Source organism: Mytilus trossulus, chromosome 2, assembly GCF_036588685.1.
Source record: "Mytilus trossulus isolate FHL-02 chromosome 2, PNRI_Mtr1.1.1.hap1, whole genome shotgun sequence".
Classification (NCBI taxonomy): Eukaryota; Metazoa; Mollusca; class Bivalvia; order Mytilida; family Mytilidae; genus Mytilus; species Mytilus trossulus.
Genome location: NC_086374.1, coordinates 18,188,761 through 18,468,428, shown reverse-complemented (window position 1 = coordinate 18,468,428; position 279,668 = coordinate 18,188,761). Strand labels below are relative to the sequence as shown.

Below are 279,668 nucleotides of genomic sequence, written 5' to 3'. Positions count from 1 at the left end.
TTTACATTATACATAATTTTGTTGTTCATAGTACGAGAAATAAGTGAAAATTTATAGTCATGTTAAGGTAGCACAATACAAAGATTTTATAACTCCAACTCACAAGTTTTAAAATGCTGTAACTTTCTTAATAATGCTAGAAAAATTTTAAAATTGGTAGTTTTTGATAGCTAACAGATTACTCTTTCAAATTAATGCAATGTTAGTATTATGCAACAATTATGTAACCAATTATAATGTTAAATGTGTCTAAAATATTTTGTACAAAATTTCCACTTTCAAATGAAATTATCTTCTGCATAGGTATCTCTAGAGGGTCTATTTTATTATATGTTGTTCCTATGGCCATTATCTACAAAAGGGTGTCTCAGATTTCAGAAAGAATGTATAGAACAAATTTTACACCTAATTAAACATTATCTTCTTTTATGTGGTTAGGATGTTTACACTAATTAGAGATTTATGAGAGAATGGAACACCATAGAAACAATCTGAGACACCCTTTTGAAGCCCATAATGTGTTGATTAAGATTTCGTTGAAATTTTCTGTATAGTTAAAGAGATGATAGAGCTAAATTCATTCCAGTGAACTTACCCATATTTTGCTGCTAATTACATAATAATTGATAACATAATATAAATATTGCATTCATTTGAAAGATTCATCTATTATCTATCTATATATACCTCTTTTATTATTTTCTATGCATTCATAAGAAAGTTACAATATTTCAAAGGTTAGTGATTGGAAGTAAAAAAATCTTTGTATTGTGCTACCTTAAGCGCTAATCAAAGCTGGTTTATATTAGAAATAGAGAGACGAGATAAAAGAAAAAAGTGAACATTAAATAACAAAATATAATTACAAATTGATAGGTCAAATTGACACGAAAGTATGATTTACGATTACTCGCAGTTACTGGAAGTTAGTTAAAAGCCAAAAAATATAAATAATTGGAAAAAATCATGCATCAGAGATTAAAATCAAATAAAACTCACCCAAAAGATTTAGTTTTTAATTCCTTGGACAGTCAAGAAAATATGAAACGTACAAAGCCAAATGTTAAAGTGTCGACAGTTTGAAAAATAATTGGGAACTAACATCAAAGATCTAATTACAACTATGTTTCCCTTCGTTGTGGAATTTCGATCATATTTTGTATAAACCCAAGTTTTTCTGGATTTCTTAAGCCTGGATATACAACAATTAATGATTTGCCTTATTTCTCCCCTGACCCCGACGATATGATTTCCTTTTCAGTCTGTCATTCTTTTAGTTTGACAATAAATTGTTTAACCTAAAAAGTATTCCCTTTCGAATAATAGATGACAGTTTAAATGTTAAATTAAACTGGTGTGTTCAAATTATTTCCTAACAAATACCTCACTAGCATTTTAAAATATTCATCTGTCATAAATGCAAAAGTATTGAGAATGTAAGTCACGTTGAAAACTTGTGGTAATTCATATTTAATACCAGTGTATTAAGCACATTGTTCAAAATTATCAACATTTTGGATAAGGTCAATATCATCAACAACTTTATATACATTTTTCAAAAATAAATGTACATTGCCAATTTCTGACTTTCAAGTTTTAATGTTTTGTTGATCTCCTTAGCACACTTTCCATATGGATCCCCAAATCTTATTGGTATTGCTATAGAGAGGTTGGGCGAATCAACAGCTCCTGGTATTTGAGTTACTTATCTTTACTGTTCCGGAAAATACTCCTTAAGTGGTCAATACCAGCAAATACTGGTCAAATGAAATTTCATGGTTGTTTTTTTTATTTATAGATGTAAAAACTTAATAAAAAGTACAAGATACATGTGATCTTATAGACATGTGCTGTTTTGCTAAAGAGACTACATTATGGAACGCCATAGGTGCGGAATACGAACATTTGTTTATATAGATATAGGGCGATGTGGTGTGAATGCACATTATTTTCAATATGTGCACATGTTTTTTTTCTATATATTCACATATTTTTTAAATATATGAACATAGTTTACTAAATATGCACTTACTTTTTCTATATATATGCACACATTTTTCCTACATATGCATATCGTTTATCTTATATGCACATACTTTTCTATATATGCACATATATGCGTATTTTTTTATATATATTTGCACATAGTTAACTTCATATGCACCTAATTATTATACATATGAATGTACAAATTCATATTATACTTTTCTGTTTGATTTTTAAAAACTGAACTAAGGGTTCCTATATCATTAGAATAATGTTCATTAAGAATTTCTTAATGATGTATGCTGTTCAATTATGCAACGTTTGGTATCATTTTTATATTAATGCAATATTATGTTGGCATGCATGATGGTATGGCGCTGATGTCTTTATCTATAGTCACTTGGTTTTCATGTCAAAACGTTGAAGGAGTTGATTTGTTTGTATTAAATTTCAGTGATTATTTACCACTAATTGCAAGTTAATTTCAGTAGTGGTTGTCCCAACAATTCAGTAATAACGGGTCAAAAGTTGAAAAAATACATTCTTATAAAACTTAATTTTTAATTGCCATTTTCTTTACTAATTTTAATGGGTTTTCAAAGTATTCAGTATAGATCAAAAATGTGAATTGTTTTCTATTATTATGATGTTATAGACAGGGCCAAAGACGTGGAAATTATTTATTTGTTTGTGCCCTGTCAATAGGCGTATAGGGCATTATACATGTATTACCCTTGATCGTCCGTTTTATCGTCTGTGCTTCCATCTGTCCATTTTATTTTTGCTGCACTCTAATTTAACTTTGCCCCTTCTTTATTTGACAATGCTCATACACAAAGCGGAAAAAAACTATAAGTCACCTGTCGTTCTACAGTTTTGCTTCATTATAACTAGAAAAATGTCTTTTCTTGTTTTGTAGAAGCAAAACAAAAATTGCACAGTAAATCAGACAAATCATATATCAGAACTCCAGCACGTCATATCCTATATATTCACACCTTTTTAAAGCTTTTCAATACGTATACATTTTATTTTTACGGCGTCTTCGTTGGCTTTGCAATGTATTAGTTAGTGACAAGGTAGAGTTTATGTCGAACCGCAATTGGTGGTTCAATTATATTTTGTATGCAGTTGTATATGTATTGGAACATCTATTTCCATAGATACTATTTGGCCCTGTCCCATCAATAATTGTCTATTGACTTTGAAAATTTATTGGCATTTGCTATTCATATTTCTATGGAGATTATATATAGAAAAGTATATGCATATAAAATAAACGATGTGCATCTGTAGGAAAAGTATGTGCATATATATATATATATATATATAAAAAGTAAGTGCAGTAAGTGCATATATGGTAAACTATTTTCATATACATGTATATGAAACGTATGTGTATATATATAGAAAAAAACATGTGCACATATTGAAAAGTATGTGCATTCATGTATATAAACATATGTTCGTATTCGGCAGCTACGGCGTTCCATAAGGTAGTCTCTTTAGCAAAACAGCTCATGTCTATAAGATCACGTATAACTTGTGCGCACAAGTTGTAATTTATTTTTGCATGGCACTCTACATTTATCACCTGACATTGCTATATGTGTGTACATTTAATTACTTAAACAACAGCCCCCAATATCTGATAAAACAACATGTGTCAAAAGTAATAAAATGATATTTGAAGACATCCCTAACCAAAAATATATATCCTATTGCCCACATTGAATATGGTTCATTTTATCTGTGCACTACTGTTTGAACCAAATGATGAAAACACCCATGAGGTTGAGTTATAATAAGCAAAAAATACTGTCATCTTAAAATAGTTTTGATACTAGAATAAGTTTGAGCATATGGCATGAAAGAATGACTTCCTTACTCATAATGGCTTATTGCCTTGCCAAAAATAATGTTAATAGCCCTGTGATTGTCTTTTGAAAAAACAAGCCGTCAAAACGTTTTTTTTTATTTGGATCCTAAATGCTCTTCAACTTTACACTTGTTTGTCTTTATAACTATTTTAATCTGAGCGTCACCGATGAGTCTTATGAAGACGAAGCGTGCGTCTTGCGTATTAAACTATAATCCTGGTACCTTTGATAACTATAAACTAAACAAAAACGCTACAGTGAGGGGCATTGTCTTATCAAAAACCGCATATTTTATGTTTGGTATTCCAACTTTTGGTTAAAACATTAAATAGCAGAATGTGGAGTGAAAGGATGCTGCAGACTTTTTTTTTTAAATGCTTCTTGAGAAATAGAGCGCAGTCGGTTCCAATAGGAATACTAAAGTTTTGTTAAAAAAAACACGTCTACCAAATAAAAAATCTTTGTATCAAAGTAAATCATATCATTTTTATAAAAAATAAAGATTTTTTACGGATTCCGCCAATCTTTGTTTAAATTCAAAATGAAGAATACTTATATAAAAGGGAAGAAATATACCAAGGGAAAAACATACAATAAACCAAAAATTAAAAAAGACAACACTTTAACCACAACAAAAAGAAAACATAGGACTTGGCAAAAAGAATCTGAGAAAAACCGAGAGCTCTAAAAGTAGCTCTTGTAGTGATACTTGTATTTTTTTTTTTCGTTTCAATTTTCCTATAATGCTGCTTGAAACAAGCATTCTTTAAGTTAGCTATTCGAGATAATCTTTCATTAGAGATAAACATGAATAAAACTAATGTTTGCAACTAAATATACTGATATGGATCAACAGCATGAGTTTAATGTCATTATTACTATATATTCCTTCACACTTCCATGAGCTTGAAATAAACACTGTGGGTGATTTGCTAAATTTAAACAACAGCATTATATTTTTGAACCGCAGCTCTTTAAAAATAAATGATAAACATGTTATGAACTATTAACTAACTACATTAAAATAGATGACTAAACACGTCTACGTTTTATGATTACATTTAAAAACTAGAAAATCATTTTTTTTTGTCTGAACATTTCCATGAAAACAACAACGACGAAAATAGTTTTTAAAACAACTCTTGCTTAACTGTTTAATTTCTGTTCAACTTGTCATAACATGTATTCGATCAAGAATGAGCTCTCAACTCGAAAGGGATTTACGACTGTCGATATTATGTAAATTTGATAGATAAATGAACCGTTTGATAAAATCTGGAAACTTGTGTAGTCCATAAGTATTTTTCGGTAGACCGATGGTTTTCCTGTTTTAACTTGCTGTTATGTGTGAGCCAAGATTCCGTGTTAATGGCCGTACTTTGACCTATAATGGTTTACTCTTTCTACATTGTAACTTGGATGGAGATTTTTCTCAATGACAATCATACCCATCTTCTTGTTTTTAACTATCGAATAAGACCTTACTCAAAAAGATAGTTGCGTAAATACAAAATGTAGTCATGGTATCTTTGATGAATTGATTTACAATTCCTGGGTCGATGCCACTGTTGGATGAGTTTAAATTCCCCAAAGGTATCACTAGCACAGTAGTCAGCACTTCTGTGCTGACATTATTATTGATATGGCCATGTTTATAAATTCAAAACTTTTGAATTTGTGAAATACTAAGGCTTTTCTACTTCAGGAATAGATTGCCTAAGCTGTATTTGGCAACACTTTTAGGAATTTTTGGTCCTCGATTATCTTCAACTTCGTATTTGGCTTTTTTTATTTTAATTCGAGCGTCACTGATAAGTTTTTTTGTAGACGAAATATGCGTCTGGCGTAGATAAAAAATGGAATCCTTGTAACTATTAGGAGTTTATTTTCATCTATTTAAATCATTTATAAAATATTTTTTGGGTAAACCTTTGACTCTTACTTTTATATCATTGATATCAGAACTATTACCCTTATGCCCGAAAGGCTAATGTCTAATAAACATCTAAACCGTTCATTTAAACCATTTACTATACTTTTTGATTTTTCGAATTTAGGACAGAATAAGTGACCTTATACTAATTTCTTCGTTGTCAAGGTTTATATAATTTGGTTTTGTTTCCGAAAGATCAGCTTCTTTTCCATTTATAACTGACCGGTGAACTTTATTTATACGTATATAAATGTATTTAATTATGCCAGAGACAAATTAATTAAATTTATTTTCCATGATAAAACAGCAAATGATAAAACACAACATAACACGCCTCTGTTTAAGATATTGATACATAATTTCTTTTTGTTTTGTTACACTTACATAAGTAATTCTTAGTCGCGATGATGACCTTTAAGTTTTCATTTTATTTAGGTGTTGCTAAGCAATGTTTCGTATATTGACGTACATAGCACGCAAATGCAGGAAATACTTCCAGTTTGAGCATACAGCTCTAATATACTACCATCTGGTCTAAGGTTTAGAAAAACATAAACCTGAATGCAATTATATAAATGTAAGTTGATTTTTTTATGTAGCTGTTTTGCTTTTATGATTTTCCAATTTATACTTTTGAGTTGATAAAGTGTTCAGTGTACTTCAAAGTAGAACTGCTTTCAAAATTAACACAATGTATACTTAGCATTTGCCAATAGCAAAAGACAGTAGAATATTTTTTTATAGATATAAATTAAGATAGCTCTAATTTGATATAAAAGGCGTGAAGTTTAATTACTGTGTAGAAATGAGGTTGATTTAAAAGATACAGACTTGTTTAAATCACTTATATAATGTTTTGCAATCTTCAGATGTTTTCTGGAATATGGCAGTTGTTATCAAAAAGTATCTTTTCTATGTATGTTGGCTTTGTTTTTGTTGCACTTGTTTTTCTCTTATAGTTGATGTGTTTCCCTCCGTTTTAATTTGTGACCTGGATTTGTTTTCTCTCAATCGATTTACAATCCCCTTCCCTTTCATGAATTTGACCTACCGAATTAGACTATTTACCGGGTTTGTAATCACATAAGCAACACGTACGACGGGTGCCGCATGTGGAGCAGGATCTGCTTACCCTTCCGGAGCACCTGAGATCATCCCTAGTTTTTGGTGGGGTTCGTGTTGTTTATTCTTTAGTTTTCTATGTTGTGTCATGTGTACTATTGTTTTTCTGTTTGTCTTTTTCATTTTTAGCCATGGCGTTGTCAGTTTGTTTTAGATTTACGAGTTTGACTGTCCCTTTGGTATCTTTCGTCCCTCTTTTATGACCTTTTGAACACCGGTATACTACTGTTACGTTTATTTATTCTGTACTTGGAAACTACTTTATTTCAAGTGAAATTTTTTTTTAAACTTGATTATATAAGTTACTACTTTCTGAAAAGGGATCGATATTTCTGCAGTGACATTAAGGTAAATGCATGGTATACCGCCATATTGGATTGTGCTATTCAAAAGCAGTACACAGTCCGTCTAGTTATTTGCCCAAATCTGCAAGTTTGAAGACAGATGTGCAATTTTATTTACTAGACTAATTATATTTAGCTTTGATCCATATGAAGAAAACATGTTGCTTTATTGCATTATCCAAAATATGTACACAGATGCCAAAAATGTTCGTTTTGAAATTATTTTTTCAACTAAGCCATTTCAGAAAAGTAAAATCTTTTAGTAAAACATTTATACTGTACTGGTAGAGAAATTTTGAATTTTTACTTGAAGCAAGAAAACAAGTTTGATGACACAATTTTTTTTCTTTTTTTTTTCTTAATACTTATTATAAAACCTATCTTCTCACAATTTATTTCAAAAGTCTATTGCATAGTTTTTTTTATGCACAAACATGTGTTTTTTAGCTCACCTGGCCCGAAGAACCAAGTGAGCTTTTCCCATCACTTTGCGTCTGTCGTCCGTCGTCGTCGTTAACTTTTACAAAAATCTTCTCCTCTGAAACTACTGGGCCAAATTAAACCAAACTTGGCCACAATCATCATTGGGGTATCTAGTTTAAAAAATGTGTGGCGTGACCCGTCAAACCAACCAAGATGGCCGCCATGGCTAAAAATAGAACATAGAGGTAAAATGCAGTTTTTGGCTTATTACTCAAAAACCGAAGCATTTAGAGCAAATCTGACAGGGGTAAAATTATTTAACAGGTCAAGATCTATCTGCCCTGAAATTTTCAGATGAATCGAACAACCCGTTGTTTCGTTGCTGCCCCTGAATTGTTAATTTTAGGGACATTTTGCTTTTTTTGGTTATTATCTTGAATATTATTATAGATAGAGATAAACTGTAAACAGCAATGATGTTTATCAAAGTAAGATTTACAAATAAGTCAACATGACCAAAATGGTCAGTTGACCCCTTTAGGAGTTATTGCCCTTTAAAGTCAATTTTTAACCATTTCTCGTAAATTTTATATATCTTTTACAAAAATCTTCTCCTCTGAAACTGCTGGGCCAAATTAATCCAAACTTGGTAACAAATATCTTTGGGGTATCTTGTTTAACAAATGTGTGGCGTGATCCGCAAAACCAACCAAGATGGCCACCATGGCTAAAAATAGAACATAGGGGTGAAATGCAGTTTTTGGCTTATAACTCAAAAACCAAAGCATTTAGAGCAATCTGATATGGGTTAAAATTGTTTATCAGGTCAAGATCTATCAGCCCTGAAATTTTCAGATGAATCAGAGAACCAGTTGTTTGGTTGCTGCCCCTGAATTGGTAATTTTAAGGAATTTTACTGTTTTTGGTTATTATCTTGAATATTATTATAGATAGAGATAAATTGTAAACAGCAATAATGTTCATCAAAGTAAGATTAACAAACAAGTCAACTTGACCAAAATGGTCAGTTGACCCCTTTAGAAGTTATTGCCCTTTAAAGTCAATTTTTAACCATTTTTCGTTTATTTTATATATCTTTTACAAAAATCTTTTCCTCTTAAACTGCTTGGCCAAATTAATCCAAACTTGGCCACAATCATCTCTGGGGTATCTAGTTAAAAAAAAATGTGTGGCGTGACCCGTCAAACCAACCAAGATGGTCGCCATGGCTAAAAATAGAACATAGGGTGAAATGCAGCTTTTGGCTTATAACTCAAAAACGAAAGCATTTAGAGCAAATTTGACATGGGGAAAATTGTTTATCAGGTCAAAATTTATCTGCCCTGAAATTTTCAGATGAATCAGAGAACCTGTTGTTGGGTTGCTGTCCCTGAATTGGTAATTTTAAGGAAATTTTACTGTTTTTGGTTATTATCTTGAATAATAGAACATAGGGTGAAATGCAGCTTTTGGCTTATAACTCAAAAACGAAAGCATTTAGAGCAAATTTGACATGGGGAAAATTGTTTATCAGGTCAAAATTTATCTGCCCTGAAATTTTCAGATGAATCAGAGAACCTGTTGTTGGGTTACTGTCCCTGAATTGGTAATTTTAAGGAAATTTTACTGTTTTTGGTTATTATCTTTCATATTATTATAGATAGAGATAAACTTTAAACAGCAATAATGTTCAGCAAAGTAAGATTTACAAATAAGTTAACACGACCAAAATGGTCAGTTGATCCCTAAGGAGTTATTGTCCTTTATAGTCAATTTTAAACAATTTTCATAAAATTTGTAAATTTTTACTGCCGGTAACATTTTCTACAGAAATAACTGGGCCAAGTTCATTATAGATAGTGATAATTGTAAGCAGCAAGAATGTTCAGTAAAGTAAGATGTACAACGATATCACCATCATCAAAAAAAAATTTAGTCATGAAACCATCTGCTTCCTTTGTTTAATATTCACATAGACCAAGGTGGGCGACACTGGCTCTTTGGAGCCTCTAGTTATGATTATTCTAAGCAAATTAAGGCAATTTCCAATGGCTCATAGCTTGAAAAATAGCACGGTGACCCCTCCTCTTTGAAAAGAGCATAGTAAAATCATCAATTTGGCAAGTATAAAAAAAATCTATCTCAGGAAACATATACCTATGATATATCTAACAAAATATATTATATGTCTAATTCAGCCACTTCTCCTGCAGTCTCCTCTATAGGGTCTAGCACAGTCGGTAATCTTTTAAATTATCAACATAACATCGCAATATGCTAATGTATAATGGATAATAAATAGATACGTCAAGCCTGATTTATAAAAAATCATCAATTTTCCAGTGTTAAATTAAACAAAATTGCGAAATGTATTTAAAAACACACTCATCTTGATTTTTAGAATCTTCTCCTGAATTTTAGGTGACCATGATAGAAGGCATCGGATATTTTGCTGTTATCATCATCCTCTTGATACCGACCACAGGATGCAACGGGACTCTTCTGTACCTAATTCTCTGCAGGAATAATCTCAACACCATTCCAAACAAGTACATCGCATCTGTATTGAAAAGTCATCTTTTGTCAGGTTTGTTTGTTGGAGTAATTACAGCGGTCATCATATTGTCCGAATATGTATCACGAAATGCATTGTTTTGTTTTATGACTAACTTTACAGACCGAAGCCTCATAGCTGCTTCTACTTTTTCTATGGTTGGACTGTCGATAGATAGATGTAGATTTTATTGTGGTGAACAAAGCACAACAAACCAAGTCATTGTCAAGACTAAACGAGCACTAGCCATAATCTGGATCGCAGCATTTGGATATGGACTTTTGTGTTTGATCCTGGGATTTAGTATCATAGCTTTCGATCGAGTACATGGAATATGTCAAGTAGAACATGACAACAGAATAATAGGCACTGGTATATTTCTGTTGGATTTCCTTGCTCTCGTCATTCTCCCAGCAGTTTTAATGACAATCCATTATTACAGAACAGTAAAGAAGCTTTGGTTTATGCCATATGCCTGTCTGGCACAACAACGTATTAAACGAAAATCTACAATAATGAATATAACAATCTCAGTAACGAACATGTTACTTTCGGCACCATTTTGTGGGTTCAAGATAGTCTTTATTGTTTTTCAGTCTGAAATAGATATTGAAACTGAAAACAAATATGTACAGTTTGCATCACTATTATTGACATGCGTGAGATGTTTAACAGTACCAGTAATATATTTATGCTTGTCTGAACAAACAAAGAATGAACTCAGGGTGAATAGATCGAACATAGTGGCACAGCAGCCAAAGGAACGAAGAATAACATTAGATATTGACAAAGACCATTACGTTACAAGAAGAGGTTCAATCTTTCAAATCGAAGAGAAGAGTTCAGCTGGTTTTCAAGAATAGCAAATAATATGAATATTAACCTCACTACATTGTACCATATCCATGACATATGTGTACATAATAAATTTCCTTTATGTTTCTTAGCTTATTGAATGCAAAATACTGCATATTAATATTTACTTTTGTGTAAAGTGGTGACTAGACTTTATTTTAATTGATAAACTGTTAATAACATTAACGGTTCAAATTTAATGACACAAGATGCGTATTTCGGACGTTTTCTGTCTCTTCAGTGATGCTCGAACCCTCAATTTTGACAATCCAAAACCAAAAACAATATTTGAAAAGCGGATAAAACAAAAATGACAAAAAGAAATAAGCCAATCCCGGACAAGAAATAAGAGCTATGCAATGCAAATAAACATCTTGATTCAACAGATTTCTAATTTAATCACAAAAATTTCAATAAACTTCATCCATAAGTTCTTGCCACTTCTAAGGCACTTTCAAAATGGTTAAATACTCACATTATTCATATTAAGTTCAGCAACAATTAAAAGATAGAGCGGCGATAACAAGGCGAAAAACAAAACAAGAACAAATGAGTGCAATGACAACATCATGACCAAAAAAAGGAAAACGATAAAAAAAAAAAAAAAGCATTTCCGAGAAAGATAAGAGATCGGTCATATCCACAATAAACCTGTGTGGAACTCATGTGTTAGAAGTTCCTGCTCAACAAACTTCAGCGTCGTGCTGCTAATGCAAGTTAAAATCGAAAATGGGATGTGTTCGATTAGGTGTGTTTGAAGGTTTGACCCTTTGTGTTTCTTTGGTACATACGTGGCTCTGTTCTTTTAAACACATCGCAATTATGTCATTCATCAATTATAATTTTGAAAATTCTTTGAACGATAAAATTATTTCAAATCTCTTCCTGTGTGACGTTTACATACTGATGTCAAACACGCGACTCTATACTAGAATTGGTGTGAACCTTGCCATTCAGTCATAGGACTTCAAAATTTTAATCCTTTATAAGTTGATTTAAAATATATATCTAAGTTAACAATGAATGTGGTTGTAAAATTTGATAGATGCTTTGTGCTTCTTCGTTAAATATTTGTTTCTTTTTGTTCTAATTGAGATTGTGACACGGTGATGACTGCTGTACCGCTTTTTACTTTTAATGCGACTGCCATACTAGTGAGAGGTTTCGCTCTGTAAAACAAGGTTCAATCCATCATTTGCACCAAATCAAGAATAAGTAGTTGTTAGTTGGATTAGTTTTATATAAAGGCAACAGTAGTATACCGCTGTTCAAAACTCGTAAATTCATGGACAAAAAACAAAATCGTTGGATTTATTTTATCATTTGATTTGCCAATTGAGTAGGGAATTTCCGTTTTGAATTTCCCTTGGAGCTCGTTATTTTTGTGATTTTACTTTTTATATAACTAAATATCATCAAACCTTACTTTCTTAAGAACCACACTGATCCTAAAAACAGACACACCTCAAAAGATATCATTAAAATGCTGTAATATTTGATCGACAACTTTTTGTGGTAGATTGATATTTCCGCAGACAATACTTATTGTGCATTACTACTGCCCGATTTGTATGTGTACTGAATGAGGTAGAATCCATGCAGAATCTTTTCTTAGTTAACAAGAAAAATTCATCTTGCAAAGTTCTTAAAGTTCCCTATTTCTAAACAGTAACATCTGTAGTTTTACCAACTACTAATATTAGACCAAAAGACTCTATATTAACGGCATTTCTATTAGAAAGTGACAATTATAAACATTCAGGTGATTCAAACTTTTCATTATTTCACATAATCTGAGTACGTTAAAAGTGTTAAAATCGGTTGAAAATAATAAACGACATTATTCATTAAGCCAAACTGCTGAATTCCATATTTTTTCCTGAACTGACGTGAAAGCTTTGAAAATACCTTCGAAACTGGAATCCACGTAATGGACTTTACTATGGTGCCGGATTATGTTGTTATCCATCTGAATACAGTTACTCATTTTGATTGGTTATTATTGGTTATTAGACTAACATATCCCGATCTATAATTTGTTTGCAAAAGATGTGTATTCCAATTTTTATTGATTAAAGACCATGTTCATTCTAATTCACAACAAACGTGTGAAGAAAACTTTAACACAGAAATCAATGATGACAAATGTTAAAAAATCAAAGCGCTGTAAGCGCTGAAGGCAGTTAACCAAAAACCAAGGCAAATGTAATCATGAAAACTGTGACAATGTTGCTTCAACATTAATCATTCATTTATAGTAAATTTAAGTTAATCTAATGAGTTATTATAAAGGCAAATACTTTATATGTCATCAAGGTTTCAAAAGCAATGCACATATCAATGTATATTTTTATGGTGAGTCTGATGTGATACAAGTTCGCAATGATTGCAGTTGTTCTACTTGTTAGTTAACATTGGTTTTAGTTGACTGCTAGTAGTACAAGTTGAGGTCTGACTGACTGGCCCATTGATGATTGTAAATGATTTGTTATTTTGTCCCATACATGAAATTATATGGTTAAGGGGTGGGGATCTCAACGGTTTTCAAGTTCTCAAACAGGAAGGGGTAGGTTGACCCTAGGGACTTCCCCTAAATTCCATTTTATTTGTTATTTTGTGCTATACATTAATGTATATGGTTTATGGGTGGGGATCTCATCAGTTTCCAAGTTCTCAAACAGGAGGGGGTAGACTCCAGCTTTATTTCATTTAATTAGCTATATTGGCCCAGACATTAATATATATTGTTTTATAGTTGGGATCTCAACTGTTTTCAAGTTTTCAAACAGGAAAGGAGGGGTCACCACAGGGACTTCCCCTATATTTCATTTGATTTGTTATATTGTCCCATTCATGAGTATATATGGTTTACGGGTGAGGATTCTTGACCATTTCCAAGTTCTCAAACAGGAGGCCGATGTACCGTGACCCCAGGGACTCCCCCTTTATTTCATCTGGTTTGTTATATTGTCCCATACATGAATATATATGGTTTATGGTTGGAGATCTCGGCCGTTTTTAAATTATAAAACAGGAGGGGTGGGATGACCCACAGCGACTCTCCCTATATTTCATTTGATTTTTAATATTGTCACAAACATGAAAACATATGGTTAACTAAGGGGTGGGGATCTCAACCGTTTCCAAGTTCTCAAACAGGAGGGAGTGGGTGACTCCAGGGACTCCTCCTATATTTTATTTTATTTATTATATTGTCCTAAACTTGAATACCGAAATATGGTTTAGGGGTGGAGATCTCGACCATTTCCCAAGTTATCAAACAAGAGAGGGTAGAGTGGCCTTGAGGACGCCACTTATATATCATATGATTTGCTTGCATTCAGGTATTATATAATATAGTTGCATTATTTGTGAAAATAAAGTAAGAAACTTCAAGCTACTTTAATTGACCCTACAAAATTGAGAAAAAATACCCCTTTAAAATTGCAGTAGTTTTTTACACTTTAAAAGCATCTCACATGCATTATCATCATGTATCACTAATAAAGAAAATTTATACTGTGACCATGAGAATATATATTGATATATATATAGATATACTGTTCCCAGCTGTCACATTGTAATGAATTTTGACATTAAAATTTGTCAAAAAGTATTAGTTTTGGGTGTCTGTATAAAATATTTTCTGCTGAACATTTCTTTCTTTAACATATATCTTTTACTTTTCAATTATAGTGTTTATATTCATTTACTATGCATAAATGTATTTTGTCACCTGTCTGGATTTTTTTGTAGTTGACTGCCAAACCCGGAATTACCCTTATCCGCTTCCGAAATCGGATTCGATATTGTAAAATTTTGTCTTCACGGCAGCCATTTTATTGTGTTTACAATGTCTTTCTTTTCAATCAGATACGATTTTAGACGAATTTAAACACTATTTTTTTTATAAAGCTAGCGGTTGAACAAAATAAACATTGCTGTCTTGAATTATAATGATGAAAATAAGTTTTTAGATCGTTTATTTGAAGACTGTTGTGAAAAGTTTTGCAAAGTTATTTCTTATTTTCTTTAATTGGAAGGTGACTCCGTCGGGCGTAGCTAGAAACCAAGTCAAAAGTGGAAGGTCGCGGACCTCGGACCACCGCTAAATTTGAACCCCTGACTAGAAACTGAAAAGATGTAAAAAATTCGTCTTCTAATTTGAAATTGCCGCCAACAGCATGAACAGTTGAACTTATTATATAATAGACTACTGACGTTGTACTACGTATTGATGACAAACAATATTCCTACGACTTTTTGTAATTTGGGAAATATTAACTACTTGTCTTTAGAGATTTTCGGCGATTAAATATTTCATACATTTGTTCTTTGACATCTTAGCCAAAAGCTCAGGGGACAATAAACTACACAAGGATTCCTAATGTGCTCTACTTCCTATGTGCAACTTCAAAACTTTTGGGAAAATCGACGATCATTTACCTACCTACCTACCTAAGTCTACCTAAGTGTTTCCAAACGCAGGAGATCAGTTTGCTCCTCTATATTTGGCTCTGGTTCATCGTCACTAACTACACTTGTGCTACTTCCGGTGTTATAGGTGTATTCAGTGTCAAAGTTATATATCATTGGGTGTTCTTTCCAATGCTTGCCTAGGCGATTTCCAAAAATCTTTACATTCTTTGCAGTCACTACGATGTCTGGTAGGCTGTTCCATACTTCCACTACTCTGTAAAGTAGTAAAGTAGTACTTTCTAATGTCTAATCTGCTTCTATATTTTACCAATTTCATAGAGTTGCCTCTTGTTGTCGAGCTGGTATTACGAGTAAATAGACCGTCTGTCACTTTTGAGTCATATACACCTGTTGTTATCTTGTATGTTTCTATCATGTCGCCTCTTAGCCTTCTAAATTTTAAAGTTGGAATTTTTCAGAATTTTTAAGCGTTCTTCGTATGACAAATCTTTAAGGTTTAACATCTTTGTTGCTCTACGTTGTACATTTTCAATTGTCTCAATATCTTTCTTTTTTTGGGGGTTCCATACACTACTAGCATATTCAAGATGAGGACGGGCTAACGCCTTAAATAGTAGGCAGAAGCTTTTATAATCTCAATATTAAAAAGTTCTTCTAATAATCCCAACTAGTTGGTTTGCTTTGTTGACTTGTGTCTGTATGTGTTTATCAAACTTTAGCTTTGAATCTATAGTTACTCCTACATCTTTCTCAGATTGAACTGGTTTTTCTGGTCATATCTTTTTTAATCCAGAATGTAAAGTATGAAAAAACAGTTCAATAAGTTATAAATAACATAGTAACCAGCTAGATGATAACAATGGCACATATTTCAGCATTTATTGGGTAGGACACAAATCCAGGGTGCTCGCATAAGGCAGCTTAACTGCCTAAAAATCACTGGCCTCCAAATGTATTATTAAAGTAAAGTACAAACTTTCCCCTATAAAATCTTACATTGAATAGTCTCTCACAACAATCTTCTTGAATTATGAAATTTAAAATAAAAACAAATTTCAAATGGGCTTTCTGATTGCTGGAATCCGTTTTTGTTAAAATTTTCTGAATAAAGACAGAGTCAGCTGAGGCATTCTCATAACTTAGTTTCAAATAATTGACGAACTATTATATAAATTTAATATAGATCACACAATTACACATAATGTTTAGAAAGAAAAATAATTATGAATACTTCATATTGATCAGAACCCCAGAAATTAATATCAAATTAATTTTGTCACACACATATGCATATCTTACATTCGTTCTTTAAATCATATATAGTAATAACTATGACTACGATAATTGTGAAGCTGACCGAATTACAAAACCTTTACGTTCATCAATGAATGATGAAAATAATGTCAACCTCAGCACCTGCTTTTGTGCAAGGTGGTGTTTTCTTCCAATATAAAAACATTCTTTGACATTTAATGTTTGGGAGGGATTTAGGTAAAAAAAAATATAATAATTAATGGCAAATAAATAAAGGCAACAGTAGTATACCGCTGTTCACTCATAAATCCATGGACAAAAAACAAAATCGGGGTAACAAACTAAAACCGAGGGAAACGCATTAAATATAAGAGGAGAACAATGACACAACACCGAAACGCAACACACACACCGTTTTTATAACTACAGCATCATAACCTGTTAGTAGCTGTTACCACTTTTGTTTATGTCGAGAACCCCTAGGATCATCTGTCTGCCTAAAGTCATAAACGAAATTCTTATTGTCATATGTCCTTCAGAACAAATTTTTCAAAAGCGATAATGTCAGAACAATCAGTAACAGAATCTATGACAAACACGTTCATTACAATTTAAAGTTATCAATTTCCAACAACTTCAATAATAACAACATCACCTGCATATGGGATATACATTTCCCAACCCCGCCACATTATTTATGTATGTGCCTGTCCCAAGTCAGGAGCCTGTAATTCAGTGGTTGTCGTTTGTGTATGTGTTTAGTTACATATTTGTTTTTCGTTCATTTCTTTACATAAATAAGGCTCTTAGTTTTCTCGTTTGAATCGTTTTACATTGTCTTATCGGGTCTTTTATAGCTGACTATGCGGTATGGGCTTTGCTCATTGTTGAAGGCCGTACGGTGACCTATAGTTGTTAATGTTTGTGTCATTTTGGTCTTTTGTGGATAGTTGTCCCATTGGCAATCATACCACATCTTCTCTTTTTTTTTAATTATTCAGTATTCAAGAGCTTGCAGCTGCTACTCAGACGTTGTAAAACGTCACCAGTGTCTGAGTAGCAAATTGATAAACCAGGTTTATGTCAAGAATGTCTCGTCCTTTTTCCACAAAAGTTCATCAGAAGATACCAATATTTTGTTGATAAATATTCCGTACCAACTTCCAAAAAATAGTACATGGTGGTCTTGACATATAGATTACAGGTACTTAAGTTGTTACTGATCACCTTAATAACGTGTAATAGTGTCTTTTATTTGTCTTTGTAAAATGTTAACCTTTACTGCCTTTACTGATAAGTCCATTTTTGGTACAATGTAAAATTGAGAATGGAAATGGGGAATGTGTCAAAGAGACAACAACCCGACCAAATAAAAAAACAACAGCAGAAGGTCACCTACAGGTCTTCAATGTAGCGAGAAATTCCCGCACCCGGAGGCGTCCTTCAGCTGGCCCCTAAACAAATATATACTTTTGTCGTGGCTCGGTACTTAAGCATCTCGCTAATGTGTTGTGCTGAGTTCGTTTGTATAACTGTCTTTCAGTTTTGTGTATTTGCTTTATCTATATGCCATGTTGTATTTTTTGTTGTTGACATATTTTTTAGTTTTATAGAGATTAAGATTATAATCAACTGATGACAGCTGTATCCTTATTTTTGACATTTTGAGCAATTATGTCTGAGTTTTTTTTCCACACATTGTCAATATAATGGAATTTTATGAGACAGATATAAAAGTAAGAGCTTTAGGTAGCTATAAATTCAGGTTTAATTCGCTATTTTCTACATACGCAAAAACTTGTACTAAGTCAGAAATATGATTCGTTTGATGTGTTTGAGCTCTTGATTTTGTCATTTGATAAGGGACCATCAGATTTACATTTTTCTTCCGATTTCAGATTGATCGATTGATTGTTGGTTGCTTAACGTCCAGTGGCAAAATTTTATTCATTTTCAGGACGAGAACAAGTTCACAATAAATACAATAGGAAGGTCTTGTCATAACAGAGTCCATATGGGATGATGGTTGGGGAAATTAAGACTGCCACTTCAGATTAATAGTGCCCTCCTGACAAAACTTTCTTTTACAGAGCACTCTTCCATCGTTCCCTCCATCATATAAGATTCAAGTCGGTTTATAGAAATGTAAAATAAAAACACATATAAAGTTGTAGAATATCAAATTCAATCAGCCTGTATACTTTAACTCATCTACAACAAAGTTAAATATCAAAAGAAAAATCAACACTCACAGGTTGATTTTATAAGCTGAAGGGGGACTGCATTTAAGGTTCAAACCATACTGCAATTTGCACACTCAATGCCATCTCTTTTCATCCCGAAAATGAAACAACAAAATAAAGTTACCTAATATAATTAAAACTAGCTGAAAAACTGATCTTATTATTATTAACACTTAGTCAAATATATCATAAACTTGTGTATATGAGGGTAGGTCAATTGAGCCTTGTCAGATAAACATAACCACAAGAAATCACTATATACACCAACTGTAGCTTATACTCTTTCAAGATAAATTGACAAATCATTGAAACTTAATTTTAAGAATTGAACCATTAATTACAGTTAATATATACTATGAAATATATAACAATGAAACTATTCACAAAATACAGACTTAACACTCATAATAAATGAAATAAATCATTTGATGCAAAACACTTCAACAATTTGGTATCAAGTCATTTAACCATGAATATAAGTTCTATAACAATAGATATAAGCCATATCCAACCAAAAGTCTTCTTCAAATATATATCATACACCTCATCAACCTTAGAATTATAAGGCTTATTCAAAAGCATTTGCCATGAGAATGAAGCCTGATATGCGTCCCTATGTCTTGCATTCTACTACATTCCACACACAAGTACTTGAATGACAAAATAAAAGATTCATTAGCTTTTTAATAAAACTGGTTTTATCGAATAAATCAGTAAAAATACATTAGTAAATATCACAAGTTAATAATCGTGTATATAAATGAAAAAAACATTTAAAAATACAACCTACATTTTATATTGATAAGTTAAATATATACATCTAGAATCTAATTGTAACAATATATGACACACTATACTTATATGCTTTGTTTACATTAATGCTGTATTGGTTCTTTAAAATAATTAACAAATGAAAAGCAAATGCTGCTGGATAACAAAGTAAATTTTACATTAAACATTGAACAACATGTGACTCAAATAAGAAAGAAAGTTATGTTTTTCCCTATTTCTTCATATACTCTTTCACAAAGGCTAAACAGGAACATAGATGGCATCAATGCTACTAAATCACATTCAATTAAAATATGTCTTAGCAATCATTTTCTAGAGTTTCAAAAGATGTGGAGTCAAGTGACAGCCATATATATAAAAAAAATAACAAAAAAATCAGGTAAGGTATTTCCTATTTTCTTGTGTAATAACCAATCAAAACAAAATGTGATATTTAAAAAACTTTTTAAACCAACAATTATTTAAGAAAATAATATATGTTGGGGTTGTTTTTGTTGCAATGCTCCTGTTATTCCCAAGGCTTTGGTTTCCATTAATAGTTGATTTCTTTTCCTTGGTTTTAGTTTGTAACCTTGATTTGTTGTTTGTAACCTGGATTTGTTAACACCAAATAGATTATGACTTTTGAACACCTCTATACTGCTGTTGCCTTTATCTAAATATATGAGTTGTGCAAATATCTTACTTGTCCAGTAACTTCTTACAAAAAGATGAAACCTGATTTCATTGCTGCCCACTATGACATTCAATCAAACATACTAGGATCTTTATGAATGGTTAAAAATTCAAAATCAGGAATTGTCTTTAAAAGCAATGATTTTGCCTGTTTGTCTCTATATTTTCTTTAAAAAAAACCACTCAATATTAACTTGATATAGTTTTATATATATATTCTTAAATTCTGTTTATTTTTGTTCTTACCTGAACTTGTAAATCATTAAAAAGAATCCCTTCTCACAAGTACTTGAATGACAAAATAAAAGATTCATTAGCTTTTTAATAAAACTGGTTTTATCGAATAAATCAGTAAAAATACATCAGTAAATATCACAAGTTAGTAATCGTGTATATAAATAAAAACATTTAGAAGTACAACCTAAATTTTATACTGATAAGTTAAACATATACATCTAGAATCAAATTGTAACAATAAACGACACACAATACTAATGCTTTGTTTACATTAATGCTGTATTGGTTCCTTAAAATAATTAACAAATGAAAAGCAAATGCTGCTGGATAACAAAGTAAATTTTACATTAAACATTGAACAACAGGTCTCCAATAAGAGAGTAAGTTTTGTATTTCTATTTGTTCATATACTCTTGCAAAGGCTAAACAGGAACGTAGGTGGCATCAATGCCACTAAATCATATTCAACCTGAACTTGTAAATCATTAAAAAGAATCTATTCTCACAGTTTTAACATTTTCCTGAAAAACGTTATCTGTTTATGTCGTTCACGTACTGACATTTACTGCTTACTTCTTATTTAATAAATGGTTTTGTACAAAACGTAAATGTAACAAAGTATCAAATATTCTAACATATACAACAAAATAATAATACCTCCTTTTTGAGTACCGTTTACAAATTAATCATATGAAACTTTAATGATTGATTTTACAAAATTCAAAAATTAGTCTTGCTATTAAAATTTCCATTTATATCTTCTGTAATAAACTTATATCTAACAATGATATAACAAAATATCAGATAATAACAAAACAGTTGGATTTCTTATAAAAAAATTATAATGATTTAAAAAAAATTGCAGATGCTTCCTGAAATATTTGTGAAACATAACTTTCAAATAATAATTGTACAAAGTTAATGCAAACATGTGCAATGCACAGACATACTTATTTGTCAATTGCAATATCTCAGTATATAAATCATTCCAAAATATGTAATTGCAGTAGTTTAATTGTGTGCAGTCTGTTTTAGCACCTATAAAATCAAATATGTGTTCAGTTGTCAAGTCTTTCAATTGTTCCAGCTTGTCCATCCAAATGAACATGATCTCCTAAAAAAAGACAATCACAGGTATGTTTAGTTTTTAATATACTTATCTTACACAAGGTTGACTTATATTTTAATTTAGGTAAAATTGTAACACAGGAACCACATAAAATTTTGATTTTGAATTTATGAATTCCTGAATATTTGCATATTTTTAAATGTTCCTCTTGCATTTAAGTCAGTTTTGTTGTTTCAAAAAAAGTAAAATCACAACAATACTGAACCAAGAGCAAAATCAATTCCGAAAGTCCATAATCACATGGCAAAATCAAATAACAAAACGCATCGAAAACAAAAAGGTATTTTCAATTGTAGAAAATGGTGGATAAAATTGTTCATATACATGCACTGTTTGATCCTAAGTTGGAGATGGGTAATGCACATCATGCTTAGTTAAACAAATGTCAACATTGAAGAGGAAAACAAGGGAAATACAAGGAAGAATCCTTTCTTGACTGATTAGATCAAACAAAAAATTATTTTAACACATGTAAAACAACGATTCATATATTTAAATCTATGATGTGAAATCAAATATTTGAGGACCAATCACACAGCCATCAGATGTTTTGTCATCTCCAAAGACCTAATATGGGAATGAAATGCAAATGTTTTATAATTTCATGCATTGTGTATTGTTCTTTTGGGAATTTATTGTAATTCTTGTAAATTTTTCTTAGTATGTTCTAAATCGAATTAAAGACTTCGAGTTTATTAAGTGGCAATAAATTTAGAGGCTTATTCCCCTTTTGTTTTGAAAATCAATGTTATCTGACTTGATAATTGTACAGTCACAATCAAACTGAATACAACAAAAAAATATAACTGTATAAAGTACCTGTCTGAAACATATTAGTTGCATTAGGTACATTCACTATGCATGGTAAACCAAATTCCCTGGCGACAACTGCTCCTGGAAGTATACATTGAAATGTACAGTCATTACCTAGAATTACGTATTTTAATAACAAGATTGCACACGCTGAAATGTCTCGCCTTCTTTACTAATCATTGATATTATGTTGATAGTCCTAAGTATAAAGCTTTATTACAACTGTCACATAAACTAAACATTAAGCAAGATAGCTAAACAAAGACCAATGAACCATGAAAATATGGTCAAGGTCAGATGAACCATGTCAGGCAGACATGTACAGCTTACAATGCTTCCATACAACAAATATAGTTCATACAACAAATACAGTTGACCTAATACTTATAATTTAAGAAAAATAGACCAAAACAAATAAACTTAACATTGTGCAATGTACCGTGAAATTGAGGTCATGGTCAAATAAAACCTGCGGGACTGACAAATAGATCATAAAATATATCCATACACCAAATATAGTTGACCTTTGGCATATAATATTAGATAAAAAGACCAAAACTCAAAAACTTAACTTTGACCACTGAACCATGAAAAGAAGGTCAAGGTCAGATGACATCTGCCGCTAGACATGTACACCTTACAACCATTCCATACAACAAATATAGTAGACCTATTGCATAAAGTGTGAGAAAAACAGACCATATCACAATAACTTAACTATAACCACTGAACCATGAAAATGAGGTCAAGGTCAGATGACACCTGCCAGTTAGACATGTACACCTTAAAGTCCTTCCATACACCGAATATACTAGCCCTATTGCTTATTGTATCTGAGATATCAGTGGCGGATCCAGAACTTTTCATAAGGGGGGGGCCCACTGACTGACCTAAGAGGGGGCCGGCTCCAGTCATGCTTCAGTGATTCCTTATGTAATCAACCAAAATTTTCCCACAAAAGAGGGGGCCTTGGCCACCCAGGGCCCCCCCCCCTGGATCCGCCTATGGATATGTACTTGACCACCAAAACTTAACCTTGTTCACTGATCCATGAAATTAGGTTGAGGTCAAGTGAAAACTGTCTGACGGGCATGAGGACCTTGCATGGTACGCACATACCAAATATAGTATTCCTATTACTTACAATAAGAGAGAATTCAACATTACAAAAAATCTGAACTTTTTTTTCAAGTGGTCACTGAACCATGAAAATGAGGTCAAGGACATTGGACTGACAGAAACTTCATAACATGAGGCATCTATATACAAAGAAAGTATGAAGCATCCAGGTCTTCCACCTGCTAAAATATAAAGCTTTTAAGAAGTTAGCTAACACTGCAGCCGCCGGATCACTATCCCTATGTCGAGCTTTCTGCAACAAAAGTTGCAGGCTCGACAAAAACTAGCAATACCTACTGTGAATCCTCAATTGAATTTTCAAGATATAATTGTGCAACTTCAATATCAACAGATTCTTTTACAAGGTTTGGGTATAACTGATTTGCTAGACTAAAACATTTGTATTCTTTTCATTAATAGAAGTAATTTCATTAAACAGCTAACATTAACATTTGTTTTTTTCTGCAGAATACTAACCATGTGACACAAGTCCACCAATTTCTGTTACCAGTCCTGAGATCAATGGAAAATATGGGGACCAGCCAATATCTGTATATAACACTATCAGTATATCTCCTGCCTACAGAGCAAAACGTGTAGATAATCCATAAGTTCAAAGATTTTTCAAGTTGTATAGTTTCAAGGAACAATTTTAGATGATATATAGCTCATTGATTCATTTTAGATAACTTTAAAGGTAATTTAAATTGAATGCTCTTTATAATTAAAAAAAAATCAAAGATGTATGGCATTTGTATTAGACATTAAAGGCTATTTCTCATGGTTAATCTCCAACACTGTCAAAATATAGTAAAGTGTAATATTCAAATCTTTCTTTTATAAAAATAAGGAGATGTGATATTACTGCCAATTGTAATTCTTCCCATAACTATCAGTGTTTCCTATTATGATATTGGAATTAGAATATTCAGTAGTAGCCTGACTATACCTGGATGTCATCAGCTTCAGGAAGACTTTTCACAACTCTACACACACCAGTGATTACACCATGACAAACAGGCATGCCTAAGAAACAAATATTGAAATCATTTAGTGTAATTTAAAAGTGAAAATGTTCATGTTCAATGTAAAAATTGTGTACTTCTACTCAAAAAAAGGTAAAAAATAGATAAATAAATCTATAAAGAATGTTTCTATGAAACACAAATAGAAACTATAGATGTCCCATTACTTTCCTGCACAATGATAGGTACAGCAACATAAGCCATTTAAATGTTGAATATGGAAAAATATCATCATGGTTTATTTGTCAAGGACTTTTTACTAGGTCTTGTGGTCATAAAACTTTCAAGTCAGTTTTTTGTAATCGTACTCGAAAAATCAACCAATCAAATTGCTGGATTTCATGCTTCGAGCATGATTTTTGTGCTCCAAGCTCTGAGCAAAGTTTTATGCCTTCGAGGCCAGGTACTTTGCCAATTTTTTCATTGAAAGGCTATTTCTACATTCATGACAGTCATTTTTTTAGGTTGTGATAACTATAGTGCCATACCTAAACTGAATCATATTACAATTTACAATTGTCTCATTGACATCCTTAACAAATGTTCTTATTTAATGAAGCAAACACTATAAAATATCTATGAAAAAAGATATCAATGGTATTGTTCTAATTTCAAATAATAGAAGCAAGTTACAGATTTTTTTTACAATCATAATATATCACCTTTAAGAGAAAATGTTGCTGTTCTTTGAGCAGATAGATCTTCTTTGGTCATCTGAAAATTCCAAATACTGTCAATAAATTCAAGAAAACTTAACACTAAATTAGTTTCATACAGGAGTAGGCTTCAGGGTACTATTTGGCTCCTACTATTATGTCCATAATTGTGTTTCAATTGATGCAAAAATATGAGTATCAAAAATAGAATGATTTTAAATTAGCTCTTCTTAACATTGACATCTAACGTGACGGTACCAAAATTGCGCCTATTTTGACAGTTTTTTCACCTACGTTTTTTTATGACCAAGAAAAAAATATCCATACTGTGTTTATTTTGTAGCCCTATCGTTCTTGATTGTATAGGTACACCAATTTGTTTTTTAATCCATATTGAGTCATAAAAAAATGGGTTTGATTCAACCTCCAAACTTTCCATGATTCTGTAATGAGGAGTACCCAAATTGCATCCATGCTTAAATTCACATCGTCAAAAGTATAATAACCGAGCTTTTGTTTAATTTCTTCAAATATTTTGAACAATTGGATATTTGTCCATGCTCACTTTTCATATTTTTCGAAATGGATACTCATAACATATTGTATTTGCTAATTTTAAAAAGATGACGTTTTGATGACGTCTCACAGTGACGTTTTTCGTACATTTTGATTTTTCAGTAAACAGTCCATCTGTTGATAAATACTGTGAACGTTTTGTGTAAATTTAAATATGTTTACTTTTGTTGAAAGACGTGCATAGTACCAAATCATAAAAATACAAATTGTTTAGTCTCTAGGAAATCTTGTAAGAATGCCATTGCTATTTTTTCTAAATAGGTGCAATTTGGGTACTAGGTGCAATTCACGTTACACCAAAAAATGAGCTAAAAAAAAGTATTGGTAAAAGCTGACAAATATTTCTTGTTTTGATCTAAATTAAGCTTGTATAGGCATAGGAAACATAGAAAACAAATTCAAAACAGTAAATATTCCAGTCATATATACTTATAACAAGCATAATATTAACATATCTTTGGTCAAATCATGCTCTATATGTTTGAAGTCCAACCTATGGCCTAACCACTAATGGTTTTCATGATCATTGTCATTTAAAGGCAATTATATTCTATAAGGAGACATTCAGTGTTTTCTTTCATATAAGTATTTACAAAGATCTTTAAAAGACATTTGACAGCTTCTTTTCCAAGGAAGGAAAAATTTATTGAATTATATGTTTGGCAAAGGCTTATACCATTACTATTTTATTTATTTTTTTCATTTTTTCCTGAATAATATTAAATTGAGAATGGAAATTGGGAGTATGTCAAAGAGACATCAATCCAAAAACAATAGTTCTCTTTGTCAATTCATAAGTATTTGGTAGTCTAGAATATAAAGTCTTTGTAATACCTGCACTATATGTTGTAAGGGATTTACTAAACTACAGTCATGCCATTTCATGCTAACTAAAGTTAAGGAACTGGACAGAAATATATATAAAGTAAATGTGAATAGAAGCAATGTTGAAGATGGTAAAAAATGAAAATAACCAAAACTGTGATTAGCTTTTATATCTATGATTCTTTCATTTTCTACACCTTCAATAAACACCTGTGTGAAGGAATGGGAAGGTAAATCTACAATTCAACTTTACCTGAGTTGGAACCTACAAATAGTTCATAAATGAGAAAAAATGTCTTAAGTCAAAAGTATTAAGAATTTAAGAATTTCAACTGTGAATTGCATATGCATTGAATCTGAAAGTCTACAAATTCTTAGAGAGACTTGAACAGTATTGTACTTTGGTCTATATAAAACATAAAACATTCATTTTATAATATAATGGAATGTCATTGTATACTGACCTTATACATATGTCATGGCAACAGAACCTGTTTTTTTCTATTTATTTATTTATAGTTTATGGAGGAAAGATTGCTACCATGGATGGTCTAGATCTGAAGGCTAATGCACCTTACAATGTTATAACAAAAGATGTGTATAGCTATAAGAATTTACCTAAAATTCTGTAGGAACAGAAATACGCATGAATCTATTATTTCAATAAAATATTTTGAATTATTCATATTTTATATTTAGTTTTTGTTTAGTACTTACAGGAACAGGTTTGCCTTCATTCATTTTGAGAAATTTGAGCTCCATCTGTGTGGGAAACAACTTTTTTCTCCTTATAGATCTGTAAAAATAACACAGTATCAAATACAGTATATGAACTGAAGCAATATCAGCTTTGCATTCAGATCACTTCAGCAATGTTTGGTGTAATGATATATAAAGTAAATTTCTAATGTTCAGATACTATTTAAACAATAAAGCATGGAATAAGACAGAAATAAATTTGCAACAGTACTTCAGGAAGACTTAAATTGGTTCATTGATTTATAACGCTCCTTGGAAGAAGTTTGAAACTATCAACACTTAATTTTAAATTCAACTAATGGCTTTCATGTTGTAAACATCTATCAAATTCTTTACTCAGTCATCACAGTAGAGAGAAGGTTGTTAGTTTAAGCTGTTGCTGAAGTGCCTCACTTCAATACTTACTTATAAATGAGTTTAGGAGATCTGGTTTCTATTAGTTTCCCTATTTCTGTATGAGTCAAAAAGAACAATAACTCCTTCTCAGGAAGTCTTCCCTATAATGAAAACATAAAATGAAATATTGTATGTAATATCTGTTTCCTATTACAACTTATGGTATGCATTATTTTTTGTTTATTTCATGCATAAATGAAGCCATCTTTAAGCCTCTTTAAATTCTTTTACATTTTGTTATGCTGGGGCCTTTTATTGCTCACTATACACATGGGTTTTTATCATAGTTAAAGACTGTGCTGTGACCTATTATTGTGTATCTCATCACCCATTGATCTCTTACCAATATATAAATAACATATAGCTGAGAGGGTGTAAGAGCAGATTGGTACCCCGAAAAAACATTGTCAACCGCGACGAGGCCAAGGTTGACAATGCCTTTTCGAGCTGCTCTATCACCCTCTCAGCTATCTGTTATTTAATTTATTATACTGAATGTTCTGTTATAACTGTCGATTTTTTTAAATTCAAAGTAATAAACTGTGACATCTTGTACATAACTATCCTTATCTAATAAAGCGCACACTTGATCAAACATCTCCGTGAAGGGTAATAGAGTATTTGCCATAGGATAGTGTCGTATTGAATAAAGCGCACACTTGATCAAACGTCTCTGTGAAGGGTGATAGAGTATTTGTCATAGGATAGTGTCATATTTAATAAAGCGCACACTTGATCAAACGTCTCCATGAAGGGTAATAGAGTATTTGCCATAGGATAGTGTCGTATTGAATAAAGCGCACACTTGATCAAGCGTCTCTGTGAAGGGTAATAGAGTATTTGCCATAGGATAGTGTCATATTTAATAAAGCGCACACTTGATCAAACGTCTCTGTGAAGGGTAATAGAGTATTTGCCATAGGATAGTGTCGTATTGAATAAAGCGCACACTTGATCAAGCGTCTCTGTGAAGGGTGATAGAGTATTTGTCATAGGATAGTGTCATATTTAATAAAGCGCACACTTGATCAAACGTCTCTGTGAAGGGTGATAGAGTATTTGTCATAGGATAGTGTCATATTTAATAAAGCGCACACTTGATCAAACGTCTCTGTGAAGGGTAATAGAGTATTTGCCAAAGGATAGTGTTGTATTGAATAAAGCGCACACTTGATCAAGCGTCTCTGTGAAGGGTAATAGAGTATTTGCCATAGGATAGTGTCGTATTGAATAAAGCGCACACTTGATCAAACGTCTCTGTGAAGGGTAATAGAGTATTTGCCATAGGATAGTGTCGTATTGAATAAAGCGCACACTTGATCAAACGTCTCTGTGAAGGGTAATAGAGTATTTGCCATAGGATAGAGTCATATTTAATAAAGCGCACACTTGATCAAACTTCTCTGTGAAGGGTAATAGAGTATTTGCCATAGGATAGTGTCGTATGGAATAAAGTGCACACTTGATCAAACGTCTCTGTGAAGGGTAATAGAGTATTTGCCATAGGATAGTGTCGTATGGAATAAAGTGCACACTTGATCAAACGTCTCTGTGAAGGGTAATAGAGTATTTGCCATAGGATAGTGTCGTATTGAATAAAGCGCACACTTGATCAAACGTCTCTGTGAAGGGTAATAGAGTATTTGCCATAGGATAGTGTCGTATTGAATAAAGCGCACACTTGATCAAACGTCTCTGTGAAGGGTAATAGAGTATTTGCCATAGGATAGTGTCGTATGGAATAAAGCGCACACTTGATCAAACGTCTCTGTGAAGGGTAATAGAGTATTTGCCATAGGATAGTGTCGTATTTAATAAAGTGCACACTTGATCAAACTTCTCTGTGAAGGGTAATAGAGTATTTGCCATAGGATAGTGTCGTATTGAATAAAGCGCACACTTGATCAAACGTCTCTGTGAAGGGTGATAGAGTATTTGTCATAGGATAGTGTCGTATTTAATAAAGCGCACACTTGATCAAACGTCTCTGTGAAGGGTAATAGAGTATTTGCCATAGGATAGTGTCTTATGGAATAAAGTGCACACTTGATCAAACGTCTCTGTGAAGGGTAATAGAGTATTTGCCATAGGATAGTGTCGTATTGAATAAAGCGCACACTTGATCAAACGTCTCTGTGAAGGGTAATAGAGTATTTGCCATAGGATAGTGTCGTATTGAATAAAGCGCACACTTGATCAAACGTCTCTGTGAAGGGTAATAGAGTATTTGCCATAGGATAGTGTCATATTTAATAAAGCGCACACTTGATCAAACGTCTCTGTGAAGGGTAATAGAGTATTTGCCATAGGATAGAGTCATATTTAATAAAGCGCACACTTGATCAAACGTCTCTGTGAAGGGTAATAGAGTATTTGCCATAGGATAGAGTCATATTTAATAAAGCGCACACTTGATCAAACTTCTCTGTGAAGGGTAATAGAGTATTTGCCATAGGATAGTGTCGTATGGAATAAAGTGCACACTTGATCAAATGTCTCTGTGAAGGGTAATAGAGTATTTGCCATAGGATAGTGTCGTATTGAATAAAGTGCACACTTGATCAAACTTCTCTGTGAAGGGTAATAGAGTATTTGCCATAGGATAGAGTCATATTTAATAAAGCGCACACTTGATCAAACTTCTCTGTGAAGGGTAATAGAGTATTTGCCATAGGATAGAGTCATATTTAATAAAGCGCACACTTGATCAAACGTCTCTGTGAAGGGTAATAGAGTATTTGCCATAGGATAGTGTCGTATTTAATAAAGCGCACACTTGATCAAACGTCTCTGTGAAGGGTAATAGAGTATTTGCCATAGGATAGAGTCATATTTAATAAAGCGCACACTTGATCAAACTTCTCTGTGAAGGGTAATAGAGTATTTGCCATAGGATAGTGTCGTATGGAATAAAGTGCACACTTGATCAAACGTCTCTGTGAAGGGTAATAGAGTATTTGCCATAGGATAGTGTCGTATTGAATAAAGTGCACACTTGATCAAACTTCTCTGTGAAGGGTAATAGAGTATTTGCCATAGGATAGTGTCGTATTGAATAAAGCGCACACTTGATCAAACGTCTCTGTGAAGGGTGATAGAGTATTTGTCATAGGATAGTGTCGTATTGAATAAAGCGCACACTTGATCAAACGTCTCTGTGAAGGGTAATAGAGTATTTGCCATAGGATAGTGTCGTATGGAATAAAGCGCACACTTGATCAAACGTCTCTGTGAAGGGTAATAGAGTATTTGTCATAGGATAGTGTCGTATTGAATAAAGCGCACACTTGATCAAACGTCTCTGTGAAGGGTAATAGAGTATTTGCCATAGGATAGAGTCGTATTGAATAAAGCGCACACTTGATCAAGCGTCTCTGTGAAGGGTAATAGAGTATTTGCCATAGGATAGAGTCATATTTAATAAAGCGCACACTTGATCAAGCGTCTCTGTGAAGGGTAATAGAGTATTTGCCATAGGATAGAGTCATATTTAATAAAGCGCACACTTGATCAAACATCTCTGTGAAGGGTAATAGAGTATTTGCCATAGGATAGTGTCGTATTGAATAAAGCGCACACTTGATCAAGCGTCTCTGTGAAGGGTAATAGAGTATTTGCCATAGGATAGTGTCGTATTGAATAAAGCGCACACTTGATCAAGCGTCTCTGTGAAGGGTGATAGAGTATTTGTCATAGGATAGTGTCGTATTGAATAAAGCGCACACTTGATCAAACGTCTCTGTGAAGGGTAATAGAGTATTTGCCATAGGATAGTGTCGTATTGAATAAAGCGCACACTTGATCAAACGTCTCTGTGAAGGGTGATAGAGTATTTGTCATAGGATAGAGTCATATTTAATAAAGCGCACACTTGATCAAGCGTCTCCATGAAGGGTAATAGAGTAAATTGACACCCTCGTATTAGCCAATCAAAATCTTGCATTTTGACATGAAGTATAATAATAATATTTGTCTCATTGGCAATTCTACCACATTCATGTTTATAACGTCTATGAATAAGTAAATCTACTTCCTGAAACTAAAGTCACATTGATTCAGAAAATTTACTGTTTGAAGGCTAAGGAAATTTCAAACTGTGTTCTCATGACCATAGATGTTTAAATTGCCTCCAGGTAAAGAATGATTCAAATTAGGTATAACAAGATACAGTTAAACATAGTTTGAATGATTCAAATGAAGGGAGACAGCAACCCTATAACACAAAAAGTTAAAAAAAATAGCAAGGTGGGAGGATTCCTTCAAAACTGTAAAAATATAGTATATACCTCCTGCACAAGGATATTTTTTGTTATGTACCTTAATTCAACTACCCCCTATTACAACCTAAAGTTCTCTTCATAATAAAGGTAAACAACTTACTTCTTTGACCATCATCTCAGCTAATGTCCAATACGCTTCTTTAAACTTATCTGCGACTTTGATACTTAAGGACTAAAAAAGAAAAAAAGAAATTATTTAAAATCCTTTTATCTATATCACATAATTCTAGAGCTATCGTTAGAATTATAAAACAAAGTTATGCTCTTTCTTATGGCAACTTAACCAGGCACCTGCACTTTGGAAGTGGGGACTATAATATAATAAAACTGACAAATTTTAGTTGTTGTAGGAACAAGTCTTTATAGTCCGTGGATCTAGCCTTACACATTCTAAATACTGAGTTGAAATGTAATTCAATTAGATGTGTAACTTGCAAGCAACACATACAAGGTGAAGTTCTAGTGATGTTTTACCTTATTTTTGCCTGCCAGATGTGGTGATGTGTTCCATCAAAAAAGTTGATCTTGTGATTTCCTTTTTATATGTGTATCTACTATTTGAGTGTTTTCCTTTTTGACTGCCTCACACAGCAAAATAGTGCTTCAAGTTGGTACATTCTCAATGTTTACCAGAAGAAACATATTTGAATCAATATGTCATTTATGTAGCTGTGAAATTATTTATTGTTAAAACAATAATTTTTCACTGCTTATTTATAATATAATAATGATATAATAAATAGTTAAGCTTCTAAAAAGAACTTGCTTTTAGGTTCATATGTAATTACACTGTTTTCAGCAAGGAACAAAAAGCCAAGATATTACCTTGCCCCATTCTCTTTGACCAACTGCTTTCCTTGCTTTTGGTAAAACAAATGATCTGAGTATTTTTCTACAAAAGACAAATAAGATTTAACACATTTAGTTTAACTTTGGAAACAAAGCAATAATCAGACAGACTGATTTTAATGAACAATGATTGGAGAACCAAAAACGTCTTAGGAAGTTTTGCATCCATAGTTTGAAAAAGACTTATTTTTTGGACAGGCAGGATAATTTATGTTATATTTGAGTAATTTGTCAATAAAATGCTTCAGGCAGCCTGATACTACCACAGAAGTCAAACCCTGAACAGTTGGATTGTAATCAAATATTTGACATAATATAGGTTTCTGACACAAAATAAATTGTGTAAGATCTTGAAAATCTAGTGCTCAATACTGTGCAATTGAAGATTTCTTCTGTTCAAAAATTAAAAAAAAAAAAAATATGAAACCCTTTAACCCCCCCACCCCACCCCACCCCAACTTTTTTACTTTTCTTAACTGTATCATAACCCCCAAATCAATCCCAACCTTCCTTTTATGGTAATGAACCTTATTGTAAAATTTTAAGTTATTGTCTGTAAACCAAATGTGTCTTTGGACGATGATGACCACATCATAGCATTATACGAATTAAAAAAAAATTGCCGTCATTTAAAAAGAAAGAAATGGAAAATAATGGAAATTTTGAATGAAAAGCTTATAACAATGAACAACATTTGACCTGAAATCAATTTCTAAATACTCTGGTGAATAAAATAATGCAGGGGCGGATCCAGACATTTTAAAAAGGGGAGTCCTAACCCAGGACAAAGGGGTGGTTCCAACTACATGTCCCCATTCAAATGTATTGATCATCCAAAAAAAAGAAGGGTCCCAACCCCCCTGGATCTGCCACTGTAATGTATGGCTATATTGCATGTTTCCAAAATAAAAGTGAAATTACACTTATTCTTAAGTTGGGATTAGTGTAACCTGCCTAATCTGACAACTGAGTATTCTCAACATATGTACATGGTCTCAATTGTGTGGGATAACACTGATTACTTTGTAATTTATTTCTTGGTATAAATCCTTACTTAGCCAACCAAGGTAATGGGGTTTTGATTTGTGATATAGCTTCATCACAGCTTAATGTCTTTCTAGGTTTCTGGCTGAAAAGTTTGTTCTTCAATACAACCTAAAATGAAAAATAAACACCATTAATGTTTTATTTGTTTGAAAAATGTAGAAAAAAAAACAGTAGAAATATTGGTTGCCATAGCTATGACCAGAAAAAAAAACTATTTATAAATAAATAAAACAGATACCAAACAAAACTGTCTCTTATTATTATAAATAAAACAATGTAGATAATAATATTCTAAACATGATTTGTTTCAGGTGCAAAATATGAAGAGGTCAAAGCAGTCTATCAGGTACAAAGATCTTTATTGTCATCAGTGTATGGGAGAATGAAATAAATATAAAAACCTATTCATTACTTGTACCATTATATACACACTAACTTGTTTAATAAAGAGTTGCAAATATTTTTTTCATAACATGTATGGGGAAAAATCCTGACTTGGCAAAATAAAATATTTCATCTTCTTATATTCTCAATAACCATTCTGTAATCACCAACAAGGCAAGTTTTCAGCAAATATTTCTATATTTTTGTTTTTCATAATTGTTGTCTCATTGCCAATCATACCACATCTTTGTATTTTTATATCAATTAGAATGTGCAATCACACAAACTTTAGAGGATTGTAATAACTTATAAAGAGGTTGTGACAGGTATTAATTATACTGGTTCTGGTTATTTTCTGTTACATTTATTCTCAACCATAAAAGTACATGTTACCTTTAGTGACTTCACAAGTTTTTCTGGTTGTGATCGCCAGGACCTTTCATAAAACTCTGCCTGTAATAAATCAAAGATAGAATATATTCAGAAACAGAACAGAAAAGTGCTAAGGAATGATTTAGTAATCAAAGCATTTAAACAATGATAACATCTGTTCTTTATTTCTTTGAATCTGGAAGTTTCAACATAAGGTACTGGTATGTTAATTTGATACAAATTAAACAGCACAATATTGAAAGCTTTACAATAAAATATTCAGTTCAAAAAATTTCAAAGTAGTTATCTAAATACACCTTTCATGAATATCAGCATCTAAAATATTCAATGTAAAAACTCATCTGGAAAAACCCTAAAACAGTTATAAAATAACAGCAGGGTATAACTTAGCATTATTGTTTGTTTTGTAACACATATATGGATCAGTAAATGTATGTACTTGCCTCTTTTACATATCGGTGGCCATGATGTTCCATAAACGTATCAAATGATGATTTTACACCCGAGTAAACACCACTTTTTATTAAGTCAACACATTCCTGGAATATCATAGGAAAAAATATAGGTAGTTTTAGTGCAGCATTTAAAAGTAATCAAAGAGTATAGAAACACCTTCAATATTTAATAAACTGCCATATACAAAATCAAGGTTTTTCATTCTCAATGTCTTAAATTAATTCTAAAATTTTACCAATGAAGTAAAGAAGTGGCAAAAAATAGTTTATTCATTAGTTGGAATTAATTTTGAACCGACTTTCATTAGTTGTAGGTATGCTTAGATTGTTTCTTTTTGTCTTTTTTTCATTTTTGTTAGTTTTTCGTAGTTGGTAACAACTTGATAACAACTAAGTTTTTCAGTTTGTATCAAATGAATTAGTTAAATGCCACTCTCCCAAGTATTGAGAAAAATTTGAGAACTCAAAACAGAAATGACTCCCTTTTGTTATGGATCATGACTGAATTTATGTTGAAAAACTTGAAGATAAAGATTTAACTACAAGTATCAAATAAATTTAACAATATCAATGATCCCTGAAAAAGAGGCCAATTTCAGGTGAAATTCTGCCAGATGGGCCTGTTCAACATACCGTATAGCGGGTTATTTTCATGGGTATAAAATTTCGTGATTTTCATTGAATATACGATCCAGATTCAAGGCTTTTATCAATACCATTGCATGTACAATTTTTAATTGGCGGGATTTATTTTTCGCTATTTTGTTCTATTTTGTAAATAAGCAAAAATTACACCGCGCGAAAATAACCCCCTGTACGGTACACCAAACATATAAGACAATCATCTGACACTTCAAATTATATACGAAAAAAAAAATTATTGAATTGTAAAAACTGGAAGTAGAAATAATCAAAGTTTGAATAAGTGAAATAATGTTTTACCTGTGAGTTAATTGACAGGAACTTTTCACTGCATCCAGCTTTATCTATTTCTTTGGCTAAATTCTATAAAAAAGTACAAACAACTGTTACAAGATAAACTGTTTCCCTCTGCATATCAATGCTTTACACTAGCTATGACAGGATAAGTCAATAATTATATATTGATCAAACATGCATAGCAATTTAATTCATTGTGTTCAATTTTGTTGTCTAAGCAATCAAATAATTTAATGAATTTTAAATTGTACTACAGGTCAAATAAATAATGTCTAAAAAAGAGTGTCAAGCAAAAAACTACCCCAAAGAAGTGTAATGAGATGAAATTTCCTCTATAAACTTTCAAGAGATGAATAGCTATGTCTTCAGGACAATACAGTAGAACTGTTTACCATAGAAATATAAATCTAACCTGTATAGCAATAGGAACTTCTGCACTGTATACTTCATCACATTTAGACAATAATAACGCCACATCAGCACACACTTCTGTTGTGTATTCTATAAATAAATATGCAAAACTGCCAACATATATTTGTTCCCCCAAACACAAGTTCCCTTGGAAACTTGGTTATAAACATTGCAGTTTGAAAAACCGAACTGACCAATCAAAATCAAGAATTTCCCATGGTCATCAGATTTTTCCATGTAAGTAAAATTGAGAAAGGAAATGGGCAATGTGTCAAAGCGACAACAACCCGACCATAGAGCAGACAACAACCGAAGGCAACATTTGTAAGATAACCTAAATAGTGAAATTAAAAACAGCTATGATTTTTTTTCATACAAATCTTTATAAATTGCAAAAATTAAATATCCACCAATTATAGTATACATCTGGAGTTGGTTTCACCAAAAAAACTTACGATTAAGCTCGATCGTAAGTCATGAACAATTAAGTATACCAACAATAAATTTTAGTCATAAGTTGTTTTGTGAAACCGACTCCAGAAGGGTAATTAAAAGATTTGGTTAATGTCATATGTTTCAACTGCTGACAGTCATATGGCATGTGTGTGTAATACATATAGTAAAATATGAAATTGAAATTAATTAATATGGCCACACTTTGAAAACTATGAAAAAGTTTCTGTCAATGAACCACCCCTAAGGTAACAGGACCAACTAATCAAATAAGAAACAAGATGTCTCCATGCAAATACAAATGCCCATCAATTAGCAGTTCATTAAACTGACATAATCACAAACTTTTTATGATTATTGACGACTGAAACATCATGACTAAGTTTAACCATTGCCCCTCTAAAATACTTACCTGTTTTGCCTTGTAATAATATTCCTACTACAACAGCAGCCCAGGTCCCTGACTGACCACTTTTAACCATAGACGTCTCCCATATCTACAATCAATTTCATTCTTCATAATCATTTTGAAGATTTTTTATAAGTTATGATTAAGTGAACTCTTTTTACAATATCCTTGAAAACCCTCAAACAGATCATGACGCTAGAACATAAAATATGGTGTAAGCTTGAGAAATTTCCATTTATTATAAAAGAATGTTAATACATCCCACTTTAAAAAATTGAAGGGACATTTATTAGGTTAGTTAGGGAAATTGGGGTCGGCAGGATAAAAAGTATTGTAGTTCCATCAGTCTAACATAAGAAGTAAATTGATTTATATGTACATTTATTAAACAAGCTGGAATCATAATACCATACATCCTACAGGAGGGGGAAATAGTTTTTAGATTTTAAAATTGTAAATAAAAATAAAACTCCGTGTATTATCTGAAAAATGACAGTCAGCTGAGGATTCATTCAAATATTCCTCTTAAATCAAGAAGCTGCAAAATAACAACTGTATTTTATCCATTTCAAACTTTAATAGATGCTGTGTAGAACTAACAGTTCAAGGATCATGTATACCTCATTATAATCTTTGAGCCTACTGTCCAAGTCTGTATAGAATCCAGCACATGTAGTCTGACCTTCACCTATCTTATAAGTCTTAACCTTCTCATACCAGGATTCACATACAGCTGTTCTCTCATTATATTTCTGATCAAATAAAATAATACAAAGAATGCTATTGTATCTGTAATATTGTCTTGACATAAATTTCATCCAATTGGACAAAACATTGATGATGCAAACCTTTTAGATAAAACTCATTTTATTATGAAGACTGGAGAGTGTTTATAATGTTTGATCTTCAATACTATTCATTTGTCAGAGGGACATTACTCCCAAAATAGTACCATTTAAACTCTGATTTTTTTATTTGTCTGAGATATTGATGATGTTAATCTTTGAAATAAATTTCCTTAAAACTCAGATGAAAACTGTGTGCGAGTAAGGGCAACTATAATGTTTATTTTCCATATTTTCTTTTTCAACAGGTTCTCCATGAAAAGAATAAGAGCCAGTGACAACTCTACAACAGATTTGTCCATGGGATCACCAGCAGTGATGGTGATACATGGCTGCATACATTATGTATTATGTATATACAACTCGTTTAAACAACAACCCAACAATGTTAGATCATGTAAATTTTTATACACAGACAAGAAATAATTTTCTTGAAATTTCTATAAACACATTTGCTTTTAAAGAAAAGTGTAATGAAGTTCAGAAGTACAATATCTTTTGCTACATTTGGTGTTTCTATTGATTAACTTTATACTCACTGAGAAAGAAGATATAAATGTTTTCAGTCTCCTCCACAATGAGGGGACACCACCACAATAGTCTACCACCTCCTGATATGACAGGCTATCCAATGACTCACCAATCAGATTTAACTCAGCTGCATCCTTCTTACCAATGAAGTTGTTAATGGCCATTGTTTCTATCATCTGTAAGGAGGGTGGTAAAGGATTACTTTCTTGCAACGTGTTTTGCCATTTTTATTTCACATGCAGTCATGAAAAAGGTTTGTAATTCACTGCGTTTTGTGAAACCGTTTTGTGAAATCAGTAAAAGATCTACGTAAATCTAAAATCTTTCTGAGTGAGACTTGGATTAGATTTCTTGGTTTTTAAGATCTCTCAATGACACAGCAACCCAACATTAAAATAACATGCAGACATCTAAAGGTCAATACACATTCTTCAATTTAAGGCAGATGTCTATATAATATGTCAAGCCTTTCAACACTAATACAGATGACAACAAATTGCACAGAATTTAATCACCAAAGATAATCAATTAACACCAAATCTCTAAATAAAACAAAACAAACAACAATATAACATAGGACAACTATGGAAGTTTTTCTGATCAACAACATGTGCAAGTTCAAACTTTTTTCTTATTCCCATCCTTTGCTGGTTTTAATCTTATCAATTAGACATACAAAAGGTACATAAAAGAATAATCATGAATATCAGTACAGGAAGACATTAACTTATAAACGTAATACAAACAAATAATAATAAATAATAGTGTATAAAAAAATGTTAGCATTAACTGAAAGCCAGGTAAAAGTTCTTAACCAGCTGATATCAAATCATGTGATTCTTCATTATAATATCTGTGGCTGTACTTTACAAATCATTTCTACAGCAATGTCATAAACATTTCTGGCTTTTCCATTTCATAAGATTCTGCCTAATGAACAAAAAACAAAAATTATCAACTTCTCTCAAACAAATGTCATTGAAATCCATCAAGTTGTTTTAATAATGTGTGAAACCAATTCTTTTAGGGTGGCACTCCTTTGACAAACAACTTCCTTATATGGTAGCAAACTATTCTTGATTAAAATCTCATTTCAATCCACCCAACCAATAAGAGTTACATTTAAGAAATGAATTGTCTTATTTCATTGGGGTTAACAATTTTGTAAATAATATTAATGGAATGACTGTAATACTTTTTCTGTTGAAATTAAAATAACATAAAAAATGTGGCACACACTCAATAACCCCTGTAGCGTGTATTTTCAAGTGTGCACCACATTTTTAGTGTTATTTCAATATGACAGAAAAAATATTACAGTCATCTCTTATAATTTAACTCTTAATTCCAATTTTAAACCGAACTAATTCCTGAAAAAATATTGATCACGTCACGGTCACATGTCAAAATTATGTCTATGAGCTGATAAACACTTTCAGCCAATCAGAAGACTTGTTACATCCAAAGTTAAATTATATACTTGTAAACTTACAGTCATATTGATAAACATGGTTCCACAACATGATAGTACAATGTTGTCTGGATGATTAAGATGCGGACCCTCAGCCATGATCTCAGCATACCTCTAAACAGACACAAGAAAAGAAATTCATTGAATAAATCAAAGTTCAGCACAGTTTGCATACAAATTTAACTAGATATCATTGAGATGGGAGCCATCTCTGTGGGCCCCGCTGTCAATAACGTGGGGTAAATAAGTTGTATGGATAATCTGATATGAAGCATTATTTGAAGTTATTACATAGTCTCACGTGTGATTTTAATCAAAGATTTTAAGTTAAAACTGATAAATATTCTCAACTTACTTTCATAGTATAATAGTGATATGACTGCATGATGTGAACTCATTGTTGACTACTCTAAGGTGACTTCTGGATATATGGATTGATGTTTGAACAATATGTTTAAAGGTGCTGCCCAATTGATATTTGTCACATATTTTTAGAATTATGCCTTCAATATATTATGACCCACCAAGTATAAAGTATGAAATATTAACGGTTCTCGAGAGGTAGAGCAGACACAATTTGTTAAGAACAATGAACGGATGGACAGACCGACGGATTGACCTTTGACCTAGGATGCATACATTATGACACATTCTCTGGTGTTGGTTAATATATATGTTAAGTTGAAAATGTATAAAGTATGAAATAATAACAGCTGTATTCTCAAAATATAATGTGGATCAAATTTGTTAGCGATGGACAGACCAACAGACAGACAGACCTTTGACCTAGGATGTGGTACATACATCATGACACACCCTCTGATGTTGGTTTAAATGGATGTCAAGTATAATATTTGAAATCATAACGGTTCTCAAGATATAGAGCGGACACAATCTTCACAACAGGACACGGGGTTGTCAACTGAAACCAAAGTTTTTTTGACGTTGACCTTTGACCTAGGAAGCTGTACATACATCATGACACGCCCTCTGGTGGTGGTTAAAATGGATGTCAAGTATAAACTTTGAAATCATAACTGTTATCTAGATATGGAGCGGACATGATCTTCACCACAGGCGAAGGGTTGTCAACTGAAACCAAAGTTTTTGACCTTGACCTTTGACCTAGGAAGTTGTACATTTGTACATACATCATGACACACCCTCTGGTGTTGGTTAATAATCCTGTTAAGTATTAAGTATAAAATCATAACGGTTATCTAGATATGGAGCGGACATGATCTTCACCACAGGACACGGGGTTGTCAACTGAAACCAAAGTTTTTGACCTTGACCTTTGACCTAGGAAGTTGTACATACATCATGACACACCCTCTGGTGTTGGTTCAAATGGATGTCAAGTATAAACTTTGAAATCATAATGGTTCTCAAGATATAGAGCCGACACGATCTTCACCACAGGATACAGGGTTGTCAACTGAAACCAAAGTTTTTTTACCTAGGAAGTTGTACATACATCATGACACGCCCTCTGGAGGTGGTTAATATACATGTAAAGTATAAAGTATGAAATCATAATGGTTCTCTAGATATGGAGTGGACACGAAAGTGTTACGGACGGACAGACGGACGGACGGTACGACGGACGGACGGACAGACTGATCACTATAGGGCGACCCGCCTAAAGGCAGGCCCTAATTAAATACGGTACATAGAAACATTTATTTGATAAACCAAATCTAAAATTAAAGATTAGCCTCTTAAAATATTTGTTTCTTCCACTGAAGCAGCTCTGAATTTATAATAACAGTGTCTATACTAAATAAACCAAGACACAGACCTTTTTAAAATCAACATTTGGTCAAGGGCATCAGATATCATTTTGATACATGTATAAACAACCATGAGCTGGATCAAGCCAAAGCTTTTTTTTTGTTCACCAAAATAGCGTGAATTTCTCGTTACATTGAAGACCTGTTGGTGACCTTCTGCTGTTGTTTTTTCTATGGTCAGGTTGTTGTCTCTTTGATACATTCCCCATTTCCATTCTCAATTTTATGTAATATGAAAATATTGCAGCATTAAATTTATTTTACTAAAACATAAGACATGTGATGCATGTATAATGAAACACACAGAGATTTACTTCATTTAGTTCTAACACCAATTTAATACATTAAACTTACCCATAATGCAATGTTAATAGCTGGTTTAAATATTGAGTTGGTGAGTGGAGTTACTGCCCCTGGCATCATCTCTCTGCAAAATACAATTGTTTTCTCAAATCTAGATAATATAAAACACAAAAACAAAATATAATCAGTCCACCATGAAATTTCGAGTTGACAATATTTGAATACATAGAAAGACTTAGAGGGGCCCATGGTGGATAATATAGGGAATCAATGAAAAATTACTGGAGTAGAACCCTTCTTAGGCAGTCATTGGGCTCTCAATTATAAAAAATTCTAGATCCGCCAGCGGAATATGTCTGTTTAAAGGCCCTAACAAAGCTTCAAATTAAGACTATCAGATATGATTTGCATTTTCAATTTCTGAACCATTCAACTTAGAGACATGATTTTCACAATAATTTTTAGGAGGTAAAAATCAAAAGTAACAGGCTAATAATAAAATTAATCATTTCTATTTTTAAACATCTAACATAAACCATCAAAATCAAAAATTGTGTATTGAGTAGTATAATAAAGTGTGTACTCTATTATAAAATTCAAAGGTGAAGTATAATCTAGTCAATTAAAACTGCCAGTAAAGAGGTTGGTATTCCAATTAAAACTCAACTTCTGAGTCTAATTGTTACTTTATCATGACAATTGTCCATCATATTATTTGGTTTTATTTTATTACTTCTACTTAAAAAACATGAAACACACAAATATTGCTGATGTGGTGAAAAAAATTGCAAATTTGCTAATTAGGACATTTAAATGCATATGCTGTAGTTACTTTTTGGGGTTGCTGATAAGTTTTGCAATTAACAAGTTAAACATAGCTTCTATAGTTATTAAAGATACATGAATAAACCAAAACATCAACAAAAAAAATCACATTTCAGGGCTCATAACTCCAAAAAGGTTGGTTGTGAAAATTGTCAAAGCAGATATATATTGTCATGCTTTTTTTTGCATGATCATTATTGCAGATTAAACTTTAACCTAGTTCCTATAGTTTTCAAAATAACAACTAAAAAACCAACAAAAGTGCCCATACTTAAAAGTTTGGCACTTTGCATTCTTTACTGATCATTCATTTTATGTTGATATTCTCAATATTAAGCTTTATTACAAATATCACTTAAACTAACCATGATCCAAAAAAAAATAAAGTCAAGGTCAGATAAACTGGAAATTTATATACACCTTACAGTCATTCCATACACCATATATGCTTATTATATAGTTGACCTATTGCAATTTAGTATTCAAGTAATATATTTCCATAAGAAACAATACCCGATATTTCCAGTTGTGAGAAATTCCCTCCCAGTAACCAAAGGATCATCAAGCTCATGTAACATATCTTCATGTGTCTCATGGTCCATAGCAGTAATAGGTCTAGCCTGAAAAATTGGTAAACAAGAATATATGTCATAAGGACCCCATGCATTGCTCACACTACAACTGTCACAAAATATATTAAAATTTAATTTTAGAGTTTTCAATGATTTAATTGCAAACTTCTATTGTTAAAATAAAACTATACATGTAATGATTTGACCAAATACTTAGTTATGTTAGCATTCAGATTCAAAATAAACTATGGTCGTGTTCACATTGACCTTAATTTGGTGTTGTGTTCGTGTAACTCACACATAAACTAAACATAATTATGTTCCCATTGATAAAACTCAATGTTTACATGTAGTGTAATTCATGTTTTGTCTACATGCAATAGATAGTCGATGTAGGACTTGTGTAGGTTAAGTGTACACAAAACTAGACATTCAGAACTCTTATTTTCCCATGTATATTTAAAAAAGAAGCAATTTTTATATAAAATTGATACTAATAACACTTATGAATAAAGTTATTTACAGAAATATTTGTCTATACTTGATATATTTATTTGTTATACAAACACTTTACGTAGCCTTATTAACCCCATATCAAAACAGACAAGACTCATCCACCATTATTGCGGAACACATAATTCATTTAAAAAAGGTCTTCCCGAATCGACTGGACGTACACACTGACAGAAATATTTGCCACTGGCCTTTACTCAAACAATGATTCACTCAAAAATGCATTACTGAAAAAGGGTGAGGTTTAGTATCTCAGATCCGTTAAAATAGTTAGAAATAACAAAAAAAAACAAAAACAAAAAACATCACTCCTTCCTTTTTTGCAAAATACTCCTTGGAGTAAAAATATAATTTGAAACAAACAGAAAAGATAGAAATGAAGTGATCCTTAACATCGCAATTCTTTTTCTTTGTCTATAAGCACGCTGATGCAGCCTATATTTTTAATGCGTAGTCGAGACATCTTTCAACTACTGCAAATCATCCAAAATGACTTTTTAAAGGAGCAACCACTTTACTTAAAAAGTTTGTAAGGGTTCTGCGGAACCCAGTGTCTCGCCTACTTTTGCTGTAAATCGCAGGCTCAACAAAAATGAGGAAAAATATCAATAAATTTTCCTCTTGATACTATCTTTTGATTGTAAGAAGCTTCTGTCCAAGTTTGGTAAAAATCAAGGATAGTAAATGAATCTAATAAATGTTTTGAAAACTTAACTGCAGACTGTATATATGTAATGTTAACTGGAAGAAAATCTAAGTCCATTTAAAAGTAAAATACAGAAAAAATAGAGTTATCTTTTTACAAAATTTACTTCTGGATATTATCTTATGATCATAAATAAGCTTGTCCAAGTTTGGTACAAACCCAGGATAGTTTAAGAAAGTTATTAAAATTTTAAAAACTTTAACCACAGAGTGAATGTAATGTTTCCCTGAAGAAAAACTAAGTCCATTTATAAGCAAAATATGGAAAAATGGAATTTTATTTTTACAAAATTTACTTCTGGATACTATCTTATGATCATAAACAAGCCAAGTTTGGTAGAATTCCAGTATAGTTTAAGAAAGTTTTTAAAATTTCAAAAACTTTAACCACAGAGTGAATATTTGTGTACGCCGCCGCCGCCAACGACGGAAAGTAGGATCGCTTAGTCTTGCTTTTTCGACTAAAGTAGAAGGCTCGACAAAAAAGGGGGGGTCTTAGTCTGAATTTTTTCTCGCGCAAAAGAATATTTTTTATAATCAAATTGTGTTCCATTACTGCTAGAAAAGTTGTTCGAAAATTTGAGTTCTGTTCTACGTAATGACATTTAAATGACATATAGCTTACAAGTGTGAACAAATCTTATGTACAGGTAACTAAACAAGGTGTATAGATGTGGACAAATCTTATGTGAAACTAGTGTAGATTACATTAAACGTAAACGTGTTTAATGTGAACACGGCCTATCCTTTAAGGCAAATTTGTATAGAATTTACTTGAGTATATACAGCAGGGAATGTAAATACTTATAATTTTCATCATTTTTTTTTTTTTAAATTTTTGATTGACTTATATTTTATATGTTTAATGGTATTCATTGTGATATATATTTCCCCTTTCAATGCTCTTGATTTACATCATTATTCTTTTTAATTTCTGTTTTATTCTTATGTTCATATATATATATATATTTCTCTAATTCTATGGAAATTTATCCCTTTCCAAACCCATTGTATACAAAAATTTAATCAACGTGTGGTTGCTGGTGATCTCAAAAGATCATTGGATGATTTTAAGGGTCATGACCTTTTTAGCTAACTTGATGAATCAACATTTGATAACAGGTGTTAATGAAATTGACAACTTCTTGCAATGTGAAAGGCACTCGAAGGGGATTTTCGGTTAAAAAAAAAGAAAATGTCTTTTTAATCATTAGAGAAACAGATTCTTACATAGTTGCTTGTGGATTACCGAGGCTGCTCGGACTTTAAAATTGATAATTTAACTATCTCGATTGGATAAATCCGATAATCCACTGGTATCAATGTAAGAATCTATATATATATAATTGCTATTAGTGTATGTATTGTGATATTTGTTTTCTTTCAATTTTATATGTTAAGCGCTTAGAGTATTATGTTTATTAGATAGGTGCTATATAAAAGCTATGTAAAAATAATATTAAAAATTCTCATACCAAAAACAAATATTTCTATCTTTGTTTTTTTTTATTTACAAAATTGTATAAAATAAGACAAATACTAAAAAAAAGAATGACATTTGTTAATATAGTACAAGCACAAACAGTATATATATAAGCAACAATTCTATAACAGTCCTAACCAGGATGCCATAGGTGTTAAAAACACCTTCCTCATATAAAAGGTGATAACTGATTTAGTCTCAAATGACATTTGTTGCTGGCAAGGACAAGTAACAACAACAATGATGTTTGTCCAATATCTGTGATAGATGTATTATTGTGATAATTAATCATTTTCAATACTAAATTAAATAGCCCATCTCACAGCAAGAAAAAAACTAGAGGCTCTAAAGAGCCTGTGTCGCTCACCTTGGTCTATGTGCATATTAAACAAAGGACACAAATGGATTCATGACAAAATAGTATTTTGGTGATGGTGATGTGTTTGAAGTTCTTACTTTACTGAACGATTTTGCTTCTTACAATTATATCTATAATAGACTTTGCCAATTAGTAACAGAGAACTATATTTGGTAAAAATTTACATAAATTTACCAAATTGATGAAAATTGTAAAAAATTGACTATAAAGGGCAATAACTCCTTAAGGGGTCAATTGACCATTTAGGTCATGTTGACTTATTTGTAGATCTTACTTTGCTGAACATTATTGCTGTTTACAGTTTATCGCTATCTATAATAGTATTCAAGATAACCAAAAACAGCAAAATTTCTTTAAAAATTACCAATTGGAGGGCAGCAACCCAACAACCAGTTGTCCAATTCATCTGAAAAAGGACAGATAGATATTGACTTGATTAACAATTTAACTTCTTGTCAGATTTGCTCTAAATGCTTTGGTTTCATAGTTATAAACCCAAAACTGCATTTTACCCCTATGTTCTATTTTTAGCCGTGGCGGCCATCTTGGTTGAATGGCCAGGTCATCGGACACATTTTTCAACCTAGATACCCCAAAGATGATTGTGGCCTAGTAGTTTCAGTGGAGATTTTTGTAAAAGATTACTTAGATTTACGGAAAATGGTTAAAAATTGACTATAAAGGGCAATAACTCCTAACGGGGTCAACTGACCATTTCGGTCATGTTGATTTATTTGTAAATCTAACTTTGCTGAACATTATTGATGTTTACAGTTTATCTCTATCTATAATAATATTCAAGATAATAACCAAAAACAGCAAAATTTCCTCAAAATTACCAATTCAGGGGCAGCAACCCAACAACCTTTTGACCGATTCATCTGAAAATTTCAGGGCAGATAGATCTTGACCTGATAAACATTTTTATCCCCATGTCAAATTTCCTCAAAATGCTTTGGTTTTTGAGTTATAAGCCAAAAACTGCATTTTACCCCTATGTTCTATTTTTAGCTGTGGCGGCCATCTTGGTTGGTTGACCAGGTCACGCCACACATTTTTTAAACTAGATACCCCAAAGATGATTGTGGCCAAGTTTGGATTAATTTGGCCCAGTAGTTTCAGAGAAGAAGATTTTTGTAAAAGATTAATTTAATTTACGAAAAATGGTTAAAAATTGACTATAAAGGGCAATAACTCCTAAATGGGTCAACTGACCATTTTGGTCATGTTGACTTATTTGTAGATCTTACTTTGCTGAACATTATTGCTGTTTACAGTTTATCTCTATCTATAATAATATTCAAGATAATAACCAAAAACAGCAAAATTTTCTTAAAATTACCAATTCAGGGGCAGCAACCCAACAACCGATTGACAGATTCATCTGAAAATTTCAGGGCAGATATATCTTGACCTGATAAACATTTTAACCCCCATGTCAGATTTGCTCTAAATGCTTTGGTTTTTGAGTTATAAGCCAAAAACTGCATTTTACCCCTATGTTCTATTTTTAGCCGTGGCGGCCATCTTGGTTGGTTGACCGGGTCACGCCACACATTTTTTAAACTAGATACCCCACTGATGATTGTGGCCAAGTTTGGTTTGATTTGGCCCAGTAGTTTCAGAGGAGAAGATTTTTGTAAAAGCTAACGCCGGACGACGACGGACGACGGACGACGGACGACGGACGACGGACGACGGACGCCGGACGCAAAGTGATGAGAAAAGCTCACTTGGCCCTTTGGGCCAGGTGAGCTAACAAGCTAAAAATTGAACAGGAGTTTCTTAAACCCCACATTTATTCAATGAAAGGACAAAAAAAAGGTCTAAGCCTCAAATGGGTAAGTTGCAATATTTTAACTTAAGGTAGATCATAAGTAAATATGTTTTGAGACAGAATTTTCTTATACTTAGCCAAAATGAAGATTTTAGTATGCTTTTTTCAGAAATGTAATAAAAAGTATGGGTCACCATGCAAACTTCAATATATGAATATATGCATATAGTTTTTTTTTAAATAATAAATAAGAATCCTGTGGCTTTTTTAAGAGCTATAAAATAAAAACAAACAATATACTGTCAAAGTACTTTAATTTGTGGGTATCAATTTTCGTGGGTTTTTAAATTCCTGGATTTTAGTTTTCCAAAAAAAAAAAAAAATTTTAAATTAAAGACTAGAAATGAAGGTTACAAATAGTCTGGATTGAGGAAATTGAAAAGTAAACATTGACCTGTAAAGCGTTGTGATAATACTAATTAACCCATGATAAAGTGATCAACAGATTAAAGACCATCAAAGGTGTTAATTAGGCCATAAACATGTCACCTATAGAAAACAGTAACATAAACAAGTGCTATAAACGTATCTTGAATTGTCAAAAAATTCTTACCAAAATCAAGCTTAGCATGAAATTATTATTTCCCATATGTACGAGAACTATGAGGATATAAAATGAACACTTTATCATACTAGCATACCAATGCGGAAAATCTGACTTTCATCGATCAAAAATGTTTTTATGATAATTGAAGGATCAAAAGTTGTACAGTTTAGGTTATTAAATGGGTATAATCCTGCATGCGGTTGTAGTTCTGTGAGTGTGACTGCTATAAAAGTATTCTCAGATTTGGTGTTATTCAATATATTCTCTAAATCATATCAGTAGTCAAACCTACCAATGGGAATCTTTCAATGTCTTGATTTGGACAAAGGTTGTTTTATTTCGTTGGACACTTAAATTCGTGGATAAAGTCACCCACGAAAACCATGAAAATTGGTACCCCACGAACAAAAGTACTTTCACAGTATTCAGAGTAAATATTTATGGTGTATGAAATATGAAAAAAATTGTGCAGATATCTTACCCTGCAGCATAATTCTTAAACAAGAGAATGATTGAATAATTGATTGATGTTCAACATCACTTTCAGTTCTGTAGCACTAATTAAGTACCGGTCTTTGTAAGAATCATGCAGGTTCCTGTTGATGAGCAATTCATGATCCCTCTTCAAATGTCTTTATATTTGTTTATGAAGAAGGTATGGTAGGTAAATAAGTTGCATGTATTATTTTTTTTCTTTTGAACCTTTGAAAATAGTGGTCAGATTTTATTATAGGTGGATGCAAGAGAGCCAAGAATGAATCAACAAACTTCAGTTGGAAAACTATAAATCCTAGTCCATTAAGATTGGAGTCAAACAAACCTGTCACATGCTGGATTCAAAATTACTTCCTTAATGTTGACAGGCTAGTGGTGCAGTACTAAGACTGCCTAGACATATCACCAAGTCCTCAGTCAAAATTGAAATGTATGTTATGAACCATGATGCCACTATGTTCAGTTAAAAAAATCAAAAAATGTCTATCAAAAAGATCATTTACTATCATCCAGATGCAGAAACATTACCAATATTTTTATTAAACATAACTTAATGTGGTTAATATATTATGTACCTGCAGTAAGTAGAACTTTCCACCAAACATTGCCCATTCTATATCTCTAGGACTACCAAAATAATTCTCAATCTGTAAAACAATTAAAAAAAATAATCAATTTTTACATTTATAATTAATCTTAATCAACTGTTGACTCCAGAGTATTTAATGTTTTCAGGACATTACAGTTCTCGATCAAATTAGAGCAGCTAAAAGAAGTAAAATCAAACTTACAAACTCTGCAAATTGAGAGAAAAATTACCTTTTTTCTGATGACTTTTGTCTTAATAGAAAACTCAAAACAGTAAACTTTGTAAAATTTGTCAGATTAATTTTGCTTCTTTTAGTTTTTTTTTTATTTACTTGACTGATTACCAGTATAACTCATCCTAAAAAGATTACCTGACAAAAAATTATATATATAGATAATTGTTGAGAAGTTGGTATACAGAGGTCAGAAAAGTGGTTTTAGCTGACAAAAATTATATATATAGTTAAAATTGTTGAAAAGTCGGTATACAGAGTTCAGAAAAGTGGTTTTTAGGTACAGCAATATTTTTCTGATACAACATAATGTGACTGTACCTGTATAGCTTTATAGCACAGTTGTAGTATTTGTTCATCTGTCATACAACATGTATTCTTTTTATCTATCTTTTCTTCTATCACTCCTCCACCATCTGAAATAATACAGAAAACTTTCTAATAAAACTGTATTTACACATATTCGGACATAAAATAACTGCATATTTGAAAAAAACAGGCATACTGCACAAGACAGTTGTTTTTGTGGTAAACTTTTTGATGCTTCTTGCCAATGAGATAAAAATAAAATAAAAAGGTTTGATATCTAACCCTGCAAATATGTTTTTTTTAAATAAAATTGCCATGCACAAGCAGGGATAAAATTGTCTATAACTTCAATTCTAGGTAATACTCAAGTTTCAAACATATTTTTGCATTTAGTTCAGGAAGTCAATATTGGAAATCACTTACTTTTTTTCAAAATATTAATAACCATTGTAATATTAAAATATAAGATAGAAACAAAAGTTGTAAATAGTATTTTTTTTCAAGTGCCTTGTACCTTAGAAAATCTAGATTGAGATAAACCATTTAGTACAGACTTAAACTGGGGCTAGTGTAATGATTTTTTTTTTATTTGAATATCCAAATAAGTAATATGTAAATTTCATAAGTTTGAAAATACACTTATCATTTTAATTTTAATACCTTTGATTGACATAGCTACTTGCTTTTCACCCAATGTTTTCTCATCAATGCTCAACTGATTGTCCCAGGATCTATTTACAAAAATACTGTCAGGAGTTGTCTTTCCTGATACAACAGACTAGTAAAAAAGATATATAAACAAGAATGTGTACACAGTAAATGGATGCTCCAATTGCACTAACATTTTCTATGTTCAGTAGACAGTGAAATTGGAGTCAAAAATCTAATTTTATTGTATCATAAGGAACATGCATACTAAGTTTCAAGTTGATTGGACTTCAACTTCATCAAAAACTGCCTTGACCAAAAACTTTAACCTGAAAGTTGCATTTTCATTTTCTAAGTTCAATGGACAATGAAATAGGGGTAAGAATTGTAATTTGGCGTGTAAATAAGAAAGATCATATCATACCAAACATGTATAATAAGTTTCAAGTTGATCAGACTTTAACTTCATCAAAAACTACCTTAACCAAAAACTTTAACCTGAAGTGAGACAGACGAATGAACTAACAAACAGACTTAACAGACAGACGGTCAAACCAACGAACAAATGGACACACAGACCACAAAACATAATGCCCCTCTACTATCGTAGGTGGGGCATAAAAACAATATTCAAAACAAGAGAATGTCTGCAGGTAGGAACATGTTGCAATTGCCAGATTGAGACAGGGCTCTTGAAAAAGTGTAAAAATTCATCTTAATTATTTTTTTTACTAATGGATTCAAGTGCAGAATTTAAATGAAATATTCATTTTCAAGTATCAACTGAGAATAGCCAGTATCCTATTCATCTGTCAAAAGACCTTGCAGGAGATTGTTGTTGCCATCATTTGGGAGAAACTGAGTTCAAAAAAAAATTTATTTCCCAGAGTTCACACCATCAATCAAGTATGATTTGTTCAACATGCAAATTTCTTTTGATGCATATTTCATAATATTAAATCTCACCTCTCCTAATCCATATGATGCATTTAAAGTAATCTGATTGGCTGAGCCTGTAACTGGATGGTTGGTGAACAAAACCCCAGACACTTCTGATTTGACCATTTCTTGTATAACTACACCTACACACACTTTGATGTGTTGTCCATTCATTCTGTTAAAGAAAGCAAGTTTTACCCCTGCCAAAATATTTAGGTAAACAGGAAGTGATGAATTTGAAAACCCATTTTAGAATATAGCTGACTTATATAAACCCTGAAACCAAAGGACTAGGGGCTATAAGGGCCATTTTCGGCCCCACCCCCAAATTTCATTTAATTTGTCATGTTGTAAGTCTATACCATAGACCTTCTGAAAATAATTGAATTTTGGGTCTAACTCGTTTTTTCTGTTGCCTAGCAAACAATATAATGGCGGAGTTGAAGTCATAAAATATAATTATTATACAGCTTTAATATATCTATATTTGAAATTAAACCTGTCTAGCATGTAGTGAAAAATTACACTTGTATACTATTTAAATATTACATTATTAAATGCACATTTTTGCCAAATTCACTGTTGTTTCTCCCCAGCAACACATCTGTGCCCATGGCAACCGCAATTAGTTTTCTAGTTTACAAGATTTAATTTTAAATATTTTGCAACAGAAACACAATTTAAGATGGAAATTGTAAAAAGTAACAAACTCCAAAGTAAATGTTAAGGGGAAAAGCAATATTTAAACATCAACAAACAAAACAAGACACCAGGTATTGCTGATACATGTATATACAGATTGTGCATCTAGTGCTAGGTGGGGTATCACTTAACGGCGACAAGAAGAATAATATAAAGTCAAGAACAAATATTTAGCGCTAAAAAATCTTAAAATTAATTATCTAAAATAAATAGATACAGACACATGTATTAAAGGGTGTTCTTAAATGTCAGTTTATACCCATTACAATAGTTATGTTTCAGGTAGGGGTTGGGGTTGGAGGAGGACACTTCTATTATAAGGTGATAGGAAGTGCTTCTGGAAAAGTTCACCTTTTTAAGCTTAAAATAAGTGAAAAGTTGAGAAAACTAACAGATATATATGATAAGGACAATAAAGTTCCTGCAACTTATTTGACTGTCAACTTGTTTGGTGTTCTCGCTGTGTCTTTATCAACCATTTTGTTCTCTTTTGACACTTAAATATTCCTCTTTTACATAAAACCAAATGAAACCATATCAATACGGGAAAGGTAACTTGTTTTTTTTCTTCTTCCCAATATATGAAAAGGTATAACTTTTTGAAATATAAAACAGAGTTAGGTTACTTAGGTAACAAAACAGTGGCACCCCCTATCAATTAAGTATGGAAGTACACCCCAACCCCAACCCCTCTAGACATATATGTAGAGGATCATTAGGGTTGACTTTTAGAAATTCATCATATTCTTATTATCTATTTCAGTTGTCCAGATTTATAACCATATCATTCTATAGCATTACAAAACTGGTACATGTTACTATCTCAAATAAATCTGTATTCTTCAGAGCCGGATTAAAAGAGGGGCCAGGCCCCCCCGTCTTTTTGGAAAAAAATTTGGTTGCTTATATAGGGAATTACTGTAGCGTGACTAGACCGGCCAGAAATCCTTGTATTGTAGTTCTTCAGAAAAATGTGCAAAGATTTTCAACTTGGCTATGATATGTAAATTGATACATATGTTTGGTAAACAGGAAGTTGTTGAGTGATGGATCTGAAAATGCATCCCACAGTATAATTGTCTAATATTAACCCTGAAACCAAATTTCATAAATCCTTGTCAAGTAGTTCTAAGGAAAATAGGACTAAATTTATTCATGGGACAGACAGACCAACTGGCGGACTGACTGAGGAACTGACGGATGGGCGAGCGGAGGGACGGACAGACGGATGGACAGACAGAGGTAAAACAGTATACCATAACTTTTTTAAAGTGGGGGTATAACAAATTATCAAATTCTAAGGTGTGACATGAGATCTCTTTTTAATTCTTTTTCTTTCTATCATTTTTTTCCTCTTGTTTCATATATCAATATTCAGTTTTGTTCATTATGATCATGGATTTAATTTAGTGAAGTTTCAATGTTACAGATAGAATTGTTGCACAAAAAAGGTCTTCTTAGTATAATGTTTTTCTATCATGATTCTGTGCAATGGCTAATAACTGTTTTATATACTGAAGAAATGATAGAAAGAAAATCTTCACTAACACTATTTATGTATTTACTTCTAACTGAAGTTCTTAAATGTTCTTTGTTAATCAAAGTTTGATTAAATGACTTTCTATGACTTAGTTTAATAATAAATTAATTTACTTTGTTTATTATATTTTTCTATATATCAATCTCACTTCATTAGACTCTAACATTGGGTTACTGTGGATTCATTATTATTTGCTGGATGCCAATATTCGTGGTTTAATAGGTAAAGGTGAAACATGAATTCAAATGATTCAACCAATTAGAATATAGGTTTGCATGTAGACTATTACAAAATCACCACCAAATCATGTATTCATGAATTTGCAATTTTTCCTTAATCCTTGATAATTGGAACCCGCAAGATCCCCGGTTTGTCTGTTTTTCCTAAAATACCTTCTATACTGCACTGCTTGATAAGTGAACCCTGAAGCCCAGCATTTCCTCACTGCATCAATAACCTGTAAAAAGGACACTGGATATTACTTTATACTCAACTTAATTTGTATCATGCCAACACAAAACAAGTGTGAATCTTATTATGATGGGATCAATAGTGTGTATTGACTGTGATGATCAGACTCAACTGGTTCTGCTGATTTATTTAGAGGCCAGCTGAGGAGGAAGGATTTTCCTGCTGTGTTGAAGACCCATTGGTGGCCTCCGACTGATGTCTACTCTTTCCGAAGGTTGTTGTCTCTTGACATATTCCCCATTTCTATTCTCAATTTTATTTTTATACACAATATTATTCAATTTTCTTCTGACACCAAGATAGGTTTCAAAATAATAATTCTTTCTATCCCTTACAATATATATGTGTGTGGGTAGATGAAGTCTATTTTCCTATTTCTCTCATTTAACACTATGATGTTTTTAACGGTCTTGTTAAACATTATCCTCACCTCTTTCTCTCCTCTGACCCCTAGATAAGTTTCCATTTGACCTGCAGATGAAGTGTACTCACCTCTTTCTCTCCTCTGACCCCTAGATAAGTTTCCATTTGACCTGCAGATGAGGCCTCTGTCCCATCCTCTCCTACAATCAAATAACAAGCTTTACACTATCATATAACAAGCTTTACACTCTCATACCATGTAATCGGCACATTTTAAAACATTTTTAAATCTTACTAAGGCAAATAAAATATTTTTAAATACTGTATTTTGGTTGAGTTATTGAAGGCAAATAATGCAGGTACTATATAACTACCTTTTATGAGTACATGTACCGGATTGTGAGTTAATTATAATTTGTTGCATACATATTTTCATTAATTTTGTGAGTATAGGGAAACTGTTCTAATGCTCAACATTGCAAATATGCTGACTTTTTGAAAATCAACAAATCAAATATCAACGAATATATGCAAGTTTTCCTCAATGTATGAACAATCAATAGCCACAAAAATAAATGAATCCGCAGTATTTAAATCGGACATTATCTAAACAAATGAGTTTTTAATATATATTTTTATTTTATTACCTGAAGCAGATGATCTGATGGCATAATAGGTTTTATCTGTATCCACAAACACTGTTTTCAACATTTGTATGATTGCTGTAGCAACATCAGAACATATTGCTTTTGTTGCTATCATTTCTACTGTATCTGAACATGCACTCTTTAAGTTGTCATGGCAACCATCCCTAAAGATAAAGTAATTTGTATGCTAATTTTCCATTTGTACAGGGACATAACTCTAAAACAGTTACAGTGACTCCACCAAAATTCAAATTTGATGTGTATTTTTTTATAATAAGTTTTGTGTATAAGTTCCATAACATTTGGCTTTTTTTTTATTTCTAAAGGGACATAACTTTAGAACGATTAAAGTGACGCCACTAAAATTCAAACTTGATCTGTGTTTTGTAGTTATAAGCATTTTGTATAAGTTTCATAACAATTTGGTTGAGGCAAGCTTAAAGTAAGAGAATTGAAACCTACTTTGGGACAAACATACATACGGATAGACAAAGGTTAAACTTAATGCCCCCTTTGCTATGGTGAAATGATTAAAATGAATTCACTGTTCCACTTTGTAATGCCCTCTATCCTTGAGTCATATCAATATCATAATGGTGGTATACTATCAGGTTCTGAAAAAGCCATTGAAACCCTGACTGATACTGATATCATTTGATAGTTGATACAGAATATTGGCCTTGATTGCATTACAACCCTGACTGATACTGATATCATTTGATAGTTGATACAGAATATTGGCCTTAATTGCATTACAACCCTGACTGATACTGATATCATTTGATAGTTGATAAAGTATATTGGCCTTGATTGCATTACAACCCTGACTGATACTGATATCATTTGATAGTTGATACAGAATACTGGCATTGATTGCATTACAACCCTGACTGATACTGATATCATTTGATAGTTGATACAGAATACTGGCATTGATTGCATTACAACCCTGACTGATACTGATATCATTTGATAGTTGATAAAGTATATTGGCCTTGATTGCATTACAACCCTGACTGATACTGATATCATTTGATAGTTGATACAGAATACTGGCCTTAATTGCATTACAACCCTGACTGATACTGATATCATTTGATAGTTGATAAAGTATATTGGCCTTGATTGCATTACAACCATGACTGATACTGATATCATTTGATAGTTGATAAAGTATACTGGCCTTGATTGCATTACAACCCTGACTGATACTGATATCATTTGATAGTTGATACAGAATACTGGCCTTAATTGCATTACAACCCTGACTGATACTGATATCATTTGATAGTTGATACAGAATATTGGCCTTGATTGCATTACAACCCTGACTGATACTGATATCATTTGATAGTTGATACAGAATACTGGCATTGATTGCATTACAACCCTGACTGATACTGATATCATTTGATAGATGATACAGAATACTGGCCTTGATTGCATTACAACCCTGACTGATACTGATATCATTTGATAGTTGATACAGAATACTGGCCTTGATTGCATTACAACCCTGACTGATACTGATATCATTTGATAGTTGATACAGAATATTGGCCTTGATTGCATTACAACCATGACTGATACTGATATCATTTGATAGTTGATACAGAATACTGGCCTTGATTGCATTACAACCCTGACTGATACTGATATCATTTGATAGTTGATACAGAATACTGGCCTTGATTGCATTACAACCCTAACTGATACTGATATCATTTGATAGTTGATACAGAATATTGGCCTTGATTGCATTACAACCATGACTGATACTGATATCATTTGATAGTTGATACAGAATATTGGCCTTGATTGCATTACAACCCTGACTGATACTGATATCATTTGATAGTTGATACAGAATACTGGCCTTGATTGCATTACAACCCTGACTGATACTGATATCATTTGATAGTTGATACAGAATATTGGCCTTGATTGCATTACAACCATGACTGATACTGATATCATTTGAAAGTTGATACATAATACTGGCATTGATTGCATTACAACCATGACTGATACTGATATCATTTGATAGTTGATACAGAATATTGGCCTTAATTGCATTACAACCCTGACTGATACTGATATCATTTGATAGTTGATAAAGTATATTGGCCTTGATTGCATAACAACCCTGACTGATACTGATATCATTTGATAGTTGATACAGAATATTGGCCTTGATTGCATTACAACCCTGACTGATACTGATATCATTTGATAGTTGATACAGAATACTGGCCTTGATTGCATTACAACCCTGACTGATACTGATATCATTTGATAGTTGATACAGAATACTGGCCTTGATTGCATTACAACCCTGACTGATACTGATATCATTTGATAGTTGATACTGAATACTGGCATTGATTGCATTACAACCCTGACTGATACTGATATCATTTGATAGTTGATACAGAATACTGGCATTGATTGCATTACAACCCTGACTGATACTGATATCATTTGATAGTTGATACTGAATACTGGCATTGATTGCATTACAACCCTGACTGATACTGATATCATTTGATAGTTGATACAGAATACTGGCATTGATTGCATTACAACCCTGACTGATACTGATATCATTTGATAGTTGATACTGAATACTGGCATTGATTGCATTACAACCCTGACTGATACTGATATCATTTGATAGTTGATACAGAATACTGGCCTTGATTGCATTACAACCCTGACTGATACTGATATCATTTGATAGTTGATAAAGTATATTGGCCTTGATTGCATTACAACCCTGACTGATACTGATATCATTTGATAGTTGATACAGAATATTGGCCTTAATTGCATTACAACCCTGACTGATACTGATATCATTTGATAGTTGATACAGAATACTGGCATTGATTGCATTACAAATACAAAGTGCTTATATTAACTACTTAGAATAATATATATATGTATAAATACAAGCTGAAGAACCAAACTAATCCAAGGGTAAATGATGATAGATAAATAATTTAAATGTTACTAGACTACTGGTTAATGTAATTGTTCACTGACCTTAAAATTGCAATGATTCTGTCCACTGATTGGCTCATATCTGGGTTAATCTAAAAATAAAAGCATTATTTTAACTGTATCTGCAGCATATGAATTAATTTTCATTCAACAGTGTGCTTCATATATATATATTAGCTTATTGATGAATGAAAACTGGTATGAATCCCTTATGTGTCCTTTTCAAAAAAGAGTCCTATTAAAATAACTTACACATGCTCTAGTTTAAAAATAAGTGTCCCAAAACAAGAACAGTCAAAAACATATTAATAAGGATATCTTACCTGGCTGTTATGTAAAATTCATAAACAATGCAAAATCTTGTTCTCTTAAATTGGGAATATTTGAAACCATACTAGTTTTAGTTTTCATAAAAATGCTGAAGTGTTAACATTTTTCACTCAAGTTATTTTTATTTCAAGAGTAGCTTTGTGATAAAGTTGAATTATTGTCAGAATTCCTTCAATCATCTTTCTCATCATTGTCATTATTGTAAAAGATTAGGATTTCTATTACAGATTTTAATCTGAAGGGGTTGTTTCATAGAAAGTTACTTCTTTCCTCATTTGCATTATTTTTATACTAATATGCTGAAAATTAAATTTGCTTGTATTTAAAATTTAGAATGGAAATGGGGAATGTGTCAATGAGACAACAACCCCACCAAAAAGAAGAAAACAGTCTTCGGTACAGGGAGAAAATCACAAAATGTATTTGTTTGTTTGAAAATGTAAATGTTTCCGATGTTGGTCATACTACATGTATTACCTTATTTATTAATGTTTATTAACAATGTGAATAAGGAAAATTATTCATCAAGCATAGGGATAAACACATTAAGATTATTTTCATTTCAATCTTCTCTCACCTGAAGTTGTTTGTTAAATGCTGCCAGTGTAACACAAAATCCTTTTGGTACTACTACATCCACCTAAAATAAATCATTGATGACTACAAATACTACAATTACATGAATAACAGTAAACTAATAATTTTTAACATGAAATACAATCTAAAAAATAAATTCGAAAAATGTACAAATTATGTCCTCATAAACTATAAAGTTTCATGAAATGCTGTTGTGTGTTTTCAGAGGAGTTGTGATAACAAACTGTTGCAGTAGTATATTAAGGCCAAAATTCTAAGTTCAAAGGGGCATAACTCATAGAAAAAAAATTGAATCGTAATTTCCTATGGATATGCACATTTACATAGTATGTCCTCATTATCTAAAGTTTTTGAAATTCTGTTGTGCAGTTTCAGAGGAGTTGAGATGACAAGAACAGGACTGACTGACTAACAAACAGACTGACGAACCGACTGATTGCGTGGGGTATAAACAGGTATTTATTAGTAAATGATGATAAGACAGCCAAGTAACAATTTCAGAATAAAAATAATGTTCCCTATCATTCATGCATTTTTTTTGTAGCATGGAAACAATTATGTATCTTTATATCTCATTCTGCTTTTAGTTTTCGATTGATTTTACCTTGTTCTGTATAGAAGTAAGAAGACCAAGTTGTGCTCCTTTTCCACCAACTAGTTTACTACTACAACAGCCTTTCTCCTGAAAGGTCAAGATCAAGTCTGTTACATTATTTCTGATTTCTTCTTCAGAAGGCTCATCTAGCATTGGCACAGATTCTATTGGTGAGTATGGAGTTCCATCAGGATTTCTGTAAAGAAAATATTGACTGGAATACACAGTTGTACATACCCGTAGCCAGGGGGTCCGGGGGAACCCCCATTGAAACCAAATAAGTACTGTTAAAGTCAACATTCTGTTCATATTGTGACTGTTAAAGTCGAGTTCATATAACCCCCCCCCCCCCCCCCTTGGGAAATTCTTAGCTATAGACCTGGTTGTATATGGCAATTTTCTTTGATGCTTTTTTTTATGGCAATTTATTCTAAAAAAGAAGGAGACATCACTGAAGGTACAGGCCTGTACGATTGTGCACTTTGTGTGTTTTCATGACTAAGGCTAAAGTTAAAAATTGAGTCTATAGGTTATATATTATCTATTATTGAAAAGACTTTTTAAATATTTGCAAATCTTTAAACATCCTCAATGAACTTTGTGATATTAAAAGTGAGGTCATATATAACATTAACAAAACTGCAAGAATAAAGCATTCTTACCTATAATGAAATTCAGCTAAACCATATCCATTTATGCCATTAATTTTATATCTACAAAACTTCTCATAGACTTGACTTCCTCTGTCCTCATGGTGATACCATATAGGTGTCCATTCTCCAAATACTTCTGTGCTGTATTTCTGTCCATCTGTAAAAATTACACTTGAGTCAAATGTCCTCCAACCCTTGAAATATGATATAAGCAAGGAAAAGGGGGGAAATAATTGTAAGGTGTTCTATGGTGTAGCTGGCTGAAATTTAAAAGAATCTTTTCATTATTTACTAATCACACTTCAAATTAAATTGCTTAATATTCTACACATTTTTATTACAATTTAATCAAAAACAACTTTCTTATAATCAAATACAGAAAATACTTACTTGCATAAAAGTTGAAGGTATAATTATTCTTTGGTCCCTCAGGAGGAGCTACTTCCCATAGCTTAAGGTCAATGTCAGACACGGAATGAAATGCACCATTTGAATGGACTAAATACCCTATCTTTACACTGAAAATATAACCAATTGAAGGTCTTAAATTCATATATCAACAGTATCAAGTAGTTGTAAAATTAATGGAGTAGGGTAACTACTTTAAAGGTTTTTAAAAAAATCAATATAGTAACTATTTAAGTTAAAACTGCCTATCAAATTTACTAAGATTATGTAATTACAACATATTTGTTTTGGCTCTGAAAGTTCATGAATAAAAAAAACATTTAAAAAGATGTTTTTAACGCAATAGAATCTAAATTTGAAATCTTTAAAAGGAAACTTCAATATGTGGAGCACAATTTACTTACCCTTCCAGAGCACATGAGATTACCCACAGTTTTGGGCAGAATTCTTGTCATTCAGTCTCTAGTATTCATCATTGTGTTTTGTTGCACTGTTGCTTGTCTTTTGGTGGGTTTTTTTTGTTTGTTTTTAACTTATGAGTTTGAACATCCCTTTGTTTCATTGGCCTCTCTTTTTTCAGATAGTATTCAGGTAACAAAGAAAACTTATATTATATTCTCTGTACTGAATAAACCTCTTCCAAATTGAAGTTAATTTCTAATGTGTTAATAACATACATACTGTGACAAAGCTGCTGGTTGACTGACAACTCCAACCTGTATCATTGTCCCATTCTGTCGAGAGAAAAAAAAAACTGTTTTATTATTTTTTTGAAATTTATTTGACATTCTTTTTACCTATCCTTTATCTTTTTATCAACAATAAAACTTCATAGGTGAATTCAACATTAACTATATATATTTTTTAATTCTTGATTTGTGCATGTTACAATGCATTTTTTTAGAAGCTTAGTCAATGGAATGAATATTTTTATTATCCAGTGATTTCTATCAAGATGTGCATGTTATTCAATCCAATCAAAATTGAACTAATTTGTTGTATGGTGAGATATAGAAGGCAAAACCTCTAAATGAAGAAGGTGAAATATATTTGCCAAATCCATATTTGTTGAAGGTGTTATAACCTTAAAACTTACCTCAAGATATATGAAATGGATGGAGTATCTGTAAAACGTTCTCCAATCTCTTATGCCTGAAAACAGTATACAATTATTAAGAAATTAGCATATATTTATATTTCTCTTCAGAATTCTTAATAAAGCCAAAATAAATGGAAATTCAAACATTTGTATACAATAAACATAAATAAAATGGTAAAATTTATCTATACAATTGTAAGCAAAAAGTAATCATTTAAACTTAGATGATAAAATTGATGATAGATCAACATTTGCATGTCAAATAATAAATGAACACAGCCTTGTCAAAATACATATCATCTTGGTCTCATAAAGCTGCATAAGAAATGGCTATAGATGTGACAATCACTCTGGATAGGAAGACATCCCTTGACTCTTATTAAAGTATTATCCATTGCACAACATTGTATTTGTTTTAAAATTGTACTTACCAAATGAATGATCCCTGATTGTTTTTAATGTGACAAATTTCTCATCAAATCCATCAACCTTCACTCTACCATGCAGCTCTCCCCACAGTTCATAATGTGTCTGATGTTTACTGAAGTAAAAATGATACAAAGTTGTTTGCTTTATGACTAGTGTCAAATATCTTATGCATATTAAGGAAGAAAATAAGATACTATTACATATGAAAACATCAATTATTCTACAATAACTAATTTTATTTTGGACAATTAAATTTTTTATACGCCTAAGAGATAAAACAAAGATTTTATGTTCCCTTTTCTCTTTGTTCAACTATAAATTGAAGTTAGTCAAGTTTTATATTCAACAGGACATGAGATTTCATTAACACTTATGCAGTTCCCATTTTCAAAAAGAAATTATGAATTTGACACCTTCTTAAAATAGTACAGCATACCTTCTTAATGCATCCCAGAACTGTTTGGTCCATAGTTCCCTAGAGACAGCATCAGCTAAAGCTGACTGGTTCATATCTGTATCAAAACTGAAAGGATCAGTCACTGTTTGCCATCTAAAAATTAAAAGTGTTGTCTTTATTATCAAAATTGCATACTTGCATTTGTTGTATGGATACCTGACATATCTATTTTTATAATGCTTGCAATGATAGATATCTGTGACTACGAATAAAACTCCATTCTTTAATGAAATTATTTGATCTATGATTATGAAGAATTTCTATGAAAAATGTAATTTAATATAATATTTTTAGTAACTTCTTAAATAATTAGCATTTTATGAATTTGAAATAGAGATATAGTGACAAAGTCACATTAATAACTCTTAATTGATTAACAGGAGTTGCAGTCATTACCATACTTATATTATAAATTATTTTAAAATAAATATGTTTAAGGTGGCTTGGGACTATTTGACTGCACATAATTTAACGCATTTATTACAAAAGTATTTGTCATAAATTCGAAACATTTTGAGTTTAAATGGTCCATGATCCATTATTTTTTTTCAACCAATTTGATTCACTTTCTGAAAAGAATAAAATAACAAAAAATACGGCACTTCTGATCAAAACTTTGCCAACTTTATGGGAAATATCTAACTAATTGTCATTGACTGCCCATAATGAAGAAAACAGTTATAAAATCAAAATAACAATACGGATAAAAGATGTTGCACCCTGTTTTTTATGTTAAGATAAATAGTGTGGACCATGAAATATCTTGATTTCTCCTAGTTAGTTGTCAGTATATGTGTTGTCATAAAAGTTATAAATATGTTGTCACTCAAGAAATATCTTACATTAATGACATCTGTACATGAACTAATCTTTCTGTCCCATCAAACCTGAAATATAGGAAATAAATATTATTTTGTCTCTGTCAGATGTATAACTTCTTAAATAGTTTTGATTTCAAATATTAATAATTACCAAGTAAAAATTATAATTCATCTTGGGAAATGTTAAAAAACACAATTTGAATATTATATGTAATATTTAATTAATCTTGAGATTTAAGTGGAAATCACCATAGTCAAGGTGGCAGTCAAATTTATCATATGAAATTGAATGCAGTTTTTTTTTTAAATATACAAAACGAATGTTTATTTCCTGCCAGAAAGACATTGAAACTATCTGATTGTGCATGTTTTTAAACAACATTTCCTGAATATTCGTATCTGATTTGCCGATATATTCTTATATCAAATATTAGATTACACGATTAAATTAACATTAAACATTTAGGGAATGATTTGGTGTTTTGATATAATATTACAATAGCTGATAAATTTGTTTAACTGATATCCAATTAGGTGGAGTCTACCGTATATAATTTTTTATATTAAAGGTAGCCACAAAAAACCTTTAGGTGTCACACCACCAATTACTCCCTCAAATTTAGAACGTATGTGAAAGTAGGCCTACTCGGACAAAAAATAGTGCATTTGATGTCATTGTTTACTTTAACTACCCAACAAATTTGCAGAAATGAAACTTTTGGTGAAAGAGCAATATATTAAGATCATTTTTAGCCCAAATTTACTTGTCTATGAGTTGACATTAAAAATTGAGGATTATACGCTCCATGGTATACTAATTTAAGATTTCTAGAAAACCAGGTTTTTTTTTTAGTGGTAAATCAATATCGAAGGTCTCTTCTTTCTTATATGGCTTTAAAGGTATGTTGAAAATTGGCATGAAGAAAGGTGATACCTGTATGATTCAGGACATACCTGGTTTGTAAGAGGTTAAATTTTAGATAAAAGATTTAGAAAGCTATAAAAATTGCAAAATTTGGTTGAACAGATAGGGACTTTTAATTGGTGGTCTGACACCTTTCTACCAGTACCTAATTATAAGCTAACTTCTTTTAGAATTTTATGAAACCAAAATTGGCCATAATGAATTTTTTTACAAAATATCCCAAATTTGAGCTTTATTACTTCCACATCCCAAATTCCCAAAGCTGACCATTGTAAATTATGTATACCTTAGTTGACCATTACAAATTATGTATACCTTAGTTGACCATTACAAATTATGTATACCTTAGTTGACCATTACAAATTATGTATACCTTAGTTGACCATTACAAATTATGTATACCTTAGTTGACCATTACAAATTATGTCCTTAGTTGACCATTACAAATTGCGTATACCTTAGTTGACCATTACAAATTGTGTATACCTTAGTTGACCATTACAAATTATGTATACCTTAGTTGACCATTACAAATTGTGTATACCTTAGTTGACCATTACAAATTATGTATACCTTAGTTGACCATTACAAATTATGTATACCTTAGTTGACCATTACAAATTATGTATACCTTAGTTGACCATTACAAATTGTGTATACCTTAGTTGACCATTACAAATTGTGTATACCTTAGTTGACCATTAAAAATTGTGTATACCTTAGTTGACCATTACAAATTATGTATACCTTAGTTGACCATTACAAATAGTGTATACCTTAGTTGACCATTACAAATTGTGTATACCTTAGTTGACCATTACAAATTGTGTATACCTTAGTTGACCATTACAAATTATGTATACATTAGTTGACCATTACAAATAGTGTATACCTTAGTTGACCATTACAAATTATGTATACCTTAGTTGACCATTACAAATTGTGTATACCTTAGTTGACCATTACAAATTGTGTATACCTTAGTTGACCATTACAAATTGTATATACCTTATAAAAAAGAAGATGTGGTATGATTGCAAATGAGACAACTATTCACAAAAGACCAAAAAGACACAGACATTAACAACTATAGGTCACCGTACGGCCTTCAACAATGAGCAAAGCCCATACCGCATAGTCAGCTATAAAAGGCCCTGATGAGACAATGCAAAACAATTCAAAGGAGAAAACTAACGGCCTTATTTATGTAAAAAAAATGTATGAAAAACAAATATGTAACACATAAACAAACGACAACCCCTGAATATACAGGTTCCTGACTTGGGACAGGCACATACATAAATAATGTGGCGGGGTTAAACTTGACCATTACAAATTGTGTATACCTTAGTTGACCATTACAATATCTGTATACCTTAGCTGACCATTACATTATCTGTATACCTTAGCTGACCATTAAATTATCTGCATACCTTAGCTGACCATTTACAGAATAACAGTACTGTAGTTAAAGAGTTGCCACCGTCAATTATAGATTTGACAGTAGCAAATGCAGTTTTACTGGCGACGCGTAGCAGAGACAGTAAAACAGAGATTTGCTACCGTCAAATCAAAATTGACGGTGGCAACTCTTCAACTACAGTACTGTTATTCCGATTCTAATGCATTACAAAAAAGAAATAATACTATAAAACTTGAAAAAAGGTCTAAATTTGACAAATTAAAAAAATCAGCGAAATTTATGAATGATTTTGACGCAAAGACGTCATGGCTAAAAGTGACGTCATACAAATGAAAACTTACAAACTTGAGATTATTACGTTACGGGTACAATTCAAATTCGGATAAAATTACATTTAAACGGCGAATTCGAGGTAGGTGTTGTTTTATTTTGGATTATATAGAAGTAATCGAACATTTGTTGATTCAACAATTCAAAATGGCGGGTCCATCCTTAGTTACACCTGGTCAACTGTGGATTTGACAGCAACTTTTAGCCAATGAAAAAAATTGTTACATACAAATTGCATTAGAATACATTATCTGTATACCTTAGTTGACCATTATAAGATATTTTCCATTTCTTCATTGGTTCAATCATTTCTATGTTGATTCCCCCAGCTGTATATTCATTGTTACTGACATTACTGACCAGTGTGTCAGGGTGTAATGGATGCTGTAGACGACCTATCCCAGGAATCTCCATCACTAACCAAACCTCTGACTGACGATTGTGTCTCCTACCCATACGTAATGCTAATCTTGTTCCTTCTTTACTGAAACCACCATAGTAAACAGCATCTATTGCCTATAAAACACTTATTTATTTTCATGTTCTGCAAGTTTTAAAATCAATGCATAATAGGACTACTAAAAATTCAGAAATTATTGTGAGCTTTTTATTATTGCAAAAAATACAACATAGTTGTAATTGCAAAAATTAAAACTCCCATTTTGAAATATTTTGTATAAATCAAACAGAATTTTTCTCATAATCCTGAAAATTAAAATCGCATTTAAGTCTAAAATGACAAAATTGCACTAATAACTGCACGTAATAATTTCTGAATTTACAGTATTAACATAACTTGGATAGTAGTATCAAGGCAATGGTTGATATGTATTTCCTTTCTTGTACTGTAGTATCAATAAATACTGTGGGTTTCTCATTATGTATCAGGTACCAAATTCAAGAAATGTTCTGTCAACAAATGATTTTTAATAGTTTCATTAATAAAGAATTTGATATCCATGCCCACAACTGTTATGGCTTAATGATCCATACCTGCCAATTAAGTTAATCATACCTATTCCAAAACAACAAATAACTTCTGTACCGAAATTAAGTAATGTTGGATTATTTGGCTTAGCACTTTCAATATATAACATTGTAGTATTATCAATACAATAATTATACATTTATGGTATACAATTGAATATACAAAAAGTAAAAAAATATCTGTATATTAAAATTCTAAGCTTTTTGAAAATATCTTACATATGGGTCTTTTTCTAAATCTTGAACTTTTTCTAACACTTGAATATCATTTATTCCCATTCCGTAACCACGACTACTGTAACTCTCCCCATCAACTGCTTTCTTTTTCTTGTTCTTCCGTTGATTTCTTTTCAAAAGCAGCTTAAATATAAACTTTTTCACATGATACCATTTTCCTGAAAATGAAACATGAATATGTAAAATTAATCTATGAAAGGTTCTCAACAGCTGACATGGAGAAAGAATGCATAATGGTTTACTTTTATAAATTGTGACTTGGATTTCAAGAGACTTTTCTCATTGGCACTCATACCACATCTTCTTACATCTATCATATTAGTGGACATATTTTCAATGTTTAATAAGGATCATTCTCTACAACAGGACCAGTATAAAATGAACAAAAGGAAAACATTGAACACAATGATTTTGTGGTTCTTTTTTTTTAATGTAAATGAAGCTACAATAAAGGTCTTGTCATATTTACAGTTTCCACACTTTCATTAGACTGTATGTAAGAGGCAGAGTTTGGCAAGATGAACTTGAAAAATGAAGATATTCTAGGACTGTGTATTATATCAACCTAAAAAGCTTTTCCTGATATTCATGAACAATAAAATATGTTGATATCATTTACAGACAATGCAGACGAAGAACAATGAAGAAACAAAATGATAGAAGAGGAAAGGGCAAATAATATAAAGAAAAGGAAGTTTATCCCATTTGTGAAGTATACAACAACAAGCTCAAGACAAATCATAACAGGAGAAACACAAACCAAACAGTTATCTTGAAATCCTTTTTAAGTTGATAATCAGTCAACTTCAGTACTGTTATATCTTTCCCTAATGTAAATATTACCTGGTTGTCTGTAAACTCCATCTATTGGTTTGGGTTGTGGCTTGATAAACTGCCACAGAAGAAGGATGCCACTACCACCAGCAATTACAGTCCAAAGCATACTTCTTATTCACCTAAAAAAGAAAGCAAAATATTCAACTGCTGTATTTAACAATAAATAGTATTATCACATTTCTATTTTGTTTGAAACAAATATTTGTTCAGGGTTATTATTGGTGGGTCTGATATTTTTATTAAGAGCTGGAAAATATCATGTGAACACCAAGGTACAAGGTATGGTTCTGGTTATATACATATTTTGCTTTACAAGAAATGACAGTGGTCTCGCTAGCCCAAAATAGAAGGGCGCTGCGCCCAGGGTGCCCTCATCCGCGCCCTGAGTGCCTTCATAAACGCTGTTTCCAAAATTCTCTAGTGCCGTTTTGCTAAAATTGCCTTTTGTTTCATCGATTTCTGATCTCCAAGTTAATTACATATATGACACCTGTGTGATTGCTCCCATGTTAATCATGTCATTACAATCAATTACAACGATAAAGACTTCAAAGGTGTTAATAACTAGGTAATTTAATTAGGACAATGTATCTTTTTGTCATACATTTGATGAATGTGTCAGTGAGTGTGTTTAGCTTGGGTGGGCATTTTCGATCTTCAAGTCACAATGAAAGAGTGTATAAATAAAGACTTTCATGACTTTAGAAATGAATTTAACTCATCAAAATAAAACTATGCCTTCACAGAAATGCCTTCCATCTCAAATTGTTAGCAAAAAGCACAGTTTTTAATTAACACGGTATCAGGTTAATTCGCCCCCAATACACTTTCGCATCCTAAACGTTCTCACTTGCACGTTCGCACCCAAGGTCCGTTCGCACTGTACACATTCGCGCCCAATTTTAATTCAAATTCCAGTTGAATAATTGGAAAATCATGATTGTTATTATAAATTGCTTTGGTGTAAGTAAGCATTCAAGATTTTAAATGAAAAACATAAAAGATAATTGTTTTTAACAGCTTAATTATGGTCCCTTTGATCTGAAGCAATAAAATATAGCAATACACTATTATAACCAAAACTTTAAAAAAAAAAAAAAAAAAAAATATTCATCACACAAAAGAAAACGTAGTCAGAATCTCACTTTATTTTGACACAAGTCAATGAAACAAAGTTATAGCAATACACTAACCAAAACATGATTAAGAGTTATTCAACACAAAATAAAACGTTGACAGAATCCCACTTTTAAGATTAAGGATTAAAAAAAAAAAATAACAATACACTATCCAAAACATGATTAAGATTTATTCAACACAAAAAAAAAAATGCTGTCTCACTTTATTTTGAGACAATGACAACAAATATAAGAAAACACTTGCCAAAACTTGATTACAAAGTACACAAAACCAATTAAAATTGGGCGCGAACATGTAGGGTGCAAACGGACTTTGGGTGCGAACATGTAGAGTGCGAAAGTGAAAGGGGGCGAACATGAGTGGGTGCGAACGTGAATGGTCGCGAACGGACCCGGATTCAATTAACACAAACGTTTTGGAAATTGATTTTGAAGTTACTTCCCCTGATTTAGCTTATTACAAATTTGTGCCCTAAAAATACTATCTAGTATCAAAAAAATGAAATAAATAACCAATTGAATATATAATAACATAATAATGTTATCTAAGGGTATAAACTGTCTTTGAACATATCAAAAAATATATTTTGCAATATTTTTTTTATAATTATACTTTTGCCAATCCATGTTCTAAACATTGATAAATTAGTATTACACGTGACAAATGGTTTGAATAATGTATATAAAGCTGTTTTTTTAATATAAATAAAAAAAATATATGGGTATAGTGAACTAAAAAAACATAATATGTTGATGAAGATATGTACTATAAAAATTCATAACTACACAAAAAATGAAATAAAGACTATGATTGAAATGCATCTTTATTTAAAAATAACCACAACATATACCATGTATACAGTAAAAAAAGAGATTCTTAACTCGTGATACACACAGAAACGGAGACAAAAAAATTAGCAGTGCCTTTTCTTATCATAAAAAGTGCCCTGCCCTCCACTGGCACCCTGCCCCTTTTGATTTCTAGCTAGAGCACTGGTTTGTATCATGGACATCTTAAATGTTGTGTTTGTCTTCAGTTAAATTTCAAGAAATCAAGATGTATCTCATAAACATGTTTAACCCCGCTGCATTTTTGCGCCTGTCCCAAGTCAGGAGCCTCTGGCCTTTGTTAGTCTTGTATTATTTTAATTTTAGTTTCTTGTGTACAATTTGGAAATTAGTATGGCGTTCATTATCATTCAACTAGTATATATATTTGTTTAGGGGCCAGCTGAAGGACGCCTCCAGGGGCAGGAATTTCTCGCTACATTGAAGACCTGTTGGTGACCTCTGCTCTATGGTCAGGTTGTTGTCTCTTTGACACATTCCCCATTTCCATTCTCAATTTTAATAATATTATCTGGATGTACGGAATTAAATTCTCATATTTTTTAATATAGTATATGAATGACAGAAACTAACAGGAATTTCAAACACAGGTTTTCCCTTAATATAGGTGACCTCTATAGCATGGTTGACCACATATGATTTGAATTTGATGATAAGATTTTATTAATTTTTTACCCCTCTGCATATAATAAAAACATAATAATAACCATACCTCCTTACATGATTAAATCATATAACTCATGACCATGATGACTGAGCATTTATTTCAATGGTCACCATCAGACATGTTAGATGATAGACATGGATTCAAGAGTCAAGAGTGGCTTTTTAAAATGTCCTAAAATTAATATTTTCCTTTATGACCTCGAGATATGTAGTCAGGCCAGTATTTTTGTGATTTTACTTTCTACACCAAACGATTTCCCTTTCCCTTCTATAAATTTTGGCAGGAAAGACATAAACAATATTGTCTCGCTCTTTTTGGTTCAATTGTTCATATATAAATAATTTTTTCAACATTTCAACATGTTATCCTTAAAAGTTTTTTTAACTGAACATAATTTAGTAACATCTCAAGTTAAAAAATTCTGAAGGAAAATTGAATGAAGGTGTGGTAAATGTCAATGAAACAATATCAGGCATATATTATATCCCTGTAGTCGCAAACAACTTTCCTATCGGCAGCTAAATTTTGACTACTAATGCACTTTGTTTATATTTTGTAAATGTTGTAAAGAACAAAGGTATTGGAAAGTGCTAATGGAAAAAAAAGGGGAGGGGGTCTTTTTTACAGGATGGAGATTAAAGAAAAATATGAGGAATTTAAACATTTAAATTCCTCCAAGACCCAAAAAGAAAGAAAAAAATACCAGTCGCTTATTAGTCTATAAGAAAGATCTAAGGGGAGAATAACTAAAAAAAAAGAAGACAATATTTATGCTGTATAATTTAATACATGTTTTTTGATAAACATTGGAAGGATCAAATGACAACCAAATAGGTCAGCTCTATTCCAGGTAAATAGACCTAATCCCAAGAGACAAGATCACAACCAGCAGATTGTGGTTTCCAAAAACTTGGAACCTTAAGGTTCATCATAACAAATGGACAAATATGGCCGTATTTTCACCTCAAAAACTACTCTGTGTACAGACTTACCTGTGCTGTTTAGAAAGTTTTAATGCCTAGCATCCACTAGATATATAAAAGTTAAAGACATTTTGTGTTTAAGAAAGATAAAATCTTTCTTGGTTTTTGATAGGCATATTTTTTTCCTTTTTACTTAAGGTGCAAAAATAAACAAACACCTGAATTACTTTGATACTGTCCACTCACAGCTGACTCAGATAAACTCTTGAACTCACCTATAGTTGTGAAGATACCTCTTGTCCATGTCAATTAAGGACAGTGAAAACAATACAAACCGGTTTTTTACCTAAGGAAGCATCTCATAGTTGTACCACAACTTAGTCAATTTTCACACCTTTAGCTGATGAAGGAAAAAAAAACGCCCATCAAAATCCAAAAGAGATTTTATCTTTATGAAACAAAAAAAGCATTTAATTTTATTATAGACAATAGACAATATTTTATTCGCACAAACACATTTACATTAAATGGTTATGGCATACAAAATTAAGACAATAAACTTACAATAGTTAAATTGATTACAATTATATTAGAGTGACAGTGGTATTCACAGCAAAGAAGAAAAAAGGCTTTAAATATCAACAGTTAACACATTATTAATGTTCATGAACAATTGAAAAAAGAACACAAACAAAAATTAGGTTGGCAATGCATATTAAAAGAAATACAAGTTATACAGATGTTTTTAATAAAAGACAGTCATTAATATACTTTATGGTGATTTTTATATCTAGTGGATGCCAGGCATTAAAAATTTTCCAACTTCGTATGTAAGTTTGTACTCAGAGTAATTTTTGGCATGTAAATACAGCCATATTTGTCCGTTTGTTATGATTAACCTTATGTGAAGAAATTATGATCATATAAAATCAGAAAATATCAAGATTCAACCAAAAAAATAAAAATGCAATCATGCAACTCTGTCACAACTTCATACTAGATCTATACTATTGTTTGTCTGTTCCATGAAATCTGCATTCAACTTCTTCTGTAAAATGTCACCAGTCTTGAGCCTTGTAACCTCACTCAGCTGTTCGTGGTTTTGTTTACCTTTTTCGATCTTTCACCTATCAGGTCATCCAGCTTTTCTGGTTCCTCATGGAAAATGGACGATAAATAGTATGTATGTATGTATAAGTACCAGTTTCCCGACAAAATAAGGGAGGCGATTTGGCGGTAAATTAAAAAAAAATTAAGACATTCTAAATAATAAAATACTTATAAGTCCCTTATAATGACGTATGACATGAGAAACCAAGTATTTAACGGAGGCCCTTATAATAGATCACCACCAGATTAATGTAAGCGAAATCTCCTTTAAAATTATCAATTAGATACTTTTTATATGTTATCTAGAGACTTGACCTCAGCAGGTCTTATCGATAGTATGAGATTGCACCAGATTCTTCGATTCTTCATAAATTCATCTTATTTCCCCAAAAATCGGGAAACACTTCCCATTTCTTTTAACAAGGAAAGTATAGTATATTTAAAGGCTTCTAAAACACTTGAAATGTCTGAAAATTGGTTTTATTTAACTTGAGGTACATTGTCTCAGGAAACCTTTAACAAGGCCGTAATTACATTTCATGAGGCAAATGCCCCATGTAGGAAATTTCAAAACCAAACGATTGCCTCCATATCAAATTGCGTTCAAGGCGAGTGCCTTGTAACAAGCAAGTTTTGTTTTCCCTCAGACGTAGCCCTGATTTTTCGGGATCAATGTTTCTTATTTATTTGTCTTTTGTTCATTGATTGCCAATCTGTATTTTGTTAATGTTGTATTCCTTTGTGTAATCTAGTAATTTTGTTATGAACTTGATCATGAGTTTAAAAAAAAACAGCAGCCACAGACTTAACTATGTGAATTCCATTTTTGCCTTATCATGCACATTGATCTTTTGATGTTGTCCATAGCAAATTAAGTCAGCTTACACTGAATTTATGCATTTTGCTTTCAGACCAAAGTATTGTCAAAAAATTACTAAAACAAAACTTGCATTTTCAGATTGAAAGGGTCTTTGGAACACCCAGAAAGCATGACTTTTTTTTGGCATCATTTGATTCATTTCTGCAGAGGTAGAGGATTAATTCTGATTAAATGGTACATAATCACTTGACTATACATGTATTATTTATCATAAACAAATCATTTAAAAATTTTATGTTTTCGAATATCATAAATTTAGTTGTGAAAATGAATAATCAGTCCCTTGCTTTAATGAAAATGAAAAATCTTGCTTTAATGGTGCAGAAGATGAATAATATGTCCTCTTAGTTTACAAAAATAAATAACCGATCAAAAACAAATCCTCCTGCCCCCCCCCCCCCCCCCCCCGAATATCAAATGGTCGTCCCCTAATTTTATATTTCTAAACCACAAACTATATTATAAGCACTAATAAACATACTTTGCCTTGCTTTGGATGAATTAATCCACTTTGAAGAGATATGATTAATATCATACTGTCCATATACATGTTTAGGTTGGAATGATCAATGTTCAGCATAAATAACTCAGCCTATATAATATCACTTTTTAAAGACTGAACACAGATAGTCAAGTTTAATTTCATATAGGATATTTTTAAACCTTTTTAGATTAGGAATTTGACTCTCAATAAAGTTGAAATATAACATTAGAGCATAAGAACATATTATTTAAAGATATGTGAAGAGTTGAAATCGGTATGAGCGGTTTAGAGCTACAAATGTGAAGGCTGTGAAGATCGAACGCCTATTGGGAAGATGGAGATTTCAATCTACCCGCATGATATGGGACTGGAAACATAAAAAAAACTATATAAACCTAAAACAAAGAATCAACATCCATCCCATATTCAATTAACGATATGCTCGATGACCATGGGCTAACTCAACGATATAGTTGCCGTAACCTACTAGAGGATCGAACAAGTAGGCTAACTTAGACCTATAATTATTACAAATTACCCAGGTCGTTATATAATACATGACTTGTCTAACCACGACATTGTAAATACTGAATACAAGCTAAATTACAACAGAAGCCAAGAAAAAATCCTATATTTAATTGATATTCATGTCGACACTGAAGTGCTGACTACGGGACTGGTGATACCCTAGGGGACAACGAAACGTCCACCAGCAGTGGCACGACTAAGTGTTGTAAATAGTTATCAAATGTACCAGGCATAATTTAATACACCAGAAGCGCGTTTCGGCTACATAAGACTCGTTAGTGAAGCTCAGATCAAAATAGTTAGAAAGCCAAACAGTCAAGAGTAAAGTTGCTCAAAGTTTGAGCATTTAGGACCAATATTATAAAAAGTCGAGCAAAATACGACTAAGGTAATCTATGTCTGGCTTAAGGAAATCCTTAGTATTTCGAATGATTCATACTTTTGCAGACAGTAATTTATAAAAACTTACCATATAATAACATACACGGTACTAATTTTCCTTCATCAGATGCAAATACGTATCTCTTCAATGATCCTTGTGGCAAAAATATTTGAAATCCAAAGCTAATATTGATATGAATGACTACTGGGCTAGTGATACCCTCGAGGACGAATCATCCACCAGCAGTGGCATAGACCCAGTGGTGCACAGTAACTGTTCTCAAAGGTACCAGGCTTGAATTTGAGAAGAGATGCTGTTCCATATAAATATTTGAAGAACAAAACCCCAGAGAGAAATAGGAAAAGGATATTGGAAGTAAGTAAAAGACATAGTTATACGTCAAGTAGTAAAGAACTATCATAATTGATAACATGATTTTTTTTTACCTTCATCAAGCAAAACAATCAAATGAGAGTAGTAGTCCTCCACTTCAATCAGCAGGATTACTGACGACTAAACTGACAAAGTTAATATCCTACATGCACTGTTTCAACAAGTACAAAATAACTCAATGAGACAGAATTACAGACAATATGCAACATGGCTGGTCAACATAACACTCCACTTGATAAGTCCATTACACTACAAGGAATACAAAAGCATCTAGATAACCAAAATCAAAGTAAGGCAGCGGGTCCAGATTACACCTCCCCATGGATCTTAAAAGGAATGGTAGACGAAAAAGTCCATGTTCTACAAATGCTCTTCAGAAGGTTTTACGACACAGGTGTAGTACCACATCACGGAAAGCAACTAACGTATGACCAACATTCAAAAAAGGGAACACGTTTTGACCAATAAAACTAAGGCTTTTCTCCCTCAGGAATAGATTACCTTCAAGTTAGCTGCATTTGGCAACACTTTTAGGAGTTTTGGTCCTCAATGCTCTTCAACTTCGTACTTTATTTGGCCTTTTTTATTATTTTGGAATCGAGCGTCACTGATGAGTCTTGTAGACGAAACGCGCGTCTGGCATATCTATTAAATTTAGTCCTGGTATCTATGATGAGTTTATTTACAGACCATCACTAACCTGCACAAATGAAAACTTTACTGTTACATCGGAAGAAAATACTCGATAGCAAGATTTAGATGAATTTGTTCTATGGGAAGACAGGTGGAGTACGAAAATCTATCCTTGCACTCTCTGTTACAGAAAATAAAACAATAATAACAACGAAATATTTTCTCAATATCATCAATCTGGAACAAACATCAGTAAATAAATCGTAGTAACAATATCAACATACTTCAAGTGGGGAAGTCACATCATAAATTTAAAATGTTTCTTATTTGATTATGATTTCATTGATAACCCGAGGCATATGTGCAAATAAAACAATTGGATTCTTCAAAATAATAATGACTCACAATCATCGCTATAAAAAATGCCTACGTATATATACACCTCCAATGCAAGACTAACATTTAAGCATGAGAACGTTTTATGAAATCCACATCTCGAAAATCCAGATAAACCAGACATATTACAGGCTATACTTTGTCCAATTCTAAAAGACAAATCTTCAGATCCACGTGTACCTCTCAATTACAGAGGAATTAGTTTACTTTCTTGTATATCAAAACTGTACAGTGCATTTATAAACAGTCGATTGTCATCATATTTAGAGTCCAACGATATTTTAGCAGACGAACAAAATGGTTTTTGCTCCGATCGATCGTGTGAGGATCATGTTTTTACTCTTAATGCTGTATGGAAAAACATAAAGACTTCATTTGCAACCTTTATTGATCTTAAGAAAGCGTTCGATTTTGTTGACCGAGATTTGCTATTATATAAGCTTTTGTTAAATAACATTGATGGAAAAATTTACAACTCGATTAAAAACATTTACCTTAGTACTTCTGCTTGTGTTCGTGTGAACAACAGACTTTCACAGTGGTTTGTATGCAGTTCTGGTGTTAAACAAGGGGATAATTTATCCCCGACGTTATTTTCTATTTTTATCAACGATCTGGTAGAGGAAGTAAACAGTCTCGGACTTGGTGTAAATATTGGCGACTCAACGCTTTCGTTACTTTTATATGCGGACGACATAGTCTTATTGGCATCATCCGAAACTGACATGCAATGTATGCTTGATAAAGTCCATGAGTGGTGCAAGCGATGGCGTGTTTTGATAAATACAGAGAAATCAAAAGTTTTGCATTTTCGTCCGTCTCGATCTAAAAGAAGCGAATTCCAGTTCAAAATCGGTGACAATCTTCTTCAAAAACTGACACATACAAATACCTCGGTGTAACTTTTCACGACCGTAAGGACTTTAAAGACCATGCAAATAGACTATCAGAAGCTGGAGGTAGAGCTTTAGGAGGAGTTATCTCCAAGATTCATCATCTAAAAGACTTTGGAATCAAAACTTTTGAGAAACTTTTTACTTCTTGTGTAGTTCCAGTGCTTGACTACAGCTCTTCGATCTGGGGATACAAAGACTTTGCTTGCTTGAATCAAATCCAGAACAAAGCAATTCGTTATTTTCTTGGCGTTCATAAATTTGCACCGACACTTGCAATAAACGGTGAAGTTGGTTGGATGAACTCAAAGGAACGACGATGGTGCAATATGCTATGGTATTGGAACAAACTTATATCAATGGACGACACTCGTATATGTAAACGCGTCTTCAATTGGGACTACGAAATTTGCACGAACAATTGGTCATCCGAAGTGAAAAACATTATGTCAGTGATAGGACTAGAGAGCAATTTTATTACAAAAAACACTTGCGATACACAGATGTGTAAAACCTTACTCAAAGATAAATGCTCCGCAGATTGGCAGAAAGGTCTAACAAACTATCCAAAACTACGAACATACAGGCTCATAAAATCTGAATACTGCTGTGAACAATACATTGAACTTAATCTTAACCGTACTGAAAGATCCATAATAGCGCAACTCAGGTGTGGCATTCTTCCACTCAGGTTAGAAACTGATCGTTTTGTAGGTGAAGACGAATGTGACCGTTTGTGTAAAATGTGTAGCGATAACTGTGTGGAAAACGAATTTCATTTCCTTATCAATTGTAACTTTTATAACAATCTGCGACTGCAACATTTCTCTCAAATAGACAATTTATTTATATTATCAAATGAGGAACAGTTTAAATATTTACTATGTCAGCATCCAAGAAAAACTGCTAAATATTTATTGCAAGCTTTCAGTAAGAGAAAAAACTTTTTATATGACAATTTTCAATAACATTTTATTTATTTTTGTTCGTCGTACCATTGAAATTTATGTTTAAAGTGACTTATAGACCCAAAGGGTCGGGTGTTCTTATTATTGTTTTTTATATATCACTGTATTATATAATATTTTGTGAAAAACACATGTCACTATAATAAATAATTTACTTACTTACTTACATATAACAAAGAAGTACACAAAGAGATCATATCTAAGCGATGTTTTACAAGAACTAAATAAGACATCATTAGAGGAAAGTGCTGACTACTGGGCTGGTGATACCCTCGGGGATGAAACTTCCATCAGCAATGGCATCGTCCCAGTGGTGTAAACGAACGGCCTAAATTTGTCCAGCACATATTGCGAAATGCTAAATTTAACATCTACAAGTAGTTTCATTCCCTTCCACTATAATATCTACACACACCAGCTTTTCAACTTTTATAGCAGCATACATCAACGATGCACCAATACACAGACCCGAGCCACGAACATCTTGCTCTTCACCACCTAAGCCGACACAGCAAAATAAATCACATAGGTCACCGATGAAAAATAAAGTCATCAATTTTCAAAGCTTCATGAAAAGAAATGCAATGATGATGAACTTAATTAAACAATCAGATCATAATATCACCGTGGGTATGGACACATGTATTTATTCTCCCTGAAAATCAAAACTGCATCTGAGATAGTATTTACTAAACTGAATCTAGGCAAAAATATGTCACTCATTATTGGATCTGTATTAATTAAGACCCATATCAAGCGACAACAACTACATGGATCAGCTTTGCGAAACCATTATACAAACATTAAAAAGAATAACAAGGCAATTAATGCACAATTTTATAGATAATGGGTGATTTAAACCTCCACGACATTAACTGAACACAACATAAATCCACGGAAATAAATTGAATTCTGGTATCAGCAAAACATTTCTAGATAAATATAGGAAGATGTGCTGTGAGTGCCAATGAGAAAACTCCCCATCTAAATAACAATTTATAAAAGTTAACCATTGTAGGTCAATGTACGGCCTTCAACACGAAGCCTTGGCTCACACCGAACAACAAGCTTTAAAGGGCCCTACAATTGCTAGTGTATAACCATTCAAACTAAATAAATACACCATACAGTCGTCTATAGAAGAAATGTGGTAAGACATCATTGCCGCACTGACTAACAACCAAGATTCTACAGAACCATCAAATGACGAAATACCGCTTTAGCAAACCTTTTACCAAAAAAAAAGAGTTAAAGCACTTTACGACAAACGAAAGGGGCTTCAATACGGACAGATTCCAAAATAGATGAAGCGAAAAGAAAAATACATGCAACTTAAATCTGCAACAAGAACAGTATGGAAAAAGGCTGAGGATTTTATCACCAAAATAATTTCACCAGATTGGATCACAAAAACAAAACGCGTCTGGAGCTTTATTTAAAGCAAAAACAAGGAAAACAGTGGAGTGGTGCTCAAGCCTTCCATTACATTGATCTGTGGCGTTAGTAAAAAAACATTAGAACCACATGTGAAGATTAAATGAACTAATAGGATCACAACTAAAGCACAAGCCAACTAACAAAATGACAAAAGACATAGAATGCAGAATGAAAAGAACTGGCATTTTCTGGATGTTGGTTCAATGTCGTATTTCAACTAACACAAGACCACGTATTTTAAACCAATAAATATATCAGTACATCTACGGATTTAGCGAAAGATGGTATTAGTGGTAAAAGAAAAACGTGACATTGTACAATACCAAAATACTGTATTGACAAGGTGCAGGACCATAAGTATTAATAATTTGATAGAATATACAATGTATATATTTACAACGTAGTTATGTATTAAACCATTGAAAATAAAAATAAGTTTGTACTGATAAAGACAGTATTCAAATACATAAAGACGATGTTGAAACGATAACCTGTAAAAATAAGTTACGTCTAAAGACCATTTACTTTACACGGATCGTATCCTAATATACTATACCAGCATTATGCACAAAGCCACCTTAAAGTTAAAATACGATATCCTTTTTGTAATGATATTTCAGGTAATATTTAGGTACTGTCAATCTTCAGAATCAAGTTTTTGTATATTCTATATAAATCTAGAATAGGTTTTGAATAGTTTTTGGTATCAAAATCCCCGACTTCAAACTTCATAATTGATTATGGTTTATTGGTTATTCGAAAATTAAGTTCATTGAAATCCAAAACGTCATTATAAACACGGATATTAGAGTTGGGAAATAAACACACAAACAGATGGGGTAAAAGAAGCATCACTGTAAAAACGAAAAATTAACAAAACAACAGTTTCCTGTGTTGTACATTTAAGAAAAGAGTTTCTTTTGTAAAACAAATATAAAAAAAACAGCTACGGTAAATTAGTGGTTTTCTTTCTCTCTATTATATGCAGATTGAATATGGATGGAATTTATTGAAATGTTAAAAGTCGTTGTATGCCATGGTATAGTTTTCATGTATTCATTTGATATACAGCATAACCAGTACGGCCGGGTACTGTGCGGTTCGCAAGTATGGTACGATAATTATTTACGCAAAGAATTATACGACTCAAATTGCGACGCAAGTTATACATGAATGTTCATAACATGCGATTATTTTCCTCGTCATATTTTTCTTGTCGTGAAAAGAGACACCGCATTTGTCAAAGCTGTTCAGATAATAAAAAACAAAAGTATGATAGGGCATATAGAAGTTCATTAAGATCGGCTTCTCGACACAGCAAAACGTTTAGAAATTTTGGTACTCAATGCTCTTCAACTTCGTTTTCTATTTGGTCTTTTAAACTATTTTTGTTAGAGCGTCACTGATGAGTCTTTTGTAGACGAAAAGCGCGTCTGACACATACACAAAATTTCAATCCTGGTATCTATGCTGAGTTTATTGTAAAGCTTTTAAAGCTTGTTTTTCTAAATAGCTTGTCGTCAGAATGCTTCATTTCGCGCCGTGAAGCTGATATACAATTGAACACTTTTTGCATTGACAATTGGAGAGTAATACTAAGTAATTAAAAAAAAGTAGAAGTTGATTTAAGATAATGCTTGTTAAAAAACAACACATAATGTTTTGTTACCAGAACGTAGTAGATCTTGTATCCATATTCAAAATATAACTATATACCAGTAATAGAACATGAGGGCAAGAATCGTTAAATGCGATAACCCAGTCACCCAAAACTATTTTGACTCCTTCTTCTGTTTTTGTCTCAGTTTGAATTGGTAAAATGTTCGAAATAACATTGATGTTAAGCTGATGAAACAACTGTTGCATTTTCCATAGCCATTTCAATATCATTATGTTGTTCGGAGGGGAGGGGGGATAATTATGTTTACTGGATGGAACAGTTTATCATTTGAGATAAAATTTATCAATACCATCGTTGAACCAAAGTTGTATCATCCGAATTGAATCATTTTGTACTAAAACTGCAGAGGAAATCTCATGTGTTTTCAACATAGTTAAACTCTCGTCACTTTATTAATCATACCAACTGATTTTTGATTTGCACGTCACTGATGAGTCTAATGTAGACGAAACGCGCGTCTGGTGTACTAAATTATAAATCCCGGTCCCTTTGATAATTATTAGTGTGTGCGAAAAAAAGTAAAATATACAGAAACTTAACAAAAAGTCTTCTATTTAAAATGTGAAGAAATAAAACAAAACATCAGCATTTCGATATTTATTGATGCGATGTTGAGCATGGACGCAATATAAGTACTCCTCTCATCACAATCTTGGATCTGGGTCAGTTCAAACCCATTTTTCTATAATTCAGTGTGAATTTAAAAATTAAATTTGTGAAACTATATAGTTGATAAGTATACATCTACAAAATAATCACGGGATGGATAATTTGTCACTTATGAGGGTTGTGTAGACGAAACGCGCGTCTGGCGTAATAAATTATAATCCTGGTACCTTGATAACTATTTACACCAATGGGTTGATGACATTGCTGGTGGTCACTTCATCCCCGAGGGTGTCACCAGCCCAGTAGTCATCATTTTGGTGGTGACATGCATATCCATTATATGGTCATTTTTTTAAAATTACTGTTACAATTATTTTTTTTTAAACTAAGGATTTTCTTATCCCAGGAAAAGTTTACCTTAGCCGTGTTTGTCACAGCTTTTTGGACTGTTGGATCCTCAATGCTTTTCCATTTTGTACTTATAACTATTTTGATCTGAGCGTCACTGATGAGTCTTGTGTAGACGCAACGCGTGTCTAGCGTAATTAACTATACACCTTGTATCTATTTGCCCGTATCTCAATTAAAAAAAAGGTTAAAACATTGTCAAAATCAAAATAAATGACAGTTGTTGTCCATTTGTTAGATGTGTTTTATCCTTTGATTTTGCCATTTGATTAGGGACTTTCCGTTTTGATATTTCCTTCGGAATTCAGTATTTTTAGTGATTTTACTTCTTTTGTTTTGGAGGGGGAGGCCAATTCTATTGCACAATTAAAAAAATGTGTATGTGTTCAATGTAGATATAATGTAGCACGAAGATGAGGTACATATTTTTATATAAAGATTTGCTTTTTATTTATCTATGATAATTTCCAAGTACAAGTTTAATTTGATGTCTTACTGAACTGCAAAACATATTTAATACGATTTGTCATACTTTCCCACCGTTAATCATTCGAACACTACATGTTTATCAGAACTTCTGGTTCTATCCTGTTCTTGTTTTAAAAAAATCATAAACGGTCACCTTACTGTATACATAAACTAAAATAATTTGTTTGACAACTTTTTAAAATTCATTTTCATGCTTGAACTATATATTTAACAAGCATTAAAATCTGTGACCTTCTTTAAAATTAGTCTATGTGCAAACAAAAGGTTTAAAGAAAAGAAATGGAATACACATTTAAATACTAAAGCGAAACCTTCAAATCCATTTAATAATTTTAATCGCTCGTCACTTAACGGCAAAAAATCAAATCATTATTTTATAACCGAAAGCTTAATACATGGTCTTAGTTTTCTCTGACGTTTTCATCTATTTGGAGAAAGTTCTTAGTTACCAGAAGGTGAGTGGATGTTTTTACTATTTTATTTTATTTCATGTGTAAACAGTGATATAAAATAATATGAAATGTTGATATTATTACCAAAACTCTGAATAACAACATAAGTTTTTTTCAAATATATTTCAATCTTATACAAGTATGTATTAAACTGGATATGATAAAAGTACCATTGGCAATGAATTGAAGTCACCAAGAACTTATTGTGTTTGAGAAATTCGAATTAATTCAAGTACAAGGGAATAGCACGGAATACACTGTCAACATAGGAGGCAAAATACATGTGCACTCAATGTAGATTAAACTACTTGAAACGTTATAATATATGATCCCTTCTTCAGTTTCTCAAGTCGATCTATATAGAAAACACATCTTCTGATATTAGCGGCTTATCGACTGTCAGCTCTGTAAAGTTGTTCAACCGAGATAAACGTCCAAAAATGTGGACTGCCGTTGAAAAAAAATTAACATTTCAATTGGTTGACAGACATATTGCCCTTGATTTTTTTCGTAATGAAGACTGAATAAGCTAATTAAATAGTCAGTGTAGAAATTCAAACAGAGCCTACAGGTTTGATTTTTTTCTTTCTAATTTGTTATTGAAAATTAAAATAATATTGATAATCTAGCGTTGATACCCTTACCCTTTTGTTTTCAATACATTGTATTTATTTTCCTTCTGATTTTTTCTGACGTTACTGATTTCAATTCGTATAAAGTTATTTTAGTGTGACAGAGACGCCATGAAACGCAATTTACGAGGAGTGTACTTTTATTTTCGCCAATGAGACATGTCTTGTATCTATGATGAGTTTATTTACAACCACTGGGTGAGTTCCACTGCTGGTGGAGATATCTTACCAGAGGGTAGCATGTGCCTAGTAGTCAGCACTTATGAATTACCATACTAGTAATTACAAATTAAATTCACTGTTTACAAAACTTTTAATATTTCGAAATACTAAGGATTTCCCATGGAATAGACTACCTTAATTTTGAAACCTTTCAGAATTTGAGATGGTCAATGAACTTCAACTTCGTACTTTATTTGGTCTTTAAACCTGATTGGTTCGATCCTCATTGATTGTATTGGTAGAAGGTAAATCTTGGTATCTATATGAGTAAATTTCTTACAACCACTGGATCAAACTACCAGTATCACAATATCAGTATTCAGCACTTCCTGTCTGTGTTGACATGAATTACCACTGGCATTGTCATAATCAGAACTTAACTGTTTAAAAAGATATGATTGATTCGATATATTAAGGACTCTCTACCCAACCAAGGAAAGACTACCTTATCTGTATTTGGAGAACCTTTCATAATTTGGGGTCCCAAATGCTCTTCAGCTTCGTACTTAATTTGGGATTATAAAACTTATTTAATTTTAACCTCACTGAATAATCTTTTAGAGATAAAACGCACGTCTTGCGTATAAAATTTTATTCTGGTATCTATGATGAGTTTACTTAATACCACTAGGTCACGTGATGCAACTGCTAGTTGTAATTTACTTGCGATAATATCACCATCCAATTGTCAGCACTCCTGTAATATGAATAATTATCATTGATATAGTCATAATTATAAGTTAACTGTTATAACGAGACTTTGAATTTTAAGAAAATACTTAGAATGATCTTCCTCAGAACTATACTACCTTATCTTAATTTTGCATAAGCTTTTGGAATTTTGAGTCACACTATTCTTTGACTTTTGACTTTTTTGGTCTTTTAAACTTTTTTGATTAGAGGAACACTGATGAGTCTGTTGTAGACGAATCACATATGTGGCGACCACTATTTAAATCCTTGTATCTATGATGAGTTGATTTAGCAATGAACAAATCACAAAAAAATAGTAATTGGGACTAAATCAAATGACAAATACTACTCCCAGTGACAAACCGAGTCATCAATATTAAAATTGGAACAACCTTAAAAGACTTTTATTTCGACTTGAACTATTGGACTGTTTATAACAGGTGTTATATAAGATGTTAGTTCTTTGACGTAATATTTTGATTTCCTTCTGTTTAGTGAACTATATTTTTTAAAATGAATTTAAAATCAGTAAAATATATATATGAAACGCCCTCGTGGGTTTTGAGATCACAATCTATGTAATAAATTATACTGTTTTGAACATTATCTAACATTTAAATTGCATTTTACGCTAACTAGATTGCGTTGTATATTAATTTTTTAAGTGAATCTTGAACTCTTTTATTGTATTATTTTACTAACTAAATTGGACTTTGTGCTTGACTAATATATATTTATAAAAAAAATCTATTGGCGAGCAAGAGTCAGATTATCACAAGAAAAGTATATGATCAGAACAAAAATTCCGTGTTAATTCTTCTTTTACCTGATTTCTTGAGAATTATTTCTATTGTCCTCTCAATGCTTATACCACGATTTGTTAATATTAATTTATGGGCAGGTCTTTGTACAAATAAAAATAATAAACTGTTAAACCTTATACATCAAGAATGTCCACATCTAATGACAACAAGCTCAAAGTATTTAACCTGCTGATGTCAAATCATACTATCCTTTACTCTTATATCGGTGGCTCTTCTTAAAAGACGAGTTTTTATTCAATCACATCATAAATAGCACAGATAAACACGATCTTGTGCAATGTCCAGAAACATCATGCTGCGTATGCCCAGACTGGTAATCAGAGAACGGATGTTTACCCTAAAACTATTACTAGACGAAGTAATAATCAACAATAATATGCGCAAACTAGTTACAGTACATTGAATGATAATAATTGGAAAATAATGTAGATTTTAGATTTAAAGTTAGCTTATGATTTAAAATCGTCCGAATTCAACCCATTTAAATTGTAAAGTAGTTAACGAGGAAATGTAATTTAATACCTTTCCATCGATTTTAACCTTAAACAAATACGATGACTTCACTATTCAGAGGAACCGATTTAAATACTTATACACGAAATCAAAAAGTGTAAAGTATAGTAACTGTATATTTTATATGTTTTTTATGTAACAATGTCCTTGTAAGTATCGTGGGAAAGAGGATTACTAATTTAAAGTTGAGTTAGAAAAATATTGCTCATTCCGGACGGTATCCCATGTTCCTTTGTATGTATCCTGAACAGTAATGAAGTTGCTTTACAGAATATGAAATGAAGAGATGTGGTATGAATGCCATTGCGAAAACTTTATATCAGAGTTAAAATGAACTTTATACAGTGTACATTCGTCTATAAAAGCCACCGACTTGAAAAATCAGAAAACAAAGTAAAACGAGAAAACCAGCAGTCTATGTCATAACAAAACCATTTACAAAAAGGATTTTCTTACCCCAGGAGTAGATTACTTTAGCCGTATTTGGCACAACTTTTTGGAATTTTGGGTCCTCAATGCTCTTCAACTTTGTATTTATTTGGCTTTTTAACTATTTTGATCTAAGCGTCACTGATGAGTCTTATGTAGACGAAACGCGCGTCTGGCGTATAAAATTATAATCCGGGTACTTTTGATAACTATTTACACCACCATTCACATCTCATAAACTCAAAATCTTGGTAATTGGCATATAACTTTTATTATGAAATAAATTTTAAAAAAGAAGGTTTACAGTACCACACAATTTACTGAGATATGTTTACAAATAGTTTGCCAAAACTGACAGATTAAATCATTTTAAAGTTATAATCACCAAATATTAGTATAGGTGTCAAATTGAAATTTGAAATGATAAGGGTAATAATATTATTATTGACTTTTAATAATTCAACGATCAGAGTGAAGTTTATTACACTCAATACACATTTAATCTATCTGTAACGTTCAATATGTAGTCAAAACACTAAAATTGATTTTGCATGAGTTTTAATAAAGTGTCTTGCATACTGGATACCACCTCGATACAGTCAGGCTCCAGTGGTTTTGAAACTGAATTTGTGTATTGAAATGTGTTTATAAATGCCTGTAATGAACAGAATGTGAATTTAATGCACAATAGTGTTATTGATTTTAATTAACGTAGCTTAGGTGATCATTGTTTAATTATTCTGTATTGGAAATTTATAATTTGCACCCGAAAATGGGGAAAACGAAAAGTACAAAATATTACAGGTAATACATACTTTTTTACATTTTCTATGTGATAAAAAATCTTTTTTTATGAAAAAAAAATTAAAGTTTAAAATTAACCTTTCGTAAATCAAAAGCAAGAATAATAGTGCCGAACTGAGAGTACTGACATTAATAACTGAAAGTTAATTCACTGCCGAATACAACAAATACATAAAACATGTTCTTATAGACCGTTAAGTATCAAATTACAAAAGTAAAAAGATGTGCCAGAGTTCAAATCTGACGAATTATGGTGTAAAGACAAGTCTTTTATCACCTTGCGTTTTATTACACCTATGTTACCATTTTATCATTAATGATATGAGATCAGCCATATTCATTTTGATCAACACGTTTAAAAGGGGTAGTATGGTGGCTCTGATTTGCCATCTTGAAGTCGATTAAGTCTTCATCATCACGTGTGGCATATGTTGCTTTGTCGAGACATTTATCACGACAAGTCGACTGATAATATGTCGGCAACTCGATGAAAGTCAAGATGAATGCCCATATCTGTCGTCGTGTTGTCGACTTGCCGACAAATCGACTTTATTAGCTTGGCAACTCGACTTTAGACAGATAAACGCATCCAAAGGGTAGGGCTAATAGTGTTGCAGTTCTAAGCAGATAATATTTGGCAAGCGTCAATAATTTCACGTAAGCAAGTAAAATTGGGATTGGGATTTTTTTCTCTGATTTTAATCGTATGAAATAATTAACTGCCGCATCCTCAAAAAACGTGAATGGATGTTATTATTGATTTTAAATGTATGTTCCTAATTTACCATGCCGACAGACAATACTTAAGATGGAGATCAATGTAATTGTTATTTATACATAATCAATGCAATTACAATTAAAGAATATAACATTTGCACTTTTCACTTCCATTACATCCAATAGATTTATTTGTAACAAGTTCTTCTGTTTGGTTATCTGTGTTAATGAAATTAATTGTTGCATATGAATAAAGTTAAATGATAAATATTTCAGCAATAGTTCTTAAAAGTACAACAAGCAATCTCTTACACACGGCATGCATCCTATTTTCTGTCATCTTTCATATCCGACGTGGCTGCGTATTTATACATTCCATCCAGCACTGCCAAATATACGCCATACTTTAGCAACGGTTTTAAAACTGAAATTACCTCAATCAAATACTTTGAATTTGTTATATTTTGAGAGTCATAGTATAAGGTAAAATTATCCTCCCCCTAATTTACCGAAGGTCAGTAAACATCGAAACTGTTACCCTTAACGGAACAAATTACAGATGGCAATGCTAGTTTTCATTCTAACGGACACAATATTTACTCAATCCTCTCTCTATATTCACAAAAATAAAATTCTCAAATAAAAATATAATATTTGTATTTCTGAAATCTAAATCGTTGAGCTGCTAGTGCGACCATTTAAGATTGTTTATAAATGTTTAAGACATTTAAATCCTAAAACAAAAAAAGAGGGGTACTATGAAGACATGCAGTCTATGTTCATCTGTATTCAATAAGTTTTTCAAAACAAAGAAATCCGATCCTCGTCATTAAGGAAATTGAACTTTATATAAAGTATGCTATAATTTTGACAAAAATATTAATATGAAAATATTTACTTTAATGGTATCAAGTATAATTTAATTCAACATTATGTAATCTCAACAACACGCTAACTGTAAAACCTAGCATCGACATGCTTGCGTGTTTACATCCTTAAGTTTATTCAATTTTTAAAGAATGAAGACATGGATTCCTTAAAGGGGTCTATTTCTGTATAGTGTAATGTGAAATAATTCCTATTTGATACTATATTATCCGTAGTGTCGTAACCTACTTCATAGCACTCAATAACACTACCTTTATCTCTATATCACAACCGGTATTTGGTTTATCGATAGAATTACTCGTGGCAAGCTGAGCGCCCCATCATATGTAAGGGATACACCAGCAACCCAAAAGTGTATGACAACTGATAATATTGGAACGAACTGTTTTAAAAAAAAAAAAATTAACCCTCTCTTTTTTGTTACGTCCTTTATATATTTTCCAAATGTTTTTATTGCAGTTGTTAAATAATCTACGGACGACAGCATAATATGTCCAAGTCACATCCAATTCAAAAGAACTGTACTTTTGGCGCACATCAGAAAAACACAGGTGGAAAGAGATAAATATAAGTTGCAAAACTTGTTTCCCATTCCACCATCAATAAATATGTTTAAACTATCAGAAACGCTCAAAGCTTTGTGCATAAACATGTAAAACTAGATAGGATCAAAGTATAAAAAATGAAGACCATGTGATATGAACTTTATTACGCCTTACTACCTAAAAACATAGTATCCGTTACCATGACAGCCACTCATATTTCAAACTCAAATTTAATTTTTGAGCAGTATGCAAGTACTGCTTCTACCAGGCAATTTATAGAAAAAATATGAAACCCCCATATATCTGCCTGGTTCTGTACTTAAATGGGAAAACGGGTAAAACTATGATTAGTTATGAAAATATACATGCATTTATTCCTCCTCGGATAGATAAGGAATGCAATTGTAAAGTCTACTCTATTGTAGTTACTTAAGATATATTGAAAATATTTACTTCCATCCCAGTTCATCACGAGCAAATATCTCGATAAACTGTACTACTACTGTATATAAGTCATTTAATTCTTTTCCCTATATCGTTAAAGCTATTATTGAGTAATCTCAAAATCGATTTATTTATTTTTTCTCAATAAAACACCTCTCATCCGTTCTTTACGATACAGGGAGTTTAACTTAAGCAATTTCTATAGACCAATTTTATTAACAAGACATATGATGGATGTTTACTTCAATGGTTTTGACATTGATTTTCTTGAAAGACTTCAACAGTTTCCAACTGTTTATACAACTTAAGATAACATCTTTCGTTCGAACTAAAGCTTGTGAGTTCTTGTTGTGCGGTAATTCTTTATCATTACTAAAACAAAGAATATAATGGAATAATGCTACGACTGATGAACTTTGTTTTATACTTGTTAATTGACATACTATGATATGTGTTTAATGTTAATTTCCTAGATTTGTGCACCATGAACAGTTCTTATTCTATTTTATCCCTCGCTAATAAATATTTTGTTGTACTATTCTTTATTTGACATATCCTCTATTTTTCAACCAAAATGTATACTTCAAAGTTAAAGCATGATAAGACATTTAGCAATATGTTTACGTAAGATTTAAAATTATTTTCTAGTTTTAGATAATTGGAATGTTTAGCTTGCTATAAAAAGATGTTAAGCCCCTCATTTTCATCGCAAAATTTAGATACCAAGTCAGATATATGACCGTTATTTCCAATAAATCTGTCGGTTGATATAGTCTAACGTCTAATTTTGTCATGTTTTATGACTTTTGAACATCGGTATACTACTGTTGCCTTTATTAATGGACTTCACCTTTATTTACCTTGGAGTTTGGTGTTTTTGTTTATACTTTAAGACTTTAAAAAGTTGCACTTTGAACACACGTAACAAAGCTGGTACAAAAAAGGATAAAATACAAATATAATAAGACAGTCGTAAGCATAGAAGCCAGATCTAATTTAAGTATATTCTATATGGTAACTTGTCTTTTACTTTCTAAAAGAATCTTTAGATTTGTCGGTATAACGCTTTTTTAACCTAGTCTTTTCAATTAATGTTTTTACTGTCAGATTTATCTGATGAAAACTTCATCTTTGATTTAAAACTAGAAGCCTGTGACTTTGTCACGCAACAATTTATTTTAGTTTAAACGAATAAAAACTAAATCCGTGTTGTAGAAAAGATAATAAATGCTTTGAATTGTATGCTTTATATCAAAAGTCCATTACTAGCAATAACTATATAACATGAGAGCAGGGGTGTAGTGATTAGTGCATCGGACTACTAACAAAAAGGTTTCTGGTTCGATTCCCGACTGGGATGAAAATTTCAGGGACTGAATTTTCGGCTCTCCCTTGACACGATTTGCGTGTATGGTCTTAAGGAAACGATGCTAGTCCGTCGGAAGGGGGCGATAAATGGTTGACCCGTGTTAAAAGAGGGACGAAAGATACCAAAGGGACAGTCAAACTCATAAATCTAATACAAACTGACAACGCCATGGCTAAAAATGAAAAAAAAACAAACAGAAAAACAATAGTACACATGACACAACATAGAAAACTAAAGAATAAACAACACGAACCCCACCAAAAACTAGGGGTGATCTCAGTTGCTCCGGATGGGTATCTCTTGCACGTTAAAGACACCCTTGTAGATTTCGAAAAAGAGCAGGCTAATGCCGCTACAAGGCAGCACTCACACCCGCAGAGTGGAAAGGGATTAATATAAGTTGCAAAACTTGTTTCCCAATGCACTATAAATAAATATGTTTAAACTAAACTAAACATGATTAATACCAAAGAATGTTAAAAATGTTGTTATTATGTTTGCATAAGTACTTCATGGTACAGTTGTATATATCTATTGGTTTGAAATATTGTTTATTCAAACAAAACAAATACCGAAACTCTGAACTTGTTTATTGACCGTCAATATCTATGCGATGTTTTGTCTATCTCTCTCATGCTTAATTAGATTTAGTAGAGGCGACTTTAATTTCACTATACATCTACAGTTCATATTCTGTTGCATTATATTTCAATAACAGTTGCAGTTCAAACGGTTTCACCAATTTGGAAATGAATTATGACATGATCGTTGTATGATTTATAAATGTAGAGATCACCGCGGTTAGACTAGCGTAGTAGTGTATACACACATAACTATTTAAGTGTTGGTGGGTGGTGTTGTCTTTTAAACAGCTTATCATTCCTGTTATCTTTATTAAGTATTACCTCAGTTTATTGTTTAAGGATATAACCTTTTCTGAATAAAAATGTTGGTTCCTTAACTCAGAGGCAATGTCATAGTCCAGACTGTCGACAAATCATTTGGTGATAGCAAAAAGTATCTAACGTATATCATTTTTTTTCTCCAAATAAAAATAAAATATTAGGCTTTTTGCAGCAACAATATAAATCGTAGTTTTGTGAAAATTTATATTCAAATGTTCTTATACAGTAACCTATAGGTACTGATACTTTCACCATCGTCATTCTTTCTCATTGGAACAACCTATATATTTTCGGTAAGTTCATCTAATTTTTTTTTATATAATTGGTATTTTTTTCTTCAATAGTAAACAGGGTGGGTTTTTTTTGCAAACAATATTCTGTCATAATTATTTAGAAGAAAAGAGCAAAACAAGTACTATCCATTCATTGTTAGAGAAAAGAAAATATTAAATATACTATATAAGTTATTTCTTAATTTTATACCTCTAGATAAGACATTCTGGTATAATAGTTTAAGCAAACAGTATATGCAGAGGGGTCTTTATTTATTGTAAATAATAACTGTCATTTCGCATACTATTAATTTGCAGAACTCACCAAATATTTGTCTTGGTTTAAATTCTATTTACTTTTGTAATACTGATTTTAAAAATCGTTTCATATCATGTTGTGTTAAAAACTTCGTCTCTTGGATTTTATCTATTTACAAAGTATATATACTAAAATTGTATTATGTAAAACAATTATTCTACATGTATTGATCAATGTTATTGACTTTTTGGAATATATGTATGCTACAAGGTTTTCTATCATCATTTCAGAAAACAGACAAGGACAAGACAGGCAAAAGGGTAAGCCTATTATAATGTCACTATAAAGTTCAATTCTCAAGTTAGGACAACAATGAAAAATTTGATTTGAATTAAAACTTAGAGTTTAAGTTTCATTCTTTCCTTTTCAAGGCATGATGTAATGTAGACGTTATAGTGATTTGTTTGGTTTGACTGTTTTACATGAGAAATTTATGTTACTTTGTCGCTAGGTTTTCCCCCGATGTTGGCAGTACTCATGTGCTATATTTTCTGTATGCTTTATGTTACTACCTTTAATATCTTATTGTTACAGACAAATGGACGAGAATGATGTTCTGGTTCACATGTCAGAGGACATAAAGAAATGTTGGATGAATGTTAGCGATATATCAAATATACAGTACGTACATTTCTTTTTTTTCGCTATTCATTTCTTTCCTTCTCTCTCTATCTCTCTCTCATTTGGTACCAATAGACTATTGACACAACATAAGATGCCAATAAGGTATAGAATTTTCAATTAAAAACCTAATAAATTTGTCTAGTTTAAATGAATATTAAACAGATATATCATGTTAAGGAGGGGTATTTGCGAAAAATACCAGTCGAGAGAATGTTAAATTTCACGAGCCGTAAGGCGAGGGAAATTCATTCTCAAGACTGTTTTTTTCCCGCAAATACCCCTCAAGAACATGATATATCTGTTTAATTACACCGAATGATAATGTTCAAAAACGCATTGATGATCGTGACGTTACAAGCGTCCAGTCGGAAAGAGTATTTTTTTTGCAAATACCACGGCAGGGTAAAAAAGGCATATCCTTTTGGCAAATACCCCGGCGGCGTTAAAAAATGAATGTTTGACAACAGTGAATTGGTGAAAAATACACTGGCTATCAACCAATCAAAACCCAGGATTCTTACATAAGGTGTAATTATGATAGTAACTTACTAGGCTCTTTCCGTTTTGAATTGTCCTCGGAGTTCAATTTTTTTGGGGATTTAATTTTGACTTCTCAATTGTATAGTTACCCTCAATCACTTTTATTTCGTTTAGAAATGTACACTTAGTATATCTGAGAAAAGAAGATATTTCTTTTTCAGAGACAAATGGAAGCGAGTCGAAGATTCAACAATAACAACTGCCATTAGAATATGCATGAAGTTAAAAGGGAAACAGTGTTATCTTACGAAGTATGTTTTGAATTAGTTATTGTCAATGTAAATCTAGATTGGGAAAAATGATTTCATAATGAAATCTGTCCATTTGTTTTAGCATTTAATTTTGTCATTTGATTAAGGACTTTCTTTTTTAATTTTTTCTCGGAGTTTTTACCAAATAGGTTATAGCTTGATATTATAGATCTAGGTAAAAGACAGGCGAAAGATACAAGAGGCACATTCAAACTCATAAGTCTAACATAGAATGACACCACAATGGTTAAAAGTAAAGGAAATATATAGTGATTTTTGTTAGTATGAGTAAGTTGTTGTCATGACAATTAAGGATGAACATCATGGTTTTTTTGCTAAAGATTGTACATATGAATTGCCAAAAATTGTGGTCTGTACGTTTCTTCTGAAAACAATATATAACCAACTGTTTTATTATCTCGTTTTTCTTTTATTTTTAAAATAGTTTTATAATTTTCACTTCAGACTTGAACAAGACGATGCATTCAAGTTCGGACTTGTCTATGACGAATTTTCAAGATTGCTGTATACGATCCGACTGGCTTATGGTGAAGTAGAATCCGAAATATTTAGCGACGAGGAACTATCGCAAAGGTATGCTATATAGGTCGCATATAATATGACGTGTAAACGGCTTAGTTTTATTTATTTTCTTATAGATGATCAAAATACAAGTTGCTGTTTGCAGAACCAAATTCTTGTTGAGAATTATTTTTGGTTTTTATTCTGTCTAAGTTAATCAAAAAATACCAACACCTTTTTCACAAGTTGGAAAAAATGAAGAAATTATTGAAGATTTGAATTTAAACTTACGTAAAAATACAATTCGACTCTGTAAAAAAAATCATTAGGTTAAGTCATAAGAATTTTTTGACATTCTTTATTTCAATATTTTTTTAAGGTTTTATGAAAAAGATATACCAGCACTGTTAGAGCTTTGGGGAAGTTGTTCCCTTATTTCTGCAGATTTGATGGTGGCCTTACTGATAGAGTAAGTTTAATTTTATAGTTTATATATATACTCTAGTTCTTTTCTCCAACTTCATTATATAATAAGTAGATCAGGTTATATTTTGTTAAAATAGTAATCATGAGAATAAACGAATATAACATTCATTGGTTGTGCGTTATAAATAATAAACGATTGAAATCTTCTCAGAACCTTTTTATGTGGACCGTTGCCGGGACACAACAAATAAGCTGATTGACAAATCTTTAAATATGTATATTTAATGAGGAATTTGTAATGGGTTTATAAATAATTAATTGACAGTATTGTGAAAACAATTGTCCCAGTGAAGTTAAGAAATATAAGTATGATATTATATACTTCATTACCAACAGGATGTATAGATAAAATCCATAAAGAGTTGAAAAATTACTTTTACCATAATTCATGATAAAGTTTTTAGCATTTTTCTGTTGTAAAAGAGGGACGAAAGATACCAAAGGGGCAGTCAAACTCGTACATCTAAAACAAACTGACAACGCCATGGCTAAAAATGAAAAAGACAAACAGAAAAACAATAGTACACATGACACAACATAGAAAACTAAAGAATAAAGAACACGAACCCCACCAAAAACTAGGGGTGATCTCAGGTGCTCTGGAAGGTTAAGCAGATCCTGCTCCACATGCGGCACCCGTCGTGTTGCTTATGTGATTACAAATCCGGTAAATAGTCTAATTCGGTAGGTCAAATTCATGAAAGGAAAGGGGATTGTAGTTACGACGTAAGGAACATATCCGATATCATTTGTGAAACGGTTATTCCATAACGGTCAACCAACTCGTGATGGCGTCCGTAAAATTTACGAAGGGATGATTTCAACTTCACCATTTGGAACTCTTGGTTTAATAGCTTCCTTGTGAGCAGTAACCCTCTATCAAGAAAATCATGATAGGAAATGCAAGCACGGGAATATCGTATCAATTGGGAGATATATACCCCGTATGCAGGTGCTGCTGGAATGTTGCTACTTAGAAATTGAAAGTTCACAATTGGACAGCTGAAATCATCTCTTTTGTCGTAAAGTTTTGTCTTCAACCGACCTTCATTGTCAATTTCTAGATGTAAGTCAAGATATGAAGACGACTTAACTGTATCTGTAGTATCCTTTATCTCCAATTCAATGGGATAGATGCGATCCACATAGTCACCAAATTTTGAATTGTTTAGTGAAAGAACGTCATCTATATAGCGGAAAGTAGAGTTAAAGGATATTGCTAACTTCTTATCTTTCTTCCTAAAAAGTTCCTGCATGAAATCAGCCTCATAATAATAAAGAAACAAGTCAGCAAGTAGAGGGGCACAGTTTATTCCCATTGGGATGCCGACAGTCTGTTGGAAAAACACGTCCTCCGAACGTAACAAATATGTTGTCAATCAAGAAATCAAGCATCTTGATAATATCGGTTTCAGAGATTTTTTTGTTTGAATCAGAATGATTCTTTACAAAGTAGGATTTATCCCTCCCTAAGACAAGATACTTGTATCTACGTTGGCCATTCTTTTTTATGAAGCAAAGTAATACCAACTCTTTTAATTTGTCTTTTAGTTTGGAATGTGGAATACTTGTGTAAAGAGTAGAAAAGTCAAATGTTTTAATACTGTTACAAGATGAAAGAGAGTTAGATTGTATGTACTCTAAAAGATCTTTGGAATTTTTAAGTATCCACATCTGATTCACGCCAACTCTAGAATAGGCAGTTTCACAATAAATTTGAAACCCGTCTTTGATTGCTAATAAAATAGATGTTAATAATTTAGAAAGGGGTTTCGTGGAGCACTTGGAAGACCCAGCAATATACCGTTGTTTGTAAGGACACTTATGTAGTTTAGGTATCCAATACAGTGATGGAAGATCCAGTTCTTCATCTTTGGTTGTAATACCAAAGGAACAAAGAACAGACCTATGATTATCCAGGATTTCCTCTTTGGTAAGTGTCGTGAGTGTATATGTTGGGTTTTCAAGTGAATTATCTATACCTAATTCGTTTTTTAAGCAATTAATGTATTGACTTTTACAGACAAAAACGATGTTATTTGGGGCTTTGTCTGCGGGGACAACAACATATTTATCATGCAGGTCAGATAGGTGTTTAGCAACATTTGGATCTTTGAAGATTGACGTAGCATGGGCATTGATGGACCCATTCAGTTTCTTAATTCTGATTTTGTATTAACGACCTCACTGCCTTTATCCATTCGGATAGAGTGTCTACGTCTTCCTTCTCGCGCTTAGCCCATTGCCTGGCATAAACCATCGACTGAATCCATCAACATTTTAAAGTTGTATTTCCAATTGATGGATTTAGGCTCACGATATTTCGGACCTTTCGATAACACGTTTCGTAGAGAAGTGTTATTAACAATGTTAAGGTCACCTGTAATAACGTGGCCAGCAGGATTATATGTGAATTGGGAACTAGCACAAGTGCAATCAGGAGGTTTAGACTTGAAGTCGTCAATATCGAGATCCTGCAAAACGCGTTTGTAATTGAACATTTTAGTTGCAATAGGTTTGGTATAGGTATAAGAAATTATTGGTACAGACTGGTCTCTGAAATAAGGAGGTATTTTCGATTGAACTAATTTATGATGAAGGATATTGCCTAGGTTGACGCCATCAAGACCTTTGTTGGCAAAGGAAAGATTTAGAAAAGATCTTTTCTCTTTTTCATCTTTTCCAATTCGAACTGGCTTGAAAAGTCTATGACTAGCAATATCCGAAATTATAGCTTGTAGTTTGTATTGGTTTGAATGAGGGTTTGTAACAGTGGATTCCAAATTGTAATTGATACTTCTATTACACATAATAATAGACATCTTTTCTGTAGCAAAACGATCAACAATTAACATTGCTTGACATGTGCAAAATGATAACAAATTAGGATCTGAAATATACACACAAATAATTTGACGTTTTAATTTTACAAGCTTTATTTCAAGTAATAAAATTGAAAATGGAAATGGGGAATGTGTCAAAGAAACTCAACGCGACCATAGAAGCACTACTTTGAAAAATAAAAATAATTTTAAATGAAATAAAGTGAAATGTTTCTTCTATGGTTTATTTACAGTAATTGGAACTCCACAGACGACCATGATGATCTGGCCAAATCACTGACAGTGTGTTCTACGTCCTGTGTTAAACAAGTTGTCCTCAGTTGTGATCTTGTTCAACATCCTATTCCAGATAAGTACGTTTTTAAAACGAAGTTGGTCAGAAGTCCTTTTTTAGATGCAGTTTTGATTTTTTAATTTTATTGTTTTCACAATGTTTTTAAACATCTCATCTCTCTTTAAACTATAAAAGTGTTTTATCAGCAGTAAATATACATATGCCACAAATAATCTACTGAAGAACAGCATAAATTTGTAGCGTTATAATTGCAAATGAGACAAATTCCTCATTATTGAAATGACGATCACACTGCATGCAGAAACATTTTTTTCTGCAAAATTTGGTGTTTACAATTATTGCTAAGCAATATTCAAGCAATAAGATTTATATACATATATGATCATATATCTCTATTCCAAATAGATTTATTCAAAGAAATGCATATTAAAAAAGTGGGAGACATTTTCCATTTGATCTATTTTTATGAAACCTTATTAAATGTAGTTATAGCAAATTTAAAACTTAATGGCATTCAAATTAATTTTTCATTCCTATAATCTGTAGTTTCACTGGCATTTGGATGAAAATGTAAAAATTATTACATAATATAATTTTAAATGATAAAGTTGACATTTCGGCATTATGCAATAGTGATTAACGTGTAACTTGTTTCGTCTTTATTTAAAGAAGCAACCCAAATTTATTCGATATTGAAAATTGAAAACTAGATTAGTGATTGATTAAATAATGTGACTAGCAGAAGTTGGCGGCACACGAAAATGTTGGGTTCGAGAACTTTAAGACTAACTTACTTACCTAACTTGAATAAAATATTTCATAATTCTCATTGATCCATGTGTGCAATTAAATATTATTTTGTTTTGTATTTAATTAGCATTAAAGACAGTACGAAAAACACAGTATTTACAGTGATTGAACATCTAACGAGTGCCTGTGATTCATTAGTTAAAATTGTGAAGTGTGCGTCCTGTATGGAGTAAGTTGTTAGAAGGCGTTCAGATATTGAACTCATTGTTGCACAAACTAAAGTAAAAGACTGACATACAAGGTTAAAATAACTAGTTTAAACAAGAGAAAATACTGAAAATAAACCTGGAGCAATCCCCCATGCACCAAAAAAAAGGATATAAAAAAGGCAAACATTCTGATAGCAGGCTTCAAGTGGAACTATAAGACTGACATTAAACCAGTTCCGATACCGACCCAGTGTTAAAGATAAACATATGTGGGTTTAAGAATTGAAAAGGGGAACAAATCGACAATGCACTATAGTGTTTCTGTTATATCGTGTTATTTTTGTCAGTTTTTGTGTTTTTTTCGGGTTTAGGTGTTTTCTCTCAATCGATTTATGACTTTTGAACAACGGTATACTACTGTTGGCTTTATTTTGAATACTACTTTAAAACAGCTGTCATTTAACCATTGATGTAAACCTCCGCCTCTTTAATTCTGCATTTAATATAAATGAATAAAGCTGTTTAAACTACACACGAACATTGCTGAAGTTTCTGTTTAAATCAAATATACAAAAATACCGAACTCCAAGCAAATTTCAAATAGGAAAGTCCTTCATCAAATGGCAAAATCAAAATCTCAAGCACATCAAACGAATGGAAAACAACTGTCATATTCCTGAAATTCTACAGTTATTTCCTTATGTAGAAAATGATGAATTAAACCTGGTTTTATAGCTAGCTAATCCTCTCACTTGTTTGATAGTCGCATTTAATTCCATTATAATGAAAGCAATGCGTGAACAAAACAAACAGACAAAATAGGTAAACATGTCAACCGTAGGGATACAAAAGTCAACATTGTGTCAAAATCTTAAATCACTATAAAATAAAAATGTGTAATCAAAGAAATAAAATTATATGTAGACAAATCACATAAGCACAAATGAAGGACAGGAATACAAAAAAATGACTACAGAACAACAAAACAATGTACTGCACAGCATTTATATCTGACTTTGCTGCCGTTACTTTATATGCTATTTGAGTATATTGCTCTTCATAGATTGATATTTTACGGCATCAAATCTGATCGGTTTTTATCTCAAATATGTTACAAGTGAAAAGTCATGAACATTTCAGTATATCTTTTATACTTTAGATCATATATTCTTTTGTTTAAATAGTGGGTTTGGTCAAGCATTGACAAGAAATATGTGTTTGTAATAAGCGTTAAAACTCTAAAGATGCCATGTTTATGATTTGATACGACAGACGTGCGGTTCGCCTACATCAGAGTCACCATTGGTGTTCGATTAAAAGCAGTTAGGAGAGTCAAATCAAAAATAAAGTTTAAGAGCATTACATACTGGTAACCACAGTCACAATGCATTAAATATTTGCGGACTCTTTTACATTTTTATTTGCATCATATATTTTCAGAGAAGATCATTCCGCAGAGGATGCTATTTTAAACATGATCACATGGTCTTTGTATGGACTAAATTACATCTCGGTGAATGTATTGAAACCAATTCTTGTTGGAAAGTAAGTACAAATATGTAGCATATTCATCTTCCCAAGTCAAACTTCAGATTTTTATCAAAATGTTTTCCTCAAATGTAGTTAACACCAAAACAAATTGTTTTTTTTTAATGTGTGGTGATAGAGTTCTCTCTTAAAATGACATTGATATATTAACTGATTCAACTCTCACAAACAACTATTTTCGATAGTCATCTATTTTATGTTTTGTTTTTTTAAATTTATAACTTTTTATCTATACTTTTAGTTCTGAGGACGTGGAAGATGATCTGAAGAAATATTCAAATTCATTGGAATCCCTGTTTCCTTTACTACGACAACTACTGAAACAACATAAACTTGAGTAAATAGAATTAATATACATATTATATTATGATTAGAGTATGGATACTAACCACATTGTATTCTGTACTTGATAGTATATATTTGAACTTTAAAACCAATTTAAACTTACAACAATTCATGACAGTAACAAGAACATATTTATCTTTAATCTGATATGAATGTGCAATTATATCTTACTATTTAGTATCATAAATTTCCGTTATGTTATCTACTATGGTGTTGTTTGACCATTTGTTTTTATTAATTCAAAAATTGACTGCAACCCTTAGGTTTTATCAAAAGCGCGTTTTATTATAAGGCTGTGTTATTATTTATTCTAAAGTTTGCCGATATAAATGGACAAAAATATTGGATACAAAGAGATGAACGTATAAATAGATTGGTTCATGAAAATGAATGAAACGAGGTATCACCAATTTCCCCTGAACCCCTTGACATAATTGTCATCAGGTTCACTTTCAAGAAATGTGTGTTTCATCTTAAAGTATTTTGTGTATTTATATGAAGAAAATAAATTTCAAAATAATCTAAAATGTTTATCGGAAGTAAAGCATTTAGTATATGTCAGACAGTTTCATGTTTGTCCTATTTTTTATACGATTCAAAAACATTTTTTTTTGTATAGAAATGTTAATATAAAATTCAATGTATACAGATTATATGTTTAACATTTAGTACAATGCGTAAATCTCATATGTTTACATAAAATACAATGAGTACAGGTGAATTACATGAAGTACAATGTGTACAGATTAATTAAATGAAGTACAATGTGAACAGATCATGTTTAAATGTAGTGCGGTATGTATCTAATGCTTCTTATCAGTAAAGTAAATTTTATCTTTGTTCATTTAGACCTACAGATGACAATGAAAGGAAACAGGAAGATGATTCCCAGAATAAAGAGGATAACGATAATAAAAACAAACAAACAAGCAAAAGCAAAGACAAGAACAAAGCTAAAGAAGATCAAAGTGTAGAAAAGACTGATGAAGAAAAAGTTGAACCAAGGTAAGCATGCTACAAACAATCTAAGTGGTTTGAGATACATCCATTTTCTCATAGTCTAGTACTTATTTTACGATTTACAAATTTTATTTTTGAATGTTATCAAACGTTTCAATAACTGTCAAAAGTCAATTGCTATTTACCATGAGTGACAACATTTTTTTCTATATATCTGAAATAAACATTTTATTCAAACTTTAGCAACATTTATATAGGTATATACAGATATATTCCAAATAACAGACTGTCTAATTATATGTTTGTGCGATGTAAACACATATTTAATTTAAAGCAGAAGTACAAAGCATTTCCATTTTTGAAATAATCTTTCATATTTATTGTATTTTTTATAGTCAACCATCTATAGAAGATCTTCTGAAAACACTAGAAAAAGAGTACGAGACTTTTACAAAAGAATTTCTTGGAAGTGGAAAGTAAGTATTTTTCTGGAATATAAAATCAAAATATGTATCTGTACACGATTGTTTAGATTAACTTTGTTATATTGGTTTAAAATTCTACATAACTGATTACCTCATGATACGATGTTCTTTTAAATAAATTATATAGCTAGCATATTGGTTGAAAATTGCTAGTTTGAAGTGTAAAAGATATAACTATATATGTGTACACATTTTTTATGCAATCCTTGACATTTTTTTATTATCATTTTCTGTAGTAATTTTCATATCTTTATTCATGTTGTATCCGATTTGTTTTCACACTTAATAATTACACTTGTTTTCTGGCCGCTCAACAATTGAACAATTGAGATGCTATCCTAGCTGTATAGCCATGTTAAATCATCAATTTTATAAAATAAATGCTTGTTTCAAGTCATGCAAATAACGATTGTTTCAACTTTAAGCGTGAAAACATGAACACTCAAAGCAACCACTAACCACGGCTTCATTCTCATTGAACTTTGAAGGGACCATAAAGATAACGGTAGAAAACTGGTGTTCAAATCTCAAAAATCGCTTTAAAACATACAAATCGAGGTAAAAAATACTTAGAGGGTCAAATAAAACCCCAAAAAAGGAGCGAGACCGGATGTGTCGACATAGCATGTGTCTGTTGATATGCATGCATCACACACAACACGAATCCTCACTTAGTGGAAATTAGAAAATCGGTAATAGGATACAAACAGTAAAAATACAGATCAGACAACTTGTTTTGGAATTTTAACATCTAAGTCCGCTCAAAATTTGTTGTAAAGCATTGGCATACTTAAAAAATAAAGTATATGTTTAATAAGTATATTCTTTCGTTCAGGGTGAGCATTTGTCAGGAAGATCCAAATGGAAGTGATGTCTCCCTTTTCTACAGACCAGAACAATATCGGGAAATCGCTGACTGCACAGTAGGATCATGCGATATGAAAGATAGAAATGATTGGATAAAAGATCTCCCTCTAACGGAAGATCAGACACTTGTTTCTGATATTTACATTGTTCGTAATGGACCACTTAAAACAAGCAGCGATGTCGAAATAGATTTCATCGTTCTTCCTGTTGCTAATTCTGCAGAGAGACAAATTCAGGTTAAGATCAACAATGGTGGCAGTTGGGACGATATCGAGAATGTCCAACAGGTACAAATTTTGTCTTATTTGTTAATTTGAAATTAAGAATGCAAAAAATTCTATAAACCAGAAACATATAGTGCCATAGCTATAGCATATAAACACACTTGTATTATATATCTCTAATTAAACATCCATCAACAGAAATCAGCTAAAAACGAGGTCCTTTATTTGGGCCTTAGATGTTAGCATTTTTTTTTATAGATCTCAACGCCAGTCTTCTCTGGATGTTATATTTGTTTTTCTCAGCAAAATTTGCTATTGCTTAGTTCGTTTCTGTGTGTGTTACATTTTAATGTTGCGGCGTTGTCCTCCCTTTATATTTAATGCGTTTCCCTCAGTTTTTAGTTTGTACCCGGATTATTTTTTTTCATGATTTACGAACAGCGGTATACTACTGTTGCCTTTATTTCTCATCAGAATCAGATTAAAACATAACATATACCAGGATATAAAACATTAAAACAGAATAACTGAAAGAAAGAAAGAAAGAAAACGCCTGGCCTTTGTTTTGGAGAAATCGTTAAACTTAAATTAATAACACATTCTTTTTTTTGTTTCGTTTTAGGAAGTTTCAGAGGCTAAGACACATTTATCATTCAAAGTATCTAGTATGGATGCATTTATAGCTTACATCGACAATCCATCACAGTTACATGAAATTCAGCCTCAGGGATCTACATATACTAATGCAGAAAATGAAGAAATTCAAGTCAAATTCCTTCCAGACATCGTCGATTCACCCGTTAAGGCGCATATTAAAGTAAGTTTAAATGATGTGATAATTGTTTCAATAGTATTGTAGACCATTTGTTTCACTTGAGTCTTCTTTATATATTAATGAGTGAACCCCGATAGTCACGCTGAAATACGATGTTTTTTTAACGCTGAAGTGCATTTTCAATCCAACCGAAGTCCAATGTTGGTATTGTTGACAGCTACAGTGGTGACACTCATCTTAAAAAGAACAACCAAAACCAAGGAGTAAACAAAGACTCACTAAACTAAAGGACATTTTCATCAACAGTTATAAATAATAAATAAGAAACAACACGAACTCCACTAAAAACCGGGAGTGAAATCATGTGCTCATGATAATGATGGAAGGTTATTATGACTGAGGAAGAATATCAGATATGATTTCTGACACATTTTTGTCATAATTGCCAATCAACTCATGATGGCGACCGTAAAATTTCTTGAGTGATGACCTTAATTTGATTGTATCATAGCCCTGTCTTAGCAACTTTTGAGAAAGCAGTATTCCTCGTTCAACAATATCAACATATTTTAGCTAGCTCTAGATTAACGTATCAATTGAGAAACATATACTCCATATGCTGGTGCCGCTGGGATGTTGCTACAAAGAAATGGAAAGTTGACTATAGGAAAATTAAAATCGTCGCGTTTGTCATAAATTTTGGTATTCAACCTACCATCAGTAGTCATTTCGAATAAAAAGTCTAAATATGAAGCAGATTTATCCGTGTCGGTAGTATCTTTAATTTGTAGTTAACTTGGATATATGCAATGTAAGTGATCACTGAATCTATAATTAAGAGACAGTACCTCATCAATATACCGAAAGGTGAAATTAAAAAACTTGGCTAATTTTTCGTTTTTCGTGTTGTCCAATATACTGTTCCGTATAAACTTTTGTGGAATATTGTTTGTCTTCTTGTTTTTATTTTTCAATTTAGGATTTCTCATTTAAGGTGGTACCCAACACTTTCACTAAAATTAATTTGGCTCGTTTAATTTTCATAATATTTTGTCAAAGTATTTACTTTGACCCTTTAACAAAACTATTAAAATTTCAAAGATTTTGAACCAACCGTTTTGTCAGAAAAATTACACTGGTTATATAGCAGTTTGACGAACTCCAATTTTGATCATTGAGAAGCTTCATATTCCCTTAACAACACAACGTAATTAAAACGTTTAGCTGACTTTACAGAGTTACTTCCCTGTAGTGTTAGGTACCACCTTAAGTAAATCATCCAATATGCAGAAAAAATAAAGAGAACAATCTCACATGTACTATGGAACTGTAACTCATGCCGTATCTTTCAAATGTGCAGGCACCGTTTCAAGAGATGTACATAGAAGGTATAAATGAAATTATGTTATAAGCTGAGTGCTTAAAGAGGATTGTTAAACACTATACAATTATAACACGGTATACAGCTTTATTGCAGGATGATTATTTTTTTGACGATTCTTTTATTTTAATCAGCAAACCATCGCATTTTAGCGCCCGTCACACCTCCGAGTTCTAAACATCTTAAAGTTACAGTGTAAAGCTTGTAAAAAGTGCCAAGATAAAAAAAAAAAAAAAAGTGGACGCCTCCTTACATATTTTTTTCTCGTCATTATAATAGCCTCTGTAAAAAAACATCTGGATAAATATTGTTAATTATTATGATATATAAACTAGGTGGTTCAACATGACTCAAAGGAAGTGACATCTTATAGGGAGAAATGTTTGGATTCTATAATGGGTATAATCTGTTTATCTGACGCTGTGGAAATCAGAACCGACGAAGAAGTAGAAGTGAAAAAGAACATGGTAGTCACTGTTCGTATGGAAGACAACCCTAACACAGAGAAAGACAGTCAGTTAGTCGTTATTCGATACAACGACACACAAGTACAAGTCCTGGATAAGTCACAATGTCGTATCACAAAAGATGGAACGAACTTTAAAGTAGAATGTAAAGGACTTTGGAGGTGAGAATGAAATAGAATCTTGTAGAAGTATAAGAAATCATAATAAAGAATGGTTAATATCCAGTCTTTTGATAAACAAAACATATACAAAGATGTATATTTTTTTATCTAAGTTTTAATTACAATTGCATATTAAACTGTTTTATCTATGTAATAGCAATAAACTTGCCTACCGGATGGTAATTTTATCGAGTTATGAGCCATGATTGTATTATAGCTCTTATTTATAGTTGTGGACTGGAAGCGTTGATCTTACAGTTATTTTCCATATGATCCCATTATTCAATAATTGATTTGTAATATAATGAATAAATGCACTTCATGTTAATGCAATAGAATTGCCGTTTCTTCTATTATTTCAAATTTTTAAATAAGGAAAGTTCAAAGTCAAAAAGATCCGTTTAAAATCTATTTTTTTTTCTTTAAATTGATGCTGATAAACGACTGAAGACTAGTGCCCAATAGAAAAGCGAATAAGTCCATTGTTAGCATTCTATTCTTCGTGTACAAAAAGTAAATACCATCTGGCCTAGCCTAAAACGTTTATTCCTTTTAATTCAATTAATAAAATATCCTACTACTTGGTCTCCCTGACCCAAAACACAACATATATGCACAATAAAAAGTTATGAGGAAAGAAAATTTAAATGATCGGTTAAAATAATATTCGTTCACCATCATGACTGATTTAGTTTATCGTAGCAGTGTCACATTTTTTTCTGATCGCGTGAAATACTACCACTATCCGTTGTATGGAAACTTGGATATGAATAGTTCTCATTTTTTAATAAAACTTAAATATACCCATATTTTATATTTGTTTTAGAGAGCGATCAACTTGTTGGTAATTGCAATCTGATTAAAATAATGATCATTTGTACACGCTTTGCTTACACATATCTGGCATCAGTCTGTTTTACTTTGTGCGCAAATTAGGAACATGTGATCAGTATTTTATTCACATTGTGTTAATCATTCAAGTTTGGTTTTTTTGTGTTTTTGGTGTGGACAAGGCTAGATATGTTTTGCAGTTTGGTATAATGAAACAACACCACTGCACATGGAATAGGCACATATGCACTACTATATTCTGATTCGTTTTGTTTTTCGTATTTATTTCATTTGACTTGGTATTGGTAATATTAAAAGTTTAGGTAGTAACTATTTTTGATTGAGGGATAAGATTCGTTTAACTCCTGCTTTCTATACCGTTAATTACCATGACCAAAAGTCGAGTTTTAAAGATTATAAGCCACAATTTATTGTACGTTGTTTGAAAAAAAAAGGAAACACCTGCAAATAAAAACAATTGTCATAAATATCCTAAAGTAGAACTCTAAGGTCTTTGTTTATTCGGTTCTGAACAGTCAAGAAACATTGCGTTTACCCCAACCATGAAGTATATTTAACCCCGAAATAACAATGTTCTATATGATTCTAGTATGATTCTACTTATTTTTGTACCTACAAAGTTTTTATTTTTTGCTTTTTTACCACCATTTTCAGTCAAGGAAAAACATAACGTAATATTTATATGCCTTTTGGTTTTCAAGTATTTTTTCTGGTTAATTAATTAAACTTTTCGTATGTTTTTACCATCACTGATGATCATAAAATTAATCTTTAGACAGTTTAGATTATATACAGAATCGTACATTCAACGCATTTCGACTTTTTTCAGCATTGCAGTAGCCAGAGTAAAGAAAATATTCCTAAACATGCGAGATTCTTTAAAAAAAGAATTCTTAGTTATGTCTGGAAAAGTGCAAATGTGTAATCTTATGACATACATCGACGATTCGTCACGTGATATGTCGAAGGGCGGTGCAATGTTTTGGTTGGACTTCGTAGAAAAGAATATGCTTAAAGAAGATATTGAAATGAAATTGACACTGGGATTTATAGAAGTAAAGAACAGTAGATCAAAAGATTTGGCTGTAAAACAAAACCAGACATTTGACCTTGCAATAGAGGGTCAAATTAAGTTGACACTTTCTAATGGGAACGGTCAAAATTTTAAAATGACATATTTAAAAGGTGCTGATAACCACGTAACTATTCCAATTGAAGTCAAACGTGACCAGGAAAAGGAGCCATTTGCTACGTTCAAACTGAGCGAAGACGGATCGGATACACCAATACATGTTGTTGCAATACCAGTAAGAGACCTCTCTGAATTATCTTCTGGTAGGTACATTTAGACATTTTAATGTGCAACTTTTCAACGAAGCTTACAAAGAAATTATGTATTGTTAGTGGTTTCTCGTTTTTAGAAATAGCCATTATACATCTTTTAAAGATTGGTAAAATTATGCTATAATAATCTCATCCCTGTCCGTTCATATTGTTTTTTTTTTATTCTAGATTTTTTACTGGATTAACATACCAGTAGCTCACTTCGTTACAATAGTCTTTGAATGCTGACGTTACGTCAAACTTTCATCCATACATAGTTTAAACATATACTTCACATGCAGAAAAATTAACCCGTGTACTACAAATTACAATCAGGCAACCCAAAACTGGGTATAATGTACTTATAAGAAAGAAGGAATCGGTCATACGAAGGATTTAATTGCCAATTGAGTCCTTAAACAAAATGAATCTGTAAATAGCCCAATTTGCACATGAACAATCCACTGGAAACACTATGAAAAACATCAAAACGCATATACGATGTTCTGAAATAAGTGATCATCCTTTATTTTTGTTCATGTCTTTACTTATTTCCGTATATATTTGAGTTCAAATATCGCCAATTATTTACATCTTGACATACTTTTTTTTCAGATGATATTGCATCAAGACCCATGATAAAACTAAATGAAAACAACAACGCTAGGGATGAATTGAAACTGAAGGAAGAGGGTAAAATGTCTTGTTTAATAATTTTAAAACATTTAGGTTAAGATTGTTATATGTTTATTCTGTAAGACTTTCAATCTTATGTTGCAGTAAGATCTTAGGAAATTGTCTTTACTTATTATTTTCATCACGTAATTCATTATTTTCATTAAGTAATTCACACTGATGGTTCTACATCTGGACGATACTTGAATTTTGGCATTAAGTAAGGCCATGTTTTTTATCCAGATTCGTAACGCGGCTTAATACAAAATCTTTTAAAGTGGTACTATTTTCATAATCTTAGTATAAGTTGCTCTTGTACTTGTTTGGCTTTATAAATATTTTGATATGAGCGTCACTGATGAGTCTTATATAGACGAAACGCACGTCTGGCGTACTAAATTATAATCCTGGTACATTTGATAACTGATAACTTTGAAATTAGTCTCTAAAAATGCTGACAGTAGCTTATAGAACATTAAAATCTATTACTTATGTAGGTTGTCATTTTGTCATTTTTTTTTTTAATTTTTTTTTTTGTTGCTTAGTACCGATGTGAAGAGTAAAGCGCAACGGGTTTTTCGTAAGGTTGAGCACGCGCACACATTTTTAACCTCGCCCTGTTCTTCTTTTTTTGCGTTTGTTCTAGACCATTAACTGGTCTTCAATTGGTTGTCGTTGGTTTTTGTTTAGTGTTTTAAGTTTTATTTAGGCCTGATTTTTTTCTCTTTTGAATTGTTTCACCTTTTGTTATCAAATGGCATTTTATGACTTACTGTACGCTTTCTATTTTTATAATGGAAGACCATACAATAAGCTGTAGTTGAAACAATTATACAACCGTATTCCTTGTTAACATATTTGGAACAATATATATGTGGATTAGTGATGATAAAGTCGATGATGAACTCCATAATAATTTGATACAAGCAGCGATCACATACTTTCGTAACATAAAGATGGTAGCTTAATAGTAGTTAAAAGATTTATGTCATACCTAAGCTAATTTTTCACTTTCTCTTTGATCATTAATGGCTATATAACGCTAAACACTCTTATTGGGAGACTGACAGCTTAGTTACTATTGAGATAGTGAAAAGAACAAAGTTTAAAATAATAAAACAGCAATATTCGAATAAAAATAATACAATTATCTTTAAACAAGATACACACATTTCTAAATATTCATGCAAATGTTTTAAATCTAAAGCTTTATGAATCATTGGATTTCAATTTATGTGTTTCAGCGGCTAAATGTGTTCTTGCACACAACAGTCTGATGGAGCTCTCCAGAGAGCTTTCTGAACGTGACGTCAGAAAATTATCTCATCAGCTAGGCGTCAGTGAGGATTTAATAGACAAATTCAAAGATCAGATGGACGGAGATATCGTAAGAACAAACTTTCAGACACTTTGTGAATGGCGTGGGAAAACCGGACGTGCAACTATGGTAGATTTCCTGATATCATCACTGCGCACGTGCGGAAGAAGTGATTGTGCAAATATTATAGGTCAAGTAAGAAGCAGGCAAAGAGGTCTGACAAGAGAAGATTTCCACCGTTAAGACCATTGGTTCACATTTTGCATTTGATATAGGCATTTTGCTTAAAGTTATGTATTTTGATGTTTATTTCTGCACAAATATAGTTAAAGAAGCAATTGTTATATCGTGAGTTCGTAAGATACATCGCCATCTTTTTTAATAAATGACTTTGTTAAACAAGTTTATTAATTGTCAACTCTATCAAGATTGCTGAAAGGCAACAAAGTATTTCAAGCATTTTTGTTTGAGCTGTGTCTTACAGTTTGAATTTAAAACTTCCGATAAGTGTTCCACTGTTATAATTCAGACAGGAAAATAATTTAAGCAATACTGTCAAAAGAACCCAATCTGTACATTGGACAGTATAAGGCAAACAGACAACAAACGAAAACATAATAGGCAAACCACCGACATACATAACAGTCGTTTACAAATTTCTTAAATCGAGAAAGAGATATCATTCTTATCCTATAGATGCACATGTACAAAAAGTGTAACCAAATACTTAACTCCAAGGCAAATAAAAAAAGTAGGAGACCATACAAACTGACTTGGTACTTGCATTTCCGAAGAAAACAGTGGTTTAAACCTGGTTTTATAATCCTGGTACGTTTGATAAATATTTACACCACTGGGTCGATGCCACTTCTGGTGGACGTTTCGTCCCCGAGGGTATCACCAGCCCAATAGTTAACACTTCGGTGTTGACATGAATATCATTAATGTGGTAATTTTTATAAATTTCCTGTTTACAAAACTTTGAATTTATCGAAAAACTAAGGATTTTCTTATCCTAGGCATAGATTACCATGATAACCGTATTTGGCACAACTTTTTGGAATTTTAGATCATCAATGCTCTTCAACTTTGTACTTGTTTGGCTTTATACACATGTTGATATGAACGTCACTGATGAGTCTTATGTAGACGAAACGCGCGTCTGGCGTAATAAATTATAATCCTGGTACCTTTGATAACTATTTATAACTAGGTAAATCAACCACTTGTATAACATATTATGTTATATATCCGATTTCGACAACATTGGGTGATCAAACTCAAACAGACACAAAAGGTAAATGTGACAATAATTAGAATCCAGCAGCCAAAACTCTGTAATCTACATTTGAAAATGCCTGTACCAAGTCAGGAATATGACAGTTCTTGTCCATTCGTTTTTGATGCGTTTTGTTTTTTGATTTTGCCATGTGATTATGGACTTTCCAAATTGATTTTCCTCTGAGTTCAGTATTTTTGTGATTTTACTTTTTATCATACAACACAACTGAATGAAAATTGAAAAGACCGATACTCGAACCCCTATAGTTACTATCATTGATCAAATAATGTACCAGCTGTTTACATGATAGCCACAAGTTATTATAATAAAAAAAAGTGGGCCCGAGACGTCCTCTTATGACATCTGGCTTGAATTAGGATATTAATTTTCGGCATATTGGTCTCAACCCACTACCTTAATACACTATTCTGAACTTATGAATTGCATCATCAGATATAATTATCTGCATGCAATATAATTTTTATGGGACTTTGCAGAAGAATATCTATTGAATATTATCGTGTAAAAAATAACAAGGGTAAGATGAAAATGAACACTAGAAGTCAAACATATATAATAAGAATCTCTCGCGAAATTCAAATAGTCGTGCCCTCATCATTTAAGAAACATTAAACTCGCTATCACGATTCAAAGGAACCACTAGATAGGTCACTTCTGCTACACAAATATGAACTGTTTTTTGACAATAAAATGCACATATATCGGGTACTATCATCATTACGGCATGCTAAATTACTGAAATCGTCACAATTTTAGCTTTTTAGTTAAATTTTAAACGGTTTCCATCTTAACTGAGAGTGACCGTATTCGTGTTCATTCATAATATTGAAATGTAAGTTGTATTTGATGATAATACATAACATATATAAAGGTTGAGGATGAACACGGCCACTTTCAATTTCGACCAAAAAAAACATCAAGAAAGTGACGAATTTTTGCATATTTGATAGATTTTTCATATTTAAGCTAGGATAGGAGCTAAATCAGTTAAAATCTTTCACGTAAACCAATTGAATCAATTGAAATAGACTAAGACACCTATATTGTTAGATGAACCTGAATTTGAGGCCTTATTCGGCCCTTACCGGACCTACTCGTTTAAAACAACCAGAAGTGGTAATTCCAGACCTAATTGTTCTTACAAGAATATGTCCCATCAAGATTAATTATTAACACGGTCTTGATGGACAACACACTCTTATACAAACAAATAATTCTCTGAAACTGAAATAACAAGATTGTTGATGTCTTCATTGACAACATATTGTTTACATTTTGAGGACGTGTTTTTCAACAAAATATCGGCATTCCGATGTGAACCAACAATAACAATCAAAACCAAGGAGTAAACAAAGAATAAAAAAACCAAAGAACTTTACATCAACAGTTATAAATAATAAACAACACGAACTTCACTAAAAACCGGGATTGAAATCAGGTGCTCCGGGAGGGTAAGCATTTCCTGCATCGTATACGGCACCCGTCGTGGTATTTTTTTGTTCAGTTCGGTAATGATGGAAGGTTATTATGACTGAGGAAGAATATCTGATATGATTTCTGAAACGACACACTTTTGTCATAATGGCCAATCAGCTCATTATGGCGACCGTAAAATTTCTGGAGTCATCGAGTTAATTTGATTGAATCATAGCCCTGTCTTTGCAACCTTTGAGAAAGTAGTACTAGTATACCTCGTTCAACAAAATCAATGTACTTTGAGCTAGCTCTAGAGTAACGTATCAATTGAGACACATATACTCCATATGCTGGTGCCGCTGGGATAATGCTACACAGAAATGAAAAGTTGACTATAGGAAAATCAAAATCATTGCGTTTGTCATAAATTTTGGTATTCAACCTACCATCAGTATTCATTTCGAGAAAAAGGTCTAGATGTGAAGCAAATTTATCTGTGTCGGTAGTATCTTTTATTTGAAGTTCACTTGAACATATTATCAAGTGTGCCCCTCTTCTTTCCAACTTACCATCGAACTAGAGATAAAGGATACAGCAGATACAGTTACGCCTGGCTCATATCTTGACTTACATCTAGATATTTCCAATGGGGGTCGGTTGAAAACAAAACATTCCGACAAAAGAGATGATTCCAGCTTCCCAAGTTTCTATTTCTGTGTATCAACATGAGGAGTATATATCTCCCAATCAATACGATAATCCCGGGCCATTGATAGAGGGTTGCTCCTCACAAGGACGCTATTAAACTAAGAGTTCTAAATGGTGAAGTTGAAATCATCCCTTCGTAAATTTTACGGACACCATCACAAGTTAGTTTACTTTTATGGAAAATACATTTCACAGATAATATCGAATATGTCCCTTATGTCGTAACTACAATTCCGTTCCATTTTCACGAATATGATCTACCGAATTACGATTATTTACCGGGTTTGTGATAACGTGAGTAACACAACGGGTGCCACATGTTGAGCAGAATCTGCTTACTCTTCCGGAGTACCAGAGATCGCCAAAAGTTTTTGGTGGGGAATTTGCTGCTTAGTCTTTAGTTTTCTATATTGTGTCTTGTGTACTTTTATGTGTCTATTCGTCTTTTTCGTTTTTAGCCGTGGCGTTGTGAGTTTATTTTCGATCTAAGTTTGACTGTGCCTCTAATGTCTTTCGCCCCACTTTTATATCTTAACATGCATCTGTAATTTGACAATGAGGATAGGTTGATAATTAAACTTCACCAGAGATGATTTCAGTTTTCCATTTTTATTCAGATACCTTCCTATTGCTTCTAGTATCCAAGAAACCGACCAATCATAAATCCTTAACACGACCAACGAATCATGAAAACTAGGTCAATGTCATTTAATACATGTCAAACACCCATATATACATTACAAACCATTCATGCACCAAATAAAGTTGACCTGTTGCTTTTACTGTGCTTATCCAGTGACCTTTGTGGTATCACATTAGCAATAACTAAAACAGTTTACCAAATTGCAGTCAGATTTCTACTCCAACTAACTGATCAACTGGTAAAATATTTTAGCAGATTGCTCAAGTGATATGTTGTTAGTATGAAGTGAGTGCTGTAAATTAAAAATGTAATACTTACCATCCGGACCCAGTTAGTTTATACCTTTGTCAATCATTTTTAACAAAAATAATAACTTACTATAGTATGAGTAACTGAATAAAAAGGTATAATTTTGACATGGAAACTTCTATCATAAATAAATATTATAAATGAATAGTTCTAAACATTGTTTTGTAGGTGTATATCTTATAGCTTTGTCTTCTAAGAGAAAGTTATTGTGCAATTATGATTCGAATAACATTTTCTATACAAATTACTGATCTGCTGGCATTAAAGGGAAATAATTTGTATTGAGTTCAAATGTACACTAAAATTCAATCAGGGTTTTAACAGCTTTTTTCCATATTTTAAATCATCTTACATAATTAAATAAATTTCATTGTTCTTTTCAGAACAGAGGATAAAAGTTGAATAATCACAGAAATAATGTTACAAACAAATTAAATGGGGAAATTTGATATTTGTCAGACAGAACAAAATTTTGCTGATTATCAATCATGTAAATTATTTCCCTTTAATGCCGGAAGATCAGTAATTTGTATAGAAAATATTATTCGAATCACAATTGCACAATAACTTTCCCTTAGAAGACAAAGCTATAAAATATACACCTACAAAACAATGTTTTGAACTATTCATTGATGATATTTATTTATGATGGAAGTGTCCATGTCAAAATTAGACTTTTTTATTCAGTTACTCATACTATAGTAAGATATTATTTTTTTTTAGAAATGATTGACAAAGGTATCAACTATTAAACAGGATCTTGATGGCAAGTATTACTTTTTATTTTACAGCACTCACTTATACTAACAACATTTCACTTGAGCAATCTGCTAAAATATTTGACCAGTTGATCACTTAGTTGGAGTAGAAATCTAACTGCAATTTGGTAAACTGTTTTAGTCATTGCTAATGTGATACCACAAAGGTCACTGGATAAGCACTGTAATATATAGGAAAGACTGTACTAGGATAACCAACCATTGACCAACCATGAAAAAATCAAATGTCCCCGTCAGACATGTATGAATAATCCAATCATGCCATACACAAATAATGGCAATTATAGTTGAAATATTGCTTACAGTATGACAAGCTTATAAAACTACATAAACCTAACAATCATCAATGAAAACGAGGACAGTGATAGACGATACTTCCCATAAATATATGTACACCTTAAAATCATTCAATACGCAAAATATGTTATTGCTTGATGTATCTGCAAAACCAGTCAAAACTCAAAAAAAAATCAGAGTAAAGTATCATGAAAATAAGAAAGTATCATGAAAATAAGGTCAATGCGAGATTAAACATATCAAACTTAAATGTACAATCCATAATCCATACACCTTATGTGTATTATATCGAAGAAACGGACTTATCATGTAACTTCAACTTAAGACTTCTGATCAAAGAAATAAGGTCAAGGTAGGAAGGACATCTAGGCCTTGCAAGGAACCTATTTACCAAATACAGTTATCTTAATTCTCATATTTAGCAAGATTGCTTGACAAAAAACTAAACCTTTTATTCAAAATGACTTCAAAGACAATAAACATATGACAGACAAAAACTTTGTAACACAGGAATCTATATACAAGATCTAAAGCATCCATGGCTTCTACACTCAAATATAGAGCTTAAAACAAGTAGTTTGGATTGTTATCTACGTTTTTTTCAATCTGTCAATCGTCAATGGCAAGATAAACAATTGCAATTTCTGGGTCAGTAACTCTAAAATGTGTTGAAGGATTTACAGTAAATTTGGAGAAAGACATTGCACAGGTGACTAAAGTCCATGATTTTTTTTTGTTTTTACTGCTCGTCTTTAAACTTCTTAGGGAAATTTAATAAAACTTTATTTTTTTCAGGGGCAATAGGTCCAAAATGGTTTCTGAATTTTCCGCAGGACACATTGCCAAAGAAATTATAAATAAACTAAGTGAAACCGAAAGATAATGCAATAACTCTTTATACTCCGATGCATATGTTGATGTTCCAATCCAAAAGCAGACAGAACACAAAGTTAACAAGAAAACTTTTGTTTGATAGTTGTCTCATTAGAAATCATACCACATTTCCTTATTTTTAGCAGGGCCAAGTGAGTTTTTCTCATCACATGGCGTCCGTCGTCCTTCGTCGTCGTTAACTTTTTACATATTGAACTTCTAGAGAACCACTGAATGCAATGAAACCAAACATAGCATGAATGTTCCTTATGAGGTGCTGACCAAGTGTTGTTACTTTGTAGCCGATCCATCATCCAAGATGGCCGCCAGCGGGACACTTAGTTTAACATAGGACCCTATGGGAAATGCATACAAATGACTTCTTTTAGAGAACCACTGAATGGAATGAAACCAAACATGGCATGAATGTTCCTCATGAGGTGCTGACCAAGTGTTGTTACTTTGTAGCCGATCCATCATCCAAGATGGCCGCCAGCGAGGGACTTTGTTTAACATAGGACCCTATGGGAAATGCATACAAATGACTTCTTTAGTAGTCAGCACTTCGGTGTTGACATGAATATCAATAATGTGGTCATTTTTATAAATTTCCTGTTTACAAAACTTTGAATTTATCGAAAAACTAAGGATTTTCTTATCCTAGGCATAGATTACCATAGCCGTATTTGGCCCAACTTTTTTGGAATTTTGAATCCTCTATGCTCTTCAACTTTGTACTTGTTTGGCTTTATAAATATTTTGATATGAGCGTCACTGATGAGTCTTATGTAGACGAAATGTGCGTCTGGCGTACTAAATTATATAATCCTGGTACCTTTGATAACTATTCTTTTAGAGAACCACTGAATGGAATGAAACCAAACATGGCATGAATGTTCCTTATGAGGTGCTGACCGAGTGTTGTTACTTTGTTGCCATTCCAACGTCCAAGATGGCCGCCAGCGGGGGACTTAGTTTAACATAGGACCCTATAGGAAATATATACAAATGTCTTCTTTTAGAGAACCAATTAATGGAATGAAACCAAATATGGCATGAATGTTCCTAAAGAGGTGCTGACCAAGTGTTGTTACCTTGTAGCAAATTTATTATCCAAGATGGCCACCAGCGAGGGACTTAGTTTAACATAGGACCCTATGGGAAATATATACAAATGTCTTCTTTAAGAGAACCACTGAATGGAATGAAACCAAATATGGCATGAATGTTCCTTATGAGGTGCTGACCAAGTGTTGTTACTTTGTAGCCGATCCATCATCCAAGATGGCCGCCAGCGGGGGACTTAGTTTAACATAGGACCCTATGGTAAATATATACATTGTCTTCTTTAAGAGAACCACTGAATGGAATGAAACCAAACATGGCATGAATGTTCCTTATGAAGTGCTGACCAAGTGTTGTTACTTTGTAGCCATTCCAATGTCCAAGATGGCCAACAGTGGGGGACTTATTTTAACATTGGACCCAACAGGAAATACATACAAGTTTCTTCTTATAGAGAACCACTTAATGGAATGAAACCAATTGTAGCATAAATGTTCCTTATGAGATGCTGACCAAGTGTTGTTACTTTGTAGCTTATCCATCATCCAAGATGGCCGCCCGTGGGGGACTTAGTTTAACATAGGACCCTATGGGAAATACATACAAATGTCTTCTTTTAGTGAACCACTGAATGGAATGAAACCAAACATAGCATAATTGTTCCTAATGAGATGCTGACCAAGTGTTGTTACTTTGTTGTCATTACAATATCCAAGATGGCCACCAGTTGGGGGACTTTGTTTAACATAGGACCCTATGGAAAATGCATACAAAAGTCTTCTTCTAAAGAACCACTGAATTGAAATCAAATATAGCATGAATATTCCTTTCCTTGTGCGGTGCTGGCCAAGTGTTGTTACTTTTAGCAAATTTTTTTTTTTTATATATGATTTCTAAAACCAAAGTAGAATCAGGTGAGGGATACAGGCTCTTGAGAGCCTCTAGTTATAAAAATGTCTAACATCGTCAATTACATAAAAACAAATGAAACTGGAAGTAAAAAAAAAGCCAAAAGTGTTAAAAGTGTTGTTAAAACCAACAATCAATCAATCAATTAAACTCTACTCAATTCTTTTCTTTGCTTACTTGTGGTTTGAAAAGTCAGATTTTGTCAATCTGCATCAAAATCACTATTTTAGACTATGTTTGTGTGGGTTGGAAGGCACATTGTATGAATAATACATGGGTGATTGGTATCAGAGCATCTTTTCACATTATAATGCACTATAATTCTCAATTACAATTGTCTTGGTGACGGGTGCTAACAAAAACTGCCTTCCAAACCCCCCACCCCCATACATTTTTTTCTGGAATAGCCCTGATGTAAATGTTCATGTTTTATAAGAAAATCTTATCAATTTTTTAACATTTCATTTTCTCTTAAGTTCATGCATCCTCCTGGAATAATGGTCCTAAATATGTAGGGCCATATATAGGCCTTGCAATACCTGCTCCTTTGCACTCAATTCTGTTAAGGAATCTATTTTAATAATTTAACAATAAAAGAAGTTAAAATAATATCAAATTTCTGGCACTGTCACATGTAAATCTTCATCTGTCTCTATTCCAACATCCTCCTAAAACAAATATAAAAAAAAATAAGCATTACATGTACCTTAATTTTAGGATTCTACCATATGCTAATATATACATAAAAGTTATAAAATTTTAACTTTAAAGGATTGTCACAATTGTAATATATAATTTTTTTTACTGCAGCATGCAAGATCTATAACATCATTTTCAAAAAGTCATATTTTTCAGTCATGAATTCAGGTTTCAGACTGATAAACAGACACCAAATGTAGATTTGACTCTTTAGAAAACATAATTCTCAAACAAAATCAAGGTTAAGACTTTTTTACTTAACGTTTTCCCTATCACAGACAAACTTTTCCTGTCTTAAAAATTACATGAGGACTAATTACTATAAAACAAGAAAATTTTTGAACAGTTGAAAAAAATACAAGTAAATACAACTTTTCAATTCAAATTTGTAGCAACAAATTGTATATGTATGACCCAGTTGATACAATATTCCTATCATGATATTTTGATAGAGGGTTGCAGCATTCATGGGAAATAATTAATGAAAGGAATCATGCCGAAGAATTTTTCAGTGGTCTCTTCTAAAGTTTTAGAGACACACACGTGATTGGTTGACAGTTATTGATCAAAAACACAGATATATTCCACTTGTCTTAGCCACTATTATTTCCTATTGGTTCATGAAATCATCAAAAGTGGTGCCACTAGTGTAGTAAAAATGTTGTACACTTCCTAAGCACATGAGTTCACCCTTAGTTGTTGGTAGGATATGCATAGGTCAATCTGTTGTTTTCTTTGCAGTTTTTTTGCAGATTGTTGTCTGTATCTATTCCCCCCCCCCCCCACTCCCCCCCTTGCCCTTTTTCAGGTATTTAATACTTACATATAACTGTTTCTTTGTTTTGGGATATCCTTCCAGGATTGCACCTAATACATCATTTGTCTGTTAAAGAAAGTCAAGATTAAAAACAATGTTGTCAAAATTACAGATTACAAAGTAAAAGTGTTCGAGTATGCTAAATTTATAAAAAGTTATATTCATTTTATAAAGCGTTGGGTCAGGACCAGGATGAAGAAACTACATCATCTAATTTGTTAATGTTTATAAATTCCTCAGAGAATATTTTTCCTATTTTAAAGACGAGGCAGTGAACAGTACAGTATAGGCCAAGGTTATCAAAAAACAATTTCAAGTATTCCAAATTCTAAAATCGCAAAGGATAATTCTAGTCAGTGAATCAGTGCTAAGCTAAAGGATTATTTGCATATAATCTTGAAAAAAACATTTTGTACAGGTTAATGAAAAACAAAATTAGGTGATTGCAAATGTTTTGGATCAAATGAAAAAAATTAACTCAATAAAAGATCTACAATAAGAAAATATTTTACTATAATTTTTTGGCCCAAATAAAAAGTTATTTTACCAGTCTTTTTCTCTTCCTCCATTCTTTAACAAACTTCTCTCTCATCTTATATATCTGCAATGTAAAAAGAAATTTTCATTCAATATACAATTAATCAAAAATTCAAAGTTATAGAGTAATGTTTTATTGGCATTGTTTGTAAATTATTGATAAATGTAATTGAACGCTTAAAACAGGGAAAATGCCTATTTTCAAATATATTTCAACTAAAAACTGAGAAGTGGACCTATCCAGAAAAAAAAATGTTGACCAATGAACCAAATAAAACGGTGATGGTCAAGGTCAAGTGAACTCTGCCCGACTACATTCAATGGGTTATAAATGGTTAGATGACAATATTTGGTGTCAAGGTTAGCAATCAAGCCTGTTGGTTTCAATGTGTTTGCATTCTTATGGTGTGTGGTGCAAATTTTTTCTGATGCTTTATCACATCTTATGATTTGAATAAACTAATTCTTCATTACCCTGTCTTTTTCTGCAGGTGATATCTGTACAGCTCCTCCTTTTAGGCTAGATAACTTTTCTTTACACCTTTCACACTGCAATGGAAATAACCACAAAATTTCTATATCATGTCATTTATTGCTGTTGAATTTTACCAGATTGAAACAGTTTCATCCCTAGGTATAAATACTTATATTGCATATAAAAAAAACTGGACAATATTAACAAGATAAAATTAAAAATTATTCCACCCTTAACTCTTTTTTAAGTCATATAATGAGAAAAAAACAGAATTATTTTACATGGCCTAAACTCTGTTTTGATTATCATATTTCTAATAAATCTCTTATTCTTATGAGATTTTGAAACTGGCCTCCCATACAACACATTCTTTTTCAAGAACAAAGTAACTTCAAAAGGAAAAGTTTTGAATGGGAAAATTACAATACCTCTCATGATATAACATGAATTTTCAATAAAAATATATCAAGTCTTTGATTAAACAGAGAACTGGTGATATCTGATTTTGATTGAAGAAGATAGATTATTGATTAGTACCTTAAATGAAATATAGGATTTGGTCCTAACAAATCTAACAAAATAGAAAAGTCTACACTTCCATTTATGTAATTTGTTTCATCTTTGCATTGAAACCACCAACTCATATCAAAACTTCGCCAACACCCTGCATGTGGTGTTTTACACTGTTTTCCCATATGGACTGACATTTTTCCTCATGCAATTTTCAAATTTTCAAACTTTTATTTTTTATATACTTCAACTTGTTTTTTTTGCAAGTTTAAAACGTAACTAGTATTGATCTACTAAAGTATAAATATCTTACATCTTCATTGAGTGAATTAACTTCTTTCTCTGCATCTTCTGTAGATATAGAACTATTCAAACTTCTCAGCTCTGTCAAATAGAAGAACTTTTTTTATTATATTCAAGTCCTATTCATTGTACATGTATAATGTATAGCCTAATTTATCAACTTATCGAGGTTATTATTGTAAAATGGTAACAAATGAAAGAGAATTCAGTGACCAAGCTCACATTATCCCTACCCTATAATAATTTATTTTAATTATTTTTAAAGTCCCTGTTTCACAACAAATTGGTACTGCAATTCAGATTAATCTGATTATTGGACTTGTTTTAAATAAAATTTAACATTTTACAAATATTAAATTAGTTTAAACATATTTATTTATAGTGGATTGGGAAACAAGTTATTGCAACTTATATTAATCCCCTTCCACTTTGCGGGTGCGAGTTCTGCCTTGTAGCGGCATTAGCCTGCTCTTTTTCGAAATCTTTAAGGGTGTCTTTACGTGCAAGAGATATGTCTCTCTCTCAACATGTGTCAGCCATTTATCTTCCCCTTCTGACGAACTATCATTGTTTCCTCAAAACCATACTCGCAAATGGTGTCAAGGGAGAGCCACGAATTCAGTCCATGAAATTTTCATCCTGGAATGGAAATCGAACCAGGAACCTTTGTGTAAGTAGTCCGATACTCTAACCACTACACCATGGCACTCAATAAATTATAACCAGGTTGCTTTATGTATGAATTGTTAGTTTACTAATGTTTTCTGATTCATGTAAGCAACAAAAGTGTTTGAACAACATTTGTATCTATGCAATTGGCCTCTTATTCTTCTTTCATTTGTGCTATTTGGAAGAACAAAATGATTCATAGCTTTATAAATAAATCAATCATTCTTACCTGTCTCAAGTTTCTTGTTTTCTTCTTGTTTACTCTGTACAAGTTCTGATAATTTGACAATTTCAACATCCATTTCTTTTATCTCATTGTCATCCACATCTGGAAATTGTGACTTTGTCACAAATTCAAAATGTTAAAAAGGCTATCCATATTTTTTTTAACTCCTCTCTTTATGATGTCTTAACCTTTTTTTTGCACACAAAAATTTGAAGCATAAAAATATATATGAGGTTACAATATTTGATTTAATATGAATTCTATGCAATCAATGCAACTTTTAAAACATATGTAACAAATTTGAAATATTGTTTATGGCGTTGACAAGGTCAAAATATTTTTCTAATTGTTACTGACATATTTATTCTCAATTTGTTGGATATGTACAGATTAATACTTCAGTCCAGGAAAAAAACATGATTTATTTATTAGCTGGAACATGATTTTCTCCTTTGAATGTGTTCACATTTTGTCATCATGGTCATGTTGGAACCATTTATCAGCAAAACTACATGGTATGAGATTTTGTCATTGTTAAAGGCTGTATACTGACCCTCAGTTGCTTTAATACATCAACATCATTTGAACTCTGAGGGACAGTTGTCTTATCATAATTGTAATCCTACCACATCTCATTAAAAAAAAAAAGCTTTCAGTAACTGCGAGTGCTCTTAGACTTCCCTCTTTTTTGTTATTTGTTTTTGTGCTGATACACATAATTTTAATATCATCCATTAAGTTAAATCTTTCAAAGCCCAATCTTTATGTCTACAGGTAAACTGACATTTCAGACAATAAATAAGCTTTGATCACCTCACCTGGTCAGCAAAATAACATTTCTGTTTACCATTGAGCTTTTCTTTAATTTTACCATCTTCTGTCAGAACTTCACATGCTTTAACTATTGCCTGAAAAAGGAGTGAAAAAGCTTGTCTAAAAAATAATGCATACACTGTCAGGTTAGGCAAACCACTCAAACAAGAAGAAGTAACTGTATGACTGATACAAAAAGACTTTCAACGCTTAATAAGTCTGAGCTTATGACCAAATATAGGGTCATTCTATTCAGTAATAAGTAAATGCACTGGGGAAACATGTGGTCAAAAAATTAAAGTTCAAACAAATAGAAAAATTCATTAGTATGGGCAAGCCAGAAGTTGCATGTCTGACAGATCGAAATGCGCTGACACATTACAAATCATAACTATTAAGCTCATCACCAAATATAGTATTTCTAGTAAAAAATCAGCCATATACATAAGACCTCTACTATTTTATATGGTATTAATTGCATACAGCTATTAGTCTTGAAAGCCCAGTAACCCACATACTGTCTCTGTCAATAATCAAACTTACAGTTTTACCATGTTCTTTATGTAAATTGTTACAAATATCAATAGCACTGTAAGGTCTGTTCTGTTTATTTAAGTAATCAAACACTGCCTTGGAAGCTGTAAATACAAAACATCGATAATTTCATTACATTAGATTGTATTCCAGTTGGTTCACTTCTACCTCTACTTTGTAGTGACTGCCTTCAACATGTTGAAATTTATGTCACTTGTACAGTGATAATTGCTTCGAGGATACGTATATATATGTTACAGTAAATAGGTGAAATTAGGAATTACACGTAATTACTAAACATTTCAGTAAATACCTGTAATTACTAGCCAATTTAGTAATTACAGGTATTTACTAGTTGTTTCAGTGATTACTGGTAATTACTGGTTTTTTTTTTCATTTTTACAGCTATTTACTAACTTGATGTTTTCATTTTAAAATTAAAAACATAACATAAGGTACCAAATAAGAAAGTAAAGGGGTAGGGATTTTAAGGGAGCTTACTTGAGGATGTGTGAATATAAGGCACATCAAAAGTGCATACTCTTTAGTGTTTGTGAATTGAAACTGGAAAATGGTTGTTTTATAGGTCTTGAAACTCCGTAAATATATGCATGCAATTCAATGATATCAATCCAAAATTGATTTTCATAATTTGATAAACTAAAATCTCAATCATGCACTGTGGTTTAAAACTTTACAATAACTTTCTCCAAATATCTTGGATTTCTATCAAACTTGGACAGAAGCTAAATGTTTATGATCATAAGATAATATCCGAAAACAAAGATTGTAAAAAAATCCTTTTTTTCCTATATTACTTATAAACATGATAAATGGACTAGTTTTTTCCCCAGTTAACATTACATACACTCTGCAGTTAAAGTTTTTAAAACATTAGATTTTATAAACCATCCTGGATTTTTACCCAATTTTGACAGAAGCTTCTTATAGTGCTAGTCAAAAGGTCAAAAGTATCTAGAGGAAAATTTTAATATTTTTTCCTCATTTTTGTTGAGCCTGCGATTAACAGCAAAAGTAGATGAGACTATTTGTTCTGCAAAACCCTTACAATTGTAATAGCTTAATACATCGATAACCCATCTTCAGCTAGGGATTGAATTGAAGGTCACATAAACACCTATTCAATGAGGTCCAAATATTCACTCACAAGTGCACAACTCATCAACCTTGTTTCTCAGCTAATTTAACAAAATAGAACTAGATTGGCTACTAACAGTGAATTATAATTTCACTATATCATTTTTATTAATGATTTAGCAAAAAAAAAAATATATATATATTTTTTTTTATATCTCGAAGCTAATGCACATAACAGTTCATTCCAGTTCTTCATCTTCACAGTCTTATCTGAATTTTATGAGGTAATAAGTCTAAATATTCTTCAAACTCGAAAAGTTTTTTTGAAAAAAGTTAAAACATAATGCTTTGGGAGAATTTTCCATTTCTGATTTCCATGTCTGCTGAATTTGGTCAAAAATTATCTGTATAATGTTCAACTTTAACCATTTTGGATTTAAAATAAAGTTACTCTGATTTAACAAAATATTTGAAAGTCCATATTTATTCAAGATATTTTGAATACAAATCAACCATTCAATATTTTAAGAGTACTAACTGATCTTCTAGTTAGTATTACCATAATTTTTGATCATCTGACCATAATACAACATTGTTTTAGCAGTCAGTAAATAGGTGTAAAAACTCATTTTGAAATTAGCAATTACTGGTAATAACTGGGCCGTTTCAGGAATTACTTGTATTAACTAAGTGCACCGGGAATTACCTGTAATTCCTAAATTTTAGTAATTACATGTAATTCCTAATTTCACCTATTTACTGTAACATATACATGTAGTGAAAATTTAAATATCATTAATTATAAAAAAAAAATAAACAGATAGTCTGAATGATTTCTGCTAATTGTATCTTTTAGTACAAAATGTTGAATACATCCTATAACATTCAGATGAGGTATAAATGATCATGAAATAAGAGAAATCCATACATAACAAGTGCTGATAAAGAATTATGGTTAAATACCAAACAGTCTGCCACCAGAGAAAAATCAAAGAGCTGAAAGCTCTGAAGAAAAATGACGCCACTGTCTCTAATATTGGGATAGTTTTTATGCAAGTCTTGATTTTCACATACCGTAATTTGTTTAACAATGCAACATGTCTCGTAAGCATATAATTGATATTCGTATATGTGTGTGTGTGAAGTGAAGGTGCCAACTGGCTGGTTTTTTTTTTAAGACAAATGAATAGGTCAAGACTACCTGAATTGTACAAATAAATCCTGTGGAAAGGCTTCTATATTTCTCACTGGTACATAGGCTGAATCCGGGTCCATTCGCGCCCATTCACGTTTGCGCCAACTCATGTTCGCCCCCTTTCACTTTCACACCCTACATGTTCGCAACTAATCTTAATTGGTTTTGTGTTTAATAACTCTGTAAGCAAGTGTTTTCTTATAAGTATAATTGTTGTCATTGTCTCAAAATAAAGTGAGACAGCATTTTTTTTTTGTGTTGAATAAATCTTAATCATGTTTTGGATAGCGTATTGTTAAAGATAATAATAATCCTTTCTAAATAAAGTGGTATTTTGTCAACGTTTTATATAGCGTTGAATAATTCTTAATCATGTTTTGGTTAGTGTATTGCTATACTTTGTTTCATTGACCTCTTTCATAATGAAGTGAGATTCTGACTATTTTTTTTACTGTGTGTTGAATAAATTTTATCATGTTTTGGTTATAATAGTGGATTGCTATATTTTGGTTCCTATATTTTATTGTTTCGTTGTTTCAGATCAAAGGGCTTAAAAACAATTATCTTTTGTGTATTTCCTTTAAAATCTTCAATGTTTTACTCATACCAAGCTATAAATACATTCAGTATTTACACCAAAGCAATTTAAAACAACAATCATGATTTTCCAATTATTCAACTTGAATTTGAATTAAAATTGGGCGCGAATGAGTAGAGTGCGAACGAACCTTGGGTGTGAACGTGCGAGGTGCGAAAGTGTATTGGGCGCAAACAGACCTGATACCACATTGTCTAAACCCCTTCTCCCACAAAATATGAAGTAAATTAAAAACAAATTGTTCAGAGAACAATTGAAGTCTTTCCACTAGAAAAGATCTATTTTTATATTGAAATATGAAAAATCAGTTTAAAATGTTAGTTCCTATGGCTTTATGACGTCCTATTGACCTATGACCTTGACCTCAATTTCAAGGTCACAAACCATGGACCTTGAATCAAAATATCCTAGGTCTTTAATATGTTTGGTTAATGAGTACTACCACTTGACGCGTAATTTTAAATGTAAGATGGACAAAAACTCCCTTTTATTGTATGCGCAGCCTTTCAACCAAAATATACAAGTAAGGACATGTCGCAACTAATAATTTATGAAAAATTTTATTTGTCAAAATGTCATACAGTATTTGAAAAGAAGTGAAAATAAGCCAAAATCAAAATTTATAATATGACCTTGACCTTTGACATTGACCTCATTTTCATTTTTAGTACCAATGACCTCATGAAGACCTTAGGTCTCTATCAGTTATGGTTTACCAGTTGAAAATGCATATCGCTTGAATCAAATGAAAAAGGGGGAATAACTCTCATATGGAGTCCCCATAGAGCTATGGTTCAAACGAATATTCTTATCCTAAATATGTAACGAGCAATTTGGTAAAATAAAATCTTTTACGGTTACGAAGGAGAGGTGGCCACAAGAAAAACAGTGTTTGGGGAGATAACTCTTACAACATAATGTATTTTGTTATAATTACATTTGATATATGTTTCATTATAATACTTTATTCTGATTGGCTAACTGCACATCACATGTTATTCCTCAAGCAATTGCATCACTCAATAAAACTTTTCATTCATGATAACACGTGGTCCCACAATAAAGTGCACAGATGAATTGAATAAAAAAGTTATAAAATTCGTGTTTTCATGATCCTAGCTAAAAAAAGTAATTATAAGTATTGAATGTTTCTTTTTGTAACCTCATAGGGTTGCAAAAGCGTTGACCGTGTGCACATTTTTAGAATGAAGCGCTTTCGCTTACGCGCTTCATACAAAAAGTACTTCGGTCAACGCTTTTACACCTCAATGAATTTACAAAAAAAAAGCATTCAATACTTAAATGCAGTTGTAAATTTTTAAAGCAAAAAGAGTTAATACTAACTTTCACTTTTTTTGGATGTTCATGTACATTTTGTATGTATTTATTTTTCTCAACTACATGAATTTTTTGGTGTATTTTTAATGATATATATGAGTAGTCCAAATAATTATTACGTCTGGCAAGGCTTTTTAAATTTTATTCTGGGACACCTTCCTATGACCACAAGGCTATGTTAATTTTTTTCTGGGACGCCTTCTTAGGAAGCCTTCCTACGAACGTCTTAGGAAGGCGTCCCATAAAAAAATAAAATAGCCTTGTCAGACGTCATTATTATTTGGACTAATACATGAGATATTGGATATTTTTATGCATCATTTAACCAGTTGAGTCTTTTACAGGATTGTTTGTTTAATGCTGTTTAAACATTACTGAAAAAAAAAACACCTTAAATTTGCTAATTATTTGGCATGAAAGTTTGATTTATTGAAAGGGACTTATAGTTTTCCATTTAATTTTAATAATTGTCTAATGGTTAAAACAATAGCTTCGTTGTTTACTTTTATACACAACAACATATTCACTTTGGTTTCGTTGTTTACCTAATATTCACTATGTACTTGGTAACAGTTATTAATTAATTGAATAGAAAATATTATAATAAATATTATTGGAAGCCGAATTGACGTCAAATAGGTGCCGATTTGACTAGATGCCAATTTAACCAGGTGCCGACTTGACTTGTACGTTTCAATTCCTCTGCGATCGTTTGCGGTATTTTCTTGAGAAAACCTATTTTCCATCATCAAAGAGAAGAAGAAACTGCTTGAAATGATTCCCGAACGCTTCGTGATTGTTAAAATAAGTTTAATTCACTCAAAAAACAATTTTAAAACTTGCGATGTTTAAACAGGAAGTTTCAAAAGCACGTGTAAAAGAAGAAATTAACCGGTGAGAGTGGAAATCCGTACATAACATATATCACTATAGTACGACTTTTAAAGCAAAACAGTTTCATCCTTTTGTAAAACAGTCTTAAATATACCTATCACATTAATGTTTGAAGGGTCTTCAGCTTATTCAAACCATATAAGTCGGTATGAAACACCAAAACGGAATGATAATAACCGATTACGTTTTGTAGTTTACAAAATTCTGGACTGGTTCCTGTCAAACTACAACACTTTGTTCGAGTGTAGTGGAATACAAACATAAACCAGTTAGTTTGTAAACTGGTTCCTGGCTGATTACTACACAATGCTCATGCATAATGATAACACAAGCACATTCCAGTTTGTATTGAAATTAGTAAATACGAAACCAAGTGCGGTAGGCAGAGAAATCAGGTCGGCAGTTATGGAACAATGACTGCGTCATTTTCCAAAAAGAAATACAAATGTATGTGAAAGGCTACAAAGCATAATAACATGAGCATTACCAGCATTCTGAAGCCCCTAGTTTCTTAAATGGATATCGTGTCACTTGAAAAATATCAATTAACCACAAAATAATCAAAATGTCAAGAACATACAACCAGTTAAAAAAAAAATATACAACCATCATTCTATACATGACAGTACTATTAATTCTCATCTATTCTTTTAACAAGTAACTTTATATGAACATGAACAACTCTTTCTTAGATTGACAGTATTTATTTTTTTTTTCTTTTTTAAATGCAAAAAAATATTTTGAGAATTGGGGTTTAGTCTTGAATCTGAACGGTAAATTTTACCACACATATATTTTCATTTGGTTTTAAAGGGGCATTATGTTGTTTGTTGTTGGTTCATTTCTGTCATGTTTGTTTTTTCATAAAAAAATTGTTATAAATTAGGCCAGTAATTTTCTCAATTGAACTGTTACATATTTGACACATTTGTGCATTTTATAACCAATCATACAGTACAGGTTTGACTCATTGTGGATGACTGTACAATTTCCTGTAATTGTTTACAATTACATCCAACTCATTCATTCATTTGAACTTTGGTGGATCTTTGTCTCATTGGTAACCATACCACAAATCCATTTTTTATAAAGAAGTATACATATTTCTGAATGTTTTGAAAATCAAACATTTCTTTCTTCAAATGTTTTTTTCTTTCTTTTAGTCTACTAATACCCATACTATAAAATTGTGCCGTCATGTACAATTCTCTAGTTCATAAATTACACCATTAACACTGGGATGACTGGTGACATCAAATGAACAAAAAATCATTTCAGTTTAAGGAGTGACATATTGTACAAATAATTAATGCTCCTTCAATTACAATTAGTCATAATTGAAAAAATCTCATTAGATATCTAATTTAATTTTTAATTCCTTTATAAAAATACATTAATTAATCATAAATAAAGCAAGTTAAATATGACATGTACAAACATGCCAGGCATGGGATTAAATAGCATTTACTCTAGAACAAGACTCTTTTGTTCTAGATTGATGTAACAGATCCTGAATAAGGATACTCCCTGAAAAAAAAACCCATACATTTGTAACTACATATTGTTTTTTACATTTTTAGTTTTAAATCCTTTCAATACATGCAAAACATTGGAAAGAAATAGTATCTTTTTCTTTTTTTTCAAAACACTAGATGTACATGTACTACATTCAGGACATTTGTACAATGTATAAAATTTTGAATTTTTTATTAGATTTATACAAAGTTCCCCAAAAGTATCTTTCATTTGGGAATCATAGGAATCCAAACAGGACAATACAAATATAATTCATAAACCACTTGGATCAGTTGGGTACGCTGCTTATTTTATAAATTTTACATGCATTTAAATAACTTGAGCAAAGTCCATTTTGGTGATTAAAGTACTAATTTATACATTTTCTTTGTTTTTTTTTGTATTAATATGTTTTTTAGTGTGTTTTTGATTATTTTTACATACATGTACATAGCTGTTACCACTTGTCAATATGATTCATAATGTATTAGATAAATTAGGCTCATCACTAATTCATTGACAATAAAAGGCTAATTTAATTTATATTGATAGAATTATGTGCCAAGACTTTGATGGTTTTATCATGTGTTTAAAGTGTAATGTTTAATTAACCTTTTTCATGTTTTTACATATGTCATGTATGTGTTAAAAAAACAACATTATCAAAAAGATAAATTAAAAAAGCACCAACCTAAACGATAAACTCAAGACACTTTATTGGCGAACAAAATAAATATTCATGTAAAATATAAAACAGATTTATTTTTGTCTTTTCATTTAACAAATGTTTAACCTCCAAGTTATAAGTGGTCTGAGGATTCTTTCAAATTAGTCCATTTTGTCTTTATTTTTAAATAGTCATTCCCTACAGATTAAAACTTGCAAGGTTATTCATTTACAGCTCTTAAAAGGTCATATTATATTCATTTCCACCCCAACCCCTTTTTCAAAATTATCAAATGGTCCCCTCCCCCAGCCTATTATTACAGCATGGCTTGCAAGGGTTAATCTCAGAAGTAACCCAAGTTAGAGACAGAAACACATAATGTAGGTAATCATAAATTATGAATGTGATATATAGCCAGTGACAGGTATCAAATTGCTAGGAATTGGGTGTATGTTGCCCAAACCCACATTTGCATCCATATTGTTGGTTTTGTGTTCAATAATTTTGAGAATGTGTATGGCTACATGTCCTACATAATATAACATATATTTTTGAAAGTTTCATAATGAATTGACATTCTGAAAACATTTTTTTTGTCAAGGATTTGTACTCGGTTTCATTTTAAAAAACCTTTCTCGTGTTTTGATTTATAGTTATAAAATAATAAATATTTATTTTCATTGACATTATTTTGTGCATTTCTTTTTTGTGTTGTCATTTTGAAAACCGGTTTTACAGGTAAAGTTTGTTCCTACATAAATAAATGAACATATTATTGCTATTTTGTTATTAACAACCTTGTGCTTCTTTTGATTTACTCATGTTAAATACAGACTAATCTGGTCAATGTTTACGTTTGAAGTATTGGCGGGAAATAATTTTCAGGGGACATAATATTATAAATAGAGTTATCGGCCTTTGATGACGTACTTCCTGGAAACGGCCTCAGTTTATTTATCTGAAAATTTTTTCTTGTTTGTACAGTGCATAGGACAACATCAGAGATATAAAGATGTATACAAGAGACGATGAACCAACAATTTATGGGTTGATCCCGGAAGCAGAGATGAAAAGAGAGAAAGCACCAAGGTAATGATCAAATAATTGAGATTGTCTTGCAAATAAATTAGAAATGGAAAGAAATATTAGAACTGAAGAACGTTATAGTATTTATAAACACATATCTATCAACATATGATATTTTGCTTAGTCTTTTGCATTTTAAGTATATATATTTTATCATAAACTGGATCCCATTTTAGTTTTTACAGCAGACTATGCAGTTTTGGTTTTGCTCATTGTTGATGGTTAAACAGTAACTCATATATATATATAAACTTGTATGTGATTTAGTCTCTGGTGGAGAGTTTTCTCATTGACAATCATACCACATCTCATATATTATATTTGAAATTCACACTTGACTTGAGAAAAGATGCCACAAGAACATTATCTTTAAGTTTAACCTGTTAACAGTTCTGCCAACTTTCCATGAAGCAAATGCATGGGATTTGGCCAAAATTGAAAAGATCAAAGAGAAAAAACTATTGATCACATGAAAATGACGCCAAAAAAGCATGAACATGTGTGAGTATCATGCTAACTGCGTGAGACTTGGCAGCCCTGCTTTAACAGTGTCCCAAGTAAGCTTGTCTGAAGAAAGTTCTGGGATATAATTGTCTCTCATTCAAATTACTTTAAAACTATAAAAGTACAAAGAAAAGATAACCAATGAAGCTACATTGTAGATTAATTCCAAACATATAATTCATCAGTATCCTTAATTTAAAAAGAATGACAATATTATACATTGTAATGTCATCATCACAATTCCTCAGAAAGTAATCTTCAAAATAGTCTTTGTTGATGGCTTTCTGTACATTCACTTAAAGAAGAAAAAGACAAGACTGTGTTATACCATTTTTTAACCAAGATAAATGAAAAATACCTTGGTGACTAGTTAAGCCCACACTCTTAAAAAAAGAGTCTCAGTCAAAGTATAAAAGATAAAAAAACAGAAACTGTTCTGACTTCATTTACATGTACATAACAGGTCACTGTATGTCCATCAGCATAGATCAAAACCCTTTACTTTTTCCGCTAAAATGGCCACAAAATGGCAAATGTAAATCAAACATGAATACTTACTAAGTCTGATTTGTGTACAAAACAATGAACAATAAACAGTTAGGATATAAATTTAAAAAGAGAAAGATGAGGTACAATTGCCAATCCGACAACTCTCGGTTAGAGAAAGTAACAACTATAGGTCATTATTTGATGATTTCTGTTACAAGAAAGTTTACTTTAAAAAGTAATAGTAAAACTTTGCCAAATCTGAAGTTTCATATGACTTTTAACCAAACAACTGCATGCTTGAGTCTTTTGAAAGAATTAAGAAAAATGAAAGTAATAACATGAATGACAAAAAGGAAAATCTTTAACTTTTTATAATAATTGAAAAAAATAACATTTTTAATTATGGATGTATACATATATTTTAAAAACTCTTGTATTTTTTTTTTTAAAGACATGTTTCAAAGTTCAGAGATGATGCAAAGGGTGATTATGTCAAACTTAAAGATGATCACAAGACAATGGGCCAAGCTAAAGTTCCTGTCAGACAACCAGAAAGTTTTATGAAGAAACATGAAAAAGAACCTGTCCTCCCAGACAGTAAGTTATAATTTCTTTTAAAGTTTAGTCAGGTAACCATTTGGTTATAACATTTTATATCAGTTGTGGAACATGGGACTAAAAACTTACAAGAAAGCATAAATAAATGTTAATTACTTCCAAAAAAATTTTGTATGAAATTACAAAATTGTGTTTCATTTTAATGTCTATCATAATGAAAGACAAAGTTTCTACAAGGTCTCAAATCAAGATCATTCAATACCTTGACAAATACGATATAGATTGCAAACAAGGGATGACAGCTATATATTAAATACCACTTTTTAAGAAAGACCAAGTAGATACATGTAGAAGTTAAATTTGTAAACCTTAAATTTTGGAAAATACCTTGAAAAAGAATTTTATTTTTTAAATAAAATGTGATTTAAATTACTGTGAACATTTCCATTTCAATATACAGTAAATGGTAATAAGTCCTTTTTTTTTTTTAAAGAAATGAAAACCATGAAAACTTCAATTTTTAAGTTAATCAGTATATTTATAGATCTGATCTATTTCATAAAGTTTTTGTATAAATATTCAATTCTTTATATAATCAGATTCAGTTGAAGTTCATTTTGTTTACAGGGAGAACTTTTAAATATCCAGATGAGGAAAGAAAAAGACCACCTGTACCTACAACTAAAGAGCAACCTTTAATGGGTCTCAAAACATCAAAGAACTTCATCACTAATAATGCTGTCCAAAACATCACATCTGTACCTAGAATGCCACAAAAAGTATATGTTGACACAAGGGGAGGACACAAAAACTTGCTGGAGCCATCAGGACTGGAACCAGTTTATGTTCATAGAAAGGTAACATTTTTCACCTGAAACTCATTGTTTGTTCACACATTGTGTGCTATTAAAACCTTTTTATATCTATAACAGTAATTTTTTTTTAAAGAAATCAAACTTTTATTATTTTAAGGTGGTATGGGAGTCTAAAATAAAAATGATAGAATTTGTTCACACTTTGTCAAAATGTAGTATCTATTGATACATTTTCAAAAATATTATAAAAATGATAGGTCACCGCACATTTTCTCAAGCTACAGGTTGTGACAAAATGACAAATTTTTGTATGGATTATGCAGGAAAAAACAACATTTTGTGAATAGAAACTAAATAAAATGATAGAATTGTAAAATAAATTAGGAAAACATTGCTTTTAGACAATACTTTGAGAATATCAAAAGAAAATATCGGGTCACCGTACGTTTTTTCCGGGTAAAAGACAAAATAGGAAAATTTCATGTAGAGTCCTTAAGAAAATGCACTGTTTTAGAGTTACCTCCCCTTAAATTGCCAATTTGAAAATATTCAAAAACAACCAAAAATAATCTACACTTGTAAAAATATTAATATTTCAAACAGACATGGGGTCAATTACATTTGAAAGTAATTAATTACATTCAATTACAATTACAAAATCTTCAATTAAATTACACATTACATTTGACTTTTTTTTTACCAATGTAATTAATTACATTCCAATTACTTGGCAAATGTAATTAATTACTTCAATTACATTTGAAAGGAAAATTAAGATAAAACATTGAAAACATGCATTTATTCTATGATATGTACATAAGTATTATACATTGCTCTATAGTTATAACAATTAGACAGTGTTCAACTAGTATATACATTTTTGTATTGTGTCATATAACTTATTTAAGCATTTTCCCATTACATTTGACCATCATCAGCTTTTCAAATGTTCCATCAGCCAGCTTATTCAAATTATTTATCTTAAATAAGTGATTTAGAAATCTGACTTCTTAAAACAAAAATAAACTTTAGTTTTAATCACAACTAATTAATTTAATAAACAAAATATTTTCCAAATTTAAATGTAAGCTATTAGAGGATATAAGATAAATGAAATCTGGTTAGAAATGAAAAAGAAGCATTATGAATTTATTAATTTTTAAAATTCTTATATAGTATTACCTTCATATGTGTAACAAAGTTGGATGTAACTTTATAACTTCCACTAATGAGGGTGCCACAATGCATACATTTTCCTTTGAAAGTATTTCCATTTTGGAAGTCATCAGGAACAGTAAAATGTTCCAGTACACTCTTGGAGCTCATTTTTAAATCTGATAAAATGTTTTCTTTCAACATTCATATATATAGTGAACAAATTTTGCAAGTGAGATTTTGTCATATGCATTATCCCTTCAAGAATTTAAACATGTACCTATAGGCCCTAGGGGTATATTTATCTCTCTCTAATTAGCCTTATATCTGTTTAACATAACTGTTATAAAAACAGTCATTATATAGTTTGTAATAAAACAAATAGCCAGAGGTTATATTTATTGGTTATTTAAGTACTTGAATAAAGTTAATTATGTTAAATCAATGTCTTAAAATATCTATCTAAATCTACTAATTAAGGTCAAGACAGTGACTTCCTAGTGGTTTCTTTTAAAATTATGGCATGTGTCTACATTTTTTTTATCATTGTGAAGGCTTTTCTTTGTCAGTTTACAACATTTGTTAAGATTATTGCTTTTAATAATTTTTTGAGAAAACACAAGATTTAATCTTTTGATCCAAAATTTCAAATGTAATTGACTTGTAATTGAAAAGTAATTGTCAATTACAGGCAATTTTGGCTATGTAATTAATTACATTCAATTACATGTAATTAAAAAAATGCTCAATTACACATTACATTCAATTACATGATAAATTTCAATTAATTACAGTCAATTACATATTTCAATTACCCCATGTCTGATTTCAAAGTTATATTTCTTTTAAATTGGTTCTTTAAAATGAAAATTCACATTAAATATCTGCATTCCTGCATCAAATTTTGCTAATTTGATAGAAAAGATGGACCTTAGATTCTCTGTTTTTTACAATCCAAGATGGCAAAAGACACCCATACCACCTTAAAACTGATGATAGTTACTTTGACTGAAAAAAACATTAAATATTGAAGAAAACTTCTTCAAGTAGGTTCTGTGACAATATACTCTGGTGATGTAAATTGTTGACACTTATATACATGTACTAGGTATTTTAAAATTCCTTGTAATGTACATCTTTTGAGAAATTTAGAAGTAATTGTTCTGTTTTATAAAATATTTACACAACATATTTTATATGATTGCAGGATTATGGTGAAACACCAAAATATTTAGAAAAGAGGAAGGATGAGATGAAAAGAGCTCAGGAAGAATATGATGCATATATCGCAGAACATTTCAGACGAGGGGCAATGAGATCTCTATCAGGAGACGAGCGACAGGCAATTTTACAAGGCCTTAAAACAAACTGGGAGGAAATTCATGAACAGTACCAGGGCCTGTCAGTTGTTACTGATACTGCACCAAAGAAAAACAGGAAAGAAAGAATGGAAGCTGAAATGAAACAACTAGAAAGAGACATTGAAACAATTGAAAGACACAATGTTATATACATTGGAAACTAACAATGCTTAATAAACTAAACATCATGTAAAGATAATAAGAAAATTTCCTAATTGTTTATAAATATCAGTGCTTCAAAAGTTTTACATCAGTTTTACAATATTTAAAACCAAGTCAATCTGAAGAACAGACAATATACATGTATACAAACAAATAAGCATTACAAAAGTAAAAAATGCAAAGATAGACATAATAAGATATAGAAGAAAACAACAACATTTGTGAGGATTTGCAAGTTTCCATTTAGTATAATTATTTTATCACTTTTTAAATGTCATTCCATCCTTTTTAGTAACTCTATGAAGAAATTTGTTCTCTAATATATACTGTACAGATTATGTAAAAAATATATTTTCATTTGTTTATATAGATAAATTGGGATGGGTTTATCTATTTAACCAAATGATATATTATATTATTGAAATAAACTATGAAATATATAGCAGACTAATGGTCTTTAATTAATGTCATAAAAACTATATCTCCGCGTGATGACATGGTGTTTTTTTTTCTTTTCCATTTTCTTAAAACCCTAGAATCCCATATAGGTGTATCCGATCATGCACCTGATGTTCAGTAGTTGTTGTATATTGATGTGGTTCACAAGTGTTTCTCATTTCTTGTTTTTTACATAGATTAGACTGTTGTCCCTGTTTAAGTTGTTTTACACTACCCAGTAGTCATTTTGGTGCCGTTAATAGCTTGCTGTTTGGTGTGAGCCAAGGCTCTATGTGGAAAACAGTACTTTGACCTATAATGGTTTACTTTTATAAATTGTGACTTAGATAGAGAGTCGTCTTATTGGCACTCATACCACATCTTTTTATATCTATGTATAGATTACAGTGAAATGGTCTAAAGGTTTTGGTTACCAATGTAGTTCCATCAAAATTGTCCGTTAAAGTGTTAACTAATAAGAGAACCATATCTAACCTCTTTCAGTATTTGTAGATATCCAAATCATACAAATATTCATTTATTGTAATTGCTACAACAAGAGTTCACATGCTGAATTGTTTCACCTGCTTTAATAACCATTGATTTTATGTTGATAGTCCTAAATATAAAGTTTTACAAGTATCACATAGACGTCCTAGGCATGATCCAAGAAAATGAAATCAATATCTGATAACTAAGCAAGAAAGTACAATTGTTCCATACAACCAATATAGTTGACCTATTACCTTTACAATACAAGAAACAGTCTAGAGCATGAAAAATTTATATTGACCATGTTCACAAGGTCAGATGAACCCTTCTAGACAGATGTGGTTACCTCAAAATCATTTCATGCATCAAATATAGTTTACCTATTGCTTATAGTAGCAAAGAAACAACCTTAATTAACAAGCAAAACATAACATTAAACAATGAACATGGAAAATGAGGTCAAGGTCAGATGAACCCTGCCTAACAGACATATACACCTTAAAATAATTGAATGCATCAAATTTTGTTGAACCATTACCAATAGTATGTATTAAGAAACAAATTTAGAAATAAACTATGAAGATGAGGTCAAGGTCAGATGATACCTACACTTTATAATCATTCCATTCACCAAAGCTGCGCCTTGAGTGCATGGTTTTGTGTGAGAATTTTTATATTATGATTATAAATAGTTTCTGCCATGCGGACATGTGAAAAACACACACCTTTTATCAATGGCAATAGACTTCACATCATATTAAGGCATCTATAAATAAAGCATGACACTTTTGTGACATTAGTTGTAGACTGGACAAAAAACGTAAAATTCATATTAAACCTTTGTTGTCAAAGAATTTGAAACAGACAATCTTGTCTTTTAATTCCTGGTGGACAAGTCTTGTCTTTTAATTCCTGGTGGACAGTTGTTTCATTGACAATGATGGTATTTTTATATATTTGTAGATCTTGTCATCCTGCTAATAATTTTTCTGTTTCTACATTAGTTTTGGGTTATATAAAGATCTAAAAAATTAAAATATGTATTAGTCATTTTAAAGGAGTACATCATAGATTTTGATCATGTTGACTTGGTTGTACATTTTAGATCTGGTCTAAAGATCATTTTTGCTTGTGAAGTTTTTTATCCAGATTTTCAAAAAAATGAGCAAAATGACAATAACCGTCATTTAAGGGCAATTCCTCTGTTGCTGTTTTCCTTTAAACTTACCAACTAACAATTTTTTAACAGTTTCAAAGTCAATAGACAATGACTGGAAGGGAAGGGGCAGATTTTCTCAATGGCAAATGAGATGTGGAAATGCTAATACAACTGACCTTCCATTTAAGGGTATCATTAAAATGACCAAATTACAAACTTTTAGCCTTGTTGTTACCTTCTATAGAAATAACACACCTTAGGATGTCTTCTGAACTTTGCTAAGGTGACCCCAAACTTAATTTTAGTATCATTTTATCAATACTTAAATGTACCAAGCTCAACCCCAGAATCTGTTTATTTGGTGATATTCTTCATGTTTTAGTCGTTCTGAATATGTATGACACATTTGCCACTGGGCGTTTATCAACCAACAATCACTCAATCATGTCTACTGTTGAACTCAAATCAAATGATTATACATTGTCTGGTTTGTGTTTAAGAGTTGTTGTCTCTTTGATATTAACAAAATATCTTTCAATCCATGTCAATGAAAAAGAGAAAATATATTATCATTAATTATTTATTACAATAACAGTCCTGATATATTTCAAACTATTCAATACATAAATACTAAAACAAACATTACATAACTAATTTCCTGACAGCTGATTCTAGTGTTAGAATAAGGAAACTAAGGCTTTTCAATCTAACAATTATTGAAAAAAATACAGATTACATACGAGTATAATTGATGGTGTAAAAATAGCATTTTTTGCTATATTATTTTAAATTCATACCCCAAAATGACACTGATGCATTTGTTGCATGAAAAAAGGACAATTGAGAATAATTATTGCAATACATATCTGTACAAAATAAATCCAACAGAGTATCTTTCTTAAACAGCTCAATGGATTGTATATTTGTTTCTAATTTAAATGTAATCTATTCCCTGTCTATATGGATAAAACACAATAAAGGGAGTATAAAAGATAGATCATATCACAAATAACCTACAAAATTTAGTTTCTGTGTTCATCAACAAAGTTTACCAAAAAAAAGGACTGTCATTGAATTTTCAAAGTCTGCAGTTCTTCCAAAGGTATGTCAACTGCAAGCTAGCAATAACTTCTTCAGAAATGTACCATACAGAAAAGAGCCAAATTTCAATTGATTTAATTAGTTAATGTGAAAGATTTAAACTGATTAGGCATTAAAAATGCTCCAATTCAAGCTTAAATATGACAAATCTATCAAATATGCCAAAAACATCACTTTTCAGATGTTTTTTTGTCAAAATAAAATTTGGCCGCAGCCTTGTTAATCCTAAACCTTTATATATGTTATGTATTATCATCATACACAACTTATATTTCAATATTATGAATGAACAAAAATGCGGTCAATTTCATTTAAGACGGAATTCGTTTAAATTAACTAAAATGCTAAAATTGTGAAGATTTCAGTTAGTTAGCATGACTTAATAATGCTGGTACCTGATATATGTGCATTGTATTGTCAAAAACAGCCTATATTTATGTAAATGAAGCATTCTTCTTTCCAGTAAATAGCTAACAGATTAAATTTTTACAATTTTGTAAAACTGTTATATTTTGGAGCCAATAAGGGGTCTTACTGAACCTACTCCTTTCTATACATAAAAAAAAGATCATTATCAGCTGATAAGTCAGAATCAAGCTAAGGAAGAATGGACCTAGGTACAAAAAAACAAAACATATAGTATGCTCATAGCAATCAATCAGCAAAATTTTCAGAGTTCAAAGCCTAAAGATCATTAATAATAAACTGTGGATGGTTGCACTTGGTGCCAGCCAAATATGAACACATAAAATTAGAAACTGTTTATACAAGGTGAAACATTCGCTTTCTGATGTAAATTTTCCAAGTTTTCTAATAAGTTTAAAATGGTGGTAGTTTAATCAAGTATCCATCATTAAAGCATCTACAGCGCTTTGAGCTTCTTTTCCCATCATGCTTTGTACTTCCTGTGTTACATTTCCTTGACTATTAGATTCCCTTTCATGGTATTCTTTGACTTCTTTATCGTATCGTTCTTTCTCATGCTCATACATGTCATAATACACCTGAAAATATTTTGACATAAATTAACTCACTAATTACTAAACTGTCTGAATTTCCTTGTAAAAAACTTTATAAGTATACAAAACCCATACAATTTTTTTTTCATTTACATTATAGCAAAACAATGATCATGAAGTTTACAAAGCAATTTATCTTAAAATAATTAAACATTTAAAACTTTAAATCAAAAATTTCTTGGACTAATCTGATTTGTACAGTGTAAGATATCACTCAATGTTATTAGTACATTTTTTGTAATATATTATATATTTGAATTATATATAGATTGCTACACTTCAACAAGTGTATTACAATATTTCTGCACTCAAGATGATTAAATTTTATTATTTAAAGCGCAAGGCTTGCCCAGCTTTTCAAATGATTAAAATTTTAATGTTGAGAATGGAGAAATATTGTAATACACAAGTTATAGTGATGGAATCTGTTTCTCTGATGTTTTCTATCCTTCATTTTCAAAGGTTCCAGAAACTTCTATTCTTTATATGCGACGTCATCAGGCATGGTCGCCTTTTTCATGACGTCACAATAGGAAAATTCAGAAGAAAACAAAACATTTTGACGTTATAATCAAATTTCGACTACCGGTAATCATTTGCCGAGAACAGATATTTCACTAGTGAGGGGAAATATTTTTCTCACACCATTCAAGAAATGTGAAAATTAGAGAATTCTCTATCTTAATTAGGAGTAATGAAATATATACTAACCTCGCTCTATTGAAAACCCATGGGTGGCCTTCGCTAGCTGTTTCCACTCTTTGGTCGGGTCAGGTTGTTGTCTCTTTGACACATTCCCCATTTCCATTCTAAATTTTATTTTATATCATAAATACCTTTTTCTGCTCTGGAGTTAAGCCATTCCATTTCTGTGCTAATCGTTTTGTCATTTCATGATTAGAGATTTCTTCGTGTTTATCCTGTGATAAAAATAAAAGTTTTGTTTGTTTATAATATGACTCTTATTATCAGTCTACATCATAACATATGGTAAACTTTTTCAATGCTAATACTAAAACATCCAATAATTGATTTTCAAAATAAACTACTGCACCCTTCCTTTGTCACAATTTTTCTGTTTAAAGTTTGACATAAACCTATCAGAACTTTAAGAATGAATATACATATTTTGTGCACATTCCCATGATTATGTACCAGAACAAAAATACTAGCAGATATAATTCAGCCATTTACAATCTAGTGGTCATACCAAATGAAAGAAAATCACAATCATAATAATTTAAAAAGATGACTTAATTTTAGGTAATTACCACTTATCATATCTGAGAGGATGCTGCAAGAGCACATTTGTTTTCACATCACTTGAGTATGATTTAGAGCGAGGGAGGATGTGTATAATAATAAAAGGTAAACCTTGGTATTTATCTCTGATGTACAAACAGTTAAATGTATAAAAAAAAAATCTACCTCTATTTACACATTGAAGATGTGCTTGTTGGCATTTATTTTGTTGAAACTTCAATTAATCTGCCAACTGTATATTAAAGAAATATTTCAAAAACACTTGGATGTACAAAGTTTCATTTAAGCTAAGATCAGATATTAACTATATTTTAAAACACTACATTTATTTGCACCTGCCCTAGTCGGGAACCTGTTGTTCAGTGGTTGTTGTTTGTGGATGTGGTTCATAAGTGTTTCTCGTTTCTCTTAAATAATAGATGGTTGGTTTTCCTGTTTCAATTGTTTTATACATGTATTAGTCATTTTGGAGTCTTTTATAGCTTAATAAGGTAATCCAGCAATTAATTTTGGACAAACACGGTTTCATTTAAATAGGAATTGATATGTGATCATGTATATTCAAATTAGGGGAAAATGATTTATCATATTCATAGAATTTTTAAAACTTGTTTAAATTTGACATTGTTTCTCTAAATATGCATTTAAAAAGTTTGGTGGGGAAATTCAGAAGTGACAAATGCTTGGCCGCTTGGCCTAGAATGTCTAGTGTTCTGTAAATCTAACATTTTGTATTCAATAATCCACATATATAAAGAATAAAATTGAGAATGGAAATGGGGAATGTGTCAAAGAGACAACAACCCGACCAAAATAAAAAAAAAAAACAAAAAAAAAAACACCTTGTAATATTCTTCCTGAACTGACGATCTCTGTTGGGTACAGAACAACAAAAATGCATTGGCAGGCTTCTTTGGAGCATTACTGTCTGCTTTTGATTTCTTTGCCTTTGAACCTGGAGTCATGTGATCTATCCCATGAGCCTTTAGTAGAGGATTGATATTAGACAAGATCTCAGATACTGTCCTATCAGTGCTGCTCATTGGGGATGATATTTCCTTTTCTACATCTTCAAAAGAGGAACATGGCTCTGTTGCACCTAATAATTTGTCCTCCTGTCAAACAACAACTTTCAGGTTATTCATATTTTTTGTTGGTTTGTTAAAAAACTACAGACACTGATTTTAAACAAGATTTATTTCACAATCAGTAACTATGTATTCTAAACTTTCCTTAAGTAGCAAAGATCTATGTATATAAATTAAATGTCACACAGTTCACATTTTGTCTATTTAGATGCTGGACAAGGGTAATGGTAAATATCACCTAACTACTGCTATAGCATTACATGACCACAAAAATTGCAGCTGTATGAAAGGCTTTGGGCAAGATTTATTTTGTTAATAATAAATAAGGGCTATTCCATTAAAATGTAAGTGGGAAAGGAAGTTTAATAAACTAAGTGGGGACTGGTTCTGTTATGAATCTATTACCATTATAAATGCAAAATTATCTTAAAAATGATTCTAGTTGGTAAGGATATTTAGAAATTCGCTTCCTACCCTCCTACAAACATTTTAATGGAATAGCCCTACTTATTATAATTTCACGCATATGTATATTTACAGACCTACAATCTGTTCATGCCTATATGTTCGCATGGCAAACAATCATGTTTTTCCCTGACTGTTAATGTCTTTACACTCAAATCATTGAAAGTTTGATGTGTACTCTAAATGATATTTTAGTCTTAGGTTTTCTAATTAATTGTAATTGCCTTTGAAGTAGCTTTAAGTGACTGTGAGTTTTCTTAGATCTGTTCTTAATGTCTTTCATGTACTTGTTAGTTATTTTTGACATTTAATCTGTTTGATGAGCACAAGACCTTTTAAACTGATTTTGATACTTTGTTCTTACTTTGTGCAAATGTTTCACCACTGTCCTAGATAGAAGGATGGTTGGAGTGGCAGCCAAAATTCTGTATGTGGCTGTCGAAAGTCAGAAGCCTATAATTTAGCTATGTCATATATATTTTTGAAGGCTGTACAGTGACTTACATGTATATTTGATAACCTTCTATGTCATTTTGCCTCTGCTAGAGAGTTGTCTTATTGGAAATCATGCCACACCTTTTAATGATTTAATACTGATTAAAAAGTTTGTGGGAGAATTCAGTGTATTCCTTCATGGTTAATAATTCAAACAGATTTTAACCATGTTTCTTCATTTCTCCTACCTCCCACATAACTGGTACTTGTACATCTCTATAATTATCTCCATAATCATCTAATCGGTTGGCTAAATACCTACAAAATATACATATACTAATATAAATAATTATAACATCAGCATTTAATAAACAACTCACTACACCAATAAATGAGAACACTTCTTCAAAGAACATAAGGAATGAGAACAAAACTATCAAATTTTATATTCAAGGTGTATGTTAAACGTATTAGCGTATAAATAATTTTTTTTTACTTTAAAAATATTTAAAAGCAGCATCAATCAATTTCACTATGTATAAAGATGTTGAAGCAATTCAAATGTGTACCTTTAATTATATAGAAATTGGTTATAAAGATATATATATCTCAACTCAATCTTGAACAAGAATGTGTCCATAGTACAGGGTTGCCCCACTCGCACTATCATTTTCTATGTTCAGTGGACCGTGAAATTGGGATCAAAATTATAATTTGGAATGATAATTAGAAAGATCATATCATAGGGAACATGTGTAATAAGTTTCAAGTTGATGTAACTTGTACTAAGTTTCAAGTTGATTGGACTTCAACTTCTTCAAAAACTACCTTGACCAAAAACTTTAACCTGAAGCGAACAGACGCACAGACGGACGAACGAACAGAGGCACAGACCAGAAAACATAACGCCCCTCTACTATCGTAGGTGGGGCATAAAAAGTATACAAATTTCATCAATGGAAAAAAATTGATTGATTGATTTATTGATGCTTAATGCCACTTTCAACACTTTTATACTATTTTGTGGCAATCTGTTTTTAATGGTAGAGGAAGCCAGAGTACCAAGAGAGAATACCAAATCAGGGGCGGGTCCAGGTAAGGGCGTAATGGGCGTACGCCCCCCCTTTAAAAAAAAAAAAAAAAAAAGCCTATCGTAATAATCTGCTAGTATTGTATAGAATAAAAGCAATTTATCATATTCATTAATTAAACACATACTCTGATTTCTTTTTATACTGATTCCCCAATCTGATGGGTCATCATCAACCGTAAAATTTCGTTTCTCGGAGTCCGGCTGATGTAAGGGCATGCTCGACTTTATTTCCAAACATCATGAAAGTTCTCTTCTTACTTGCTTTGACGAGCGTCACGTCAAGCTCCACCGAAAGAGCTAACTCATCCCTTAAGTTGATCAAGAATGATTTGAGAAGCACCATGAAGGAGGATCGCCTAAATGCTCTGCTTCTTTTATATGTTCACAGAGACATTAAACTTGATTTTGATAAAATTATTGACGATTACGCCATGAGAAATCCACGTAAAATGGTTCTAATGAATCCACTCTAGTAATTGAAAATGAGAGTCCGTCAGTACTTTTCTGTGTTCATTTTAGGTTTTGCGTCAAGGTACATGTATACTAGAAATATGTATATTTCCACATTAAAGCAATACTCAGAACGAAAGAACTTTATTCTTCAGTGTTTATTTGTCTTGTATCATGTGTGTCGTTCAACGAAACCCGAACTTAATAAAAAAATAGAGGGATCACTTCATAATTTGATGCTAAATTGTTGAAATTCAGGAGCTTCTGAGCTTCCCCATGGACCCTCAACCGTAATCACGCCTCTCGTTAATAAAATCCTGGCCTAGGAATTGAAATGTTAAGTAACTCCTATATACCCTTGAGTTTGGAATTTCTCGTTATTGGTCTACTCCTATTAAGATCCATCCAATCATTTTAATATACCATAGACAATTAATGGAGAGAACTCGGCATAAAAAATGTCACATCCTGACACTTTAACTTTAAAATATACATGCTCCAAGTCAGGAACCGTTGCATTAGTGCAATTCTCTATTATTTTATGTTTTAAAGCCAAAAAAAGGTCCCACAAATTTTTCGCCTCGCTTCGCTCGGCAAAATATTTTATTCTAAGCCCCCCTTTCAAATATCCTGGACACGCCCCTGCAAATGACCAATTCAAGGATAAATCTATGGCAAATACAACATTTGTAACTGTGAACATTAATAATTTCTCTTTGTTCAACTTACCTCCTTTCACGTTTGTATCTCTTTATCATTTTCTTTACATGCTGGATTCTATTGACAACTTTTTCATTTGCCTAGAAAAGAGAAAATATTTTTCTCCATTTCATTTCAGTCTATTTCATTAACATGTTTAACCCCTCTGTCCTAAGTCAGGAGCCTCTGGCCTTTGTTAGTCTTGTATAATTTTTAACTTTAGTTTCTTGTGTATAATTTGGAGTTAAGCAGGGGTTCAAATTAACATTTGGTACTGGAAGGTCCAGGATCTTGAACACTCAAAACTGAAAGGTCCAGAACCTAATCTCCAGGTCCTACTTTTACTTGAAATATATCCTAACTCAGAAAGATACAAAAGTAATGTGATTTTGATGTAAGGTTAGTTTTAGCTTGCTTCATAGTCAAAACCACTGTTGTATAACAGGTTTAATAATAAATGTAATTGTCTTGTAGTTGTATATTATAAATTGAAATATTTTTAAATTTTTAAATAACTAGTGGGGAGGGTGTCACTGTGGGTGGGTGTGTTGTCTCAATTATTGGTAATTAATGACTAATTATACCATTATATTAAACAGTTCAAATTCAAAGCTGTTTAATTAAGTACATCATATCTGGGACTATTATACTAATAATATAATAGTCCCAGATCATATCTAGTTGATAAAGTATAATAGATCAGTTTCTCTGTGAAAAATAAAGTAAGAAACTTCCAGATTTGTATTGGCCCTTCTGAAAACTGAGAAGAAATTACCTCTTGAAATTGTAGTAAAATGTTTACACTATAAAAATAATCTACAAGTAATAATTATATCCACATTTATTAATGATTAAAGAAAATTACTGTCATATTTTATTGGATTTTGACATGTAATTCAAAATTTGTGTACAGAAGTAATTTTGAGTTTCTGTATAAAATATTTTCTGCTTTTTTGTTATTTTCAATATATCTTTTTGTTTTTTATTCTAGTCTTTATATTTCATCATCATAGATGTGTTGTCAACTGCCTCCTAGAATTATTATTTGTTCATTGTATTTGATAGGCAAACTCGGAATTACCCCTATACGCTCCAGAATCTAATCCGGTATTGCATTTGTCTTCATGTCTGGTTTATGGCACACATTGTTTTCAATTTTGTATTTGTCAGTCAGATGTAATTTTACTCAGATAACACATTACTTGTTGTTGATTTTTCGGTATAAAGCTAGCAATTGAACAAAATGAACATCGCTGTCAAGAATAATAAAGATGAAATTAAATTTTGAGATTGTTTGGAAATTTGGGTTTTATAAAAAGGTCTGCATTTTTATTTTCTTTCCGATCGAAGGTCCGTCGGGCGTAGTTTGTAACCAAATCTATAGCCTGATTGCAATAGTGGAAGGTTGCGGAACTGGGACCAATGCTAATTTGAACCCCTGATGATGAATAAAATTATTTGAATTAATAATGTGTTATATATATGAAAAGATAATCCATTTTATTTATGATCATTACTGCTAAGAAATTATGTGTTCTTATTTTGCTTCTGTTTTTCTCATTTGTTTAATGTAACATGTGTAATGCCATCTAAATAAATAGCTGTATATTCCATATTACATTATACAAAATATTCAAAAACTAACCAGGATCATTTCTACGAAAGCTTATTAGGGATGGTACCATGATCGTGTATGTAGAAAATATAAAAACGGTCTCACTAATTAGCGACAACAAGAATTTTAGCGACAACAAGCGTCAACAAGAAACTATTTAGCGACAAGGAAACATATTTTTTTTAATTAAAATTAATTTTTGCAATAAATATTAAAAGAATATGCAAAAGAAAATAATTTTAGCGACAAAAAAGTTAAAATTGATAGAAAAAAATGAAACATTATTTACATATTTATTTTATCATCTATTATGTATAACAGCCAGTATTACGTTTAATTATTGTATTATGAGATTACTTTTCCTTGTGTTGTAGAACATATTAATCATCTTAAAATTTCTTTTTTAAAACTCTTTTCGAGTTCAAAAATATGCAATATATATTAAGCTCGCAAAATGAATTATTAGTGCATCATTGTCCTGAAAATATTGACAAAATACAAAGAACTGAAATCAAACAAGAGGAAAGAAAATTGAAATGTGAATGTTTTCATCTTTTAATTTGTGTATTGCCTCATTAAACGATATTTATCATGTTTATGCATATTGATTGAACACATGTTGAAGATGAATGAAAATTAATGACAATCTTCAGTTTTCAACAGGTGTTCACTATTTACAAATGTTTCATTTCTTCGCCTTTCTATATACATGATATAATAAAACATTTAAATTAGACATATCTGCTCGTAAATTTTAAAAAAAAACATTACATACAAATTTCTTTATATCTAATAAAAAAAAAATGTTCTCTTGTTGCTAAATAGTCTTCTCACTTGTTGTCGCTAAAATAATTCTTGTTGTCACTTGTTGACGCTTGTTGTTGCTTCTTGATGCTTGTTGTCTCTAATTAGTGAGACCCTATAAAAATCAACATTGAACTTTTTTTTCACATTTGATGACATTTCAAATCTTAAGATCACTGTGAGTAGTAATCTTTTTTTCACTTATTCAATAATTTCTGGGTTTATTTCACATTTTATTCCTTTAGTCTTTAGATCCGATCCGATGACATTAATCAATTATAAAACCAGAGGGGCTACATGTACCTGCGACGGCTAATCATCATTTCTTTGATATATGAGGGCCCTCATGGGGTTTTTTATAAATGTGATTACTTGGCCGTTTTTATAATGATTATTTGATTATTAAGCCAAATATTTCATGATTATTTGATTACCTAGGACTGTATTTTTAGTTTATGATTATTTGATTACAAAAGATAAGCAAATATTTAATGATTATGTGATTATATTGGCAAAAAAATGGTGATTATGTGATTACTAGGACCCCCCCCCCATGAGGGGCCTCATATATCTGAAGTTTTGACTATTTTTCAGAAAATACCAAACACGATACATGGAAATTATGTGGAAGACGAATTAAAAAAAAAATTGATCTTGATTTTCTTGATATTTATTTTTTTTATTATCTTTTAGTTTCACCTGTTGTATCTGTTCACATTTCTGTCGTAAAGCGAAATATTTCTTCAAGAAAGCATTTTCATTTTGTAGAATATCTAACTGTGCCTCTAAGGCCTCTGACATTATGATAGAATCTACGAAACTTAGGCACCGACAAAAAAAAAGCAGCAATATCTATTTCACTGGTACTTGTTTCGCTTGTAAGGGCAAAAAACAATTGGGTGAACCGTGACCCAGACTAATTAGTTAGTTCCGGTAAATAGGGTTAACTCGGCACAGAAACAACTCGCCCCTCCTATGAAAGTAAATCGGACCCGGACCGTCTTTATTGTTTATCCGGAAGTTAGGTAAACAAAACAGGACGGAATGTTATCATACTGGAAATTCTAAATAATCATGTCTACGACCCTCTCAAAATTTCAAGGAACGCTTGTAGGGGCTGTTGTTGGTGACTGTATTGGTGCCATTTTTGAAAGTTTGTGGGCCAAAACAATTAACCCTAAAAAAGTGATTGGAGCGATAGAAAATTTGGAAACTGCCAGTCAAGAAGAAGATAATCACAGAATATACAAGTTTACAGATGACACTGCAATGGCCAGATCAGTAGCCAAGTCTTTGGTGATCAATGAGGGATTTGATGCAAGTGACATGGCTGAAAGATTTTCTGAGAATTACTTTGATGAACCAGACAGAGGTTATGGTGGAAATGTAATCAATGTTTTTTCACAGCTTAGAGAATCCGATTATAAGGATGTGTTTGGACCAGCAAAGAAACAGTTTGGTGGTTCAGGGTCTTATGGAAATGGTGGTGCCATGAGAATAGCTCCAGCAGCATTATTTTCATTCAAAGATAATGACCCAGAAAAGTCAAAAGATCTAGTTACACAAATTACAAGTATAACACACACTAATAACCAGGCAATTCTTGGTGCCATTCTCCAGAGTTATGCTGTAGACATGGCTTTAAACAGTTCTAGCTCATTTTCACCTGATGAAATGGTAGATGCTCTTATAACACTGATGAAAATGGTAGAAGAGGATCCAAATGAGACAAATCAATCATCGGAGGGACCTCAAAAGGAAGACAAGTCAGAGCAGAAACTAAAAACATATGTTGAAAAATTGGAATTAATCAAAATGTATTTAAATCAGGAAGAGCAACCAACTCAACTGACAGTTCACACTGAATTAGGTGCTGAAATCTCAGCATTTGAATCTGTTCCTGCAGCAGTGTATTCATTTCTTCGTTCACAGAAAGACTTTGCAGATTTAAAGGACAGAAATTCCTTTGAAAAGACCATTGTGTATGCTATATCATTAGGAGGAGATTCAGATACTGTAGCAACAATGGCAGGTGCTATAGCAGGTGCTTGCTATGGAGTTGAATCAATTCCAAAATCATGGCAGAAATGTTGTGAAGGAGTAGAGGATGCAAAAAAGTTTGCTGAAGGACTTTACAAATTGTCACAAATGTCATAGAAACTTTACAAATTGTCACAAATGTCATAGAAACTTTACAAATTGTCACAAATGTCAATGAAACTTTCAGACAAATTGTCCCAAATGTCATAGAAACTGAACAAATTGTCTCATAAGTCATAGAACCTTTACAAATTGTCACAAATGTCATAGAAACTTCACAAATTTTCACAAAAGTCATAGAAACTTGTGAAATGTGTTATAAAATACTTTATACTTTAAAACAGTATAGACACATACATTGTACATGTACATGTTGTACATATAACAAGGGCACTGTTTTTGTCCAAATGCAGGAAAATTAATAAAGTTACCTAGGAAATAAAAAGTTTATGATTTTTAAGTCACCATTGTTCAAGTGCTAGTAAATCAATTTAAAGTTTTTTTAATGCCTTTTTTACTGTTATTTCGGGAATATATCTACATTAGTTCTTCTTCGAAAAAAAACCTAAAAATTAAATAATGTCAACTCAGACAAAGTAATTATAAATTAACATATTGTTTGTGCTCTTTAAGCTATTAAATATTATAATTTCAAATAAAAACATTATTTATACATTGTACCAGGCTGCATTTGCAATTGAAGTATTGAGCCCAAATTAATTGGTTTAATGTACATGTATTATTGAATTTCTAATTCATCCATGGTGATTCTATATTTTGAATAAAATCTTATTTTTATATTTGTTGATCAAAATATCATTTTGAGACAACCATAACAAATAGTTATAGTAATCACAGTCTCAATGTATTTTACATGAAGTCATAATTAGAAAACAATATTATGTTAATTCAATTATTCTAATCTTCAACTATGGGCAGATGCATGTCTAAACAAAAAAGGTTATGATATTGAATTGTGTTATTAAAGGCCAACTTGTCACAGTGACAGTCAGAGTTGTACTTTTCATCGGAGGTGGGTAAAGGGAGAAGGGCATGGTGCTCTGTCCCCCTGTTGTTGAAAAAAAATAGTAGATCATTTAGAGAATCACTGAAGCATGACTTCAGCAGGCCCTCTATGTCCACCCCCCTTTTATGAAAGTTTCTGTATCTGCCACTGTTCATAGACATTTAGACACATTTTTGTAATTCAATCAATTATATTAAGTCAAAAGTTTACTTTTAAAATTTGGCATTGAAGTCTGTCTGACTCTGACTTGATTTTATAGGCAATCCGAGTTCACTGTATAGACGGTCCGAGTTTTGTTTTTTTTGGCCGACTTGACTTAGGCCGAATTGTCTTATACCCAATTATTTGAACATAAGTTCTATTCAGATCTTTTTGCCTGGGAACCATATGAGATATGATTTAAAACCTGTAAAAAAAAAGCACTGTAACACAATAACGCACAATAACTGACGAAACCAGTCAAATCATTCGTGAAACGCTTATAAACATTTAAAGTTTCAAAACATTAAATATCAAAATCAGGAGATGTGGTATGATTGACAATAAGGCAGGTGTTTAAACTTAAACCCTAATAAAGCTACTGGTCCTCTTTACCATCGCAGACAAAGTACGCAAACAAAACATTGCGATATGTACAGACATCCTCCTATTAATAATCACCAGATCATAAGAAACATGCAAAGTACCATCTGACTGGAATCACTCAAATGTCACACCTGAATTCAAAAAAAGGGGACACACATCGCCCGATAACTACAGACATATATCATTAACATGCATAGGTTGCAAATTACCGTTAAGACATATATTTGCAAGCAGCATGATGCAGCATCCCGAAACCAATTGCAATAACACACACTGTATGAATTACAACATGGATTTAGGACAAAACGATCATGTGAGTCTCAAGTTATCTCACTGATTCATGAATTATCACAAAATAATGACAATGCAAGAACACACAAACAGATCTCATAATCAAAGATTTTGCCAAAGCTTCTGACAAGGTACCACATAAAAGATTACTAAATAAAATGAAATACTTAAGCATATCAGATCAATTCATAAACTGGGCCACGGTCGAATTAACAGTACGATAATACTCCCCTGGGAGGCCTTTACCATAAAGGAAGAAGAAGAATCCTTTCTTTCAAACAGAACTCTGAAACAGTACTTTTAGAAAACACGGCATCTTCAAAATTACCAGTCACTTCAGGTGTGTCACAGGGTATGTAGTGAAAGGACCCATACTTTTCCTTATCCACATAAATGACCTTCCAGGATACATCACACATAGCAAAATCAGACACTTTGCTGATGAAAGTATAATTTACAGACAAATTAAATCCAAAAACGACTGCCTCAAGCTTCGACACGTTTCGTAGATTTAAGTTATCATTTCGTGATCTTGGGTTTTTTTTTCTCTTTTTAAATTCCTTTTATCCGAAATACATACTTGATATCTAGAAATAGGGACGCTAGAGGAAAAAAGACACAGCGGCCCTCGGTCTGATCCTGATATACAAGGTGGTCGAGGGTCTACCAGCCAACATTTTTGTCACTCCAGCAAGACCAAGAAGAACAACCAAAGTTAATTGTGAAACACACACACGTAATAAACCACGCGAAAGGGCTTTAAGTGTCAGACAGCAATAAGTCACGATATATACACTCAATATTCTTTGTGGAAACAATCATCAAGTGAAACCAGCTGCCATACAAAGGATGGTGCATGATGTTTCTGTATAGGCATTCAATGGCGCTTTACAGGAACTCGGCCCATAACAACGGCGCTCTTCTCCACCGTGTAAATATGTCTATATAGGATTTTACACGTACTTATACAGATACTGAGATATACAGTTGTTCAATATTTTGGAACTGAAGTATGGTCAATATTTCTGGCACAATACAATAACCATAATCAATCAAATTGGATGAACCGTCTCGTAGATTCTGAAATCGTAACATTTCAAGTTGACGTGTGACCAAGCGTTTTTTTCTTTCTTATTTCGTTGTATAAATTAAAAACCCACCCATCAGGTTTATGATCGTTTATCATGATCTGTCTTTTCCTATTTGCCTGTCATGATTCAAGATTTTTAGGAAAGAGAAAAAAAAACCTTTTTTTCTCTCTCCTAAAAAATAAATCTTGAATAAAAATATTTCAACAAATGTTTTTTTTATTGAAATAGTACTATATAGACGGAAGCTTTTTAATTTCAGCATGAGTAGTAACTTTTTTCCGGTTTTAACTTTCCTAAACTGCAATACTCATACTTATTACTGTACATGTAAATACATAGTTAATACATGTAACCGTAATCATTTTAAAACTATATATATATATATAAGAATGAAATCACGAGTAATGCACACGTATTTATAAAATTATTATCTATTTTCTACTTATGATTTTGCACAAAGCATAACATATATGCCTGAAAGACTACGCTTTTATCCTAAACAAGTTTGATGAAATTCAACACTCCCAAATCTAACAACGCATATCCGGTTTGGTTTCCAATACAATATTTAAAACAATAGAAATAAATATTATTAGTTTCTATACATTACATTTACGGAGGCTATGTTAATTAACAGTAAGTGTTCTGAATTGTTTTCTGCATCAACTTGATTTTATCTAATCTTCATTTATTTTTTTCTCCAAAAAGTTTACTTAAATTTTACCTTTGTGTCTATTTATTTTGACTGAAATATGGTTTGGGATATTATAAATACTTTCAACGGTAGAAAATACATATTGAAAAAATTGTTAAACCAAAATTTAATTTCATTAAACAGAAAAATATATAAGGTTGAAAAAGTAGATAGGTTACGTTTACCCATTTTCAATACTGTAGTGTTTTAATGTCTGTATTTTATTGCAGCGGAAAACGAAAAAATATTAACAAGATATAGAATAATAAAAAAAAAAACAACGTTATAAATATATTGATTATTTTAAGTTCTTTCGACTAAATATGTTAATAGTGTTAGACTAGCTGTCACACAGTAAAATAAAGTACATACAAAATAAAAACCGTTTGTTACGTATGACAATCGATGCCTCAGATGATCAGAAATATTTGGAGTCACCTATAGCAAATTTATATTTTATACATATCCAAATTTACGATGAGGACTGAGCGAGAGCAGAAAACGTTACCATTATCGCCTATCTAACAATTGAGCATATTGCCCCGCAGAGTCTTGTTTAAATTTTGTTTTTTTGCTTTCGAGCTTTATTCATCAGTAGAACTTATGATATGCACTTAATTTTTTATTCAGTTACTATAATGTATATATATGATATATACATGTAGGGGTGCCAATGCAGGGGCAGATCCAGCAATTTGTAAAGGGGGGTCCCAACAAAGGAGAAAAAAGGTGGAAGGGTCCCAACCCACAAGAAAAAAGGTGGAAAAGGGGGGGGGGGCAACTATATGTTCCCATTCAAATGCATTGATCGTCCAAAAAGGGCGGGTTCCAAACCCGGAATCCTCCCCATGGATGCACCACTGCAATGTATTACAATCCCTTGGTCATCAAGTCACTGTGACATATATATATGATTAAAAATTCCATTTTGCAAAATAATTATGAACCTTTTTCTATAAGATTTGTCAGTATATTGTCCATGAAAAAGTATATACAGTAGCAAGCCTTGTCAAATAGGTCGGAAATTGTCATCGGAGAATCAATTTAGCCTTGGACATACTATATTAATATTATAGTCATAAAAAGATTGTAAGATATATACGCGAAAAATCTAGGAATAAAAGTCCTTTGCGGTATTTTTAGGAATGGCATTGCGGTACATTGCGATACAAAGTACAATGTGGTGCAATCTGGGACATGAGGTGTTATGTGTCTGTAAAATAAAATAAAAGATAAAAGAATGTAATAATCTATAACATATTTTTACTTGAATTCTACAACAATACAGCAGAAATCCATGTCCATATTTTTATTTTGGGTATTCTTCTTCTTTGGTATGTATAATCCACCACTATATTGGTGCACCCCATAAATGGGTAAATGTTAATTTAGCTGTCATATTAATGATTCACTGTTGGCATTAATGCTGTACGCATATTGACTGTCGAGTACGACTTTCCTCTTAGTTATTCTAACTCGAGGCTGTAAACAATATGGCGATCATATTGGTATGTCGGTAGAGATGACAGTAGAAAAGGGGTTTGAATTTGCCCTTCCAGCAACCCAACCAAACGTAGATTGATAAAATATTCTAGAACATAGAAATAAAATGTAAGTTTAACCTTACATAACTGTCTTTTTTCACCTTTCCTTGGGAAAAGCTTATTTAAAGTTTTTAATTTTTTTTATAAGTTATAAATACACTTTATGTTCGCTATCAGTGGATCCAGAATTTGTCATAAGTGGGGGCCCACTGACTGTCTAAGAAGGCGCCCGCTACAGTCACGCTTCAGTTATTCCATATATAAGCAACCAAATTTGTTTCCCTAAAAGGGGGGGGGGGGGGGGGGGTCAGGCTAAATCTGCCTCTGACTATAAGCGTATTTACACTTTTGGTATTTAGCTGTATTGTGACGTCAAATATTTTATATTATGATGTCAAAGTTTACGGGAACCTGTGTGATTTCACTTAATGGCGGACAAATTTGCATACAAGTCTAAATACGTCTATTCCTGGCTGGCCTGGCAGCGAGTGCTTCAACTTTTGATGTCATACAACAATCACTTTTCCATTGTGGTGTCAAATAATTTGTTTTATGAAGTCAAAATTTCATGGGAAACTGTGTGATATCCAGGTATGGTGGACAAATAGCGCCAAGGTGTATTATTATAAAATGAGGCAGGAATTATAGTAATATATAGATGCGCTGCTTCGTCATTTCTAGTGCCGACTAACATCCTAGGAATTATACTACACATCGGGAATCAATTTGTTCGTTTTTCATTTATTCCTTCATTTATGTAAGTTTCGTCTACCTGTCACCCTTTATTTTCTTGTATTTAGACAGTTTTGTGCAGTGAACCATGGATTCAGAAATTTTTATTTTTAACTTGAGATCATTTTTTAATTGCTACACACCCATACTTAATCCTTAATATCCACTATTGATTACCCATCCAGGATGTCACACCTTTACTTCTAATAATCAATTTTGAAGAGACAAGTTAAAAAAAAAAAAAAAAAAAAGAGTAAGAATATATTTAAAAAATATAATAGAAGTCGCCAATATATACATTAATGAAGGAAAAAAAAGATATGGAAATATTTAAAAAAAAATTTTTTTTTATAAATTTCGAAAACCGTCTAATTGTGTATGATCCGCACCCCTTGTACAAACTACATATTGTAGGTAAAAAGTGCAGACTATACACAACCAATTACGGTATATGAAAATGCTTTAGCCTTTGTGAATCTGCAATTGCTGACATCAGAACTGCAACACTTGTGGTCAGACAATAAATCCTGTCTCTGTGGTGTCAGATATCTATTTTGTTGTGAAATTTGTTTGCAATTTGGCTACTCAAACATCAATCAGAGTTGTTTTTTAACTGTAAGAACTCCAAACCAAAGTACACATGTGCACCTACAATGTATTCAAGTGTTTTTATACCAATGATGTAGCACAATTGGGCATTACAGTTTACTCTCAATCTTCCATACATACATCCCTATTTTGTTAACCCTTCTCTAGTTTGCTCCAACCAAATGTTATGAAACTTGCTCATTGTTGTAGGCCGTACGGTGACCTATAGTTGTTAATGTCTGTGATATTTTGGTCTTTTGTGGATAGTTGTCTCATTGGCAATCATACCACAACTTCTTTTTTTATATTATACAAAATGTTTATTACGATATAACTTAGTTCAAGCTCAAAGCATATATTTTTATATTTATATAGAATGTCTAGGCGTGTGGCATAGAGAAAGACTTGCAATGAATGAATTAACATATATTCTTATATTTATATACATTGTAGAATGTCTAGGAGTGTGGCATGGAGGAAGACTTGCAATGAATTGGTATTCTGGAGACAATGTCAGGCACTCAATGCAACCATCTACATCTTAAGAGAAACAGGCCCTACTGGATTCTTGTTAAAGGAAGAGGGAGAAACAAAACCAGTTAAGGTACTTGTATTTCTTTAATCTTAAACTGAAGAGTCTGATATGTCACAGAGATGTCATTATTTTCACAATTTGCAATTCAATACTCAGATAACTCCACTTAAAATCAGTAATAGCCCGTACAGAAATTGCTAACAAAAGCACATACGTTTCACATGTGAAGCACATGAGATGCAAGTAAGAATTGTATGCAATTCAGGTTGCTCATATGTGCAGTTTGGTAGTTCATATGTGCCCACAAAAATCTAACATAATGCTCACGTGTGCAATTCAAACCTCAGGTGAGCTTTCATCATCCATGTTAGTTTTGTACTTTGAAAAGTTTTTCCATTCTTCTAACCATTTAAAACTAACCTACATCATTGCTCATATGAGCTTTTTCAAAATGACATGCCCTGTCATGTACTTCCTGTAAATTCAAATTCATGAAAAGCATGCAGTAATTGGAGGGAGATGGATATGAAAAATGTTAAGTCCTATATTGTGCTATTTAAAGAAAATGACATTGTTGAAATCTGATAAAATCAGTGTGGCTGTGGTTAATTATTTGTAAGTTATCATTTCTATTTCATTATGTTCATTTTTTTGTCAGATTTTGAAATATATTTCAATTTTAAGTCCTTTATGGGACTAGTCTATTTAAAAATCATGCAATACAAAGCACATGTTCAAGTAAAACCATTATTTTAGCAGTTTAATTTTGCGACATTTATTTTTAAGTACTTTATACTAATTTAAAACTAACTATACACATTTTACATTGGGTTTTTTTGCAGGCATACTTGGGAGATCCCCACAAATGCACTTGTACTCAATTTCAGAAGGATAGAGATTTATGCAGACATTTGTGCTGGCTTATCTTAAAGAAATTTAGAGTGACTCAGAATAATCCAAGTAAGACTTTTTCTAAATCTCATTTGATTACTTATCTTTCGATAATGATGAAAATTAAAGATTAGAAACAGATATTTTGATAAACTATTGAATGGTCATTACTGCCATTTATTTAATTTATTGGAACCTAAGATTTTGGTAGCAACATGGCAATCTAAGTTTGATACTACAATGTACATGTAAGCCAGGTAAAACCATTATGTTTATTTATATAAATATTGTATATTTCCAGTATCATGGCAACTGGGCCTTGTAGACCGAGAGCTGAATGAGGTTTTACATGGACATGCCAATAAACAGCCTCCTAAACCACCAGTAAGACGTTGGTCCACATCTGGATCCTCTGCTGCCACAGCCACCGATAGCCGACCTACCATTAGACAGAAAGACATCACGGATGATGATTGTTGTCCAATCTGTCAAGATGAACTTCTCAATAAACATATTCCTGTAACATACTGCAAGTATGTGCTGTTATTATATATATCTTACACATGTATTTAATCTTATTCTTAGGTTCGAGACCACAATTATTTCGTAGTGCATTTCTTTAAGAACATAAATGAATATTTAAAAAATCCAACATGCGCTTTCTCAATGAAATTTCTACAGTGTGTTGTACTACTGTTGGGACAAATTATATCAAAATTATAGAAAATTCATCGGCACTAATCAAAATATGGACAATTTATGTTTAGGGCGTCTTGTAATCTTTTGACAGCTTCCAAAGTGCTATTTTGTTTACCTTTTTCAGCTGAACCAAATCACTACTTTACTTTAACCCCCCCCCCCTTCCCTCTTTCTTGCAATTTGAGGCATTAAACATGTAGAAATAGATTTGGAAGGGGTATAAAAATTAAAAGCAAGTAACCCACTGTCAACACTAGGAACTATATTTGTGGACAACGAAAATCAAGGGACGACAATTGTGGTCTCGAACCACTACCCTTTAAATTTGCAGCATATTTTTCACTACTCTCTATAGGCATCATATACATGTTTCGTTGAAGTTATTCATAGAATGGTTATTCCCAAAAAGTTGTTGAGGTTAAAATGAAACATCTTGTTCATTAATAAATTAAAGGCAACACTATAGCTTTATATTTTACAGATGTTTTAATCTCATAAAACCATTGGGAATCAAAAACAAAACTGAAGAAATAGTGTTTACTTCCATTGGTTTACAGGTTGGTGGGCATATCCTGCAATATATGTATCGCCCAGCATGCAAATCTTCATAGAAATAACTACACCTCCTTTATTTGCCAAAAAGGATTAAATCAAAGGTCAAATTTCTCTTTTTTTTCTTCAATTACTTGAAAAGAGAAAAACCAAAGTATCTTTCTTCTGATACAATTCCTAGATTATGGCTTTATGTCACTGTTCAAACTAAATTTACTTGCAGATGACAATCCTAAAATATGAAGTTAAATGCATTTTTTTCTGTATATTGTAGATTTCTATAAACTATATCGATTTTTAAAAGCAGTTATCTTGTGCTCCCTCTAAATATTATTTTGTACATTTTAAAAGGTTTGGATGTGGAAACAGTATCCATATAAAATGTATGAAGGTATATGCAGAACATCAGAAAACCACTGGAGATTCTATAATTAAGTGTCCATTTTGTCGTGAAGATTTTGGTCCATTAGAATTACTGAAGCAAGAAGGTCGTAACGCCGGCATGGGAGTCCAACAAGGTGGTCGCATGGACAGACATCTTGGTACTAGTTGTCAAAGTTGTCGTGCATCACCAATAGAAGGAAAATGTTACAGGTTGGTTATATACATGAAGAAATATACATGAGGGAGGCTAGGAGGTGTCCTGATCCCGAAATCCCGAGCTTAAAAACACAAAATCCTGAGGTCCCGAAATTTGAAAAAAGAATTCCCAGATCCCGAAAGGGTCAATCCCGAAATCCCAGGCTTAAAAACACCCAATCCCGGAGTCCCGATAAAAGTCCTATCCCCCCTCATACATGTATTTAAATAATTATCTCATTTATTCACTATTAAAAAAAATAACTGAATGTAACTGGTTAATGTGATAATCTTAGTATAATGTTTTAATTGAATACTTATATGTATATATCTCAAAATGAAGTTGATAAGTGTTTTAGTCCATCAAACATAAATAATGAAAAACTGATACTTATACTTTTAAGAATGGCATTGTTTAGATACTTAAATTTACATCTTAGAATCACTAATAAATTATGTAATGCATGCAGTATAAGAGAACAGTATATGTTTTGACACATGTACAGCCATATCAGGACTAATTCAAATTTTGTCATTCAATATATGAGGATGTAGATTATGGCTTTATTGGCTTTTACTTGGCGTATAATGTTGTTAAATTATCAAATACAAATTCACATGTATATTCTTTCAGATGTAGTATATGTACGGAATACAATCTGTGTCAGACATGCTTCAATACACAGATACATACACAACATCCATTTGATTATAGACATGTAAGTAATAGTTTATTGTCAGACATGCTTCAATACACAGATACATACACAACATCCATTTGATTATAGACATGTAAGTAATAGTTTATTGTCAGACATGCTTCAATACACAGATACATACACAACATCCATTTGATTATAGACATGTAAGTAATAGTTTATTGAAACGGGAAAAAAGGTCTCAATGACCTTGATTCTCCAGTAAGAATAAATCAAAACACTTTGAAACCTGTTTAGTTGAAAAGATGGACATAAAATTCGAAAATTTAATCTCTTCACTGTGAACCATAATTATATTCTGTCAGTTTTATTGTTTACTCTAATAAGAGTTGTTGTCCTGTATTTCAGCAAACAAACAAAAACATCAATATGTAAATTACAGAGATTACACTGGCAAACAGTAATGGTTTGTGTAATCACATAGATTACATTGTATTTATAGTATGGAGCTGTGCTATTACAGAAATTACTTTGTGCATGCAGTAATATGTTTGTTATGATTTGCTTCATCTTTGACAGAAAAGAAATCAAAGATGGAGACCAGCGCAGAGAACGTATGGAGCCATGCTACCACAGGCAGTAGCAGACCAGCTAGTCAATAGGGATATCACAGAAGAAGATTTTGAATTACTGATGCAACTTGAAAAGTACAAAATCTTTTAATTTTTTTTCATAAAACATACAGTAGAGATTTTCTATTAAAATAAACAATACCTGTAATTTAGTGCTTCAGCTATTTTAAACTTATTGATTAAAGCTACAATATAATCAATTTGGACATGAGGAACATATGTAGTAGAATTCCATAAATGAAGAACATACAAAAATGTATAAGTTTTTCTTTTTAAAAAAATATGTTAATTTTTTTTTTTTATAGTAACAATATAGGTAGTGACATTCCTGAAGAAGTAATAAATTCCTTTCCTTTGGAGAAAGTGAGAGATAGTTCTAACTTACTACAGCCTGGGATGCAATGTAGAATTTGTCTTCGTGGTTATGAAGTAGGACAGTTTATAAGAAAGTTGCCTAGATGCAAGCACAAGGTAAATAATTTCTTATATACATATTTTGTTTGTTTTTGCACCACTCGCTGATTGCATTCAGGCTTGAGAGAGTAGTCTGATGTAAACTTTTAAGATTATCCTTGTAATATAATAATATAATGGCTCTCTTTAAAATTTCATATATTTATAAAGAAAATGTATCTGTTCTAATGATTGTCTTGTTTCAGTTATGTTTTGCATAGTAAGGAAGAGAAAATGGAGAAATTCTAACGACATTTATTTTAATTTTGATGATTAACTACTAAAATTTAACTTTTTCCTGTAAGAAAGACCAACTGGAAAATTGATTTGAAATATGAATAAAATTTTGCATAAGTTTATATAATGATAACTTTGCAGTTTCACAAGGATTGTATAGACAACTGGTTGTTACATTCACATGCTACTTGTCCTGCTGATGGTCAGGTGGTTTGGGATCCAGTCACTGCTCAAGCCGAAGCTGAAGATAGAAAGACGAAGTAAGTTCACACCCATCTTTGTTGTAATGATAACAAGATTGTGAAAGTATCTTTTTAATATTGAATGGGTACCTAAAATATGTGAATTACAATCTTTTTAATTAGGAGACTACATCTAAATATAAAAAAACTTTGCAATCAATTCTTTGGATCAACTCAATCTTTAATTTCAATTTCATCCCAAGGTCAACCAGAGTATAGAAATATGGTCACCTTGTCTTACTTTGATCTGGCAGTAAAACACTTGCTGAAGTGAGAAGTCTGTTTGGCTGTGTCGGATGTATAAATATGCAGCAATGTCTGGTTTGAGAGGGTCACTGTATCTGATGCCTCATGTAGCAACAATACTTTATTGTAACTCATGTTGTAAATCATTACGCTTTGAATGTAAATCATTGTTTAACAATTTGTACAGATCACTAAGGACTAAGAAAGAGGAAGAAGGGGCCAGCAATCACGAAGATCTATCATTAATACTGCCAGGAGTTGGTATCATTCGTCAGGACAGAAAAAATGAACCCAAAGCAGATAGCTCCAAAGGTGCTCGTAGACCAATGGTCAAACCTCAAAGACTTTCTGACGGTAGTAATTCTGCTGATGTAAACAGCCAAATAAGGGCTAATTTTACATTAGATGGGCGTTCTGTTGGACCCAGGTAAATATTATATTCATTATTCCCCAAAAATGATACATGTTTGTCCAGTTTTCAGTTGTTGTTTCTTTAAAAAAAAAACAGCAAATAACACAAAATCAACAGACCGCCTTTTATGATATTTGTTAGTGGAATTACAATATTTTTATAGTAGTCTCAATTGCATTTTAAAAAACTCTTAGACATAACAAATTGTGAATGCTTAGTTTGAACAGAAAAGTATATTCTTATATGGGTTTTCTAAAAAAGTCTTTATTATGAGATATATACATGTATAATTACTATCAAAAGAAAAAATGTAGTAGATTGGTGTATTATAAACAAATGCTGCACTTCTGTTTATTTGCACTGGCACAACAACAAAAATAAAAAGACCAAAAAATCCCCACGGTCATTTTTGTTACAGAACAAATGAAAATGAACCAGAAGCAACATCTAGTAGTCATCTCCCAGGCAACCGGTTATTGAACCGTACACAATCACAGAGACAGATTTTACAAAATCATGTGTCCAGTTTTGGTAGCCAGCCAGGATCTTATCATTCAGGTCAGCAGAATTCTGATTCTCAAAATGGCGGAATAATAGCCCAATCAGGGACTGATAATTCTCCGCAGACTGAAACTATCAGTGAATTGCCCATAGGGCATAAAAACTTAAAACATTCTTCAATATTTGGTCATTTGTCAATGTTAAATGAAGAAAATCGACCTGATTCAAATAGGAGTTCACAATCGACACCGCAAAGGAGTCGTAATTCTATAAGAAGTTGCAATGAAATGCGTTCACCTTTTGGTAGGGATTTACCGACATTAATTGAATCAGATCTTGAAAATGTGCCTGGAATAGATTCAGACGCTAATGCGCATTCTAAAAAGGGAGTTTATAATGATTCACAAAATAAGCAATTCTTTCAAAAACTGCCAAGACTTCAATTGCCTTTAGATAATGATATACCGAGTCGAGCAAATTCAATAGAACTAACATCTATACGATCAACTCCAGATTCCAGATCACAGTCACAGAGAAGTTTACAGGGATTACGCATCACTCCTAGAAATAGTGCTATGACAGACACTACAAGTGAGCGTAGGAATATATCAGCACAGTCAGAAATTGTTAGAAGACCATCTAAAACCAGACGACCAGGTTGGTATTTTATTGTTGTCAGTAAAAAAAAATTGAATGACTTTGTTTTGTATTATCTCTGTAACTGTGTGTGTGTAAAATAACATCTGTCACTTAACTTAACTTAACTTATTGAGTCACATTCTTAGGTGGGTAAGAAATTTGAAATTATTTATTGAATATTGACTGCAGAAAAAAACAAACACAGGTACGTTTTAAATTGGAATAAAAAAATAAGTTGCATTGCTACAAGTCTTCATAACTTTTACAACTATTGGTTAATGTTTACACAGTAAGTTACTTTTATTGATCTAAATTTACTGAATGTATAGAATGATTATATGCTTCACTGAACAGACATAATATCTTTAATTTGATTTTTAACACTGCATTTAATCTCAATGTAGTAATTTGAGACCAATTTGACAATTTATTGTTTAAACAATGTTCCAAATGGTTGAGATAAACAACAGGGTCTTTAATAATGTTTAGACATGTCTATTCCAATCTAAATCTTACAGAATAGTTAGGATTTTATTTTGAAAAAAAATTATAGGAGTAAAACAATATGAGATTAAATTCTTTTGTTCTGATCAGTTTTGTTGAATAATACTTATTTGTACTCCACCTGTCTGAAAAAAATTAAAATATGCATTAGATATTGTGAATTAAACAACAGCATGTTTTGATTCATAATTTGTATACCCGTATGTCAAATATCAGTATCAGTAGAGTTAGAATGATTAATCTTTTGATATTATATTAAATAATGAACTACCAAAATCAGTTGTAATAGAAAACTAGGAAATGTGGTATGATTGCTTGTGAGAAAAATATCCACCAGAGTTCAAATGATGAATAAACTATAGCTCACAATAAATATATTTGATGAGGTGATCTTTTTTTGCCCCACCTATGATAGTAGAGGGGCATTATGGGTTTTTTTTTCGGTTTGTGTATCTGTTAGTCTGTCTGTCCCCCTTCATGTTAAAGTTTTTGGTCAAGGTAGTTTTTGATGAAGTTAAAGTCCAATTAACTTGAAACTTACATATGTTTCCTACGTTATGATCTTTCAGTTTAAATGTCAAATTAGAGTTTGATCCCAATTTCACTGTCCAATGAACATAGAAAATAATAGTGCAATTGGGGCATCTGTGTACTATGTACTATGGACACAATCTTGTTTTTATATGCTCTTATTAATAACAAAGGATGAACTTATTAAAAGAGAAGTATATTGGAACTTTAGACTTGCCAGATGTAGACCCTACAGATGGAAGTTATGCATTTGGTAGAATATGATTGCATTTATCTACCGTAATGCTAATTTGGAATTACAAAACAATACTCAAATAGGTTTGTCCCCTGGAAGCTGTGCTTCCTATGGCTCCGCTTCCTTTTTTAGATTTTTTTGTGCTACAAAATACCACTAATTCTGATGATGATGTAAAATATGATTTGTTTAAAAATTTATAAACTGAAAAAAATCATAATACATGCAGGTTGGTCCATCAAAAAGATATGAGATATTTAAAAGTAAAATGCCATTTTTTCCCTTTAATCTCTCTAGATCTCTCTTAATCTTGCAACATCTGCAAATGAAAAAAAAACACTGAATTAAATCCCTTAAAGCCGTGTGTTAATCAAATAATAAGAGAAAAGCTCATTTAACTAACACATAAAATTGAGAATGGAAATGGGGAATGTATTAAAGAGACAACACCCCAACCATAAAAAAACAACAGCAGAAGGTCACCAACAGTTCTTCAATGTAACGAGAAATTCCCTTACCCAGAGGCGTCCTTCAGCTGGCCCCTAAACAAATATATACTAGTTCAGTGATAATGAACGTCATACTAATTTCCAATGTGTACACAAGAAACTAAAATTAAAATAATACAAGACTAACAAAGATCAGAGGCTCCTGACTTGGGACAGGCACAAAAATGCGGCGGCGGTAAACATGTTTATGAGATCTCAACCCTCCCCCTATACCTCTAGCCAATGTATTATGTAGAAAAGTAAACGCATAACAATACGTAAATTTAAAATTCAATTCAAGAAAAGTCCGAGTACACCTTTTATATTGCTGGAACTTTTCTCTTTTTTTTCCCTATTAACCTGACTAGAAATTTCTTTTTTGTATATACCTTTTGTTCACTAGATGTCCACTAGATAAGGGCATTTAATATGTTTATATGTTACATATTGTAAAGCATTATTTTTAAACAACACTGTTTGAATAAACAAAAGTGATGTGTCATTCTCAGATAAGAATTTGTCACCATATGTTTATCCATGAAATTTGATAGTCAAAGTTTTATTTCAAAGGAATTAGTTTTGAGATACTGGTCTTAAAATGGGGAAAACTGCAAAAAAATATATAGTTATATAAAAAAAGATAAAAATTGAAATGATGATATATACTTGTTTAAAATCATATATCATTTAAAATGCCTTATAAAACGTTTGAAAGAAAAAATCCCATACAAACCTCACTTAGAATCTAATCCCAATGAGCCTTTTAAATACAAAGATATATATAGATATTTGTAAAAAAAAAAAAGCTGTTTGAATTACATTTGTGAATGAAGCCGTTCATATGTAGCCCATGAATTGTTTTGAACTATATCTCCAGTAGACAGAAAACCACTTAGAAATAAAGTATTGCTTCAAATTTCAGTAATGAGTTTCATATATTGTTTAACTGTTTTGTAAAATTGATATATTGTATATAGTTTTAATTGAGAAAATCTCATTAGCTGACCTGATTATTGCAGAAAATATATAGAGTTACTAATTTACTTATCATAGTTAATTCGAATTCAGCTATTTTAGTTATCTGAAAAGAAATAACAAAACTGGAGGAATAATTTAAAGAACAGTTAAGAATGTGAAACCTTTTTTACAATGTTTGAATGAAATCAATGTTGTATCTTAACAGTTAAGAATATGAAACCTTTTTTACAATGTTTGAATGAAATCAATGTTGTATCCTTATAGACTGTTTTATAAATAAAGTCCAAGTGAAGGGTTAGGGTTGAGTCGGAATGAATTCAAAATTTATAATTTTTCTTGTAAGTTTGTCAGAATGACAGTGTGCAGCATGTCACATTTGTTCCTATACTTACATCACATAACTCCCATCCCTCACAACTTCACTGTATTACAGATGAAAATGGCCGATGGTCACAGGCTGAGAGTGAGATATCTACACCAGGATCTATGGGTGGTATTCAGAGTGAACCACTTCACCACAGTGAAGCATTGTCAGACAGGCTACAGGTAAATAACTTTATAATTATATGCAATGTTTCTGCTAGGCGTGTATAGCTGAAACATATTTATCCACACATTGACATAACTTAAATGTAATGCAAGGTTGAGACATCAACCCAACAATATCAATACCAAAAAAAATATATATAGATGGCTATATGTAGTTTACATCAATAGTCATGCTTCTATACAATATGTCAAATTATAAATTGTCATCAGGCTATAAACATGACTTTCAATTACTTCCAATAAGGAATGTACCCTTATCATAATAATTACATAAAAATTTGATATTTCCTTTTATAAGGTACCTAATGTTTCAATGGTTAAACTGCTTAGGTAGCACTCCACAGTTAGAAAATAAAATTATAAATGAGCTCCAAAATGTTTTATCATCTCCTATTCCTGGATTTCTAATACATTAACCTAACTGTTTGTGTTGTACATGTGCATATGTATGTAATCAGTATCTTCCATAGATTCAATTTTCAAAAGTTAAAAGGGTGAAAATTAATTCCTTTTATGTGTATCCATGGCATCATTCAGCATTTATTTACCATAAAATATTGCAAAAAGGGGGGTGAACATGTCATATATCCCCCCAAAATTTGGATCAAACTAGAATTTCAATGCCTTTGAGTGATACCTTTTTAGAAACTGTTTTCTTAAATCTTCCTAATGAACAAATAAAAAATGGGTGTCTTTCGCCTCATTTTTTCGTAAAATCCAATCACAAAGTTTGTGCGATGAAAAGTTGGAAAAAAACATTACAATAATTGCCGGACCAATGTATGGTATGGACATGCAAATACGGACTGTCATACAGAAAACAGCCTATATTACATACATTACATAACCTTGATGTTCATATAAACCCAATACAAAGGCTATTTTAATACTCAGCTATCCAAAAATGAATTTTATTGCACACTAGCTCTCATATTTAAAAAATCCACAGGGGCCAAAATGCGAAACTACACACCTAACTGTGGAGTGCTACCTTAAGGTGAAATTTTCCCCCTCCTGCCTCAATTTTTTTTATGTTTTCTGTGCTCTACTAGTTGTTACGATGAAAATGGTACCTTAGTTTTTAAAATTGGTTCAGTAATAAAGATTTTATGAAGGTTAGCAGTTAGTGTTGAAACGCGACAAAAAGTGATTTTAAAATAAATGCTGGATCATAGTGAAAAACTTCAAGTCAGTCTCATTTTTGGGATACATTTCTAAAACTTTTCCCTTTTTTTTATTTGAAATTATAAAATTACATTAAAAGAGGACAAATTGTACAAGTTTTAGGTGTTTGAAAGCACTTATAGGTAATTTTTGCTGTAAATAGCATACCTAACCTTGGTTTAGAAGCTCTCAAGCAGGGTATAAATTTCTAACAGTACTGGCATCATTAAATTTAATTAATGCCAAATTATGATATAAAATCCTGCTAAAAATGTTTATTTGACTTATTCGCATTCAAAAATATAAAGCGATACATTCTGAGATTATCATATAAAGCGCAATCTTTGGTTACAAGGGCAAAGCTAACGGGGTACAAATTTAAGACCGCAACATGTCTAAGTGTCAAAATGTGTATATTTGGTTGCTAAGGACAGTAAACAATAAAATTAACATAAATTGCATTCCCAGCAGTTTTTTTACCTTCAGAACTAAAACAAGAACATAAAAGACTAAAGAGTTGTGGTCAATGTTAACTTTAAAAGTGCATTTCTGTGCTTTCTGATGTGCCATAAGGTAGCACTCCACAGTTAGAAAATAAAATTATAAATGAGCTCCAAAATGTTTTATCATCTCCTATTCCTGGATTTCTAATACATTAACCTAACTGTTTGTGTTGTACATGTGCATATGTATGTAATCAGTATCTTCCATAGATTCAATTTTCAAAAGTTAAAAGGGTGAAAATTAATTCCTTTTATGTGTATCCATGGCAACATTCAGCATTTATTTACCATAAAATATTGCAAAAAGGGGGGTGAACATGTCATATATCCCCCCAAAATTTGGATCAAACTAGAATTTCAATGCCTTTGAGTGATACCTTTTTAGAAACTGTTTTCTTAAATCTTCCTAATGAACAAATAAAAAATGGGTGTCTTTCGCCTCATTTTTTCGTAAAATCCAATCACAAAGTTTGTGCGATGAAAAGTTGGAAAAAAACATTACAATAATTGCCGGACCAATGTATGGTATGGACATGCAAATACGGACTGTCATACAGAAAACAGCCTATATTACATACATTACATAACCTTGATGTTCATATAAACCCAATACAAAGGCTATTTTAATACTCAGCTATCCAAAAATGAATTTTATTGCACACTAGCTCTCATATTTAAAAAATCCACAGGGGCCAAAATGCGAAACTACACACCTAACTGTGGAGTGCTACCTTAGTAATTACAAAAAGTTATTAGAATACCATAGACATGTATTTATACAAAATTTTCAAAAATATATTCTGAATGTAATTTAAATATGATTTCAGGAAGTTCAGTCTACTAAAAAAGATGAGGTATGAGAGAATATTCCTGCATGCTTGCACTATTGTAACAATATCTGTAACTAACAGCAGCCTTTTCCCTCATTTCTTAATTTCACGCTGTTCTTCATATTTCTACTATTTCTCTAATTATTTATGTGAAATAACAATAGAAAACTTATATCCAGATTACTTTTTCTCAAATGACGTAGACTAGTTATTCAAAAGGTTGCTACTTGTATTTATTTTGTAAATGAGGATTTCTCTAAAAACAATGAAATTATTCTAAGGTAGAAATAGGTAGTTTTTTGCCTAGCTTGCAATTTATGTCTGATAATTTAAGTGAATTGTATATAATTATGCAGAATACCAACTTATGATAATTGCAATCTCATGTAGATGGGGATTATTCAGTTTTTACTGGAACACTTTCTTGCATCATTTTGGGTTTGTAATTCATTCATATGCAATAATCATCCAAATTTGTTTCACAAGCTATCTTTTGGTTCCAGCCTTCATTTTCCTGCTACTGATAAAACTATGCATGTGATTTAGTGTAGAACTTTTGCACTACCAGTAAATGCAGCTGAGTTGTACTTAGCTACTAATTTCAATATAAATTTTGTTTCAGTAAATACATATTCTTTTATAACAAAATAAACACTATAAGGACCTAAACTGAAGTCAGTTTTATTATTATTTTTATGTCATTTACCAATTTTTTTTTGAATTTTGATTATTTTAGTATCAAGACATTTTATGATTGGTGTTGTTTCTTCCCTTAATTCATATCCTAACCTTGGGCTAAGTCCCTTGGTTCCATATAGAAGTCGCTATCTGATACTAGGCCTGATATCTAAAATGCCAACTTATAATCTATGAATATTTAAGCAGTTATATTTCAGAATGTTATTTCAGGAATGAACAAACAGTTTAGTTATAAATAAGATAGCATGAGCACCTTGCTTAATTGCAGCATGTGACTTAATTATTTTTCAGAATAAAAGTATTTATTACATTGGTTGCAATAAATTACATTGATTTCCCAGTTGAATAAAAACCGATAATTTCACATGTGAAATAAACGTGGTTATTTCACTCTCTGACGTCATACAACAAAAGGCGTATCGGATCAAAACAAATTGTGAATGCGTAGGAAAAAAAATAGTTCCTTACATTTTCTACGTTAATTTCATAAAATAAAATAGCCATTAGCCAATGTAATAAAAAGTATAACTAATCGCCGTATTTGAATATCAAAAATAAGACAACTTGTGACCGAACGTCGCTATGGATTAAACTCGTGCTGCGCACTCGTTTAATCCATGTGTCGTTTGGTCACGCGTTGTCTTATTATTGATATTCAAATCCAGCGATTAGTTATACTATAATTAAATATCTTTTACAACATATTTCCAAAAATCTGGTAAAATCTTATAATAAGTAACAGTTTACACTGAAGAAAACAATGACTTTTTCTATTTCAGCTTTTGGATTTGTACCTGGGCAACGATCCCAGAGACCAGCCAGCAGTGAACAGAGTGGTCAACTTACCACCACGTCCAATGAGGCGGGCACTAGGAGGAAGCAATCGTCGTCGGCAGAACGTCAGACGCGTACGCAGCAATGAATTCAGCTTAGATGGCAGTGCTCTTGCTAACATTACTTTAAGAGATATGATATAGACATTTAAAGCAATGAAGACAGATTTGGAGGGAGAGCCTTCATTAAAGCAGTTAAACGACAATCTTAATAAGTGCTCATATAACAAGTTGTTATGCATATAAACTAATATTTGCTAAAACTGATCATATTTGTTAAATCTTTTTTTTGGAAAATGAAATACCTGTTTGGGTAAACATCAGTACTTCATTCAGCTGTATGCATTTAATTTTCATATTGAGGTTTTAAAAATAACATTATCACACTAAAAGTTAATTCAGATACTTTAAAATTGAACTTGTTATCATTTCTAGATGTATACTCTTTTCAATTTTGTTGAAATTAATTGCTATTGATTCGAAATAATTATACATATATTATCTCAATAGCTTAAATGTTGACACTTAAATAAGACAGTATTGATTTTATATCTCATACTGATAATAAATGAGCTGTTATGTTCATGAGTGAAATAAATGAAAAAAACATTGTAAAGTAAAAAAATCGGCATTTGACAGATTGTGATAATGCTGATTACAAATTTTTATATCTTTTGTGTCTGACAATAGTCCAAACAGAGAATGTACTTGGGAAAAATACAATAGGAAGTGTAAATTTTGATACATCAGTGATCCAGTTTAAGGTGGGATATAACACTGCAGGGAGATAACTCTGTGAAATCAGTCGCTGGGTTTTAATCACATTCTATTGTTGAGGAAATATTAAGCGTCTCATTAATAAAAAAAAGTTTTCTTCAAAGTAAATATTTGTCAAAATTTAATGAAAATTAAATCAGCCGTATTAATTTTAGTCTAGGTTTTTGGTACCACATTAAAATTATTAGATAAACAAACAAGAATTTTCAAATATTGCGTTTAAACTATATTTTGGTTTTGTGGATTATATGTACATGTAAACCAGATATTGTAACTCAATAGTTATTTTCTATCCTGCAATGTATGTCATCAGCAACAACATCAGTTGTTAAATTTCGAATAAGGTGTCACTACAAATGTAGGTAGACATGTCCATGTGTTTTACTTTTTCTGCAGAATTGTTAAATGATTGATGGTTATTTTTGTTATTTGTCCAAATTAACGTTACATCATTAAAACCTGCTGGAAGAGAACTTATCAAGGAGAAGAAAGTTTGAAAAAGCCAATGAAACCAAACCACTGTAATTCAAAATTAGATATGATGGTATAAACATTACATGGCACAGTTTAAACCAGAGAGAAAAATAACAATAAAGACCAAGTTTTATAAATGCTTCAGAAAGACTAAATGTTTTTGTGTATGCTTTTGAATGAATACCTATTTTATTTTAATTTGTGACTGCTCTTCTCCTGGCAGCTTCCTTAAAATGAAATATATTAGCTTGTGTTTTAAATTCAGTCAATGCTTGTTTAGTTTAAACTGGACATTTTTTTATGATCTAACATTTAGGATACTTTTATTGACTAACATATGTTAGCTTTATGAAAAATCTGATACAAAATTGATAATTAAAAGGAAATTTGATTTTGTACTCACATGAATAGCAGTGTGAAAGTTGGATTTACTAATGTAAGAGTCAAGATTTGAGTGATAGGAATAAGATAGATTTAAAGCTTATGGTTGATTTGAAAGGATGCAATATTGTTTTAAAAGCAACTCTACTACTTTGTAAAGAAAATGCATGTTTACTTTCATTTGTCTATTTATTTGTTTAATTGATTTGTTACTTTTCATGTATGTGTGCAATGCTTATTTTTACTTTGTTCTTTTTTTTATGCTCCACTTAGGGGTATTATGATATCTGGTCTGTGTGTCTGTTTGTCAGTTCATCAGTCAGTATGTTTGTCAGTCTGTCTGTCTTTCCAACCTTAGATTTTGGTCAAGGTAGTTTTTGATGAAGTTGAAGTCCAATCAACTGGAAACTTTGTACACATGTTTTCTATGATGTGACCTTTCTAATTTTTAATGCTAAATTAGAGTTTTGACCCCAATTTCACAGTCCAATGAACATAGGAAATGATAGTGTGAGTATGGCATCTGTGTACTATGAACACATTATTGTTTCAAATGCTATCCATCATATTATTAACTTACATGACCCATAGGGCTATGTAAACCTTTTCTGTCTCATAGCCTTGTAGCTGTTCATAGAATTTTCACAGCATCATCTCTTCTGAAGTACTTAGAAAAACTAATGCATTTGGTTGGCAAATACTGTAGCATTAAATCATATTAAATTTATTGAAAACTCATTTGATTTTTGCCTCTAAAATTGCTGGAAATTTTGTTTCACTATGTATGGTAGGTCTCCTACAAAAAATCCTTATTTATATCAGATTGGATAAAAAAAGATAGCTGCCAAAGGCAATCTTTGATTCTAATGAAGCACGTAAAAAGTCTTCCCTGAACAGACATTTTGTGTTTTAAAACTTGAGTATTGTTTTTTTTGTAAAACATCATTAAAAATCTATAAGGTGTGATCTAAACTACTGATTTAAAAACTAATGACAATTTCTTTTATTTTGTTGTCTAAATTATTTTACTAAATTTGGGCCAGGAAAATTGAATTAAAACATGTCTTCCAACAATATTCATTTGGTTCAATTTTGAAAAAAATCTGTCAATTGAATGTCTTGCGAACAAATTTTATTTTACATTTTGATACATATTTTAAAATCAAGAGACTATAAAGTTGCCTTATTACACCGTTTCCTTACAAATACATAAACTATTGAACAAAAGACCAAATAAAAAAATGTCTTTTATTTTTGTTATATTATAATAAACCAGATGTTGTTTTAGTAGTATTTGTTACACACTTTTTCAATTTGTTGCCTTTATTAAATGTCTGTGATACCATTTTATTTCAGCACAGTATTAATCATTAAGTATTATGTACATAACACTATTAGCAGATGTTATGGGTGATATAATTTTGAAAATTTATAATTCATTTATTCTATTTTTCTATATCATTTTAAATAAACTGTTGGAATGGAGTTTTGTATTTTATGAGTTCCCTTATTATGAAGGTGAAGGTGAACAGATCTTTCTAATATATCTGTCTGTCAGGCTATGAATAAGTTTATCCATCAGATTTTCAGTCAATCAATCAGTAGTCTTGGACACTTATGTTTCCAGATTTTTTCCCTCTAATGAAAAAAAAAATCATCAAAGATACCAAACTTATAATTTTGTATGCCAGACTTGTGTTTTGTCTACAAAAGAATCACAAGTGATGCATGAATCAAGAAGTGAAAAGTTTCACTTCTATTTGGCAGAGGTAGATACATTGACTTGATAAGTTTTTTTATTTTCTCTCCTTTAGTATTACTGATCTTGTTGTTCAAGTAAACAGGGAGGACATTTAAATAGTCTTGGAGGTGCAATCACTTTATAAGTGATTATACTATTCATTTTCATCTGTAACTTACACATGCTTATTTGTTTTGTTTTGGCAAAGTTAAACATTTCAGCTCTTATCTGGCTAGAAATGCATTTTCAAAATACTGCTTCTCTCCTTCCACAGCCCCATGAAAATCGGCTGGTCATACTCTTTCCTGGTGCTTTGTAAATACGAAATGTATGGTTTCCTTTCGGAATAGAAATAAAGATTTTGTACATTTCCAATTGTATATGAAGAATTACACATCAAGTTTTTTTAGTATAACCAAGAATATTGGAATCATTTTTGTTAACTAACTTCTTTAAAGCTTTATATTTTAAAAGGTGGAAGACCTTGATTCATACTTTGTATATGGATGCCTCATGTTACAAAGTTTCCGTCAGTCACACACATGTCCAATGTCCTTAACCTCATTTTCATGGTTCAGGGACTTGTTGAAAAAAAGTTAATATTTTTTGTAATCTTAAATGCTCTCTTATTATGAGTATTAAGATCACTATATTTGGTGTGTGCGTACCTTGCAAGGTCCTCATGACCGTCAGATAGTTTCCATTTGACCTCGACCTTATTTCATGGACCATTACACAAGGTTAAGTTTTGGTGGTCAAGTCCATATATCGGATACTATAAGCAATAGGTCTTGTATATTCGGTGTATGGAAGGACTGCAAGGTGTACATGGTTAACTGGCAGGTGTCATCTGACCTTGACCTCATTTTCAGATTTCAGTGGTCACAGTTAATTTTTTTGTGTTTTGGTTTGTTTTTCTTTAACTGTATGCAATAGGTCTACTAGATTTGGTGTATGGAATGATTGCAAGGTGAACATGTCTAGCTGGCAGGTATCATCACTTTGACCTAATGTTGTTTCCATTGGTCAATGAAAATATTCATGGTTAAGTTTGTTTCTTAGCAACTATAAGTAATATGCCAACTATATTTGGTGTATTAAACTAGTGTATTTGCTTCATGCACATATTGATATGTGTTGAGTTTACCTCTGTTGGAAATAAGAACACAAAAACCTCCACCTAATTTTAGTCAACGGACAAAACATTCAAAACTATAAAATATTATCTAAGACTTGTCAGTGTCTATTTACCATTGCCACTGAATCAGAGATATACGTGTGTGAGATTGTGCAGCACGTGTCATCATGACATGTGTCCCTTTGCGGCCTTCAGTTTAGATTATAGACTAGAGAAGAGACTAAATGCGTACAAACCTGATGTCAAATGAAGATATACGAAATTTAAATAACGTTGATCCTTTAAATGTACTAAACACAAACACATATGACAATTGTTCACATAAAATAGATGGTAAAATTTTCCAAATGAACGTCCATTAAAATTAAGTCTCTGATGAATATTTCCCGCGCAAATGTCGTGGAATAGACCAAAACGAATTTTAGGTGTGTGTTGTCATTAAAACATTCGGGTCAATGAACACAGTTAGATTTAATATATAAATATGCTAACTATATTTATATTGGTTTTTCAGAAAAGTGACTTTACCAGATTTTTTTTTGTGGCAAACAACGGTAAATAGCCTATATTATCTTGACATGACATATGAAAACCCCTTAAGCATAATGGTGTGTGTATGGAATAGTCCATGGAATTGTCCAAACCGATACAGGTGAAATACGTAGAATAATATTGCTGTTTCTATTATGGACACAGCAATAAAATCAGATTTAACATCCTTATGAGCCCGTAGTAAAGTAAAAAAACTGTAAAAAGCCTTATTTAATAAAATGTGCTCGATTAACCTTGAAGTGAAGACTAATGTGCTCGATTAACCTTGAAGTGAAGACTAATAAAAATTTGCGTGTATAGTGAACCCCCTAAATAAAATAATAATGTGTTCTAGACCACTTCCCCTTTCGGTGATCTACAGAAATGATTTTTTACTATATAGTATGTTAATGATTGTAAGGTGTACATGTATTTCTCTTTTGGTTTATCTGACCTTGACTTCCTTTTCCTGGAGTATGGTAAGTTTGTGTGATAGTATTAGTAAAGCTTCATGTTAAGGACTAACAACATTATATCAATGGTTAGTAAAGAAGGCTAGACATTTTAGCGTGTGCACTCTTGATCGTTTGTTGTTTTGTTAAAGACAGTCTGATTGTTTTTTTCGTTTGAATCATTTGAAAAGTTGTCATGTGCCGAATTTTTATAACTTATTTTATTGTATGAATCTTTGTCACGTTTGTCGTGATGATCACAGTATGTTAAAATCACATGGAGAGATGTTTATTTGGAAAATTATACCACATTTCCTTTTGTTTTGAAAAGAAATAATGTCATTTATACTTTAAGACTGTGGCGGTGAATTCCCTTCGTTTTCAATTATGACAAAGATGATGACATAAGGAGACTGATATATACCATCATCATCACATGTTGAATTCTTTACCAGATACTGCGTATGTTAGTAAAGGTTTGGGAAATATGATAGCACTATTGATATTCATGTTAGTGTCTCTTAACTGTGTGTACGGTAAGTCATTTATGTTCAAACTTTCTAGATACTAAAACCAAAATTTGTTAAATCACGGACGATAATTTCCACAATAAACACATAAACGTCTGTATCATAAAAAAACATTTTTCTAAGAAAACCTTTATTAAGATTGCTTAAATGATTTGGACTAATAAATACATTTACTATCTGCAGTTAAAATTCTTCAGTTCGATATAATAATGATAAGTTTATTTAACGTACAGAGTATACTGGTTTTGTTTGCTGTGAAAAGGGAAGAGGGAGATACTATAGGGCACCAAATTTATAAGTCAAACCAAACTAACATCGACATGGAACTATACGAAATTTAAAACTATATAAAGACAAACAATATTCTACAAAAACAACATAGAAAAGTTACCTAACTTTCTGACCAAGGTCAATTGATGGAATAATAATTACTTGTAGAAATAATTAGTATAAATTACCGGAACTAGATGTTCTTTAATCCTTTCTAAGATTCAACAATGGGTAAGAATCTATGAGGACTAGCGTTATGGATTTAATGATAAATGTTATAAAACTTTCTCCATATGTGGGACCTTTACAAATCTATTGTTCTGACGAGATGAACCTTTGCTAATAAACCTGTACTGTCAAATAATGGAACCATTACTTAAATGCAAACTGTGTAGTTATTGATACATAAAGACAACAGTAATATACCAGTGTTCACAAGTCATAAATCGATTGAAAGAAAAAAAATTATGGGTAACAAACTAAAACGGAAGCAAACACATCAAATATAAGAGAAAAACAAGGGAACCACAAGAACACTGAAGTGCAACAAAAAAACAAGCGACGAACATACATAAGAACGAACTATTCGATAGCAACTGCAATATTTCTGACTTTAAAAGCAAAACAAAAAAATGATAGGTTGAACCTGGTTTTATGGCTAGCCAAACTCCCGCCTATTTGACAATGTTAAACAAATATCACTGAAATGACTACACTACGTGACAGAAATACAGCACAACTTCACGTATTTCGATATACATGCGAACCCATTACAACATTATATTAAAGATAAATGTCTAAATATATAAACATACAACTGCAGTATTCGGTCAAACACTTTTTTTTAATGTTTTGAATAAAGTTGATTTAAGCTGATATAAGAAAGATAAATACTGTAAAAAAGTGCACAGTTTCTAACCATTACATTTTTCTTTTGCCTTATTATTAAATTGGACAAAAAAGACGGTACAACAAAGCCCAAGAATTCCGGGCTGCTCGTTGTTTAACTGATTCAATGATCTGTTGATATTCACCTTTTCACCCTTATTTTTGTCATATATGCAAAAATCAGACTCCGATTAAAAGAATCAGTTAAATCTACAATTAGAAAAAAAGTAAAATAAAAAATACTGAACTCCGTGGAAAGTTCAAAACGAAAGTATGAAATCAAATAACAAAGTCAAAGCCAAAACACATCAAACGAATAGACAATAACTGTCATATAGAGTTTATCTTTAAAAGATAAAGGAAAGTTTACAGTATCAGTATCCCTTTCAAAGACTTGTGAAAAAATTTCGAGAACAGGATTTACAATAAATAGCAGTTATATAAAATTTTCGTAAGGTTTCTAATTTGCAGTTACTCACTCCATCAAGTTTTCACAATTTATGGTTACAGTTCATATACAACTATGTAACAACTATGTACTTGATTGGTTTCGTGTTGGTCCATTTTCAGTGAAAATGGGGGGAAAACCTCATTGAATTTATTCAAATTGTAAAATTATTTTCTACAGCTACATGCAATTACCATGGAACTGTACACCAACTGGGAACGAGTTTTGATGCCATTGACGGATGTAATATTTGTTTTTGTAAGACACACGGTATATCATGTACTGAAAAACATTGTATGAATCCGCCTGCTGGTAAGCTAAAATGAAATATATATTGTGTTATATTGAAGTACATTTAACCAAAGCTTCTAACCACTACCTGTAACCATGATTGAGAACATAACTAACTATTTAGTTCTCGTAGTACATATTTATCTCTTTTATGTCCCTTTTTTACAGAGTGTTGAAACGCGCCAACACCTCTCATTATGAGTGTCATTTTCGAATAACAAACTGTTGACCAATTCAAGTAAATGAAAGACAATAACAATCAAAACCAAGGAGTAAACAAAGACTCACTAAACCAAAGAACATTTACATCAAAAGTTATAAATCAGAACTAAGAAACAACACGAACTCCGAAGGGTAGACATTTCCTGTACTGTAAACGGCACCCGTCGTGTTATTTCTTTGTTCAGTTCGGTAATGGTGGAAGGTTATAATGACTGAGGAAGAATATCAGATACGATTTCTGACACACTTTTGTAATAATGGCCAATCAGCTCATGACGGCGACCGTAACATTTTTTGAGTGATGACCTTAATTTAAAATCTGATAGTCATTGTTAACAGAATTTCGCCTTTTCATACTCATTTGCCTGAAGAGATCATGAGATCGCACATAAGTGAAACGGGTAAATGTGTTAACCATATAATGAATTAATGTAGTTCAAGGGTAAAGAAAAAATTACAGAATTTTCTCCTACTTTGCCAAAATGTTTTTTTCGTTTTTTTTTATTAAAATTATTGGTCACCGCACTCTTTTTTCAAGGCGCGGGTCGTTCAAAATTGCAAAATTTGCTTAGATTATACATGAAAAAAAACATAGTTGTGCATGAAAAGAAACTTACGAGATAGAATTTTGAAAAAAACATATGAACAGATATTTTTTTTATATATTTTAAGAAAATTAAAAGAAAATATGTTGTTGCCGAAATTGTCACTTACTACATGTAAAAAAAATGAAAATTTCCCTAAATGTCAAGTTTAAATCCCCGCTTAGAAAGCTTATTTCAAAAATTGATTCTAAAAACATAAAATATGGTATTTGTCAAAACAATTTGGTAATGAAAGGAATCGCTAAGTTTTCATTATTTAAACAATCAGTTTAACCAATAAATTGCAAATCTCTCTCCAAAGCAGATTTGGGCAAAATCTAGACCGATTATGTATATTACAGCATATAAGGTAGCAATACACAGTTAGGAAAAAAACTGACACTCATAATTTTTAAACACCCTCTTTCCCCTCCTGTCTAACAAAGAAGGCTTTATATGTGTTATGCATGTATATACTTGTAGAAAGAAAATCTTCAATAGATTTGATTTCTAATGGTCATAAGAGTGAAATATAATCCCTTGTGGGTGTAACCATGGCAACAATCTGCATTTCTTAGATACAAAATATAGCAAAAAAAAAGGGGGTGAACATGTCACAAAAGTCTCCAAAATTTGGTCTAAAGGAAAATTTCAATGAATTACAGTGATACCTTTCCTGAATCCATAGGTTTATATCTATCAAGTGGTTCAAAAAAAATCATATGCTTTCCTGCTCGTTTTTCCATAAAATTGAATTGAAAAGATCGAGCGCAAAATCTTTGTTGATAAACGCTACAATAATTTATAGACCTATGAACGGTACGGATAGGAAAATACGGACTGTCAATCATAGAAATGGCCTATAAAACATGTTAAAATCAATCTAAATGATCATATAAACCCACTAAGAAGGCTATATTTCTTCAATTATCTAAAAATCAATGTTATTGTACAAAAACTTTCATATTTAAAAAATTCACAGGGGCCATAATGCGAAACTAAACTTCTAACTGTGTATTGCTACCTAACACACGTATACAAAAAATTCTGTAGTTTCGATTATTGCCAGTAGTTAAAAAAAACGTTTTTAGTACATCTTTGGAATTGTTTGAGGGCCACTGGTAGACAAAATGTACGTTGTTATTTTGAATATGATATGAAGGGTTATGAAAGTTTTTATATGTTATTAGTAAATTGTCCATGTAACAAATATTTCACCAAAAAATAGTCAAGATGATATAAAAAGAAATGATTAATAAATGGAACAATTTTGGACTGTTGAGTGTCGACCAGGTTGACGGGCTCGTAAATTTCGAATTCCACTGCAAACTAAGGATATGTTGTATAATAAAATTGCTGTATTGTCATAAGCAAAAGATAAGAATCATCAGTGGTACCACTTTCAAAACAGTAAGAAGGCCAAATCAAGTTGGAGATCAAAGTAAAACATCGGGAAAATCTTAAAGCCGTAAACAGAAAATACTACCTTAGTAGTTTGATTGATTCAACATTCCAGTAATTGTAAGAAAAATATATGTACAATTGTATTTCCTGACATCAAAGAATTGCAGATTACTCTGGAAGTGATATGGCCTAGGGGTTGGGGCGAGATGTCCAACAGCAGTCGCATACAGGATGTACAACCATAAATGTTAAAACATTTATAGCAATTCGTTTTAGTAATGTTTGTATCGCATTAAACGAATATAAATCTATGAGTTACATTTCAGCAGCATGCAACAGTCTTATCTTCTCTACAGTAATATATGATAATAATTATAACTCATATATTATTCATTACTTTCAGATAAAAGATGATACTTTGTGTACCAAAACGGATTTCATAACAGCAATACATGAACCTTGTATATCTATCAAAGATACTATCTATCATTAGATAATGAGAATAGGTTAACAATAAATGTTGTTGATTAATCAGTTTTGAAATTACTAGGCCAAAATCTTTGTTCTATTAGATAAACGCATCATAGATACCAGGACTATTTTTTTATATACGCCAGACGCGCGTTTCTTCTACAAAAGACTCACCAGTAACGATCGAATCCCAAAAAGTTTTTTTTAAAGCCAAATAAAGTACGAAGTTGAAGAGCATTGATATTTGAAATTCCTAAAAGTGTTGCCAAATACAGCTAAGGTAATCTATGCCTAAGGTAAAAGAGCCTTAATATTCCAAAAATATCTAAATTTTGTATACAGTTAATTTATAATTATAACAATATCAATGGTAATTCACACACTCATAAGACGTCTGTGTTTTATTAAATGCACTTCACCGGACGCGCATAAAAAGAAATTTGTAGTATACACCACTGAAATACCACTAAATAACACAAGTATCCCTTGAAATTGACTTTGAATGATGGACAACATTAGTTTTCTAATGTTCAAATCTTATATATATTGAGAAGACACAGACAGGGAAAAAAGAAAAGATTGCACACTAAAAACGGAATGAGGTACTCATAGAGTAAACATTTGTGTCTTTTGTGTCTTTTTGTGTTCTGCTGCCGATATGACGAGTCCAGCCTTTTCAAACCGAATTCTATAGGTTGTTCTTATGTAGGTAAAAGACACTTTTGATCCAGGTGAGCGGAGAGTAAGTTGCTCATAAACAATTTTAATTCTTGTTTTAATTTTGTCTCGGGTTGTAAAACGTTGATTTTACTGGGCCAGTTGTTGAATGACCAGAAGGTGAGCTGCAGTTTGTTGAAAATCGACGACATTTATACTACAATGTGGAGAGTTGTCTTTTCGAAAATTATATCACATCACCTTTTTTTATGATATTCTAAGAACTAATATCAATAATGCTTTTCAACTAGAACGGTGAATTCCCTACGTTTTCTTGTATTACGTAGATTGCAACAGGAAATCGGTTAACACATCACATGTCATATGCTATACCGAATCCTGTTCAGTTCACAAATAGTTTGGAAATATGATAGCAACACTTGTGTTGATGCTAGTGTCTCTTAATTGTGTGCACGGTAAGTAAAGTTTGTTTTGAATTACTCTGACGAGAAAAAAGATACTTAAACTTAAAATATGTTTCAAAATGACGATGTTTAACACAGATATAAACATCTGACAATTAGTCTCATGAGGTAAAAACAGAAAGTCATCCCTATTTTGTTCTTTATTCAACATGAAATAGTTTTAATTTTTTAGAAAAAAAGGCAAAGAATAATCATTTTTCTTAGATGTAATTTTTCGAAGCGCTTTTCTTGATATACCACCAACAGAACGCTCTTAAACTCAAATATTTGAAAATAAACTATGTATTAGAACCAAAAACTGTTAAATGTATAGCTGCATGACCAAAAGTAGCATATAAATAATAGCCATATTCATATAAGGTCAATACAAAATATGATTAGAAATTACAATGAACAATCAATTGATAAAAGGCATGTAGGATAATTTTGTAAACTATTTTAACGTGTTGTTAATTTTTGGCCTCAGGTTATTTCAAATTAAATTATATCCTGGACTGACAACAATAATGACGTTGGTCTTATTTGACAAATGTCTATGTTTACTTTTTGGAGTTAAACTTAATTCAGCTGTCAGATAAAGTAAAGATAAAATATATGTCGTAGATAATATACTGGGTTTGTCTGCAGTGAACAGTGCAGGTTGATACAAACTTATAAGTCGAAGAAAAAGTGACAACGCCATAAAAAAAAGACCCAGAGAATAGAGTTAAATAGATGAAAATAAGGCTGTGAAAAGATTCCAGCTACTTGAATTTCGTGTTCTTTCTTTTTTCCATATCTACAATTAAATAGGAAAGGACAAATGAGAACTTGCGTTAAAAGCTTTACAGGAATGTTATAAAAATTGATCCATATGTCTGAAATAAGACTTATACAAATCCATTGATCTGAAGGAATGTACTTTTGTTAATAAAAACTTGTACTTTAAGGATATTGTTAAAGAATGAACACACGAAAATATGCAGTTATAGACACATCTGTCGACATTCTATCGATCACGTTACAAAGTTATATGCAGTTTTAGTTCAGACAAACTTTAAATTGATTTTAATAAATTAGATATAAGCTGATGTTAGAAAAAGTAATTATTATAAAATATTGCATTGTTTCTAACCATTGAACTATTATATTGCTGTTTCTTTCTCCATATAAATGTCGACAAAAAAAGAACATGAAATCTGAGTTACATATTGTCATGGTAGAAGATGACCTGTTGATGTTTATCGTCGATATCATTTCTCTTTGGTGAAACAAACATGTATATCTGTCATTCAACCGAAAATCAGAAGTCGATAAAATAAATCAACGGAATCTTCCAGCAGAAAATTGATCTAAAAAAAATGATATAAATTTAGTCGATAAGGGACGCTTTTGTGCATTTATTCTTATTATTAACGTGTATTAAAAAAATTGAAGGCAGATGAACTATAAAACGTATAACCACAAAAATACTAAACTCCGAAGAAAAAAAAATGTTAAGTCCGTACTCAAGTAGCAAAACCAAAAGATCAAACACACAAAACGAAATGACAAATACTCCTTCCATGGTGCAGATATCTATTGATTGGTATCTTGTTGGTGCATTTCAAATTCTGATGAAAAAAGTTGGAATTTAATTTAAAATTGTAAAATTATTTTTTACAGCTACATGCAATTACCATGGAACCATACACCAAATCGGAACGAGTTTTCCTGATATTGACGGATGTAATACTTGTTACTGTGAGGTAAACGGTATATCATGTACAGAAATTGGTTGCTTGAATCCGTCTGGTAAGATGATATACTGATATATTTTCGTGATATATTTACTTGTATTTATAGAGAGAAAAAAGCTAAATCACAAAGATACTGATCTCTGAGGAAAATTCAAAACGGAAAGTCCCAAATTTAAAGTTGCGTAGCAGTATCCGTTATAATGACTGGGCACGAAAGTGTTCGCTAAATAAAAGACGATTTTTTTGTATTTTTCTTTAACACTTTTATATCTCATTATTGTTGAAAAGTATGCAATAATGTGTCAAACCTCTCACTAGTATGAGTGTCATTACCGAAATAATAAACCGAGATCCAATTTCTGTAAACGTAAATTTGTTAGTTGTTATTGTTTACATAAGATAACTGGTTTATACTGAATATACTCAAAAGTGAGCATGAGAGATAGAATAACTGAAACGCTTTAACTATATGATGAAGTCACCGCAAACTGCTTTCATGAAAGATGTCAATAATTTGGATTCCGTAGTTTTCGATCGCTCAAATCAAAACAAAGGTGTTCGTATGTATTTGGAGTTGTTTTGGTAACAATTGAGGCACTTGGTAGAAAAATATATGGTTTTAAATGTGACCAGAAAGGTTAAAATACATTTTGATATTATCGGTACATTGGTGTTTGAAAAATTATCAGTGAAAAGAATATAAAAAAAATATTCAAGAAGAGTAAATTCACAGGTATGTTGTGTCAAGTATTTAGACCGGTTTGAATGGCTATAAAATACAACTTCCATTTCAGGATGAAAGTATTTTGGATATGAATGAACATTTTGCATTTCGATAGGCAACACATGGATCCCTCGATGATATTGTGTTAATTGTTCCTCAAGGTTGCATCTTCTTCATCTAAATTCAGATAGAATGTATATGCATTTCATTGAAACTTTATCGACATATTCAACAAAAACAAACAGAAGACCCATTGGTTTACAACTGGGTGAGAGAAGTCAGCGGAACGACCATATGACTATATTCCCATTTAGGGGAGTTCATTTCACTGTCAGCATATAAATTCATTGACTTAAGTAACAAAACGACAACGTCTTTTACATTCAAAATAAAATAAATAAGCAAAGTGGTTAGTGATATGATAAAAATACCGTTTTTTTTAATAATTCCATTTAAGGTTATTTTGCTTTTACACCTTTTGAAGTCGTCCCAAGGATACGTAATTATGTATAGAGTAGGCCTCCTCCGTAGAACAAATCTTTTCCTTCAATTACATAAAACCTATTTAAAGTTTGCGTTCTTTAAACTAATGTTTCATCATAATATAAAAAATTGAGAATCGAGATGGGGAATATGTCAAAGTGACAACAACCCGACCAAAGAATGACTGTAAATATTCAGCTAATTCTTCGCGATGTGATTAAAAGTTTTTGTATCTTTGGTGTGTTTCTTTTAAGTTAAATTTTACGAAGTTCCGACTTAGTCGTTTGAATATTCCGCTGCTTATATGTGCCTCTCTTTATTCACCAACAACTATTTATAGTAGTGTTCTCAACGGTTAACCGGTTAACCGGTTAACCGTTTGAACGACCGAATACCGAATACCAAAATCGCTAACCGGTTAATCGGACTTTTTTCAATTTTGATAGATCTATAAATATAAATTTGTATTGAAATCATTAAATGTTTTATGTTTTCTTTATAAATTGTCGTGGTAATTAATTTGACAGATCAAGTATATTGATTGCTATTGTTAATTAAAAAAAATAAAATTGATTAGAACTTGTCTCTTAGCTCGGGGCAAGATATTAAAGAAACATAATACGTATACATGTTTTTTAACACTAACTTTAAATCAGTAATAGGATTATTTTACGATTTACTTCATTATTTCATTTCCCCCCTTATATTCCGTATGTGCAATCTCCATCGTGCAATGCGTTGTCATACTTTCGACGAAATGCTAACTCAAAAATTGTGAAACTACGAGTAACAAGTTTGGCTCAATAATTTAAAATCGAAACACTTCACATTATTTATGGTGACAAGAGAAAATGAGAGAATCATCGGTTTCAGACAGACATATTAAATTCTACGAGATCAAGAATTTTTGTTTTATTTTTCGATCTCAAAATAGAAAAAAAACGCCATAGTTGAATGATACGGTGAATTTGATTTTCAAAAGTCAAACTTCGTCAGGAATCTTCACAGACAAGCGATCTAATACCAAGAGACAAATTTCAATTCATCGTATTATAAAAACGTAAATGTATGACTTGGATAGAAGGTTGTCACATTGACACTCATACCACATCTTATATCTATGTATAGGGTACTATAGATATGGTCTTCAAACATCAACTTAAACTACCGGTTAACCGGTTAATCGGTCGAACGATTACCCGAGTAACCGGTTAGGCAAAAATGTACGATTTGACAACACTAATTTATAGTGTTAAATAATGTGAAATCATTGTAAAACCGCTACTTATCGGAATACCAAACGTTTGACAATATAATTATAACACCTCTAACAAATTATGACGTTTTAATTAGTTAAACGCCGTCACTTAGTGACCCCCGATGGATCCGTATGTGATCAGTAGAATATGTGGCTTATGACGCCACATTTACTATAAATGGTACGTCATCGATTAATGTTATTGTATTTCATTGCTTATTTTGATACATAACTTAGCAGTAAAAGAGGGACAAAAGATACCAGAGGGACAGTCGAGAATAAACTGACAACGCCATGGCTAAAAAAATCAGACAAATTATAGAACATAACATAGGAAACTAAAGACTAAGCAACAAAAACCCGACTTAACACTGGGGGTGATCTAAGGTGTTCTGGAAGGGTTTGCAGATCTTGCTACACATGTGGCATCCGTCGTATTGTTCATGGTATTACAAACCCGGTCAATAGTCTAATTTGGTAGGTCATATTCGTGGTGAATAGGGAAACTGATTGTAGTTACGACATTAGGAATAACCTTCGGCCACCTTGGATTTTACCTGCCCTCTATGGATCCATATGGTGTCTGTAGAACACCACAAATCTTGTTATTTCTCCATAACGAAATTTTTTTCAATAATATTTTACTACTTCATTTATATTACAGTTTAAGTTAGAACTCAGTTTTTGATTATCTTGATTATCAGTTTTTTATCAGTTTTTTACCAGTTTTTGATTATCTTGATTATCTCAAATTACGCTTTATAGGAAAAGGGTATCTATATCTTTAAAAATATGATGTCAATTTCAGGAGTTTTTTTGGCTGAAATTACATTGAATATTCACAATTAAGCTAATAAATAAGATTGTGACTATCCTTTTTTTAAGTGGCCTGAAAATGCTTCTGCTCATGGTGATGGTTACAGAACTGTTTCCGTATTTAATTGAATTAATTGGTATTTCGTCCCATGGATTACAAGAAATGTGAGCGTTCGTAGTAGTACCATATATTTAAGTTTTAACAAGGACACTTTTCCAAAAATGCTCTATGTGTATGTTTTGTATTTGTCATATCTATGTTTTTAATTTTTATTTTAGGTTGTAAGTATGATGGAATATATTATAATATCGGTGATTCATTCCCCAGCATCGACAAATGTAATACATGTACGTGTGGCTCTGGTGGTTCCGTAGCCTGCACGGAGAAGGCATGCTTATATGGGCATTAACCAGAATCATGTAATCAACTAAGGTATGAGTTATAATTATTAAGTCAAAAACCTCTTTAAATGTCTGTGAATATAAAGATGTTAGCCTTAAATAAAATTTAGCAATTGCTAGTTAAATATTTTAGTGATGAATGGAATAGTTTCAAGAAAATTCATCAATTGAAAAAAAAACCTGTGCTTATCCAAAAGGAAATTTCAAATTCAAAATTAAAGAAACATGGGAAAAAACAGGTTACCAGCAGATGTAGTATTACAATTCATTTTGTTAGTTTGTTAGAAAAACACACAAGAATATGTGTCAGTAGTTACAATTAACCAAATACCACATCCAACTGATTCAGTGTAAATATATGTCTTAAACAGAAAATCGTGTACAATGTCAAACCATGTTGTCAAAATGTAGAACAAGAAGTGTTCAAAACTTTATAACAAAATGCTATTGCGAATGTTTGTGTGGTATTAATTAACATATTATTGAGTTACATTTAGAAAAATACAACAATGTTATGTTCTCTACATGAATATGGGATACTTATCATAACTAGTATATTTTTCATTTCTTTCAGGAAAAAAGATCCTCTGTATACCAACTTGGATTCATAACAACAATATGTGAACCTTTAAATTCTATTAGTAAAATAATGTGAATCATTAAACAATAAAAATGGTAAATTAATCAAGTTAGAAATTACTAGGTTGCATGTTTTCTCTTCTGAATTGTATCGCGATTTGTTACTAGACGCCTTCTCCCAGCACTTTCTATATACTTATATACGGTATGGGTTTAGCATATCGTTGAAAACGTGTGGTGATGACGAATTAAATTGCTGTTGAGTGGAAAATTGAATGCACATTTACGACAGGAATATAGCGATGGGATTCGAATCAAAACAACGGCCTCCCACATTTTAGGTCTGAGTTTGAATTTTGAATTACACTACAATCATATCATGTATATAGGTAACTCATAGAAACTTTCCGTATCGCTACCAGCGGCCTGAAATGAATCGATTCAATAGTTTGAATAAATTAAGAGGAAAATTTACTATTGTAAAACTTTAATTACCAGGTGATGTATCGAAAGGTCATAACATTTATGTGATTAATGGTTATTAATAAACTCATCATAGATTTTATAAATGCACCAGACGCTCGTTTGGTCATGACGTAATAGTCGACACAGCTAAAACAAAAGTGAGCAGTGTATCTTCAAACTACATGAAGTCCAGGAATTTATAAAAAAAAAAATCCTGTAAAAACATTTATGTAAAATACATACTTTTTATACATTTTATATGCTAGCTGCAATTTACGATAAATAAAACCTTGACATTTGAAGACGTGAAAAGATATCCTAAGATAATAATAATAAAAAAACTTTATTTAGGTAACAGCATGTGCTGTCAACATTCAGGAAATAAAACAAATTATGTAATACAGCTTAGTATTTCAAACAAAACAGTTTTCTGATTCATAGAACATAATGATCACATAACACTTTTAATGTATTTAAAAACTGATGATTAGCTAATTTTAAATGTGCATGAATGTAATGGATCGCACATTTTGACTCCGACCATAGATCTTATATCGATGACAAGATTATACAAGATAAAATGCACAACATATATCATAATTAAAAAAAGGAGATGTGGTATGATCCACAAAATGATGTAAGCAACTATAGGCAAACATACAGCATTCAACAATGACAAACCCATACCGCATGGTCGGCTAAAAAGGCCATGACATGATATGAAGAGTATGAAACCATTCAATTAAGAAAACTAACGGCCTATTTTATTTTTGTTAAATATGACAGACATAAACCAACAACAATTACTAAACTACAAACTACTGACTTCGGAAAGGCACATAAATAAATACACTAGTAGCAGGGTTAAACATTGCTGTGCGCAGTCAATTCTCCCACCAACTGGGGACAGCTGTGTACCAGAACAACATACGAGCAATCTTTAATAATAAAGCGAAAAATGCTTAATTTATCAAATGGATGAAAATACAAGTACATCTATAAAGTGGGAGTTGACGTCTTAAACATCTAAAAAAAAAGCACTAAGTATTGATCTGAGAGCCTATTACTAATGGGGAAATACATGTATCAAGGACTATAATATCAATCAGTACTTATACAACAACTAATGGATATAGTGAAAGTCGTCATTAATAGTCATAGATACACGTTACATTGTGCAGTGGAAAACTATAAGTATCGACAGATTGTAGTACATTTTGTATGGTTTTGATTTTACTGATAACAAATTAAATCTTCATACAAATAGACACATTATTCAAAAATTTAGTTACATTGTTGACCGCTGTACCCCATTTCTAGCTACTATGTCTGTTTGTTTTGTTCACACATCGTTGTTAATATAATTGAATTAAATGCGACTGTCATATAAGTGAAAGGTTTAGCTAGCTATAAAACCAAGTTTAATCCTCAATTTCTTCCTAAAATGAGAAAAATGTCCGTAGCAAGTCAGGAATATAACAATTGTTATCCATTCGTTTGATGTGTATGACCTATTGATTTTGCCATGTGATTATGAACTTTCTGTTTTAAACTTTCCTCGACGTTTGGTATTTTTTTTTTAAATATGTAACTTTTTACAACAAATTTATTTATCTTTTCAGTCGGTTGAAAACAAATCTTTCTGGTGTTATACTCAAATATCTAAATATACGAAGGGACAGTAACTGTTATTGTTGTTGATATTAGATTTATTTATAGTAATCTCCTTTGTGTAAATTTCATCAGTATAGCCATTACTTTATAATTCCTAAGTATACACTTCATAGTCTCTTTAATTCTCTGTCGGAATTAAAAGGATACTCGGCCAACTGCTGTAGGTCGAGTAATTTGCCATAACAGCAAAGAAAAGTGCAATAAAGATATTATTAAAAAAGAGAAATTAAAAAAACTAAGTTTTTACCGTTCTCGGAGAATTTGACTTCATGTAAATTAAGCTATTTTTATGTGCTAGTCATAAACATGATCATTAACAGAAACTTATCAAGCCTTGGCTTTAAAAAGGATCTGTTTTTGGTCATTTAACTATTATGTAACAGACATATTGAATTTTGTGTAAAGAGTTGCTGAACTTGGTACATGCTATGATTTATAATAATACCTTTCTTAAATTCGCTGTTGAACAAGGTAGTATCTCTCTCATGGGGAGTTAACTTTAGTTTAATCCACCATTTTCTACATTTGAAAATGCCTGTACCAAGTCAGGAATATGACAGTTCTTGTCCATTCGTTTTTTATGCGTTTTGTTATTTAATTTTGTCATGGGATTATGGACTTTCCCTCTTTTAAAGTTATTTTTATTTTTGTGATTTTACTTTTTTTTAGATAGATTTGGTTCCTTTTCAGATACAAATATACAGTAAGGGTAAAAAATCAAAATTTTACCATTCCCTTTTCCTTGCCTTCTTACAAATTAAGTTTACTGTTGTGGCAAACATGTTTATTTGTTTTCATGTGTTTTATTTTCAAGTTTTTATAAATAAATGTTTAAAAACATTATCATCGTTCATTACTTTATTTTCTAAAATAACTAAAAGGTTTGCAGTTCAAAAATTGAACTAATTATGTTTACATTATGAAGTATAAACTGAAACCCTGTTTTTTCCCTTGTCAATAGATGTCACCGTCGAAAGCAATGATTGCCTGTAACCAATACCAAAATGATTGTCAGAAAGGTCAATTTATTCGGTTGGGTATATTTTAAGTTCTTTTGTACCTTCTGATTTTGAATCTTATTTTGTTTCTGTCCCACCTGTTACCCTGTTTTGTCGTTTTATACGGTTTAACCTTTTTGGCTTAGAATATTTTTTGCAGTCAATTCTTTGGATTTCAAAATATGGAAAGCATTCATTGTGTGAATCTGTTTGCCATTGAATTCGACGACTTGAATAGCAGTAAACGTTGCGACCGTAAACACGTCTCGCAAATAATGTTAAGTAATTAAATTTCATAGACGTTGTCACTTCATATTGATATAATTTTGTCTTGGACAATAGTAAACTGGAATCCGCTTGTATTCGCTTCACTCAAACAAAGTTTAGTAGGCAGCCGAGAACCAGCTTAGGATAATAGTCAACACATTCCGTCTGTTTGTACCGTTGCTGTAAGGAAATAATGACGTGTTTCTGAAGTGAAATTGTCTGATAATAGCACGTTCGTGTTTGCCTGTCTGCAAAATCCATATTCAGACTTTCATTACTCTGTCTCAGCAATATAAAGATACAAGAATATTTTACTGATTTGAGTGTGGGTTTGGACTGAAAGAATCGTTTCACTAAAACTCATTTGTGTTTCAAAATTTATCTTTAAAAAATTCTTGCGACTTCAATATCCGGTATGTACAATAACATCAGGTAATCAAGGTTTTGCATTTTTGACAGAAAATGTATGGTGGTCATGAAAAGCAGTTATTTTAGAATCAATCATGATTTGGTAAACATAAACACCGAAAATGTGTGTTGCATTTTTTAATGTTTAGCGCTATAAAACCAGGTTCAATCCACCCTTTTCTTCATTTGAAAATACCTGTAATAAGTCAGAAATATGACAGTTATTGACCATTCGTTTGATGTGTTTAATCATTTAATTTTACCATTTGAAAACGGACTTTCATTTTTGAATTTTCCTCATTTTTCAGAATTTTTGTTATTTTACTTTTTTATGTCTCTGTATTTACATTCTTTGTGCAGTTAACAAAAATTCTTCAGTATTTTCACCAGCTGATTAATTTGAAGAACTATCCAATGGGAAATATAAAAATGTATAAAGAAGTTAGAAAGATTTTGTACTATAAAAAGTTTTTGTAATGGACGAGTTCATTGATTATTGCCTAATTCCGTTATATAATGTTTAAACTTTATGTATTACTTGACTTTATTGATGAAAACGTGAAAAATGAGAATTATCACCGAATATGAACTAGGAATCATGATCAGAAAATTGAAACGATGAATTGTAAATTAGATAGCCTTTGTTTTCAAATAATTATGAACCAAGAAGACGTGTCACAACAGGTGACTGATAAAGATATTGAAAGTTCATATCGTATACCATTTAGTGTCCCTGTGTACAAAGAGTGCGGAAATATGTTGAAAATATTTGTATTAATTTTAGTGTCTCTATACTGTGTTCACGGTAAGACATCGCATATTCAAACTCTCTCTTTAGTAGCTAGACACTAAGATTTTAATGCTCATTAGATTACTGAAAATAAAACGGACGTGTAGTGCCTCCAAACTCATAACAGAGCACTCCTCTAAAGATAAGAAAAATACTGGCATCCGTCATATATTGTCTAGATGTATGTTACTGTTTATTATGTTTCGGCACAATTTTACAAGGACAACTATGTTCTGTAAAACAAATTAACTTAAAATTGATTATTTTTCAATAAACCACAAAATAGAAACGTGGCAAGTAGGATAGTATAGTACAAATAATTAGACTAATTTGTCTCCATCATTTAAAAGAGGGGCGAAAGATACCAGAGCAACAGTCAAACTCATAAATGGAAAATAAACTGACAACGCCATGACTAAAAATGAAAAGACAAACAGACAATAAATAGGACAAAAAAAAACAACATAGAAAACTAAAGACTGAGCAACACGAATCCCAAAAAAAATGGAGGTGATATCGGGCGCTCCGGAAGGGTAAGCAGACCCTACCCCGAATGAAGCACCCGTCGTGTTGCTCGTGTTATTACAAACCCGGTAAATAGTCTAATTGTCTAATTCAGTAATTCACATTAGATGTGTTACAATTTGTTTACGAAACCTTATATATTTTTATATTTTTTTCTGTTTTGGTTTAGCTTTCAGTTTTCAGTTATCTGTTTATTGTTTTTGTTGCTTTTTTTTTTTTACCTTGAATCAAGAAAATAGATAATGATGAGAAAGATGAAATTTAGTAGCAGAAGATCAGCATTTTTTTATGTTGCAATTACTTTTAATCGATTGAACGTAAGAGTGAACATAGATAGCCGTTTTCAAGTCTTTCCAATTACCAAACTATCATCATTGTCTAGTTACTTGATAAAATAAACTTGAGAAAACATTTCTTTGATTTATCCTTAGGTAAATCTCACTGTAGCTATCAACATCATCACTATGACATAGGAGCAACATGGCCTACATTAGATGGATGTAATACATGTTCGTGTACCCTGAATGGTGTCCATTGCACAGCAAACCCATGCCCAACTGATAACAGTAAATATAACATAGAAATAAGAAGTGCAACTCAGGTGCAAAATGCACATGGAACAGAATATAATAACAAAAATACGTAACTCTGGAAATTTCTAAATGGAATGTCCATGAGCAAATGTCAAAATCAAAAGCTCAAACGAATGGATCATAACTGTAACATTCCTGACTTGGTATATGCATTCTCTTACAAAGTTTTATGGCTATATAAACTTTCGCACTGTATGACAATCGCATAACAAATAATTATATTGACAACGATATGTGAACAAAACAAACAAAACTATTCATTAAGTTCATATTTATAAATGGGCTATATATTTTCTGATCAAAATTCCTTGTTTATATTCAGTGATAAATCTTATTCGGTGATGACATATTCTAAGAAAAAGGGGGTGAAATTTTTGTACGAAAACTTTAACATAACGTTATCATGTGTGAAACATATTTTAATTACCAGGTGACTAACTTGTTATGGCGTTCTTTAAATGTTTGAAGGGATGACTTCTACTCCACCACTTATTACAATATCTTCCTTGTAAGCAACCCTCTATCCAGGAGTCAGTATGATTGGGATCAAAAGCTTTTCTTTTTCAATTTCCCTAATAAGCTAATATTTGAATTCTGCCTCGATTGTTTTATAAAAAAAATTAACAATAAGAGTTGCACATTTGGCTCTAAATGATTGACGTTTTTGTGTTGATACACACGTCCTGCGAGCGTAACAAAATATGTTTATATCAAGACATCAAGCAGTTGGTTTTCAAATGTTTGGTTTCAGTGTTCATGATTAAGATAATTTCACAAAGCGCTTCACACGTATAAAATTTATAAAGTGTTTTTTTTACATTAGGCAATGATTTATAACAGTTCAAAAACTCCCTAAGAAATTTCCCATAAAATACCATGTTTTTGTTAAGTTTTACTTTGTGGTAGACTATGCATTAAATGTCATGGCTGTTGTATTTTACTAGCCAAGCAAGAATGCCATGTAAACCAACATATCTATAAATTTGGCGCAACATGGACTGCTACTGATGGGTGTAACTTATGTTCCTGTACAGATACTGGTGTACACTGTACAAATCATCATTGTCAAGTGGCTGGTTAGTAACAATTAATTTAACCACTTATTCAAATGAATAATAAACTAACTAGTTCAATTAATAACTGGTCATCATTAAAATCAGATGATGTGGTATAATATAATTACTAAAGAGATAGCAATCAACCAAAGACAAAGAGACGATGATGTATGGGAATGCAGGTCAACATACGTCCTTCATTATTTAGTTAAACCTTTATGTATAACAAGCATTTAAATGCCGCAGGGTAACAATTGTAAAACATTTACACAAAAAGGAGATATGTTGGTGTACCTAGTTATATGAGTAGCTAATGGTATTCTTTTGCATCAATTTTCATAATCATTAACCGGCACATACTATTGCAAAATGATACAGTATGCAGTTAGTATTTACCGCATTAGCAAAAAAGCACCTCTACTTTCTGAAAGTTGTGTTTAGTTAGAATTGTTGAATCAGAAGTGTGTTCAATATATTGTCAAAACACACGAGCTATCACTGATCAAGACAAAGAGGAATATTTTACTATTGCAACCCCAAAAATATATAATATTAGAAGGAAATCATACCATGAAAAAAACCTTTTACCATCAGGTATTTCATACAGTTGGTTTTTGAAAAATCGTTGATAAGAATTAGCTACTTGCTGTATTTACAAATTTCTGAGCCGTTGTGTAATTAGTAAATACTATTTTGATCCACCGCTCAGAGTTCCTTGTAATACTTGGTAAAACGTTTTACCAATCTCTTTAGTTGATTTTACCTTGCTTATTAATTTCAAATTCAACTGATAAAACACAGAGATCTTTCACTTATAATCTGCAGCAACATGCACCTACCATGGCACCATACACCATTTGGGATCACGTTTTGATGCCATTGACGGATGTAATACTTGTATGTGTATGGAACACGGTGTGGCCTGTACTGAAATGGGTTGTATAAACCCCTCAGCTGGTAAGATATAATTATATATTTTCATAAAATATGAATTTTGGATGTTCGTTCCACTTGTTTTTGAATGTTTGAACGATATAAAGAATCATTTAGTTTTATCCATGAAATGAAAAAAATTTCATGATTTTGTTACATAGTTTAAACAGCCATATTTGAAAAACCTGTAAAAATCCTTGTATTTTATTCCTTTTTTATTGTCAGAAAAAATGGTGCTTATTTTAAATAAATGAAAAGTCTTGAAAGAATTTTTCCCGCAAAATTTTTAATGGCTTATATCTCAAAAACAAGCACATGAACCTTTCTTTTATCTCCTTTTTTTTATATCATTTACCTATAGTATGTCAATTAATAACCGTCATTTAAAAAGATTGTTATTTCTAAAAGGGTATCGAACATCCTTCATACGTTTTGCAGGTTTTTTAACATTTTTTATATAAAATGTAATCAGATGATGTATGATTATTTATTAAACAAGTATCCACCAAATAACACAGGAAATTAAAGTAAGCCAGCGGTTTGATTTATATAAAACTAAAATAAACAAAAGAAAACAACTAATATTACTATAGTTACAATCTCCTGATTTTGGACAAGCCAATATAGAATATGGCGACATTAAACATGATTATAATCGCTCAATCTTCTCCTTACCACCGACATTGGTGTGAAAATACAACATAAGAACGAACTTGAAAAAATCAGCTGGGAAAGGCTTGACTCATTATATCAACACATATGGGGTCCAGTATCCCAGGCTAAATTGCAAGGGATCTCAGAGCAGCAAGTGTCTGAGAGATGCAGATAGCAGGCCCGCCAGCGAGCAGATATGCCCTGGCTATCATCAGCCTTTCCCCAGCTATGGACTAAATGCCTTGTGGGTGACTTGGGAATAGTCAAAGGCTAAGGAAGTTAATCCAAACAGAAACTGCGGGAAGATGGAACTCGTTAGCAAAAGCAATCGTCTAAGGGATGGATAACCCATAGAGACCAACCCGAACCTTCATGTAGAAGGTTCAGCTAAGGGCCAACACCCTAGCTTGTAAAACAAATACGTTACAAAAACAACTACAGAAGAAAACCCTCTTACTCGTCAGCGGCTAGAGATAGAGGTAAACACAAAAACAAAACCACGAGGACAACATATGACACGAAGGCCGATGAAGTTGTTCTAATCTAAGTATCCAACCAAAATTGGAATTTGGAATGTACGAACACTGTATCAAAGTGGAAAGAACTTGCAGACAGCAAAAGAAATGCATTGTACTTGAAAACCTACATTATGACGAAACTAAGATCAATACAGCATGGGAAATGACCAGAGATTATAATGTTCAATCATGTGAAGAAACGGTCGGTTATCTACAACAAAACCGCAAGAAATGGATGTCAGATAAAATATGGAAAATTGTCAACGAAAGAAGACAAGTGAAAGAAAAAGTTCTAACGGCTATAATTAGACAGCAAAAAAAGCGGACATAAGAACACTATAGCATTAAAGATATAGGGGTGAAGAAAAGCTGCAAACCAGATAAAAGGAACTTCGTAGAACAACTAGTCGATCGAAGAAGCCGAAGCCGCCTATAGCAAGGGAGACATCAAAACCCTATACAAAATTACTAAGCAATTAAGCGATAAACCACCAACCTCAAATACACTAATCAAGGATAAAGACAACAAGACCCTCCCTAAACTAAGAGATCAGCTTAAAAGGTGGAAAGGGCATTTTCAGCAGGTTCTTAACCGACCGTCACCTACAGATCCAACTGAACTACAAAATGGTCCAACATTGAACATTAAAATCAACAAAATGACAAGAGCTGAAGTTACTAAAGCTATCAAAAGATTAAAAAACGGGAAAGCAGGAGGCATTGATAACATACCACCAGAAGCTATTAAAGCCCTCGATGATACCTCTGTCCTTAGCCTATTACAACTACTAAATAGGATCTGGAAGAAGAAAAATACCAGACGATTGGAGTAAATGTCTTTTAGTGAAAATCCCCCAAAAAGGTAACAAGTCTCTTTGCAACAACTGGAGAGGTATCATTTTACTGGCCATACCGAGTAAACTGCTCTGTAGCACTATCCTTAGCCGAATTAAAAATGAAGTGGATAAGATACTTAGAGATGAGCAAGCTGGCTTCAGATAAGAAAGATCATGTGCAGACCAAATAGCCACATTGAGAATTACCATTGAACAGACAATAGAATGGCAGACGACACTCTACCTAAATTTTGTGTGGACTTCCAGAGAGTTTTCGATAGCATTGATCCCCAGGTCATCTGGGACATTCTTGAAAACTATGGAAGTCCACATAAGATCATCAAAATGATAAAACTGCTATACGACCAATTTTCCTGTCAAGTTATACATTGTGAAACTATGACCAAACTATTCCCTGTTACAACTGGGGTACGTCAAGGTTGTATTCTCTCTCTTCTCCTTTTCTTGATAGTAGTTGACTGGTTGGGAAAACAGCCTACAAAGATCAGAAAGGCATTGGATGGACTCTCACAACACGTCTAAAAGACCTAAAATTTTCCTATGAAATATGGACAGTATCCCATCGCTTCAAAGATGCACAACATCAGACAAAAAGTCTTGAAACAGCAGCAAAAAAAACCCAGGCCTATAAACATCAACACTAAGAAAACAAAATCAATGCGTTGACCACAATGTGTTAACGTCCAATACACCTTTACTTCTTTTATTCAACATTAAACACTGTTCTTATATTTATAATTTTATTGGATTTCTCACTTTTATTTGCGTTTAAACTGATTATAACTTAGGGGACAACAAATTGATTTGGGAAGGGGTGACGCAGAAGTGAACTGAAAATAAGTACTGTTAATTCAGAAATTATTGCGTGCATTTATTATTGCGATTTTGTCATTTTGCACTTGAATGCGATTTTAATTTTTACGATTTTGAGAAAAGTCATGCTTAATTCAGTTGAAATATTACAGAATGCGAGTTTTAATTATTGCGTTTACAACTCAGTCGCATTATTCGCAATAATAAAAACCTCGCAATAATTTCTGAATTTGTAGTAATCTTGCATCCATCTGACGGGGTACAAATGAATATTCCTGCGACACAAAATGCAGGAACTTATTGTATCGAAAGGTGAAAACTAATAAAAGAGGGACGAAAGATACCAAAGGGACAGTCAAACTCGTAAAACAAACTGACAACGCCATGGCTAAAAATGAAAAAAACAAACAGGAAATCAATAGTACACATGACACAACATAGAAAACTAAAGAATAAACAACACGAACCCCACCAAAAACCAGGGGTGATCTCAGGTGCTCCGGAAGGGTAAGCAGATCCTGCTCCACATGCGGCACCCGTCGTGTTGCTTATGTGATTACAAATCCGGTAAATAGTCTAATTCGGTAGGTCAAATTCATGAAAGGGAAGGGGATTGTAGTTACGACGTAAGGAACATATCCGATATCATTTGTGAAACGGTTATTCCATAACGGTCAACCAACTCGTGATGGCGTCCGTAAAATTTACGAAGGGATGATTTCAACTAATGATAATAACGTGTGCGTAGCATCATATGAAAATAAATATTGCGATCGCCAAAAACATCCTGCCTCATCACCAACCTATTATATACACGATGGTCGTGCCCTGATGATGTAATCAGATGTTATCTAAGGATTTTCTTATCCCAGGCATAGATTACCTTAGCCGTTTTTGACACAACTTTTTGGAATTTTGGATCCTCAATGCTCTTCAACTTATTACTATAATAGTTTGGCTTTATAAATATTTTGATATGAGCGTCACTGATAAGTCTTATGTAGACGAAACTCGCGTCTGGCGTACTAAATTATAATCCAGGTACATTTGATAACTATTATCTATACTAGAGGATATTGCTACTTGAAGGTACATGCAACTACCACAGAATAGTTTATAATGTTGGCGATTCATTTAATTCTACGGACGGCTGTAACACGTGTCATTGCACATCCCATGGTGTGTCATGTACTGAAATGTTTTGTGGTGTCCTTCACCCAACTGTGCAGCAAGCAAGTAGGTATATTATGCTTTAATAACAAGTTTTAAAAATTGTTGACCACATTTTATTTATATTTGATATTACTTCACAAATTATATCTAATAAATAATTTTTTATCTAAATCTAATAAAACAGCTGTTAATGAAAATGTTGAAAGTCAAATTCCAATAACAAAACCTCAATACAAAACTTAAGACTTAGCAATACAAACCCAACAAAAAACTGGGTTGAACTCGAGTGCTCCAGAAGGGGTAAACAAATTCTGCTCAATGTTTTGCAACCGTTGTAATGAGTAAATGAGTAATCATTTTGAAGTTGTCAATGAACTGTTTTTAAAGTTGATAACATCAGAAGTGAAACAGTCTAGACATGTAATACAAAATATAAAAAAATAAATGTCGTGTTATTGCCAAAGACACAAACATTCTGATATCCGAGGAAAATTTAAAAAGGAAAGTCCCTAATCAAATGGTAATATCAAAAGCTCGAACACATCAAACGAATGGATAACAACTATCACAATCCTGACTTGGTGCAGTCATTTTCTTATATAGAAAATGGTGATTACAATCTGGTTTTAAAGCTAGCTATTTACCTGTCACTAGCATGTCCTTAGCATCAAATTACTTTATATTGACAACGATGTGTGAACAAAACAATCAGACATAATAGGTAAACATATCAAAAAAGTCAACAGTGAGTTATTGTCTTAATCCCTATAAAAACAAACAAATATGGAACAAAGACTAACAAAAAGGCATATAGACAAATCACATCAGCAAAAATCAAAGACAAGAATACAAAAATGTACCATAGCACAATAACACAATTACAAGAGGTATAAGTACAGAGCCATTTCATTGTCAAAAATTAAAGACAAGAATACAAAAATGTACCATAGCACAATAACACATTACAAGAGGTATAAGTACAGAGCCATTCCATTGTCATAATGATAAGAAACGTTTGTTTAATACTTTGCTGCAATGCAAAACTACGCACAACAGCCTTACAGAAAACAGAAATTATCAAGATTTTGCTTCTTTTTTAATTGTTTGAAAAGCAACAAATAATGCTTTATAGGTAAAAAGGCAATTATATCAAAAACAAAAGAGAATAGTCCAATTGTTATTTTTAACTGGGATTCCTTGAATAAGTTATGGAGACAAACGCCATTTGCATGAACTAACACATTTAATATTTGGAGTAATAAAAATACTAATTGGGTGACAAATGCAGTCATTGGTCACATTCAAATGTTGTCTTTGTTGTAGAACATGTTAGATCATCTGTTTACCAGATTGGATTTAATTGTAACTATAACGGTAAACAATTCAATGTTGGAGAAAGTTGGCCAGCAACAGATGGATGTAACACATGTTCCTGTCACTCTGGAAAGCTGGTTGTTAGAATGACATGTACAGAAAATATGTGTGATAGGGGTAAATACCATTTCAGTTTATATTCTTTTCTTTCTTGTATAAAGATAATGGAAAAAAAACAATTTTGTACGAAGACAATGCTTTTAAAATAATCAATGTTCGTTATAGTTTTAGTGTTTAAATTTTATCACAATTTAAATGCTTCACTGAATCGATTGTTGAGAGTTCACTTTACACCTTATCGCTATTCCCGGTTGACCCAAGAATAAGTCCCACTTGCATTATTGACTTCATACAATAATCACTTTTCCACTGTGGGGTCAGATATTTTGTATTTTGACGTCAACATTAAACGGGATCCTGTGGAATGTCCTGCAATGGCGGACACATATTGGTAAGGTGTATTCGATACTACTGCAGGTGAATGTTTCCTCTTCGAAGGTATCAGCAGCTTTATAGTCTCCACTTCTTTGTTCTCATCAGTTATCACTTATATGGTCATAATGTTTTATTTGGTAGAACCTTTCGGTCATTAGTTCCTCTGTACTGGTAAGTTTTGAAAATTATTTTGTCTTTTTAAATTTTTTTTATTCGAGTGTCATTGTTTAGTCTATAGAAGACAAAAAACGCGCGCATGACGTACACAATTTAAATCCTGGGTTTTATGTATATTTACAGCCATGTGCACTGAGTTGGAGCCACTGTGGAGATTTCCTTTCCGATGGTATTCCCAGCACTTAAGTGCTGATAAGAACTATCATTTAGAGGTTTAGCGCTATTAAACCAGGTTTAATCCACAATTTTCTACATTGAAAAATGCCTGTATCAAGTCAGGAATATGAAAGTTGTTGTCCATTCGTTTGATGTGTTTTGTCATTTGATTTTGCCATGTGATTAAGGACTTTCCGATTTGATTTTCCTCTGAGTTCAGTATTTTTGTGATTTTACTTATTGATATGAACAGTATTATAAATAAGCTGTTTTGAAATAGTGAAGATTGTCTTCCCCAGTAATAAATCACATTTGGTCTGTTTAGCAAAAGCTTAAAGTATTAGACGTCAATGCTGTTCAACTTCATTATTTACTTGGCCTCTTTTACTTTTGTATTCGAGCGTCATTGATGAGTCTTATATAGCAAAACCTGTGTATGGCGAACACAATTTTATTTCTGGCATCTATGACAATTTTATTTGATCTTTATTTAATTCGATTCCTTTTGCCTCGTTCATAACATTAATATTTTATTTTAAATGTTTACTTAGTTGGAAATTGTGCGTACAATGGAAAATCATATAAGATGGGAGAATCCTTTCCAAGCATCGACAAATGTAATACATGTACATGTGGTTCGGATGGTTCCTTATCCTGCACGGAGATGGCGTGTGTATTCAACGTTGACCAACAACATTTAATCAACTTGGGTAAATAAAATAAATTTAACTTTCATACGTCCAAAGAACTTTACTTATTTACCGTTTGGTGAGGGTAACAAAAACATATTGCCAATATATAGTCCTCAAGATTAGTATATGTGTCTATCCAATATATCGAGCTCCAAATCGTTTCTAATCTAACAGTTGGGAATAAACAAACATAATAAATCAAAGTATTGAATGATACTATCTTGAATTATTTCAACACATTAAAAAAGACTACTAGTATCTCAATTTTATTTCTAAAATACGAAACTTCACATGAGCCTTGCTTTGTCATAGTTTGATTTGCTGTCTGTCGAAAATATCAAACTAAAACACATGGTTTACTTTATGACAGCCCAATAACATGCCACTATATTATCAATGACATTTGATTATGTTCATTTATCGGTTTACTTTAGGGAAAAGATCATCTGTTTATCAAACTGGATTCCATTGCCATCATGAAGGAAATCAGTTTAGTGTTGGCGAAAGCTGGACAGCCTCAGATGGTTGTAATACATGCACCTGTCATGCTGGAGATATTCTAGTCCGCAGGACATGTACTGAGAAAACTTGTGCAGTCGGTTTGTATACACAAATAAGAACATTTACAGTCAAGAAATTATCAATCTCAGTAGATGTCATGCATAATACTTAAGAGTATCGAGTAGTTAATTGACACCTATTCAGTAAATGTTATTGCTAGCAGTACGTAAAATCACGAAGATCTTCTATAAAAAAAGAGTTTTTGGAATATTTATAACAATGAAAAAGAAAACTAAATCAAAGGTCTTGCAATAGTGCATTGTCTATCATATTTTTTTTTTCTAAATTCCGTTTCAGAAAATAAAGAGCAAAACCAAATATATCCATTTCTCTTAGTCGATTGATTCTTTTCCTGACATGTTGCTTCTTTAAGAAATATTTAATGGAAGCCATAGATGTGTTGGAAACTTACACATACCCTGGACCATGATATTCGAATTTTATCCTGAGTATTTTATCCCGGTGTTACTTACAAAGCTTAAGAAGCACGTTAAAATTTAATTCAATCAACGTGTGGTTCTTAGTTCTTCATTGGCCGAAATTCAATAATGACGTTAAATTGTCTTGTTTTCCTCTGAATTTCTTTTTGTGATGTAATGTTAACGAGAAACATAGAATCAACACATCTTTTTAAATATCATTAAAAGAGAAGGATTAAGAGAAACACATTTTACCACCAAATCGCGTGAGAGACGATATTTTTCTATTGGTTAACGTGCAAATAATGGAGATATTTCAGCTAAATAAAGACAACAGTAATATACCGCTGTTCAAAACTCATAAATCGATTGAGAAAGAAACAAGTCCGGATTACAAACTAAAACTGAGGGAAACGCACCAAATATAAGAGGAGAACAACGACACAACAGAAACACTACATTACAATGTAACACACACAGAAACGAACTATGATATAACAATGGCCATTTTCTTGACTTGGTACAGGTAAAACTGTTAAATCATACACCACAAATATGCAACACAGCTGAATTCAAATATCTAAATAAACACACAAACAATTTCTAAAAAAGACACCAACAAGAAAGTTATTGAAATTAATAGTACATTCAGTTTATTAAAACATAATGCCGTATACACTTTCCCGATAAAGTAAAAGCTAATCAAAATATAAATACATAATAAAAACAACGCTATAAAAACCTTACGGTTTTAGTTTGTAACCCGGATATGTGTTTTTTTTTCAAGCAATTTGTGACTTTTCAACATAGGTATACTATTGTTTCCTTTATTTATGGAACCTCCGAACCCATCTGCAGGACCGCCAAAATCGAAAGCTCGAAAGCTAAGCTGGGGTCACAAATTTCAAAGTCTTGAATGAAAAACAGAAACTTGAAACTAGCAGTTGACACATATCACACACACAAACACCAACACACACACAAAGAGAGAGAGAGAGAGAGAGAGAGAGAGAGAGAGAGAGAGAGAGAGAGAGAGAGAGAGAGAGCTACGTTTAAAGTTGTTTGGGTTAACTTGTTCCCTTTCATCATGTACATTGGATTAATAATTTTGCTTTTATCAAGTACATTGAATTAATACTTTTAATCATGTTAATTCGATTTATATTATATTCTGATTCCTTATCTTAGTTGGAAATTGTGCGTACAATGGAAAATCATATAAGATGGGAGAATCCTTTCCGAGCATTGACACATGTAATACATGTACATGTGGTTCGGATGGTTCCGTATCCTGCACAGAGATGTCATGTTTATCTGAAGTTGACCAACACCTATTAATCAACCTGGGTAAATGAAAATAATACTTCATAAATTGTGTGCGTCCGATGAACTTTTTTTCTTGAATTACAATAAGGCTAGCATTGTTAGAGTAAACAATTTTGTTTCTAAACAAAAGCATATTGACAACATACAGACATTAAGATAGTACATGAGTCTATACAAAAAAAAAACTCATCATAGATACCACGACTAAATTTTGTATATACGCCAGTTCGTCTACAAAAGACTCATCAGAGACGCTCGAATTCAAAAAAGTTTAAAAGGCCAAATAAAGTGCGAAGTTGAAGAGCATTGAGGACCAAAATTCCTAAAAGTTTTGCCAAATCCATTTGACATGAGTCTTTACAAAATATTAAGCTCCAAGTCGCCCCGAACATAACACAAGGTAGGAATTAACAATCATAAACTATTAAAGATCAGAAAGATACATTGCAACATAAATCAACTACTGTATTGATGAAATCAATTCTAATATGTATATACATTTGATCAAACCAATAAACATTCTGCACTTGTACTGCATGCAGCTTGCACTTTTATTTTGAAATGTAGAATCCAAACATCAAGTCTATATAGATTACTAACTAAATAAAACGAACTTATAAGCACTATTACAACGACACTTTAATGATAGTTATTGAATTGTTGATAGTTTAAGAGAACAGGACTTCAAAGCGTTAATTATTTACTTTAGTGATGTTTTCGTTTTAAAGATTTTTCAAACATTTTAGTTAGGGAATTCGCCTTTCTACTGTTTGAATTGAATTGTTCTTGGCGAGTTTAGTTTAGATGAAACACGAGTTTTTCGTACTAAACTTAAAGCCTGGTTTGGAATACGCGTTTTTTCAACAGTTCAATTTCAACATTTTTTTAAATTTTAGATGCTTTCTCTATTAGCACTAGTTATAGAATAACCGATATTCCTGACTAGGGCTTCTGGGTGACATTCAATGACATGCAACATTGTTTATCCATTTCATATGAAAAGAAAATCATTATCGATTTACTACTTTTAGGGAAAAGATCATCTGTATATCAACGTGGATTCCATTGTCGGTATGAAGAAAAGCAGTTTAATATTGGCGAAAGCTGGACAGCATCAGATGGTTGTAATACATGTTCATGTCATGCTGGAGATCTTATAGTCCGCATGACATGCACTGAGAAAACTTGTGCAGTTGGTTCGTATAGATCAAATAGTATATATTATACAATTTACCAAAAAGATTCAAGCAGATAATATCAAGGAATATATTTTACGGATTTTGCGGGTGATGCATGCATAACATAAGACTGAAAATGACTGAATTATTTTAGAGCTGTTCATATCAAAATGATCCTTTCAGATCAAATTTGGTTTTTCTGTGAACATTAGAAGATTTAAAGCTTGGTATCATTTTAACAATTTATCAATCGCAAATCAAACCTGTCGATCATCGAATATTGGGTGTCGCCCTTTTGGGTGTCTTTTGGTAATTTTACCGTGCTGTTTCTGGTCATGTTTACTCCCATTTCCCTTTGATTTATATTTATAAAGATATTTACTGTTTAAATACAAGTATACAAATATAAATATCTGGGTATTATCATTTACTTTAATGGAAATTTTAAACATGCAGCAGAACACTTATAAAAACAAAGCCTAAAGGCACTTTTTTCTCTGCATTCTAAGACATTTGGATTCAATACTATAGATCATAAACTAAAATTAAAACTTTTTGATACTCTTATAAAACCCATAAGTACTTATGGATCTGAAATATGGATTAGTGACTACAATATAAAAGACTCAAATATTGATAAATTACCTTTTGAAAAAATTCATAATAAATTTTGTAAAAATATTTTAGGAGTTCACAAGAGAAGTTCAAATATGGCAGTGAAGTGTGAATTAGGAAGTCAACCTACTTTGAATCATATACTAACCCTAGCCCTTAAATATTATGATCGACTTAAACAGCTTCCATCTGACAGATTGCTTAGTGAAACATATAAATTAGATCATTCATTATATACTGATGGACACAGATCTTGGCACAAATTTATCTCTAACTCTATTGAAAAATATAATTTAACAGACAATAATCTCAATTTAAAGAACTTAAAGGAAAATATTAATAACCAACATTCTAATAACACTTTGCATAATCTAGAAAAATTACGTTCAATTGAACAAGACAATAAATTACATTACTATGCCAATATTTATTCAGAAGAATTTAAATTGCAAAATTATCTATCTTATAAATGTTCTCCTAATATAACAAGAAATCTTACAAAATTAAGAATTAGTTCCCACCCTCTTTTGATTGAGAAGGGTAGATATTTCAGACCAAAAATTAAGAGAGAAAACAGAATATGCTCTAACTGCAATCAAATAGAAGATGAAAAACATTTCCTTATTTATTGCAAAAAATTTGAAAATAATAGAAAACAACTATTTAATAAACTAAATTTTAATTCACAAGATCTGTGCCCTGAAAAAGTTATGGAAACCATTATTAGTTTACTTAACCCACAAAATATTGATGATACAAAAAATATATGCCATTACATACAATTATGCTTTGAATCTTTGTAATTTTATTCATTTAACCTTGATTTGAAATTTTGTCATACATAATATATATTTATTCATGTGATGTAATATCATGTTAATGTGGGGGAAGACATCATTATACTTGTATTGATTTTCCTGATTTAATAAAAACTTGAAAACTTGAAAAAAAAAAAAAAAAATTATATGAATTACTATAAATATTTGTGTAATAAATTATGTTTCAGGAGGGCAGTGCACATACCACGGAAAAGCCTTTAAAGTTGGAGAGTCGTTTCCAAGTATTGACAAATGTAACACATGTTCCTGTGATGCGGACGGATCTGTCCCTTGTACTGAAAGATTTTGTTTATTGAATGAAAACCAAGCCGGTTAATGCCGTAAGCTTTTAATCACACTTTTTAACAAGGTTGCCTTGTAAACATTAAACAATTCAGATATAAGGAACAAAACAAGTACTCAATCAAAGCCAACCAATCAAAAATTAAACAAAAAATTTAGCAGCACGAAAAATTGAAAGGATGAATATAGTGTTATATATCAGTATGTATGGTCAGATTATGTTTCTGTTTGTGATATACTATTTACAAACATCATCCCGGAGCACCCCTGTGATTCCGGTATGATACGTACTGAACTACGTTTCCAACAACCATATACAAATCAAGTATATAACAATAGGGAAAAAATGATTATCCTGAGTTTATTCATACTTCATGGCAATTATCGCTACGGTCTATTATTACTACTGACCATGCCCTCTAACATTTAGAATCTGCTGCCTTGGTTAAGTGAAAATGACTTACGTCATTTTTGTTTCTTCAGTTTATAAACCTTTTTTTTTAAATGCGTCAATTTTGAATATGCCGCATTTGTTTCCGAACATTGTTTGAATTAAGATTGACATCATATTATCAAATTATGCTTATTGTTAACCATAGTATCTATAAAAATGTAAACTTTTAGCTAATTTTGTTACGAAAGAATTCGTTCTGGCAAATATAATTTGCAAAATATTCGTAGCATCAACAAAAATATTATGTGTATATGTCGTCTAAAACACCTTACTTTTGAACACATACATGAAAGGTGTTATAGACGACACATAAAATTATATTATTGTTGATGCTACGAATATTTTGCAAATTATATTTGTCAGAAAGAAATCTTTCAAAAACGAACGAAAATAAATTTGACAATCATAACCCACGACAACTACTGTGTGATTACTTTCTGTTTCAGGTGGACATGTTATGGCAGTGTGTATAAAGAGTACTTTTTCCACAAGGAGATAAACTTACATAGAAGACTGTTTTAATTAAAACAATTTTATTTAGGGTGTATGTCGTTGAAGTATGTAATCTCCCAATTGATACGATATTCCTGTGCTTGCATTTCCTATCATGATTTTCTTGATAGAGGGTTGTTGCTCAAAAGGAAGCTATTAAACCAAGAGTTCCAAATGGTGAAGTTGAAATCATCCCTTCGTCAATTTTACGAACGCCATCACGAGTTGGTTGACTGTTATGGAATGACCGTTTCACAAATGATATCGGATATGTTCCTTACGTCGTAACTACAATCCCGTTCCCTTTCATGAATGTGACCTACCGAATTAGACTATTTACCGGATGTGTTTAATATTTTCATTCTCAATTTTATTGTTATCCCATAAGCAACACGACGGGTGCCACATGTGGAGCAGGATCTGCTTACCCTTCCGGCACCTGACATCACCCCTAGTTTTAGGTGGGGTTCGTGTTGTTTATTCTTTAGTTTTCTATGTTGTGTCATTTGTACTATTGTTTGTCTTTTTTATTATTAGCCATGGCGTTGTCGGTTTGTTTTAGATTTATGAGTTTGACTGTCCCTTTTGGTATCTTTCGTCCCTCTTTTAAGCGAATGGATAACAACTGTCTATGAATTTGCCTTGGATTTCGGTATTTTTGTTCTTTAAGTTATTCTACTTCGTCAATGATGTTTTTAAAAAAAAGAACAATAGGGATCCTGTATTTGTTTACAGAATTTGATTTAATGCTAGTCGCGTGATGCTAGACAGTAGTTGAATCTCCTAATATAGATATTCCTTAACCTGGTAGTTTTGAACCTAAAAGATTTGAGTGTGTATAAAGTTCTCACATTTATTTTATCTTTTAAATGATCAATCAGTTTATGTGTGATCGATTAAACTTGAAACAGAAAATTATCAAACTTAACATTGTAGTGTATCTTCATCGTTAAATTAAATTCTGAAAAAAATATTAATTTCAAAATGGCTGATCTTGCTAATTTTCTAATAGCGAAAATTAACTGGACAATATAACTGAAATAACAAATGGGTTGTCAAATGTCTGATATTTCATACTACGTGTAGTTCTGATAATGGAATATATCGACCTCTGCATATAATGGTCTGCATATGATGGCTTGCACAAGAGCGTACCAATAGACCTAAGGCGACACCCATTTGATTTTCTGTGTGTGTGGCTAGAGGATTTTCAAAATGAATAAGTTGGCCTGGTATGAACTGAAATAAATTACTTTGAAATATTCGGCTTTAAGGGTTCCTAATGAGGGCAATTCCAGTATCTCCGATCATATACTTTGTTAGAGAGTTGCTGTTTACAAGGAACCTTTTAAACTTATGCTTTATGATTTTTAAGTTGACGTCATGTCTTCAAAAGTTTTTACGGAATATGAATCATCTGTGGATTTAATTTCCCATTTCCAACGCAAACAATTTCAAATGAAACTACATAGCCTTCGCCTCTTTTGTTTTGAGGGTTTTGTTTTTGCTTTAGTTTTCGGTGCTGTTTTTTTGCGCTTTTTAATGTTTTATTTTAAATCGTCATAGTGTTGCATACTTCCCATGTACTCATGAGTAATGTATATGGTGATGTATTGTTAACGGTTAGACCAGATATATTTACAAATACGCTTATTTACAATACCTTATCACTGGATATGAATAATTATTGTATTTAAACATTGTAACAGTGCAGGTATTATAGGTTTTTCCTTTTGGTCACAATGAGTTCCCCATCGCTTTAATGTTGGTCTTGTACACAATCTTTTTTGTTCTTTCTATATAGTATTTATGGACTATTTATGGACTTAAGTGTGTTTAACCGATGTTTATATTTGACAATGTTACTGAATATTTGTCTTCGACCTGTTAGCTTCTCTTGTCACGTTGACCTGCATCCATCTTCCAATTATTTGACTGGTTTTCGTATGTTTTTTTTTTAATTCCACCTGTACTGTTCAGCTGCTAGACCTACTTCCAATTTTCAGCTGTTTGTGGCCGATTAGACTGACGATGGTACAATTCGTCCAGTAAACAGTGTTTCGGTATTGGCATGATTTGAATGATATGTGCGATATGATTTTAAATTAAAATTTCATTTAAGAATTGAATGCTTCTTTTTGTAAATTTATTGGGTGGTAAAAGCGTTGACCGAAGTACATTTTGTATGAAGCGCGGAAGCGCTTCATTCTAAAAATGTACGCACGGTCAACGCTTTTACAACCCTATAAAGTTTCAAAAAGAAGTATTCAATACTTATAATTACATTTTTTAAGCTAAAATCATGAAAACACGATTTTTATCCAGTTTTATTTAATTCACCTGTGCACTTTTTTGTGGGACCTCGTGTCATCATGCATGATAAATGTTATTGTCTGATGCAATTGTTTACGGGGTAACATGTAAGCCAATCAGAATAACGTATTAAAATGAAACTTACATCTAATGTAATTATTAAATCATGCAGTTGTAGATAACCAGGTTTCCACTTGGTCAGGCACAGCCCACAAAAAAACCAAACGTAACGCTAAAATTCCGTTTCATAAAACAATCGTATTTTGCGATGGTCGCACATTGCGTGTGAATCGCGAACGCTATTTACGTGTGGTTAAACCTGTCGCAATGCGATCGTTAAATAAGAGATGGCCGTCGCTCTGGCATACTTCGAGGTACTTCAGACGCCGAATTTTTAGCCGACAAGGGGTTTTCAGATAAGGATTGAAATCAGTGATAATTTAAATGACACGATATAGCATATCTCGCAACCGTCTTGGTAGACAGGGCATAATTTAATTTGCAGATACGCTTTTACCACGCCTTGAAATAACGACTTTGGTAAATTTCTCCAACTTTGACCTCCTCTCACACTGACTTTCGAGTAAAATAAAAGACAATTGCGTGCTATGTACTTACAATTCATATGTATATCAAGTTATTTCAGCAGAACAATCAGAAATATCTGGACCAAACCATTTGTTTGTGATATATGAACAAAAAGATCTAGACAATAAATTTTATACCAATGTTACCTGTTGACGCTACTAAAAGGTGTCTTCTGTCACGTCCGCGTTTTTGGCAGGGAGTGCTTGTTTGTCCAATTATAAATAATTCCGGTTGAAATATTATATTTTTTTTTTATTTCGAGGGCATTTGAAACTATCTTAATCTATCAGTAGCTGTTCATTAAAAAAAAAAAGCAGCACTCTTTCATGAAGATATGGGGAGGGTATATTTACAAAAAACCAAAAAAATTGTCAGATAATTTGATACTATGCGGGATTCAATATTTAGGTTCTGACGTTGGATAACATTTTGCATGGCTTTCGTGGGTACAGACTAACCAATGTTTTAAGTCGACGAATTATTTTTTTCTATAGGCTTTATATGCCTAAATTGTCAAACCTCGAAATCAAAAGCTAAAAAATAAACATCAAGTTGGAACTTGAACAATCAAATTTCGGGTATGCAACAACACAGAACGGTCTTTTAAATTAACCCCATTAGAATTGTTTCAATAGTTATATAGAATAGAAATAGATTTTGCAAATGTTATTATTACTATGAAAATGAGTTTGGTACGATATTTAAAAAAGGGACAATTACGGAACATAACCTAAATACTTGTGTCTTACAGTTTTAAACAATGAGAAAAGAACGATATAAACAATTTAAAGAAAGCCATTTAGTTTAAACATATTTTATCTGCAAAATAGCAAAATGGATATAGATATGAACAAAGAAGAAATATGTTATAATGACAATAACCGAAAAGGAATACATGTTATAAAAAAAAATCGAAACCCTTTCTCTCGCGATGTTATGCTGCTGTCAGCGTAAAAGTGTAATGTTAACTAAAACAATCATTCATTTATCAGTAAACTACAGAATTATAAAAAAAATCTTAGATGTTATTTCTTGGTTTTCGAGATGAGCTTCTATCTAATTTCCGTAACAATTCATGAAGGTTCACTTTGTCATGTCAAAAAATGTAATCCAAGACTTTCTGTAAATGTGAACTGGTATATTCAAAGTCCATTCATCAGAAATATACTATCGTGTATAAATGGGAAAAAAAAATATTTTCAAACATTTGCTTCAGACATTTTAAAAAGCAATTCAAAAACTTCAGCAAAACTTTAACCCAGGACTGTATTTACTTGTCAATTGTAAATAAAAAAAGTCTATTTACTAGTAAACAAACGGAAAATGAAAAAATGTTTTCAAACATTCACTCTGGATACTGTCTTTTGGTCATAAACAACTTATGTCCAATTTCATGAAATTATATGATGGGCTGACAAAGTTACTGATGTTTCAAACAAACTTTAACAAAAGACTGTACCTTAATGTTGACGCCGACGCCGACGACGTAATCTATTATCGGTGTGTCCCGCTTTATTAATAAATTTCGGAGGCTCGACAAAAAGGGTGGACATGCAATGTACATGTAAGATGATAAGACTGGTCGCGATTGGAATGAGAGAATTAAAAAATTCATCATTTTTTTTTAAATTGAATGTTTTGGATCGTTGTGTTACTGTAATTCTGACATAAGATTGTAGGGACTCAAAAATGTATAGTATACATATTTACAAGAGAGTTGTCTCATTGGCACTTATACCACATCTTCTTACATCCATTTTCCTGAAATGTAAGGTCACCATCAACAGCCAAGTAAAGCTCAAATGTTTCACGCCATTATTCCTACAGCTCATTAGTCCCACAGCCCATTTCTGCGACAACCCATTAGTCCGACAACCCAATATTCCAATACTTTTTTTAGAAGAGCGGTATAATAATTAGGTCAACTTTGAGACATCACAATACAAGTATAATATAATTATCATTATATCACCATAGGTCTCAGTCAGAATCGGAGCTAAAACAAAATAGAAAAAAAAACTAACGGTTTTGAAATCAAATAACAGTATCAAGTAGATATAGGAAGATGTGGTGTGAGTGCCAATGAGACAACTCTCCATCCAAACAACAATTCAAAAATTAAGCCATTATAGGTTAAAGTACGGCCTTCAACACGGAGCCTTGGCTCACACCGAACAACAAGCTATAAAGGGCCCCAAAATAACTAGTGTAAAACCATTCAAACGGGAAAACCAACGGTCTAATCTATATAAACAAAACGAGAAACGAGAAACACGTATATATTACATAAACAAACGACAACTACTGTACATCAGATTCCTGACAGGTGTTCTACACAAGTCAAAAGAACTTACAATAAAATCATCATTTTCCCCATAATAGTAAAGTTTTCTTTTGTTAAAACATTGAAACAAATTTCGAAGATTAATCATGTTTATCTAACTTTATCGAATCTCGATAATACGGTGGCATTATGCGGCTACATGTATTAAAGAACGAGATAACTATCTTGTGGTAACGACATATAAAGTCTACAGACCTAACATTTACGTTATTTGGTCTAGAGTGGACAGTTGTCTCATTTGAAATCGTACTGTATTTTCTTATTGTAACAAGAAGCGACAAGAAGAATAAATTTAGCGACAAGAAAACTTTAAAAACATTTTTTTTGATATATGGGCAGTAATAAAGTTATTTTCCATTTTTTTTTATTATTATATTGATAGATATTTCCCAGTCATATTATGCTTTTAATTTGTACATGTACTTGTGTTTAAGAACAATTATATATTTATTTTATATTTTTTTTAACACTCTTATTGTCTAAAATATTATAAACTGACTGTATGCAAGGTGCTTTATTCGTGAACCAATGTCCAGAAAAGAAAATGTTAATAAAACGTGAATATTTTGTTTTGTGTATTGACTCATTTAATCTCTTGAAATCATGAACAAAGCAATAACAGAATACATGAGTACCTATCCTATTAAAATAGTTAACAAGCTTGGGTAATGCTTCAATAACCAAAGGATTAAATGAATCTCTAATTTGATAACGTTAAATGTTAAAAAAAATACTGCAATTTAATACCACAGTCCCACTAGGTCACGATCGCACTACGAGCTGTGAAAAAAAATCGAAATTCGATGATCGTAGTACGATCGTTTAGACCGCAGCAAGGTCGTATCTCGGTCGTGGTGAGGTCTTCAAGATCGTGATGAGCGTGGCCAACTTTGAACATGTTCAAAACAATCGTTGTGCGGTTGTGGCAAAATCAGCTCGTAGTAAAAGTGTAGTGAGAGCGCACTAAGATCCTAGTAAGATCGCAAAAGTCGCTGTACCATCGTAGCGAGAGCGTGTTTCTATTTGGAGAGACTGCGCTACGACCTCACTGCGACCACCACGTTCTCACCACGACCCAACTGCGCTTCCACCACGACTACGTATACCACGCTGTTACCTCAACTTGCAAAAGTTAAGACACGTACTGTACATGGAGGAATTTTTGTGCAGTTAAAAAATGTTGCCAATATATTTTAGCAGAAGCAGAGTTATGAGAGTTAATCAGATCTTCACACACTTTTAGAGAATCGTGTAGCAGTCATGTGTCCTCGTGCACGGTGAAGTAGAGATCGAAGAGTGGTCGAATGTGGTCGCGAAGGGATCGGGTATTGGTCGAATTGGTCTGGGATAAAATAAATATTGAAGTCGCAGTGATCTTGAAGCGATCGAGCATTGGTCGAGTTAATCGGGAAATGATCGGACATTAGTCGAGCAACAAATCCAACTAAGTTAGACATCACGTGACTTTTGTGACGTATAATAGCCGCCATTTTGTATTATATTTCCCCATATAAAATGCATATATGCTTCAATAAAGTTTAATTTTCTCATAAACCTGATCCGTTTTCTTAATTTTGCAAATCGACTTGATATTCAAACATATTTCTATCAAACAATGTTGGTCCTAACATTTTAATTTTTGATTAAATTCGGTCAAATCGGAATCGTAAAATATGCACTTTTTCTCGTCATTTCTCCGTTGACTCAATGCTAAATTACCTATACTCATGTCTACTTTTATAACAAATAAAGAAATTCTGTAAATAAAACACAAACTTTGCAAATCGATTAAGTATATTCAAACATATAGCTGGCGAAGAATACTACTTAAAACAGTTTAATTTCAGGGAAAATTCGGTCAAACATCGATTTAAAAAAGGAATTTTCCGAGATTTTTCAAGATGGCGACTGATGTATCATATAGAAATGTTGCATCAAATCAATGATTTCTATAGTTAGACTTAAACAGTTTCCTAGATTATATTTTTTTTTTATGAAGAATCTCTGATGTTTCTGTTATTTTCCTTTAGTGATATTTCGATATCATTGATTTCAAAATTTCTTTATAAAAAAAAATATATTTTAAGTGTGACACGGGAACATTTATTTTTGACAGATATTCATCCAGGAGATACTGTTAACAGAAAATAGTTTACAATATCTATAATAAAAAAAAATCTTTTCTTTTTTTAAAGGTGTTTTTTTAAGTTTTCTGTTTATTTTATCTTTCTTTAAAAATACATTTATACATTCCTTTTAAAACAAAAAAGAAATAAATGTTTTCATCCAAAGAGAAAAAAAAACCAATGTCCAATTATAATAGATAAATATTCTATACCTTTAAAATTTCATTCCTTGACCGAACAGGTGAAATCTAACTTGGGTTATAATGTTACATCATAATATATTGTCAGGTAGACGTGCAAACCAAAAGCAACCAGGTGACATTCAACATCCTGTCAGTGTGTATACATGTATTACCAGAGTTTAAATTTTGTGATATACAAAAGTTTTCATAAATGTACAAATAAATATCTTCTCCTTCCCGTGTCATATCAGAAGAAGTATGTTTCATAATAAACTTTAGGAAAATATGAATATTATGAACATTTCTTTAAAAAAAAAAATTTTGCTCAAAAGACATTCAAATATTTATATGTTTCTAAATTTTTTTGCAAAGAAATATTCTGATTCAAATATGAATTTAAATGACTTTCGATCATTGAACATGATTTTATTGCTATTTATTTTTTAATTAAATATTTAAAGCTAAATCCAGGCAATGAATCGATATAAAGTTTAAATTGTGTAAAAAAAATATATAGTTATTGTATACATTCCAACAGAGACGTATAATACGATTGGTCTGGTTGTAACAATATTGTATACCCGATAATATCTATCGACAGAGTTATCGGTCCTGAATAGGACTGATATAGTTGGGTATGAGGTCGAAATGATCGAGTAATGACCGGTAAAACTTTTGTATTCCGATTAAACTCGTTCTCTACACGATCGATCCTTTCCCGATCGATTCGACCGTTACTCGGCGAATTTTCGATCTCTTCTCGAGTGAATTGCTTCTCGATCCTTTCTCGAATGTTTTTGACATGTCAAAAACTCTCGGGTAGAAAGTCAGATTGATAAAGAGCAAAGTAGACCATCCAGAGCATGCATGTCAGTTGAGTAAGACCAGTCTCCCGATCACGTAATTTGTCTTGATTAGCCTTGATCGAGTTGATCTGATCGGCAGTGTAAACCTAGCTTTATGATTGTTTGCTTGTTGTTTTCTGAACGTTCAGTGGTAATATTTCATGCAGATTAATGACAGAGAGAATAACTTTCAAACTATAATTTTGATGCTGCATGCTTTGTCGCTGAAAATGAATTTTTAAAAGTGTAAAATAAATACATATAAAAAAAACCAGGACAAGAGAGAAAGAGAGAGAAAGACGACAAAAAAAACCCAAAACAGATTTTTACCAAATATAAAAATATTTTCCATAGATTTTCTATTCATATTAGGCAACCCTCTTTGTTGGTTGTTTGTAGCATGTTGATCTCACCGACTTTTCAATTTTAAAAGAGACCACTAAAATCGACTTACTAAATAGCATCTCCTCGTTGATGATCTTACATTAGGAATATTATCCATTCTTTTCTGTTTGAATATCAGATATTTATTTGAAATAACCCAAGATATATCATATAATTTATAAAATAGAAAATAATGACCCATCCTCTAAAAAAAAAGTACCAACAAAAATTGACAATGAAAAAAATAAAATAAAATAGCCTAACGGATTCTTCTGAATATTACATGTATTTTAATTATTCAGCAATGATTACATTTTATACCACTGATAAAACAATTCATGACAGGGGTCAGACAAAGATTACTATTGACTTCAAAAAGCTTTGTTACAGTAAATTTCATGCGTCTGAAGCGTAATTTGAAATTATGTTCACTGTTTACGTTCAGCGCAGAATATTTGGGTACTAACGAATACAACCTAATTTTAGTGATCGAATTTTTATTCTATCAGATATCATATTGTTGTTATGTCGTCTAACCAACAGCACTGTCTCTGTTATTAAACTGAACCTTCAGCTTCTCAGTACTAGTACCTCAGATCACAAATCAAATATGATGAAATATACCTTATACCATCTTAACTTCTGTTTATTATCCGAGATATTTAAATTATTTAAAACGAAGAAAGTAAAATAGTTTTCGCCGTTTATTTTTTTTAAGTATATACAAATTGACAAATAGTATCCTTTATGCATTTCAAAAATTGTTACATGGTGTCTTCTTACGTCGCCTGAATTACAAATTATGTAATGTTTCTGCAATTTATTTATATTTGCCGTTCGTAATAATTAACTTATATTTGTTTATTCGGCATGCCATACTCGATGAAATTGCGGACGTGATAGAAAGCACTCTTTACCAAAACGTCAACGGAGATTACATTCCACGGAGGTTACATTTGTTCATTTATCTAAGATATAACATACCTGAAGATAAAAGTTGTACTAAAATTAATACTGAGATCTTTTGGCTTGGGAATTTATTTCCAAAATGTGTGTTTGTTTAGAATAGACCATTCAACGGAGATGTGGCAATAGACTTATCTACTATAGTATAGGCTAATATAGGACTTGCATGGATGATATTCTTTTACTTAACAATTTTAGTAAATCTACCGTTTTGGAGGAACAATTATTACTTTGGTTTTATTGGATTAAGACTCTTACTCTCCGTCGTTTACAAGCATATTTTTCTCCAACGATAGAGAGTGCGAAATCCTGGGATTCCCGTTCTAAAAATAAATAGCGATTGTATAGCGATCGAAAAATCTAACGATTCGTCAACGTATGCTTCATGAAACGCACGTAAACGTAATCGTTATGTAGTCGTTAGTTACACGCCAAAATCTACGTTAGTCGTTATTAGCGATTGCTTTATGAAACGGCAGCCTGTTTCGTTGTGAGAACGTTGTGATTTAACATTGTTGAAACGTAAAAGTGTGGACTACCAGTTACGTCGTAAGAACGTTATGATATAACGTTATGGAAAACCAACATGGAACCTAAATGGAACCTTGTGTAACCAAACTGGAACCTTTATAGAACCTTGATAGAACCTTGTATAACCAATCTGGAACCTTTATAGAACCTTGTGTAACCAATCTGGAACCTAAATATAATTATTTGTTACCAATCTGGATCCCAAATTAAGCCTAGTCCCAAATTTGTATGTTGGCACAACAATGGCCCAATGTATCAACATTCATTGGCCCAACGTTGTTTTTCTCTCCATCTTCCTGAACATGCATGAACATTTTGCCAATGGACGTTTAAGCAAATAACAATCAATAAGGAATTGTACCCATATTTGAATGAATTAAATCAACACATCCATGTTACCTATTTTTCTTAAATAATTATTACAAAAATATGAATACCAATACATAATTTATTTAATTTTACAAGGAGCAAATTCTTAAAACTTTTATTTTATGTAAATACACGTTGCAACATCAGATCTAGAATGAAAATTATAAAGTATATCCATGATATTTTATTTCTGTCAATGTAATTCACTTCATCAGGTTCATACAGTTATTTCCTAGTTCTGTAATTCACTTCTGACATTAGGTTTATACAGTTATATCCTAGTTCTATAGTTTCACTTCACCATGTTCATACAATTATAATTACTTCCTAGTTCTGTAATTCACTTCAACAGATTCATACAATTATTTCCTAGTTCTGTAATTTCACTTCATCAGGTTCATACAATTATTTACTAGTTATATAATTCACTTCATCAGGTTCATACAGTAAATTCCTAGTTTGTAATTTCACTTCACCAGGTTCATACAGTTATTTCCTATTTCTGTAATTTCACTTCATCAGGTTCATACACTTATATGTACTTCCTAGTTCTGTAATTTCACTTTATTAGATTTATACAGTTATTTCATATCTAACATGGGTTGTATTCACAAGAGTGTTCCTTTTGTTTTCTGCTACCCTTTCTTTTTGCACTTTTTCTGAATCCGTCTTTTGTTTAATTCTAATCCAGTGTAGCATATCTTCATAAAAATTATTTCACTGCCCCTGTAATAAAGAAATGAAACAAATGAGTACTCAATGTATACTTCTTTTGAAAATAATAAATCATAAAAGACTCTTGTTTAAAACTAGACTATACAAGGCGATTCCATAGGGATAAGGCACTCATACCACATCTTCCAACATTTATTTAGATTGTTAGACTTCACTGTGCCGGAAAATTGAGGGTAGATATGGATACAGGAAACAGAACCCTATAAAAATGTTCTAACTAAATGAATAATTCTAGTGAAAAAAAATATGAAGTCAAATCTAAATACAACAGCATTATCGGTATTATAATATTTAACATTTCAATTATGCATATATATTTGCAATCTTCGAATCTGATGTGGCATTAAGGATTGCTATATGTTACTAACTTAAAAGTATTTATTGTGCATTTTGTCCAATTCTTTTAAATTTGTATGAACTAAAAATAATTAAACAACATTCTGAAACAGTATGTAACACATGTAACAAGGAAAATTCGAAAATACACTTTTCCATTGATAAGGGTTATAAATGTATTATTTGTCATTCATAATCATATACGTATATAACAACTATTAATTAAAACATCTAATGAAGAATCCAGTGTCGACAATATTTCCAATACTAGTGAGAATATTGTGAAACACATTGATATCAAAAACACAGATAGCTTAAATTCTAAAAGCAAACCCATGCAACAACAAGAAAATGTGCAACTGACTCCAAAGATTAACAAAATGCCTCTGAAAAATAATTTAGATGATAAATTATCACAATGCGATAATCTTTTACTAAGTGACTCAATATTGAAGAGGATTAACTCTAGCCAATTTTCTCCAAATGAAACCACAAAGAAAAGATACATACGAGGTGGTGCAAATACTTGCACACAGTTCATTAACAACAATGGTGAAAACTTCCGTCCGAAAAGAGTGTTAATACACATTGGTGCACGTGACGTGCAAAAAGATGGCGTCAACAAAAATGAATTCAAACTTATGTTTGAATCTATCATCAAAACATGGCCAACCTCGGACATTTACATCTTACCAATTCTATATAGGAAAGATATTGAAAACATTACTATTGATGAAGCAAACGACAGGATAATATCCGTAGCTCATGACTATCCATCTTTCAACATACTCAAAGGTTTTATACCCACAGACGATATGTTCTTCGACTATGTACACCTCAATGACAGCAGAGGTATACCTGCAATTGTGAAATTTTTGAAGCGCCAGATGAAGATCCCATTCACGCAAGCTAACACACCACCAAGGACTAGTAACAAACCTAGTGTGTACCACGGCGAAACGAAGAACCACAGACAAAACAAGGCTGACATTAATAACAACAATCAATACTCACCGCCGCACAGAAATCCACACTATAACAATAATACAGGCCAACCACTACTGAGGAATCCATACAATAACAATGGTCAATACCAACCACCAATTGAAAACCCAAATTATAACAATAGTCAATACCAACAATCCTTTGGAAAAAGTCAATACAAACCACCAATGGAAAACCCAAATTATAACAATAGTCAATACCAACAATCACTCGGAAATAGTCAATACCAACCACCAATTGAAAACCCAAATTATAACAATAGTCAATACCAACAATCGTTTGGGAAAAGTCATTACAAACAACCAATGGAAAACCCAAATTATAACAATAATCAATACCAACAACCGTCAGGAAATCCACATGGTCCACCCTTCAACATGCCATACTTCAACCCTTGGCTTTTCGGACCTTGGAACATGCCACCAGCTAGGCAGAGAATGGACTTCTAATAAATATTTTCTTTATTAATGAACCATTCTGATTCTCATTGTTAACTGTCGGTACTGTATTATTTTTTTATATTTTTTTTTTTTATATATTTGTTTTTTGTCATTACTTTGTTTATTATTATTTTTTGGTTGTTATTCATTTTACATGGAAAATATGAATTGTGTTTCATATCAATATAAAATTATATTTGTACCATTATGTATCTTGATATCATTTACATATATCCTGTGTACATTGATTCTAGTCATTACCTGTGCATCATCAACAGTTATTATATCTTCATTTTATTTTTATGTATCTTTTTATCAATCTTTTTATTCAAGCTTACTTATGAATTAGAGTTATCCCTCTTTACACCAAAAATGTCAATAATTGACTTCTTAATGCACCTTTAAAGTAAATTGTTAACTTTTTGTTTTTGTTTTTGTTGTTTTGTTTCTTATACTATTATAAAAAGGTACCTAGACCATAGGACATTCATTAAGGTATTTAAAATCTTCATTTAGATCCTTTACATATAACCAAACCAACATCTAAACACATGCAATCATGCCTTAAAAAATCCAATTTATTACAAAACTTCCCAACATCTTAACCATCATTGATTCTTTAACAATGACCACGAATAACCTGAAAATTGGTTTATGGAATATCCAGGGCTTAAATCAAGACAAAATTAAGGACCCTGCTTTTTTGAATATTATATCTAATATGCATCTATTTAGTTTAATTGAAACATGGAGTGACAGTGGAACTACTTTGAATATACCAGATTATGCACTTATTTGCAACAGTAGTCGATCTAAACATAAAAAAGCAAGACGTAATTCTGGTGGAATTGCAATATATGCCAAACTTTCTTTGATCAAAGGTTTGACTAAGCTTCCTAATGAACATAGTGATATCCAGTGGGTAAAGCTAAACCATAAGTTTTTTAATCTTCCAAAAGATATATATCTTGCTTTTATCTATTTTTCCCCAGAAAATTCTTCTGGGCAACCAAAAGATATTGAAGAAATGTATTCAAAATTACTCTGTAATATAGAAAACTATAGTCAATATGGTGAAGTATTGATTCAAGGCGATTTTAATGCCTACACTAGCACAACACCAGACTTTGTATACTCTGATGAATCTATTTATCCTCATGCTGAGGATGATAGCTATATATATGATATAGGTACACCAAGAAATAATCTTGATCATAAAAGGCCAAATAAGAGTGGCAAATTATTAATCGAGCTCTGTAAAGAAGCTGGGCTACGAATTTTGAATGGTAGAACAATTGGCGATCTACTTGGTAAATATACTTGTATAAAATATAATGGTTCTAGTGTTGTTGACTATGCAGTTGCATCTGCAAATTTATTACATGTTTATGCCATAAATAGTTTTACTGTACATGACTTTACAACATTATCAGATCATTGTGCAATAAGCTGTAGCTTGTTAACATCTTTTTATGACAATACTAAAACCCAACAAACTTATTTAAAACCACTCCCAGGTAAATTTTTATGGGATTCAGAAGCTATAAATCGTTACTCTACACTAATACAGGATAAAAATACTAGTACCAAACTCAGAAAATTTCTCAGTAGAAAATACTTAAATTGTAATGAGGCTGTTAATGACTTAAACACAATTCTTCAAGAAACAGCTTTGGCTTCGGCCAAATTTATCAAAGGGCGCCTTAAAAAGCAAACAAATAAACCAAAAAGAAAACCCTGGTTTTCAGGTTCATGTGATGACTTATATAAAACTGTTAAGCACTATGCCTTTCTTATAAATAAATTTCCATTTAATGGAGCTTACAGAAAAGAATACTACTCTTATCGCTCAAAATTGAGGCGAAAATGTAAACAAGAAGAAAAATTATACAAGAATAAAATATGTTCAGATCTGTCCAATAATATCAAAAGTGACCCAAAATCCTTCTGGGACTTACTTAATAAATTGAAACGAGCATCAGAAAATAATACTACTGAAAAACTAGACGAGCAAACATTCTATAACTTCTTCAAAAATTTAAATTCTTGTGAAGCTCAACCAAAGGACAATAAATTTCACCAAACTATCCTTAAAAAATTAGATGAGCTTATAACTGCACTAAAAAACAATAATATAAATATGTCCTATAACCAACCAATAACATCAGATGAAATAATCAAAGCCTCTAAAACCTTAAAAAATGGCAAATCCAGTGCAAAGGACTTGATTTCAAATGAAATGATTAAATATGGTTTACCTGTACTAGTTGACCCTTTAACTAAATTATTTAACCTAATCTTCAAAGAAGGAACATTTCCTAAGATATGGAATGAAAGTTTCATTTCATTAATACACAAAAAGGGCAATAAGCTAGACCCTTCAAATTACAGAGGTATTTCTATAACCTCCAATCTTGGAAAATTATTCAATAAAATTATATATATGAGAATTACAAAATTCATGAATGAACACAACATTATTAGTGAAAACCAAATTGGATTTAAAGAAAAATCCCGTACCTCAGATCACATATTCACCTTGAAATCTATTATAGAACAAAAGAAAAATAAGAAACAGAAGGTGTTTGCTGCCTTTGTTGATCTCAGAAAGGCCTTTGACACAGTTTGGAGAAATGGATTATTTTATATCCTTTTAGAACTTAAATTACCCTGTAAACTTTTTAATATAATTCATTCTATGTATGACGATACTACATGTAGAATTAAATTCCAAAATGGTCTCAGTGAAGAATTTATCTCCAACCGTGGCGTTAAACAGGGAGATGTTCTCAGTCCTTTATTATTTAATCTTTACATAAATAATTTGGTAAAAAGTCTCCAAGATGCTAATACAGATCCCATTGTAATTGGAGATACAACAATAAATTCCCTTTTATTTGCAGATGATATAGTTTTATTATCAAATTCTGAAAAGGGACTACAAACAGCTTTAAATGTTCTTAGTGATTTTTGTAAATGCTGGAAACTAGAAGTCAACATAAACAAATCAAAAGTCATTATATTTAACTCAAATGGAAAAACCCATAATAATTTTTTTAAATATAATAATGAATTCCTGGAAACTGTCAAATCATACTGCTACCTTGGCATAACACTGCAGCACACAGGAAATCTAAATCTGTGCAGCTCATTGCTTGTTGAAAAGGGTAGAAAAGCACTTTTTAAAATAAAAAAAACAATTGGACTTAATAACCAATGCAAGCTATTAGAAAAATTATTTGACTCCCTAGTTGTGCCTATTGCTCTATACGGTAGTGAAGTATGGGGAATAGGCAAACAGCACAGGGATTCAGATCCCTTTGAACACTTGCAGTATAAATTCATTAAAGAAATTCTAGGAATACATTGTAAAGCATCAAATGCTGCATGTTTAGCCGAGCTAAATAGATTGCCTTTATATACCAAAATAGAATTTTCAGCAATAAAATATTGGCTTCATATACTTGAATCAAATAATTCACTTGCCCAAAAAATTTATAAAGCAACTGAAAAAAATAACTCTTGGATAATAAATATGAAAAATCTCATTTCAAGACTTGGATTTCATTTTATTAATCTAAATCCTATTGATATTAAGATGTATTTAAAACCCATTCAAGAAAGAATCAATGATATAACCTTCCAAAAGCAAGAAACTGACATCAATCAAAATAAAAAATTGAATTTTTTTAATATACTTTATAAACCAAATAAAAGACCATCGTATGTTGATCAATGCAAATCCAAAAGTGATAGATCAACATTATGTAAATTGAGGTTAAGTGCTCATACTTTATCTATTGAAAGAGGGCGATATCTAAAAATACCAAAGCAGAGTAGGGTATGTCTTTGCTGCAACAATGGAGACATTGAAGATGAACTTCACTTTCTTTTAAAATGTTCCTCCTATAAATTTGTGAGAGATAACCTTATTAAAAAATTAAATAATGTTCTATTGAACAACAAATTTCCTTCCTTATCATATAACTTGCTTATATCAATTCTAAATAGTAATTCCCAAACAATATTAAAAATTGTTGTCAACTATTTGAATGAATGCTTGTTGGTGAGAAACTCATTATTAAAAGGTACTTGATTTCTGTAATAATGTATATGCTTCTCATTTTTTTTTTTTTTTTTTAATATTTCTCTCATAATAATATCCACTGTCACTCCTTCATTGTATATATGTTATTGTAGTTAGTCTTTAATTTGTTGCCATAACCATTTATTGTCAATGTGTTAGTGCTAATAAAGTTATCTTATCTTATCTTATAAGAATTTTTAAAGTAACAATCAACTTACATGATTCTTTCTCTTTAGATGATGCGATTTTCTCTTTTGTTTTCTTTGTTATCACTGCTTTCTTACAAATACACGACAGGAAATAGTCTCAAAAGTGACTATCCCATTACACTTAGATTTCCTATAACCTTAATTACCATAGCAACTATCTTTGAAATTTGTCTAACATCTGGTCAACATCATTCTTATAATAGTAGGTCAACCTTATCAGAATATGCTTGATTAACATAATGGCTGTATCAAATATCATTTTGTATATGATTGATAATCATGTTTCACAAATTAAAGTTGAATGAAAAAAGTTATAATAATTAATGAGAATAATGAATTTTAATTTTTAATCGAGCAATCTATATGTTGAAGGAATAAGAAATTATTTTGTTCTTAATACAGTGTTGTTTTTTTAGTTTTAAAAACTCTCAGCATTGACTTTCTGAAGCAAAATAAAGGTTTGATTAACATGCAAGACGGCAAACATATTACTTGCATTTTTTCTATCAATTTGATAATTTTTTTTATTTTTTTTGGATAGATCATTTTTTCAAAAAAAATTAGGAACATTATTCGAACGTTTTAAGAATGTTAGTAAAGTAACTTTAAAAAGTAACTAATACAAAACGTTTCTACAACGTATTACTTCTAACATAACCAAACTGAAACTTCCACACAACGTTAAAACAAAACGTTCTTAGAACGTTGATTTGTAACGTTTCATATTAACGTTTTTACAACGTTCGTGTAACGTTTAGGTCCGAAATAACCTTACAGGAACCAATCCACAACGTTCTTTAAACGTTATGTGTTTAGTGGGAGTTGACATTGTTTTTACTTATCCTTTATGATTTTAAACGTGTTTCGAGTATGTTTGTCTTTCCAAAAGTTATTTCAAAAACATAAAAACAGTAAAGTTTAATATACAGAAGTCACCTGTTCACTGGCGTAATTTATATGATCAGTTACCAATGTATTCTTGAAAAGTATTTTTTGTTAGCAATATCCTTTACCTTTACTTTCCGCTATAAAGATGATGTTCTTTCAAATAAATAATTCAAAATTTGGTGACTATGTTAAACGCATCCATTCCATCGAACTAGAGATAAAGTGGTTTTACACTAGTAATTTTGGGGCCCTTGTGAGACAAGGCTCCGTGTTGAAGGGTAGGTACGCACTGAAACCCGGACCGGACCGGACCCCGGACCCGGACTTCGGTATGAAACCCGGACCCGGACTGAACGCCGGACCCGGACTGGGTAAAAATTATGAATTTTCTTATAAATATCTTTTCTTTTTTTATTAAATGGAACCCTGCTGACTGCCATTGACGATTGTTAAATAAAATTTATCACAAGATGTAACATAATGGATCTGAATATAAATTTAATACGTCAAAGAGAAAAAAAAATTGTTAACTAGTGGCTGCGTGTATTGCATTACGACGACTGACTGTATGTACACTGTTTATTGTCGTAAAGTATATTGACGGGACCTTTGATCAAGCATGTAATACAGAAAACAATTATAAGATATTTATCCGACATTTAACGAAACAATCACATGTACTAGCCGAGTCCGGATTGTGACCTGAAGTAACCCCGGACTAGGTGTATTCGCAAACTATAGACATCGATAGAGATATAAAACTTCACAAATTATTTGATGAAACGAACTTTATCATTTTTATTCATTCATTTTTTTGCCGCTTACTGGATTATCGTCTGAAACATTAATAAAAGACGTTTACCCGAGAATCAACAAAATAATACTAGGGCGAGTCCGGACCGTGACCTTAATTACCCCGGACTGGGAGTATACGGATTGTATATAAATATACCAAATTATTTGTTAAATTGAAAGATTTTTTTTCCCCGTTTTGCTTTTGGCTTTTCCTTTATTCATTTTTTTATTTCGTAAATTATTCGATAGTCATCGGAAAAAACAATAAACGACATTTAAGCAGCGATCACCCATGTAATACACAATGTTGAACAGGTGAGTCCGGACTGTGACCTGACATAACCCCGGACTAGTTTGAAGTTTACTATACCTGCGTGTATTGCATTACGACGACTGACTGTATGTACACTGTTTATTGTCGTAAAGTATATTGACGGGACCTTTGATCAAGCATGTAATACAGAAAACAATTATAAGATATTTATCCTACATTTAACGAAACAATTACATGTACTAGCCGAGTCCGGATGGTGACCTGAAGTAAACCCGGACTAGGTGCTTAAAAATATGTGATAAATAGATTATTACATGTCATTTTTCATATGGTCCATGGTGTCAGCCCACGGTGTCTTCCTCCTATTCCCACTTTTTAAAAATACTACATGTATTCCTTCTATTCCCACTTGCAAATAACAATATATGTTTTGATAAATAATTTGTTTTTATAACAATCAAGGTTAATTAGAATTTCACAGATTTACCTGTATTTTTTTTAAAGCATTACATATTTGGTAAATTTTTTAGGTATAATACCTTGTTTTTTTGTACTTTGTTTCTTGTTTCATCATAGCAATACTTAAAAATGAAGAAAAATTAGGATAAAAAGATTGGAGTCAGATTTTTTTTTAAATTTTTGAATTTGTACTTAAAAATAAAGAAAACTTAAAATAAATTGATAGATTGGAGTCAGATTTATTTTTAAATTTTTGAATTTGTACTTAAAAATAAAGAAAAATCATAATAAATTGATAGATTGGAGTCAGATTTACTTTAAAATTTTTGAATTTGTACTTAAAAATAAAGAAAAATCATAATAAATTGATAGGTTGGAGTCAGATTTATTTTTAAATTTTTGAATTTGTACTTAAAAATAAAGAAAAATCATAATAAATTGATAGGTTGGAGTCAGATTTATTTTTAAATTTTTGAATTTGTACTTAAAAATAAAGAAAAATTATAATAAATTGATAGATTGGAGTCAGGGTGAACCGGAGTCAGATTTATTTTTAAATTTTTGAATTTGTACTTAAAAATAAAGAAAAATTATAATAAATTGATAGATTGGAGTCAGATTTATTTTTTCAATTTTTGAATTTGTACTTAAAAACAAAAATCTCTTGTTGAATTTTTATAATAAAGGTAATAAAATAATTTACTTATATTTTTTTTCATTTCTTTCATATTTATTTTGTTTAAAAAAAACCAGAATTCATACAGATGCAAAAATAACTTATTACCTGTTCTAATAGAAAAAAAAACACTGGTCAATTAACAGTTGATTAAAAAATGTTTGTACAGTCTAATCCTTTGTTTGCACAAGTTTTCCTCCTATTCCCACATGAAATTTTACCTTTTCTTACCAGATTAATAAAAGTGGGAATAGAGGGAATGAACCCAGCCCACAACCCATATCAAGCCCTCGGGCTAAAGCCCTCTGATATGGGAGTCTAGGGCTGATACCAGGGCCATATGGAAAATGCCATGTAATAATCTATAAATACATAGATATACCATTTGAAATTATACCACATCTTTCTTTTTGGTTAGTGTTTATTGGCCTAGACGTTTTTTTGTTGTTTTGTGAATAGCTGCCACAATTCAACATTCAAATTCCTTAATCAAGTTAAAATATCCCGATCAAGCTGCATGTGATAACACATATTTTGTTGTATTGTTCAAATACGTAAATATATTTTTTTTTTGAATTGATGGAAAATAATGAATTAAGTAAACTTCACTATGCTTATCCTTCAAGAGCACACAGCCACCTTTCGGTATATATAAATATTTTTTTATTTTGTACGAGGATTATTTACATTTTAGTAATTTCTTTACATTTGCACTGTACCTTCGTATTGTCTTGTATCCTTATTGTACGAGTTTTGTCTCTGATATAGACACCTGAAACAGGTTCCTTGATATAATCGTAATTGGCAAAATGAGTGATTTTGAGTTCATTTTCATTTCAAATACCCAGAGACATATATATATGTGTATATATGTCTCTGAAATACCATAGATGAATATTTTAGGACAGACAAGGAACAACCAATGAAATGCCGCATATGCGATGTTTTTGATAAAACTCGGTCGATCGATTGTGTATGAATGCTCCAAGTGATTGTACAGTAGATTTGCAAGCGATTGTACTGTCAATAAAAATATCTGACATAGAGAAAATGAATATATTTGGAATTCTCCTAGAACAATGGCTTTGAAACTTTCAGACAGGTGAACCTATATATCAGAAAAGGTACACGTGAAAATTCTGGTAGAAACGATTGGTTTTTCGATGTTTATTTGACAGTTTTGATCGCTGATGTGAGACATGTTTAATCGTTCTACTCGGATCTCCACCATTCCAAGAAACACGTTTTTTTTTTATTATTTAATTGGTTCATAGTTACATAGAAAATTATTAAGCTATCAAAATTTGAAGCAGAAACGTCATAAAGTAATATTAGAGTTCATCAAAGTTTCCATCAAGCAACTTGTAATTTTCAAAATGTCGGATCCATGCTTGACAGTCTCCAGAATGACACAAATATTAGAAAACCATACAGTTCTGTTCCCACACTGTGTATACACAATTCTTAATAATATTACCACAAAACACAGATCAAGTTTCATTTTTTTAAGTGTCATTTAAACCACTCTAAAGTAAAAATTCCTTTACAAATGGAAAAAAAATGCTGAAATTTTCGTTTCCGTTCTCTAACATACACGAAGGTTTGACTTTACCAAATGTTTGGAAACTTATGCACAACAAAGAGATCAAGTTCGAATGTTGGTAATGTCAATGAAACCTTTCTGGAGTTGTTATACTACGTAAAAAATAAAAAAAATAAAATGATATATGATATGCAAGCGGGTACATCGTCTGTGTCCCATGGACACATTCCCCATTTACTCTGAAACATGTTATCTTCATACTGCTGCTGAGTTTCACAATTTAATATATGTAGTAGTTTGTCGCTTGCCTATTTTGTAAACGGAACCTACAAATATTGAAGGTTGGGATCCATAAACAGTTCAACGTTTTTATTGAAAAATGCCTCTACTCCATTTATAGTTGTACATCTTGCGGTAAGGATACCCTTGAAAAACATTAACTGGCACAAAAGGACTCCTGCCAACTATAGTCGTTTTTAAAATATTTTTTCCCACGTTTATGAAACAAATAAATGTCTGAGAATATAAATAAGATTATTGCTTAAATCATTTCATAGTTCAAAGTCAAACTAGCGGTGTTCCGTGCAAAATATCATTTTGGTCATAACACTTTTTACATTTGTTTATGATTCGGTCCTTCCCTAATTTACCAGCATGACTAATGGTATTATTGCCAGAGTTATTGTGAGGTGACATGACTAGGTATTCTCTTGCCATTTCCTATCGGACTTTTATACACTAACTTATTACACAATTACGTAATGCAGGTTCATGCATCGCGTCACTAATGCCCATATAAACTACTGTCACGGTATGTATCAGGTCTGGTTATACAGGTCTGATTCATTTTCATAATTATTATAGATGTAATGCATCTTGTATATTTCTGCCAAAATAAACTTCCTTCTGGATAGTTTCAGAAACATAATAATTGTATTATAAGTCTCTGATAGATGAACAAAAAAAGGAAAAAATAATTTTAAGAAAATCCACTTTCTCCCTATAATTTATAAAAAAAATATTTCTATGGCTTTTTTTAAAAGTCATTTGTAAACATTGATACATATATATATATATATTTTTAAAGTCATTTGTAAACATTGATACATAAATATATTTTTTTAAAGTAGTTGCACAACTGTAAATTGAAGATTCAGAATCATTGCAAGTCTAACTTGCAAGCTAGACAATACAAGAGTAAGAGCAAAATTTGATGATCTCATAATTAATATGATGTGTTACAGTTCTCCAAAAATTATCTTCCTTCCATTTAATAAAAAAAGAAAAGGTATTTATAAGAAAATTCATAATTTTTACCCAGTCCGGGTCCGGCATTTCCTATCATGATTTTCTTGATACAGGTTTGCTGCGCATAGGGAAGCTTTTAGACCAGGAGCTCCAAATGGTGAAATTGAAATCATCCCTTCGTCAATTTTACGAACGCCACCACGAGTTGGTTGACCGTTATGGAATAACCGTTTCACAAAACGGTATCGTATATGTTCCTTGTGTCGTAACTACAATCCCCTTCCCTTCATGAATGTGACCTACCGAATTAGACTATTTATCCAATGTGGTATAACTTAAGCAGAACGACGGGTTCCACATGTGGAGCAGGATCTGCTTACCCTTCCGGAGCACCTGAGATCACCCCTAGTTTTTGGTAGTGTTCGTGTTGCTTATTCTTTAGTTTTCTATGTTGTGTCATGTATTCTCTTGTTTGTATGTCTGTCTTCTCTCATTTTTAGCCAGGCGTTGTCAGTTTATTTTCGATTGATGAGTTTGACTGTCCCTCTGGTATCTTTCGTCCTTCGTCCCTTTTTTGTAATATTTTAGGAATATCCCTAGTTGTAGTAGAAGCTTTACAAGGATTTACAACCTGTTAACTTTTGATGGCTATTACTCGTTTTGTCCTAGATTTTCTCCCATTTATCTGTTTATTTATTGTAACCTTGTCGTGTAATGTTGTCATTTTAATGTTATAATTAACACTGCCATTAAAGTTGGAGGTTTTGCATGCCACAAAACCAGGTTGAACCATTTGTTCATAAAATGCCCTGTACCAATTCAGAAAAATAGCCATTGTTACATTATAGTTCGTTTCTGTGTGTGTTACATTTCGGTGTTGTGTCTCTGTTGTGTCGTAGTTCTCTTATATTTGATACGTTTCCCTCAGTTTTAGTTTGTAACCCAGATTTATTTTTTCTCTATCGATTTATGAATTTTTGAACAGTGGTAGACTACTGTTGCCTTTCTTTTGCATTTATAAGGCAATTAAGTTTGCTCACGATGTATTCTAGAACCACTATAAATAATGCACAATTCGTTTTTAATAAAATTGTGATCTTTTAAGTGTCATAAAAATTATTTATTTAATGAATGGCTATTATTTATTTTGATTTTATTGAACCATAAAACTAATTTTTGACTCTTCACATTGAATAATCCGCGAAGCTGATTATGTAAAATGTGAAGAGTCAAAAATTAGTCAGTTTATGGTTCAATAAAATCAAAATAAATCCTTGCCATTCATTATAATTAAATTTCTATCAAAAATAAGGCTCAAAGAACTTTTTATATTATTTATATTAACAATAACAAGCGTACACACAGTCATGTTGGCGTATGCATACTAAACGTCAGAGTGGGCGTGTCGCCATCAAAATTGACAACATTGAAAATAAAACTAATAATTTTAACCAATCAGAAGACAGTAAAATACCAAATTTATTTATTACAAAATAAACTGACGTCATGTTTAAAAAAAAAAGATAAACAACACAAGTCGCAACATAGAAAACGAAAGACTAATCAACACGTGTGGCTCATGTTATTACAACCCGGTAAATAGTCTAATTCGGTAGATCACAATCGTGAAAAGGGAACGGGGTTGTAGACATTATAAACATATTCGATATCATCTGTGAAACGGATATTCCATAACGGTCAACCAACTCGTGATGGCGTCCGTAAAATGCATGAAGGGGTGATTTCAACTTCATCATTTGAAACTCTTGGCTTAATAGCTTCCTTGTAAAAAGAAACTCTCTATCAAGGAGGTAATGATAGGAAATAAAAGCCCGGGAACATCGTATCAATTGGGAGATATATAATTTGACAATTTGGAAGCTTAAATCATCTCTAAATAAAGTAAAGATATGAGGTAAACTTAACTGTATCTGTTGTATCCTTTATCTCTAGTTCGATAGGATAGATGCGTTCAATATAGCCACCAAATTTTGGGTTATGTATATCGTCTATTCAATTCTTATATTTAAAACTTACGGTGACATCAAGCATTTCAATACTAGGTACGCCCTTCAGTTTGGAAAAAAATTAGTATATTTTGGCAGGAATATATCATATATTTTTAGGTATGTTTTTTATGGGTTTTTGATTAGTATGATAAAATTCGTATTGGCTTCAATTTTATAATTGATATATATTTATGAAGAATATGCGATATTTTATATATAATTTGGTATTCACGCTCTATAATCGATGACATGGAAATTAATAGAAAACAAAAAAGTGACGGATTTTGAGGAAAAGGGGGAGGGTTAATAAAATAAGTGCTGTCCCCAAGTACGTATGGTTCTCTCCGATCCGTCACAAAAATAACACAATAGTGCAGTGAGTAGCGTAAAGACGAATGCGTCAATTATGCGTGTTCATAAATTACTGTTTAAAATACGGAATTACTAAATACGTCCTACCTTGTTGTGTTACTACTATTTTTGAATTTAGTCATCAAAACGTTTAATAACATACAAATATGTTCAATACATTCTAACTTTAAATTTACGCGGACAACAACAACAAATGCACGTGGGAAGAAAACCAAAGAGCTTATTTTAAAAATGACAGAAACTGGGGATAGAATACAACCAAAGTTCTCAAATTTAACACATAAAGATTATGGCAAACCTAACGATAAGCAACATATGGTAAACCTTATAAAAAAAATCCGATCTGTAGAACCTCCCCCTTTTATGTCCTACTGTCGTAATTGAGTGAAGTAATTATAGATTATAACATGGCATTTTCCATATTGGCCCTGGTATCAGCCACAGACTCCCATATCAATCCAGAGTGCTTGACAGTTGTCAGGGCTGATACCAGGACCTATAAGGAAAATGACATGTATTATATTAATCTATCGCATATTTTTCTATCAGGAGGGATAAGCATATATCAAATTACATTAAATATTTTATACAAATAAGAATACAAAAGTTTTATTTTGATTCAGTTCACATATTAAAATACTAACATACATGTAAGCTATTAGTATTAAGGTTTATGACCCCTTCTGTGGCCTGTGAAGTATGAACTTTTCTAGTCCAAATAATTATGACGTTTGGCAAGGCTATTTTTAGTTTTTTTCTGGGACGCCTTCCTACGAAGGCGTCCCAGAAAAAAATTAAAATAGCCTTGCCAGACGTCATAATTATTTGGACTAGAACTTTTCAAACTGCAAAATAGTATCAAAACAGCATAGATAATGAGTAATAGAGATGGGCCATTTTGAATGTATACCAAGGGGAAACTTTGTGCAAAGCATACTTATTTACAGTTTCATTGCATTTAATAGAAAAAAAATTTTGGTGAAAATAAAATCAAGAATTTTGTAGAAAATCCACAGACTTTAATCGTTAATACAGAGGTTTTTGTAAATGAATTTTAAACAAAGATTACTCATTAATTTTTCTGTGATGTGCTAGCAGCTTTAAATTCCCCAAAACCTTGTGCTGAGTCACTAAAGTCCAACACACCTCAGAAGGTGTATTTGAATTGTTTGAATATTTTGGGAAAGGGAGATTTTTTTATCGTCTATAAGAAAGTGTACATTTTTTCGCCATGCACCAAATATTACATTTAAGTCATTTGGCAAGAATTTTTACTGTCATTGGTCATTAAGGTATCCTCATTATGACACTAGTCATAGGAACAACTGTTTCATATGTATCAGTTATGTCAATTTAAGGTTCATCATAACAAATGGATAACAAATATTGAATTAACACCTACATATTTTCCATAGGATCAGATTTGGGGAAAAAATCAGCATAAGAGTCTACATGTAATTTATAGCCCACATTTCCACCAGTACTTATTTAAATGGCTGTATTTAGTTCCACTTCAAAAACTACTCAAAGTTAAGACTAAACTGTGTATTTAAAAAAATTAGGGCCTTGGATCCACCAAATATATATATATAAAAGTTAAATGTGTTTTGTGTTTCAGAAAGATAAAATCTTTAAAAATGGGTGAATTGTTAACAACAGAAGAAAAATGAATGCCCATCAAATTATAAAAAAAGATTTGATCTTTCTGAAACCCAAAATGCATTTTACTTTCATGAATTGAGTGGATGCCAGGCCTTAAAACTTTTCATTACTTTACAAAGCAACACACCTGTTCTAGAAAAAAGTCTTCTTCAAGAATAAGAATGATTTTGAAATTGACATGCTTGATAATTCAATCAAGTTATGATCAGACTTTTTTATTATTCTTAGGTGCTTCCAGATTTTTATACCAATAGTTTATGTGCAATGGCCTTATCATTAAAAATTGTTAACACAATACTATTAACACAACCTGTTAGACAGAACTTGCTGCAAATACCATTGCATGTACATGTACCAATGTATTCTTGAAAATTAATTATTGTTTTTTTTCAGCCTCTTCAAGAGCTAACTAGACCCCATGTTGATTCATTTAATTACATGTTAGAGGAGGGATTAGGAAAGGCTGTGCAGGTAATATTTCTGTATTATACTTGATACAAGATGAAATAAAGTAGTAATTGGAAAAAAATTATTAAAGATGCCAAGGTGAGAAAGATTAGGATATAAATGTTTACAGTCAATTGTTGAAGAATTGTCTATTTTTTTTTTTTATATATGGGGTAATGACTGCATCTGTTATGATAAGAAAGCATGGTTGTGTTTCTTAGCTTCCAAAAGACTGCTGTCTGATTTCCTAAAAAGCTGTTCAGTGTTAATCTTTTTTAATCAGGATATACATGTACATTGACTCAGTGAGTGAATTTCAAGACATGAACATTTTGGGAAGAGGTTTATGAACTGTGTATAGATATTGACAAATAGTATGCTTCCTAGGTTAGAATGATCAAACAATGTAGAGCATGAAAGAACAACAGGGCATGTTTACACAATATATATTATTTGAGTTTATGTATTTTTATGTTTCAGTTGATATACCCTGTGGAGTTTGCTTTGCCAAATGGAGACAGAATATCATTTACAGTACTGGTATGCACATAATCACAGAAGCCATTTAGATATTGTATAACTTTGACTTTATTTATGGTTGATGATAGAAATCTCCTTTTCATTATTTAGGATGTGCCTTTCTGGCTCATTTTAACCAATGAAGAAAGTAGGTTTTTCATTACTGACTTTGCTATTATTTAAAACGATTACAACATTCCTTTTTCAATTAAACTGTTTTTAAATGGTTGGAGTGTTTAAATGACAAATTTCATGCAAAATGCCTTGAATGACATCATGATATTGTCCCCTACAGATTTCAAAGGAGAACAAAAAATGGGTCAATATGATTAGCATTCACAAAAAGAAAGGTTCTAAAGAATCAAATAACACACCAGAGACTTTTTTTTTTTCTAAAATAATATCTTTATTGCACTTTTCTTTGCTGTTTTGACAAATTACTCAACTTACAGCAGTTGGCCGAGAATCCCTGTGAATTAGTCACTGGATAACCAGGGAATTTATTCAGTGAATTCATGTCTATAGGTAGTTTGTTAATTTTACAATTCATAGGTATTACATACATCTGGGACATATATTTTTCAAATAAATATATTGTTTCATGATTACGGAAAGTGTACAGTTTTGTCTGGTTTTGTTTCTAAAGATTAAAACTTTGTGATCATTGACCTTAACCTTTTGTTGAAAGCCGTTAAAGCTGATTGATCAGTTGTCCTGATATATTTGTGTGTTTGATTGAATCTCACAGACCACTTTTAAAAAACTTAAGCTAAAATTTGTATAATATGGTAAGTCTCGACAATTTAATTGAACCTTTATTTAATTAATTATGCATAAATGAGTTTGGAGACAAAATTCTGTACATTCGTTTTCAGTTAGCAGAGACTTTTTAGTATTCAGTTTATTGATATTACTTTTAAAATAATTGAATTTTTTATGTATTGTAGGATGCTAATGTATACAAACCAGTGGTTTCTCAAAGTAACAAGACAGCAGTCAACTTGAAAGTTTATCCTGCAGAAGTAAGGCATAGTTTAGTTATCATCATATTAAGATGTAGTGAAAATATTAATATGGCAAATAGATAAAACAAATGATAAAAGCTGTCTTTGATAGAAAACAATTTTTAGGATTCAAGTAACATGCACTGCACAGGGATTTTTGTTAAAATTTTGGCATGGTAGCCCACAGCTTAAATTTTGTAGCCAATATATATGTTTCAATTCAATTTCAAGAAAAGCAGAATTTTGAGTAGCCCACACCAAATTTTAGAGGCCATTGGCAAGTGGGCACCTGCTAATTTCAAAGCATTAAAATGAGAGTAAAACAAGCAGACACCAACAATGGTAATTCGAAAAAGGATACCAGATCTAATTTGTTACTCAAAAAGCATAAAGAAATATTTAGATATTGTAATCAGAACCAACACATATCACATCTTTCTTAGATCTTCAATTTCGAAAATATGCATTTAAATATTGACACAAACTCAATTAAATCTTTTTCTTTTGCCTTTCCAGTGTCGACAGAGGTTTGTGACCTACAAGGGGAATTTCCAGATAACATTTGTGTGGAAAATAAACAACAAACCACAGGATACTGTTGAAAGAACTATTGGGGAAATTCCTATAATGGTTAAGGTTGGTTAATATCCTGTATTTCTTTATTGATCACAACCTCTTTTTTGCTCCAGGCAATTTTGAGGTTATTACATATGTAAAACCTGACGTATTCGTAACAAATATGTGATAATCAGTTTTACTTACCTATGATAAATTAACGATATCTTTACTCTCTTGTGCTTACAAGCACTTCAATTATATCACAGTTTCCACATGTTTCAGTCCTGATATATGATTGTTGTTTACATAAATAAAAAATAGAAAGTCCAATTTAAATTTAATGAACTTTTTTCATTTTTTTCAGTCAAAAAGATGTAACTTACAGGGATTATCACCAAAAGAGCTAGTTAAACGTGGAGAGGAGGCTGAGGTACTATAAATTTCAATCCTAAAATGTAGCTAGGCTATTTGTATGTTCAAGTTGAATGATCCAAAATCAAGCCATTTCATGCTAATGGACTATAGATATTGAATTATGTCAAATCAAAGGTTTAATGAATTTAGTTAAGATAGTAAATTTTCTAAGGAATAAAAATGAAAATATTAAGCAGCACATATCTTTGTAGGGAACACAATATTTATGGTCATATTAGGGAGTCACTATATGTTTCTTGTGCATTAGATTAAACACCAATAAAACATTTGGGCTATGAAAATTGGAAGGAGAAAGTATTATTTTCCCCATGAATTTTCCATATCCTTTTAGCATTATTATTTGAATCATAGATTAAAACATCATATTTTTTATTTTGTATGTTAATATTTATGTATATGTTACAGGAGATGGGAGGTTATTTCATAGTAAATGGATTGGAGAAGGTTATTAGAATGCTCATTATGCCTAGAAGAAATTATGTAAGGCATTTTGCTATTGTATACATTTCATTTATAAGGTCTTATGACTTAAAAAGCTGATGGATAAAGCCATTATAACTTCATATATTGATTGATTTTTTTATGATATAAAAAAGTAATGGCAAAATTGTTCAGCAAACATAAGATCCGCAAGTTAGTCAACTAATCTGAGGGAACCCAAATTGCACCTATTTTGACAGTTTTTTAACCTTCGTTTTTTTTATGCTTCAGACAAAAGTTTTCATTATGTGTTTAATTTGTAGATGTCTCATTATTTACTATATGGTTTCACCAAATAAATTTTGAATCCATATGGAATCATAGAAAAATTGGTCTGAACTGACTTCCAAACCAGCAATGATTCTGTAATGAGGAGTACCCAAATTGCATCCATGCCTAAATTTGCATGTCAAAAGTCTTATAACAGAGCCTTTGTTTAATTTCTTTAAATATTTTGAACAATTGGATATTAGTCTATGCGTTCTCTTTATTTTCTTAAGAAATGGATACTTGTAACATATTGTATTTGCTCATTTTAAAAAGATGACGTTTCGATGACGTTGCATGGCGACGTTTCCGTTCATTTTGCTTTTTCAGTTAACACTTCATCTGTTGATAAATACTGTGACTGTTTTGTGTACATGTATATTTAAAGTTTGTTACCTATGTTGAAAGACGTGAATAGAATCAAATCATAAAAATACAAATTGTTTTGTCTGTAGGAAACTTGTAAGATTTCCACTGCTCTTTTTGCTCAATTTATGTAGGTGGAATTTGGGTATTGTGATATTAGCTCCTAAATGAATGACCAGTTTTATTAAAAAAAAATTAAAAGTTTTTGCAGAAACAAAGACAGACCATATCAACAATATATAGCAAAAAGGGTTCAACAAAACAAAATTTACAAATACATCAACATGGTTGAAATTGTCAATTGACCCCTGAGAAGAGTAGTTGCCCTTGATAGATGATTTTATTTTTCATTAGGTAAATTGTTTTCAATAATTAATTACTTTAAAAGATATTAGGTCATTCATCTTGACTATTTTCTATTGTAGGCTATGTGTATGATACGACCATCATGGAGATCTAGAGGTAAACAATACACAGAGTATGGAGTCCAGATAAAATGTGTCAGACAAGATCAGACAGGCATGGTAAGTCAGGAGCTTCCCCTTCAGTGTGTACTGGAGTAGTCTAGGGTGCTTCTCTATGAATATTAATGTAGATAACTTATAATGAGGACAATTACCTTGTTAGCCAACATATTTGAAATTATATAAATCTAGGAATATCTTAATCTATTTATCTCAATTTCTGTGCATAAAAGCAAAAATATTAAATTCTCAAAGTCTATTTGAAAATTAAAATTCAGTTAGCACTTACAAAAACATAAAAACACGGACCACATGATCATAAACTGTTTTAAAAGAACAAGTTAGTTATCACATTTCTAACTTTATAGTATAGGATATTATACAAAGGAGTTAAACTTGAAATGGCAGCCGACTTTCTGATGTATGATTGTGATAGTCTTTTCAAAATTTCATGTTTTCCAGTGTTAGGAAATACAACAAGGAATAGAACTGGACAAATAGTATCAGTGAAATATAGATAAAGTATACAAAAAACTGTATTAAATGTACATTACTAACATCATCTACTTTCAGAATAATGTTCTTCACTACCTATCTAATGGGTCAGCTACTATAGGCTTTGGATATCTGAAAGAACTGTTCTATGTTCCAGTCATGTTTATACTAAAGGTATAGTGTAGTATATCATCATTTATTTTAAAGAAAAACAGACACAAATAACAGAAAATATAAAGAATTCCTTTTGACTTATGGACAAAAATACTGATGACAAATATGAAATGGATATTTAACAGTTTTTAGTAATATCTAAGTTATCTTATCTCACCAATTATGTGATAATAATGTTTTAAATTTGTATTAATGTTACTGACCACATATTTTGTAGGGATTAATGAATGTTACAGACAAGTATATTTATGATCAGTTAGTTAACGGTAAAGAAGATGATTCATTTTATAAAGGGTAAGTGTTTAACTGGCAAATAAATTTCTTTTGTTGAGTCAAACTTAAAACATTTATCAATTTTTTATATGATAAGCAAAGATTTATTTTACAATTTGTTTAAATTTTGTATTTTGACTGAATGTCAACTTACTGAAGTTGAAAATCAGCTGACAGATTAATGGCATAATGATCTTGAAATAGTTGTAGAGCTTTATGAAAAAAATAAAAAGATGTGGTATGATTGCCAATGAGACAACTTTCAACCAGGGACCAAATGACATAGAAGTTAACAACTAATAACTAGGTCATGACATAGAAGTTAACAACTAATAACTAGGTCACCTTATTGCCTTCACCAAAGAGCAAAACCTTCACTGCATAGTCAGATTTAAAAGACACTGAAAAAAAGAAATATCAGACAATTCAAAAGATAAAACTAATGACCTAATTTATGCATAAAACAGTTATCAAAAAACAAATATGATATACAGCAACAAACCACAACCACTGATTTACAGGCTCCTATGTTGGGACAGGCACAGACAGAATGTGGCAAGGTTAAACTAGTTTGCTTGCAATAACCACCCCCTAACCTGGTACAGTGGTGTAACAGTACAAAATATGAACAAACAAGTCAGATCAATATAAAGCAGAAAACCACAGACATGTGACAGGGTTGTCAAGTCACAACTGGAGATTTGGAAATTTTCAGCTGGAGTTTGGGCCTCATAACTGGAGATTTTTATCGACATTTTTATCGACGTACGCAATGGTTTTTTGGTGTTTAAACTGCATATTTTCCTTTTTTGTTAATGATTCTATGACTCCACAGCCATTTTTACTTCATAGAAATAGTAGATTAGGGGTTTTTAAATATTTATTTATTATATATAAAGTTCAAGAAAAAGTGATCAGCCATCATATATAATTGGTAAAAAGTATCTCTGCTTAAGCTTCATTGTCAATTTTAGTACCACTAACTGAACTGTGGTGTTGAATTGATAGAGTTGTGAGCTTTCTGGTGGGTTTGCTGTCTCCATATGTTTGGTCAAGTCATTAGAGTCACCATAGTCAGCTTTGCAACAAGTGTAGTAGGCATACATATCATATTTGAGATCATTAAGATATATGTCTTGAGGTTAAGTAATATAAAACTCTTCAATGTTTTTAACATCATCACAAAAAAAGTCGTTGTTTATACAACTTTAATTAATCCATTGTCAGAATTTCACTTTTAATCATCCAGGCATGTGTCTTAAACTTGCTAGTTGATCACCAGGTAATTGCCAATACTCTTTTATTGCTGTATATACAGTCTAATCCTTAACACCTTCATAGATAACTCGAGGCTATTTACCTTTTGACATCAAAACAGTTAAAGGAAACTTCCGTTTTTCTCGGACTTTTCCGATATGAATTTCGAGTTTCTCAGACTTTTTCCCTGACAGTATCAATTTTGTAAACAAAAATTTCTACTGAAAATTTTTCGAGGTTGACATTTTAAAAAAGCGGAAGATTTCAAATTTTAACGGGAGGGACGGAAGAGGATCTTAAAAGCGGGAGATTTTGACTCCCGCCGGAGGAATCACATGTATGAAACCATCAAACAAAAACTCAGACCTGGCATTGCATGGTATGCATACATCCACACTTGGTACAGATCTGAGAATAAAAACAGTCACTGACTGCTAGTTCAAAGCCAATAACAACTAATAAAAACATCATTTATGAAGACTGTATCATGCAGTACTATAAATTCAGATATTATTGCGAGGTTTTTATTATTCCGTAAAATGCGACACAGTTGTAAATGCAGTAATTTAAACTCGCATTTTGAAATAGGATTTTTCTCAAAATCATAAAAAATAATTTACAGTAATTTTATATATATTGCATATTTATATCCTCTGTATGTACTTGTATATTTCCATAGATGTATAGTATTTATGTTGAGACAAGCGTTAACAGAAGATCTTACCACTCAGACAAAAGTTCTACAATATATAGGGTCAAAGTTCAGAATCAAATTACCTCTACCTGAATGGTATAGTGACGAAGAAGTTGGACAATTTTTAATCAGGTAAATTATATACATGTCAGATTCTTCTTGTATTATATTGATCAATGCTGCAATGGAGTATAACCACTACCTGCACATATATTGGTTTCAAAATCATCATGCTGCTAGAGCTACTTTGAAAAAGGCCTTGTTAAGCTATTTGAAGAGACTTTTCAAAACCCATTTTTAATGTGGTGATTATCCAGGATTTTCCCTGATTCAATGTTTCCATTTCTTTATCCTGACCATAGACTTATGAAGTCATACACATTTTACTTTTCAGCAGATGTAGTTTATATTTTGTATGTGAATATTGATTGTTTAAAGTTCTTTCTCCTTTTCTTTTTTAGGGAGTGTATATGTATACATCTAGAAAACAATACAGATAAATTCAATCTATTAATGTAAGTATTGCTATGTATGTTAAGATACAGAATATACATTTTGTGGTAGAAAACATGATGGCAGAAGCTATTGCTTAGTTTGGAATTTTTGAATTATTAAATTTTTCCTGGAAAATTTCTCTTTTTTCATATGTCCGTCACAGAAAATAATATACTACATGTAACTTTAACAAATGCAGATTGTATAAGAAAATATATTACTATTATACTGAAAATGATAGTTGAAATGTATTATTATAAATTATACTGTAATTACTGATAACAGATGGCATTCTTTGTTGTTTGTCTTAAAAGTAACAAAATATACGTTATCTTATAGTAGCAAGTCAAATTTTACCTTACATCAACCATACATTTACTGTTGATGTTGTCTGATAGACATCCATTGATTGATAATATTTGTACATGTGACCATATCCTTCCATTCAAAGACTATTCATTATTTACCACATAAACTTGAGTTCAATATCATATCTTACAAATTAAGCTTTCTCTAATATTTGTGCTCTTTTCACATTTCTTGATCGGTGTGAGAAAAATGTTTCTCCTCTCTGGTGAAAAATATGTTGTCTGCAATTGATTGGTAGAAATTTAATTGTGACGTTAAATTTTCTTGGTTTCTTCTGAATTTTCCTAATATGACGTCATAAAAAAAGGCTACCATGTCTGATGAAATCACATAAAAAGTACACAACTTTCTTGAAATCTTTGAAAGAGAAGGATAAAAATCATTAGAGAAACATATTCCACCACTATTACTTGTGTATTACAATATTTCTCCACTTTCGACAGTTAAATTTTAATTATTTAGAAAACTCGGCAAGCCTAACGCTTTAAATATTATAATTTAACTGTCTCAAGTGGAGAAACACACTTGTTGCAGTTGTGGAATAAATATATCTAAACTATCTTGTTGTATTTCAGTTTCATGATAAGGAAATTATTTGCCTTTTCTAAAGGAGAATGTGCAGCAGAAAGTGCTGATAGCCCAGCCAATCAGGAATTGTTACTAGGTGGCCATCTTTACCTTGCTGTTCTTAAGGTAGGCCATGGTAGATTGTTATAATGTTTTTATAAGATGACAACTGTCTATTAAGAAATTATGTTTTTTCTCAAGAAACTTCCTCATTTTACATTTTAAAAATCTGCATATACTGTGGATTCATTAATATTCCTTGAATTCCAACTGTTGGAACTTTTCAACTAGTCACTTTGTTCCGGTGGAACTTTTAAACCAGAGGAAGAACAAAGTAACTAGTTAATAAGTTCCACCGGAACTTTTCGGCTAGTTAATTCTTTCCAGCTAGGAACTTTCCAACGTCGGAACAAAAGAGCATTTACACAGGCAAACCACAAATTTGGATGTTCAATGAATTACAGATTTTCTAAAGCAACGCATGCTGTCTTTGCCGAAACAATAAAGTAAATATCCATGAAAATTGGTTCTCACGAAAATAAATCCTCAGTATAAATGCTAATATGACATAATGTTGTCAGAAGACAAGACAACTGTATCTAACAAAAGTAAATATTTTGATTGTTGTTCAACTTCAATTGCTTAATGGTTATTCAATATTGCTCATTGGTCTCAACCAAAGTATTGACAATACTGAAATAGTACTGAAATAGTACTGAAGTAATGCATGTTTCAGTTACTTGTTGATGTTTAAGATGTGTTGGACTTCTGGTGTCTGTTTTCATTTTAACTTCAAATAAGGGAAGTAAGTCAGTGAAAATAGTGATTATAAAATCAACAGTCAAACCTAGATTTTTGTTGTTTTGCATATATATCTAAAACAAAAATGTACTATATGTGTAAATGGTTAACATGTCTACATGTTTGAAACTATTAACAGGAGAAGATAGAGGCATGGTTAATTTCATTGAAAGCAACTATACTAAGGAATGCTAAAACTAAAGAAGGAACCTACAAATTAACTAGCAGTAAGTACATATATTACTGTTATCAGTAGGCTATTAAATTATAAAGAGTAGAGTTGATGAAGTGAGTCAACAGTTAGTAAATACAGTTAACATTGGCAGTACTCATTGTTCATATCAAAAAAGATGAAGAAAGTTGCCAATTAAGTACTTTTGGAGCATTTCATGGTTTGCTCTTAGAAATGATTTTTGAAAATGTAAATACATAAGAAATTTCATTTGCTTATGTTCATTGATGAATTTGAATCCAGGAAAGCATTTCAATGCACTAAATTTATGAAGTGCATACCAGGGCTTCCAAAAAAATTTGAGTCAGCCGGACATTTCATATTTGATCCCGATTTTAATCCCTTAAGACACAAAAGGCAATTATGGTAATCAGATGGCCATTTCAATGATTGACATTACATTAAAAAATTTACTTTACTTTGATATGATATGAATTTGATGTTCGGATGTTACTGTTAAATTGACAGTGCATCATTCAAAGTGTGCACATCAACATGCTCCTATCTGCCTCAGACTTTTTATTTGTGCAAAATGACATCGTCAAAAATTTTACTTTCGTTTTCAACCGGATGTTGACTTGACAATAATCAAAAATGGGCCAAAAATGGATACGTAAAATCTGTGTACGTTTACAAAGCACGACTGAGAGAAGAAGCTCTTTCCACGTTATTTCTTCGACAAAATACTTGAATTGAAAGTTTGATACAGGTATCAATGATAATTTTGGCATTTTTAAAGAAATGTAGGATGCATTATTAAATTTTCCACCTGTGCACATGCGCACACGTGTTCTAGTTCATACGACGTAGTTCTGACGATTTTTTATTTAAAACCTTATTAAATTTTTCATCAAATCATGTTAATAAACTAATTTCTAATAATTTTAATCTTTTGGACTAAATCAATTAGATACAAACCGCTGAAATGTTAGAAAATAATACCGATCAATTTAAACAATGTCCGGTACTGAACATAGTTCACCTGTCACCTGAACAGGTATATTTCAGCTGTCCAACTACTAATTAGCCTCGATTAAAATTAGAAAGTATTGAAGTAGGTGTTGTTTTGATAGTAATTAATCATCATATCACATTTATGACCGGAAATGTGTTGATGTTAAAGGCAAAAGGTGATGGTCAAAAAGATCGTGAATTATGTAAAAATGACCAAAAAAGCCTTGAAAACTAAAAAGTATATGACCGTTTCATGCTTTGCCCAGCCGGTCTTTTACCGGACATTATATAAATGACCGGAATATATGACCGTTTTGGAAGCCCTGGTGCATACCTGCTTACTGTCACTTTTTACGAAGGATTTCCCCAATGAAAGCTCCCAACTTGAAATTTTGGAAGAATAATTTTGTCCACAATTTTTAACAAAACAATCAATTCTACCATGGCTAAAAGTATGAAAGAGCAAAAAAATAACATAATATGAATACATTTGAAGGTTTTGTATGACTAAAAAAAATCGTCTTACACACAAAACCCCTGTGGGCATTTTGAAAAATTGGCAGATATGGAAGTGATTTCAAGAAGTATTATTTGGTTATTTATTTATCATTTACATGTACCTAGTAGGGTAATATCTACATTAAAGATTAGAGATTCAACAGTCACTCCAGACATAAAGATGTATACAACTGTTATATATAGTTTTGGAGAAATTAAATTTTAAAAGATATGAAAATATATGTTTATTTACATTTGTAGAAACACTGGAAGATGCATTTAGACACACAGCAGATGTTGGTAAATCTGTAGAATACCTACTGTCAACTGGTAACCTGATATCAAGGTCAGGTCTAGGTTTAATGCAGGTATGTATGATCTGAAGGACAGGTAAATCTGTAGAATACCTACTATCAACTGGTAACCTGATATCAAGGTCAGGTCTCGGTTTGATGCAGGTATGTATGATCTGAAGGACAGGTAAATCTGTAGAATATCTACTGTCAACTGGTAACCTGATATCAAGGTCAGGTCTAGGTTTAATGCAGGTATGTATGATCTGAAGGACAGGTAAATATGTAGAATATCTACTATCAACTGGTAACCTGATATCAAGGTCAGGTCTCGGTTTAAATGCAGGTATGTATGATCTGAAGGACAGGTAAATCTGTAGAATATCTACTGTCAACTGGTAACCTGATATCAAGGTCAGGTCTTGGTTTAATGCAGGTATGTATGATCTGAAGGACAGGTAAATCTGTAGAATATCTACTATCAACTGGTAACCTGATATCAAGGTCAGGTCTTGGTTTAATGCAGGTGTGTATGATCAGAAGGACAGGTTAATCTGTAGAATATATACTATCAACTGGTAACCTGATATCAAAGTCAGGTCTAGGTTTAATGCAGGTGTGTATGATCAGAAGGACAGGTTAATCTGTAGAATATCTACTATCAACTGGTAACCTGATATCAAAGTCAGGTCTAGATTTAATGCAGGTATGTATGATCTGAAGGACAGGTAAATCTGTAGAAAACCTACTATCAACTGGTAACATGATATCAAGGTCAGGTCTCGGTTTAAATGCAGGTATGTATGATCTGAAGGACAGGTAAATCTGTAGAATATCTACTGTCAACTGGTAACCTGATATCAAGGTCAGGTCTTGGTTTAATGCAGGTATGTATGATCAGAAGGACAGGTTAATCTGTAGAATATCTACTATCAACTGGTAACCTGATATCAAGGTCAGGTCTAGGTTTAATGCAGGTATGTATGATCTGAAGGACAGGTTAATCTGAAGAATATCTACTATCAACTGGTAACCTGATATCAAGGTCAGGTCTAGGTTTAATGCAGGTATGTATGATCTGAAGGACAGGTTAATCTGTAGAATATCTACTTTCAACTGGTAACCTGATATCAAAGTCAGGTCTAGATTTAATGCAGGTATGTATGATCTGAAGGACAGGTAAATCTGTAGAAAACCTACTATCAACTGGTTACCTGATATCAAGGTCAGGTCTCGGTTTAAATGCAGGTATGTATGATCTGAAGGACAGGTAAATCTGTAGAATATCTACTGTCAACTGGTAACCTGATATCAAGGTCAGGTCTTGGTTTAATGCAGGTATGTATGATCAGAAGGACAGGTTAATCTGTAGAATATCTACTATCAACTGGTAACCTGATATCAAAGTCAGGTCTAGATTTAATGCAGGTATGTATGATCTGAAGGACAGGTAAATCTGTAGAATATCTACTATCAACTGGTAACCTGATATCAAAGTCAGGTCTAGATTTAATGCAGGTATGTATGATCTGAAGGACAGGTTAATCTGTAGAATACCTACTATCAACTGGTAACCTGATATCAAGGTCAGGTCTAGGTTTAATGCAGGTATGTATGATCTGAAGGACAGGTAAATCTGTAGAATACCTACTATCAACTGGTAACCTGATATCAAGGTCAGGTCTAGGTTTAATGCAGGTATGTATGATCAGAAGGACAGGTTAATCTGTAGAATACCTACTATCAACTGGTAACCTGATATCAAGGTCAGGTCTAGGTTTTATGCAGGTGTGTATGATCAGAAGGACAGGTTAATCTGTAGAATATCTACTATCAACTGGTAACCTGATATCAAGGTCAGGTCTAGGTTTCATGCAGGTATGTATGATCTGAAGGACAGGTAAATCTGTAGAATATCTACTATCAACTGGTAACCTGATATCAAGGTCAGGTCTAGGTTTTATGCAGGTGTGTATGATCAGAAGGACAGGTTAATCTGTAGAATATCTACTATCAACTGGTAACCTGATATCAAGGTCAGGTCTAGGTTTAATGCAGGTATGTATGATCTGAAGGACAGGTAAATCTGTAGAATATCTACTATCAACTGGTAACCTGATATCAAGGTCAGGTCTAGGTTTAATGCAGGTATGTATGATCTGAAGGACAGGTTAATCTATAGAATATCTACTGTCAACAACTGGTAATCTGATATCAAGGTCAGGTCTAGGTTTAATGCAGGTATGTATGATCTGAAGGACAGGTAAATCTGTAGAATATCTACTATCAACTGGTAACCTGATATCAAGGTCAGGTCTCGGTTTAAATGCAGGTATGTATGATCAGAAGGACAGGTTAATCTGAAGAATATCTACTATCAACTGGTAACCCGATATCAAGGTCAGGTCTAGGTTTAATGCAGGTATGTATGATCAGAAGGACAGGTTAATCTGTAGAATATCTACTATCAACTGGTAACCTGATATTAAAGTCAGGTCTAGATTTAATGCAGGTATGTATGATCTGAAGGACAGGTAAATCTGTAGAATATCTACTATCAACTGGTAACCTGATATTAAGGTCAGGTCTAGGTTTAATGCAGGTATGTATGATCTGAAGGACAGGTAAATCTGTAGAATATCTACTGTCAACTGGTAACCTGATATCAAGGTCAGGTCTAGGTTTTATGCAGGTGTGTATGATCAGAAGGACAGGTAAATCTGAAGAATATCTACTATCAACTGGTAACCTGATATCAAGGTCAGGTCTAGGTTTAATGCAGGTATGTATGATCAGAAGGACAGGTAAATCTGTAGAATATCTACTATCAACTGGTAACCTGATATCAAGGTCAGGTCTAGGTTTAATGCAGGTATGTACGAACTGAAGGACAGGTAAATCTGTAGAATATCTACTATCAACTGGTAACCTGATATCAAGGTCAGGTCTCGGTTTAATGCAGGTATGTATGATCTGGAGGACAGGTTAATCTGTAGAATATCTACTATCAACTGGTAACCTGATATCAAGGTCAGGTCTAGGTTTAATGCAGGTATGTATGATCTGAAGGACAGGTTAATCTGTAGAATATCTACTATCAACTGGTAACCTGATATCAAGGTCAGGTCTAGGTTTAATGCAGGTATGTATGATCTGAAGGACAGGTTAATCTGTAGAATATCTACTGTCAACTGGTAACCTGATATCAAGGTCAGGTCTAGGTTTAATGCAGGTATGTATGATCTGAAGGACAGGTTAATCTGTAGAATATCTACTGTCAACTGGTAACCTGATATCAAAGTCAGGTCTAGGTTTTATGCAGGTGTGTATGATCAGAAGGACAGGTAAATCTGTAGAATATCTACTATCAACTGGTAACCTGATATCAAGGTCAGGTCTAGGTTTAATGCAGGTATGTATGATCTGAAGGACAGGTAAATCTGTAGAATATCTACTATCAACTTGTAACCTGATATCAAGGTCAGGTCTCGGTTTAATGCAGGTATGTATGATCTGGAGGACAGGTAAATCTTTAGAATACCTACTATCAACTGGTAACCTGATATAAAAGTCAGGTCTCGGTTTAATGCAGGTATGTATGATCAGAAGGACAGGTTAATCTGTAGAATATCTACTATCAACTGGTAACTTGATATCAAGGTCAGGTCTAGGTTTAATGCAGGTATGTATGATCAGAAGGACAGGATAATCTGTAGAATACCTACTATCAACTGGTAACCTGATATCAAAGTCAGGTCTAGGTTTAATGCAGGTATGTATGATCAGAAGGACAGGTTAATCTGTAGAATATCTACTATCAACTGGTAACCTGATATCAAGGTCAGGTCTCTGTTTAATGCAGGTATGTATGATCAGAAGGACAGGTTAATCTGTAGAATATCTACTATCAACTGGTAACCTGATATCAAGGTCAGGTCTCGGTTTAATGCAGGTATGTATGATCTGAAGGACAGGTAAATCTGTAGAATATCTACTGTCAACTAGTAACCTGATATCAAAGTCAGGTCTCGGTTTAATGCAGGTATGTATGATCTGAAGGACAGGTAAATATGTAGAATACCTACTATCAACTGGTAACCTGATATCAAGGTCAGGTCTCGGTTTAAATGCAGGTATGTATGATCTGAAGGACAGGTAAATCTGTAGAATATCTACTGTCAACTAGTAACCTGATATCAAAGTCAGGTCTCGGTTTAATGCAGGTATGTATGATCTGAAGGACAGGTAAATATGTAGAATACCTACTATCAACTGGTAACCTGATACCAAGGTCAGGTCTAGGTTTAATGCAGGTACATATAATAATAAAGTTATAGATGTGTGTGCTACATCATTTACATATCAACCCTGCAACATCATATAAACAATAAAAGACATATAGTAGTCAATGGTCAGAATTTTATCTTCATACAGCATGAGACGGTCTAATATTTCCTGAATCTAGGCAAATTTTGAATTATTTTAATGATCCAAAAGATCCATCATAAATATTCAATGAACAATATTACTAACATACATAATTAAACTAGTGCTGAGATTCAGGTTTTTAGAAACATAAGCATGTGGGGTTAAGCTTTTTATTAGGGAACTCAATTTTCCCCCATATTTTTCATTTAGTGTAAAATAAAAAAAAAGATACAGAGACAAGTAAAAGTTTACAGATCAGAAAATATGATTCATAAAAGTTATTGAATATTAATATAAAAGGAAGATAATTTCTGTACTCAATGTTTTTCCTGTAAAGAATTTATCACAAAAGAGAGGGAAAATAATAATTAATGACCTATAAAATATCCAAATGCACAATGTGCATAAAATAAGTAAAGCAGTTCAACTTTTTACATACGTTTAATCCATTGATTAAACAAATATTTAATTGTAAAATATCAGGTAAAGCAGTCATGATTTCTTCACATTTGTATGCCATTATGATATAGACATTATATGTATTATGTTGACAGACATCTGGATTAGCAGTTGTGGCAGACAAACTGAATTTCTACAGATATCTTTCACATTTCCGTTCTGTTCATAGAGGAGCTTTCTTTGCTGAGATGAGAACAACAGCAGTCAGAAAATTTCTTCCAGAGGCTTGGGGTAAACAATTTTTTTATACATATATAAAATTTAGGAATGGAAATGGGGAATGTGCTAGAGACAACAGCCAAACCAAAGAGAAGAAAACAGCTGAAGGCAATCAATGGGTCTTCAACACAGCGAGAAAATCCTGCACTTGGTTCTATGTTTGAGATACAATAATGAGAATCCGGCATATTGAATTGGGATTTAATTTCATTGTTATTAATCCATAGAATTTTAAATTGCAGTTAGGTGTTATTAGATAATAAATCTCATGAACAATAAACTAATTGAAAGGATTTCATCAAATTATCAGCTGTTCTGTCATTTGTTGAAACACCGTGGAAAGAATTAGGTTTTGGATAAGAAATTCAATCTTCAAACATACTGTGGATTCATTTATTTTCGTGGGTATCAATTTTCGTGAATTGATGAAAATTTGCATTTTTTGTGGATATTTGATTTTGTGGTTTTAATAATCTCTGCATACAAACCCTATGCAATATTTGTGATTCATTGAATAGTTGAATTTGTGTTTCAATTTTACCCATACAACCCACAAAAATTGGTATGCAACAATTAATAATGAATCCACTGTATACGAAATTGCATTAAAAGATGATATTAAAGATTTGTAAATTGTTTTCAGGTTTTCTATGTCCTGTTCACACCCCTGATGGAGCCCCTTGTGGTCTCTTAAATCACATGACAGCATTTTGCCAGGTAAGGAATGTAAATGTGTTGTTATTTTGTTTGATTTGTTTCTTTGACAAAACAGTTGTCAGTGTTGTTGGATATATTAATGTGTCTGTCTGTCAACTTATGAAACTTCAATAATGCAACACAGACAACAAGTCTCATTCTGAACTTCTTTAAATTTGTTCTGAGGATTTCTATATACATGTAATTACAGTCTTCAAAACCTTCCATGAAAAATTAAAGGAATGGTTGTGAGAAGGTAGTCAATTTGTTAATGCATAACTCATTATTGGTTTAATAATGTCATTGTTAATATCATTAAAGTGTCATAGTCTCAATGAATTGCTGTTTATTTGGATACTCATGTATCAATTTAAAATTTTACATGAGGGTTTCATTTTCCTCCAAAAAATTTCAAATTGAATGATTAGTTAGCATGCTCTACTGCAGCAACATAAACTAACAGGTAGATATTGACAGAATAGTAATTTTTGTCACAAAACATGTTTCCATTTTCACAGGCTGTCAACATACAGTATCCTACAGCACATTTATACAAGTTACTGATATCACTTGGTGTGACACCATTTGATGCTCCTCCACCTGGGAACCTTAAAGACTGCTTCCCTGTTTTACTGGATGGTAGACACATGGGATATCTTCATTCATCTATAGCTAAAAAAGTAGAACAGAAATTGAGGGTTATGAAAGTCAAAGGTTTGAAACAGGTTTGCAATTAAAGAATTCAAGGCATGGAATTTCGGAATGAGATAGGTGCATACATTTTTGTGAATCTTTGACAACCAACAATGGTGCAAGTATAAGTACAAATGTAGTGCGATCCTTGGTGAAGGAGAATATCAATATCAGAAGACAAAGTAACTGTAATGTATCTCCTCTCATTAATAAGAATGTTACAATATAATTCCTAATTTACTGTAGAATGGGATTATAGGCCAAAACTTTATTGAACTATTTTGATACTTTGCTGTAAATATAATTCATATTGTGCAATTTGAAAATTAAAATACAAAGTCTTTCTATATTCTTCACATAACAATAAAAAAAAAAGACAAGCTTACGCTTGAACATACATTTGTGTTCTAAAATTTCTAGAATGTACAACAAAGGTAAAATCTTTTTGTAAAATATTGAAGGCCCTGAAAAGGACCGTTACTTTATAAGAGATTTCATCAGCTGCTGGCACTCTATTCATGTCTAATGCCTTATTTCCTCATCTCTTGTTGGGCTTTCAAGTGTAACGTAATCTCTGCCATTTTGTTTATTTACGTCTGTGACGTCATTTTCATGGGAGATAACTCAAGTACAAATCAACAAACATACTCTAAAGGTTATTCGCTGGTGAATAATAGGGTTATTCACCGCTGGTGGAAATTTTTAGGGTTATTCATCCTTCCTTGTAATTGAATGAAAAACAACTGAATTATTCCATGTCACGTGATAACGTTTTACCCAATAGAATTGTTTAAAATATATGTAAGGTATAATAATATGAGTTATCTCCCTTGTTATTTTAAAATTAATTTTGATAAATCAAAAGTGACTACTTTGTTGCGCATTCTAAGCCATTATTGATCATATATGATATATTTGTCTGATTTTTCAGGTTCCCACAATGATGGAGATATGTCTTATTCCCAAGACAGAATTTGCTAGTCAGTATCCCGGTCTGTACCTGTTTACAACACCAGCTAGGATGATGAGACCAGTTAAGAACCTAGCATTAGATACAACAGAGATGATTGGATCATTTGAACAAGTTTATATGGATATCTGTATAAATCAGAACGAGGCTATTCCTGGGGTAAGTTGGATCATTTCAATAAGTTTGTATATATTTTTATATATTTACGAAATGTGAAATACCAACTGAGAATGATGTACTTTAATAAATATATTATATAATGCAATTAATATTTTTTCTGCTGATTTTTAAAATGTATCCAAGATATTTTTAAAATTCTTTAATATTTCTGACAGATAACACAATTCTATACAAAATAAGTTTGATGATTCAAACAACTTTGTATGGATATCTGTATGCTTATGTATACTTAACATTGATAATTGTTTATTTTTATGAATAAGGCTCTCTCGTTGTAACATGGAAATGTCTATTTTCAGGTGACAACACACGAAGAGTTTAGTGAAATTAGAATGTTATCATCATTGGCTTGCCTAACACCTTACTCAGACTGTAACCAGAGTCCTAGGAACATGTACCAATGTCAGGTACAGTACTCAACATACGTTACATTGTAGGGAAATACATTAGTGTGAAAAAAAATTGCATGTCTGATATTGCTTTATAACATGTGTTCAATTATATTTCTAAAGTATGGTTTTCTGTTTATTCTTACAGCTAATACATTAATGCTAGCAAGACAAATCTTTGTATGGCTTGCTTGCTTTGCTTGTATCAATGTTTGCTCAAGCATGGCAATTAAGATAGGCGGGGCTTCAGAATGTATACGTCATACTTAAATTTTATTGGACGGTTATTTTGAAGTTAAGGAAACTAAATTTTAAACATCACAGGATGACAAATATAAAGCGCAATCGTAGAAATGGAAGCCAAAAAAATGTATTTGATTTTTCTCGACGATATGCATTTTCATCATCCAACTGAAAAGACTGTCGTCAAGTACTTTTAGAAAAGCAAAATAACTAGTCGAACACACCTACTCAGATTTAGTGATTCATTACATAGGTATTTCATTTGACCCATATATTTCATCTTTTAGTATTGTGATTTTTTTATGTTATAAAGTCAACCTGTAGCTTTGCTATATAAAAATGATAGAATGTGAAGCGAGATGATGTATCAAATTTTCTTCCTTTGTGCGTTTTTTAGACAAATTATTCATCTCAAACACACCCTAACATAAGAAGGTTCGCTCGATTTTCTCTTTTTGATACAATTGTTTCCAATTTATTTTTTTTTTTTTTTCTTGAGTCAAGTAATGGAAGGACAGACACGGAAATCAGTAAACTTATAGATTGATATGTTCTCCGTATGTATTAATTAAAAAAAAGGGGAAGAATTTTCTTCATCCAACTTGATATATAACCATGTCGTTGACTTGATATCTAACTGTTCTACTTAACTATGTAAAAGATAAATTAAAAACTTATGCAAATAGTTGTTTTTTACAATAAAACACTCGTATTTGAGAAGAAAATTGTTATTTGATTTGTTTCTATTCACTTTAAAAAAAAATCTTACTAAAGTAAACATAACAGAAAGCACTTATCGCCTTCTCTATAAACAAAGAATAATCAGTTTGAAGGTTTACAAGCAAAAATTAGTCCAAAGTGCGCAATATTCAATAATAATAGACATAATAAATGAAATAATTTAGTCCCCCCCCCCCCTAATTAATTTATCCCTTTTATTAGAAAATCAAGTGCACCTTCTTTATGAGGGTGGGTTTGAGATGGATATTTTGTGTCGAAAACGTACAAAGAAAGAATATTTGATACATCATCTCGCTTCAGATTCTATCATTTTTATATAGCAAAGCTACAGGTTGACGTTATAACACAAAAATATCATAGTACTAAAAGATGAAATATATGGGTCAAATGAAATACCTATGTAATGAATCACTCGAAATCAGAGTAGGTGTGTTCGAATAGCTTTTTTGTTTTACTAAAAGTACTTGACGACAGTCTTTTCAGTTGGATGATAAAAAAAATGCATATCTTTGAGAGAAAAAAAAAAAAAAATTTTTGGCTTCCATTTCTACGATTGCGCTTTATATTTGTCATCTTGTGATGTTTTAAAATTTAGTGTGACTGTCCTTAACTTCAAACATAACGTCCAATAAAATTTAAGTATGCTGTATACAAGCTGAAGCCCCGCCTATCTTAATTGCCATGCTTCAGCAAACATTGATACAAGCAAAGCAAGCAAGTCAAACAAAGATTTGTCTTGCTAGCATTAATGTAAAAGCTGTAAAAAAAAAAAAACTGTGCCAATGTTTGTTTTAGGAATTTTCACTTCTGAAATTATATTGCTTATTTATGCAATACTTATTACTTATCCTTGATCATTTATGGAGTATTTTCTTAAGAACCAAAATTCAGTAAATGTTGCTATGGTTACAGATTTATTTTTCTGATTAAATCAGTATGTTGTCCTCACATATGACTAAAAATAATTTATTAGTTTATAATCAAACATATAAGTTTGTCTGAATAAACAGTATTTCAAAACATTTCGAGAAATTGCTACTGTGAATTCATTTATTTTCGTGGGTACCAATTTTCATGGATTAAGAAAAACTTGCATGTTCGTAGATATTTAATTTCGTTGTTTTGCTGAAGTGTGTAAACAAGCCTATATAAAAGTTTGTATTCGTTGAACATTCAATTTCGTGATTCTGGTACCGATGAAATCCAAAAAATATTGGTATTCAATGAATGATAATGAATCCATGAATTCTGATTGTTTTTCCTCTTACAGATGGGTAAACAGACTATGGGAACACCTTGCCATGCCTACAAGTATAGAGCTGATAATAAATTATACAGAATACAGACCCCTCAATCACCAATGGTCCGACCAGGCATGCATGATCACTATGATGTAGACAACTATCCCATGGGAACTAATGCTGTGGTAGCTGTTATATCATACACAGTGAGTTTGTGTATTAACTGCCTGAACACAAATATCTGATGTTCACTATAGGCATAACGTAAGGGTACCCAAATTGCACCATTTAGAAAAAAATAGCTACGGTAATCTTACAAGATTTCCTAGAGACTAAACAATTTGTATTTTTATGATTTGATACTATGCACGTCTTTCAACATAGGTAAACATATTCAGATATACACAAAACGTTTACAGTATTTATCAACAGATGGACTGTTTACTGAAAAGGCAAAAATGTCTGAAAACGTCACCATGCGACGTCATCAAAACGTCATCTTTTTAAAATTAGCAAATACAATATACTATGAGTATCCACTTCGTAAAATATGAAGAGTAAGCATGGACTAATATCTAATTATTCAAATATTTGAAGAAATTAAACAAAAGCTCGGTTATTACACTTTTGACCATGTGAATTTAAGCATGGATGCAATTTGGGTATTCCTCATTACAAAATCATGGATAGTTTGGAGGTTGATTCAAACCCATTTTTAGCTCACCTGGCCCGAAGGGCCAAGTGAGCTTTCTCATCACTTGGCCTCCGGCGTCCGTCGTCTGTCGTCGTCGTTAACTTTTACAAAAATCTTCTCCTCAAAAACTACTGGGCCAAATTAAATCAAACTTGGACACAATCATCATTGGGGTATCTAGTTTAAAAAATGTGTGGCGTGACCCGTCAAACCAACCAAGATGGCCGCCATGGCTAAAAATAGAACATAATGGTAAAATGCAGTTTTTGGCTTATAACTCAAAAACCAAAGCATTTAGAGCAAATCTGACATGGGGTTAAATAGTTAATCAGGTCAAGATCTATCTGCCCTAAAATTTTCAGATGAATAGGACAACCTGTTGTTGGGTTGCTGCCCTAAATTGGTAATTTAAGGGAAATTTTGTCCGTTTTCGCTTATTATCTTGAATACTATTGTAAATAGAGATAAACTGTAAACAGCAATAATGTTCAGCAAAGTAAGATCTACAAATAAGTTAGCATGACCAAAATGGTCAGTTGACCTCTTTAGGAGTTATTGCCCTTTATAGTCAATTTTTAACCATTTTTTAGCTCACCTGACCTGAAAGGTCAAGTGAGCTTTTCTCATCACTTGGCGTCCGTCGTCCGTCGTCCGTAAACTTTTACAAAAATCTTCTCCTCTGAAACTACTGGGCCAAATTTAACCAAACTTGGCCACAATCATCCTTGGGGTATCTAGTTTTAAAAATGTGTCCGGTGATCTGGCCATCCAACCAAGATGGCCGCCATGGCTAAAAATAGAACACAGGGGTATAATGTATATTTTGGCTTATATCTTTGAAACCAAAACATTTAGAGCAAATCTGACATGTGGTAAAATTGTTGATCAGGTCAAGATCTATCTGCCCTGAAATTTTCAGACGAATGGGACAACTTGTTGTTGGGTTGCTGCCCCTGAATTGGTTATTTTAAGGAAATTTTGCAGTTTTTGGCTATTATCTTGAATACTATTATAGATAGAGATAAACTGTAAACAGCAATAATGTTCAGCAAAGTAAGACCTACAAATAAGTCAACATGACCAAAATTGTCAGTCAATCCCTTAAGGAGTTATTGCCCTTTATAGTCAATTTTTAACAACTTTTCGTCATATTTTGTAACTTGTACAAAAATTTTCTTCTCTGAAACTACATGGCCAAATTTAACCAAACTTGGCCACAATTATCATTGTGGTATATAATTTAAAAAATGTGTCCGATGACCCCGCCTACCAAACAAAATGGCCGACATGGCTAAAATTAGAACATAGCGGTAAAATGCAGTTTTTGAATTATATCTTTGAAACTAAGACATTTAGGGCAAATCTTTCAAGATTTAAATGTCCATCAGAATAAGATCTTTCCCCTCACAAATTTTCAGATGAATCTGACAACTCTTTGTTGAGTTGCTGCCCTAAAATTGTTAATTTTAAGGAAATTTTGCAGTTTTTGGTTATTATCTTGAATACTATTATAGATAGAGATAAACTGTAAACAGCAATACTGTTCAGCAAAGTAAGATCTACAAATAAGTCAACATGATCAGAATTGTTAGAGGACCCCTTTAGGAGTTATTGCCCTTTATAGTCAATATTGAACAACTTTTGTCATTTTTAGCTCACCTGACCTGAAAGGTCAAGTGAGCTTTTCTCATCACTTGGCGTCCGTCGTCCGTCGTCCTGCGTCCGTCGTCTGTCGTCCGTCGTCCGTAAACTTTTACAAAAATCTTCTCCTCTGAAACTACTGGGCCAAATTTCACCAAACTTGGCCGCAATCATCCTAGGGGTATCTAGTTTTAAAAATGTGTCCGATGACCTGGCCATCCAACCAAGATGGCCGCCATGGCTAAAAATAGAACACAGGGGTAAAATGTATATTTTGGCTTATATCTTTAAAACCAAAGCATTTAGAGCAAATCTGACATGAGGTAAAATTGTTGATCAGGTCATTCTCTATCTGCCCTGAAATTTTCAGACGAATCCAACAACCTTTTGTTGGGATGCTGCCCCTGAATTGTTTTTTTTAAGAAAATTTTGCAGTTTTTGGTGATTTTCTTGAAAACTATTATTGATAGAGATAAACTGTAAACAGCAATAATGTTCAGCAAAGTAAGACCTACAAATAAGTTAACACGATCAAAATTGTCAGTCAATCCCTTAAGGAGTTATTGCCCTTTATAGTGAATTTTTTACAACTTTTTGTCATTTTTTGTAACTTGTACAAATATCTTCTTCTCTGAAACTGCTTGGCCAAATTTAACCAAACTTAGCCACAATTATTATTGTGGTATACAGATTAAAAAATGTGTCCGATGACCCCGCCTACCAAACAAAATGGCCGACCTGGCTAAAATTAGAACATAGTGGTAAAATGCCGTTTTTGCTTGATATCTTTGAAACTAAGACATTTAGGGCAACTCTTTCAAGATTTAAATGTCCCTCAGAATAAGATCTATCCCCTCACATATTTTCAGATGAATCGGACAATCCGTTGTTGGATTGCTGCCCTAAAATTGGTAATTTTAAGAAAATTTTGCAGTTTCTGGTTATTATCTTGAATACTATTATAGATAGAGATAAACTGTAAACAGCAATTATGTTCAGCAAAGTAATATCTACAAATAAGTCAACATGATGAAAGTTGTTAGATGACCCCTTAAGGATATATTGCCCTTTATAGTCAATATTGAACAACTTTTTGTCATTTTTGTAACTTTTACAAAAATCTTCTTTCTTAAACTTCTGGGCTAAATTTAACCAAACTCGTTCACAATAATTACTAGGGTGTCTATTTACAAAGCTAATGACTCTGCCTACCAACTAAGATGGCCGACATCAGTAAATACAGTAACAGGTGAGCGACACAGGCTCTTGAGAGCCTCTAGTTGTAACTTGTACAAATATCTTCTTTTCTGAAACTATGGGCCAAATTTAAACAAACTTGGCCACAATCATTACTAGGGTATCTATTTAAAAAAAAGTGTCTAATGACCCCACCTACCAACCGAGATGATCGACATCAGTAAATACAGTAACAGGTGAGCGACACAGGCTCTTGAGAGCCTCTAGTTTGTTAATCTTAGTAATCTTTTACAAAAATCTTCTCCTCTGAAACTGCCAGGCCATATTATACCAAACTTGGCCACAATCATCATTGGGGTATTTAGTTTAAAAAATGTGTGGCGTGACCCTTCAAACAAACCAACATGGCCGCCACGGCTAAAAATAGAACATAGGGGTAAAATGCAGTTTTTGGCTTATAACGCAAAAACCAAAGCATTTAGAGCAAATATGACATGGGGGTATAATTGTTTAGCAGGTCAAGATCTATCTGCCCTGAAATTTTCAGATGAATCGGACAACCCGTTGTTGGGTTGCTGCCCCTGAATCGGTAATTTTAGGGAAATTTTGCTGTTTTTGTTTATTATCTTGAATATTATTATAGATAGAGATAAACTGTAAACTGCAATAATGTTCAGTTAAGTAAGATCTACAAATAAGTCAACATGACCAAAATGGTCAGTTGACCCCTTTAGGATTTATTGCCCTTCATAGTCAATTTTTTACAATTTTCCTGAAATTTGTAAATTTTAACTAACATTTTCCACTGAAACTACTGGGCCAAGTTCAATATATATAGAAATAATTGTAAGCAGCAAGAATGTTCAGTAAAATTTTTAATATTCACATAGACCAAGGTGAGCGACACAGGCTCTAAAGAGCCTCTAGTTTTATGACTCAATATGGATTAAAAATTAAATTGGTGTACCTATACAATAAAGAAGGATAGGGCTACAAAATGAACACAGTATGGACATTTTTTTCTTGATCATAAAAAAACGTAGGTGAAAAAACTGTCAAAATAGGTGCAATTTGGGTACAGCCACGTTACATGGCAATTGAATTTTTGTTGTAACGGCTGTTATTCACAAAATTAGTTTATTTTTAACAGTCTGGTTTCAGTGGAAAAAAATTGTAAGAGGGGTTCTAAAGAATTCAAACAGCTGGAAGCTGTTCATCTAAAATTTGTTAATAGGCTTCATGTCAGCATTGTATATTGTGTGAATTGGTTTCAGATTCATCAGGCATCAACTTCTTGTTTAATACCGACATACTTATGTATTGTATAAAGCACATATAGGCCATGTATGAAATATTGTTAGCATTTTTCTAGAGAGCTACAAATAAGCACTCCATGGCATTTGTATCTGGCTTCATGTAAATATGCTTTAAAATGTATTAATCAAAATGCATGTAATTGTTTTCAACTTCCTGTATAAAAAATAAACTGTAAAAGTAGGGGTATCATAAAAGTTTTTTAGTTTGTCCTTAAAATGTTAAGGATTGCTGACAAAAAAAGTTCATATAAACTTCTAACAAGGTATATTTTTTATTCATTATTATTTTGAAAAAGCCATGTATTTTATGTTCATGACAAAGCATCGAACAATGTATTATCTATTAAATCATTTATTGGAACAGACTTAATCCTAGCTACTTTAGATCTATTGTCTGATAACAAGAATGTAAGTTTTATAGGGTTTTACAAATGTATTTTACACTATTAACATCATTGTCAATGCATTCCTACATTTGCAACCTGACAACAAATTGTGTAATCAGATATTGAACAAATTTTTATAGCTTTTCATTTGTTTTTAGGGTTATGACATGGAAGATGCCATGATTTTGAATAAATCAGCATTTGATAGAGGATTTGCACATGGATCTATTTATAAATCTGAGGTAATTTATCAGACTTCTTATACTGTAAAATGGTATATCATTTGAAACATACATTTATATGCAGTATATAATGTACCAAATTCTTTAAAACCGTCTTAAAATATGGATTAATCCAAAGTAAAGATTAGAAAACCTATGTGGAATAGATATTAAAGAGATACAAAAGAGAGACAAAAGATACCAGTCAAACTCATAAATCGAAAATAAACTGACAACGCCTGGCTAAAAATGAAAGACAACTTTCTTTTCAGTCTCCTTTGTGTCCTGTACATTTTTCTATCAAAATGGATGTAATATTCAAAGACTTGCTACTTTGTGAGACAACAATCAAACAAAAATCATAAAAAGATGTCAAGTGCATTCTCCATTTTCAATTTTATTAACACGGGCAGTTGTCAATAAAAAAATATCTCAGACTTAAAATGTTCTAGGGATATAAAATGGTTAGAATAGACTGGGGCTTTTCCGTTGAAATGTGTGCAGGAGGGAAGGAATGGAGTTTCAAACTATCCCTTCAACCAAGAACCATTTTTTTAGACAGATTGCATAATATTAATAGACTCATACTGCAAAAAAGACCCATGACCTTATAATTAAACTTCTCTTCCCACCCTCTTACATAGATTTTAACGGAATAAACCTATTAACAGAAACTGTTGAGATCTGCTGTTGATTCAAAATTTTTCAATATTTATGATATGCCATTATCCTACTATGCCTTTGTTAGACATACATGTTACTGCTTCATTGACAATACTTAAAAGTAAGAATCAGGGTCCGGTGAACTGTAAGGAAGATTCTACATTGATCTCAAATGAAATTGAGTCACATAGCGTTTTTTTTAATGAAATAAAAAACCATTAATATATGCATTTTGTAGAGATTGTTTATAGGAGTCAGAATAATTATTTCTCATTGTAAATAAAAATTGCAGACCTGACATTTTGAGAACATTTAGTGAGAAATATTTAAGATGAAAGAAAATTTTCTCCTTTAATAGAATGTATTATCCAGCCATGCAGTGTGCATGTATCCATCTATTCAACCCATTATTCATCAACTTTTAAAATCTGAAATCAACCACTCTTTATACCAACTTAATTATCACTGTACTATTATGCATATTTTAGGGGCCAGCTGAAGGACACCTATGGGTGCGGGAATTCTCGCTACATTGAAGACCCATTGGTTGCCTTCGGCTGTTGTTTGCTCTATGGTCAGGTGGTTGTCGCTTTGACATATTCACCATTTCCTTTCTCAATTTTATTACTCTATTTTCAGCTGATTGATCTGAGGAAGAAAGCACAGGACAAATACAGAACAGTGCTAGTATTTGGTATGGAAGTATTTTTAATATCATTATTTTTACATTATAACATTATGTATTTATAAATTAGGTCCATCTTTATAAATTAAATTTGAAATATCTAAAAATAGTATGTAATTATGCCCCACCTACGATAGTAGAGGGGCATTATGTTTTCTGGTCTGTTCGTCTGTTCGACCGTCCGTACGTCTGTCCTGCTTCAGGTTAAAGTTTTTGGTCAAGGTAGTTTTTGATGAAGTTGAAGTCCAATCGACTTCAAACTTGGTAAACATGTTTTCTATGATATGATCTTTCTAATTTTAATGCCAAATTAGAGATTTAACCCCAATTTCACGGTCCACTGAACATAGAAAATGATAAAGCGAGTGGGGCATTCGTGTACTGAGGACACATTCTTGTTTTTTTTATTTTATACACAACACAATTTAAGATATATGTTTAATATTAAAATATCAAAACATACTAAAACTACAAACTAAATATTAAAATAAACTATCATAACAGTACATATCTTTCTACATTGTATGACAAACTATATAATACATTATTGGCTTTCTGGGGGCTACTCATTCACTTAAGAGAATTGAAATAAACATTTCAAACTATTCAAAATATGAGAAAATAAATTCAAAACTTATCAAAATATGAGAAAAATAAAAATAAGCGATTAGTAAAAAATGTTCCTGGGGCGATCCCCAGGAATGAACCTATGTGTTTCCTGGAGCAATCCCCAGGAATGAACCTATGTGTTTCCTGGGGCGATCCCCAGGAATGAGCCTATGTGTTTCCTGGGGCGATCCCCAGGAATGAACCTATGTGTTTCCTGGGGCGATCCCCAGGAATGAACCTATGTGTTTCCTGGGGCGATCCCCAGGAATGAGCCTATGTGTTTCCTGGGGCGATCCCAAGGAATGAACCTATGTGTTTCCTGGGGCGATCCCCAGGAATGAGCCTATGTGTTTCCTGGGGCGATCCCCAGGAATGAACCTACATTCCTCGACAGGAATGAACCTAATTGCTCCTGGGCGATCCCAGCGTAGTAAAAATACTACTTAAAATACAATTGTTCCTCGACAGGAATTAACCTATCTGATGTATTATTGAATTGGGGGAGTATGATTCCCCTGGAATTAAAAGATCTGATGTATTATTGAATTGGGGGAGTATGATTCCCCTGGAATTAAAAAGAAAGGCACATATCATTTCCATATGAGTAGCCCCTAAACAAGAGATGAACAAATATTAATATATTTAAACTAACAAACAAGATATATGAAGAAAATATAACATGTCATAGCAATTTCAAATCACTCTTTCTATAACTTCAATTTTATAGATGATATATTTTAACTTCGCAGGAATGCATAGCATGAAAACACTTTAGCTTGAATGAAAATATAACAAACTAAACAACTGTATGAATATTCTTAAACAGAAATACCAAGAACAGGGAGTCAGAATTACACAATATTGGTCTGACTGTAACTTAGAGTAACACCTTTAAAATTTTACATTTTTTAATACATCCATATCGTACCTATCACGTAAGTTAAATACCCAGTTAATGCACAGGTGTAGTTGGGGCTGGTGGGTGGGATAACTGATTGTAATGCATCAAATACAACGATGCTTCCTCTCAATTCATCAACAATACTCTAACCCCCTCTAGGGCACTATTCCTACTAAGCTAAAAATAGATGTTATGTAATTGCCTAAGAATAGACTAGAAACCTGCCTGCTGAAATCATTGATAACAAATACATTGTATTGTGTATAACTATAATTTAATAAATCAAATTTCCTGAAATGACATTGCTAACCTTATTGCTATTTGAGAATCTGTGACACTTGACCAAGAATTTGGGACACTTGAAATAAGGATGTCATACAACAATCACTTTTCCTTTACAGCCTCAGAATTTTTTCTCTTGATAGTATAAAAATAAAATAAAAAAATGTATGTGAATGTGTGTGGTTAATAGCCATGGCAGACACATAGGGATAAGATGTATTTGACAAGTATCCACCACTGTTTACTCTGATATGATATTATTTTGTTGACTAATTATATTGTAAGTTTTAAACTTAAAATAATAATTTTATGTTGTTGATATAGGTAGTAAAGCAGGTGACAAAAGAACAGAAGGAAAACTGGATCCTGATGGGTTACCTCCTATTGGTACATATCTACAGGATGGAGATGTTTATTACAGGTACCAGTTACATGTTGGCACATATATCTGGAAGGACTATTGCAAAAAAAACATTTATCATTATTTCTCTAATTTTTGTGCTATTTTCACATTTCCTAAGCGGTGTGAGAAAGATTTTTCTCATCACTAGTGAAATATCTGTTTTATCAGTAAATAATTGGTCGAAATTTGATTATGGTCTTTAATTTTCTTGATTTCTTCTGAATTTCCTATTGTGACGTCATGAAAAAAAGTGACAATATCTGATGACGTCGCATAAAAAGAACAAAACTTTCTGCAAATGTTTGTAAAGGAAAGATAAAAATCATTAGAGAAACAGTTTCCACTACTCTAACTCGTGTATTACTTAATTTAAGTTTTTTGATTCCAGCTTCTACAATCTGCAGACAGGAGAATATAGAGTAGAAAGGTATCGTAAAAGTGAACCTTCTTATGTTGATCACATCAAAATAATTGGTAATGACACAGGAACAGGGGACATGGAGAAAGTCTGTATTGTACTCAGAATTGTGGTAAGAACTTTTACTCAGAATTGTGGTGAGTACTTTTACTCAGAATTGTGGTAAGTACTTTTAAATGAAATGTCATCAGTGAGAATTTTTGTAGATGTTTTAACACTGTAATGTGGAAATAAAAAACATTTTAAAAGAGATTTTCACTAAATTCTTATCACGCTGATGTACAGGTGTAATTGTTTTAAACCATGTGTTAATCTCTAGATGTTTAGCACTTAGAAGATGTGGTATGATTGCAAAAAGGACAACTCTCCACAAGAGTCTAAGTGACACAGAATTAAAAATGTAGAGCACTGTTCAACCTTCAGCAATGAGTAAAACCCATACTGCATAGTAAGCTATAAAAGGCCAGGAAATAACAAATGTGCTGTTTTTTTGGGTGTTGAATTTTGTTTTAAATTGATACCCTACCTCATTGATGTCAACCCTAGATCCTGATATCTTTTATTTATGAATTGAATGCTTCTTTTTGTAAATTTATTTGGTGGTAAAAGTGTTGACCGAAGTACATTTTGCATGAAGCGCGGAAGCGCTTCATTCTAAAAATGTACGCACGGTCAACGCTTTTACAACCCTATAAAGTTTCAAAAAGAAGTATTCAATACTTATAATTACATTTTTTTGGCTAAACCCATAAAAACACGATTTTTATCCAGTTTTATTTAATTCACCTGTGCACTTTTTTGTGGGACCTTGTGTCATCATGCATGATAAATGTTATTGTCTGATGCAATTGTTTACGGAATAACATGTTAGCCAATCAGAATAACGTATTATAATGAAACTTACATCTAATGTAATTATTCACACATAATTTAAAAATGTAAAATGTATATTCAAGTATACAAAAACAAGTTTATATCAATGTATTAATAATTTGTATAGCCTTGCTCAGAAAACTTATAGCAGGGTATCCTTAGTGAACTATAGTTCATAGTTATACTCATTTTTAGCTCACCTGGCCCAAAGGGCCAAGTGAGCTTTTCTCATCACTTGGCGTCCGGCGTCGTCGTCCGTCGTCGTCGTCCTGCGTCCGGCGTTAACTTTTACAAAAATCTTCTCCTCTGAAACTACTAGGCCAAATTTAACCAAACTTGGCCACAATCATCATTGGGGTATCTAGTTTAAAAATTGTGTCCGGTGACCCCGCCAACTAACCAAGATGGCCGCCATGGCTATAAATAGAACATAGGGGTAAAATGCAGTTTTTGGCTTATAACTCAAAAACCAAAGCATTTAGGGCAAATCTGACATGGGGGTAATATTGTTAATCAGGTTAAGATCTATCTGCTCTGAAATTGTCAGATGAATCTGACATTCCGTTGTTTGGTTGCTGCCCCTGAATTGGTAATTTTAAGGAAATTTTGTTGTTTTTGGTTATTATCTTGAATATTATTTTAGATAGAGATAAACTGTAAAAAGCAATAATGTTCAGCAAAGTAAGATCTACAAATAAGTCAACATGACCAAAATGATCAGTTGACCACTTTAGGAGTTATTGCCCTTTATAGTCAATTTTTAACCATTTTTCGTAAATCTTAGTAATCTTTTAGAAAAATCTTCTCCTCTGAAACTGCTTGGCCAAATTATTTGAAACTTGGCCACAATCATCATTGGGGTATCTAGTTTAAAAATTGTGTCCGGTGACCCCGCCAACTAACCAAGATGACCGCCATGGCTATAAATAGAACATAGGGGTAAAATGCAGTTTTTGGCTTATAACTCAAAAACCAAAGCATTTAGAGCAAATCTGACATTGGGTAAAATTGTTAATCAGGTGAAGATCTATCTGCCCTGAAATTTTCAGATGAATTGGACAACCTATTTTTGGGTTGCAGCCCCTGAATTGGTAATTTTAAGGAAATTTTGCTGTTTTTGGTTATTATATTGAATATTATTATTAGATATAGGTAAACTGTAAACAGCAATAATGTTCAGCAAGGTCAGATTTACAAATAAGTCAACATGACCAAAATGGTCAGTTGACCTCTTTAGGAGTTATTGCCCTTTAAAGTCAATTTTTAACCATTTTTCGTAAATTTTATATATCTTTTACTAAAATCTTCTTCTCTGAAACTGCTGTGCCAAATTGATCCAAACTTGACCACAATCATCTTTGGGGTTTTTTGTTTAAAAAATGTGTCCGGTGACCTGGCCATCAAACCAAGATGGCCGCCACGGCTAAAAATAGAACATAGGGGTAAAATGCAGTTTTTGGCTTATAACTCAAAAACCAAATAATTGAGAGAAAATCTGACATGAAGTAAAATTGTTAATCAGGTCAAGATCTATCTGCCCGGAAATTTTCAGATGAATTGGACAACCTGTTTTTGAGTTGCGGCCCCTGAATTGGTAATTTTAAGGACATTTTGCTGTTTTTGGTTATTATATTGACTATTATTATAGATATAGGTAAACTATAAACAGCAATAATTTTCAGCAAAGTAAGATCTACAAATATGTCAACATGAAAGAAATGGTCAATGACCCCTGTAGGAGTTATTGACTTTTGTAGTCAATTTTCAATCTGCTTCCTTTGTTTAATATTCACATAGACCAAGGTGAGCGACACAGGCTCTTTAGAGCCTCTAGTTAGTTTTGTTGTCATTGTTGTCATACACCTTATCGCTATTCCGGGCTGACCCTGCCGCTTGAACTTTTGACGCATACAACAATCACTTTTTCATTGTGGCGTCAGCTATTTTGTTTTATGACGTCATAATTTTACGGGAACCTGTGTGATATCCAGTAATGGCGGACAAATAGCGATAAGGTGTATTGGTGCTACAACTCTGTATTTTGAAAATTGAGATAATGTTACCACTCTTTCTTTTATAGAGGAATCCCATTGTAGGAGACAAATTTTCCAGTAGACATGGACAGAAAGGTATTTGTAGGTAAGGTTTATATCAAACATAGAAATTTGTAGGTAATTATAAAAAAGAAGATGTTGTATGATTGTCAATGAGACAACTCTCCACAAGAGACCAAATGACACAAATGTTAACAACCATAGGTCACCGTACGGCCTTCAACAATACAATGAGCAAAGCCCATACCTCTATAAAAAGCCAGGTTAACATCAAACATAGGAATTCGTAGGCATGTTTCAAGTTTTCAATAATCTGATATCATGCACATTTTATTAATGATCGCTAATGCTTAAAGTTGTGACGCAGGAACTTGTTTCTCTTTTATTAATGACTGGCAAATTTCCATACAAGTCTAAATACCTCTATATACAAAACGTAATAAAATATGCTATGTTTTGCTCAGAAGAGACATATCTTTTACATACCAGTACAGTACTGTCAACACTTTATTGATTTCAGTGTTTTGCACCCAGTAGATATATAATTATTACCAGCAGTAAAATTATACACCATTTTATTTTAGTATGTTGTATCCAGTAGAAAATCTCCCCTTTACTGAGAGTGGAATGGTTCCAGATATCATATTCAACCCTCATGGTTATCCATCTAGAATGACAATTGGTAAGTCACTATGGGCTGATTTGTGTCCATTACAAATGTCCTAAAACACCATTGATATGAACACTTTAAGTGTACAAATCAATGGTGTTTTATGACATTCTTCTTTAGCTGACTTTTAATTCTGATATTAAAAATCAAATTGAATTATGCTACTTGTCTTCAGATTTTTCCCCACTATCTATGTAGTAAACAGTACTTTTTGTCACGTTCTGAATTGTATTATGTAATTTAACTAAAATGCATTGTTCAGTGATTTTTAACTCAGTCAGTGAATCCATCTGCTTCCTTTGTTTAATATTCACATAGACCAAGGTGAGCGACATAGGCTCTTTAGATCCTCTAGTTTTAATATTTGCCCCTTGATAGCAACCTATAGTAATCAGTCAAACTTCTTACTTTGTTTACAAATCACAATAGTGTTATTCACTTACTGAGTATTTATTATTATTCGCTGGATACCAATTTTTGTGTATTTAGTGGTTACCCCAGTACCGCAATTTCTTATGTACAGCTAATAACAAATTTTCTATACAAATTTATGCAGACTTTTGCAAAACCACTAATCAAATAGCCAAGAAAATGCAAGTTTTCCTCAATCCATGAAAATTTGGTACCAAAATTCACAGTTGATGCCTATGGGCATTGATCCCTATTATATGATAAATGTTAATATAAAGGTCATCTACAAAAATTAAATTTCAGCCATATGGAACATTACATCAGTGCATATTGTCATTTACAATTTATGATTTCAACTGTTTTCTAGGTATGATGATAGAGAGTATGGCAGGAAAGTCTGCTGCTTCACATGGCCATTGTTATGATGCCACACCATTTAAATACACAGAAGATCAACCACCAATTGATTATATGGGCAAAATGCTGAATGCAGGTAATCACTATGTTGCTATCTTTATAACAAAACTTGTACCAAATATCAAAATCTGTTTTTCTATATTTTAAGCAATTATAAATCCATCATGTAAAAATGATATTTTTTTTTATCGATTTCAGCTGGCTATAATTACTATGGGACAGAGAGAATGTATAGTGGAGTAGATGGAAGAGAACTGGAGGCAGACATCTTTATTGGTATTGTCTATTACCAAAGACTTAGACACATGGTGTCTGACAAATTCCAGGTTTGTTATTTGTAAATCCTGTAGACGTGATTATGGCAGTTTGTATAATGGTTCAAGCTTTATCATTCCAGATTATTCAATTACTGGCCATATAACTTTATTTATGAATGACAAAGATGTTAGTGAGATAGCAATCCAACTATCACAAAATATAAAGACATAAATAATCAAAATAGTCTTCATGATAGACAACTAATTTAACATAAAATAGGCCATTAAAAAACAGTTATTTAAAATCAATATTTAAATGTGTTTGTGGCTAACACATCTTTTTCCTGAAATAATGCCTATGAGAAAATATTTTATAGTACTGATTATTCCCCAGAAAATATTTTTAAGGTATGTGAGTGAGACAATATTAATTTATTTTGTAACTTAATTGTAATAAATAAATAAAAATGCTTACATTTTTTTTACATTTTTTACATTTTGTTAAAAATATTTCCAAGGTTGGTAGTACAGAAAGTAAAATACATTTAACTTGTTATAGGTACGAACCACAGGTCCAATAGATCAGGTGACTCATCAGCCAGTGAAAGGAAGGAAGAGAGGAGGAGGAATAAGATTTGGAGAGATGGAACGAGATGCTTTGATATCTCATGGTTCAGCATTTCTATTACAAGACAGACTTCTCAATTGTTCAGATTCATCATTAGTAAGTAGTTTATAGGAGAGTTTTTAACCAACTTACCTTTAAATTTAAAGTTACAAATGTTTCATAAGTTTCATATGTTTTCCTACCATTGACCTTATTTTAGTGTCCTGGCTATAATGGGTAGGGAAAACCTATATCTAATGTCTAAAGAAGTGATTTATTCCACTTTGGGACATATATGATTGCATATACCATGAACATTTCACATAAAATGTTTGCATTTCTGCAGAATTATTTAAAAATAAAAAAAAAAGGTTAACACACAGTATATGGGCTCTTAAAGTGAAAAAAAATTGCTAAAATTGCAAAAAATAAGAAGTACTTGTGTTTTAAAATACGCCGTTTTAGTAAATACAAATTTGTAACATAGTTTTTATGTGTCTAAAAAGCTGAATAATTCAACCACTTTCAAATTAATAATTTATATATTTTTCAGGCTCGTGTATGCAAAAAATGTGGAAGTATATTATCCCCATATATGGACAGACCTCCATCAGCTAATGCAGCCGTCTCAGCAGAACAGGAACGTAAATGGTCGTGTTCTATCTGTAAACAAACAAACTCTATAGAACTTATCAAAGTGCCTTATGTGTTCAAATACCTTGTAGCAGAGTTAGCCGCAATCAATATAAAGGTGAACTTAGATATCCAAGCATTTTAGTCTTCCTCAAGACATCCAATTAGATATCCAAGCATTATTCTTCCTCAAGGCACCTGTCATTAACAAGAAACCTATGAAATGCTAAGTATTCCATAAACTTATTTTCTTATAAATGTGAATACATTACTGGATTTAGTTGTTCATTTTATGATGTATAAGGTAGACATTTGAAGTTATCTATGGATTCACTATATCTATGGCATTATTTATGAGTAACAGTATGTGTTTATAGGTATTTTGTTTATTTGTTATGTTTCATTAAACAATATGTGAAACTTTAATGTTTTGTTTTATATGTATATTTGTTCAATGTTTTATTTTGTCTTGAATAGTTTTCTTACTTGTGAAACTTTTTTTGTATTAACTTAAACTAAGACTTTTTCAGGCCATGCATACCAACAATACATAATAAATAACTGGAAATCATATTTCAGCCAACTTCAAGTACTTGTCTACAATGTCGTTGTAAAATATCAATCATAGAGATGTCAAACAAACTAATTTTGAAAATATTTTCCCCCATTTGTTTGAAATGGCTGAACTCCAAAGTATTTAGGATACATATTTATATATAAATATTGTATATAAATATAAAGCCTAGATATAATAAGTCAATGATCGTTCTCGCAAGAGTGCTGGATGATTGTGATTCTGTACACAATAAATAAATAAATTTTAGAGAATTTATCTTAGTTTTGAATAAAGAAATAGATGGCATGAGTAAAGTGTTATACTGTCAAGCACTACAGTTAAAACTTCTCATAACACTTCATTGTATATCACCATCACCAAAAGTCAACAATGTAAATGTTCACTTTTTTCCATCCATTTACAAGATTTAGTAACCATGTCACCTCAAGTTTCCAAAACATTAAAGAGAAATACAAAACTTAATTGAAAGGTGCTTTGAAACACCCAAGATATATGTTGATGACTAAAAAAAAATTTCAGCAATAAAATGAAGGGTTAAATTCCTACACCTGTCAAATTTAAGGGATTTTTTTAACCCTTTTTCATACTGAACTGGATGCAACAAACAATGATTTGGTTGTACATGTATTACACCTTGATACATGTACTTTGTATTTATAATGGTACTTACACAGTGACACAAGATCATACATATGACACCTATTCATTGTTCTATACTGTTGAAACTGTTGTAAAAAATGGGACAACACTGCTTTGCAAAGCATGGCCTAATGTTATGATTATATTCTGTCAAAACCCTATCAACAAAAGGAATAATCCATGCAAAGTAATTCACATATTCATGGTTTCATACAGTAACCAATGAAAAGAGACAATTCATGTAAAGAATTGCATTTATTCAATGTATCATACAGCAAATAATTTATTAAAAGGAACAGTATGTGCATAGAATGTCACTATTTCACGGTTTCATTCAGTAAAAAAACCTGAAATGGACAATATAATGCAAACAATGGTCATATCCTGTAGGTTTTCTCTTTCATTATTGTAAATAGTTATCAAAGGTAACAT

General features: G+C 31.8%; 11 protein-coding genes across 19 annotated transcripts; 8 read left to right on the top strand and 3 right to left on the bottom strand.

Annotated features, from left to right (window-relative positions):
• The first annotated feature begins 6,270 nt into the window (after positions 1-6,270).
• LOC134705637 (uncharacterized) lies at positions 6,271-11,105 on the top strand. The gene is made up of 2 exons (XM_063564358.1): positions 6,271-6,376; positions 10,110-11,105. The coding sequence occupies exon 2, from the start codon at positions 10,116-10,118 to the stop codon at positions 11,103-11,105; it is 990 nt and encodes a 329-aa protein (XP_063420428.1). The 5' UTR covers positions 6,271-6,376; positions 10,110-10,115.
• An 8,713-nt stretch (positions 11,106-19,818) lies between these two features.
• On the bottom strand, positions 19,819-74,241 carry LOC134706666 (uncharacterized). Of its 3 annotated transcripts, none has more exons than XM_063565795.1 (41): positions 74,102-74,241; positions 69,533-69,645; positions 68,672-68,847; positions 67,725-67,981; positions 64,809-64,853; positions 63,946-64,059; positions 63,512-63,621; positions 63,078-63,133; positions 62,663-62,715; positions 61,964-62,091; positions 61,583-61,730; positions 60,930-61,116; positions 60,306-60,368; positions 59,441-59,490; positions 56,396-56,559; positions 55,878-55,948; positions 55,307-55,371; positions 52,700-52,847; positions 51,746-51,863; positions 51,098-51,192; positions 50,531-50,602; positions 43,938-44,044; positions 42,651-42,723; positions 40,525-40,617; positions 39,041-39,208; positions 38,277-38,408; positions 37,660-37,744; positions 36,796-36,884; positions 36,387-36,449; positions 35,429-35,528; positions 34,990-35,045; positions 34,220-34,320; positions 33,142-33,208; positions 32,417-32,488; positions 28,046-28,137; positions 27,599-27,677; positions 25,487-25,538; positions 24,749-24,825; positions 24,277-24,379; positions 22,687-22,761; positions 19,819-21,852 (listed from the first exon to the last, which is right to left on the bottom strand). In XM_063565795.1, the coding sequence occupies exons 2-41, from the start codon at positions 69,630-69,632 to the stop codon at positions 21,797-21,799; spliced, it is 3,960 nt and encodes a 1,319-aa protein (XP_063421865.1). In that variant the 5' UTR covers positions 69,633-69,645; positions 74,102-74,241; the 3' UTR covers positions 19,819-21,796. The 3 variants fall into 3 exon arrangements, with proteins under 3 accessions (XP_063421865.1, XP_063421866.1, XP_063421867.1); XM_063565796.1 differs by having other exon boundaries at positions 74,113-74,241; XM_063565797.1 differs by lacking the exons at positions 19,819-21,852; positions 22,687-22,761; positions 24,277-24,379; positions 24,749-24,825; positions 25,487-25,538 and adding an exon at positions 26,821-27,146.
• Positions 74,242-84,726: 10,485 nt separating this feature from the next.
• LOC134706664 (uncharacterized) lies at positions 84,727-112,727 on the top strand. 2 transcript variants are annotated; one of them, XM_063565794.1, is made up of 18 exons: positions 84,727-84,850; positions 94,654-94,683; positions 94,958-95,044; positions 95,749-95,838; positions 96,304-96,432; positions 96,740-96,829; positions 99,923-100,042; positions 100,862-100,963; positions 102,384-102,488; positions 102,733-102,828; positions 103,686-103,841; positions 104,192-104,272; positions 105,117-105,435; positions 105,995-106,189; positions 107,864-108,156; positions 109,838-110,343; positions 110,947-111,024; positions 112,251-112,727. In XM_063565794.1, the coding sequence occupies exons 3-18, from the start codon at positions 94,962-94,964 to the stop codon at positions 112,565-112,567; spliced, it is 2,760 nt and encodes a 919-aa protein (XP_063421864.1). In that variant the 5' UTR covers positions 84,727-84,850; positions 94,654-94,683; positions 94,958-94,961; the 3' UTR covers positions 112,568-112,727. The 2 variants fall into 2 exon arrangements, with proteins under 2 accessions (XP_063421864.1, XP_063421863.1); XM_063565793.1 differs by lacking the exon at positions 84,727-84,850 and adding an exon at positions 88,693-88,964.
• An 8,456-nt stretch (positions 112,728-121,183) lies between these two features.
• Positions 121,184-134,447, bottom strand: LOC134706663 (homologous-pairing protein 2 homolog). The gene is made up of 9 exons (XM_063565792.1): positions 134,312-134,447; positions 126,219-126,313; positions 125,681-125,770; positions 124,866-124,977; positions 123,978-124,048; positions 123,154-123,228; positions 122,690-122,743; positions 122,149-122,208; positions 121,184-121,294 (listed from the first exon to the last, which is right to left on the bottom strand). The coding sequence occupies exons 1-9, from the start codon at positions 134,334-134,336 to the stop codon at positions 121,238-121,240; spliced, it is 639 nt and encodes a 212-aa protein (XP_063421862.1). The 5' UTR covers positions 134,337-134,447; the 3' UTR covers positions 121,184-121,237.
• LOC134706662 (enkurin-like) lies at positions 134,420-140,084 on the top strand. Its single transcript, XM_063565791.1, has 4 exons — positions 134,420-134,603; positions 136,045-136,190; positions 136,779-137,008; positions 139,329-140,084. The coding sequence occupies exons 1-4, from the start codon at positions 134,527-134,529 to the stop codon at positions 139,644-139,646; spliced, it is 771 nt and encodes a 256-aa protein (XP_063421861.1). The 5' UTR covers positions 134,420-134,526; the 3' UTR covers positions 139,647-140,084.
• A 2,215-nt stretch (positions 140,085-142,299) lies between these two features.
• LOC134706661 (uncharacterized) lies at positions 142,300-152,669 on the bottom strand. Its single transcript, XM_063565790.1, has 6 exons — positions 152,465-152,669; positions 149,377-149,447; positions 147,353-147,422; positions 145,959-146,231; positions 144,690-144,773; positions 142,300-143,838 (listed from the first exon to the last, which is right to left on the bottom strand). The coding sequence occupies exons 1-6, from the start codon at positions 152,564-152,566 to the stop codon at positions 143,674-143,676; spliced, it is 765 nt and encodes a 254-aa protein (XP_063421860.1). The 5' UTR covers positions 152,567-152,669; the 3' UTR covers positions 142,300-143,673.
• A 73-nt stretch (positions 152,670-152,742) lies between these two features.
• On the top strand, positions 152,743-154,603 carry LOC134706660 (ADP-ribosylhydrolase ARH3-like). The gene has a single exon (XM_063565789.1). The coding sequence runs from the start codon at positions 152,840-152,842 to the stop codon at positions 153,920-153,922; it is 1,083 nt and encodes a 360-aa protein (XP_063421859.1). The 5' UTR covers positions 152,743-152,839; the 3' UTR covers positions 153,923-154,603.
• A 2,796-nt stretch (positions 154,604-157,399) lies between these two features.
• LOC134706659 (E3 ubiquitin-protein ligase ZSWIM2-like) lies at positions 157,400-178,065 on the top strand. 4 transcript variants are annotated; one of them, XM_063565785.1, is made up of 15 exons: positions 157,400-157,435; positions 160,811-160,961; positions 161,735-161,852; positions 162,085-162,316; positions 163,386-163,628; positions 164,248-164,332; positions 164,852-164,979; positions 165,210-165,375; positions 165,736-165,854; positions 166,270-166,509; positions 166,913-167,052; positions 167,509-167,652; positions 170,804-170,916; positions 173,414-173,440; positions 174,895-178,065. In XM_063565785.1, exons 2-15 carry the CDS (start codon positions 160,812-160,814, stop codon positions 175,090-175,092), a joined length of 2,103 nt encoding a protein of 700 aa, XP_063421855.1. In that variant the 5' UTR covers positions 157,400-157,435; position 160,811; the 3' UTR covers positions 175,093-178,065. The 4 variants fall into 4 exon arrangements, with proteins under 4 accessions (XP_063421855.1, XP_063421854.1, XP_063421856.1 ...); XM_063565784.1 differs by lacking the exon at positions 157,400-157,435 and adding an exon at positions 158,907-159,104; XM_063565786.1 differs by lacking the exons at positions 157,400-157,435; positions 173,414-173,440 and adding an exon at positions 158,907-159,104.
• Positions 178,066-180,806: 2,741 nt separating this feature from the next.
• Positions 180,807-185,586, top strand: LOC134706658 (uncharacterized). The gene is made up of 3 exons (XM_063565783.1): positions 180,807-180,978; positions 182,759-182,890; positions 185,483-185,586. Exons 1-3 carry the CDS (start codon positions 180,879-180,881, stop codon positions 185,491-185,493), a joined length of 243 nt encoding a protein of 80 aa, XP_063421853.1. The 5' UTR covers positions 180,807-180,878; the 3' UTR covers positions 185,494-185,586.
• Positions 185,587-186,492: 906 nt separating this feature from the next.
• On the top strand, positions 186,493-213,446 carry LOC134705636 (kielin/chordin-like protein). The gene is made up of 15 exons (XM_063564357.1): positions 186,493-186,683; positions 188,337-188,465; positions 191,971-192,099; positions 197,119-197,289; positions 198,231-198,365; positions 199,337-199,468; positions 200,273-200,404; positions 204,312-204,458; positions 205,719-205,886; positions 207,089-207,247; positions 207,664-207,828; positions 209,398-209,556; positions 210,567-210,731; positions 212,335-212,487; positions 213,350-213,446. The coding sequence occupies exons 1-14, from the start codon at positions 186,635-186,637 to the stop codon at positions 212,481-212,483; spliced, it is 1,989 nt and encodes a 662-aa protein (XP_063420427.1). The 5' UTR covers positions 186,493-186,634; the 3' UTR covers positions 212,484-212,487; positions 213,350-213,446.
• Positions 213,447-239,300: 25,854 nt separating this feature from the next.
• On the top strand, positions 239,301-278,446 carry LOC134706656 (DNA-directed RNA polymerase I subunit RPA2-like). 3 transcript variants are annotated; one of them, XM_063565781.1, is made up of 32 exons: positions 239,301-239,437; positions 241,175-241,252; positions 241,709-241,768; positions 242,695-242,769; positions 243,268-243,387; positions 243,674-243,739; positions 244,150-244,224; positions 245,283-245,381; positions 245,895-245,990; positions 246,208-246,284; positions 248,200-248,346; positions 248,676-248,729; positions 249,654-249,771; positions 250,586-250,673; positions 252,392-252,481; positions 256,359-256,375; positions 257,406-257,541; positions 258,173-258,246; positions 258,744-258,950; positions 259,850-260,047; positions 260,368-260,475; positions 262,712-262,888; positions 268,075-268,158; positions 269,440-269,494; positions 271,602-271,698; positions 272,069-272,210; positions 275,052-275,110; positions 275,610-275,707; positions 276,474-276,599; positions 276,722-276,849; positions 277,340-277,504; positions 277,941-278,446. In XM_063565781.1, the coding sequence occupies exons 1-32, from the start codon at positions 239,351-239,353 to the stop codon at positions 278,163-278,165; spliced, it is 3,426 nt and encodes a 1,141-aa protein (XP_063421851.1). In that variant the 5' UTR covers positions 239,301-239,350; the 3' UTR covers positions 278,166-278,446. The 3 variants fall into 3 exon arrangements, with proteins under 3 accessions (XP_063421851.1, XP_063421852.1, XP_063421850.1); XM_063565782.1 differs by lacking the exon at positions 256,359-256,375 and adding an exon at positions 255,909-255,925; XM_063565780.1 differs by lacking the exon at positions 256,359-256,375 and having other exon boundaries at positions 252,392-252,498.
• The last annotated feature ends 1,222 nt before the right edge of the window (positions 278,447-279,668 follow it).

Excerpts from the sequence above, each read along its gene's own strand:
- LOC134705637 (XM_063564358.1), top strand. The coding sequence starts at position 10,116 with ATGATAGAAGGCATCGGATATTTTGCTGTTATCATCATCCTCTTGATA.
- LOC134706666 (XM_063565795.1), bottom strand. The coding sequence starts at position 69,632 with ATGCTTTGGACTGTAATTGCTGGTGGTAGTGGCATCCTTCTTCTGTGG. Across the intron at positions 36,450-36,795 it reads AAGTTCCTATTGCTATACAG|AATTTAGCCAAAGAAATAGA; the intron begins GTTAGATTTATA and ends ACTTTTTTATAG. Across the intron at positions 25,539-27,598 it reads ATGAAGGCAAACCTGTTCCT|ATGACCAAAGAAGATCTATC; the intron begins GTAAGTACTAAA and ends TGGAATTTTCAG.
- LOC134706664 (XM_063565793.1), top strand. The coding sequence starts at position 88,933 with ATGGGGAAAACGAAAAGTACAAAATATTACAG. Across the intron at positions 100,964-102,383 it reads AAGTGTGCGTCCTGTATGGA|AGAAGATCATTCCGCAGAGG; the intron begins GTAAGTTGTTAG and ends ATATATTTTCAG. Across the intron at positions 103,842-104,191 it reads GAAGAAAAAGTTGAACCAAG|TCAACCATCTATAGAAGATC; the intron begins GTAAGCATGCTA and ends TATTTTTTATAG.
- LOC134706663 (XM_063565792.1), bottom strand. The coding sequence starts at position 134,336 with ATGAGTAAATCAAAAGAAGCACAAG. Across the intron at positions 125,771-126,218 it reads ATAAAGAACATGGTAAAACT|GCAATAGTTAAAGCATGTGA; the intron begins GTAAGTTTGATT and ends CTCCTTTTTCAG. Across the intron at positions 124,049-124,865 it reads AAACAAGAAACTTGAGACAG|AGCTGAGAAGTTTGAATAGT; the intron begins GTAAGAATGATT and ends TCTATTTGACAG.
- LOC134706662 (XM_063565791.1), top strand. The coding sequence starts at position 134,527 with ATGTATACAAGAGACGATGAACCAACAATTTATGGGTTGATCCCGGAA. Across the intron at positions 136,191-136,778 it reads AGAACCTGTCCTCCCAGACA|GGAGAACTTTTAAATATCCA; the intron begins GTAAGTTATAAT and ends TTTTGTTTACAG. Across the intron at positions 137,009-139,328 it reads CAGTTTATGTTCATAGAAAG|GATTATGGTGAAACACCAAA; the intron begins GTAACATTTTTC and ends ATATGATTGCAG.
- LOC134706661 (XM_063565790.1), bottom strand. The coding sequence starts at position 152,566 with ATGTCAGAGGCCTTAGAGGCACAGTTAGATATTCTACAAAATGAAAAT. Across the intron at positions 149,448-152,464 it reads AATGTGAACAGATACAACAG|GCAAATGAAAAAGTTGTCAA; the intron begins GTGAAACTAAAA and ends TCTCTTTTCTAG. Across the intron at positions 146,232-147,352 it reads AAGTACCAGTTATGTGGGAG|GAGGACAAATTATTAGGTGC; the intron begins GTAGGAGAAATG and ends GTTGTTTGACAG.
- LOC134706660 (XM_063565789.1), top strand. The coding sequence starts at position 152,840 with ATGTCTACGACCCTCTCAAAATTTCAAGGAACGCTTGTAGGGGCTGTT.
- LOC134706659 (XM_063565785.1), top strand. The coding sequence starts at position 160,812 with ATGTCTAGGAGTGTGGCATGGAGGAAGACTTGCAATGAATTGGTATTC. Across the intron at positions 162,317-163,385 it reads ATTCCTGTAACATACTGCAA|GTTTGGATGTGGAAACAGTA; the intron begins GTATGTGCTGTT and ends ACATTTTAAAAG. Across the intron at positions 167,053-167,508 it reads GCCAGGATCTTATCATTCAG|ATTCCAGATCACAGTCACAG; the intron begins GTCAGCAGAATT and ends GATCAACTCCAG.
- LOC134706658 (XM_063565783.1), top strand. The coding sequence starts at position 180,879 with ATGTTGAATTCTTTACCAGATACTGCGTATGTTAGTAAAGGTTTGGGA. Across the intron at positions 180,979-182,758 it reads GTCTCTTAACTGTGTGTACG|CTACATGCAATTACCATGGA; the intron begins GTAAGTCATTTA and ends TATTTTCTACAG.
- LOC134705636 (XM_063564357.1), top strand. The coding sequence starts at position 186,635 with ATGATAGCAACACTTGTGTTGATGCTAGTGTCTCTTAATTGTGTGCAC. Across the intron at positions 199,469-200,272 it reads TCATCATTGTCAAGTGGCTG|CAACATGCACCTACCATGGC; the intron begins GTTAGTAACAAT and ends TATAATCTGCAG. Across the intron at positions 207,829-209,397 it reads TGAGAAAACTTGTGCAGTCG|TTGGAAATTGTGCGTACAAT; the intron begins GTTTGTATACAC and ends TCCTTATCTTAG.
- LOC134706656 (XM_063565781.1), top strand. The coding sequence starts at position 239,351 with ATGACAGAAACTGGGGATAGAATACAACCAAAGTTCTCAAATTTAACA. Across the intron at positions 243,388-243,673 it reads AAATTCCTATAATGGTTAAG|TCAAAAAGATGTAACTTACA; the intron begins GTTGGTTAATAT and ends CATTTTTTTCAG. Across the intron at positions 244,225-245,282 it reads TTATGCCTAGAAGAAATTAT|GCTATGTGTATGATACGACC; the intron begins GTAAGGCATTTT and ends TTTCTATTGTAG.